The sequence below is a fragment of the Pongo pygmaeus genome, chromosome 8 (genome assembly GCF_028885625.2).
Source record: "Pongo pygmaeus isolate AG05252 chromosome 8, NHGRI_mPonPyg2-v2.0_pri, whole genome shotgun sequence".
NCBI classification, from domain to species: domain Eukaryota; kingdom Metazoa; phylum Chordata; class Mammalia; order Primates; family Hominidae; genus Pongo; species Pongo pygmaeus.
The window spans coordinates 125,802,693-126,091,050 of NC_072381.2; the positions used below are offsets into that span (position 1 = coordinate 125,802,693).

The window sequence follows — 288,358 nt, forward strand, 5'->3', positions numbered from 1 at the left end:
TTCTCAGCAGATGTAATTTAACCTGTTCAAAGAGCCATCATTCCAAGACACCCTCAGGCCCTGAAGTAGCTGGGGACTGACAGGGGTCTCCAATGAAACCTGATATCTTTCTAGAACTTCCAACGGAGGGGGAGTGTTTTAGAAATTGGGGGGTCATTTTCAGAGTTTCAGCATTGGCAGCTTCAGCTGACTTTGCCAGTCTTCTGACAAGCCTGCTCTGGGGAAAGGAAGAGCAGATTTGGTGATAGAATCCTTTTGTGGTTTCTGATTCTCCCAAAATGGACGGATAGACTACAGAACATTAATTTAAATCAGACCTATGATTTCAATAGAGTGTCTTTATTTTGCTAAGTGACCTCTGACTTCATGTATTTTTAGCATCTCTGTAAAGAGAGAAGAGTAATTGTTGCAATCAGCACCTGCCAGAAATGCAAAGAAACCAGACTTGGGTTAAAAAAACTAGGCAGGGAGTTCTCCACCAGCCTGGGTCTCAATTCTCTAATCCTTTTCTCTTAGGTGTTGCCACTTGGGGGTGAGAGTGATACTGGCTATGACAGAAGAGGGGCACGTTATATAGGGGAAGGGGAGTCAAATAAGGCAGGAGCTCCCAAGCCAGAGTCTTGAGTCCAAACAGCTGGAAAGGCACTTATTAATGACGAACTGTAGGCACGTACTAACCTCCCCAGGCCTCAGTTTGCCCATCTGTAAAATGGGATGATAATACTGTACACCACAGGGCTGTGAGGATTATCCAGATTTCTGGGTCACACAGTTGACATTCAGATGTGAGCTCAGTCCCCCAGTTTTGCTGTAGCAGAACTGACTGGGGCAGAGGGTGGGGAAGTGGAAGCAACAGGGAGGTGATTTACCTGGTATATAATCCACAATGACTGACTCTGCTGGAGTCACACATACCGAGGTCTGGAGCTCTGGGCTACACAATTTCCTGCTGTGGACTTTGGCTGATACGCTGAACCTCTCTGAGCCACTCATTCCTCAGTCAAAGGGACTCACATCTGGAGAGTGTTTGAGAGAATTAAACAAGAGCATACCTAGAGGGTGTCCTGTGCTGTGCCTGGCGTGCAGAGAGAGCTCAATAAAGAGCACCCAGCATGCTCAGCATCGTTCTCACCATTATTGCTGCTACACCTCTTCATTTTATATCTATCTGAATTGTTTGATCGGGCTTTAGTTGAAAGGCTGCCTGCCCATTTGGCATAGCAAATGAAGGATAAACGGGGTTCGTTTCTATTTTGTTGACATCGTTTCTCTACCTTCAAACAGGTGCCTAGAGAGGCAGCCAAATCTGTTGGGTAATTTTCTCAGAAGAAGCACTACTTGTGTTGCAATGGAAATCATTATTCCTGGCAAACATCCTCTAATGTTCCAATGGATAAATCAGCATAAATAACCTCCCTGAACAGTTTTATATAAGGTACTTGGGGAACATTTTCAACTAGTGCCAACCATGGGGAGGCCCACACTGTTTGCTCACTCACTGTCCTGGTAGCTGCAGCAGTTGCCTTACTGAGATTATTTTATGACAAGCTGGGTGATCAGTGGCACTTCCTTTACACGTGTCCAAAAAACAAATCATCTCTCCCACCCTGCTGTGTAGTGCAAGATACCGGAATTTCAATCAAGTGGGCACACAGGCAACTACAAAGGCATGCACATGTTCATTCATTCATCATTCATCACGTATCCATTCAACGAGTGTTTACTGTGCACCTAGTACATGCCAGGTACTGATTAGGTCAGGAGAATGTGATGATGAGGAGAAAACACAGTGCCTTCCCTATGGGGCCTACAGCATAGTAAGGGAGAAATATGCATCAAATAATTGTACAGTGAACACTAAAGTGGAAAAAAGAAGAGGCATACAGTATCAGAGAGTGTGCAGTGGGAGATCAGATTTAAGCAGAAGGGATAAGGAAGGCTTTCCAGGGAAGTGGTGCTTGAAGGGAATCTGAAGGCTGACGTTGGATTACTTGGTTCAAGATGAGAGAAGAACATTCCAGAAAGATGGATCAGCAAGTTCAAAGGCCCTGAGGTGAGAAGGGGCACCCATGTACCAGGAAATGAGCAAAGGCCAGTGTGGCAGTGAGTGAGGGGTGAACAAGTCAAGGTGGGTCTGAGAGGGCAGGGAGTATTGTACAGGCTATGCAGGGTCTGGTAGGCATTGCCAGGAATTCCTGTTACACTTATTCCCATACCAAGTGGAAACTCTTACAGGGTTTCAAGAGTGAGTCCTTTAAGAACGAATGTTTGTGAATCTGTGTTTTAAATGCAATTGATTTCCATTTTGCAAGGATCTCTCTGGCTATGGTGTAGATGGGGCAGGAATGGAAATGGGAGAGCAGCAGGGAACCCGGGAGAGATGGGGGAAATGGGATGGAGATGGTAGTGGGAATAATTGGATCTTTGGAAGCAATTCAAAAGATGACATTGACAAGATGTAGTTTTAGATTTAGAAAGGTAGTGGAGAGGTTCAGGGTAGAGGATGACACTTAAGCTCCTAACTTGATGCCAGGATGGACAGTGGGGTCATTTGCTGAGATAAGAAACACTGCGAAAGAGCTGGTGGGCAGGGGAGATGGGTTGGAGGTAGGGCATGGAGAACCCTGAATCCTTCTTCACAGCACTCTCTGGGCCTTGTCTGTATGTGTCCTGTGGCCACTCCACACAAAGGAAGAACCTGCTTCTGAACTTTGTGCCACCAGCACCTCTGGGAACAAGCTTTCAGGTTTCTCCTCAATACCACTAAATTGTTGCATTTTTGGTACTTGTCAGGAAACTCAATTCAACCTCTAAAAGAAATGCAGTTTCATCGAGACCAAATCTAAGAGTCAAGTTCACTCTCCTTTCAGTAATAAATGACAATACCAACAGCCCCTACTGTTGGAGGGCCACTGTGCTAGGTGTTTAAAATTGGCAACTCTACCTAAGCTTGGTTCCAATTCTGACTACCAGCAAGCACTGTGCCTAGTTCTGGTTCAGTGGTCAAGGAATTAATTTATCAAACTCACCAGAGACCTATTGACCTATTGTGCTGTGCTAGGCCCTTGAAGTATAAAGACAAATAGGACATGGCCCTGTCCTCAGAGTGGGGAGAATGACTCAGTGCTGTGTTGTTATTACGCCAAGAGTAGGTATCAGGGGCTTTGTTTCCTCACTAGAGAAGGGAGAAGGGAGTTGGCTTGAAGTGGTCCCTATTCATTTTCATGAGCACCTGACATGAGGAGTGCTGACTCTACTCTGCTGCAACCAGTTAGAAGCTCACACCACTGTCCTTAAATCATCCATGTCTCTCTTCCAGAAACTTCAATAGCACCTACCATGTGCTGGCATTCACTTATACAGGCCACAGTTCCTAGCTTGAAGAGATGCCCTGGCAGGGAAGATGGGCACACCAAGGCCTAGCTATAGGGAGAAGGAAGTAATACAAGGAGTGGGGTCTGGATTATAGAGGAAGATGAATTAACCTTCCCACCCCAAAGCAGGATTGGGGCAGGCTTTTTGGAAGAGGTGGCATTTGCTTTGGGGATGGCTTGAGGGATGAATAAAGAGTTCAGGAGGTAGAGTGCATGAGGGAATAACATTCCAGGTTTAGAAATAAAAGTCAAAAAGCAGGGTATGTTGGGGGAAGGGTAAATAGCCAGGCGGTGCTGGAATGCAAGGCATATGTTGGGGAAGTAGTGAAGAAGAGGCAGAAATGAGAAAGGGATGGGTACTGGAGGGCCTCCATGCTAAGGAGTTTGGATTTGATTCTGCAAATGCCAGAGCTGTGACATATATCCTAGGAAGGGTGTGGCAGGACGGTTCCCATAATTTAGAAAAATGACTCAGGTCACTTGGTGTTAAGGTGAAGAATGGGTTGGGAAGGTGAGAGTTTAGAGGCAAGTTTCCAGATTTAGGCGGCTGTTATGGGTTGAATTGTGTCTCTCTGAAAATATATGGTGAAGTCCTAACCCCCGGTACCTGTGAATGTGACCTTATTTGGAAATAAATTCTTTGAAGATGTATTCAAGCTAAAATGAAGTCTTCGGGGTGGGCTCTAATCCAGTATGACCGGTGTCTTTAGAAAAAGAGAGAAATGTGGACACAGGTGCACACAGGGATAATGCAATGTGATGATAATGGAGGCAGAGATGGGAGCTATGCAGCTGCAAGCCAAGGAATGCCCAGGCTTGCCTTGACACCAGAAGCCAGGGGAGAGGTTAGGAACAGATTCTCCCCTGAAGCCTTCCAGAGAATATAGCTCTGCTGACACCTTGTTTTCAGGCTTCTGGCCTCCAGAACTATGAGATAATTCATTTTGGTTTTTGAGGCCACCTAGTTTTTGGTAATTTGTTATAGCAGCCATAGGAAGCAAGCACAGCAGCTTTCAATATTTCTTGGAAATCAGCTAGCATGGGACTCACATTTAGAGTTTTTGCAGAGATGGTACTCTCCAACCATAGGGAGAATTCAACACTCAAACTTTCTTGGTCAAAGGAAGCCGTGAGGACGTTTGTCAGTCCAGGCAAGTCCTGATAAGCCATGCTGCTGCTGCTGGTGAAGCCGTGATCTCCTGTTGCCTCAACAGACAAAACGGAGTTGCTTTTAGGAGAATGATTGGGCAGGAAGGAGCAGCCAGTCATGAGACAGCTGTACTGCCCACCGAGGCCCACTTCACAGCTGGGATGCCACCAATAATTGTAATGGAAAAGGCAATGTTATGATATACTCCAGATGCTTTTGAGAACTTTAGAGCCTGACAAACAAATTTGAGTTGGATTTACCATTTGTCTTGCATGGAGAGGATGTTGATGTGGTGAGAAGGAAGCTTCTTCTCCTATCTTTGGGTTAAGTGGCTGCCTCCTCTTGTCACTGACTGCAGTGACAGGTTAAAAATGAAAGTAAGAAACTCACTCCATAATTAAAAAATGCAAATCAGAGCAACAAAGTAATGCCATTGTTCACCCATCAAGTTGGAAACAATTAAATTAACTGTTGTTGGGACAGGGTAGGGAGGTGGTATTTGGCAGTCAACCTCCTAATGTCAGTGGGAGTAGAAATGTTTGTAACCACGTAGGAGGGTAATTTGGTCATGTCTGTCAAAATGTTTAATGCATAGACATGTAGGCAAAGGAGTTACCCTGCTAGGAATTTACCCTATGTTTATATTTGCAAAACTTTGCTAATTTATATGTGTAAGGATACTCATTGCAGCACTGTTTATAATAGCAAAAATATAAAAATTTAAAAACTGCAAACAAGCTAAACATTTTTAGTAGGAGAATAGAGAGTTTAATTATGCACATCTATACAATGGATTACTAAAATTAATTGGGATATTTATTCTAAGATAATTATATTACTGGCTGGAGTACAAATCAGTACAACCACTTTGGAAAAAAAAATGCATAGCATATAACCCAGCAGATCCACTGCTATGTGTAAACACCACAGATATGCATATATCTAATCACCAAAAGACATCATAAAAATGTTCCTAACTGCTGTAGAGTATTTATATTAGCCCAAACTGGAAACAATCCAAATATCCAAACATCATAGATTGGATCAATAAACTGCAGAATAAACATGCTATTGGAATATCATACCCCAATTAAAATGAGTAAACTAACAACATAGATGAATTTCACAAACACAATGTTGAGTAAAAGAAGTTGGACATAAAAAATATAATATAATACAGTTTGAGTATTCCAAATCTGAAAATTTGGAATGTGAAATGCTCCAAATCCAAAACTTGAGGACCAACATGGTACTCAAAGGAAATGCTTATTGAAGCATTTTGGATTTTGGATTTTTGGATTTGGGATGCTCAACCAGTAAGTATACTGCAAATGTTCCAAAATCTGAAAAAAAATTATAACATTTCTAGTTCCAAGTATTTTGGATAAAATATACTCAACCTGTAGGACTTATTATATCTTATGATTCCAGGTGTCTAAATCTCAAAAGCAGGAGAAACTAAATGATAGTGATAGAAGCTAGATAGAAGCTGGAGTGAGGGGGAACTTTGTTGAGGGTAACTAATGACTAGGATGGGGCATGAGGGAGCCATCTGGGGTGCTGAGTAATATTTTATCTCTTGAAAAAGATGGTGATTATTTGAATGTATTCACTTTGAAAATTCATGAAGTTCTATACTGATGATTTTGGCACTTTATATATGTAGTGCTTCAATTTAAAAAGTTTATTTAAAAAATAAATAGATAAAACTAAAAAACAAAGAGAACAATCTAATTCAAAAATGGGCAAAGAACTTGAGATATTTCTCCAAAGAAGATAAACAAATGGCGAATAAGCACATGAAAAGATGTTTAACACCATTAGTCATTAGAGAAATACATATCAAAACCACAGTGAGATGAAACTTCATACCCACTAGGATGACTAATTATTTCAAAAAGAAAATAATGAGCACTGGGGACAATATGGAGAAATTAGAACCCTTGTGCATTGCTGGTGGGAATGTAAAATGGTGCAGTGGCTGTGGAAAATGATTTGGCAGTTAAAAAGTTAAACATAGAACTCCCATATGATCTAGCAATTCCGCTCCTAGCTTTACATCTAATATAATAAAATGCAGGGACTCAACAGATACTTGTACGGTAATAGCATTATTCACAGTCACCAAAAGTTGGTGTTCATCAACAGATAAATGCATGAAAAAAATGTGCCATATCCATACAATGAAATATAATTCAGCCTTAAAAAAGAATGGAATTCTGAGCATGCTGTGACATGGATGAACCTTGAAAACATTATGCTAAGTGAGATAAGCCAGGCACCAAAGGACACATATTTGATTCTGCTTATATGAAGTACCTGAAATAGGCAAATCTGTAGAGACAGAAAGTAGAAAGAAGTTCCCAGGGACTAGTGGGAGGGGAAAATGGGGGGTTATTGCCCATTTATGCCTAGTGTTCCATTATTGGAATGCTAAGCCTGTAGGAGTTATTTATATCCTACTGCTCAAGGTCATTGCAGTAGGATTTTTCACACATGTCTGTAATTCAAAAAATTGCAACCTCCAGCATAAATGGATTAATGGGTACAGAGTTTCTGTTTGGTATGATGAGACAGTTCTGGAAATAGATAGTGGTGATGACTATATAACATTGTGAAAGTACCTAATGCCACCTAATTATACACTTAAAAAGAATTAAAATGTTTTATATATATTTTACCACAATAAAAAGTAAAATGAAATATAAATTTAAAAAGAGATGTATGTGATGTGAAATGATTTTCAACACGTTAAAAGAAAAATCAAGAATAGTATACGCATATATAAAACATAACCCTAACTGAATATGTTAAAAGCATATGCAAATGTATGCAGTTACACACATTAATATTTTACTGAAAAGGTGTGCAAGAAATATTGATAATGGTTATCTTTGCAAAGGACTCAGAGTGGAAGGGGAGAGAGAATGGTCCTTTTTCACTTTAACCCTTTCTCTGTACAGTTTGTGATTTTCTTTTTTCCTCCCTGTGCTTGCATTGCTTTTATTAAAATAATGATAATGTGGGAGGAGGGCCATAATGGAAGTTCCCTTGAACACATTTTCTTGCATTTGCAGGCAAGTCTTTGCAGAGTGGTCCTGAGCCCAGGGTGGGAAAGAAGCCCAGCAGGAGGGGGACATGATAAATAAGGCAGGACAAGGCAGGTTAAATAATGAAGTTACATTTTGGAATGAGAAGAGCATTCCAGAATGCTGGGAACCAGGCTCCCGTTCATGGACGACCCAGTCCATTTCATTTTTATAGGCCAAATTACTGAATTATTCTCCTTCATTTTATATAGTCATTTTAATAATAGATAAAATGGCACCATACATTTACTGAGTTACTTGCCAGAGAGAGAGAGAGAGAGAAAGAGAGAGGGAGAGAGAGAGGGAGAGGGAGAGGGAAAGAGAATAGTTCTGTCTTTGAATAATTGTCTGCTGTATATTTTATGCCTGCATATCACAGATGCCAGCAAAGTGGCTTCCTGGAGGAACGATTCCATGCTCCTAGATGTGTTTTGAACTTTGAAGAGACTCAGTGGAGCTGTTTGCATTAGAGTCATTGTGAGATACAGTCATCATTTTATCTAACCTGTGACAATGGAGCTGGGTCCTAAAGTCCCCTAACTGTTCTCTTGGTGAAAAACAAGAAATTCCTCAGCACAAGCTGTTTGATTTATGGAGCTGTTTAAATACATCAAAATGCAATAGGAATACCTCCTACCTCATTTTGCTGGAAATTCCAGGAACATGGTTGTTATTTGTGTAGAAAAACGGTAGAACAGCTGTCCCCAGGAGCTGTCTGAGCATTTTGCACTGTCAGGTGTCCCCCAGACAGGTTAGACAGACACTACTTTAAATCACAGGATAGGGCATTGTTTAAATACCTGATTACTAAGAAGTTTCTAATTGATTCAAAAGTGTAACTTCCCTTTGGAGGAGCACTGACAATTTTAAAAATTAAAGTGTTATTAGGTGGGGATAAAAATCAAGTTTTTCAACTGTAGACTTCAAAGCTGGGTTTGATAAGGGAGGCAAAAACATTTTATTACTTATTGCTCTGGGCTGAATGTTTGTACCAGTTTCCAAATTCATATGTTGAAGCCCTAATCCTCAATGTGACAGTATTTGGAGGCGGGGCCTTTGGGAAGTAATTAGGTCTATAGATGAAATTATGAGGGTGAAGCTACCATCATAGGATAGTGCCCTTATAAGAGAGGAAAAGAGACAAGAGTGTGCTCTTGCTCTTATGCTCTCTCTCTCTCTCTTTCTCTCTGTGCCATGTGAGAACATAGCAAGAAGGTGGCCATCTGCAAACCAGAAAGAGAGCCCACACCACATAGTAATCTGTTGGTACCTTGACCTTGAACTATCCAGCCTCCAGAACTGTGGGAAACAAATGTTTGTGGTTTAAGCCACACGGTCTGTGGAGTTTTGTCATAGCAGCCCAAACTGACTAAGACATACAGAAACCTTCGTTATACTCATTCAATAAGTATTTCAAAGCATAATTTTGGCTGTGTTTTATAACACAGTAAATCTGTGGGATATGATGCTGTAGCTTCCCCGAACAATCTCACCATAAAGTTAGTTCTAGCAAGGTTCTGCTGTAGTCTCCAGCCTTTGTTCTGTAAGATGCTTCCTTTAGAAATGGAACTGGCATCCACTGAAACTCCAGGGAGTGGCTAATGCTTAGATGGGCGGGGGGCTTTTTCTTAGGAAGGATGTGCTCATTTGTTTTGTTTGAGGAATCATAAACTCAAGTAATGACCACTTCTCCAATTCTACCTGACAAGGAGGGCATCTAATCATCATTAATTCTGTTGGTGTATGCACTGTGGCACCAGCCCTGACATAAGCATGTTTGGAATCAATCTAAATATAACGTGGCATCCTTTCTGTATCACTGGTTAATTTCCGCTCTCAAAACTAGAAGCCCCAGAGTGCACTTTCTATGCAAATGGGTAACACGAAGGGATGAGACTTGGCATCTGCATTTGAGTAGGGGCTGGAAGATGCCACAAACCAAATTTCTATGATGCTCTGCAACTCAGAGGAAGCCTCATGTGCATCCTCCCATCCTTATGAATGAAGGATGAGATGAGAAGAAGGCACTTAGTACCTGGGGTTGATGAGAAGGCAGACAGGCCTTGCCTAGCTTTTTTTTGACAGAACTGTGCTATCCAGAGTTGATCTCATGGGTGATGAGAATGACACAATGGGCCTATTAGCAAGTATAAATTAAACTAATGTGTTAATAACTGTCTGCCAGTCCTTTTAGTAAATTACACCAAGGCAAACATAGTGTATGCTTTTTGTAGAACAACCTGGAAACAAATCATGCTTCATTTTCATGTACAATTTCAACAACTGTGAGGCTTTTTTCCCCACCTATGCATCTGATAAGCTGTATTTGCATTATTTCCTTGGTTTTCTTAGCCTTGTTTTATTTTAAACTGAGCAATTTTGTTTGCTCTGACTCAACATTTTCCCAATGAAGAAAGATGGAAGGGCTGACACTTTCAGGGATAGGCTCTCAGGCAAAAGAGGGGAACAAGTCCCTTAGTCCCCATCAGGCAGTTTTCTGGGATCAGCCTTCTTGATCTTACCCCAGTGCCTTTGCACATGCTGATCTCCTAAAAACCCCTGTCCTCACTCTGTATACTGAGGAATCCTGCTCTTCTTTAGATGTTTTCCCTATGAAGACTTCCCTGTCCTCTCCAGACATCTATTTATTCAGAAAACATTTGAAATTACACATAGGCAGTAACTGGGGCACTGGGGATACCATGGATAACATAGCAGATGTAATGCCTGCCCTCCTGAGGGTGTAAAGGAATAAGTAAATATATAAATACAAATGATTTAAAACAGTAATAGGTAACATAAGGCTAATCAGATGCTAAGCTGGAGAATGATGGAGGAATTCTAGATCAAAGGGGACCTCTTGGAGGAGGAGACTTGTAATCTGATCCTTGGAAGATGAATAGGAGGCATTCATCCCTAGGGCAAGGGGAAGAGCATTTCAGACCCTGGGAAAGCAGAAGGAAAAAGCTCAAGAAGTTTAAGGAACTGAAGGAAGCCAATGGTATGAAAAAGAGCATGGATTAATAGTTCTTGATTGTGCCCTCAAAACATTTGGGCATACTTCTAATACAGGGTGAGTCATAGTTCTCTAAGTTGGGTGTTTGGCTGTCTCCTGTCTCTGTTTTCTATTCACCTTGCATCTCCAGCACTTGGTTGCTTCCAGGGCATGTAGTAGGTACACAGCACATAAGTGTTGAATGGAGGAATCAGAAAGTCAATCATCTTTGTGCTGGATCCTCCTTATGTGCCTCCTTGTAAGTTATTACTTGTAAAGAACGCGGTGGGAAGCTGGGCACAATGGCTCATGCCTGTAATCTCAGCACTTTGGGAGGTCAAAGCAGGCTTATCACTTGAGGTCAGGAGTTCGAGACCAGCCTGGCCAACATGGTAAAACCACATCTCTACTAAAAATATAAAAATTAGCCTGGTGTGGTGGTGGGTGTCTGTAATCCCAACTACTAGGGAGGCAGAGGCAGGAGAATTGCTTGAACCAAGGAGGTGGAGGTTGCAGTGAGCCGAAATCATGCCACTGTACTCCAGCCTGGGCAACAGAGCGAGATTCTGTAAAAAAAAAAAAAAAAAAAAAAATGCTGTGTGGTTTGCAGGTCCTCCAGGGGATGGCATCAAGGTGCTTCTGTGCCACAGTTTCTGATTGCTGGGATCTTCTCTGGCATTCTCATCAGGCACAGAATTGCCTGGACTGTGTTTCATTGTTGATGTGTTGATATTTCCACCTATGATCCTTGCTCTGGGTAATTCTGATTGCTTGGGTAACTTTGTGGCAACTTTGGCTTAACACCACAGATGGATTCCAGAGATAGCAATATGGTAATGTAGCTATTTCAGGCTTTGGGGCTGACAGATATAAGAGATCATGTAGTCCAGCCTTCTCATTTTACAAGGGCCACAGGGGTAAAGTAACTTACCCAAGGTCACAAATTAGGCAGCAGCAGGACTGAGACTAGCATGTGGGGCCTTTGGCTCTTAGGCCTTGCTATTTCTACTTTACACCCTATTATGATGCCTCAACTCTCAGCGTTTCCCCTCCATACAAAGGGGGAGGGTCAGGGGGAGAGCCTGGGCTCAAGTCAGCCTGCCTCGCTGTAATCCCAGCTTTACCGCCTATGCTTGGCTGCAAGATGGAGCAATGCCTTAATTTCCCTATCTACAAAGTGGGGTAATAGCTAAATTTATCTTTTAATGCAGTGATAATTAAATAAGATAATTCATACACAGAACTCAGCACTCGGTAAGACTTCCATAAATGTCAGCTATTGTTACTATCCTTCCTCAAAACACTATTCTGGAGACAGCACAAGAAGGCTTAGCGCATATTTTCCATAATCCTTTCTTCTGCTTATACATTTATTTATTTATTTATTTTTTCTGTTAGCTACTGAACTGGATTTTATTTATCCATGTCTCTCTGGGCAAATGTCTCTACTGTTAGTAAAATTATAAACCCTAAGCTATTGTTTCCTTATTATGTTTAAGGAAACAACACCACAATTCTTATGATGTGTTCTTTCCTAACACTGACAGTGTTGGAAGGAGGCTTCTTGTGATTAAAGAAGTTAATTAGCCATGCACAAGTAATGCAAATAGCGTGGAGGAGAAGGGGCCTCTATGGAGAGAAAAATGGCTTGAATTGCAGCAGCCTTGAAGATAAAATTATAAATAAGACAAGGGGTTTACATGCATAAAATCCATCATTTTAAAGAGAAATTGAGATATATGATTGGAAATGAAAAGGTCATCTAAATGAAACACTGAATTTCACGTCTTATACTTATGAAGTGCTTAATAGGGACTCAAAGGAATGGATATATGAGTGGGTAGCAAGTGGATGAGTGGACTGACAGGTGGAAAGGTGGAAGGGTGGACAGTTGGAGGCACAGGTGGGTGGATGAGTTTGTGGGTGAGTAGAAAAATAGGTAGAGAGATGACTGAGGGAGGGATAAATGCAGGGGTATGTTGGTGAGTAAGTAGACTAAAACAAAAGAATCACCTGATTTTCAAATATTAACTCACCTGGAGCGCCACTCTCTGTCTGTCACTGCCTGTGATGGTTAATTTTATGTGTCAACTTGACTGGGCTAAGAGATGCCCACATAGCTGGTAAAACATTACTTCTGGTAGTGAGTGTTTGTGTGGGTGTTTCTGGAAGAGATTAGCATTTGACTCAGTAGACTGAGTAAAGATGATCTGCCCTCACTAATGTGGGTGGGCATCATCTAATATCCACTGAGAACCAGAATAGAACAAACAGATAGAGGAAGAGCAGATTCTCTCTCTCTCTCTTCTTGAGCTGGGACACCCATTTTCTCCTGCCCTCGGTTCTGTTTTCCTGGTTTTCAGGCTTTCAGATGTGGACTGAATTACACCACTGGCTTTCCTTGTTCTCCAGCTTGCAGAAGGCAGAATGAAGGACTTCTGAGCCTCCATAATCACATGAGCCAGCCTCCATAATAGATCTCATATACTCATATATACTCTATTGATTCTGTTTCTCTGAAGACCCCTAACACACTGCCTGACATACCACTGTAAACACCCATGTAAAATGAGGAGGAGGCTGTGAGTATGATGAGTGCTGACGTTCCCCTGGGGGACATCAGGCCTTTTGCATCCTGTCATGGATTCCAAGCCTGAATGCCTTGGGCACCTCCAGAAGTGCTGGCCTCCAGGTAAACCATTGCCACCCTGACTCTTATGCTGGTCTGGCTGTAGTTTGACCCAGTTCCCCACCTGCCCTGCTTTCTGGCTTTTCCACCTGACCATTTGGGATACAGGGGCCACCATCATCAAAACGCGATGCAGCACAATCTCTTCTCTGAAGGCTTTTCTCACATTCTTACATCTGCAGATATGAAGCTGCACCCTGAGTATTCAGCTTCCCTACAGACTTCCTAAGAGTGGGTTGTTTTTCATATTTTTCATACTATGTTTTGCGGAGCCTCAAATGAGTTTGGTGTCTTCCTCTCTTCCATTGCCTGTGCCCTGTAAATATCCCAGCTTCTTGCAAGCCCCACCATCAAGCTATGCCATCTGCTGCCCCTTATTGCGACAATAATCCTCTTGCTCTGATTCTCTCTCCCTTTTATTCTCCTTCATTCATTTCTAGTTTTAACATATAATCACCTTAGCTAACACTTGAATAGTGTTTCCTACCTGCCAGGCACTTTTCTAAGTGCTTTCTGTATATTAACTTATCTTCACAGCAACCTTCTAAGGTAAGTACTGTTATTACCCCACATTCCAGAGGCAAGGAAAATGAGACAAAGACAGGCTAAGCAATATGTCTAAGGTGATACTTTGTTAGCCATTGGTGGAGCCAGGATTTGAATTCAGTTAACCTGGCTTATTGTCTTCTTATACCTAAACACTTTGGTCATAATTCTTAGATAATTCCAATATCTTCTAGAGCAGCACTTTCCAACTGAATGTTCTGCAACGATGGAAATATTCTCTATCTGTTCTGTCCAATGCAGCAGCCACCAGCCACATTTAATTGTAGCCATTTTAAATTTGAGTACAGTAGCCACATATGGCTCATTGCTGGTATACTGGACAATGCCTCTCTAGAATCCATTCAGTGCCTCTTAAGTTCCCTGGCCTGCTTGTGTCCAGTGATCACCACTTCCAGGCTGTTTAAGGCCCATGACTCCCATGGTCACACTCTTGTTCTTGTTTCTGTTGAACCTTTACTGAATCCAAAGTCTCAAATCCAAGCTTCTCAGCCTGTGGCCCACAACATCTGTATTCCCAGGACATTAACTCCATTTCCACCCACTTCAACTCTTTTCACCATGAGCCACACATTCCATTCATTTACTTTGCTCTATTTTTACTGCCCATATTAATAGGGGCTTTCCAGAGAAACAGAACAAATAGGATATATGTGTGTGTGTGTGTGTGTGTGTATATATATGAGGAGATTTATTTATTATGGGGATTGGCTGTCATGATTATGGAGGCCCCAGAGTCCCTCAATATGTCATCTGCAAGCTGGAGAACCAGGAAACCTGGGAGTATAATTCAGTCTGAGTCCAAAGTCCTGAGAGCCAGGGGTGGACACTGCTGGCATGAGTTCTGGAATCCAAAGGGAACTCCTCAACCAGGAGCTCCAATGTCTGAGGTCAGGAGAAGATGGATGTCCCAGCTCAAGAAGAAAAAAATTGCTCTTCCTTCATTTTTTTTTGTTCAGTTTGGGACCTCAACAGATTAGATGATGCCCACCCATGTTGGTGAACATGATCTTCTTTACTCAGTCTACCAATTTAAATGCTAATCTCTTCCAGAAACGTTCTCCCAGACATGTCCGGAAATAATGTTTTACCAGCTCTCTAGGCATCCTTTTAGCCTAGTCAAGCTGATACTTAAGACACAGTATCACACTGCCTAATACCCCTTATGTGCATAGTTCTTGACTAGCTTGGAGATGATTGACCCACCACTACGATTATGCCTTACAGAGAAGTTTGAGTGTGTAGCTAATGGTATTTAGGCTTTGAGGTCTCCACATGCAGGGGCCACTTCCAAGGACCTAAGAGAGGCTCTAACAATGTGTTCACAGGTCTCATGCTAATTGTAAAATTTGCAATTGTGAGATATTAAACCACAGGGAGTTACAATCACTTGTCTCTTCCTCCTCAAATTTCCCCTCTGTTGCACATCCCTTTTGGTGGGTGGGACTGGTGGGCAGGGCTGGTGTAGCCACAGGCAGTTTTGGGATATGGCTAAGGGGAAGTTGAGTGGGGCATGCATCTAGTTTGGGTTTACAGGGATAACATCTAGGTATGGATACACTATTGCTAGCTGTCTTCATGTAGAAATGGCTTCCAGGAATATGCGTCCTGACTATTGTGCTGATTTACCCATCATTATGACATGAGAGGCCAGGGCCAGAGGTTATATCGTGATCTGATCATGTCCTACAGTGCTCAGCACAGGAAGTATATGAGTAGTGGGGGAGAATTGAGCTTGAACTCTATAGATCCAGAACTGAGTCTGGAAATTTCTCATAGATGCCTTGCCAGAAAGAATATCTTCAATGATGCAACATTTACAATCACAAACACAATATGTATTTTTATGGGCATCATGTGCAGTAGAATTTATCAAAATGTCTGTATTTGTAGCATAAAACCTGTAGGAGTATTACAAACAATAAGAGTATCTGTGTGAAGTCACATGCTTTATTCGCCCCAACCATCAGTAAGAACAAACAAATATCAATCAATCTTGTTAAAAGAAAGCCTGAGTTATCTTTCTGTTCTCTGTATAGAAAATATCACAAAATTGTTGGCACATAAATAGGTGAAAAAGAAAGGAAATTAATATAACAAAAAGTTGTGTTCTTTAGTAAAAGTTATTTTCATGGATTAAGTGATGTTTCTGGGATGTGTTGGGTTTCAAAATTTGTGATTTGTTATGATCCATTTTATCTTTCTAAACAAATATTTGCTTTTGTTTTTAATTTTATATTTGTGATTTTGTAAACTTTTTCTTAAAGACGGCACCCAAAAGTGTTTAAGTTTCAGGCCCCACAAAACCTGGATTCCCCTGGATGCTGAAGCATGAACCTCAACTCTCTGGTGCTCCTCCCCACTTCTTCACACACACCTGTCAATGTCCCAGGTCATCTGTGGACTGACACCCACACACCTGAAAGTGTCTGGACAAAGATCCACAACTGGGATGGCTGTTTCTGACCTCAAAATGAGCACTTGGCCCTCCTCCCACCTATGCTGTGTTTTCTTGGTAAATTCACTTTCCATGCTTCTTGATGACATCTCACACCTTCACTTTCAACAAATCTCCAGCAATTTCACCTGCTCACCTTCTTTAACAGATGACCCCCCATTTCTTATTTCACTGATAAAATAGACGGAATGGCTCCATCTTCCTGAATCTACCAATAGGATTCCTCTGTGCCCTTCTGTCAGCCTCCCGTTGGTCACGATGGAACTGTGACTGTTACTCTCTAAGCCAGCCACTCCCCCTGGGCACCAGCCCCAGCCTTTCCAGAAGACATGAGAATCTGAGAGTAAAAGGTGCTGTGGGAGGTCCCTCGGCCCACCCTGGAGGCCACCAGGAACAGTTCTCTTACATGCCAACAGCTTCCTGGTTCTCTGTCCAAGGGTGTTCTCTGGCTGGGGATTGAAGTTGATCTGGAATGGCCCAGAAATTATAACTGGGAACAACCTTCAGTCAACAAGGGATGAGAGTTAGTGGACAGACATATCAGTGTCCTTGCCCTCTCTGGGGCAAGTGCTGATTTACCCGTCATCAGAGCAGTGCTGATTCTGAGAGTTCCCAGGTATCTGGAGGCCCAGTTGTCCAGAGGTTAATATATCTTCTATTGACTTTCTTCCCTTCCTTGCTTTACTTTCTCATGCCCACACCAATTTCTTGGGACTATATCACCCAAATCTTTGCTCAGGGTCTTCCCAGTCTTCAAACTGCACTCCAAACTCATCTTGTTCTTGACACCTTCACCAGCACCCACTCCAAGCTACCTTCACTTCCCACCTGCAATATTGTGATAGCCTCTCACTTTCTTTCCGTCTGCTTCCACTTTCACCCCAAGGTAGTCTAATTATACAGAACAACCAGAGTAAGCTTGATATTTGAAATGCAGAAATCAAATCATGTGATTCCTCTGCTTAAAATCTTTGGATAATTTCCTACCAAATGTGGAATAAAATCCAAGCAACTCACCGCCGCCCCTTCCCCCTTTCTGGGTACGTTTCATACCCTCTCCTTCTCACCCAACCTCCATTCACATGAGTCTTTCCTCTTGAAAATGCCAAGCAGGACTGAGCTATTTGTTTACTTGTTTTTTACCTGTGACCCCCATTAGGGCATTAGCTCCCTGAGGGCAGGGACTCTGTGTTGGTCACTACTGTACTCCCAGCTGGACCTGAGGCTGTGGCTTTGCACAGTCCGTGTGCTCATATGTCTGGCCCTGGCTATCATGTGCCAGGCACATTGCTGCTCACATAGTTAAGCGTGTGATGAAGACTGTTCTCCAACATGACCATAGATATATTCTTTCATTTGTCTACACACTGCGGTCCTTCCCTCAGCTGTGCCTGCATTTGACTTGTTTTTCTCTCTAGCATTGGTATGTTTGCATTGAGCCAGACATGCCTGCCTCCTGGTCCCCTTATAGGACCAGTGGCACTGCCTTGAGACTGTTGCTTGCCAGGATCCATTTAGATTACCCCAACAGTGAGATGTAAGTATACTCCCCAAATTAGGAAGACAGAGATCAGGGGTAGAGCTGGGCCTCATAAGAGAACTGGGAGGACATTTGGGTTCCGCCACCATTCTGGAGGCCACATGATTGCATCTCCCAGTTGCAGTGGCCATTCATTGCTCCCTGTCCTGGAGTTCAGCTGTCATGGAAGCAATACGTTCTGCCTATTTTAGCCACTGCTGTGAACTTCTACTTCCCCATAGCTTCTGCACATGTGGAATTGCTACTAGTGTGTGGTTTCCATCACTTTATGATTATTACCACTCCGCCTTCCAAAAAAGAGCAAACGCTTCATTTATATACATGGAGCTGGTTCCTTGTTGTTGCCAATAGTGAAGGAAATGCAGGTTTTGTAGGTTTGCAGTGTAAACTACTCTTGATCAAATTAATGCCCAAATTAGTGAGGCTGTGAACAGAACACCCAGCAGTTTACATGGGGAGTCAGATTAACTAAGTCGTTTCCTCATTAAAGGAGAAATCACCTTGAACAGCCACCAAAGGCTTGGTGAAATTAGCATTTTAAAACAATCGAATGCATCCTTTCATCTTTTATGCTGCTATAGACTTAAAAGCTAGTAAAATATGAAAGGGAGAAATTAGGTTGATGGTAATCCTTTAGTAGAATTAAACACAAAGCCCTCAAAGGTATTATGGAGCTGCTTTACAGAAAATAGCTAAATAATTAATTCATTTTGTGTATCCTCATGTGGCACCAAATGCCAAATCTCTTAAAAATGTTGTAACATTTGTTTCTGAGTTTCTCAGGAAAGTTACACAAGGAAGCGCTTTAGGTGATGTTCAGGTTCTCTAAAACATTTTACCCCGGCCATCCCAATGAGGTGAATGTTGTCTTGGGGGATTGTATGGACAAACCCTGGGCCCTGGGGCTGGGCTATATCAAGAAGGAGGGAGAAGATTGCCCTCTTCCCCTTTTCTTGGGAGAAATATCTCCTGGCTTACAGACTGGTGAAAAAGCTTTGAGTCTGTGAAACTGCAGGCTTAGTCTTGGAAGTCTGGGTCTTTAGTCCATGGGGAACTGGAAGAGTTATCCAGAGAAACACTGGGGAGTGGATATGGTGCCTGTCCTGACCCTAATCATTTATTTAGGGCAAGGCAGTCATTCATAAACAAATGTTTCTGAGCCCCTACTGTGTATGGATGCTGTGCTGGGTGCTGGGATGATCTGGTGGTCAGCATATCAGACCTGGTCCTTGCCTTTTGAGGCCTGCATTCTAATGAGACAATAGCTGAGCACAAGCACACGCCTTCAGAAGTGCCTATGAAATAACCTGTGCTGTGAGGGAGATTAGTAGACGAGAACTTCTTATTGCATTTAAGCTGAAACGTGGAGATGAGATGGGAAGTTGTGGGGGAGCATTTCTAGGGGAGGCAAGGGCTTGTGGAAGAGCTGAGAAGAGGTCAGTGCATTTCAAGAATTGAGGAAGGCAGGTGTGGCTGGGTTGCTGGGGGAAGGAGGAAAGAGTGTCAAGGGGTGGGCTGGGCGCGATGGCTCACACATGTAATCCCAGCACTTTGGGAGGCCAAGGTGGGTGGACCACCTGAGGTCAGGAGTTTGAGACTGGCCTGGCTAACCTGGTGAAATCCTATCTCTACTAAAAATACAAACATTAGCTGGGTGTGGTGGTGCACGCCTGTAATCCCAGCTACTCGGGAGGCTGAGGCAGGAGAATCACTTGAACCCGGGAGGTGGAGGTTGCAGAGAGCCAAGATCGCCCCATTGCACTCCAGCCTGGGCGACAAGAGTAAAACTCTGTCTCAAAACAAACAAACAAACAAAAAGAAAATGACTGTCGAAGAGGAAAAACTTTTTCTCTATTGTCTTAAGTTCGGTGGCCAGGGCTTGCAAATTTAATGGGAAAAAGACAGATTAACAGGAGAAAAGTAATATAAATTTTATTAATATTTTATTTGGATAGGAGTTTACAGAAAGGAAGTGAAACTCAAAGAAGCAATTCAACTCAGCAGCATATATATTATACCATTTTAGCAAAGTAAGGTGGGGTTGGGTTTCAAGGCACAGTAAGTTGTGGAAAAGTGACTAGAAAATATATGGGAGAAAGTAATGGAAGAGAAGGGCTATTTTAGTAAGGTTTGTTCATGGCAACTTTTCTTGGTGCCGACTCTATCTCTGGTGATAAAGATTATTCTCCTGTTCCTGGTAGGGTGAAGGGGACACCCTCACAAAGGGAAATTTGTATCCTGCTTTTGGGCAGCAAATAGGAGGCAAGAGAATTCTTGCCTCTGTTGATTCTTGGATGCCTTCAGCTCATAATGAGCCTCATACCAAAGTGACGTATTTGGAGGGTGGCATATCCTGATCCCCATCAAGAGGCACAGTTGATGGGGGAAGAGAGAAGAGGCTCTACCATGGAGGGCTGTGGGCCACGGTGAGGTCTTAGGATTTTATTGAAAATGCAATGAGAGAGGCTGTTGAAGGGTTTTAGGCAAGAAAATGACATGAACTGATTTATATTTTAAGCAATTTGCTCTGGCATCTTTGTGAATAATCATGTCTCTCCTCTCTGCTTGGGAAGTAAGCTGAGAATTTGAGTGTCTCTCATCCCACAAGCGAAAGCTTGTGTGAGGTCAGGCAGTCAGCAGAGAACAGTGGGGGTTATTTGGAGAGACCTCTGCCATTAGTTCCTAGAGGCAGAAACTGAGAGGGGCTGACTGCCACAGTGGCCACTGCTAAAACCAAGCCCAGCTGACACTCAGAAGGAGGGATGAAGAAACCAGGTGTCCACACAGGGCAGACGCTGCCTTAGCCAACTGCTATTATGCTTCAGGTTACTCTCCTGGACAGGGAGCGTGGGTAAGGTGACCGCAGGAGCCAGAGCACCAGGAGCTCCAGAAAGATGAAGGAAGAACAACTTCCCTCAGTTCTCAATGTGGGAGCCCAGAAGAGAAATCCTCAGGGCCAAAATGGCAGAGACCTTCAGGGAGAGGAAAGATGGAGTCCCTCTTGCCCAGTGGACTAATGCCATGGCCAACCTCAACATTTGTGTCTAATTCCCACCCCCCACCCAGCCCCAGTCCTAAGATTGAAGTGGAAATGGGTCCTGGGACAAGGCAGGAGTAATGTGGAAAGCGGACACTGGGGTTGGTTGTCTCCATTGGAAGCCAAGGGCTCCATTCTGAATTAGAAAATGTACCCTGAAGGCAGATGGCCCTCCCCATGGCATGCAGTAGCTACCACTTTAGAAGCAGGAGCCTGGCTGAGCACGGTGGCCCACACTTGTAATTCCAGCACTTTGGGAGGCCGAGGCGGGCGGATCATGAGGTCAGGAGATCAAGACCATCCTGGCCAACATGGTGAAACTCGTCTCTACTAAAAATAAAAAAAATTAGCTGGGTGTGGTGGCACGTGCCTGTAATCCCAGCTACTCAAAAGGCTGAGTCAGGAGAATTGCTTGAACCAGGGAGTCGGAGGTTGCAGAGAGCCAAGATTGTGCCACAGCATTCCAGCCTGATGACAGAGCAAGACTCTGTCTAAAAAAAAAAAAAAAAAAAAAAAAGAAGAAGAAGCAGGAGCCCAAGAGCAGTGCTTTTAATGAAAGTACAAAGGAAGAGAAGCTCTAAGAGGAAAATAAGCAAATTTCAAGAAAGATGAGAAAAAAAATTTGTGGATGATTCACTTGCATTGTATTGAAATGGAAGATCTTAATCATAGTGAGTACCATGAAACTGTGTAAAAACATTAGAGAAGAGATCATGAAGGGAAGGACATCACAGGCAAAGAAGTCAGAGAAATGGGTGAAAGGTAATTCCAACAAGTGCTTTGCTGTATGGAAGAACTTAAATTCAATAAAGCAAGAGCTTAAAGAAGAGATTAAAATATTAATAGATATCAGGTCTTAGATAAGAAAGAAACAGAACTTTAAAAAAATTAATGAAGTTGTAAGAAAGAGAATAGACTTGGCTAAAAACAAGTTAAGAGAGCTGGAATAGAAGGCTGAGGTAATCATGATGAACACAGCACACCGAACCTACCATGGTACATGTATACCTATGTAACAAACCTGCACATTCTGCACATGTATCACAAAACTTCAAGTAAAATTTTAAAAAAGAAAATCTACTCTTAAGTAAACCTAAGAAGTTTTCTGGCTGGCCTAATATTAAATTATCTTCATTTGCTTAATAAAAAAAAAAAAGAAAAAAATGCCTGTTTGAATAGAGTACCATGCTGAATCATTTGGTTCTCAAATGCTATAGGCACTTGGAGTTACTACAATAAATTAGGAGGTCATCTATCATTTCCGTCTCCATCGGAGCACTGTGATGCCAATACCCAGGCTGTACTGCAAAATCCCAATATCATGGAACATCTGGCTGTTCTCTAATTTGAGGAGAGAAGCCGATCACCTCTGCACAAACACATTCCATTTCAATAGACAATTCAGCAGCATAGTTGGAAACTCTTCAGGGCACATCCCAGGACTTGCACCATCAGCCAAGCTCTGCATTCACCTCCCTGAAAAGCAATCATCCTGGTGTTCATTATCTAGAACTTTCTAAAAATGGACCATTTTATTTTAGAAAAGAATGGCAACGAGAGTTAAGATCAAGTTTTAACCAGTATTTAACATACCTTTCCCTCAACCTATTTAATACACCATGGGCTCACTACAGGAGTGTTGAAATTTCTGTATAAGAGTCACTGCTTTGAAGAGTCAACACTGAAATGCCAGTTTTGGCATGTTCTGATGCAGTGGAAATTGTCTAAGTTGGTGTTTGAGGACCCCCATTGCCTGGGCCCTATCTGCCTCTCCTGTGTCATCTCCTCCCAGTGCCCACATCAATCATCCTTCATGCTTGAGCAATGCCAATCTGCTTGTCTCGAATCTTCATGCACTCACTCATGCCTTTATCATTTCTTGGAATGCCTTTCTCATCTTTCTTTGCTGAAATACTCCTACTTGTCATCCAACTGTCTCTCCAGAAATCCTTCCTAGACTCTTCTGGCTAAGCAAAAGACCCCTAATTTTTGAACTCATAAGTCTCTGTTTATGGCACAATTTTTTTTTTTTTTTGAGATGGAGTCTCACTCTGTTGCCCAGGCTGGAGTGTGGTGGCACGTTCTCTGCTTACTGCAGCCTCCGTCTCCCAGGTTCAAGTGATTCTCCTGCCTCAGCCTCCTGAGTACATGGGATTATAGGCGTGTGCCACCATGCCTGGCTCATTTTTGTATTTTTAGTAGAGATGGCGTTTTACCAAGCTGGCCAGGCTGGTCTCAAACTTCTGACCTCGTGATGCACCTGCCTCGGCCTCCCAAAGAGCTGGGATTACAGGTGTGAGCCACCGCGCCTGGCCTATGGCACTATTTTTATCAGTCACCAGATGAGACTGACATTATGTGTGCATGTGGCAGTCTCTTAAACTGGATGAGAAGCTCCAAGAAGACCTTGTGGTCTATCTCTTATTGGCCTTCATCATCCAGGCCTTCATACAGGGGATAACTCTTCTTAGCGGCTCAAAATGCTTACTGAATTGAAATGGGAAATGCTTCCCTTCTCAAGCCCACATTCTGTGCTCTCTTCCTCTCTCCTGCAGTCAGTGTGTGCTGGGCACACGGTGCCTGGACAGGTCACAGTTGTTGATGAGACTGGCAAGGAGGACAAGAATGAGATAGAGGCCAGGCCACCCAGGAAAATGTGAATCTGTTGAGAACCCAGTCACAGCTGAAGTGCCCAAGCACTTCAGTTAATCAAGACATTATTGTATTGATGTGACTAAAATTCAACCAATCAAAAACGATTTAGTCTTCCCCTATGTTGAGCTAATCTATTTCAGAATCTTGGAAAGAAAACCAAAAACCACATGGGTGATTCATTATCCACAGCAGAGAAGAAAAAATTCAAATGGAGCTTACTCTTCCCCTTATCACCGGGTAATGCTATGAATTTCCCCTTATTTATAGAAATGCCGAGTTTCTTTTCTCGTGAGCTCTGAGACTAAGGATTGAGCAACACATTTTCTTTTACTTCCTGGGGAGGGTAAGGAATAGTCGACAAGGAAAGGAAAAGACATGCATTGACCCAAAGCAGGCTCAAAGCCAAATAGTGGAGGGCACACATAACAGACGTCCTAAACCTTGGATGGTGCTTACGTGCTCAGCCACGAATAAGTCAGGAGTCAGAATCCACAAACAACTGGCCTGGCCGGGTGAATGAGGATGCAATCAGGGCAAGCTAGAAATGCTAAGATGGCCTGGATCAAGCCATGTGCCCAGCAGGGTTTTTAGCTGAGAGGGGCCTCCTGTGAAACCTTATGGGATAGCTCCCAGGGGAACCTCTTTCTTTTATTTACTTTTACCTTTAATTGAGAAATAATAATGGTATATACGTATAGGATATAATATGATGTTTTGACATGTATATTTATGTTGTGGAATGGTTAAAGCAAGCTAATTAGCAAATTCATTAACTCACCTACTTACCTTTTTTGTGGTAAAACATTTAAAATCTACTCTTTCAGTAATTTTGAAATTTACCTTGCATTATTTATTATATAGTCACCATTCTGTCCAACAGATCGCTAAAGTTTATTGCACCTGTCTAACTGAAAGACCTTGAAAAGCCAAAGCAATCTGGACCAAAAAGAACGAAACTGGTGGCTACCTGATTTCAAAATCTACAACAATTTTATAGTAATCTAAACAGCATGGTACCAGCATAAAAACAGACACATTGACCAATGCAACAGGATAGAGATTCTAGAAATAAACCTATGCATTTAAAGTCAATTGATTTTTGACAAAGGCGCCAAGAACATACATTGAAGAAAGGACAGTGTCTTCAATAAATGATGCTAGAATGACCGAATAGCCACAAGCAGATGAATGAAATTGGACCCCTATCTCACATCATACACAAAAATTAACTCAAAATAGATCAAAGACTTTAATGTAACTTGAAACTGTAAATATACTAGAAGAAAACATAGGGAGAAAGTTCCACAACATTGGTTCAGCAAAGGTTTCTTGGACATGAATCCAAAAGCACAGGCAACAAAAGCAGCAATAAATAAATAGGATTGCACCAAACTAAAAAGCTTTGCACAGCAGGAGAAACAATACATAGAGTGAAGAGACAACCCACAGATTGGGAGAAAATATTTGTAAATCATATATCTGATAAGGGGTTAAAATCCAAAATATATAAAGAATTCAAACAATGCAATAGCAAGAAAATAACCCAACCAGGGGGACCTCCATGTGAAGTAATATTGCAGTGCTCTTTTACCTTTTTCTTTCGATATGAGATTTTTGATGTTTTTTAAAAATCACAGCAATATGTGACTACAGTTTCATTGTAAAAATTAAAACATTTCAGAATTATTTTAAAAGTCAGTCAGTTTTCTCCTTCTTTTCTTCCTGGGAAATCACAGATAAGAATTTGCTAAATGTTCTTACAAAACATCCCAAATATTTCAGAACATGCATTTACATCTGTGTGTGTGTGTGTGTGTGTGTTGTGTGCACACACTTACAGGTCTAGTTTCTTTTCCTTTAAAAGTATAGATACGACATAATTCATTCCATACTAAAATGCTATCTGACTTTTTCTACTTAGCGCTATGTCTTGTAGATCTTAACATGTCATTGTATAATGTCTGGATCAAAATTTTTTAAATTGTTGCAGAACAGTTTACACAATATGGTGGTACCAAAATGCATAATTAATTTCCAAATTAATTAATTCCTAATTAATGCCCAAATCAATTTCCTTATTAATATTTGTTTTTCATTCAATTTTGGGCTATTTCAATAGTTAACTTTTTAATGCAGATATTTACTTACAGAAGTGCAAGTATATTGATGGGATAGACAGTTAAAAGTGAAATTGCTGGGTTAGAAAGTGGATTTATTTTATTTTATTTTATTTATTTTTATTTTTTGAGATGGAGTCTGGCTCTGTCGCCCAGGCTGGAGTGCAACAGCATGATCTTGCCTCACTGCAACTTCTGCCTCCCAGGTTCAAGTGATTCTCCTGCCTCAGCCTCCAGAGTAGCTGGGATTACAGGTGCCCACCGCCACACCTGGCTAATTTTTACATTTTTAGTAGAGATGGGGTTTTACCATGTTGATCAGGCTGGTCTTGAACTCCTGACGTCAAGGATCCAGCCGCCTTGGCCTCCCAAAGTGCTGGGATTACAGGCATTAGCCACCGCACCCGGTCCTGAAAGTGAATATCTTTTAGATTTTTCAAGGTGCTTATAGAAAGCATGGATTCTCCATGTATTTCTGCCTGTTTCTCCACATCATCACCGGGAGATATTCTTTTCAATGTGAGGTCTGATTCTGGTGTTCAATCTGTCTTCCATGCTTTGAATGTCACCAATAAACCATGTGATGAATGACCCTCTTCTCCCACTAAGTGTCACGCACCCTCTACATTGTCACTTAAATAGATTGTCACTTTCTGGGCAGGTCTTTTCTGATCCCTTGAACTAGGTTTCATCTCTGTAGGCTGCAGTGCAGCCTACATTTATTTGTAGTTATGTAGGGATTGAATAATTATTTAACATTTCTCTTCTACCCTAGACTTTTAGTTTCACTCATTCATTCATTCTTATATTTGTTTTTTCATTCATTCCTTCAAAACATTGACTGACAAATTGAGTGCTGGTGTAATGTAGAGGTTGGGAGGTGGGACACTAAAAGAAACTTCCTTGGTTCAAAATCTAGCTTCACCCCTTATTAACTGCAAGTTATATTGCTTCTCTCTGTCTCTGTTAGTACTTTCCTTATAGGCTTATGGTGATTATTAAATTGGAGCACGCACAAAAATCACTCAAAAGAGCAACTGACATACAGTAAGTGCTAAAAAAATTCTATGATGCCTTATTGTGTGCCAGGTGCAGAGGATCTGGAGGAATAATATAAACCAAGAACTTCAAAAAAAAATTATACCAGCTGTAAGAAAAATAAATGCGGCTGAGTGGGTGGCTCACACCTGTAATCCCAGCACTTTGGGAGGCCGAGGCGGGCCAATCACCTGAGGTCAGGAGTTTGAGACCAGCCTGACCAACACGAAGAAACCCCATCTCTACTAAAAATACAAAATTAGCTGGGCGTGGTGGTGCATGCCTGTAATCCCAGTTACTCGGGAGGCTGAGGCAGGAGAATCGCTTAAACCCAGGAGGCGGAGGTTGTGGTGAGCTGAGATCGTGCAATTGCACTCTAGCCTGGGCAACAAGAGTGAAACTCTGTCTCAAAAAAAATGAAAAAAAAAAAAAAAGAGAAAAGAAAAAAAAAAAGAAAAAGAAATGCAGAGTATGGAGACTCCTTTATAGTGTAGCCAGGGAAGACTTCTCTGTAAAGGTGACCTGTGAGCTGATGCCAGAAGGATAGGGGAGGTGTGAGCTTGCTGAAGAGTTGTGAGAAGAACATTTTAGCCAAGGAAACAGCAAGTGCAATTGTCCTGGGGTAAGAGCAAAGCCCGTGTGAAGGGAGAATGGGGAGAAAGGGGAGAGATCAGGTCTGGGTCCTCTTCACCATGGTCCCTCGGTGCTTAGTACAGGGCATAGCACTGTGTAGGTGCTCAGCAAGTTCTTAGAATAAATGATTGAGAAGTAGATAAAAGAATGAGCGGGGAAAGGAAGGGATGATCTGAATGGTTAAAGGCTTTCTTCTGCTCTCAGGTAGCATCTATTTTCATTCACTCTAGTCTTCTGGAGTATAAGCTGGTAGGCATAGAGATGAGTGGACATTTTGGTCCAGTGGTATTGAAGACTCCTCAAATCACATGTGGCACCTAAGGTAAGGCTAATTTTTATATTTTTAGTAGAGATGGGGTTTTATCATGTTGGCCAGGCTGGTCTTGAACTCCTGACCTCAAGTGATCTGCCCGTCTCGGCCTCCCAAAGTGCTGGGATTACAGGGGTGAGCAACTGCGCCTGTCCTAGTTATGCATTTTAAATAATAAAGTGTAGCTTTGTGAAGAACCACAGGTATTGCTGTGTACTAGATTTCATAAAAATGTGTTTTCTTTTTCTTCTCAAATTATGTTGGGGTTTATATATTAAGTCTCAACAAAAGCAAAACAGGATCCTCATGTAGCCCAAGAGCTGAAGCCTACAACACACATGCTGGAGGCTGCCTTGGTCGTGCTTATGGAATGGGGTGGGACAGCGGTGGGCAGGGCAGGGCAGGTCAGGGCTGTCATCCAATAAAAGAAGGGATCCTTATGGACCATGTGCCCAGAAAAGGTGACAATGGACATTCCAACCACCAAATTTAGTAGTGAAGTCATTTGCCCTGAACCAAGCTTAGAACAGTCAGAGTCCAATCACCAGGCTTTTGCTTGTCACGTCAGGATGGCCGGAGGTTTCCACTCAATGTTGTGTGTCCACCCATGCACAAAGATAAGTGGCCACATGCCCATAAACACACTCACTTCACAACGTCCTCACAGCCTGACCTCAGGTTCCATGTGATGGCCAAAGACAACAGAATAGGAATATTGAATACCCACAGAAAAAAGGAAGTAAGGTCCAAGTGAGCAGAAACAAGGCCCCAAGGCTGGTGAGATGAGATTAAACAAACATTATTAATATTGGATTAGCGTTTTAGCTTTTCCAAACTGTTTTCAATCATGTACTGTCTTATTTATTATCATGACCAGCCTCAAATGAGACAAATAGCTTACTAGTAGCATAAGATCCTAGGTCAACATCCCTGGTTTTTCCTACTAGTCAATGTTGATGTTCTAATCACAAATTACAGTGCGTTGGAACAACCAATCTTCAGAGCCACTTTAGTTTTCTAGGTAGTTTTATGGAACAAGTATATAATATATAGAGATTTCTATGTTTCAATTTATAAGAAAATCCTATCTTATAAAAATATATTCCTTTCTTTATTACTATACTCAAAAAATAGTTTTTGAAACAATTGCATGCCAGGGCAAAGATTAAAAAACAACCTGTTTTTGATATTTGCAAAGCCTGAGTTAGTGGGCTGAAAATTCAAGAGGCTTTCATTGCTTTCCTGTTCATACTTATCAGCCTTTACAGTCTTTCTACCCTGTGGCTGGCTTTATAGAGAAGTCCTCAAAAGAAAACCCATCCCCTGGGGCTGGATCTGTCTGTGTTTCTCATGAAATCTCTAACACTAGGGTTGTCTTGTTCATGAGACTTTCCAAATTTGATGGTAAGGTTGCCATGGCAACTAGTGTACATGGACAACTCTCGTGTCGTGAGCAGCTGCCTGGAACACGTTTCTCACTTGGGACTGCCTCTGCCTCCCTGCAGCCATTGCCTTAGTAGGGCTTTGCAAGAACTTGGATCTATACTCTAACCCCAATACAGGTCATATCTGAAGTCCCTGACATATTGCAAATCTCAGGACACAGTCCACATGTGGCTGGTGTCTTCCAGCATCTTTACAACAGCTATTTATCAGCATCATCACAGGATGTGTCAATGGAATGGGAGGCATGTATGATGGTAGAATTATCATCTTCGTGAAGGGGCTAAACAAAAAAGTTTTCTAGACTCATAGGACCATGAGGAAGCAGAGACGAATATCAGTGAGGCTCATGTTTTCTTAGGCATTACCTTTTATAAGATGGACTGCTCTAATAACACTATAGACAACTGTTCTTCCTTAAAGGTGGCAGGGAGTGGAGGAAGGGGCATAGACAATCATTCACTTAACAATTATTTATTGGTACCTGTGATGGGCCACAGTTCTAGATGTTGGAATTAAAGGAGCTGGAGTCAGATGGTCTCCAGTTAGTATCTTGCTAACTGTGTGTGAACAAGAGTGTTTTTTATAACTTGCTTAGTGCATTTCTGATGGAGAGAGAGAAAGGGTGTCCTGGAGTCTGTCTTGCATGGTGTCTTATACACAGGAGGTGCTCAACAAACATTACCAATGCCAAGGATGACAGTAGGGAACAGCAGGTGGAGGTACAAAAAGCAATGGGTTTTAAACCAGGAGGCTTCAGGACCCCAGGCAAGTTGCTTTTGCCTCTCCAAACTTGCTTCATTTTATAAAATGTGAATGGTAATGTCTCCCTTGCATGGTTATTCTGAGAATTCAGTAAGATGATGTCCATGAAAGGGGTTAGTGTGGAATGGGGTGTAGGAGGGGAGGGTGGAGGAGCAGCAGGGGCCGGATCATGCAGGCCGTGTTGGGCATGCTTGCTATTTTGGACTTTCTCCTAAAAGCACTAGGGAGCTTGTAGGAGCTCCTAGAGGGTTCCAAGTGACAGAGGGAAGGGAGCTTTGTCTTTCTGGAAGTACCCTCTGGCTATAGCCTGGAACTGGGGAGGACAGCTGGCAGGCTTTTGCTGTAATGCAAATGAGTCATGATCATGACCTCTGTAAAGAAAGTGTGGCTGGGAATGGAAAGCGGTGGGCACAGTCAAGCGACTGGAATGTAGGATTTGCAGAAGGTGGTGTCTGCTAGTTGTGGATGGGACATGCGGGGCCAGCTCTTCAAATGCAGAGGAGTCAAGAGACACTCTGATTTCTGGCTTATGTGACTAGGTAGGAAATGGTGCCTCCAAACTGAGATGATGAATGACAGGAGGAGGAATGTGTCTGTGGGACAAGACAGCTCAAGAGTTGAGCTTTGGACACAGAGTGTGAGGGGCCTGTGGTCAACCCAAGCAGGAAGTCTAGGCACTCACACCCAGCTAAGCCCTGAGCACCTTGGTCGGGGCACACGGGTGAGTGAGACAGATCTGGACCCACCAGAGTTTCTGTTCTAGTGTGGGAGACGTGTAGCTAACATGTGGTCAGCAAGCGAATAGGAGAAAGAGGTTCCAGTGCTTGACAGGACCTAGTGTGGTTGGGTGGGTGGGTGGGTGCTGGCATAACTTTATACAGGATGGTCAGGGAAGGCCTCTTTTGGGAGGCAGCATTTAAAATCAGATTGAAGGACGAAAGACCTTGGGCAAGCCACATCATCTTCTGGAGCCTCAGTTTCAACATCTTTAGATGGGGACAACAGTGCTTTTCTTACAGATCAAAGGCTACTACTGTACATCAAAGCAACTTGAAGCTATATAAATGGGAGGAGTTGTTCTTGGATAACACCTCCTTGGAGGCTTGGAAAGATTTGGGCTCTGTCCTGGCATCTCTGTTGGCATCCAGAAGGAGAGGGTGTGCTTACTGCCCAGAAGTTTTCTTAGAATCAGGGGTCCTGTCCTCATGCTTAGATTCTTGGCCCCCTAAACTCCTCCAGGACTCAAGGGTAGAGGGAGGGCCTAGACTGCACTGTGCTTTGTGGCCACAAGAGGGCTCACAGCTCATAGACTTTGCATCCAATAAATCTTACAGGTTGACTCTTGACAGTTTCATTGAATGGGGCCCCATCCTGCAAAGTTCAAGATTGCTATTTAATTATGCACGATCATTGGACAATTATGAGCACTTCTATAATAGCTAAACATTAATTTTAGCATCTTAATTTTATAAATGTTTAAATGTGTTGCTCATGCAGAGCTATTCAAATGCAGATGATTAAATCAAATTATTGAGTTTATAATTTTCTAGAGGTTTTTCCTTGGAAATTAAATTTCCTCATTAAAAGTTTCCCTTTGTTGTCGCCCTCAGTCAGCCGCTTGGTTCTTAGTCACAGTGCTAATTGTGCTCTCTCCGTAATATGCACATTCTGCCTTGGTTTCAGCTGCCAGATTCTTTAATCACTCAGTAAGTTCATAGCATCCTGCTTAGTGACTAATTGTCTGACCTTCCAGTGACAAATTGGAAATAAGCAAAAAGATGAACCTGCAACATAGGACAGCTTTGGGAGCTTGGCAAAGTGGATCACTGCTATAGTGTTTACACCGTGATCTTCAGGTCATCACAAGTGTAGACAACGAAATTTGGATGCAGGTCCAACCCTCGCTCAGATGAAAAAGAAAATCCCACAGTCTCGGTGACTCCTTCTGTGGATATGAGATCAGCAGACAGGCATGAATCTCCCCCACTCTCCAGAACCTTCCCCTATTACAGTTCCTCTGCGTATCAGTCACTCAAAGAGCAATGTGCTCACAGGGGTCATGAGGCAGAGGTGTTTCCAGCCTGCTGACTCCAGGAGCATTTGGTCATCCTCATCGACCACTGCTCATCCATCACTTATAATAAGAACCTTGTCATCTGGATGACATTGGACCTCAAGGTTTTGGAGTCCTTCTGAGTGAAGGAGAATTTGTCACAAGGCTGATGACGACTCCCAAGGAAAAAGTCTTTAAAACTAAAATATCTAATGAGATGGAAGGCATGTTGGTTCCCTTCTCTCTTGGGCACCTTTCCAGCTGTTTGTGTACTATGGCATGCAGGCTAGCTGGTCATCAGGATCTCAGCTAAACTGGCACAGGAGCATCTTTGTTCAAGCTGCCATGGATGCTCTGGGTTCTGGAGGAGAAGGGATAGGATAATTAATCTTGTGTTGTGTGACTCTTGATGGCAGAAAGATTCTGCCAGAGATTCTAGAAGCTCAATGGCACCTGGACCCTGGCTCAATCTGATGCCCCACCTGGGGGTGTGGCATACCAATGAGGGTATACTGAGCAGTCACTCACAGCCATGGTAGCAGAATCAGGGACAGGTCACAGTTAAGTGCGCAGGGATAGTGTCCTAACTGAACCGTTTTTTGGGTGTGACCATGGTGCAATTTCTGCTGCTTGGATCTCACTTGTTTTTGCCTGCTTTTGCTTTTTAAGTCTGGTTCTTTGTCTTTTCTGTCAATGTTATGAAATCCATCCAAAGAACTGCTTGTCTACTTAAGGTAGTTAGATCTGGCTTCTCTTCCTTACAACCAAGACTCCTGATGTAGCTCTTGCTATAGCAGCTCATCTTCTTCAGGTCTCAATTCTTTTTTTTCCTCCATTGTAATTGAGTTTTCTTTTTCTGCACCTGCCTCAAGCCTCAGGGCAGCTCCATCCTCTCTTTATCTCATGCAAATAATCTCCTGAACCTGAAACCATAACATTTTCTCAACATTTGAGGAACTTTCCTGACTACTTCCTGACTCTTTCTGGATATCTGTTCATCCTCAGGCCTCTGTACCTTTGTAGTATTGTTGGTCTTTCTTCCTACAAGGACATTGCTTAAAAGGGTGGATTTTCAAGTCAGAGTGCCTGGGTTCAACTCCAGGCTCTGCTATTTACTTCTGTATGACTTAGGACCTGATTCTTAATTTCTTCATGCCTCAAATTCCTCATCTGAAAAAGGGGCATCATAATAATATGTAGTTCATGAAGTCGTGGTAAGGGTTAAATTCATGAAGCCACGTGAAGTGCTGAGGACAATGCTTGGCACATAGTGAGTACTCAATAACAATAGCTATTTTTATTAATGCCTTGTTGACTTGTTATGTGGATTAATTAAGATTCCTGGCACATATTAGGTACTCAGTTGTTGTTCATTTTTGTCTCATCTTCTATCAGATGGACTCTTTCTCATCTTTCACTTCTTCTCAAGTCACCTCTGTGCCAGGTGTCCTGATCTTACCTGCCTTGGGTTTACTTAGCCCAAAAGAGCAAGTAGAAGTAAGATTAAAGAGATGTGATCTGGGGGTAGAATTTCAGGTGAGAGAGAGAAAAAAATCTGCCTATCAACTTGGGCTCCCCTGGGATGATGGCATTTCTATTTGGACAGCCCTCTGATTCCATTTTAATGGAGAAAATCAATTAGCAGGTCCTTGTTGTGCTACTATTGTAGGATCAAACCCCAGTCCTCAGAGTGCACCACTTGTTTTCTGGATTTTGTTTGTTTCTTTTATTTCTTCAGGCTTCTTTTTCTTTTTTCTTTTTCCTCTCCTTTGATTTTAGTAAAGCTTGGATTACAAAATTCCAGCCTGCATGGGGGAACATTAAGGAAATGAGAGTTACACATTTTAAAGGCAGGGCATGGGGGGCTGCAAGAGGTGAGGGGCCTTGGAGAGGGGGTGGGGTGGAAGAAGAGCTGAGATCTGCCTAGGAGTGGTCCACCCTTCTTACTCTTCCCTGCCCCTATCCTGCCTGTTCTCCTTGCCACCCCATTTCCCTCCCCAACTCTTTCTCTTCCAATCTTTCCTTAGTTGAGAAGAATCTGGCTGGAAATACCTAGTGAAAGGATAGTTTCTGCATTCTAGGGATCTTCAGAGAGAGGAATGTAGATGTTTCTAGTTAGTAGTAGGCTAGTGGGAGGAAGAGTTTGAGTAGGCAGTCACATATTTTGAACAAGATGGATTCAGTCTACAATCCTTTCCTGGTTACCCTCTGAGCTGCTGAGCTGGAATACCTCTCCTGTCTTAGAATTCTCATCTGTGACTCACTGACAATCTTTTTCCTTTTTTATTTTTATTTTTTTGAGACAGAGTCTTGCTCTGTCACCCAGGCTGGAGAGCAGTGGTGTGACCTCGGCTCACTGCAACCTCCACCTCCTGAGTTCAAGTGATTCTCCTGCCTCAGCCTCCCAAGTAGCTGGGATTACCAGTGTGACTCACCAGGCCCAGCTAATTTTTGTATTTTTTTTTTTAGTAGAGATGGAGTTTCACCATGTTGGCCAGGCTGGTCTTGAACTCCTGACCTCCAGTGATCCACCTGCCTTGGCCTTCCAAAGTGCTGTGATTACAGGCATGAGCCACCATGCTTGGCTTCCTTTTCCTTTTAAAATACTTTTCGTCAAGTGCTATTGCACCAATAACAATGGTAACAGTAATGATACCAGTGAGCGTTTGTCATATTCTATGCACTGTTCAGCTTTTGCATGCATTATTAATTTACTGGGTAACACCCTATATATCAGGTCTTATCATTCCTATTTTGTAGAAAAGGAAACTGAGATTTACAGCGGTTAAATGACTTGCCGAAGGTCACATAAGCAGTAAATTGTAGAGTCAGGATTTGATTCCATATAACCTCTTAAAAATCTAATTCATGACAAGAAATTTACATGAAATTTTTACTATGGTTGTGTACTAGGTTTGTCTATTTTTTAAATACCAGATTTTTTGAACTTGAAGGTCTTTATTCAAACACAGATTGCTGGGCCCTATTTCACAGTTTCTAATTTAGTAGGCCTAGGGTGGCTCAGAGAATATGGATTTCCAAAGAGTTCTTGGGTGATGCCCATCCTACTGGTCCAGAGACGTCAAGTTAAGAACCACCATCCTAGACCCCTATTAACTGCTGATTGTGTGTTGATTGGAAATATTCAACCGTAAAGGCTTGGTTAATTTGGACCCAACTTATAGGGATTTTCTAATCATGTGACTAGGGCTAAGACAGTTTGTGCAAAAAAGATAAGATCTTTCCAACAAAGCATCAGCACACACGGTTATCAAGAAGAGGTTGAAACTATGAGAAAACAAACTGCCCTCTGACACTTATGGCACAAAAGCGATAATTTATCAGCACATTGTCTCCCTAACAGGTACCATAAATTGTGCTCTGTTGTGGTGTTAAATAACATTGACCCACAAAATAAGAAAGTTACTCACTTTGCAGTTCTCTTTCAGTTCCAATTATGTCAATGAGAAGGCATCAGTTTTGTGCTATTTCCTTTAATGCCTCTAAAAACACTCTTTAATCTCCCCTTCAACAAACAGAAAGTAAGCCTCAGGATAGGCAACAGTAACCAGAATTTAATACATTGTTTGTTTTTATCAATGTGCTTTATTTTGCCATTAACTTATATATACCCCATATAAACAGCTTGACACAAATTAGGAAGACAGACTGCCTTGGGTCTGCCATTTACTAGCTGTGCAACTGTGGGCAAAGTTCTCAACCTCTCTGTGTTTCAGGTGCCTCGCTTAAAAAATGAAGATAAAAACAACCTCTGCTTCAATATTGTTATAAAGATTAAAAGAGTTAATATTTATAATACCCTTAGAAGATTGTCTGGAATATAGAAAGTGCTATGTAAGTACTTGTAAATAAATACAAGTACATGTATTTTTATACAAATAAATAATTCACTGAAGTTTGAAAAATACTGTCTTAAAAGCAATGAAAGAGCAGAGATGGTGTTCTGGCAACCTGAGGGTGTCCTTGCCACACCCCAGCCCATTCAGACATTGCAAATCCATGAAGGCAAGTTTCTCACTCAGCTGTCAGAAGTCACTGGCCACAGCCCTCCAGGCAGCCACAAGCAATGGTTAAAAGTTACTTAAGACCAAGATCTGCTAACAGACACTAGTTTGGCTACCCAGGGCATCTGGGGCAGGGGCTCTGGTTGAGTGAGGGATGGACCTTGATGGCTTCAGGCAGGGCAACCCCCACAGTGGTGAGACCCATCAGAGAGTACCACTGAGGTTCCAGCACCAGATTGGCCATCATCCAATGGCCAGTTGTCTTCATGACCATGACCAGATTGTCTTCATCCACTCAGAGTCCTTAGGGGAACAGTGATCCGCTCTCCCCTTCAAAGCCAACCAATGCTGAGTCTAAGGATACAGGAAGGATATTGGAAATGAGGATATTGGGGTCATGAGGAAGAAGGGATGCAGCATCCATGGTGGGGACGGGGGGCTATGGAGTCAGACAGGCACTGAGCCCCATGTCTCTGCTCCTCACTAGCCAGCCTTTGATTCAAGACTCAAAAATGAACTTAGTTTTCTCCATGAGCTTGCCTCAGTCAGGCCTTCCCGTAGTTACTGGGGACCTTATTTAATAAAAAGCAGATCCAGGCCCGCATTCCCAGAGATTCTGATTCAGCAGGACATCTGCATTTTTAATAAGCACATTAGTGATTCTGATGCTGATAGTTCACGGGATACACTTTCGGGAATCCTGCTTCCGTTTCTTTTTAAAGGAGAATATTCCTTTGTTTTTACTGCTTTAGGATCATCTGTGTAACTCTTTGCTGCAGCAACAGTCTGTTTTGACAGGAAGAAAGTGAAAAATGCTGCCAGATCGAGATGAGTGATGGTGTTGCAAAGAAGGATGAATGTATAATGTACAGAGAGCTTCAAAGACATTAAGTCACTTTCCCTGTTTGACCTTTTTCATTCTTTGCACATTATGAAAAATTATATAAACTGTTCTTAGGTTATGAGCATAGTATTATATGTGCCTAAAATCTTTGGCTAAAATGAATCAGAGCTTTTAGTTTTCTATATTAAAAAAAGAACTCAATATGAGTTTCTTTGCCAGACTTTTTGAAATAGGAAGCCTAGAGTATTATGCTATTATAAACTGGTCTTTTAAAAAAATTTTGTTCTCCCAACTTCTTACATCCAGTGGAATGTCTGCTCCATGAGGCTTCTGACACAGAATAGTCAGCTGCCAAGAAATAACGCTTCATCAGCCAGAGAAAACAAGGAGGTGAAAAATGCAAGCGGGAAAGCAGGGTATGATTACAATAGTCAACAATGTGAGCTGTGAGGGTTGCTGTGGATCATTGCTGTGCTTAGGCCCTTGGTCGTTGTAAAGACATCAAGATGGGAAATCCCTCCAGTAGGGATTTTTTTGTATTGTGGTGATATATATAAAATAACATTTATCATTTTAACAATTTCTAAATGTACAGTTTTATGGGAGTAATCACATCCATAGTGTGTAACTTTCCACCATCCATCTCCCAATCTGAAACTCCAGACCCATTAAACACTAACTCCTCATTCTCCCATCTCCTGTCCCCTGATAGCCATCATTCTACTCTCTGTGTCTGTGAATTTGACTAGTCTAGGTACCTCATATATATGGAATCATGCAATACTTATCCTTTTGTGATTTGGCTTCTTTCACTTACCATAATGTCTTCAAAGTTCGCCCACGTTGCTGCATATGTCAGGATTTCCTTCCTTTTTAAGGTTGATTGATATTTCATTGTATGTGTGTATGTATATATATATAAATCTTCTTTCTCACCTCCCCCTTCCCAGTCTGTTCTGATATTCTAGAGCTGGCAAGTGGCTGTTGGGTTGCTTGAGTGACACTCAGCAGGAGACGGGCTGAGCGAATGGTTAAACTCCCAGAATCTTTGGCTAAGCTCTTAATGTTTCTGGAATTTTCTCATGTAGTTCATCGATTTAGAAGTCCTTACTTAGAAGTCCTTACATGGACTCCCACAAGTAGAAGTTTAACGCATCCTGTAAGGTGATTTTTTTTTTTCAAATTTCAGTTGGTTGAGACCTAAAAATTCCATTAGATGACTTGAAACTGCAGAAGAGGATGATTCTGTTGATGTTGATGGGATTGGAGAGGGGAATATTATTGTCAGCTTCAGGCTTTTGCATTAAATGTTTCTCCCTGTGTGTTGCAATTGCTTTGTTTCCAGTGAGTAATCTCAGGGTTGGCTAAACAAAGGTGGAGTGGAAGAGACCTCCTGGTGAATCCTGTTTGATGTTCAAGTAAGAGGCATAGGGTGCAGGCTGATCATTTGACAGATTTATAATGCCATGGATATGAGAGTCACTAGGTAGTGATGACCTGCACCATAGAGGCAGGGCTTGTTATTGAGCAATTCATAGAAATTCCACCCCCGCCCCATGCCACTTAATCTGTAGGAACAAGAAGTCAGATGAGAACGGTAGTATTGTATACATTCCATTTTCAAGGCTGTGTCTAAAAGGAAACATTGTTGATCTGCTCCCTTTGAAGGGTGGGCTTGCAAAGTTGTAGAACTCTCTGAAAGAGTGGCGGGTAGTCAGAGCAGAGCATCTGCTTCAGAGGAGACATTTTTTCCCTCTGGTTCTGACCCCTGCAGGTGTCTGAACCTCACTCCTCTCTTTAAAACTGGCCTGCAGAAGCCCTCCAATGGAGTGCCTCCCAGGAGGCTAGGCTGTTTCTGAATTCAATTTTTGAAAAGGGCTTTGAAGATAAAAGGAGATGTGTTCTGTTCATGCTACTTCCCCCCTTAATTTAATCTGGTCTTGCAGCCTCTCCCTAAAACCAGCCTTCCCTCCCCCCACAGCAATTCTAGGAACTGTGGGGCTGCAGACACCTGCAGCACGGGCCTCAGCCCTCCTCCTGGAGTGGGACTTTGCCAATGCACCACAAGGATCCCCTCTGCAGGCCCTTCAGCCACGTCTGCTCTCTAGTTCTGAAACCAATCTAGCTGGCTTAGAGCTTCTGTAATGAGGAAGGTAACACTTCATTTGCCCAGCGCTGCCAAGAAATGGATAACCCAGATCATTGAAATAGACTCTTCAGAAGCGCAAACCTGGACATCTCTTATGATTCTTGTGGGAACTCTTTCAGAAACCACATCATATCCTTCTGTTCCTTTTAAAAGAGGAGGTGTTGAACACTACTTAACCTTTGCATGATCACTTGCATTGCCTACTCATCATTAGGCCGTGCAGCATTGCAGTGAGATTGCCCCTGTCGTCCCTGCATGCTGAGACACAGCTGCCGCATGTCTGTCTGGCATTTTTTGTTTCAATCTGCCATGGGAGAGAAAGATGGAATAACCAATTAGTTAGCATTATACATGAGAACAAATAAAACTGAAGGTAGAGTGATAAAACAGCAAGGATTCTGAGGTCAGATGGCTTCAGGTTTGATGCTGAAGCTATAGTTTATAAGATGGCATCAGGGGCTAGTTATTTAACCTCTCCAAGCCTCAGTTTCCTCATCTGCAAAATGGGAATAGAAATAGCACCTTTTTCACGGATTGGTGCGAGGATCATGTGAGGTAACATAGATAAGGCGCCTGGCACACAGAACTGCTAGCTGTCACTAAAAGTGGAGGAGACGGGAGAGAGGGGAGTGACAGATAATATTCATGCCTTGCCCATACCATCCTGCTCTACCCCTACCCCTCAGTATTCACCACCTCTTCTATGCCAGTCTCAGCTGCCAGCTGCAAGCACCTGTAACTTTTTGTTAAGGGCTTTCTCTGGCTGTTGTCCTCTGCTTGGCTGGAGTTCAGGGAAGGCTATATGTGCCAGGAGCTATCTTCTTGGCTCCCCAGAAGTGGCTCTCTACAAACCGACAGAAGTTGGTGAATGAAAACCTTGGCTCCAGGTGGGGCTGGGGCTGGGGGATGATTCTGAGACACTGCTGTGTTTCCCCAGCAGGACTAAGTCTTATCTGCCCACAGGGATCACCTGCTTGCGATGCACCTTGTATTGCCTTTTCTCCCTTCCGTGTGTCATTTCCTCACTCGCCCTCTGGGCTCCCTGGATCACTGCCCAAATAAGCTCCAAGCACTTGTGCCCTTGCTAAGTAATGGCATCTAGAGGAACCCAAGCTAAGACATTATTATGCCTGCTACATGCTACCTTATTTTCCTCTCACTCTTCCTTCCCATTCCCTTCTGTATGTGATTTGGATTGTATGGAAGAGAAAAAAATTCCATTTTCACACAGATAGTTACAGATACTAACAATACATATTTGAGATCTTGCTCTGCAATCACAGTATATATTCTTCAGTAAAAATGTTCTAGAAGCGTGAGAGATGGGTAGTCATTGTTTTCAGAATTGGACCATTAACAGAATCTAATAACAGTTTCCACTCTTCAACTCTTAAGCAAGAAGTGGTAGAACCTTTGGAGAGAAGCACAACCTGCCTCCAGCATCCAATGTTAACCTAGTGGGACAGCTACACAGTTTGCATGGCATGAATGTCTGTACATTCACCTGTCACTGTACAACTGACTGTTTCACGGTAACAAGGGCAAACACTGGGAAGTGAATGCTGCGCTCACTTGTGCATTTGATGCAAGGAGATGTGCAGAGGCCAGAAATTTTAAAATCACCAGTGCGGCGTGCAGCACTCCCACTTACCAGTACCTTTATATGAAGGTCAGACTTACATAGAGATGGAAGGCGGGGTTTTTTCCCCCCAAAGTTTGCACAAAAATGAGTCTATGTGGCTGCACCAGTTCATGCACTGGCAAGCTCTAAATCTGTTAAGATTTAGTATGCCGCCCAAGGAAGCATATGTTCTTTTTTATTACAGTTTTTGAAGTGGTTAAAATATATTTCACAACACCACCTGCTTGACTAGAGGCCCTTGAACCAGGTTTAAAACCCTCTCATTCTAGCATGCAGCCTGCAGAAATGACAGGCCCTTCCTTCCTCCTTCAGTCGAACAGCTCCAGAGGAGACAGATGGACACAGAGGCAAAGCCAAACTGCAGAAGATACTGGCTGAGAAGCACCAAGGTGGCTTAGTGGAATGAACCTTTCTGCCTATCCACTCTGCTCCTGGCAATAAAATCATCCCCAAAATAATACCTGCTGCTCTGTTTCCTGAGCACAGGCCACGTGCCACGCCCTGTGCTCAGTGCTTACACACTTCATCTTGCATTGCATGCCCCAAAACTCTGCGAGGCAGGTGTAATTTTTATCACCATTTTATAGAAACTGGAATATGGAGAGATTAGGTCACTTGCCTGAGGTCACCCAGTGATGGAGTGGCAGAGCTGGGCTTCGAACCAGGTCTGTCAGACTCCAAAGGCTACATCAAGACCTCATTTCTGATGGGTCTAATTGCAAAATGTGCACGCTTCCTGCTCCACTACACAAATTTATTAACTGTTGTTAATGGCACACATGAGGAAACACTGAAAATGAGAAACTTTCCCCTCTGGGAACAGGGTGTCTTTTTGTCTACATGATGCTCATAGGATTCAATAAAGAAAGGATGAATTGTGTACAATCATGTTCCCTATGTTTAAAACAAGTCATTCAATGAGCAGAATATGCAGTATCTATTTCCGACAGAAGTTCAACGTCCCCAAATTGTTCTCTTTACCAGTAATTTTTTTGGAATTGTGTTTACAGTAAAGACCACAAAAGGCTGGGTGCAGTGGCTCATGCCTGTAATCCCAGCACTTTGGGAGGCCAAGGCGGGTGGATCACCTGAGGTCAGGAGTTCGAGACCAGCCTGTCAATATGGTGAAACCCCATCTCTGCTAAAAATACAAAAATTAGCTGGGCATGGTGGTGTGCACCTGTAATCCCAACTACTTGGGAGGCTGAGGCAGGAGAATCTCTTGAACCCCGGAGGTGGAGGTTGCAGTGAGCCGAGATGGTGCCACTGCACTCCAGCCTGGGCGACAGAGCAAGACTCTGAAAGGAAGGAAGGAAGGAAGGAATGAAGGAAGGAAGGAAGGAAGGAAGGAAGGAAAGAAAGAAAGGAAAAGAAAGAAAGAAAAGAAAGAAAGAAAGAAAGAAAGAAAGAAAGAAAGAAAGAAAGAAAGAAAGAAAGAAAGAAAGAAAGAAAGAAAGAAAGAAGCCAGTACAAAAATAACCTGATGGGCAGGAACTGACTTTTATGGACAGATATGCAACTAGTTGGGTTTTTTTTTTTTTTTTAATTTACTTGCTTTAGAGTCAAATAGGGAACAGCTGGATTTCTCTCTGATGTTTCCAGTGGATTCCCTGGAACAAAGGAGACTCCTCAGGGTCTGGATTTGAAACTAAGACCAAAAGTACAGTACTAGCTAAGAGATGCTAAGTAGAGAAACTGAGGCTCAGAGAGATTGAGTCATGTGTCCAAGGTCCTGTGGTGGCAGAGTGGGGTTGGAACCCAGATTAGGCAGACTCCTGGCTGCAAGACCTCTGGGTGTTGTATGTGGCTGTCATGGAGATGGGGGACAACTGGGGGTGGGTGGGAAGCTGTTGGACCAGCCTGGCATTATGAGCACCTGATATGATGCAACATAAGGTGCTCAGATGTCCCATGAAGTTTTATTGCCTAGGATGCTTAACCTGAATCCAACCAAGTCTGTGGACTAAACTCCCAGCTCAATGGGATTGCCCAGGGGTGGAGGTAAAGGAACAAGCTAAATGCCACCAGGAGGAAACAATCAGATAAATCCAGAACGTGGTTCTGACAATCTTGGCATTCCCCAAGACAAGTGGCCTGAGTTCTTCAAGATTTCAACATCATGAAATAAAATGGGAGGTGGAATTAAGAGGCCAAAGAGACATAGTAACTAAATGACATAGGCTGAGTCAAATTTTTTATTAATAATAAAATGTATTTTGGAGACTTTTAAATATAGACTGGATATTGGATAATGTTATGGGATTATTGTTGATTTTTCTTAGGTTTAATAGTGGTATTGTTATGTAGGAAAAAGTCCTTAGGAGATTCATGCTGAAGTTTTGGGGGTTAAAATGTCATAATGTTGTCGATATATTTTCAAATGATTCAGGAAAGAAATATATATGGACCTAGATACACACACATACACACACAGGTGTATGTGATTTTAATCACACAGGTGATTAAAGACATTGTTGGTCTTTAATCTACACAAGGAAAAACATAACATTAGACCAAAGCATAACATTAGACGTAATGATGTTATGAAATTTGAAAGGGGGAGGACTGTTACCTTACGACTTTGACAAAGGTTGGGAGGAGAAGAGCTATGGCACCTGTTCTCATTAGCACCCTTTGCATGGAAAAGGGGAAAACGTCTTGTGAATATCACTTATTACTCAAGTGTCAGAACATCTTGCATCCTGGAAAGTTCTGAAACAGACCTGTGAATTGAATAAGGAGATGAACTTCAGGTAAGATGGGAAGGGGTCAGCTTTGTCCTGACATCCCTCTTTCCTTCTTTTCTCTGCTGGCAATACCTCATCATGCACATGGATCACTAGAGGGCAAAGGAGAGAGTGAGTCACTCCAGAATGGAATTTTATTCTTCAGCCGACGAAGAACATCTCCAAAGCCGCCACTCTCTCCTTCCTCTTGCCAGTATCTGTGCCCTTTAAGGTGGCACTTAGTCATGAGCTTCTTGCTTTGTGGATACTGATCTTGCTTTCCTAACTAAGCCCTTGTAGCCTCTATACCTCCCGTGTCCCCCACATATCCCTCAATGGTGCTTGCCGCATGGTAGATATTTGGCAAGTACTCTGTGGTTGATACAATACATTTTAATGATTCATTCAGGTCTCAATGACAGAAAAAAAAAACACACCCAGATCAACCCGTCTTACACAAAATCAGGAATGCAGTGGCTCATATAACTGTAAGTCCAAGTATTAGTGGCTTTACGCACAGCTTGCCTCGGGGCCCCATATGGTGTCAATAGAGCCTAATCTCTCCAAGTCTTACGTCTGCTCTCCTCCATATTAACTTAATTCTCAGGATCTACGTGGTGACAAGATTCCTGCTGTGGTCCCACATCCTCTAGGGTCTAAGTCCAAAGGAGAAGAAAGAGGGCCTTTCTTAGCAGTAGGAGGAATTGTCTTGCATCTCATTGGCTCTAAGTGGGTCATGTGTCCATGCCTGAACCAATCACTGTGGCTGGTTGAATGTCCACTTTAATTGGCTAGGCCCAAGGCAGATACACATCCCTGAAGCCAGAAATGAGGTCAGCTTCACCGGAAGCATCGGATCTGATAGTCATGGAGGGTAGCTGTCTTAGTCACCTCCTATTCACCTCATTGGCAAGGGAGGGCTGTCTGTCCCAAGGTTATGGAATGGCTGGCACATGAGTCCTGATACCGGACACGTGAAATGAACACCAGTTTATTGCCTGGGGGAGGAAGACGCTGCGTGCTATGCAGGGTGACACGGAGGCTACACTTGAGAACAGTGAACAATTAGGGTCTGTGAGAGGCAGGCTTTGTAGTATCAAGGGCGTGGGTTTCTTGGGGGAGGACGTGATTGGCCTTTTGAGTAACTCTCAGGCTGGTCAGCAACGGAAACCTGACACTTGGGATAAGTAGAAACTGCTTCTTGTCCCATTTGTAAGGAGGGCCATTTGGCTAGGGGACCTTATCCATGAAAGCAGAGTTGAGAGGGAAACTTGTAGTTACGCCATTCAAGCCCCTCCCAGTTTCACCAGATGTCAAGGCAAAACAACACCGGACCTTAATTTTAGGTCTTACACTGCAGTGGTCCCCAGAAGAAAATTGGAAACTATTAGCATAAGAAGGGCAAATGGATGCTAAGCTCACTGGAGGAGTAATACGTGTCCACTATCCTTGAATCAAGAAACCTCAAGAAAGGGGTCACTGGCAGCTGGTCATCAAATGCCATCTGTTTGTCTGGACTGGTCATTCTTATGCTCACCCAGTCTTCGGAATCTCGCATAAATGTCCCTAGGGTCCTAATAGAGGAGATGAGGCAAGTAAATGCGGATGCCACAAGAAAAGCCTTGAGGATATTTATCCTGGGGAGATGAGTCATTTTTTTTTTTTTTGCAAAGACAGCCTTCATTACAGACAGTATTTTGAAATGCCAGACTTCAGGGGCACCCTGGATGGGCCCGCTGCCCTGCTCCAGGCCACGTCCTTCCTCTTTCATCATGTTCCAAGGCCCTTGCTAGGTCAAATATTTTCATAGACAGGGTCAGATACCTGGCTGGACCTGATTCCAAGTCTGATCATGGTAGGAAATCTCTGTTATTCAATTGGAACTGTTTTAAAAAGTGCCATCTAATGCAGCTGGGGCAGTCCTGGAATTGCTGCTGATCAAATTTTAAGGGGGTCATAGGTAATATGATGTGATAATTATAAAAGCAGAGATTCTTGACTTTTTTTTCCCTATGAAGCTTTCTGAGAATAACATGAAAAACTATGGACTTATGAGAAATATAAACAAATACCCCAAACTTTATAAGCAATTTCTTGGGGCTTCATGTAGCCCCTAAAATCCCAGCATTATACATACATCATGATTCATGAACCCCATAGCTTTGAGAGTCATATTTGGGGAAATTGATTAGTATCAAGTCAGCTAAGGCAAGCTTTATTCCCAGGAGGGAGGCAGCTTTATGTTCTAGGTCTGCAAAGACTCTACATCCACAGGGCAAAACCTTTGGAAATCCAGGTGGCCTGTGCTATTGGTCATTGGCAGTGCTGTCTGGGATCAGTGCGTCAACGTATATGTATATCCATCCGTCACTGCTTTAAGCATGTTGCTCCCCAGCAGCAGACTTTTAGTATCTTTGAAGGGGAATAAAGAGTAAAAATGACTTTTTTTAGAAGTTGGGCTCTAAGATGCAGTCTTCATATATATATTAACTTGTGAAATTCATCAATGTTACCTGCACCATGATGGAAAATAATATGGACTGTCTGCTTTAAGTTCAACTGGCAAACAGACTTTCAGACAGGTGAGTTTAACATGACATGACCTAGGATAGCCGCTGGAGGTACTGGGGACCCAACTCTTCCTTGTGTGGACAAGGGAAGAGAGGAGCAAAACAAAATTACATAATGCCCTATTTAGCAGCTTCTCTCAGTGCTTGCAGCTCATTCATTTATTTGTTCATACAACAAATATTAATATTTACTGAATTCTTACTCTGTGCCGGGTATTTTTCTAGGGGACATAGCAGTGAACATGACAAAGGTCCTATTGTAATGGTGATTATCTTCTAGGGAGAGTCATGTGGTGGGTAGCTGAAACTTGTCTTCCAAACATCCCTTTACCCTTCTGGTAACAGCACATGACGTTAAAGATCTACCCCTTCTTCACTCTTAATTCTCTTGGTTTGAGGGATGCATCTCTGACTCAGAGTTAATCCAATCAGCATAATTGCACTGCAAACTCCAGCTGCGATAGCCCCAGGACCCAAGCTGGTCTAATTAGGAAAAATCTAGGGATTTTTTTGAAGAAGTTATTGGAAAAAAATGTGTGTGTGTGTATGAATATATGTATATATACATTCTTATTTCTTTTTATTTTTTTTCTCTGAGAGGCTTTAAGTTGGAGCTACTTGCTGCAAAAGGAGACAAAATCTTGAGTATGGAGACAACAGAGGAGTATTGAGTGACATTGGCAAAAGCACCGAGGCTTTGTAACATTGTTTGGGCCCCTCTGGACATTGCTGTCCAGGGCAATTTGAGTTGGGTTTTTATCAGTTGGTACTAGAGGAATCAATTGATTCACCTGCCAGCCTGGAAGACTTGGTGAAGTAGTTGTGGCTACAATCACATTCTGTACATCTAGTGTATGCAAGTTTATCAGAGGACAGATATGCTTGGCAAAACTTGTGCAAGTGAAGGTGGGACTGGTCCTCCCTTCCCTCCTGTCATGAGCCCCTTCTCCTTACCCCTAACACAAAAGCCAATGCACTCTTCTTGCCTTTCCCAGGCGCTGGTCCTGCATTCTATTTCTGCTGTCACAGCAAGCAATCTCCACTTGAATAGTGAGGGCCAGGTGCCTTAGCATATGGGAAGAGCACACAACCTGCTATGGGAAGACTTGTCCTTTAGTTCCTGCTCTGAAACTGCCCATCTTGGTGGTCTGAGTGAGCCATGTAACTGCTTGAGATTTATCTCCCAAAAAGATAGGTGGAAGTAGCAGTAGTAATAATAATAATAATAACAACAATAATACTTTCTCTTCTGTATGAGCTCCCGGTTGAGGGTCAAATGAGGCAACACATGGAAGTGTGTTATGAACAGCAAATTAACATGAAAAATAAGATGTTGTTAAAAAACAGATGAATATATGATTTTACTTGGGAAATTCCACACATTAAAAGGGGTCTTTGAAGAGGGAAGCCCCTTGATTCCTTATACGAATGAAGCTATCATGGTGAAAGAAAAGCCTTAGTAAAGGTTGATATTTTGAGGTTAAAAGGTCCTTTTTCACTGCCCAGTTATTCCTTGGCTTTGCAGCTGACTTCATTCCAAGGATAGTAGTTAAGACCTGGAGGTTCCTGTTTCATAAATGAGGATATTTTTCTTTTCATTGGTGGATATTTCTGCAGCACTCATAGGCAAGAAGTGGTGTTGAAAAAGGATGGATCAGATGAACAGCCTGGCCCCCCTTGACTCTAAGAAGAGTGCAGGTAGAGAGCTGTGTGGAGCTGTCCTTTCCTTCTTCTGAAGGTAAGAAAGTGACTGACAGGTGAAAGATACTAGGAAGAAAATTGCTAGTTAATGATGGCTAAGAACTTGAAAGCAAATGAAGAGTCATTCCAGAAGAATGGGCTGGGAAGTATTGAGCTCACCAGTGGGATCAGGTCAGTGGCCAGATTCCTGTTCAGTGGGAATGCTGGAGAAGGGACTCTGGTTTGAAGGGATGTTGGGTGGATGGTATACTGGTTCTCTCCAACTCAAAGATGCGAAGCTCCTGCATACCTTCAGCATTTAGCATGCATGCAGTGGGAAAGACAACATAGATTGTCTTATGTTTCTTGATCCCTCTAACCAGTTGCAGCAAGAAACATAATGCTATATTTTGACTCACCCTTTTGAGGGTAAGCCTTTCTTTCAGAGTGTGTATGTTTCTGGGGAAATAATTTACACTATTACCTGAGTGTCTCCTTGCAAGGAGCATTTGAGTAGCTTCCAAATATTTCCTGGAAGCAATCTTTTAGTTGGGGTCTCTGTGAGACAAACATAGCATTATTTGTGGAGAAATCTGATCTCATGGCAAATAGAATGCTTGGACAAATTGAGAAGCTGGCGTGGTTTTCTTGAGGGATTCCACTGAGAATTTACCTCTATATCCTGTGACTTACTTTGTTTTCCCTTTGTTCTTCCTCTTTTTAAAAAAATGAGGTAAAATTTACACACAATAAAATCACAAATTTTAAGTATAGAGTTAGATGGATGTTGACAAATATATGCATCTATGTCACCTACATCTTCAGTAGGTACAGAATATTTCTAACAGCTCCAAAGTTCCCCATGCCCCTTTCTTGTCTCCATCCAGAGGTAACTGCCATCTTGCTTTCTCTCACCATAGCTCAGTTTTGCCTGTTCTAGGACCTCATATAAATGAAACTATAGGGTAGAACTTCTTTTATGTGTGGTTTTTTGCTTAAAACAATGCTTTTGAGATTTATTCATGTTTTTTGCATATATCAGTAACTCTTTATACTATTGAGTAGTATTTCATTGTATGAATATGCCACTATTTTTCATTCTCATGTTAATGAGTATTTGAGTTGTTTCCAATACTTGATTATTATTAATAAAGTGCTATAAATATTTTGTGCAAGTCCCTTGGTGTTGGCTATCACAGATCAGGACCCAACAGAGATGAGTGGAAAAAATAAAAAGAATTGAGTGGACCCGCACAAATGATCAGTTTTTGCCAATGTGTCAAGGCAATTCAATATGAAAAGACAATCTTTTCAACTAACAATACTGCAAAACCTGAATATCCTTATGAAAAAAATAATCTCATCTCTATTGCATGCCACATGCAAAATTAATTTGAGATATAACACAGACTTAAATGTGAAAGCTAATATCGTAAAGCTTTTAGAAGAAAACATAGGAGAAAATCTACAAATGTGGAGTAGGGAAAGATTTCTTAGGACACAAAAGGTACAAACATAAAAGAGGAAATTGATGAATTGGGCCTCATCAAAATTAAAAACATGTTCTTGTTGAAAGGTACTGGGGAGGGAGGAGCCAAGATGGCCGAATAGGAACAGCTCCGGTCTACAGCTCCCACCGCGAGCGACGCAGAAGACGGGTGATTTCTGCATTTCCATCCGAGGTACCGTGTTCATCTCACTAGGGAGTGCCAGACAGTGGGCGCAGGTCAGTGGGTGAGCGCACCGTGCGCCAGCCGAAGCAGGGGCGAGGCATTGCCTCACTCGGGAAGCGCAAGGGGTCAGGGAGTTCCCTTTCCAGGGGTGACAAACGGCACCTGGAAAATCGGGCCACTCCCACCCGAATACTGTGCTTTTCCGACGGGCTTAAGAAACGGTGCCCCAGGAGAGTATAGCCCGCACCTGGCTCAGAGGGTCCTACGCCTACGGAGTCTCGCTGATTGCTAGCACAGCAGTCAGAGACCAAACAGCAAGTCGGCAGCGAGGCTGGGGGAGGGGCGCCCGCCATTGCCCAGGCTCGCTTAGGTAAACAAAGCAGCCTGGAAGCTTGAACTGGGTGGAGCCCACCACAGCTCAAGGAGGCCTGCCTGCCTCTGTAGGCTCCACCTCTGGGGGCAGGGCACAGACAAACAAAAAGACAGCAGTAACCTCTGCAGACTTAAATGTCCCTGTCTGACAGCTTTGAGGAGAGCAGTGGTTCTCCCAGCACGCAGCTGGAGATCTGAGAACGGGCTGACTGCCTCCTCAAGTGGGTCCCTGACCCCTGACCCCCGAGCAGCCTAACTGGGAGGCACCCCCCAGCAGGGGCAGACTGACACCTCACACGGCCGGCCAGGTACTCCAACAGACCTGCAGCTGAGGGTCCTGTCTGTTAGAAGGAAAACTAGCAGAAAGGACATCCACACCAAAAACCCATCTGTACATCACCATCATCAAAGACCAAAAGTAGATAAAACCACAAAGATGGGGAAAAAACAGAGCAGAAAAACTGGAAACTCTAAAATGCAGAGCACCTCTCCTCCTCCAAAGGAACGCAGTTCCTCACCAGCAACGGAACAAAGCTGGACGGAGAATGACTTTGACGAGCTGAGAGAAGAAGGCTTCAGACGATCAAATTACTCCGAGCTACGGGAGGATATTCAAACCAAAGGCAAAGAAGTTGAAAACTTTGAAAAAAATTTAGAAGAATGTATAACTAGAATAACCAATACAGAGAAGTGCTTAAAGGAGCTGATGGAGCTGAAAACCAAGGCTCGAGAACTACGTGAAGAATGCAGAAGCCTCAGGAGCCGATGCGATCAAATGGAAGAAAGGGTATCAGCCCTGGAAGATGAAATGAATGAAATGAAGCGAGAAGGGAAGTTTAAAGAAAAAAGAATAAAAAGAAATGAGCAAAGCCTCCAAGAAATGTGGGACTATGTGAAAAGACCAAATCTACGTCTGATTGGTGTACCTGAAAGTGACGGGGAGAATGGAAACAAGTTGGAAAACATTCTGCAGGATATTATCCAGGAGAACTTCCCCAATCTAGCAAGGCAGGCCAACATTCAGATTCAGGAAATACAGAGAACGCCACAGAGATACTCCTCGAGAAGAGCAACTCCAAGACACATAATTGTCAGATTCACCAAAGTTGAAATGAAGGAAAAAATGTTAAGGGCAGCCAGAGAGAAAGGTCGGGTTACCATCAAAGGGAAGCCCATCAGACTAACAGCGGATCTCTCGGCAGAAACCCTACAAGCCAGAAGAGAGTGGGGGCCAATATTCAACATTCTTAAAGAAAAGAATTTTCAACCCAGAATTTCATATCCTGCCAAACTAAGCTTCATAAGTGAAGGAGAAATAAAATACTTTACAGACAAGCAAATGCTAAGAGATTTTGTCACCACCAGGCCTGCCCTAAAAGAGCTCCTGAAGGAAGCGCTAAACATGGAAAGGCACAACCGGTACCAGCCACTGCAAAATCATACCGAATTGTAAAGACCATCGAGACTAGGAAGGGACTGCATCAACTAACGAGCAAAATAACCAGCTAACGTCATAATGACAGGATCAGATTCACACATAACAATATTAACTTTAAATGTAAATGGACTAAATGCTCCAATTAAAAGACACAGACTGGCAAATTGGATAAAGACTCAAGACCCATCAGTGTGCTGTATTCAGGAAACCCATCTCACGTGCAGAGACACACATAGGCTCAAAATAAAAGGATGGAGGAAGATCTACCAAGCAAATGGAAAACAAAAAAAGGCAGGGGTGGCAATCCTAGTCTCTGATAAAACAGACTTTAAACCAACAAAGATCAAAAGAGACAAAGAAGGCCATTACATAATGGTAAAGGGATTAATTCAACAAGAAGAGCTAACTATCCTAAATATATATGCACCCAATACAGGAGCACCCAGATTCATAAAGCAAGTCCTGAGTGACCTACAAAGAGACTTAGACTCCCAAACATTAATAATGGGAGACTTTAACACCCCACTGTCAACATTAGACAGATCAACGAGACAGAAAATTAACAAGGATACCCAGGAATTGAACTCAGCTCTGCACCAAGCAGACCTAATAGACATCTACAGAACTCTCCACCCCAAATCAACAGAATATACATTTTTTTCAGCACCACACCACACCTATTCCAAAATTGACCATATACTTGGAAGTAAAGCTCTCCTCAATAAATGTAAAAGAACAGAAATTATAACAAACTATCTCTCAGATCACAGTGCAATCAAGCTAGAACTCAGGATTAAGAATCTCACTCAAAACCGCTCAACTACATGGAAACTGAACAACCTGCTCCTGAATGACTACTGGGTACATAACGAAATGAAGGCAGAAATAAAGATGTTCTTTGAAACCAACGAGAACCAAGACACAACATACCAGAATCTCTGGGATGCATTCAAAGCAGTGTGTAGAGGGAAATTTATAGCACTAAATGCCCACAAGAGAAAGCAGGAAAGATCCAAAATTGACACCCTAACATCACAATTAAAAGAACTAGAAAAGCAAGAGCAAACACATTCAAAAGCTAGCAGAAGGCAAAAAATAACTAAAATCAGAGCAGAACTGAAGGAAATAGAGACACAAAAAACCCTTCAAAAAATAAATGAATCCAGGAGCTGGTTTTTTGAGAGGATCAACAAAATTGATAGACCACTAGCAAGATTAATAAAGAAAAAAAGAGAGAAGAATCAAATAGATGCAATAAAAAATGATAAAGGGGATATCACCACTGATCCCACAGAAATACAAACTACCATCAGAGAATATTACAAACACCTCTACGCAAATAAACTAGAAAATCTAGAAGAAATGGATAAATTCCTCAACACATACACCCTCCCAAGACTAAACCAGGAAGAAGTTGAATCTCTGAATAGACCAATAACAGGATCTGAAATTGTGGCAATAATCAATAGCTTACCAACCAAAAAAAGTCCAGGACCAGATGGGTTCACAGCCGAATTCTACCAGAGGTACAAGGAGGAGCTGGTACCATTCCTTCTGAAACTATTCCAATCAATAGAGAAAGAGGGAATCCTCCCTAACTCATTTTATGAGGCCAGCATCATCCTGATACCAAAGCCTGGCAGAGACACAACAAAAAAAGAGAATTTTAGACCAATATCCTTGATGAACATTGATGCAAAAATCCTCAATAAAATACTGGCAAACAGAATCCAGCAGCACATCAAAAAGCTTATCCACCATGATCAAGTGGGCTTCATCCCTGGGATGCAAGGCTGGTTCAATATACGCAAATCAATAAATGTAATCCAGCATATAAACAGAACCAAAGTCAAAAACCACATGATTATCTCAATAGATGCAGAAAAGGCCTTTGACAAAATTCAACAACCCTTCATGCTAAAAACTCTCAATAAATTAGGTATTGATGGGACGTATCTCAAAATAATAAGAGCTATTTATGACAAACCCACAGCCAATATCATACTGAATGGGCAAAAACTGGAAGCATTCCCTTTGAAAAGTGGCACAAGACAGGGATGCCCTCTCTCACCACTTCTATTCAACATAGTGTTGGAAGTTCTGGCCAGGGCAATTAGGCAAGAGAAGGAAATCAAGGGTATTCAATTAGCAAAAGAGGAAGTCAAATTGTCCCTGTTTGCAGATGACATGATAGTATATCTAGAAAACCCCATTGTCTCAGCCCAAAATCTCCTTAAGCTGATAAGCAACTTCAGCAAAGTCTCAGGATACAAAATCAATGTACAAAAATCACAAGCATTCTTATACATCAATAACAGACAAACAGAGAGCCAAATCATGAGTGAACTCCCATTCACAATTGCTTCAAAGAGAATAAAATACCTAGGAATCCAACTTACAAGGGATGTGAAGGACCTCTTCAAGGAGAACTACAAACCACTGCTCAAGGAAATAAAAGAGGATACAAACAAATGGAAGAACATTCCATGCTCATGGGTAGGAAGAATCAGTATCATGAAAATGGCCATCCTTCCCAAGGTAATTTACAGATTCAATGCCATCCCCATCAAGTTACCAATGACTTTCTTCACAGAATTGGAAAAAACTACTTTAAAGTTCATATGGAACCAAAAAAGAGCCCGCATCGCCAAGTCAATCCTAAGCCAAAAGAACAAAGCTGGAGGCATCACGCTACCTGACTTCAAACTATACTACAAGGCTACAGTAACCAAAACAGCATGGTACTGGTACCAAAACAGAGATATAGATCAATGGAACAGAACAGAGCCCTCAGAAATAACGCCACATATCTACAACTATCTGATCTTTGACAAACCTGAGAAAAACAAGCAATGGGGAAAGGATTCCCTATTTAATAAATGGTGCTGGGAAAACTGGCTAGCCATATGTAGAAAGCTGAAACTGGATCCCTTCCTTACACCTTATACAAAAATTAATTCAAGATGGATTAAAGACTTAAATGTTAGACCTAAAACCATAAAAACCCTAGAAGAAAACCTAGGCAATACCATTCAGGACATAGGCATGGGCAAGGACTTCATGTCTAAAACTCCAAAAGCAATGGCAACAAAAGCCAAAATTGACAAATGGGATCTAATTAAACTAAAGAGCTTCTGCACAGCAAAGGAAACTACCATCAGAGTGAACAGGCAACCTACAAAATGGGAGAAAATTTTCGCAACCTACTCATCTGACAAAGGGCTAGTATCCAGAATCTACAATGAACTCCAACAAATTTACAAGAAAAAAACAAACAACCCCATCAAAAAGTGGGCAAAGGACAAGAACAGACACTTCTCAAAAGAAGACATTTATGCAGCCAAAAAACACATGAAAAAATGCTCACCATCACTGGCCATCAGAGAAATGCAAATCAAAACCACAATGAGATACCATCTCACACCAGTTAGAATGGCAATCATTAAAAAGTCAGGAAACAACAGGTGCTGGAGAGGATGTGGAGAAATAGGAACACTTTTACACTGTTGGTGGGACTGTAAACTAGTTCAACCCTTGTGGAAGTCAGTGTGGCGATTCCTCAGGGATCTAGAACTAGAAATACCATTTGACCCAGCCATCCCATTACTGGGTATATACCCAAAGGACTATAAATCATGCTGCTATAAAGACACATGCACACGTATGTTTATTGCCGCATTATTCACAATAGCAAAGACTTGGAAGCAACCCAAATGTCCAACAATGATAGACTGGATTAAGAAAATGTGGCACATATACACCATGGAATACTATGCAGCCATAAAAAATGATGAGTTCACGTCCTTTGTAGGGACATGGATGAAATTGGAAATCATCATTCTCAGTAAACTATCGCAAGAACAAAAAACCAAACACCGCATATTCTCACTCATAGGTGGGAATTGAACAATGAGAACACATGGACACAGGAAGGGGAACATCACACTTCGGGGAATGTTGTGGGGTGGGGGGAGGGGGGAGGGATAGCATTGGGAGATATACCTAATGCTAGATGACGAGTTGGTGGGTGCAGCGCACCAGCATGGCACATGTATACATATGTAACTTACCTGCACGTTGTGCACATGTACCATAGAGCCTAAAGTATAATAATAATAATAATAATAATAAAAAAAATAATAATAAAATAAAATGGTTAACAAGAAAAAAAAAAAAAAAATAAATGAACCAACAAAAAAAAAAAAAAAAAAAGAAAGGTACTGGTAGGAAAAGGAAAAGTTAAGCCACAGATGATGAGAAGAAATTCATAATATGTGTAACTAACAAAGGACTACTGTTCAGAATATATTGTACATTCTTTAAAATCAATAATAAAAAGCAACAATCCAATTTTTAAAATAGGCCAAATATATGCATAGGTACTTTATGAAAATGAGAATGGCTAAAACACACATGAAAAGATGCTCAACAGGGCACATGGACACAGGGAGGGGAACCACACATGCGGGTCTGTGGGGGTTGGGGAGCAAGGGGAGGGAGAGCATCAGGACAAATAGCTAATGCATGTGGGGCTTAAAACCTAGGTGATAGGTTGATAAGTGCAGCAAACCACCATGACACATGTATACCTATGTAACAAACCTGCATGTTCTGCACATGTATCCCGGAACTTAAAGTAAAATAAAAATAAAAAAAAAAAAGAAAACATGCTCAACCTCATCATCCATCAAGGAAATGTAAATCAAAACCACAATGTCAAAAATCAAAACCAGATGTCACCCAAGATGCAGCTGGTGCCATAAAAGAGCACAGGAGTGCAAGAGAGGGAATCTGGGTTCCGGTTCTGCCCCAGATCCTGTCCCTCCCTCCATGGGGCATCTTGGCAAGGCTCTGGACTTCCAACAAATGAAGGAACAGAACTAGCTGTACATGAAGTACAAAGATGTCTTTACTTTTTATGTTGTTCGTGCCCTAATATTCCTAGATTCTAGTTACTGCCACAGCATCTATGGGAGGGGTCCTCAACCCCCAGGCCACAACCCCCTAGGAACTGGGCTGTACAGCAGGAGGTGAGTGATGAGTGGTGTGTGGGGAGTGAGCCAGCAAGTGAAGCTTTATCTGTATTTACAGCCACTCCCTATCACTGGCATTACTGCCTGAGCTCCACCTCCTATCAGATCAGTGGTGGCATTAGATTCTCACAGGAGCACAAACTCCATTGTGAACTGCACATGTGAGGAATCTAGGTTGCATGCTCCTTATGAGAATCTACTGCCTGGTGATCTGTCACTGTCTCCCATCACCCCCAGATGAGACTGTCTAGTTGCTGGAAAACAGGCTCAGGGATCCCACTGATTCTACATTATGGTGAGTTGTATAATTATGTCATTATATATTGCAATATAATAATAATAGAAACAAAGTGGACAATAAATGTAATACACCTGAATCACCCTGAAACCATCCCCACCACTCCAGTCCATGGAAAAATTGTCTTCTACGAAACCAGTCCCTGGTGCCAAAAAGGTTAGGGACTGCTGATCTATGGCAATGAGAATCCTATTGGAGGCTCCCACATGATTCTTTCTGGATGAAGTTAGGGAAATGATACTCTGACTTTTCACATGATGAATTTGAAAATAATACACATAGTTCCTCACTTAAACTTTTCTAAGAAATGAAGTACCAGCCAGGAGCGGTGGCTCATGCCTGTAATCCCAGCACTTTGGGAGGCCAAGGCAGGCGGATCATGAGATTAGGAGATTGAGACCATCCTGGCTAACACGGTGAAACCCCATCTCTACTAAAAATACAAAAAATTAGCTGGCGTGGTGGCAGGTGCCTGTAGTTCCAGCTACTCGGGAAGCTGAGGCAGGAGAAAGGCGTGAACCTGGGAGGCGGACCTTGCAGTGAGCCGAGATCGTGCCACTGCACTCTAGCCTGGGTGACAGCGAGACCCCGTCTCAAAAAGAAAAGAAAAAAGAAATGAAGTACCATGTTTTTCCTGAAGATGTTATTAATTCATACATGTTCTCCTTTGATAGAATGACACCTACTCTAAAGAAATGAAATGGGGGCGGTTCCAAGATGGCCGAATAGGAACAGCTCCATTCTACAGCTCCCAGCATAAGCGACGCAGAAGACGGGTGATTTCTGCATTTCCAACTGAGGTACCAGGTTCATCTCACTGGGGCTTGTTGGACAGTGGGTGCAGGACAGTGGGTGCAGCGCACTGAGCGTGAGCCACGGCAAGGCAAGGCATTGCCTCACCCGGGAAGCACAAGGGGTCAGGGAATTCCCTTTCATAGCCAAGCAAAGTTGTGACAGACGGCACCTGGAAAATCGGGTCACTCCCACCCTAATACTGAGCTTTTCCAATGGTCTTAGCAAACAGCACACCAGGAGATTATATCCTGCACCTGGCTTGGAGGGTCCCACGCACACGGAGCCTCGCTCATTACTAGCACAGCAGTCTGAGATCGAACTGCAAGGCAGCAGCGAGGCTGGGGGAGGGGCACCCACCATTGCTGAGGCTTTAGTAAGTAAACAAAGCAGCAGGGAAGCTCGAACTGGGTGGAGCCCACAGCAGCTCAAGGAGGCCTGCTTGCCTTTGCAGACTCCACCTCTGCAGGCAGGGCATAGCTGAACAAAAGGCAGCAGAAACCTCTGCAGACTTAAATGTCCCTGTCTGACAGCTTTGAAGAGAGTAGTGGTTCTCCCAGCACGGAGTTTGAGATCTAGAATGGACAGACTGCCTCCTCAAGTGGGTTCCTGACCCCTGAGTAGCCTATCTGGGAGACACCCCCCAGTAGGGGCAGACTGATACCTCACACGGCCAGGTACCCCTCTGAGATGAAACCTCTAGAGGAAAGATCAGACAGCAACATTTGCTGTTCACCAATATTCGCTGTTCTGCAGCCTCTACTGCTGATACCCAGGCAAACAGGATCTGGAGTGGACTTCCAGCAAACTCCAACAGACCTGCAGCTGAGGGTCCTGACTGTTAGAAGGAAAACTAACAAACAGAAAGGACATCCACACCAAAACCCCATCTGTACATCACCATCATCAAAGACTAAAGGTAGCTAAAACCACAAAGATGGGGAAAAGACAGAACAGAAAAACTGAAAATTCTAAAAATCCGAGTGCCTCTCCTCCTCCAAACGAATGCAGCTCCTCACCAGCAACAGAACAAAGCTGGATGGAGAATGACTTTGACGAGTTGAGAGAAGAAGGCTTCAGATGACCAAACTTCTCTGAGCTAAAGGAGGAAGTTCGAACCCATCACAAATAAGTTAAAAACCTTGAAAAAAGATTAGACGAATGGCTAACTAGAATAACCAATGCAGAGAAGTCCTTAAAGGACCTGATGGAGCTGAAAACCATGGCACGAGAACTACGTGACGAATGCACAAGGTTCAGTAGCCAATTTGATCAACTGGAAGAAAGGGTATCAGTGATTGAAGATCAAATGAATGAAATGAAGCAAGAAGAGAAGTTTAGAGAAAAAAGAATAAAAAGAAATGAACAACTCCTCCAAGAAATATGGGACTATGTGAAAAGACCAAATCTACATCTGATTGGTGTACCTGAAAGTGGTGGGGAGAATGGAACCAAGTTGGAAAACACTCTGCAGGATATTATCCAGGAGAACTTCCCCAATCTAGCAAGGCAGGCCAACATTCAAATTCAGGAAATACAGAGAATGCCACAAAGATACTCCTCGAGAAGAGCAACTCCAAGACACATAGTTGTCAGATTCACCAAAGTTGAAATGAAGGAAAAAATGTTAAGGGCAGCCAGAGAGAAAGGTCGGGTTACCCACAAAGGGAAGCCCATCAGACTAATAGCTGATCTCTCAGCAGAAACTCTACAAGCCAGAAGAGAGTGGGGGCCAATATTCAACATTCTTAAAGAAAAGAATTTTCAACCCATAATTTCATATCCAGCCAAACTAAGTTTCATAAGTGAAGGAGAAATAAAATACTTTACAGACAAGCAAATGCTGAGAGATTTTGTCACCACCAGGCCTGCCCTACAAGAGCTCCTGAAGGAAGCACTAAACATGGAAAGGAACAACCGGTGCCAGCCACTGCAAAAACATGCCAAATTGTAAAGACCATAAATGCTAGGAAGAAACTGCATCAACTAATGAGCAAAATAACCAGCTAACATCATAATGACAGGATCAAATTCACACATAACAATATTACCTTAAATGTAAATGGGCTAAATGCTCCAATTAAAGGACACAGACTGGCAAATTGGATAAAGAGTCAAGACCCATCAGTGTGCTGTATTCAGGAAACCCAACTCATGTGCAGAGACACACATAGGCTCAAAATAAAGGGGTGGAGGAAGATCTACCAAGCAAATGGAAAACAAAAAAAGGCAGGAGTTGCAATCCTAGTCTCTGATAAAACAGACTTTAAACCAACAAAGATCAAAAGAGACAAAGAAGGCCATTACGTAATGGTAAAGGGATCAATTCAACAAGAAGAGCTAACTATCCTAAATATATATGCACCCAATACAGGAGCACCCAGATTCATAAAGCAAGTCCTTAGAGACCTACAAAGAGACTTAGACTCTCACACAATAATAATGGGAGACTTTAACACCCCACTGTCAACATTAGACAGATCAACGAGACAGAAAGTTAACAAGGATATCCAGGAATTGAATTCAGCTCTGCACCAAGCGGACCTAACAGACATCTACAGAACTCTCCACCCCAAATCAACAGAATATACATTGTTCTCAGCACCACACCGCACCTATTCCAAAACTGACCACATAGTTGGAAGTAAAGCACTTCTCAACAAATGTAAAAGAATAGAAATTATAACAAACTGTCTCTTAGACCACAGTGCAATCAAACTAGAACTCAGGATTAAGAAACACACTCAAAACCGTTCAACTACATGGAAACTGAACAACCTGCTCCTGAATGACTACTGGGTACATAACGAAATGAAGGCAGAAATAAAGATGTCCTTTGAAACCAATGAGAACAAAGACACAACATACCAGAATCTCTGGGACACATTTAAAGCAGTGTGTAGAGGGAAATTTATAGCACTAAATGCCCACAAGAGAAAGCAGGAAAGATCTAAAATTGACACCCTAACATCACAATTAAAAGAGCTAGAGAAGCAAGAGTGAACACATTCAAAAGCTAGCAGAAGGCAAGAAATAACTAAGATCAAATCAGAACTGAAGGAGATAGAGACACAAAAAACCCTTCAAAAAAATCAATGAATCCAGGAGCTGGTTTTTTGAAAAGATCAACAAATTGATAGACCACTAGCAAGACTAATAAAGAAGAAAAGAGAAAAGAATCAAATAGACGCAATAAAAGTGATAAAAGGGATATCACCACTGATCCCACAGAAATACAAACTGCCATCAGAGTATACTATAAACACCTCTATGCAAATAAACTAGAAAATCTAGAAGAAATGAATAAATTCCTCGACACATACACCCTCCCAAGACTAAACCAGGAAGAAGTTGAATCTCTGAATAGACCAATAACACGCTCTGAAATTGAGACAATAATTAATAGCTTACCAACCAAAAAAAAGTCCAGGACCAGACGGATTCACAGCCGAATTCTACCAGAGGTAGAAGCAGGAGCTGGTACCATTCCTTCTGAAACTATTCCAATCAATAGAAAAAGAGGGAATCTTCCCTAACTCATTTTATGAGGCCAGCATCATCCTGATACCAAAGTCTGGCAGAGACACAACAAAAAAAGAGAATTTTAGGCCAATATCCCTGATGAACATCGATGCAAAAATCCTCAATAAAATACTGGCAAACTGAATCCAGCAGCACATCAAAAAGCTTATCCACCATGATCAAGTGGGCTTCATCCCTGGGATGCAAGGGTGGTTCAACATATGCAAATCAATAAATGTAATCCAGCATATAAACAGAACCAAAGACAAAAACCACATGATTATCTCAATAGATGCAGAAAAGGCCTTTGACAAAATTCAACAACCCTTCATGCTAAAAACTCTCAATAAATTAGGTATTGAGGGGACATATCTCAAAATAATAAGAGCTGTTTATGACAAACCCACAGCCAATATCATACTGAATGGGCAAAAACTGGAAGCATTCCCTTTGAAAACTGGAACAAGACAGGGATGCCCTCTGTCACCACTCCTATTCAACATAGTAATGGAAGTTCTGGCCAGGGCAATCAGGCAGGAAAAAGAAATAAAGGGTATTCAATTAGGAAAAGAGGAAGTCAAATTATCCCTGTTTGCAGATGACATGATTGTATATCTAGAAAACCCCATCGTCTCAGCCCTAAATCTCCTTAAGCTGATAAGCAACTTCAGCAAAGTCTCAGGATACAAAATCAATGTGCAAAAATCACAAGCATTCTTATACACCAATAACAGACAAACAGCCAAATCATGAGTGATTGCCTCAAAGGGAATAAAATACCTAGGAATCCAACTTACAAGGGATGTGAAGGACCTCTTCAAGGAGAACTACAAACCACTGCTCAACGAAATAAAAGAGGATGCAAACAAATGGAAGAACATTTCATGCTCATGGATAGGAAGAATCAATATCATGAAAATGGCCATACTGCCCAAGGTAATTTACAGATTCAATGCCATCCCCATCAAGCTACCAATGACTTTCTTCACAGGATTGGATAAAACTACTTTAAAGTTCATATGGAACCGAAAAAGAGCCCACGTTGCCAAGTCAATCCTAAGCCAAAAGAACAAAGCTGGAGGCATCACGCTACCTGACTTCAAACTGTACTACAAGGCTACAGTAACCAAAACAGCATGGTACTGGTACCAAAACAGAGATATAGACCAATGGAATAGAACAGAGCCCTCAGAAATAATACCACACATCTACAACTATCTGACCTTTGATAAACCTGACAAAAACAAGAAATGGGGAAAGGATTCCCTATTTAACAAATGGTGCTGGGAAACCTGGCTAGCCATATACAGAAAGCTGAAACTGGATCCCTTCCTTACACCTTATAAAAAAATTCCTTCAAGATGGATTAAAGACTTAAAAGTTAGACCTAAAACGGTAAAAACCCTAGAAGAAAACCTAGGCAATACCATTCAGGACAAAGGCATGGGCAAGGACTTCATGTCTAAAACACCAAAAGCAATAGAAACAAAAGCCAAAATTGATCAATGGGATCTAATGAAACTAAAGAGCTTCTGCACAGCAAAAGAAACTACCACCAGAGTGAACAGGCAACCTACAGAATGGGAGAAAATTTTTGCAATCTACTCATCTGATGAAGGTCTAATATCCAGAATCTACAAAAAACCCAAACAAATTTACAAGAAAAAAACAACCCCATCAAAAAGTGGGTGAAGGATATGAACAGACACTTCTCAAAAGAGGACATTTATGCAGCCAACAGTCAGATGAAAAAATGCTCATCATCACTGTCCATCAGAGAAATGCAAATCAAAACTACAATGAGATATCATCTCACACCAGTTAGAATGGTGATCATTAAAAAGTCAGGAAACAACAGGTGTTGGAGAGGATGTGGAGAAATAGGAACAATTTTACACTGTTGATGGGACTGCAAACTAGTTCAACCCTTGTGGAAGACAGTGTGGCTATTCCTCAGGGATCTAGAACTAGAAATACCATTTGACCCAGCCATCCTATTACTGGGTATATACCCAAAAGAATATAAATCATGCTGCAATAAAGACACATGCACATGTGTGTTTATTGTGGCACTACTCACAATAGCAAAGACTTGGAACCAACCCAAATGTCCATCAATGATAGACTGGATTAAGAAAATGTGGCACATATACACCATGGAATACTAGGCAGCCATAAAAAATGATGAGTTCATGTCCTTTGTAGGGACATGGATGAAGCTGGAAACCATCATTCTCAGCAAACTATCGCAAGGACAAAAAACCAAACACCGCATGTTCTCACTCATAGGTGGGAATTGAACAATGAGAACACTTGAACACAGTGAGGGGAACATCACACACTGGGGCCTGTTGTGGGGTGGGGGGAGGGGGAGGGATAGCATTAGGAGATATACCTAATGTAAATGACCAGTTAATGGGTGCAGCACACCAACATGGCACGTGTATACATATGTAACAAACATGCACGTTGTGCACATGTACCTTAGAACTTAAAGTATCATAAAAAAGTAAAAAAAGAAAATGACTATGTTAAAGGCATTATTAGCAACAAAAAAAGTAAGTGCAAATGTTTACCTTTGCTGTCAAATATCTAAATTTGAATGGACAGCCAATAATTCCTATAACCAACTTTAAAGATAGTAATTCTGGAATTTGGAGACTTAATATTTTATGCTTTAATATACATTTAAACTATTACAAAACAAAAGACATGAAATGGTTAATTTACTTTTACTGTGCTTTACTTCTTCCCTGGAAGTAGGAAAATTACCTTTTATTTTATTATTATTATTAGTTTTTGAGACACAGTTTTACTCTCTCATCCAGGCTGGAGTGCAGTGGCGCGAATCTCAGCTCACTGCAACCTTCTCCTCTGGTTCAAGCAATTCTCTTGCCTCAGCCTCCCGAGTAGCTGGGACTACAGGCACCCACCACCACATCTGGCTAATTTTTGAGTTATTAGTAGAGACAGGGTTTCACCACGTTGACCAGGCTGGTCTCGAACTCCTGACCTCCAGTGATCTGCCTGCTTCAGCCTCCCAAAGTGCTGGGATTAAAGGCATGAGCCACCATGCCTGGCCAGAAAATTACTTTTTATTATGTGGAATTTGGCCTAATGGAGTTCCGCATCAGGTCTAGTGCTCTATTCTCAGAGGTCTTATAAATATTGCTGCTTGAAAGAAGGTGAAATGAAGGAATATTTAGATTGGTAAAGAGAAGACTCTGTCTTCCTCCCTCTCGCTCTACATATCTATCCCTATCTTCTTTTGTAGTTGTAGGATAATTAAAGGGCTATATTGTAGAAGAATAGACATTACATTTATTCTGTGTAGCCCCCAAAGAACAATTTAGGCCCATCGATGTAGGCTAGAGGCAAACCTGTTTCTACTCAAACATCTGTTTCTACTCAAAAATCTGTTTCTACTCTCCCTGGAAATGGAATGAGTGATGAGTGATTTCTACATCCCTGGAGGTGTCAAGCAGATATTTATTGAGACCATTATGGAAGATATTCATGGACCAGGTTGAAGTTGGTAACCTTCTGAAATCCCTCTTGGATCGCAGCTACATCATCAAGTTCATGCCAGGCAGCTACAGAGGAAACTTTGGAAATGTACATCTCTGTGGATAAGGGTTGCTGTGCTGGCTGCCTGTTACCAGGACAGCTCTTAGAGCAACTGGGTAGGTAGCACTCAGATACAGAGTATAATTTCTGAAAATGAGATGATAAGAAATTGCTACAAGTTTGTGTTCTCTCTGAGGTGGCTGGGTTTTGGAAACGGTCAAAAGTCTGGTCAATCTGGGGTCAGCATGCTGGACAATACTGTTTGGGGGCTTAAAAAAAACTCTAATAACACAAGCATAACTACAGAGGGATGGAATTTATTTTCTTGGCATGCCCATAAGCTCAATATGAAATACTAGGGAATATGAAATATGAAGCTCAATATGAAATATGGGGAAATGGGAGATTTCCCCAAAGTGGCACTTTGAAAATGTGTGCAGCCACAAAAGCATTGGAGAAAGCTACACTCAATAAGTGTCAAGATACTGAAGTGATTTTTCAAAGATCAGTCTCGCACTTTACTGCTATGGTGTTCATCATGTCTTGGTAGAGGGGTTGACATGTTTATTCTCTTTCTTATGACAAAGCATTTCTGAGGCTGCTGAAGCTCTGACCCATGGTTCCATCACCAGAGGACTCATCACATTCCATGGGGATCTTAAAAAGATCCAGCAGGGGCTGCCAAGCCTGGCACCTGGGTGCTCTGGCTGGATCACGTTATCTAACCTGGCTCTGCTTCTTGACTCCCTGTACGCTCATTTGTCTGTTGGTGCAGCAACATGACACTTCAGGAGGGCTCTACCTGCTTGGCATATGCTCATAGCTGAACAGCTGCTAGAGCCAGCTACCTCCAAACACATGGAAGGAATGTGGCGGGTGGCGGGTGGTGGGGTGGGGTGGCGGGTGGTGGGGGGTAAGGGATTGGGTGTTGCTTCCTGCTTTTTGTGATTTCGGGCACTGAAGATGCCATCTGCAGTACTTTTCAGAGGTATCAGAGCCTATCTGTCCTTCAAGAAGGATCTGGATTAAATTATAGATCCTTCTGTGTGAGAGAGCCCCCAGAGACATCCTGATCCAGGTTTATATAATGAATAAGGCTAGAGCTTTCCCTTGACAACAGGCTTTGGTAAATGGAAAAAGGGATCATTAGAGGAGATGACAGGGTTGCCAAAGGGACTGGAGGAAGAAGAGACTGGGCAGCTGAAGACAAGCATCCAGGATGACATCATAGTTTTGTTTAAAGCCACCTTCAGAGAACACAAACTTACAACAAATTGCAAGTCTGTATTGACAGTTGTAGAAATTGGGCAGCCTTATCATGGAGCACCCAGAATAACTCCCTTTTACTGGTTAATGATTGTGGGGTTGGACAAGAATGTAGGGCGGCACACTGGTTGTCTTTAATCTGCATGGTTGGGGATGACCCCACCATGCAGCATGGAACAGGATGGCCCCTGGTTGTTTACCTTCCCATCAAACATTCTCCCTGCTCCAAAGCATCAGCCCTGTATATGTAGGGTTGCCTCTCCCCAGACTCGGAAGCTTTGGGTAGGGATGAAGCATGTGACCAGGCTTGAGACAATCAATCCATCATGGTTCCCTGACTGCAGTGATTGGTTCAGGTTGGCATGCATAGAATGCATGACATTCTATGACACTTTTGCTGGGAGTTCTGGGAACTAGGCAGAGGTCTTTCTAGTCAGACTTGAACTTGAGAGGGTGTAAAGCTGGAATGCTTGCAGCCATCTTGAAACTACCAGGAGCCTGAGACTGAAGTCAATGCAGTGCTGACAGAGCAGAGAGTTGGAAAGAACCAGGTACTGATGACATTGCTTGCACTCAGAATTCAGTCATGTGTGAAGGCTGATCTTCCATTGGACTTTTCAATTGTCTTTTCTTAAATAAGTTTAGGTTGAGCCATCTGTTGTCTGCCACCATAGAAGCATTGACTGTGATAATTCTGAGTAGCTGGTGGGACAGGACTAATGCAATGATGTAAGTTGCAAGGTGGTGTGTAGCAATTCCCTGTAAGGAAATGCTTTTGAAAGAGCCATCTGAAGAGGGTACATGCTCCCTCAAGGGTGAATGCCTTTTCAGTGGCAGGATTTGCACCCTGCACTGGATGACCACTTGGAAGAGATAATGAAGAATAAATTCCAGCAAAATGGGGGGTTTGATTGGGTAGTTCTTTAGATCTATGTGTTTCAGAGTCTCTTAATGACCACGAAGTGAAGTTACATGCCCCTTTTGACTCCCTCTCCGGGTATCTCTATACAAATACGAAGTGATAAACTTAAGATTCTCTCTGTGACCCTAGTAACAGAACCTGGTGGGCAGGATTGTCACGACTAGGTCTCCTCCACCAACCTAACCTTGGGTGGTGTCTCTGCTCTGTCAGACAGGTCAACTCATTATGCCCTCCCAAACCACTTCCAACTTCTGCTCCCTTGCACCTACTTTCTTGCCCCTACCAAGAATTTCTCCCCCTTATTTTCTTTTCTTTGCCTTACAAAAGCCAGCTCCTTTTTTTTTCTTTTCTTTTCTTTTTTCTTTTTCTTTTTTTTTTTTTTCAGATGGAGTCTCGCTTTGTCGCCCAGGCTGCAGTGCAGTGGCACGATCTCGGCTCACTACAAGCTCAGCCTCCCGGGTTCATGCCATTTTCCTGCCTCATTCTCCTGAGTAGCCAGGACTACAGGCATGTGCCACTGTGCCCAGCTAATTTTTGTATTCTGAGTAGAGATGGGATTTCACGCTGTTGGCCAGGATGGTCTCGATCTCTTGACCTTCATGATCCTCCTGCCTCGGCCTCCCAAAGTGCTGGGATTACAGGCATAAGCCATCGCGTCTGGTCCAAAAGCCAGCTCCTTTCCATGAGGCTGTGTCCTCAGGCTATCTCAGACTGATGATGTGGTTCCAACTTCTGACCTCTGAGCGATCCAGATTTCTGAAGCATGTGTTTGTGACTTATTAATAGTGCTTTGCATACTTCCCTGATGTCTCCTTGTGGTCTATCAGCTCCCCATCTTCTTGAAGGCAGAGATAGATTATGAATCGTCTCACCCAGCACACAACTTTGCATAGGCTGTGCTCAAACTCAGCAGATGCTTATAGGTAAGTGGTGCCCCAATGTCAGGGGCTATTGTCAGTATACCCTGCTGGAATATGGCCACCTGACAATCTCAGACCCAGATCATCAGCGTTCACTGGGCTGCCTATGGGCTCTCCTACACCACTTTGCCAACCCATGGGAGTTGTTATGTCCAAGGTAGTTGCTGGGCCCAAGACACAGAGGAGACAGAAGCATACCTCCATGACCTTTCTACCCTACCTGCACCTGACACCCCATGTCCCTGATGATATATATGTGTATATATATCATATATATAGCCATATAGAATATATATGAATGAATATATCTCATATATAGCCATATATATATATATGTATGAATAAATATTTATTCATTTACTAAGTACCAACCAGGTATCCACAGTGTGCCAGGCACTGGGCATAGAGTGATGAGGAAAGCAGATACAGCTCCTGCCTGTGGTGCCTCAGGGCTGGAGTCCCTCCCACACAGAGCCTGGGTTGTTCCTACTCCCTCTGCCTCTCTCTCCCTAGACCCTGAGATGTCTGGGTTCAGGTATCTCTGATCTGCACTTGTTTCCTTTGGAGGTAGGGTATGTTTGCCCTTTGCTGATGCCAAGGGCCTTCTTCTAAGTTCTTTCCACCTGCTCCCCCTTTTATCCAGGACTGAGCCGTAGCTCCTCAGTCCCAGGAACCACCTTCTAATCCGTGTCCTCTGCCCACACAGAGGGGTCTCTCCTAAAATCCAAGAGAGGCCTGGGCTCCCCAGGAACAACCTAATGGTTATAATCACTGTGTGTTTTGCATTTTAAATGTCTGCTTGGTTTAAATTAGTGAAGCCAAGAAGTCAAAATTCTAAGAAAACTAGATAAAATCCTGACAGGTTTGGGGAAAGCAAATCCAAGCTCCTGCTGGGCTCCAGCTGGAGGTCGTGACCCCTAGGCTGCCAGGGTTGGGCTTTTGGCTCTGAACCTGAGGATGAGGCTCCGGGTTCTACCTGCTGCCTGGCTGACGGCTGATTGAATGCTGTGTCAGCGACGAGCGACCCTGACCTCCCACACGCCGGCCAGGGACAGTGGCAAAAGCTTTTTCATATTCCACAGCTCAGCAGCCCCAAGCTGCTGGGGGCGGAGGACAGGTGGTGGGGGAGAGAGGATTCGGTCCCCAGGGGCCACCTGGCGCTGGTGGCATGGCGGGGAGCCAGGCTTGCCTTTGCCCTCTCTCTGTGCCGGAGCCCGGGACCCTGGCTGGCATCTCCTGAGAGCAAAGCGAAGCCCGCGAGTGATCTCTGGGGAACTTCCTAGAAAAAAGAAAGAATTTCAGGTTCGAACCGTGTAGGGAGGGCCGAACACGGGAGGAAGGGAGCGCTCCTCGGCAGGGACCGAGGCTGGCCAGGGCTGCCCTGAGCCCTGGAGAATCCCCAGAGCGATCGTCCACTACATGCCCACGTGCGTGCGTGTGCCAGGGAGCGAGAGCCCGGACAGCGGGAGTCGGAGGCAGGACCAGGAGCTGCAGAGGGGCCGCGGGCAGAGCCCCAGCGAGCGCGCTGCCCGGGCGCGGAGCCCAGGGGCCGCCCACTGGCGGGGGAGGCGGGGAGCGCGCAGGGAGGCGGTGGCGGCGGTGGGGCTTCCCCGGGCTTCCCCTCCCTGGGCCGCGGGTGCCCGGCGCGGGCCCAGGACGCGGAGGCGGCTCCTGGGGAGAGGGAGCCGGGAGTCGCTGAGGCGGCCCCGGCTCAGCACTAGGACGCGGGATCCGCAGCATCGCGAGCGGCCGGCGCGGCTTCCCGGAGCCCCGGAGCCCGAGGAGCGAGGTTTAGGCTGAGCCCTCCCCGGCGCCTGCCCCCGCCCGGCGCCCGCTTCCGCCCCCGCCCGCGGCCTGGAGCGCGCCTCCCTCGCCTCCCAGGGTCTGGCGAGCCGGCGCCGGCCGAGCTGCGGTAGCCGCGGAGAGCACCAGCTGTCGCCGCGGGAGCTGCTCCGGCCGCACCATGAGGGAGCTGGCCATTGAGATCGGGGTGCGAGCCCTGCTCTTCGGAGTCTTCGTGTAAGTAGTGGCGCACCGCGGGCAGGGCGCACTGACGCGGGGGACCCACCGACCAAGCCTCTTTGTGCCCTAACTTAGTTTGCGCCGCCGCTTCCCACTGGGGCCTGGGTTCGAGGCCCCTTCCCCGCCAAGTGCCCGCAACGTGTCCTACGGGATCGAGAGAAACCCTTCCTCTCTCCTTCCTGGGACCCTAGGCGCAGAGCGACCCCCGCGCGCCGGGGCTGAGACCTGCTCCCGGGTCTCACCGGGCCCGCGCCTGTCGCCAGCCCCGCAACACCTGCCCGGGGGACCCAGGGCTGCACCTCTAAACAGGGACGCGCACCCTGGCCCGTGCCCTCGGGAAGTTTCTCCTTCTGTGTGATCTTTGAGGCCCACGTTGGAAGTCTTTGCCCCTGGCCCCGTCTCCGATTCCTCCCCGCTGTGCCCAGGGCCAAACTACTTCCGTGTCCCCGGCTTTAGCGCCCGCGGTCCTGCGGAGCGTTTTCCCAGCGGGCGTTTGCGGCGCTTCTCCTACTGAGAAACTGTTGCTGCGAAGGCTTGAGAAATCAAGGGGCTGCAGCCCGGGGTGGGATACACACACCCTGGAGCTCTGTGCCCAGTCCATGTCCGCTTTGGGGGCGGAGGCCCTCCAGGAGTAGCCGTGAAATGTCCAGAGTGGCTTTGGGCGGCTGGCACTGGGAACAGCGATCCCGAAAAGAGGAAGGGATGGTGGCGCAGGTTCTTTCAGAGATGTCTGAGCCTCCTCCGTGCGCCCAGGGACCCACCGCTCATTGACCTCTAGGGCCCAAGCTGCAGGGAGCTGTCGCATCTCTCTTTCAGATCTGAGCCCAGAACACCAGCTCAGAGCCACCCCACAGCCTCCCGTGAGCTGCTGTTACCTAGGCACCCACACCTGCACTGGTCCCTCCATCAGTGAGCCAAATTCTCTCCCCCTCTCTGCCCGTGGATGTTTTCTGCCACATTCTAAGTATTAAAGTTACGTGAATTTTTGGATTTGCCATGCGTTTATTTATTTGTTTGTTTTTGTTTTTGTTTCTGGAAAAGCCCTTCCGAGCCAAACAGGAGGCCCTCTTTGAATTTCTGCCTCAATCTGGAGTCATCCATGGCAGGTGTGCTGTGTCAAAGATGACTTCTGTTCTGGGCAGCCCAGGGTATACACATGGAAAGAAATGCCCTTTCTTGCATGTTTTTCTCTACCAGGGATTAAATTCATCCAGGGTATTTATTCACACCATCAGAAAAGGCCATGAGCTCCCCCAGATGCAAGCAAGCCCCCCTCTCCCGCCTTCTGCCCGAACACTGGTGTTATTCACTGGGAAGAAGGAACGAGAACTTCAGTTGGATTTTGATGCATTTGGAAAAACAAAACACTTTTCCCTTCTCTTACTCTATTTTCTACCTTTGGAATGTACATTAAAACTAGTGATTGCTGTGTGATCAGATGGGGACAGTTTCTAATTGGCAGATAGGCTAAAACCTCATTAAATTATTATGTGATAGAAATGATAAACTAGTTTTCGGTGCACAGTAGAATTTAACATTTGTTGGGTGAATGTAGGAAGAATGCTGAGATAAAGTGAGATAGGCTCTTACACTATCTCACTATCTGGTTTGACTGCTGCTGGGGGTGCTCAGATAAAAAAGGGTCCAACAATATGTAAAAATATTTATAGTTTTCAGGTGTGCCTTCCAATATCCCCCCAAATATTTATGAGGTGTTTACAAATATACAATGGTCTATGCAGTAAATTTGAAAACTTGGTAATTATTGCTTATGCGCGTCTTGCTTTTTCTAAGGGTGTTATGTAAAAGCTGGACAGGCAGTTTATGTTCTGTTCTCTGAAGTTCCCTTTTGTGTTACTTAATAGGGGATCTGTTGTCACACATGGACATTCATAGCATTTTTGGATGACTCCCAGGTTTCTTATCAAATTGTTAACAGTGTGTCCAACTTGTGGCTCTTTCACCTGCAAAAACCAGCTTTGGTATTGATGCGAGCCTCCCTAGGGGGCAGATCTTGGATGTTCAGATGCTGTTAATATCAGGCATGTACCGACTTCTGGGAAGATGGCTGGGAGCATGCAGAAACAGATGACCCTTTGTTTTCTCAGATAAGCGTCTGGCATCTTGACAGAGGCTGACTTCTGGGGGAAGTTTAATTATTCTTTTTGCCAGTACTGGAAATGATGGCAATATTGGGTTGTACCTACCTCTGCTCACGAAGATGGTGGTCTTAGCAGCACAGGGGTTTAGAAAGTGCCCCGGGCAGGCTGAATCCGATTTCCCTGCTGCAGCCAGTGTCCAATTCAGCTAGTGTAACTCATCAGCTAGTTTTGCTTGGTATTTCTACGCTATTGCTCAGGATGAAAGAATTATCTGGGGGGAGAGGGGGTATCTTGCTTCTTTGCAAACTTATGCCCCTGGAGAAACATCACCTGTAGATGTGCCTGTTCTCTGACTACATTTGCTCTGCATGAGAGCAGGGATGCTGCTGCCCGTAGCCCATATGCTCCTCAAAGATTCCAAGTTAGAGCTAAGAAAATGCATTTTGGGCCCACGGGTAGTAGGGATGCAAGCTTTTCCTTACTGTCTCTTAAAGATCCCTTTTTCTGTTTCTAAACTAGGCACAGTGCTGAGGTTTTGTGCATTCAGAATTCTGAGAGGATGCTCTCCAGGCACCCCCGCCCCCGCAACCAACCCATAGATGCTCAGTCCTGCCTAAGGACTTCAAATTGCTGGGAAGGAAATTAGTAGAGTAATGCAAATCAAGACTGGCATATAAAGTTTAACATAACAGAAGATAAATTGGTTACAGGAACCCAGTGTTTAGGAAAAATAAAAGTAACATGTGAAGCTTTGAGGCTGCATTCAGTACCATGAAGTGTGTGGGCCTTGAGGTCCTGTTGCTCTTACTCATGGATTGTGGGCAGAGCAAGAAGGAGAAGCACTTTTGGGCTTCTTCTGTCCTGCTGCTACCCAAGACTCCAGAAGAGATTCTTTTGAGTATATCTGCAAATGCCAAGGCTAGCAACAGACCTTACTTAGCAAGCACATAGTGCAGAAGTGAGATGGCTGGTTAACACCCAGCAGACCAATGGTGCACTACTAGAAGCATGCTACTCACTTTGACCACTATCACCAGTACAATAGCAATCATTTACTGAGATCTTACTGTGTGTCAGGCACCAATGAAGACTATCCCATATGCCATTTAGCCTGATGAAGGGGGTATATTGATATTTCTTTGTCATAGATGAAGAAACTGAAGCACAGTAAAATTAAGGAACTTCCCAAGTAACAGGGCTAACAAGGACAGCTCTGAGACCTAAATCTAGATGCTCCATCTGCAAGGTCTGGACTCTCAATCACTTTGCTTCATAAAAAATAGCAGCCAGTTTTGGTCAGTCCAGGGCTTACTGCATGCAAAAGGTATTCCATGTGATTTCTCTTTTAAGCCTCATCTCACTGGATTCTGTTCACTATTCCCACTTTACAAACAAAGAAACCAAGGTTTAGAAAGGTTGAGTAAGTTGCCTGAAGTCACTCAGCTAGCAGGAGGTATAACCCTGATTCAAACAGGCAGTTGACCCCATGTCCCTGAGTGGTCAGCCTCTGAGACAGAAGATATCCAGCCCCATGCTTCCAGACTGGTGCTAAACTGACCACAGCCTGTGAGCAATTCCTTCCATGACTCCTTATCTCCAGAAGAGCAAGTGCACGTTGCCTGGAGTGATGTGTGGGAAGCTGTCACTCTAGCTCTACAATCACATGCTAGGATGACATCTCAAAGGTAGAGAGATGGCATTGGTGGTTCACACTTCCTAAAAGATAGGATTTAATCATAGCATAGATTTTAAGAGTACGATGTGGTGAGTAAATTGCTGGTGAGAACATCAATTGTAGTAGTAAGAAACTAGGAATACACTGCTTTCTTCCACCGTTTTTGGCTGTCATCTCCCAGGACATTTGTTAGTTCAAGCACTCTGTATTTACAACACTGCAGAAAGGACCCTAGAAAGATGATGACGATCTCATGTGCTGGACTTGGGGAAAGATGGTCTGTCTGTTTCACTTATAGCCTTGAGTTCCTTGGGGTCTTATCTTCCTCTTTCCTTCCTTCCATCTGCCCTTCTCCCCATCCCTCCCTATCATTTCTGGTGGCTCTCTGTCTGCAGGGTCCCCCTAGGAGCTGCTTAGGATGCCAGGGTGCACAGGTAATGGTGTTTACCTGCCCTTAGATGATCCAGCATCCTTCTTTGAGCTCTTAGGATGCAAGAGGCCTTTGCCAGGCATGGAGGATGAGAGGAGAGAAGGCCAGGTGGCCCCCAGTAGCTCACAGTCCAGTAGGGAAAGCACATAGTGGGCCACCATTTCTTATTGTCTCCAATGCAATTACTGGTTTTGAAAGTTTTGCCTCCAAACATTTCTCTTTCATTGTTCATCCACTTGATGGATATTTGGCACCTGCTAGGTGCAAGCATTTGTGATAGTCATTTCTTTTCCCTTCATTGGTACGCTTTGATTGGTGTAATTCCAGCAAGACATAGGGAAACTTGGTGCTTTACCTGGTCCAGGTAACTTGCTTGAGGGCAGTGGATGTCAGGTAGATTTTTGAAATATTGACAAAAACAGATTCATCTTTATTACCTCTAAGAGCCCAGTGTAAGACTCCATGCTGGGGACAGTTGGAGCAAGGTGCTAGGTTTTACTGAGAAGGAGGATGCATGTGCCAGGGAAGGCTGCCCAGGGCTGAGCACCGAATGCCAGGTGTACAGGTCCTAGGCCCAAGGACATTCCTGCAGGGCAAAGGCCTGGAGGTGTGGAGGCGTATTTTGGGTGGGGATGAGGTCACCAAGTGTGACCTCAGTGTGGGTTTTGGGGTGGGTGGGTGTGGGAGTGGCAGGAAGGGAGCCTGGAAGGAGAATGCAAGTGGCCTCAGGGCCCTGCAGGGCAGGGGTCATTCCCACAGAGGCAAAACTGGGGGGGCCTGGAGGTTTGAAACAAAACCGTACCATGCTCAGATGTTTGCCCAGGGGTGGAAAGGAACCATTTGGCTGGACACACAGGCCCTGCAGACTGTGATGTGTGACTGCACACTGCTTCGTGGCCACAGCCCTACTTCACAGCTCCCCAGGACAAGTACTGTCTGCACTGTGTTGTGGTCAGCCATCTGCATCTTTAACTTCTTTGCTTTCCCCTGCTCCCAGCCTAGCCTTGGCACAAGCATGGTCGGTGCCTCCTGACTCAATTTCCCAGGATCATTTTTACAGACCTGAGCATTCTGCATCAGTCCAAAGCAAAGCTACTTAAGGGGCGGACAGTCTGCTGAGCACCTGCGTCAGGATTACGCGGGGCCCAGGTCAGGCTAACTGAATTAAAATAGAGATCGAGGCCCTCAGAATCTGCATTTTGAACAGGGGTTCCTTCCATCCACTGCCTTTGGGAAATACTTATGTGCAGTCTAGTGAATGGATGGCAGCACCTCAGGGTGGAGGCAGCAGGCGGTGGCCCTGGAGAATCCTGTCACTAGAGTGGCCTTTGTGAGAGGGAGGGAGACTTTTTGTGTTAATGGAAGTTTTGGGGTTGATTGGCTACTGTACAATCAGTCCTTTCTATCTAATGAATACATTCAGAATCATTCTGCTTGCTCTCTAGAAACGAGTTTCTTGTTTTTTTTTTTTTTTTTGAGACGGAGTCTCGCTCTGTCACCCAGGCTGGAGTGCAATGGTGCGATCTTGGCTCACTGCAAGCTCCGCCTCCCAGGTTCGTGCCATTCTCCTGCCTCAGCCTCCCAGTAGCTGGGACTACAGGTGCCCGCCACCACGCCTGGCTAATTTTTTGTATTTTTAGTAGAGATGTGGTTTCACAGTGTTAGCCAGGATGGTCTCAATCTCCTGACCTCGTGATCCGCCCACCTTGGCCTCCCAAAGTGCTGGGATTACAGGCGTGAGCCACCGCGCCCAGCCTAGAAACAAGTTTCAAATGAGTTGTTTGAAGCAAAGAGCTATAACAAAAGACCTTGGGCTTTGGAGCCAGGCAGGTCTGTGTTTGGGTTTTAGCTCTGCCACTAACTAACAAGTTGCTTTCAATCTCTGAACCTCAGTTTCTTCATGAAGGAAATGGAGGTAATACTTACTTCATTGGATTTTATTAGATAAGGTACTTTAAGTGCCTGTGGTACATATAACAAAAATTAGTAACTTCTCGCCACCCTTGTTAATCCCTATTACATACATGTAGTGTCTAAGAATGGCAGCACAGTACAGTGGTTACGACAGTGGCCTTTGGCGTCAGGTTACCAGGGCTTAAATCCTATTTTGTTTTGTTTTATTTTGAAGACAGAGTCTCTCTCTGTTGCCCAGGCTGGAGTGCAGTGGCGCAACCATAGCTATTCCCCTCAGCTCCAGCCATCTCCTTGGGCCCTGCTCTTACAGGCCCCAGAGGATTCTTTTTTTTGTATATATAGATAGAGTCTTGCTCTGCTGCCCAGGCTGGAGTGCAGTGGCATGATCACCACTTACTGCAGCCTCAACCTCCCAGGCTCAAGCAATCCTCCCACCTCAGCCTCTCGAGTAGCTGGGACTACAGGTGTGCCATCGCAGCCAGCTATTTTATTTTTTGAAGAGATGGCGTCTGTGTTGCCTATGCTGGTCTTGAACTCCTGGGCTCACGAGATCCTCCCGCTTCAGCCTCCCAGAGTGCTGGGATTATAGGTGTGAACCATTGTGCCTAACCAAATCCTGGTTTGCAACTTACCTGCTGTGTGAGCTTTGGGAGAAAATATTTATCCATCTTCAGTCATTGTTCCTCCTTCTGTTCAATGGGAATGTCTATCATATTCATGAATGTAAGAATATGTTAAAAACATATTTTATTGAAGTATAAGTTTGAACCATATTAAGCATATTTTATTGAAGTATTGTGAGTATTAAATGGGACAGTATCCAGCTCATTGTAGGTGCTCAGCAAATGGTGATGTTATTATTATTATCCTTTTGTTGAAATGAATCCATAATATACACTAAAGAGAAACACCATAGGTGTCTAATGATGTTCTTACTACAAATGATTTACCACAGGATTTCTAGACAAGAATAAACTCCTGGAAGTGTATTTCTAATGATTCCTTTTAGGCCTCAAAAGTGAGGGATGTACCTTGCCATGAGTTTGTCCAATGAGTCGGAACCCCAGAGCTTGCTGTCTGATGGGGTGGGCTGGTCTTAGCCTTGCAGTTTCTCAGCAGTGGCTTAAATTGCTGGCCCTTTACAACAGTGGTTCCAGGACATCGAATTAAAGCGCTATCAGCATAGCTGCATTAGATAACATACTGGAAAATGCTATATTGTGTTCTTAGATAACATAACATAAAGAAAATGCTATGTCCCCATTGTTAACTTTGCACACAGGGCTCAGTTAGAAGCCACGTCCAGGGAGTGCTTTTCGTCAGGCACCCTCTCAGCCCATCTGTGCATGCTGTGCAAAGGTGCCCAAGTGTTTCTTCTCCCCTCCCTGGGAAGCCATCTGCCTTGTTGTCTGATAAATGGGGAATCCTTCTGTTTGAAATATTACTTGCCACTGTAAAATGAGTTGGCTGTACCCAGAATTCTGAGAATGGATGATGTTTTCCCACAGGGAGATAAATGCTCCCGGCACTGCAAAAGAAGCATATGGTTGCATAACTTGTGGATAAAGGTATCTCAATTAGTTGTAAAGATTATGCCTTTTGTGACACACGCAAGGCCCATAAAAGCTCACTACCTCTATTTTTCAATGATAGCATTTGTAAATAGAAACATTATCTTGGTAATAGTGCTTCTTTAAAAAATATTATCTTGCTGTTCTATGTGGATGAATTAGAAACACTGTTTTTACAGCGAGGAAGCTTCTTCAGACAAGACTGCTGCCTGCCAGTGGGCCCTTGTCATTCCACCAGAAGCTGCGCAGATGTTAAGAGCAAGGTTTGGGATGCCTGGGACGAGTGAGAGGAGGCTGAGAGGAACTGGGGCTGCAGAACCCAGGGGCAGCTTCATCACAGTCTTTCAATATGTGAACGTGAAACATTATCCCACAGAAAGTAGGAACTAGTTGTTATTCTGTCTCCACTAAAGACAAAGTGGCAGAAAAACAGGGCTAGAGGAGGCAGGAGCATTTAGGTTGGTTTCTAGAAAGGTAGCGGTCTGCCAATCAATGCTAGATATTTCTTTCTTCTTTACCAGAGGGTTTTTAAAAACATATTGAAGTATTAGTTTGAACCATATGAAATTGCTGATATTTGAGTGTTTTGACCTATAAAACCAGGAATTTCATTCAGTTCAACCTAAAATAACATACACAAAGAAATATGCACTATTCATAATTGTACAGCTGTCCAGAAAACTACCCGATCTACCAAGTCCCCTTCCACCACCCTGACTTCTAACATCATTTGAACTCTATAGAAATGGAACCATAAAATGTGTGTTCTTTTGTGTGACTTTTTAGTTGAACGTGTTTTTGAGATTTATCTCTTTTGTTGTGGGTAGCAGCAGTTTGTTCATTCTTATGTGCTCCAATTTATTTATTCATTTTACCCACGGATATATGGGATATTTATCATTTTTGGCTATTAAGTGCAATGCTGCTATTGGTTTTTGGTGAACATTTTATAATTTCTTGTAGGTATATACATACGGGTGGAACTGCTGGGTTCTTCATCAGAAGTTCTTAAGGAAGGATTTGGCCTCTCTGTCCAGCTATACCTCTAAAAGCAATATTTAGCCTGTATGATGCTGTAATCGCCATCTGCTGAGCAGCTACCTTGTAGAAAGCATGCAATGGGCCTGGCAAGTGACAGGGCCTGGCAAATGGGTCCCATTCTACAGGGAGATGGGCAGCATGGCCCACTTCTGATGAAAAACCCAGCAGTTCCACCCCTACGTATATATGTACAAGAAATTACAAATAGGTTCACCAAAAACCAATAGCAGCATTGCACTTAATAGCCAAAAATGATAAATATCCCATATATCCATGGGTAAAATGAATAAATAAATTGGAGTACAAGAGAATGAACAAACTGCTGCTACCCACAACAGCAGAGATAAATCTCAAAAACATATTCAACGAAAAAAGTCACATGAAAGAGCACACGCTTTATGGCTCCATTTCTATAGAGTTCAAGTAATGTTAGAAGTCAGGGTGGTGGAAGAGGGCTTGGCAGACTGGGGAGTTTTCTGGGCAGCTGTATAATTATGAATAGTGCACATTTCTTTGTGTATGTTATTTTTAGGTTGAACTGAATGAAATTCCTGGTTTTATAGGTCAAAACACTCAAATCATGGTGAAGAAGTGACACCCTGACTCTGCTGATTATAGAGATGTGCCTGAGCCTCCTCATCTGTTAAATGGGTACACTATCTCACCTCCTAGGGAGGTTGTAAAGATGAGGTGACATAAGATGTGCCAGGTACTTTGCACAAAGATGGCATGTGTTAGGTGCTAAAGCCAGTCTCTTTTCCTTCCTCCACCTCCCTCCTTCCTGGAACTGAGGTGGAGATACAGGTCAATTAAAAGATGCCTGACATCACAGTGTAATAAAAATGACAATAAAATAGTGTAGCTCTCAAAAATGCAGGAGAGAGCTGAGCCTTCAACTAGGATTTAGAAATTTCCTAGGAGACATCTGAATCATAATCCAAGAAAAACAAATTGCCAGTATGTAAATATGTGTAGTTTTTTTTGTTTGTTTGGTTTTTTTTGTTTTGTTTTTTTTTTTTTTTGAGATGGAGTCTTGCTCTGTCGCCCAGGCTGGAGTGCAGTGGCACGATCTCGGCTCGCCGCAAGCTCTGCTTCCCGGGTTCACGCCATTCTCCTGCCTCAGCCGCCCGAGTAGCTGGGACTACAGGCACCTGCCACCATGCCCTGCTAATTTTTTTGTAAATTTTTTTTTTTTTTAAGTAGAGATGGGGTTTCACCATGTTAGCCAGGATGATCTCAATCCTCTGACCTCGTGATCTGCCCATCTCGGCCTCCCAAAGTGCTGGGATTACAGGTGTGAGCCACAGCGCCCGGCCTGTGTAGGTATATTTTAATTGACATCTATCACCACCTTGGTTATAGGAAGGCAGGGAGGTGGAGAAGGAGACACCTACTAGCTACTAAGAAAGAACACTTTAATGCCTACTATGTGCCACCTTTGTACTAGGCACTTGTCACAATTGTAGGCTTTAATTATGACACCTCTCAGGAGGTAGCACTGTCCTCATTTACAGAGTTGAGGGTTAATGCCCCCTCATTCAGAGAGCTCTTCTTACCAATTAAAAAGAAAAGAGAAGAGCTCATCAACAGAAAAATAGGCAACAGATATGAGCAGAAAACTAAAAAGTTCAAAAACTGACACACTTTAAATCTGTGATTTTTTTATGTTAACTTTTATTTTAAGTTCAGGGGTACATATGCAGGTTTGTTACAGAGGTAAACTCATAGTATGGGGGTTTGTTGTACAGATTATTTTGTCACTCAGGTATCAAGACTAGTACCTGTTAGTTACTTTTCCTGATCCTTTTCCTCCTCCCACCCATCCACCACCCTCCAGTAGGCCTCAGTGTCTGTTGTTCCCCTCTATGTGTTCATGTGTTCTTATCTTTCCACTTACAAGTGAGAACATGTGGTACTTGATTTTCTGTTCCTGCATTAGCTTGCTAAGGATAATGACCTCCAGCCCCACCCATGTTCCTGCAAAGGACATGATCTCATTCTTTTTTGTGGCTGCATAGTAGTTCATGGTGTGTATGTACCACATTTTCTTTATCCGGTCTACCATTGGTGGGCATTTAGGTCGATTCCATGTCTTTGCTATTGTGAATAGTGCTGCAATGAACATAGTGTGTACGTGTCTTTATTATAGAATGTAAATCTGTGATTTCTATAGCAATGCAAGATATGCATCTGAAAACAACAAAATAACAGTGAATATACATTAGTAGAAGCTTTTTATGTGCTACAATGAAAGAATGTGCAGTGCGGCTATTAAAATTAGTTATATAGTAGGTAGTTATTTGTTAACTTGAGAAGACATCTATAACAATTGTTAAGTGATAAAAGCGGCTTAGAAAAGTGTGCATGATGCTGTTTTAATGTGGTAATGTAATAAAATCAATTGTGCCTATATCTCTATAAAGATACATAATACAGTTTTAACGGTGGTTATTTTGTGCTGATGGGATTATGTAATATTTGCTTTTTAAATGTTTATGTCTAAATTATTTTATAGTAAGCATTTATTATTTTCATACACAATCAAAAAAATCAATATAGATGTTTTCTGTTACAGAACAAAGGAGAGGCCAATGAAGTATTCCAGGATAGGGCACTGAATGATTTTTTTGTGATTGCTTTAGAAATATTTAAAGTGACAATGTGTCAAAATATCAACCTTTCTACATTTTATATCAACTTAAATATTTAAGAAAAATCAGAGAGTAAAGATTACTATCCAGAATGTATAAGTTTGTGTTTTCAAATGTGATCAGATGCTCAGGTGGAATAGTAAATAGGTACAACTGTTTTGAAGAGCAATATTGCGGTGCATAAACAGCCATAAAATTATTCCTGCCCTTTGAGTTAGAATTCTTGGTAAAAAATACATGGAGGCACTAATGGAAGAGATACCAAAATCCTCACATATAAAGATTTTTTTGCTGTGTTCCATACAAAACAAAGTAAATATATTTGTCAAATAAAAATTATTAAAACTCAAATGGTCAACATTTGAAGATGATTTGGTAGATTGTGAACACAGAATATTATCTAGTTATTGAAAGAATCATTTTGAAAATCATGAAGAAACGTGGTGAAATTTTGTGATGTAGTAGTTAAGGAAAAGCACTATACAAAAATATACCTCAGAACTGCAACTTTTTTTTTTTTTTTTTGAGACAGAGTTTCGCTCTGTCACCCAGGCTGGAGTGCAGTGGCACCATCTCAGCTCACTGCAAGCTCCACCTCCCAGGTTCACGCCATTCTCCTGCCTCAGCCTCCCAAGTAGCTGGGACTACAGACACCCGCCACCACACCCGGCTAATTTTTTTGTATTTTTAGTAGAGATGGGGTTTCACCGTGTTAGCCAGGATGGTCTGGATCTCCTGACCTCGTGATCCGCCCACCTCGGCCTCCCAAAGTGCTGGGATTACAGGCGTGAGCCACCGCGCCCGGCCGCAACTATTTGAAGTATGTCTGATTTGGGCAAATACTAGGAAGAATTGCACCAAAATGAATGTAATGGAAATGAATATATTTCTCCTCACTTAAATTTCTTTCAGGATTATAAAATACTTGTGAAAATTAAAGCAATACAAAAAGTATAAGGCTCCTGGAACCACTTCAACTTTCTCTGCCTATTCCATTCTCTTCACTTTTTATACACATTTGTATATAATTAACAAAACTACTGGAAACACATTTTATTTATAGCTTAATTTTTAAACTCATTATCTCTTTAAGATATTATATATATAAACACATGCTTCATTGTTTTTTACTGGCTGTGTGGTGTTCCATTTTATTAACCTATTCACGGAATCTTAGGGTGTTTTCATTTTTTGCTATGAGAAACAATATTGCAATTGTTGTGTACATTGTAGTGCACCTATTCAAGTATTGCTGCATGATAAACTCTTACAAATGAATTTTCTGGGTCAAGACCACGTACATTTTAAATTCAGATGAATACTGCCAAATTGTCCACCCAAAGAGCTACACATATTTACATTTCACCACAGTTGTGTGAAGGTGTCCATCATTATGCATCCTTGCCAATGTTGGATGTTTTGTATTTCTGCCATTGCCTGGAATGTAACATTTGCTTCACTTTGCATTTCTCTATGTTTAGTGTTGAGCATCTTTTCACAAGCGTATTGGCAATTTGTATTTCTCCAGTGAAATATCTGTCTTTATGTTTCTGTTGGGTCTCTGAATTATTCTTACTGATGTATAGGTGTGCTTTATGCCTTATAAATACTAATCTTCTCTTTCATATATTGCAAATATTTTTCCATGTCTATGGTTGATTTTTAAGTTTCTTTATAATTTCTATTATTGTATATAAGTTTTAATTTTATGTAGTTAAATCTATGAGTCTTTCCTTGTGGTTTCAGTTTCAGTCCTATTTAGAAAGTCCTTTCCCATCTAAAACATAAATATTCTTCTGTATTATCTAGTATTTTACACTTTTGTTCTTTAATTTTAATTTGCTAATGTTTTGGTTCTTTATCTGTTACTTGTCCCACTCAAATGGTTTGTCGGTTATGGAATGGTCCATTATTTTCTTGCATCTTATGGAATTGCAACTGAATTCTATTCTGAATATCTATTTGCCTGGTATTGTCTCAATTAACATTTTAATTATTGTAATTTTATAGTATTTTTAGATATCTGTAGGAAAAATTTGCCCCCCCACACTCACCCCACTCCACCCACTGGGAAGGAGTAGAGTACAGTGGTTAAGGCTTCAGGCTCTAGTGCCAGGATACCTAAACACAAATCTGCTACTTACTGGCTATAATTTGGGTAGGTTGCTTCATGTCTCTGTGCTTTAGTTTCCTAGCATTTAAGACAGATAATGGTAGTGCTAAAATAGTTTTATTGTATTGAGACCAGAGGCTGTGGCTTGTATGATTTCTATGTTTTGTAACTGGTTATGATTTTCTGTGTGGCCAGATACATAGTCATTTTTTTGGCTGTAAATTTACATAGCTTGAACATAATGAATAGTTTCTGTTTGGTGAGTGTAAAGTTCTAAATATATTAAAAGAAGTTAGCCACGCTATTAAAATTTTCTATATTCTTATTCTTTTAATTTGGTCTTTTTAATTTGAAGGTATGCTATCTCTGTCAAATAAGAATAATTAAACCCTTCACATTGTTTTTTGGAAATAACTAATATTTTGTGTTATTAAAACCAACTTATTATGTGTTTTCTTTTTATGGTGCTTTATTTTTATGTTTTATCCATTTTGTTCCTTTCTTTAGCTGACTGGCTCAAGTGTTCTTTGCTACCCTCCTTTTTTACTTTAGTAATTGGATGTCATAATTTCTATGTCTATATTTCTAGTTAGTATTCTTAAATTTTATCTCCTTATGATGCTTGAGCTTTTATTATTATAAAATTTCTATTTGTCTTTGTATTAATATTATTATCTTACGGTCTACTTTAACATAAATATATTACCACATTATATTTATTGAGATTAAAGTCTGCACAGGTTATCTTTTTCCATCCTTTTACTTTCAACTTATCTGTATCTTTACTTTTAACATATGGCTCTCATAAATAGCATTTAGTTTTATCTTTTAACTTTATGTGTCTGGCCAATCTCTGCCATTTAATTGGAGTGGTTAAGCCATTTACAGTTAATACAATTATTAATATGGTTGAATTTAAATCTACCACCTTTTACTATTTGTTGCATGTGTTCTTTGTCTCTCTTTTTCTGTCTTCTTTTAGATTAGCTAGATACTTGTTTGTATTCCATTTTACCTCCTATATTGAATTGTTAGCTATATCTCTTTAAAAAATTTAGTAGTTTATTTCACAATTATAATATGCACTTTTTACTTATTACCATCATCTTCCCTATGTCATTTATTATACCATTTCATGTACAATGTAAAAATCGTATGACAGCATACTTTAATTTCTCCTCTCATGTCTTTGGTATATTGTTATAGATTTTACTTCTATATATAAATCTCATAAAACATTTACATTATTTTTAATTTAAGCAATCAATATACTTTCACAGAAATTAAGATTTTAAAAAATTTACCAACATATTTATCATTCTCAGTGTTCTTTATCAGTTCTGTTAGATTTGGTTTTTCCCTTTGGGATTATATCCCTTTAGCCTGAATAACTTCCTTTAGCATTACTTATAATGCAGATTGCTGGAAATAAATTCTCCTGGCTTTTGTTTTCTTGAAATTATTAATATCTTTATTTTGCCTTTATTTTTGAAAGTTTTTTTGGTTGGATGTAGAATTTTTGGTTGACAGTCGTCATTCAACACTTTAAATATGTCTTTGCATTATCTTGTGGATTCCATTGTTTCTGATGATAAGTCAGCTTCTACTGTTATTGTTGCTTTTATGAATGTAATGCGTTTTTGCTCTTGATTGTTTTTAAAACTTTCTGTTTATGTTTTACTTTCAGCAATTTGATTGTGATGTGTCTAGGTTGCTCTCATTTGTATTTTTCGCATTTCTTTTCATTGAGATTATTGGAGATATGGTTTGATGTCTTTCATCAATTAAATAGTCCTAAGGCTTTATTTTATCCAATATTTCTTCTACCCAATTCTGTTGCTCCTGTACTTTTGGTTCTTCAGGTACATATACATATATATTAGACAGTTTGATAATGTTCTACAGATCTTGGATGCTCTATTCTATTTTTAAAGTATTTTCCCTCTCTGTGGCTCAGTTTAAGATAATTTCTATTGACATGTCTTCAAATTCACTAATTCTTTATTCTACTGATTCTACTGTGTCTATTCTGCTGGTTTGTTCATGCAGTAAATGTTTTATTTCAGATATTCATGAGATCAGATCTAGAATTTTCATTTGGTTGTTTTTTAGAGATTTAGTTTCTCTGTTGAAGTTTTCTGTCTGTTATCCATTGTGTTCATCTTTCCCTATCATCTTTTAACATATTTATAATGGAAAATCCCTTTCCACCAATTCCCACATCAAGATCGATCTATACCTTTGACTTTCTCTGTTGATTGTGGGTCACATTATCTCTCTTCCTTTGCATGTCTAGTAACTATTATATATTGGACATTGTGAAACATACATCGTAGAGATTCTGGATTGTTATTTTTCCCTAAGAGTATTGAATTTTCTTTTGGCATGCAGTTAATTTACTTTTGGGTCATTTTGGTCTTCAGAACTTTAATTCTAGGCTATTGTTGGGCAAATCTGTCTTGTTTTTTTTCCCTAGATTGTATCCCTTAATCTGGGACACGGTTTTTACTCCTATGGTTTTACCCTTCTGAGGTTTCAGTAGAAAGCCTAACTTGGATAAATTTCAACCCCAGACTGTATCTCCTAGCACTGGCTAGGTGCTGAAATCTCTGCTTGGCTTTTTAGACTGTGACTGTTACTTTCCACTGGGGTTCTTGGAGTCTTTTTCTGCACGTTGCAATCTCTGAGTTAGCCAAGTAATTTGAAGGAAATTTATACACAGAACTTGGGTTCCCCTTCTGAGGCTGATATGGTTTGGCTCTGCATCCCCACCCAAATCTCATGTTGAATTGTAATCCCCACATATTGAAGGAGGGGCATGGTTGGAGGTAACTGAATCATGGGGTGAGACTTCCCCCTCGTTATTCTTGTGATACAGTTCTCATGAGATCTGGTTGTTTGAAAGTGAGTGGCACTTCCCCCCTTCACTCTCTCTCTCCCCTGCTGCCAGGTGAAGATGTGCTCGCTTCCCCTTTGCCCTTCTGCCATGATTGTAAGTTTCCAGGGGCCTCCCCAGCCATGCTCCCTGTACAGTGGAACCATGAGGTAGTTAAACCTCTTTTCTTTATAAATTACCCAGTCTTATATAGTTTTTTATAGCAATGTGAGAACAAACTAATATAGAGGCTAACCTCCTTTACATGGAGGTTTCTTCTGTGTTGTATTATGTATTATTTTATTTCTATCTGGTTTATCTTTTTCATAATTATTTTTTTCTCTTCTGCTTTGCTGATTGGTACCCTTTGAAGCTCTTCAACCTGTATATGGATTTATGTTTATGTTTTTATTCTTTTCAGTAGTGTTTCAAGAGGGTAGAGAGACAAAAGATGTGAGTTCAATCAGCCATCTTGACCTAGATGTTTCTTTAAAGAGATCTAAAAGTTTTTCTTTGACACAGGTTTACATTTTTTAGATACAAATTTATATTTAAAAAAAATTTATCATTTATCCATTTTTACTTTTACCATGACTATTTTTATGGTTCTCTGAGTTATCCTTCAAATGGCCTCACTTTGTCTATCTAAAATCTACCTGTTTTACAAAATTCAGCTCAGAATTTACTTTTCTGTGATGTGTTGTTTGAAATATCAGCCCTGAATTAATGTACATAATACCGATGACAGTTATATAGAAGTCCCACATTTATTTTTATTTATTTTTTGATTATAGAAATACTTGGTTCCTGGATATATTATGTTTTCATTCATTCTTGTGGACCAATAAAAAATCTTCAGTCATATAATGAGAACATATTAAATTAGACTTTTAAATATTAATGCTTTACTTATAAAAACCCATGTGAAACATTGATGCTTTGCTTTTATTTCTCCTGACACAAAAAAATCTTATTGTTCATTAAAAGCAAACTGGGGTTGTTTGGCTTTAGAGATGATGATATGATAATGATGAGAACAATGATAGTAATAACTAATATTTATTGAGCATTTTCTATATGCCAGGCAGTGGCATAGTTAAGGCAGTTTACTCCTTGACTATTCAAACAACTCTATAAGGTAGGAATTTTATAACCCTTTCATTTTTTTGGATGAGAAATTCAAAGCTTAGAGAGGTTAAAGAGTTCACCCAGTGTCACATTGTTAATAAATAAGATGACAGTGTTTTGAGCGAAAATTTTAAGTTGAGTATTTTATGTGTTGAAACAATTTACACCAGATTTGGTTGGGGAGGGGGAAGAAAGAGGCTGGTAGTGAGGCTTTCTTATAATTAAGTGACCCTAATGACCTCAGGGAAATCGTGGATACAAAGGGGATTGACAATTCCCGAGCAAGTGGGGCTTTGACATTCACCAGGTGGCCCCCAGCATGAATGATGTTATACCCAGCAGCTCCCTGGGAGAATCCTTAGGGATTATTAAATCCATTCCCTTCTTTTTTTTTTTTTTTTTTTAAGAAGATTTTTCTTTTTTCCCTCTCAACCAAGGGCCTTACTCAGAGCCTCCTTGTTGCTCAGTGGCAGAGCTGGGCCCAGCACCTCAGTGTCTTGGCTTTTGGCCCCACAGGCTTGTGTTAGCATGGGGCTTCCTCCCTTCCTAATAATGAGTGGGTTCTGCACATTTGGCCTTGTCCTTTTCCCATTCATTGGGGGTTATATGAACGCAGCTATGTTTCTAGGTAGGCTTTGTGGGGCAGCTACTTGGGAGAGCTGCTCTTTATTACAACAAACTCGTGCTCTAAAAGAAGTCCTGGCAGTTCCCTTCTGTGTATTTATTATACTTCTGTGGGATGCATGAGACAGACATGTTCACATGTCCACAGAACAACACGAGATGATGAGCAAGCCCGGCCTTTGGGCGGTGTATTCTCCCCACAATGGTCTCCCTGGCCTGAGGTTTCCTGTGGATTTTGTTCTAAGTATCAGGAAAAGGGATGGAACCTGAAGCTCAGGGGTGGGTGTTCCTGGAGGTGTTTTTTCTGTGAAGACCAGCTTGAAAACCCAGAGGGCACCACATGTCACACTGGGAATAGCTGCGCTTTGGGAAAAATATCTGCAGATGGTAACACTCACCTTCTTTGTTCCAGGTTCTTGTCCTGGCATGACATGGGTGGGGGGCACAGTGTCCACTACTCTCACTTAAGATAATGTCTGAAATCACTTCCATTCCTCCACTCCTGCAGCCTTGGACATGCATTGATTGGGTCATACTGTGCCAGGCACTGTGCCAGGCCCAGGGAACATGGAGACGAATAATGGCATGTGCCTGTATCACCACTGTCCACATGGACAGCAGGGCCCTTGGAGATCTGGGCTGCAGTGGAGCTGAGACTTGGGTGGGGAGAATGGTGGCTCTCAGAGCTAAGAGCAAAAAGGGAGTGGAGGACATCAGGGACACGTTTTGCCTGGGGCCAGCTGTGCCCCCCTGTGCAGGCCTTGCCTCCAGCTCTCCAGCCCCAGGGCCAACTCTTTGGACTCTTTTCCATAAGTTATAACTGCTGCTTCTTCTCTTTTTTTGTTGTTGTTGTTGTCGAGTGCTTACTCTGTGCCAGGTAACGTTTTTATGCTTTATGTGCAATTTTCTCATCTAAACCTTACAACACCACCATGATATAGATGCTGTCATTTTTCTCACTTTATAAATAGGGAAACTGATGCTCGGGGAAGGAAGTCATTTGCCCCTCATTTGCCAACAGGTGGCACAGATGGAATTAGAGTCTAGGCTGACTTTTAACTTCCTTGTTCCCATTGCTCTGTTGCTGCAGTTGGGTGGGGTGATACTTTGTCCCCAGCTTCCCACATACTGGCCCGCCCACTGTGGGTCATAACAAACCCACACTCAGATGCAATCCAGTCTAGTGGTGATGATCCCAGGATCAGGAGCCAGAACGTGTGGGACTAAATGCTGCCTCTACCTCTCCTTGGGTTACTCTAACCTCTCCTCCCTCAGTTTACTAATCTAAAGAGGATGGGTAGAAATAGTGCCTACTGGATGGGGTTCAGAGGGCACAAATGCTAGCAGAGTAGTACCTGGCACGCAGGGAGAACACCACAAATGTAAGCCCTTACATTGCCTTCATAGGTGCTTGGCTAAAGCTTTCCTTACCCTTCTTCTTGTCCCTGTCTTTAGAGCACTGTGTTTTTCTGTGCCCTCTCCCAATGGTCTTCTTGTCGCCCTGACCTTGTCTTCCCTGTGAGAGCCACTTGTTTATAAGAATTATCTTAGTTCACCATAGTCTTGGCTTCTTTCTTAAATCCAACCTCTCTCTGGATGTCAGCAGACTTGTTGGAAAACAGTGTCTGCCTTAGAATAACCAATGTAAAAAACATCAAGAGGCTCGGACGAAGCTTGATTAATTATCTGTGTACTTTATTCCGAAAGAGTGAATCATGGTCTTTATTTTCCTCTCAAGAATGTGAGCTGCCTGCTTTGAATTAATCCAGAACAGTTAGAAAAAAAAAAAAAAAACTTCTCTACTGCTATGTCAGCATTTGGAATTACTGCCTGAGGCTTTTCTTTTTCCTTCTCAGAGAATCTAAAGGTATGTCGAATAATTTTTGGATTAAATGTGATTATTTCAAGTTAAAAAAAAAAGCATAAGAAAAGAACTTTGTGAAGGTTGTGCTCCAGAAAGAAGTGTTCCCATCGTCAGTTTTTTTTTGTTTGTTTCTGAGCAAGATGCTTTGAAAATCACCCCCCCGCCCTCCGACCATTTTTCTGCTCGCTGAGCTGGAAATCACAAACTCTTGCCTCTGATGGGAAATCAGAAAGCAGCTCTTGGTCTGGACTGAGCTGGGTCTGATGCCACATTGAACAGAGTCAGGTTCTATATAGGAATCAGTGTCAGAGAGAAAGAAGTCTGGATGTCATTTCCTGGCGTGGCCTTGAGCTAGGAAAGCATTTGCCCCTCTCTACAGTGAGCCCCTTGGAAGGAGGGGCCTTGGCTATTGTGTTCACCTTCTCTCTGTCACCCCTGATATATGCCTGGCACATAGTAGATGCTCAGGAAATACCAAGTGCAGGAATTGACTGCAGTGAGGGGATTTCAGATCACACTTCTGCCTACTGGAGGAACGGGCTTTCCCCATGGTAATCTCCTGGGCCTGAGTATAGCAGACAGGGGCCATGGCTTGTCCTGCTGACATGCAGAGAATCTCAGAGGACAAGTTGAGGAGGGCATGAGTCACTCAAGAAGGACAAATTTCTTCTCCAGGAAGACACACAACAAGGAAGGGGTCAGGAGTTTCGTAGAGATGTCCTTTGGGTCTGCCACTCCACCACATCCCTGGAATGGGTGACCCCTGGCCCTCCCGCATTGCACTTTGCCACTTAGAGGCTGTGCAGGGTCGGACCAAGGAGGGAGACAGCAAAGGTGACAGTGGGCTTGTGTGGATTTGTGCTCATTTGGTTAAATGTCAGGACACATACCAAGGTTTTCCACATTTTCATTTCTCATCATGACCCGTGCCTAGAGCTGACTGTCCCACCTTCTCGTGAGGGGTCCTTGGTGGAGTCTGGCCCGTTTCCCCAGGTGCAGCTTCCAGGCCCAGATACTTGGCACATCTTCCAGGAAGGGAGGTGTTCAGGGTGCCTGCTTTACCCTCATAGCTGAAGCTCACCTCTTCCAAAACCACAGCTTTTAAACAACTTATCTTTGCTGGAATTCTTTCTTTTTATTTTAAGTCAACTATTTGGTAAAATTATGAAACAAACATAGGCTTGATGTAGGAAATTTATATGATACACGGAGAAAATGGATAGAAAATAAGATTATTTATGATCCTACTACCCAGAGAAAACCACAGTTAACATTCTTGTGTGTGGTCTTTTAGTCTTACGCCTGCTCCCATGATAATACATAATACTTTCTTTACACAAGAGGTATGTCTCATCTGGAATAACATTTTGTAGCCTGCCTTTTTCCCTTGGTTTTATGCCTTCAGCATTTTCCTATGCCAAATATTCTTTCTTGACTTGTTTTTTAAAAAGCTGCAACACAGTCCATTAAATGAAAACAAATAATTTAATACAGTCAGCCTGCTGGTGTTGGACACCCAGTTTTTAGTTGATGTAGTTAACACCATGATGAACAACCTGGAACATTCATTGCTGTGCACACCTCTGTATGTTCTTAGGCTTAATTCCTGGATAAGGAAATCCTGAGTCAAAAAACTGGCTGGGCGCAGTGGCTCACGCCTGTAATCCCAGCACTTTGGGAGGCCAAGGTGGGCAGATCATGAGGTCAGGAGATCGAGACCATCCTGGCTAACATGGTGAAACACCATCTCTACTAAAACTACAAAAAATTAGCCGGGCATGGCGGTGGGCGCCTGTAGTCCCAGCTACTTGGGAGGCTGAGGCAGGAGAATGGTGTGAACCTGGGAGGTAGAGCTTGCAGTGAGCCGAGACTGTGCCACTGCCCTCCAGCCTGGGTGACAGAGCGAGACTCCGTCTCAAAACAAAACAAAACAAAACAAAAAAACCTTCCCATCCCCCCTACTGCCACCAGTTTTGCCAAATCGTCCTCCAGAAATAATTTTCCGATTTACATTCCTCCCAGTAGTGCCTGATCTGGCTGGTATCCTCATGGGACCTGCTCAAATGTTCCTTGCTAGAAAAACTATCACTGAGCATCTGTCCCATGTTCCACACCCTTCTCTGTCACATTATCACATTCCTCTGTTTTTGTTTTTCTTATGGCATTTACTGCAATCTGAAATGATGCTGTCCATTATTTATTGGTGTCCCTGTTTATCATCTGCCTCTGCTCAGCAGGCTGTATGTTCTGTGGATGCAGGGACCTTGCCTGTTGGGGTCATTGCTGTCCTGCACTGCATTCCCACCATTCCCCAGGATCCGGCTCACCATGGTGTGCAGGAGGTGTTTGCTGAATGAATTAATGTTTACCCACACCATTAATGACACTCATATTATCATGCATTTTTTAATAAAAATTGTTGCCTTCATTCTAAAACAAATGCTGCCAAATGTAATTTAACCGATGGCTGGAGATGAAATGGTGACAGAAGGCCCTCAGGTAGTCATGTAATTCCTTCTTGTTCTGATGAGGTATGAGGTCCTTTTCCATGAAATAACTGGAGGTTGTAATTATTTTGGTTTGTCTCTTATAGTTTAAAATGTTTTCTCTATTACTGAAAGGCTATGGATGGTATGCTGTCTAAAGCAAGTTAGTTTCTGTTTCTGATTTGCAGCTGATAATCTGATAAGGCCTTGAAAGGAGATAGTCACCTTGTTAAAATTGTATATAAAATAAGATCACTCTTATTTAATATTTAGTTTTAGCCTGAGTGTCTGGACAGCTGCAGGGTTTAGGTGCTGGAGGATTCTGCATGCCTAGACCTTTTTGATTACTGGCTGGTTCTTAGAGAGGGACAGTTTTAATAGTTGAGTACCTGGTGCATGTGGTTTTACCATTCTTGTTACTGAGTGTGTTGCCCCCTTGAGTACAATAGCAGAACATCTTCTGACTAATCCCATAGTTAGAGGTTGAACAAGGAGTGTATCCAAGGATTATTGGCTGTGGATGTGCATCTGGTGCAGGCTGGGGAGGCTGTCCACGGCCATGCCTCAGGACCCTGAATCTGACCTCCTCTGTCCAAGGTTTTGATCAGCAACTTGGATAAAGACATAGAAGCCAGCCTTATCAAATTTGCGAATGACAGAAGACTGAGATGGAAAGCTAATATATCGAATAATAGAATCAGGATTCATAAAAATCTCGACAGAGAGGATGCATCTGAAACTAACAAGGTAAATCCTAACAGGATTACACATGCAGTCGGCAGCTCACTTCAGCAGAGCTGGCAGCAGCCACCAATGACGGGAGAGGACTGGCTTGAAGGCAGTTTGTGGAATTAGTAAGGTCCTGGGTTTCCTAAATGTTGATTTTTAAAAGTAATTGTTCCTTCTATACTATTAATGGCAGTAGGGCATCCAGACCTAAAGGGTACTAATCTGCCCCCAACACTGCTCCTGCCCACTTGTCTTTCCTTTCTTGCTACAACACTTTCCCCACTGTCCTCTGCTCCCTCACCCAACCCATTTGATTTTCAGGCCTAAGTTGGGCTCTACTTTATCTGAGGAGCTTTCCCTAAGTCTCAAGGCAGAGTAAGTTATGCTCTTCTTCCAAGCATTCTAACAGTACCCCTTCTTCCCCATTAGGGTGCTCACCAAACCATGTGGCCAGTGTCTGTCTGATTGTACATCTTCCCTTTGGATTAAGGACTCCTGGTGGGCAGGGCCTGTGTCTGCCTGTGAGATGCTCCACCCTGAGCTGTGATACAGTGACTGGCACAGACAGATCCCAGTGGACACTTTGGTTGGTGGCATACATTCCTGGAGCGTGGGGTGGAGTCTAGGCCCCACACTGTTGGATCTTGTGCCCCTGTAGGCCATCCAGGAGTGGCAGCTTTCTAGCCCTTGGGCTATGGAAAGCACATGGTGGAACTGCAGATGCCTAACCAGAATACACAAGGATGTGGTGAGGACTGTACCATGTGCAGGTTGTCAAGGATGGAGGGTGTGGACTATTTTGAGGGGCTTCAGGGTAGCCCAGGGGACATCAGGGAGAAGGGATAACTCAATTCCTAGAATGGAAAGGGTTTAAAACCATTGTAGCTCCAGCCATCTATGTATTGCTTGCTTAGTAGGAGTCGTCCATTCACTGCAAATGTTGAATTGTGGAGAGGATTTTTAAATTGGAAGTGGAAGAGTTGAAAGATAATGATAATGGCAACCACAATATCAACAGCTAACTCTTCCTGGAAGTTCCCTGGGCATCAGGTGCTTTATACAACTGGGTCCTTACAGCCTCCCTGAAAGGTGTCTGGTGCTCTGTGACCTCAGTGGAACAGACAAGGAAACAAAGACCATGATCAAAGTTTCATGGCCAGTAAGGAGCTGATAACTGAAGCTTGATCCCACTCTGAGGGCATCTGATGCTGAGATTCTACTGTGCTGCCATTTAGCAACTGATACGGTTTGGCTGTGTCCCCACCCATATCTCATCTTGAATTCCCATGTATTGTGGGAGAGACCCAGTGGGAGGTAATTGAATCATGGGGGCAGGTCTTTCTTCTGCTCTTCTCATGATAGTGAATAAGTCTCACAAGATCTGATGGTTCTATAAGGGGGAGTTTCCCACACAAGCTCTCTCTTTGCCTGCTACCATCCATGTAAGACATGACTTGCTTCTCCTTGCCTTCCACCATGATTGTGAGGCCTTCCCAGCCACGTGAAACTGTAAGCCCATAAAACTTCTTTCTTTTGTAAATTTTTCTTGGGTATGTCTTTGTCAGCAGTGTGAAAATGGACTAATACAGTAAATTGGTCCCAGCAGAGTGGGGTGCTGCTGAAATGACACCCAAAAATGTGGAAGCGACTTTGGAACTGGGTAACAGGCAGAGGTTGGAACAGTTTGGAGGGCTCAGAAGAAGACAGGAAAATGTGGGAAAGTTTGGAACTCCCTAGAGGCTTGTTGTATGGTTTTGACCAAACTGCTGATAATGATATTGACAATAAAATTCAGGCTGAGGTGGTCTCAGATGGAGATGAGAAACTTGTTGGGAACTGGAGCAAAGATGACTCTTGTTATGTTTTAGCAAAGAGACTGGAGGCATTTTGCCCCTGCCCTAGAGATTTGTGGAACTTAGAACTTGAAGGAGATGATTTAGAGTACATGGTGGAAGAAATTCCTAAGCAGCAAAACATTCAAGAGGTGACTTGGGTGCTGTTAAAGGCATTCAGTTTTATAAGGGAAGCAGAGCATGAAAGTTTGGAAAATTTGCAGCCTGAAAATGCAATTGAAAAGAAAAATCCTGTTGCCAGGCGCAGTGGCTCACACCTGTAATCCCAGCACTTTGGGAGGCCAAGGCAGGTGGATCACGAGGTCAGGAGATTGAGACCATCCTGGCAAACAGGGTGAAATCCTGTCTCTACTAAAAATACAAAAAAAAAAAAAATTAGCCAGGCGTGGTGGCGGGTGCCTGTAGTCCCAGCTACTTGGGAGGCTGAGGCAGGAGAGTGGTGTGAACCCGGGAGGCGGAGCTTGCCATGAGCCGAGATTGCACCACTGCACTCCAGCCTGGGCAACAGAGCAAGACTCCATCTCAAAAAAAAAAAAAAAAAAAAAAGAAAGAAAGAAAAGAAAAAAACCATTTTCTGAGGAGAAATTCAAGCTGGCTGCAGAAATTTGCATAAGTAATGAGAAGCCAAATGTTAATCCCCAAGACAATAGGGAAAATGTCCCCAGGGCATGTTAGAGGTCTTCATGGTAGGCCCTCCCATCAGAGGCCCAGAAGCCTAGGAGGAAAAAGTCGTTTCGTGGGCCAGGCCCAGGGTCCCTGTGCTGTATGCAGCCTAGGGACTTGGTGCCCTGTATTCCAGCTGCTCTAGCCATGGCTGAGAGGGGCCAACATAGAGCTTGGACCATGACTTCAGAGGGCGCAATCCCCAAGGCTTGGCAGCTTTCACGTGATGTTGAGCCTGCCAGTGCACAGAAGTTAAGAATTGGGGTTTGGGAAGCTCTGCCTAAATTTCAGAGGTTGTATGGAAACACCTGGATGTCCAGGCAGAAGTTTGCTGCTGGGGTGGGGCCCTCATGGAGAACCTCTGCTTGGGCAGTATGGAAGGGAAATGTGGGGTCAGAGCCCCCACACAGAGTCCCTACTGGGGCACCACCTAGTGGAGCTGTGAGAAGAGAGCCACATTCCTCCAGACCCCAGAATGGTAGATCCACTGACAGCTTGCACCATGCACCTGGAAAAGCCACAGATACTCAATCCCAGCCCATGCAAGCAGCCCAGAGGGAGGCTGTACCCTGCAAAGCCACAGGGGTGGAGCTGCCCAAGACCATGAGAATCCACCTCTCGCATCAGCGTTACCTGGATGTGAGACATGGAGTCAAAGGAGATCATTTTGGAGCTTCAAGAGTTGACTGCCCTGCTGGATTTCAGACTTGTCTGGGGCCTTAGCCCCTTTGTTTTGGCCAATTCCTCCCATTTGGAATGGCTGTATTTACCCAACACCTATACCCCCATTGTATCCAGGAAGTAACTAACTTACTTTTGATTTTACAGGCTCATAGGTGGAAGGGACTTGCCTTGTCTCATATGAGACGCTGGACTGTGGACTTTTGAGTTAATGCTGAAATGAGTCAAGACTTTCAGGGACTGTTGGGAAGGCATGATTGGTTGTGAAATGTGAGGACATGAGATTTGGGAGGGGACAGGGGCTGAATGATATGGTTTGGGCTGAATGATATGGTTTGGCTGTGTCGCCACCCAAATCTTACCTTGAATTCCCATGTGTTGTGGGAGGGACCTGGTGGGAGGTAATTAAATCATGGGAGTGGTCTTTCTCATGCTCTTCTCATGATAGTGAATAAGTCTCATGAGATCTGATCATCCTATAAGGGAGAGTTTCCCTGCACAAGCCCTCTCTTTGCCTGCTGCCATCCATGTAAGACACGACCTGCTCTTCCTTGCCTCCTGCCATGATTGTGAGGTCTCCCCAGCCACATGGAACTGTAGGCCCATTAAACCTCTTTCCTTTGTAAATTGCCCAGCCTTGGGTATGTCTTTATCAGCAGCATGAAAACAGATTAATACAGTAACACTTCAGTGTCTGATGCATGTAGACTTTTTTTTTTTTTGTTAGTAGCTGCAGACTTGATGTCTGTCTCATGGAGTCCTCTCCTGGCTCCTCTGTTGATGTTTGTGGGTCAGCAGCTGACCCTTGACTGCCTCAGTGTATGTCCCACTCTGAAAAGCTCCTGCCACCCCAGAGACAGCAAACAGCCAACCTTGTCTGCATGGTTAACACACAGACATTGGTCTCTGGTGGAACCTGAGGCAGTGTGGAGTGACTGGAGAACCTCACAGATTGAAAGACAGCCATGGACTTGGGTTCCTGTTGCCACTTACTGGCTGTGTGACTACAGTTCAACCACTTAACCTCTCTGAACCTCAGCTGTAAAATGTAGAATTAGTCTCCAGTTCTGTAAAGCACTTGACACAGGAGCCCAACTGAAAAAAGATGGTCGTAATTCCCATCTGCTTTGAGGTTCTCAGCTGTGCAGCTTGTGGTCAAGGTGGTTAGAAATCTGTTGTCCAGATAAGCTGAACATTTCCACAAAAAACAGTTGACTTACAGTTTCCACACAGTGTAGATAACTGACAAAGCTTTCCCTGCCTAGTAGTGAGATATCAGAGCAGAGGAAAAAGAATCAAATTGTCAAACTTTCCTGGCCTCAGGCTGCCCTGCCAGTATGCTGGCTTCCCTACCCTTGGTCATCCTGCCTATGCTTGGCTTTCCAATAAGAGTATGTGAGTTTTCTTCTCTTTAAAATTATAGAGAGGGATCATTGATTCACTCAAAAAATTTCTTTGAACACCTGTTAGACACCAGGCAGAATTCTAGACTCTAGTTATAGAGCAGTGAACAAAACAGATAAAGTTCTTGCTCTCTTGGAGCTTACATTTCTAATCTGGTGAGGAAGACTATAAATAAGTATGCAAAGGGAAATATTGTGTGTTGGATGGTGATGAACGACAAAAAAATTAAGGGTGTGAAGGACAGGAATGGCAAGTTTGGGTAGGTGTTGCTATGTTGTATAGAAATGTCATAGTAAATCTGGCTGATAAGATGCTATTTAATCAGAGACCTGAAGGAAATGAGCAAGCCATGCAAGTGTCTGGGGAAGAGCATTCCAGGTAGAGGGAACAGCAAATCAAAATTCCTGACATTGAAGCATGCTTGGCAAGTTCAAGGAGGCCAGTGTGGCTGGCATAGAGTGAGAGTAATGAGGACAATAGCAACATTGATTGATTGGAAAGTAGATTCCACGGCTTGTGTCCAGCTGGCTTGTGCATGTCCTGAAGTCCTCACTGTTCAACCCTTGAAGGCAGAGACCATGGTCCCAACTAAGACTCAGGGTGGGCAAGTGATATGCCCAGGATTCCACCTCCAAGTGGCAGTGCCATGATTCTAACCCTGATTCACGTGGCTCCAGAGTCCTTGCATCTTCCTTTGTGCTGGGCTGGTGTAGACCCCCACTCCTTCTCTTCTCACCCAAATCACTCTCTCACCCAAATCACTCTCTTGTCTTCCATGCTCCATCCAGCCTGAGGGACTTAGCCCTGCTCCCTCGCCCCACTCTGTGTAGTATCCCTGCCAAGTGATATGGCGTGGGTTTCTGCAGATTTCATTCTCATCTGTAAGGTCTCTGAGAAGAGTCTTTATGTAGGTCAGAATTAGAATACATTGGGAATTATTATTTGGAAACAGGGCATGGGTTTGGTACTGGCTTCTATTAGGAGAGGCAGGTGAGAGGGCCAAATTACTGTTTTGAGGGCTCTGAGGGTGCCTTTGAGACAGATGGGCTGGAGTTGTTTGCTAAACGGCAAATTGTGGAACGTGGTAACATTGCCCCCTGTGATGGTTAATACTGAGTGTCAACTTGATTGGATTGAAGGATGCAAAGTATTGTTCCTGGGTGTGTCTGTGAGGGTGTTGCCAAAGAAGATTAGCATTTGAGTCAGTGGACTGGGAGGGAGGGGCAGACCCACCCTCAATCTGGGTGGGCATCATCTGATCAGCTGCTAGTGTGGCTAGAATAAAGCAGACAGAAGAAAGTGGAAGGACTTGACTTGATGAGTCTTTCAGCCTTCATCTTTCTCCCATGCTGAATGCTGCCTGCCCTCGAACATCAGACTGCAAGTTCTTCAGATTTTGGCCTCTGGGACTTACACCAGTGGTTTGCCAGGGGCTCTCAGACATTTGGCCACAGACTGAAGGCTGCCTCTCGGCTTCCCTACTTTTGAGGTTTTGAGACTCTGGCTGATCCACCACTGGCTTCCTTGCTCCTCAACTTGCAGATGGCCTATCATGGGACTTTACCTTGTGATGGTGTGAGTCAATTCTTCTGAATAAACTCCCCATTCATATATACGTCTATCCTATTAGTTCTGTCCCTCTAGAGAACCCTGATTAATACATTCTCTTAGGGCTCTTGTGAGGACTGAGTGAATTAATGAAGTTAATGAGTGTAAAGCACTTAGAATGTCCCAGGCATACACTGAGTCTTTGGGCATTCCACTGTGGTCACCACCATGGGCCTTGAATCCCTGCAGTGATGGGGCCCTGGAATAGAAGATTCTATGATTTGAATATTTGACTCCTCCAAACTTCATGTTGAAATTTGATCACCGATGTTGGAGGTGGAGCCTAATGGAAGGTGTTTGGATCAAGGGATTGGATCCCTTAAGAGTAGATCAGTGCCGTCCTTGGGGATGGGGTGAGTTCTCACTCTATTAATTCCCATGACAGCTAGTTGTTAAAAAGAGCCTGTCTCTTACTTTTTTTCTGGCCTTGTGATCTCTGCACGTGGAGCTCCCCTGGGCCTTCTGCCATGAGTTAAGCAGCCTGAGGCCCTCAGCAGATGCAGATGCCCAATCTTAAACTTTCCAGCCATTAGAATTCTGAGCAAAATAAACCTTTTATCTTTATAAATTACCCAGTCTCAGGTATTTCTCTATAGCAACACAAAATGGACTAAGACAGAGGGAGAGGGAGACAAATGAGGGCTCTGCAGTCATGGAGCTTCCAGGATGGCAGAGATGACCAGCAATGAGCAAGTATCTGTATAAATGCTACAGGAAATTTCAAATGTGATGTGCTAGTAAGTGAGCAGATGTTACCACTGTTAACATTTTGGGGATTTTCTTTTTGTCTCTTTTTTTCTATGCGTATGTGCATGTTATATAAACAATAACAACATTAACAAAAGGGAGAGCACAGGATCTGCTATATTCTTCCCTTTTACCTAACAGTATATCATTGCAAATAGTCAATCACCATAAATGGTCAGTGTATGGCTGTCTTAGTCTGTTTTACGCTGCTATAACAGAATACCTGAAATTGGATAATTCATAATAAACAGAAATTTATTGGTGCATGTTTCTGGAGATTAGGAAGTCCAAGATCGAGGTGCCAGCATCTGGTGAGGGCCTTCCTGCTGCATCATCCTATGGCAGAAGGTGAGAGGGCAAGAGAAGGTGAGAGAGGGCAAAAGGGGGGTGAATTTTTGCTTTTATAAGGAACCCATTCCTGCAATAATGGCATTAATTCATCCAAGGGGGCAAAGCTCTCATGGCCTAATTACCTCTTAAAGTTCCCATGTCTTAATATGTTGCATTAGGGATCAAGTTTGTTGCATTGGGGATCACCTCTTAATACTGTTGCATTGGGGACCAACACGTGAACGTTGGGGGACACATTCAAACCATAAAAATGGAAGAATAATGTTCCCCCAGGGATGTCCACATCCTCATTCCTGGAGCCTGTGAACATATAACCTTACACAGCCAAGGGAATTAAGGTTACAGATGTAATTAAGGTTCTATTCAGATGACCTTGAGATGGAGAGATTATTCTAGATTAGCTGGTGGGCCCAGTGTAATCACATGAGTCCTTAAAAGTAGAAAAGAAGAGGCAGAAGAGGGGTCAGAGAGATGCAATGTGTACAGGACTCAACCTGCCATTGCTAGCTTTGAAGATGAAGGGACCACAAAGCAAGGAATGAGGGCAGCCTCTAGATACTGGAAAAGGCAAGGAAGTAGATTCTATTCTAGAGCTTCCAGAAAGGAATGCAGCCTTGCTAGCACTTTGCCTTTAGCCCAGGGAGATCTGCATCAGACTTTTGACTTCCAGAACTTGTGTTATTTAAAGCCACTATGTTTGTAGTCATTTGTTACAGCTGCAATAAGAAACTTATACCATCTGTTTCTAAACCTGTGCCTTCCCCCTAGAGCTCCCTGAAGGCAGGGACTGTGCCTTATTCACTCTGGGTCCAAGTGCCTGGCACAGGCTTTAAGCTCAACAAACATTTGCTAAACTCTTTTCACCTGCTCAGGAGCTGAGCCTCTGCATTAGGACTGGAGGGGACCCCTTTGTCTCTCTTTTCCATACCCAAACCCTAGTCTTGATGTGGCCCACTAGGAGTGGCCTCCAAGGCCTACAGACCTACTTCCAGCCCAGGCCAGCCTAAAGTGAGGGCAAGTGGTACAGGGAGAACACTGCCTGCTGGCTTAGCTCACACCAAATAGCACCTCCTTCAGAAGGGGAATTCCTGTTAAGTAGAAGGGTTCATAAGTGGAACTCAAAACATGCACATGGTTTTTGATGCTGGATACTGTGAATTTCCTGCCATATTTTTACAAAAGTACCATTATTGATTCATTCAGCAGGGAAATAAATGAGGTAAAGACAAAAATCAAAAAGAAAATTGAAATAAAAGAAAAGAACAAGAAAAGCAAAAAGAATACAGCGATGTGAGCCGTTCACCTCCTGAGTTGCTGCTTGCCCATCTCTCCTTGTAAGGTGACTGCACAGTAGGCCTGCCCCACCCTGGCTGCCCCGAGATTTGTATTAGTTGGCCTAGGGTGAGGCAGGGACAGTGACATTTTTAAAAGCTCAATGATGGAGCCTAGTAAGCAGCTGGAGGTGGGCAGGGGTGGGGGGACACCAACTGCTGCACGATATTCTTGCTCTGCTCTGGTCTCAAATTAGAAGCTCCCAAACCCTAAAACTCTGTAAAGGATGCTGCTTGAAAACCAGCCAAGCAGCCCTCTCATCTTATAGATGGAGAAACCGTGGTTTAGAAACACAGATGCCAACCTCACAGTCATGCAATGTGACACTTGGTGTCCGGGTTGAGGCCACGGCCTGCTTCTGTGTATTTGTCATGCCCACCATCGATCTTACGAGTGTTGCCAACAGTCTTAAATTGGGGCAGCCCATAAACCTCCATCTGTGAGAGGCTTTCCTCCCATTTCATTTAAATTTTTTTTTTTTTCCTCCTCAAATGCTCCTTTGAAAGATCTGCTTTTGATGGGAGACATGGACTCACCCTGCCTCCGCCTCCATGTCCACCATCCCCTAGATGAGGCAATACCAATTAGCTAGTATGAACATGGGCTCTGGAGTCACTCAGGTGTGGCTCTGAAATTTGGCTGCACTAATACTGTGTGGTCCCTGAAAGCCTCAGTTTGACCGGCTGTGAAATGGGCTTAATACTAGTACATCATTCATAGTGGTTGTGAGGTTGAAAAGACATGGAATACATTTAAAGTGCTCAGAACTGCGTGTGACACATAAATGCCAGCTGTTATACATTATATTATTGTTATAAATTACTACTGATATAGGGAGGAGAGTGTGGTTTCAGGTGTCAGAGCCAGTGAGGAATATCAACAGACATTTTTGCTGTTGCTTACTGGCTTCCTCTGGAATGTATGTGACATTGGTCAGTGGTGTCCACTCCTTGACCAGACAGGCACAAGTCCTCTCTTGGGGACTGGTAACAGTGAGCTTCCAAGTGATGCATGGTGTGATGAGCTTGTTAGCCTTGGAGCAGAGGCTCCCTGGGCTTTTACCTCTTACCTATCTTGCCCGCCTTAAGGTCAGCCCACCCGGGCTGCCTCCTGCAGGGATCCCAGATGTATGGACAGATATGAGCCCTTGCTTATTATGGGATTCAGAAAGGGTCTGCTGCCTTCTCCTTCACTGTCTCCATTACAGAAACATTTTCCATGCAAGTAATTGCAGAATGAGATAACAAGGAGGAAGATGGGGCAGATGATAGTGGATAAACTAAACTAACTTGATTACAGTCTTTCCCAAACTTGTTATCCACACTTGCTGTGCTGTGCAAAATCTCAAAAGCCAATTAAGACCTTACCATCACAACTGCAGGTTCCAGAGAAGTCTCCCTTATAAGTCTAGCAGATCTGCCAACAGATTGAGAATGGTGAGAGTAACTCTTCTGCTTTGGATTTTTGAATTTTGGTGAGAACAGGGAGTTTTATTGTTACGCTTTTAAACAAAGCTATTACACATCCAGGTGGGAAGGCAACTCTTCTGCTGATGTGGTGTGTAGTGATTTAGGTGAACCTTTGGTATTTTAAAGTGGGATCATTCTGATTGGTAACATTGTCAATTGCACAGAGAACTGATTCATTTTAAGACATGTTTATGCCACTTACAAAATTACAAGTTAAAGGACTTTGGGAAATCATTTAAGTCAGAGAAGCAACATTTGATTTATTTCTCAGCTTACTATTAGCTTCCTTTTATCAATATTACTTGACCTTTAAATCAGTTTTTTAATAGACAAGATAACCTTATAGGGTCATGGTAAGTGTGAATGAAATAATGTATGTTAAGTGTATAATTCAGCACCTGGAATATAGAAGGAGTGCTGAAACTTTTGGTTTCTCCATTGTTTGGGAGGGGAGATTCATAGCATTTGGACAGAAAAAAACTCTAAAGTCATCCAGTCCAGTTCCTTAATGAGAAAAATGAGGAACAGATAGAGAAAGAACTGTAAATGATTTACTCCGATTGCTTTAGCAGCTAAGCCAAGAATAGAATGTGAATGTCCTGGCTTCCAGAGTTGGTGGCTGCTTCTTACCTGGTCCTTGACTGTTTCCCATGCCAGCAGGAAACCCAAAGCTCTCAATCCAGAGGCACCTGGAAATCCAAGACAGGAGAGGGCAGGGGAACTAAGGGATGGAGACTGTGATAAGAAAAGGCTCCAGAAGTCAGGGGCTCCCTGGGAGCAGATGTGGTCCCCACTGGAGAAGGACCATGTCCCAAGATGGCCTTTTGGGGTGACATTATTCAGGAAGTGCCTGGATGGAGGGAAGAAGAGCTTGGGGAAAAGAATGAGCAGGGAGAGTGATCACAGAACAGAAGGGCAGTGCCAGGAGCCCAGAGTCAATGCCAGCCCCCCTTGAGTGCTTTATAAAGCATTTTCACATTTATTATCTTATTTGAAGCCTTAAAACAGTTCTACCATGTGGGTGGAATGTCAATACGTGCTGAATGAATGACTGAGTGAATGAATGAATGATGACTGAAAGCTAACATTTATTAAACCTGCTTACTATGTGCCAGTCATTGCATTTATAATAAGCCTTTTACAGATGAGGGAACTGAGGCACACAGAAGTAAAGTGATTGGCCAAGGTCAAACCCTAGGAAGCATATTTCAGAATTCATGCTTTTCATTTAACTATCTTGCCATACTGCAAATTTATGAAAGAAGAGTAGGTGGATGAATTTCCATTTTACTAACAAAGAAGTAGCAACATTGAAGGGCAAGAGGCTCCTACAGTTGTAAAGTAATCAGTGGTCGAGTCACTGCTAGTTAGCTCTTTTGATCTCTAGTCCAACATGCTGCTAACTGGCTCTAGCTTGTATCCCACACTACTTGGGCAGGCTCTGGGTCCTCCCACCACATACCGAGTCAAGCGGTTGTCTTCAGCCCACCCGTTGTCCCACCCCCACCTCAGTGTGCTCTTGCCCCACGTTTTCAAAAACAGTCATAATGGAAATAGCCCAGGATTATGGTTAGAAGTTTAAGTTCCAGTTTTGATGCTTGTTAGCTGAATGACTTTGGGCAGGGCAAGAAACCTCTTTAAGACTCAGCTTCCTTCTCTGGAAAATGGAGATAACAATGCCTACTTTTCACTTGTAAGGTTTGAGATAAGAAGTGTCTAGCAGCTTCTTGGCAGGTAAAAAGCACTCAGTAAATTGATCAGCTGATCCTTCCCTCCCTCCCTACTTCCTTTTGTCCCTCCAGGTGCCTCTGAAGATGACGTCTCATTTACTGCATGAATAAGGAGCAGTTCAGGCAGCTGTGATGTATCAAATCCAATTTTCAGTGAGCGCAGCAGGGCTGATATAGCTCCATCAGTTGGAATAGATGATGAAGAACGCAAGGTCTGCAAGTTGATCTTTCATTGGAGAATTGGTGGTGATAGTGGTGGTGCACAGGTACACATTGACCACACAAATGCTGTGGACCAGTTCGTCTTAATGAACCACTTGGCGAATGAGTACCCAGCAAAGGCCAGGCTCCCTGAGAATAGACATGCATTTGTTCACAGGGGAGCACGCTTCAGAGAGTGGGACCGAGGGGCCCTGGTGACTGTTAAATAGCCACCACTCCCCAGACCAGCTAGCAGCCAGTTTGAGCAGCCATGAGAGGTGGTGTGAGCACAGTGTCACACTGCGCAATGGGGGTAGGAGTGGGCCACAAACACATGGGTGTGGCAGTCTGGATGGGGAAGACCTTGGGGTGGGCATTTGCCTTGTCCAAAGTGGGTAGCTGCTTCTTAGATTTTTGGACTGAGTGCTGCCATGGGGAGATGCAGACTCAAGGTTGCCAGATCAAATGCTTTATCAGAAGCCAGAAATTCAGATGTTAGTGTAAGAGCTCCTGTTTTTAAAATATTGGCCATGAGTTACATTTAAAACATTTTTTTTTAACATGGAGCAGCTCAAACCAAATATGCAGCAGGCTGCAATTAGTTCAGGTTGCCAGCTGCCAGCTTCCAATTAAAGATTCCATGTGGCAGAGGCTTGGGTCTTTATTGGAACAGCTGACATGGATTTGTTTGTTCATTCATTGATTCAACAAATATTTATTGAGCACCTACTGCATGCCAGGCACTATTCTAAGTACTGGGGATACAGCTCAGATCACAAGCAGACAAGAATGCCTGCTACCCTTGTGGAGCTGGTGTTCTGCTGTGACCCCTCCATTCTGCCTGAGGCCACTGAATCTTTGCAGTAGTAATGATGATGATGACCTGGTTATTCCCTCTCCTCTTCTTAGGGAGACTTAAAGTGAGCGGCTCAACCTCAATCATAAAGTCCAGTTGTATCAAACAGGCAGCCATTCCTGGTCCTTGACTCAGGTGATGGCTGCTGGTGGGGACAGAGACACCACCTTGGGGATGTCTCCAGCTGTCCAAAGTCTACACCAGTTCTGTAGGCCACGTGGGTGAGATGCCTCCCTTTGTGTTTGAATTGAGAAGTTCAGAGTTTCCAGTACAGGTGGCCATGAAAACACCTATTGATATCCTCCATGAGCAAAAACTTTCGGCGCAAAAATGAGGGCTCCTTATCTGCTTGAAAAACACGGCCCCTGCCATTCCTGAGGGTGGAAGGAAGCTCCTGAGTTCTCCAGAGCTCAGCCACCGAGCAGGTGGACATACTGTGGGAAGCTGCATTCCAGAGCCTCATTGAATGCTCACATGTTTGCAGCCCTGTCCTGGATGCCTGCCCTCAGCCTCTCCTCTAATCATGGGCTGTATTTGTGGCTGTTTCATCTTACACATCTGATTCCTCTCACCTGCCAGACCATTATAGAACACAGCCTTGTTCCTCCATGGGGGAACAGTAGGTCAGAGAAATGGTCAGGGGTGTCAGGTCAGGATTGTGCTGATTTCTGCCAAGGACTCGGGTGAGATCTCGAGGGAGCAGCAGAAAGGCCTGATGCCACCTGTGCTGCTGCTCACTGGAGCCAGGGGAATTCAGACCACATTGCCAGGATGGAAAATCTCAAAGACACCTCACAGGCCCCTATTTAGGAAAATGTGCTCTCTGTATATTGTGTTTTAATGAAAATGGCAGCTCAAAACCACCTTCAAACTAAGTTCTGTTTTTCTCTGTGTTTTCCCCTGAGTGATGAGTAGCATTCTTTCCTGTCCTCGAGCCCCTATCTCTGCTCAGGGTTATGTCCTAGAGTCTTGCTGTGTCCTGGTGCAGGGCATACATAGCTTTAGGCTCTGGCTAAATTCCTAAACACTCCTATTTAATCTTGGAAAGAACACTTTACTAGATATTTTAGAGTTAAAGATTAGTTGGAGACTGAGATCTCATAGCAAGGAAATATACACTTTCCCCTTGTCCCTTCTTTGCTAGGTATGTCTATGTCTTTCAGTGTGTCTTCATTTGCCTGCGGCTCAGGTACAGCCAAGTGGTCCATGCATCAAACATCACTTCCCATTGCGAAATTTATTTGGCCAAGAGAGGAGCTGAGTTCTGGAGGTCTCTGGGCTGCTGGCCCTGCTGGGTGAGGGGACCTGGCTTGTGCTAAGGTGGATCTGGGCTGTGGGTTGCCCAGGAAACCAGTAGGAGGTGAATTCTGCAGGTTTCCCTGGGTCACAAGCTTACTGGCCTGGTTCTGCCCCAAGTCACCTGCCACTGTGATGTTCACTTTCACCAGTACCTCATCACTCAAAGTTATTAAGCAGCTGCTTTTGGAGGCATTCGGGGCCACATCCGAGCCAGGGAGAGGGCTCCTCAGTGCCCCAGGCTCCAGGGCACCAGCACCTTTAACCTGAGCGTTTTGAAGGTGACTCATTTTGTGATTGACTCAACCTCTTTCCAGTTTCTCTTTCCTTCTGTTTCTGCTATTTCTTATCCTGCCCTTCCTTTTCCTTTCTAATTTTTCTCATTACTCTTCTCATTGTCTTCACTGAAATCTAGACGAAGCTAAATATTTCCCAATAATAAGCTGTTGCTTTAGTTGATAAAACACCTGATTTTGTGGCATCTCAAAGGCAAAGTTGTTTTATAGAACTTTTTGATGTGAAAATTTTTAAATACCCTCCACCAATTATCAGCACTTTTATTTCATCTGCTTCCCTCTCTCCCCTTTTTGGTGAAGTCTTTTAAAGCAGATCCTAGATATGGCATCATGTCTGTAAATACTTTGATATGGAATTTTAATCTATAAGAACAACAACAACAAAACCCAACAACAAACATACAAGCAAACAAAAAAACCCAAGTGATCTCCCATTACTGTTGTAATACCTGATGAAATTAATAATAATTTCTTTGAATCAGGATCCAAATAAGGTCCACACATATTTGGTATACATGTTTTTGGAAATAATTTGTTTTTCATTTAGAATTCTTTGGTAATTAGTACTACTATTAATGCCAGTTGTTGAGTGCCTCTTGTGAGATCTTGACAATTATCTCAAATCTTCTAGCAGAGTGCTCTGCCCATTTTATAGATGAGCCGGGCAACTTAACTGCTTGACCCAGGTTATGAGGCCTCGACTGGATCCTGCTCTGTCAGCTGCTGCACCCAGGTTTACGTAGACCAGGATTTTCTGTTTGTGTTCAGACAATGAAAACATTTTCAGTCTTCTGTTGTTTACTCCCAAAGGAAAGGCACCCTCTGTAGAAATGTTTGAAAATAGTTGCACTAAACATTTGGATTTCTGGGGTGATGCATGTTGTTTCTGCACATTGTGTTGCTGCCAAATATGCTTACGTTTACACCATGCCCCATAGCAGGCATGTTTGAATGTGTTTTGCTATTTTTATTATGAAGCAGAAGTGGTTTTGAATATCCTGTTGCTGCTGAAGACAACTCCTGCAGGAAGGGAAGCATAGAACAGCCTGGCTCTTTACGTCTATTCTGCATTACCTCACTGTTTATTCCTCCCCACAGCTGCTGAGATAGTGGCCGTTATCTCCATTTACAGAAGAGGGCTCAGAGAGGACATATGCCTTGCCCAAATCACACTATGAGTAAGAGGCAAGGGCAGGATGCTCGGTTTTCAACTCCACAGCTCTGGCTGCCAGCCGTTGTACTTTCAGAGCAACACTATCTTCCTTGCTATTTCTCCACTTTTGAGGTCCTGCTTCTGGACTTTTCTGTGCCAACATTTTATCCTGGAAAAATTCCAAATATTTCGAAAGGTTGAAAGAGTAGAATGATCCCCTATATACTCTGCCTAGATATAGCAATTGTTAACATGTAATCATATTGGTTGGATATCTCTATTTATTGTTTATATGTGCATTTTTCTGAACTACCTGAACGTAACTTACTGATACCTGAGGCTCCTAAACCCCCCTAAATGTTTCAGCTGCTTCTCCTACAAAGAAGGTATTCTTCTACATATCCATGTCATTACTGCACTGAAGAAAATTAGTATACTTCCTTACTATCACCTAAAATCTAACTCATTCTCTAATCCCACAGTTTCCCCAACCATCCCCAGTATTTCTTTTTAATAGCTTTTGGTTTGTTTTGACCCAAGATCTAGTCAGAGCACATATGTTTCATTTTTGATTGTTTTGTCTCTTCAGGCTCTTGTAATCTGGAACATTTAGCTTTATTCTAACTTTATTCATGGGTTCACCTAATTGTTCATTGAGGGTGTTTGACTTGTTCCTCTTCCCCTGTTGGGTCTAAGGGTTTGATGAGATCCAGAGCATGCATGTTTGGGAAGAATGCTCAGTGGGATGCCATGGCCGTCCTGTCTCCTTGTGTTGAGGGCACAGGAGAAAGGGTCTGTGGCTCCAGTGTCAGGGGCCACAGGTAAAGAATGCAAGTTAGGGTCATTTTTCTAAAAGCTGAAGAAGAGTCGGCATGAGCAGGCAGAGGCTTTGCATTGGGAGCTTTGCTTCACCCGCACGGCCTGTTCTGGCCCTCTCTCTGCCAGTCCCGCTGCTTTCCATGCCGTGGGAGGTGGATAGATGGATGACATCTCCAGGCTTGGGCCACACATTTCCACACTGTCCACTCACCAATCCCCACCCATCCCGCCCCAGTGTGTTTAGGAGGGTACAGCAGTAGAGTACATGTTTTCATTGTCTCTTATACACCTTTTTGTCGAGGGAGGGATTCCTGCCCTAGGGTTAGGAGGACGGTCATACATGACACTCAACACGGCAGATGAGATCAACGGCAGCTTATTCCTCACATATACTCACAGCCCAGGGGAGGAGAACACTGCATGCCATGCAGGGACACAAGGAACAGAGTGAACATCCAGGGACTATGGGAGGCAGGCTTTGTAGTGTATCAGGAGGGTGGGGTGGTCCCTGGTAGTGGCAGGAGGATGTAATTGACTTATTGAATAATTCCACGAGCTAGCAGGAAGCTGAGACTCACTATTCAGAGATAAGCAGAAACTGTGCCTGGTCACATCAATAAGAAATGTTTGGCTACAGGACCTTATTTGTGAAAGCAGAGTAGGGAGGGGAACTTGTGGTTAGGACATTTGAATCCATTTTGGTTTCAGATGTCAAAACAAGACATAACATTGGGCCTCAATTTTAGACTTTACACTGCTCAAATTTAACACCCTTATTATTCATTCACTATGTGTACTCATCCTCATAAGCACTTCATATGAATTAATTCATTTAATCCTTACAACAACCCTCTGAGGTAGGCACTATTATCAGCGTCACTTCAGAGATGAGGCAACTGAGGCCTGAGAGGTCAAGCACCTTGCCTAAGGTCATGTGGCTAGTAAGGAAAGAATCAGAATCCAACCCAGGAGAGCTGCCCGCAGAATCTGTGCCCCCACAGTTGAAAAGGGCATGAGATTTAGAGTGAGGGCATGAGGACATGAATCCTGGCTCTGCCTTGGGTGGGCATTTATGCTTGCTAAGCCTCAGTCTTTGCATCTGTTCGGAGGCTTATCACAGAGCAAGAAGAACCATCCCCAAGGGGGGTGGTAATTCTGGGAGCTGTTCCTGGTCCGGTCCTGGGCTGATGTCTGCATGCCATTCTTCCTTATCCAGGCGAGGGTTGGATTATTTGATTAAATCAGCTGCTGCAAAGGAAACCCCTCTTTGGATGATAGGTACAAGACAGTTGGTGGGAGCAACTTCTTGGGGTCTTCATTTCTTTTTCCACCTCCTTCCCTGTGCATTCTTTCCCCTCTTTCCAACAAACATCAAACTTTGCTCTGCAAAAATCTGATCTCAATCGTCCACACTGAGTGAGACTGGAGATCTACATGTTGCATTTCCTGAGTAAGGTCATATCTCTATATCTCTAATTGGGGAAAACTCTGTGTCTTATTAAAATAATTGCAGATGCCACTGAGCTGGTGGGGAAAGCATGTATGTGTGTGTTGTATGTGTGTATTGCGCATGGCTGTGTTGCTTGACTTCCTTAAAAGTCCAGTGCATGTACGGAGGAATAGTGCACCCTGTGCTGTATAGACTTAGGCAAGACATCTGACATCTTGTAGCTTCAGTGCACTCGTTTCTAAAATAGGAATAATGGTAATTCCTGCCTCATAGGGTTCTTATGAGGATGAAGTCCTGTTGGAAAGCAGCAAGTGAAGGGCTTGGCATAAGATGTCTGCAATATCATAACTAATTATGATTATTATTCTAATTGTTGACTGTTTTGGGAGATAGCCAACTACTCCAATTCAGAGTAAAGACCTGTCTGAGGGCAGTTTGCTGGCCCACAGGCTTACAGAGATAATCCATCAACATGTTCTCCCTATAACCACACCCACCCCTTGTTCCCAGGACTAATGAGTAATCTGATAGGCCTTCCTGCCTAGAGTGGAGTGGCCTGCATTTTCTGCTGACCACATCGGATGCCTGTTTATAAGGGCTTTTCCCCGTTGCCCGAAAGAGGCTGACTAGGGAGGAAAACTCAATAGTGCAATGAGGAAACATGCTTTCCTTTTGGCTCTCACCTGGAAAACGTTTTTTGTTTATCATGTGTCTTCAAGTGTAATTATTTTTTTCTTCAGATCTCAAGGGTTGAAAGTGACTTTCTGGGCCATTGTTTGCTCATAGAATGACCAAATGATGCAGAGTTTTGTTGCCATTCTTCTATCTGCTCCCTTTTCCCAACACACAACCTCACTACCCTCAGGTGGGGCTTGAAGAAGGTGGGGCAGCCTTCTCAGACCCAGCATATTCATATTTGTAAGATAAACAGCCACCATTTATGGAGGCCTTCCGTGCCCCAGGTGCTATGCTGGACCCTAACTTATTACTGAACAGAATATTCGCAATGGCCTTGGAAGGTATGGCAGCATCCTGGGGGACAGGAGGAAGACATGTAGCCTCAGAGAGGTCAAGTGACTTTTTTCAAGCCACCCTGCCAGCAAACACCAATGCAGGGATTTGGACTAAGTCTAATTATCTGATTGGGTTTATATTTCAGTATAATCCTGTGTTATTTATAGTTGGGAAAAAGGATGGTGAAGTCTGTCATCCTAGTACTTGACTTTAAAGCCCCCTGGAGTCTTAACCTATCTTGAAAAAGGCCTGTCATCCAGGCACATGGCCTAAGGGCGTTGGCAAATCCAAGAAATCTTTTAGAAGCTTATAGGGATCCTCTGGGGCTTTGGGCACTTGACTTTGAATTAGAAGAGGCCCAGGGGGACGGTGGCATCACTGTCCCTTGTTGTGGACTTGCTGTTTCTGCTGGTGTGATGTCAATATCAGCCATTCCTTTGGATTCCCAACTTTGGGCTGCACCTGTTGCCACATTTGGCATGTGGACTGTGATAGATACATACCTTGGAACATCCCTAGAGGACCAGGGTCCTGACAGGTGGCTCTGGGTGGGAGGCTATTTCATGAGACCAACTACTGGGGCACTCCAATCTAGACATCTTCTTAAAGCAGAGTGCAGTGGCAAGCTCATGTGTTCTGATGCATACAAGCAAAAACCTCAACACCCAATTCCACAATCTGTTGTGACCCAGATTATACAATCTGTAATCTCCATAAGAGTTGGGACCATATTTGTATTCACCAGTGTTATAGGACAGTACCTGGCACATCATGGGCACTCTAAATATTTGTTGAATGAAGAAAAATTTGGCAAAGATGATAGTCCACTCTCTGTCCCCTCCTGTGTCCTTTCTATATAACAAGACACATATCCTGAGATCTTTAAGTCATGTTGAGCTATGGAAACAGAATTAACCAACAAGAGCATGGGAGTGAGAGAGAGAGAGAGAGAGAGAAAGGAAGAGGGAGGGAGAGAGAGAGAAAGGAAGAGGGAGGGAGAGAGAGAGAAAGAGAGAATATGTGAGTGTGCGTGTGTGTGTGCAGGTGAGCATATGTGAGTGTAGTTTTTATCTGTCATGAGTCTAGATGCTGCCCCACCTAGCCCTAGTCTGGGGATCCTCCTAGGGGTAGGACCATATTCTAATTTGATGCCAAGCCGGTTAAAGGCCTGGAGAGCCCCCTGTGATGCCACATGTGCCTCTGGAATTGCATCTGCTGCTTGTAGGTGAAGATTCAGGTGACCAAAAAAGGTAGTCGGTGGTGCTTTTGTGATTTAGCAATGAAAGTGCCACTGGCAGCCACGGTTTGCCTAAAGGGGAAGGGTGTGTGGTTTTCTGTTACATTTTGCTTTCAGATCACTCTGACTTTAGTTTTCCTGCTTTTCATTCTTAGTCAGTATCAGATCCTCCTTTACCTCTTTTCCATTTTGGTTAATTTCAGTGGATTATCCCTGCATCTTAAATAATTGCATCCTTTTGCTTCCCTTCCACTCACTTAATTTCATAGTGTGTATGTGTGTGCGCACACAAGTGTGTGTTTATGTGTGTTGGTGTGTGTGTGCATTTTGTGTGTGTATATGTAATTATAAGCTTTATCTAAGGAAGATTTAAACATGTGAACCACACATGAACAAACTGAAGAGAAAATTGCTTGTCATAAAGTTACAATTACATCTTTGAATTTTCTTCGTGAATTTTTTTTCTTGCCCTGTCTTATGGTGCTGAGTGAATGTGTTTTAAGGTCTTCAAACTATATCAGGAGAAAATTAAGGAGAAAATATATAAAACTGCCCCCACTTTGCCCAGGAGAAATTAAGATACAAATAGATTAAGATAACTATGCGGCCGGGCGCGGTGGCTCACGCCTGTAATCCCAGCACTTTGGGAGGCCGAGGCGGGTGGATCACGAGGTCAGGAGATCGAGACCATCCTGGCTAACACGGTGAAACCCCGTCTCTATTAAAAATACAAAATATTAGCCGGGCATGGTGGCGGGCACCTGTGGTCTCAGCTACTCGGGAGGCTGAGGCAGGAGAATGGCGTGAACCTGGGAGGCGGAGCTTGCAGTGAGCAGAGATCACACCACTGCACGCCAGCCTCGGCGACAGAGCAAGGCTCTCTCTCAAAAAAGAAAAAAAAAAAGATCACTGTCTAATTTAAACAGCAAAGAAATAGAAGTATGTCTTGGATTAAAATCCAACAACAATTTATCTGACTTTGGGCAGTTAAAATTATCATTAAAGAAAATAATATGTTTACTTTAGTAGTAACTTTGCTTTTCAATGTAGTAACATTTGACCTACACAGTCCAGACATTTTATTTTTAGTTTGAATCCCTATTAAGTGAAATGATGTTGACAGTAGTTAACAATTCATGAATGCTTGTAATGGGGGAAGTCCATGATTTTGAGGTGAGACTGGCACTGCTGCTGAATTAGAGTTTATTGATAACAATGAAGAAAATATTGCATTCACACCTATGCAGTCTCATTAAATAGCATTTTTCCTTTGAAATGATTCATAAATGATACCTTGTAATCTGTTAGAGTTCCGTGCCTCCTACTCATGTAGGGCTGTTTATTTTTGGTCATCAAATCTGATGAAGTTTTAGGAGTCTTACTCTACTCTTAAACAAATTATGAGATGCAATGGATAACTAGTGTGATTATCCACATGATTTGAGTACAGAGGGCCCTGAGTTATGTACATAGACACACCAGCTTTTCTATTCTTTTTGTTTGTTTGTTTTTGAGATGGAGTCTCACTCTGTCACCCAGGCTGGAGTGCAGTGGCATGATCTCAGCTCACTGCAACCTCCACCTCCTGGGTTCAAGCAATTCTCATGCCTCAGTCTTCCAAGTAGCTGGGATTGCAGGCACGCACCACTACACCCAGGTAATTTTTTGTTTTTAGTACAGAAGAGGTTTCGCCATGTTGGCCAGGCTGGTCTCAAACTCCTTGCCTCGTGTGATCCACCCGCCTTGGCCTCCCAGAAGCTCTTCTATTCTTAACGAAGGCTTTGCAGTGATGGCGAAAGGCCTTCACAGTGAGAACAACAGGCCTGACCCTCATCCCCAAAGGCATTCTGCATCCTTGGATCTGTCTGAGCCTTCTGGACATTAAGATGTTTTTAGCTGTTCTGTTTTTACTGGAAATAAAAGTAAACCAAATGGTTTTACCCACCTTCTAGTGGTAAAAGAGTTGCTGCAATTTCTTTAGCCTTTTCTTGAAAAACTCAAGGACGTCCATCATTATGCTGGCCAGGAATATACTGACACTTGCGAGCTACTAAGGCTGGCCGGGCTATAGTCCTCTACGCTGAATGGCTTCAGGTTGCTGTGCCTTTTCACTTTGTTTTCTATATTTTTTTCTCCCCCCATGACACAAGTGGTGCTTGAGATGACTTTAATGGCTTTGTGAGGTGAGTTTAGATTCAGATTGTATTGGGTTGGTGCAAAGGTAATTGGGGTTTTTGCTATGCTTTTTTTTTTTTTTTTTAAATGGCAACGACCGCAATTACTTTTGCACCAATGTAATACATGGATGTGACCCACCTTCTACCACAGTCATGGAGAAGATCCCCTGGGGATCATGTTAAATGCAGACTCTGATCCACTAGGTCTGGGGTGGGGCTGGAGATTCTGCATTTTTAACAAGATCCCACATGATGCTGCTGCCCTGGCCCCTTGTGACTCAAGGTTTGATCTAGAGATCGGCAGCATGGCCCCCCTGGGAATCTTGCTGGAAATGCTAGCTCTAAGGTCTTTTCTGAACCTGCTGTCTCTGTGTCTGCAGTCACAAGACTCCCAAGTGATCCTTGGACACATTAAAGTTTGGGAACTGCCGACCTAACACACTGCTGGAGACCACACCTTCACACCTTCCCTAGAAGCAGGGTTCCCATTTCTTGGATTCCAAAGCACTTCCAAAGAGCTTGTGGAAGGATGTTTCCAGGCCTGGGCATGTCCTCTCTTGGGAACACCTTTAACGTCTCCAGGACTTTCCATTCCACTATGTGCCCACCTCTGTCCCTGTTAAGATCCTTAAGCTTTATTAAGACCTTGGTCTTCTGCATATTAGCTCCACTGTCTGCGTTCTTTGAGACAGACGCCAGTGGCTGGAGCATGGCTGGAGAAGGGACATCGATCTTTCTTAGTACTGCTGCTCCCAGAGGATATAATTTGCTTGATAGATGTGTTCTGGCTGCAGCTACTCAGGGTAGAGTGAGGGATTGTGCAAAAGCCTGGGTGTACCAGGCTTTAGAAAAATTGCCATGAGGATAATAAAACCTGAAAGACAAACAAGACGAGGAAGGAAGGTGCTCTGTGGTGTACCTGGTCCCATTGCCCTGTGGCCGGTTGTGTGAGAAGAAATAGGAGTCAAGGTTCTGGGGTCTCACAGAGTGGGGGGTGTGGCCGTCACAGTGTCAATCGCACCCTGTGGGTGGCAGAATATATTTCACAGTTGGCTGCAGCCATATCCCTCATCCACCTGCTTTTCTATAGTAAGAACTTGCCACACCCCAGTCAATGGGTGGAGTCATTTCCCCTCCCTGGAATCCAGACTGACCTTAGGACTCACTTCTAACTGGAGATGACACTACACAACTTCTGAGACTAGGTTGGAAAAAGCCACTGAGCTTCTGCCTTGTTCTGGGATACCTGCTGTGGGGGAAGCCAGTAGTTATGAATAATTCTGATCACCCTGAGCCCACAGTGCTGGAGAGGAAGGGTTTTTCTGTGGGTGGGGGGGGGGGGGCGGGTAGGAGTGGGTTCCAGATCCTTTATTTTCAGAGCTTGCAACAGTTGGTTAGCAATGCTATCTAAGCTGGTATAATCCGAAGGCCATCCACCTTTTTCTTTAGGCACTCAACCAACAGAATCTCTTTCTTACAAACAAGATCATTGACCAGTTGGGATCTGTCTCAATGTGTGTGTGGGAAGAGGTTCTCTCCCCCACACTTTTCACAACAAGATTGTTTTATAGCCAAATGCAACTCAAATCCATAACACAGCAACTAGTCATCTCCAGTATCACTGATTCCCCCCACCCCCAGAATAGGAAGTTGAGGTAAGAGGGGAGAGACTGTGTCCTGTTATAAGAAAAACAACAGCAGGGGTTCCAGCTCCTACCAGGGTTCCAGCCAACAGCCTGGTCAGTGGACAGCCATTGACTGTGCCCACATGAGAGATTCTAAGTGGGAACTACCTGGGCGATGAGCCTCTCTCAATTTCCTGATCCACAAATTCATGAGCAAAATAAAATGTTTTGAAGTAATTTGTTATGTAGCTACAGAAACTGGAGTATGCTGAAGCTTTAGTTATCAGAGATACACTACATATTCTTAAAAACACCCTTCAAGCAAAATTTATTTCATTTCATTTCATTTCATTTCATGTCTTAAAAACACTTGGGAGCAGGGAGTAGGTTGTCACAAAATCAAACAAAGCCCAAAAACTGTCTAGTAAAAATATGCAGCTTTAGGCTAGATTAAAATGATAATAGTAATACAATTCTAGTTTTTGTTTCTCTTCTGTCAGGCCCTACATATGTATTTCATTGTTTAACTTTCATTCCAACTCTGTAAGGTGTGTCTATTTTAGAGGTGAAGAAACTGAGGCTCAGAAAATGTTAAATGACTCATCATGTGCCACATAGCCAGAGCTGGGATTTGAACGCTGCTGGCTATGACTCTAGAGCCTGTCCTGCAGTGGGTGGAAAAGTTGTTAATGAGAAGAGTTAAATTACAGGATGTCCTGTCCTTGGATCCAAGGGTTTGGGACCCTTAGGTATCATTTAGTTCAATGCTGGGGACTCCTGGCCCATCAGGGCCACCTAGGGGACTGTTTTAAAATTCACATTACCAGACTCTGTTCACTTGGAGTCTTAGGTCTGTGGTAGGGTGTTTTCTAGAAGGTTCTGACCCTTCTCAAATTGAAGTCTCTGATTTAGTTCCCCCATTGCAGAGGCCCTGGGAGGGGAAGCAGCTTGCTCCACAGCATGGAGCAGCTCAGTTGGCAAGCTGGGGCAGAGAGCAGAGGGGCAGAGAGCTGGGGCAGAGAGCAGCTGGGGCAGAGAGCAGGGCAGAGAGCTAATGCCCAGAGAGGGTGCTCCTCCATGCTGCTTTAGAGGAATTTTGGAGGGCTGATAGCAGACGTGACTTGCACCCCAGTGAGGGGATGCAATAGGGATTCTGCAATAGAAGTGCTCCAGATTTAGGGTTGGTGAAGGGCTGACTGGGTTCTGTGACGATGGCATTGCAGGAGTCCGTTCAGTCATCTGGCAAATAGCTACAAGCAATGCCTGTGTGCCAGGCAGAGGCGCTGGGGGCCCAGTGCTGAGCAGAACAGTCATGGGTACCACTGCTTTTTGAAATTACATAAATACACAGACTTTCAGGACTTAAAACCTCGCAGTTAGAGGAGGCAGGGAGAGAAGGGGGAAGGGAAGGAGGGAGGGAGAGACAGGGAGAGAGACACCGCAGATGGATGGATTTTAGGTCTCTTAGATATGCAATAGAATTGAGAGTCAGGCTGATCAAAGTGAGAATAGTTTCAGTGTCACCTGTTCAAAGTCCCAAATAGGTGTTAACTTCTGTGGTCTCTGAGTGCCTACAGTGGCCCAGCAGTCCTACTGGGCTCTGGAGTGGCTCCTGCCCTCCAGAGTGACACTCTAGAGTGACAGCCCTGGAGTGGCTCCTGCCCTCACACCCTCACAGGGGAGCTAAAGCGGCAAACAGAACATGCTCATATAACGTCCCGAATCTGGTATAGAAACCAGGGCTGTGGGACTCCTGATTCTGTCTGGAGACTGGGACGGCTTTAGGGTGACCAACAGTCCTGGTTTGCTCAAGATTGAGGGGTTTCCTGGGGTATAGGACTTTCGGTGCTAAAACTGGAAAAGTTATGGACAAACCAAGACTGCTGGCCACCTTAGAGGGTTTCCTAGGAGAAGCTCAGCTTCCTCCTCCTCTCCCACTCCTCTGCGCTCCTCATCTTGGATCACGGAACTCCTTTTCCCAGAAGCCCAAACCAGAAGCCTAGGAATCAGCTTCAGCCACTCCTGCCCACAGGTTCTCCATGCCATCCATTTCCTCTCCAATCTGCTAGTCTCTCTTGCAGGGACAGCTGCTGCAACCCCAGCACCTCCCACCTTGCCTTCTCTTCTCTCCTCTGAGTCCCATCCTCACCATGGCCAGGGCTGCCATTTTGAATTGGAATTCCCATTCCATGCTCCTCTGCCAAACCTCTCCTTGGCTCAAAATCAAAGTCCTCTAGCCTGGCGCTCACAGCCCCAAATGACTTGGCTTCTTTTGCCCTCTCCAACTGCATCTGAAGTGGTGATGAACTTAGTTCCTCAGGTAAAGATTGGCTGGAGAGCTGGGAGGTGGCCCGATGGCTGAGATCTGAAAAAGCAGACCCCTGCATCTCTGCCCCTTTCTTCCCCCCGGTTTTTCTCTTGGCAGTGACTGCTTTTCATTGCTCAACCAATGAAGACAGCACACGGGCAGCTGTGCCAGTTACTCCCTCCCTTATGTTCCACCTCAAACCTATTTTGTTTTCAAGAGACCATGCTGCTGCCCTGGCCTTGCCCTATTCTGACTTCAGTTTCCAGTTTACTTTGGAACCCCAAGTCCTTGGAGTCTTTGTACACACAAAGCTACTCCCTTATGCATGGAATTGGTCCTTGCTGGCAGGTGGTGATGGAAGAGTCTGCAAAGTCTCAGTGATTCTTTCAGTCCTTCCCAAGCCTTTGAACCAGCTGAGAACTGACAGCAGGGCCTGTCTCTTTCCCCTTCCCCAGCAGGCTGGATTCCCACCCTGAGGTTGCATAGAAGGGGGGCCTCCTTGGGAACTTCCCGCAACAACAGAATGCTCAACCTTCATGTACTTTTCTTTTTATGTTTCAGTTTTACAGAGTTTTTGGATCCATTCCAGAGAGTCATCCAGCCAGAAGAGATCTGGCTGTATAAAAATCCTTTGGTGCAATCAGATAACATACCTACCCGCCTCATGTTTGTAAGTACCATGATTTCATTCCTTATTTGACTGCTCTCTCAAAGATGAACCAAATGGGTTTTCATCTTTGTTTTTCTAACCCTGAAGACAGTGGGTGGCCTGAGAGAAAGAGAAGGTGAGCAGCCCATCAAATTAAAATCCAGTTCCATGTCATGATAAGAGCTGCTTGGTCATGTGAGAAGTAGTCTGTTAGAAATGCTCATTCCCTGGTATCACAAAGAAATAGCACCCAAACATAAATTTAATTCTCTCAGCAAGGCAATTTTTACTTTCTGCAGAAAGGGTGCTCGTCGCAGATGGAACAATGGCGAGAACATGCTTGAACAAAGGAGGGAGGCAATTTTTATCCCTTATGCAGCTTGTCCCTGCTACTGTGTCCCGTCTCCATTGACTGGAGCCGGACCTCACAGTCTAAACTAATACCCGATTGGCTAACAGCTGAAAACTTTCTTAAATAGGTAAAGGGAGAACAAAGGAAAAGAGGAAGTTGCTTATGAAAGATTTAAAGAAGCAATAACATTTCCAAATAAGGAAGGGGCATAAGCTATAAGCTAAGATTTGCCTCGGCCTGTCTAGACATGCCTGAGTAAGCCAAAGCAACTAACTGGGCTAAAGTGTAAGAACTAACTGTTGATAGGAGGCTTTAGAGTAAGAAGCTATTATTCCTAGTGCCTATCTTATTTTTAAACTAAGACGAGCTTTGAAGAGGAACTTTTCTACTTTCTACAAGTCATTGCCCAATATTGTGGAATGAGAAAGGACTTGCTTGTCTGGGCTATGCTGAGTTACAGTAAAGGTAGACTAGAAGCCAGTGATGAGAATTTTCTCTCCCCTCTCTTTTTAGGATAAGCCTTGATTCTGCCAAATGAAGGTACCCAGATAGCTCTGTTTAAGCCTCTTTTCTGGTTTTAGCTGGTCAGTTGTTGGCCACTAATAAGACTACCCTGTGCTTCAACCTCTTGAGAGTGTCTTGTGTCTCTCTTCTTCTAGAATAAATGGGCAAGCACCCATAGAGCTGGTGAATATATTGAGATAAATTTTACCTCTCCTACCCCAAATGCCACATGGCAATTGCCACGTGGCAGTTGTAACCTTTTACATTTCACTGCCTATATGCCAGGCTTTTTGCAGAGAGCTTAAGAAATGGTGGTCTAATTTAATTCCACCCAGCATCCCAGTGAGGAAGATGTCATTATTGTCCACATTTCACAGATGCAAAACTGCATTCCAAGAGAGATGGGGGAACTTGCCCAATGTCACACAGCTAGTGAGCACAGCACCAGGTTCTAGCAGCCAGCTCTTGGAGCTCAGCTCTCAGCCAAGAGGCTGCCCTGAGGGTTGGGGGCAGAGTGTCTGGAACTCCTTGCTGATGCTAATGAAGCCCTGGAGAATTGGAGGATTACCATCAAACCTTTCTAGAACAGAGGAAATATTTAAGCTCCTCTTTGTTATGGAACGATAATGTCACTTTTGGATGGGCAGCCTCCCAGCAGTTTGAAGGTTATTCCTGTTGACCTGCCAGGGTGTCTCGTGCCTCTCTGGGAACTGCTCCAGAAACTTCATAGACACACAGGGAACATTTTTGTATTTTGAAAGAAATCCCTCTGATTTTACAAAGGAAATTTTGTTAATTAGTGATGATTGGAAAGATCTGTGTTTTTGCAAACTCTTGGAAATGCCCATAATGCCAGTGAGCATTAAAGTATTATTTTAATTGCTTCTTAATGATTACTTTTCTACTGGAAAGTAAACTGGATTTTTATAAATCTTAGGGAAATTGACAAATTAGGGTAGTTGTGAGTAGGGAATTACTAACACATGACTATTAAAATCAGGCTTTTTTCATTTCTGCTGTAATTCAAATATTCTATAAATCCTAGAAATAAAGGAAGTAGTGTGTGTGTAATGAGTTTACTCAATGGCTTTAATAGGGAGAGCCTTCTATTTATCAGTTACTCCTATTTTTCATAACATTTTACATTTCATGTGTTGTAAAAACACAATTTGGAGATGAATGTTCATATGGGATGTTGTGAGAAATCTGTGGCTGTGTCCTAGATTTATGAACAATGGATTGTTTTGAAGTCTAGATACAAATGCCACAAATATTCTGGCTACAGACGTAAATACGATGGAGCAATTTGCATGCTGGCGGTGGTAGAAATTAGTCAGTAGAGGGCTTATTCAGTGCTGGGATTCTCAGAGAACAGAAGGATATTCAGCTACACATACTGATTCATACCCTCTATTCTCCTAATGAAATAAGTTCAACCTTTTATTTCATTAATAGCAGTTGATGAATTTCATTCATTTGGTCACACGATTTAGTACAATTCCATAATAACACAAGGAAAGCAGTAGATACATTTATAATACCTGTAACACAAAGATGAAAAATATTTTGTCACCCCATAAAAAAGATTTGTTCTCCTGGGTTTTAAGAATTTAATATAAGGCATTATATTATTTTGGTCTTTTAAAACCTTCAGATGTTAGTAGAAGAATTGGTAATAGAACATCCATTTTCACTGATGTATAAAATGGCTTGATTTTCTTTGAAAGCTCACATTTTTTTATTTACTACATAAAAAAAAAATCCTGGGGTCTCCTTTAATTTTGGTTGGAATGTTTTAACCTAAAGATGAACTTTCTAATTTTCTTACCAAGGTGTTTTTTGAAGGCAACTGGCATTGACTTGGATTTTTTTTTATTGGATAATTAATGCTTCTAGAGTCGCAAGTTAGAGGAGCCAATTGGGCAAATGTAACAAGAAAATTAACAGAATAGTGGCTAGGGGATTAAGTGCAGAGTAAATGGTAATAATGTCACTGGAAGCCTCCTAACTTGCACTTTCGCTGTCTGTGGCACCATTAGCTCAGGTGATGTCTGTCACCCTGAAAGTTGGGTGTAGTTGGAACTGTTTGATTCCAAGAGCTTGTTTCCCTTGACAACCTAGTGTTCCTGTTGACCAGAGAGACTGGCTGAGAATTCTTTCCAGATGCACTCAAAAGTCTTGCTTAACATTTCTGGGATATGCCCAAAGCCTTTATGGAAGGCTACTTCCTCATTCAAAAGAGGTACCGGTTTCTGGCTGAGTGTGAGGGGTTTATCAGAATATTTTTTAAAACCGACTTTTTGTGTAGGACAACTTAATCGGTATTAGTTGTTGCTTTTTGGTACACTTTTTGTTGTCTATAGTAGTTGTGTCTTTGTACATTCAGGGGACATTTTCAGGGAGCCTGCTGTGGGTGAAGAAAACCACAGGGGCTATAGGGGATGAGAAGTCCAATGAGACTTGGGATGTACCCTCAGGGACCTTCCAGGATCCCTGGTACATTAAGATGGTACTCTAATACAAAATGGAATCTGAAGAGGGCCAGAGAAGAGGCTCAGGTAAACTTCTAGGGAAGTTCTTCATCATCATCATCATCATCATCTACAACAGTAAACATTTCTTGAATTCAGGGGCTGTGCTTATCGCTTTGTAAAGAATATCTCAGTTAATCTTCAGAATCCTTTGAGGTCAGCACTTTTGTTAATCTCATGTCAGTGGAGAAAACAAAACTGAGGAAATTATACAACTTGTCTGAGATTATACAACCGTCAGTGGCTGAACCAGGATCTGAGCACTGGCTGTGAGTGCAAACTCTCACTTGGAGGCACTCTGCTGTGATGCTTCCTTGGTGATTGGTTAGGTGGAGAGGTATGTAAAGGCAGAGAAACAGAGATTGAGCCTGTGTGGGTCCTGTCAACAGGAGTTTGTTTGGAGTATCTATGCGTAAGGGCTAAGAAGGGGGCAGAGATAGAGCTAGACTGGGGGTAGCTTTGGATTGGTTAATTACAAGCTAATTCAGTGGATGGTTATGAAACACTTGCCATGAGGAAAGATGAATAAGATATGGTTTCTAGTCTAGGGAGGGGCACAGACATGAACACAAGGTGAACAGTTCAGCATCACTAAAAAGCCTTGAGGAATAGGTAAGACTCAGTAAGAAGTTTCAGGAATGACAGGTTTTGCAAATTTTTTCCTTGGCTTTCAAAAGAAATCCACCCAAGGCCTATTCTTTGCCCTTTTCTCTTTTTGCTTCGACCGTGATATGTCCAGAAGATTTATTCTCATAGACTATTACTGATAGATACTGTGTTGATTTGATACCAGGGTTTTCTATTCTGGGATCAGATGCTTCTAAGGAAGGCAGAAATAAAGTCATTTTGGGGAGGAAGAAGGAAGAAAAAGAGACAAGGCTGGATCATGATAGACAGTTTAATTTTTAGGCTGTTTTTAAGAGTCTTAGACAGCTCTTTTATCTGTGATGGGATGTGATTGTTTACCCAGAGCAGGGCCTTTTCCAAGTGTCTCAGTGTCTTAAAGTTGTCTTTATAATCACCCTGCAGCACACCTTTCTGTCAAAAGCCAGAAATGAAGGCACTTTGGGCCCATTGTTTTGTTTTGTCTGATGTGAATGAACCCCAGTGACAAGCTCCTCTCTGGATAACACCCTCGCATCGAGGCTGCTCTGGCTTCGATCCCTTCTGGTTGTTAGAAGTCCTTGGCATCCTCATGCCCTCCCCCATGAAACACACTGCTTCACATTTGGTGGTTTCCCAGAAGCGCCCTGGCAGTGTGGTGCATGGTGCCTTACATCAGCAGGTGGGGATGACTCACTTTCTGGGTGCAGCACTGGCCAGAGATTGGCGCCCCTTCCTGTGTTGATTCATGGATGGATGCTCCATAACTTAGTTTGTAATGTAGGGTATGGTCAGGGTGCCTGGGAGAATTAGGCTCCCTCTTCTCTCCCCAACCTCCTCCTGCTGCTCAAAGGTGCACACTACTTAGATCTAAGGGTGCAGGTGGGCTTGAACTGAAAATGCGTCAATCCTATGTGTCTGGTGACAAGATCCTGATACCCTTTTAACAATCTTTTCCAGAAAATAATGAAATACTAGTCAACAACCAGCATTTGCCGGATGCTAGCTCTCTGTTGGATCCTGTTGGTGGGCAGTTGGTGTGGGCTCCACAGTGGCCTACCAGGGGTCAACTCCCGGCTTTGCCACTCACTAGCTATGCAAATTTGGAAGATCACCTCCCCTCTTAGCACCTTACTTTCTTTATCTGTGAAAGGTGTCTTTAAGAACATGTCCCATCAACCTCTAGAGAGCATCAAATGGGGGTGACAGACCTTTGGCACTTCACTTAGTGTGTGGCACCTAATCAGCATTCCATAACTATTAGTAAATTGAAATCCTGCCGATAATATTTGCCATGGATATTGTTACCATCATACCCATTTATAGATAAGGAAACTGAGAATCAAAGACTTGCTCAAGGACAAAGAATGGATAAGTGTCAGGAGCTAGAGCTGAACTCACCTCTCCTCAATCTGAGTCCATTCCGCACATTTTTTTTTTGTACAGAGCTCTGGCTTCCCAGCCTGTGGAATCCATACAAAACTAGCCACATTCCAGATCCTGCTTAATGATACATACGCTATCTCTTTATGTGGGCACTGTGCAGTACAATTAGTAACTTTAAAGATGGTGTTCAATATGTAATTTCTGCCAGCCTCAGTTTCCCAATCTGTAAACTAAAGCTTTTGGGCTAAGGGAATCACCGAGATTCAGGACTCCAACCTAGGAGCATGGCAACCCAGTCTGGGAGTCCTGGTCCCACTAGCTGTGTACATTTGTGTGTTCACTCATCTCTCTGAGTTTTAGTTTCGTTATTTGTACAATGGGAATAATATTTTCCATAACAGAGTAGTTAGAAGATTGGAAAGTGTGAGGAAAGTCCTTAACACATAGTAGGTGCTTAAGATATGACAGCTGTCATTGAAATTTCTATGACTTATCTCTGACCTGGAAACAAGCCTCCTTGCCTTTCTTTTTTAACTTGGAAAAAAAGCATGCACTATGTTTTATTTAATGTTTACTTTCTAGGGTAGGAACTGCTCTAACATTGTGGTCAAAAGTGCAGAGCCTAATTTAGATGGTCTGGGTGCAAATCCTCATTTTACCACTTGATTAGTTGTGTGACTTCCGGCAGGTTGCTGAACCTCTCTGTGCTTTATTTTCCTATGCATTAAGTAAGAAGCCTTTTCCACGTAGAATTGCTGTGAGAAGTGAATGAGTTAATTTCCATGGGGTGCCTAGAATAGACCATAGTCCTTAGTAAGTTCTCAGTACATGTTAGCTTTTGTTATTCTAACCTAAGTATGTACATTCAGCAGCCCCATACTCATAACAAGTGAGCAGAACTCAAGTCCAAGAAGGGTTCAATATGTTCTCTGAATCCTGCAGCAGTGTTTGGCTGGAATTCTTTGTTTTCTGTCAGGTCTCATTTAATAAGCTCTGACCACTCCCCATCTTCCTACCCTGGGCTCATCCTAGGATTTCCTGGGATTTGATTCTTTTAAAATTAGCCATGGAAACATTAACAGAAGAGAAAACAATACCAAGGGAGATTTTGCTTGCTCATGTTTTTCCTCCACCTCTGCCCATGTGTGGAGGTACAAGGGAGCATCCCCACTTTACGTCCCTCTGTCCATCTTCATCTGCTCCCCTGGCCTGGGCAGCAGAACCGCAGCTACCAATGGCCTTTGTCCGAAGAGTGGAATGCTTATGCACTGGTTTCGATTCAATCTGCTTTGCTGAGTGAAAGTGTGGTGGTGGGGTGCTTACTCTCTTCATTCCTCCTTTACCCAGTTCAAGATGTTTTGCCCCAGGAGGAAGTTGTTTTCCTAATGTGTTGGCTTCTGAAGTTCCTCTTAATTCCAACTTTCATTACAAAATGTTTGTGTATAAGGGGGTGAATGATACATGTAACTATGTCTCTATCCATTGTGATTCATGGACTGTGCTGCCCAAGGATATGGCAGATACATTTCCAGGAGAAGAATGAGACACCAGGGCCCATTGCTTTTAGGATGAGAGGAGGAAACAAGCCACATCTTGCAATCACACAGACACCTCTGCTGCAGCAACTCTGGAGTGGGAACCATGGCACTTTGAAGGCTGCATTCCCTTGCCTGGGAAGCCCTTGATGTGGGGAGCCTTGGGCCCTCCTAGGTGCTTAGCATTGGCTCAAGAGCAGTTGATAGTGGTCCTAGAAAAGATACCAATATGCATCTACCTAGGAAATTTGCAGCATAAGTTAAATTAAGTCCAGCCTTGTTGGGGAAGTGGGGGTGAGGGTCCAATTAGGAAGAGGCAAGTTGAGGCAGGGAGCAGTTCTAAAGGAGACCGCTGGGCCATCAGGCCACGAGCTTGGAGTCATTGGGCAGCTCTAATGAATTCTTCAACCTGCACACCTGGCCTTGATCCTGAGCGCCTCCCACCTGGCACCCACATCTCCTATGTAGGCCGTGATTTTCTGCTCTGGAATTTCCTTTGGAAGCCTCATTGGGAAAGTCATCCCAACTCATATTTTTTTCTGGGGTTTCATTGTTGCCTAACCTTAGATTATACCAGCTGGGATTGTCTTGAAATGTTTCCTTCAAATCCATGTTGTTCTCCTATATAAACGCTGACTTGGTGGAGTCATTACTGGGTCATCCACTATTTAGTGAGTTGCTTTCTCCTATTTGGGAGCACATTGCCTGGTCTGTATGCAGTGCTTAAAGGGACAGAAAACAGAACAGTAAGCTGGTAGTCTTCATGTTTGGATTTGGAGAAACAAGGACTTCTTTGGCCTTGACCATAACATTGGACTTTAGTAAGTGGTGCTTCAATTCTTGTTCTTTAAGCACTAAATGCATGAGTCAAAAGTCTAAGGCATAATTCTCAATCATCAGCATCAGTACCATTTGAGATACTGTTAAAAATGTACATTTCCAGGCCGGGTGTGGTGACTCATGCCTGTAATCCCAGCACTTTGGGAGGCCGAGGTGGCAGATCAAGAGGTCAGGAGATAGAGACCATCCTGGCTAACACGGTGAAACCCCGTCTCTACTAAAAAAGTACAAAAAATTAGCCGGGCATGGTGGCGGGCGCCTGTAGTACCAGCTATTTGGGAGGCTGAGGCAGGAGAATGGCGTGAACCCAGGAGGCGGAGCTTGCAGTGAGCCGAGATCGCACCACTGCACTCCAATCTGGGTGACAGAGTGATACTCCGTCTCAAAAAAAAAAAAAAAAAAAAAAAAAAGTACATTTCCAGACCAGCTGTATAAGCATGTTTGAGGAAATCAGTACTTTAACAAGCCGTGTAGTTATTTAGGTGTGAGAGCTGCCCAATAACTTATGGCACAGACTTACTGGACCTCTTAACTCAGGAGTGTTGCCCTTCTGAATAGTCCGCAGGGGAATCCTCTGCTTTCTCTGTAGCAGTTCTGAATCTCCTGTAGTGCATCTGCCCTTTAGCACCTGAATACCCTCCATGGTGGCAAGACTTGCTTATTTGACTTTTAAACAGTCCAAATCATTCAGGGCCACAGCTGAATCATCAAACTGGTTACTACCACTTCTGGTCAGAAAGAAATGGTGGCAGGTAAGGAGAGGGCTTTTTTCATGTCTCATACAAATGGCCTCTGAAGACAGTTCCCAAAGAGGAGTCCTTGAGATAATTTGCACTCTAGCAGTCTGGTTGTAGTAAGGGTGTGGAGCATCTAAGCCTGCATTCATTTGGTTGAATTCTGTTTTTATAAAAGAAGAGTTCTTGGCCAACATGGTGAGACCCCCATCTCTGCTAAAAATAGAAAAATTAGCTGGGCGTGGTGGTGTGCACCTGTAGTCCCAGCTACTCAGGAGGCTGAGGCAGGAGAATTGCTTGAACCCGAGAGGTGGAGGTTGCAGTGAGCGGAGATCACGCCACTGCGCTCCAGCCTGGTGACAGAGTGAGACTCCATCTAAAAAAATAAAAAATACATTTAAAAAAGAAGAGCATCTTCCATCCATGCCTTAGTCCCATCAGGAAGCCCATCTCCAAAAAGTGATGTCTTACTAGAGCAGAGAGAGAGATTTCCAGAATTATGAACACTATTGGTCAACAGTTACACCCCAGCCCTCCCACCACTGACTGCTAGGCCAATTCTGGATTTGTGAGATGTTCAGTCTCTTCTGATATTGTTATCCTGAGATGTTATAGTCATGAGGAAGTAACATAAATGCCTTTTATATGGTTGGTGGAAGGTTTAAAAACAATTTACTAATTATGGAAAGCTGGAATAAAGACTCAATATGGGAATGGAAACCTTGTCCCCAAATCCTGGCCTCACCCCTGTCCAGTTGTATGTTCCCAGGCACATCACCTAGTCCTCAAGCCTGGAGGAGGCAGTCACAGAGTTATCATGAGGATGTAAGAGGCTCCTGGACTTGACGGTTCCTAGCATGGTTTCTACCTCACAGGAGGTTTTGTAATGAGTGTTGGTTGCATCTGAATCCCACCAGTTTAACTCATTAAGTCTGAGTTGAGCATCTATGTGGAGGAAAGGGGGTAGAGGAAGGGAAGAGGAGAGTCTTTATACAAACGGACTAAACTCTGCTTTGCAGAAGAGATAAATATTCAACAAAAGAACACCAAAAGGGAATGAATTGATTGACTCTAAGTGAGTCTCAAATGCACTCATGTTTCCAGAGAGATAGGAGTGGGAGGCCAAGGGTTCCTCACCCTTCCACAGAGGAGAGCATGAGGGGAATTACTGGCAGACATGATTCATCGTAATTATAGACTATTCTTTTCCATTTAAAAAGTCACTGCTTTAAACATGGCTCTCAGCAATTACAAATCAATTATAACCTACAATCAGATCTTCCATTTTTAAAGTCTGTGTAGTCTCTAAACACAGACATACATCATCCTTTTTTTTTGTTTGAGGGCAGGAGTTCAGTAAGATTATTCAACCAGGGAGTCTAAATGAAGCTAACGGGAACTAATTATCAGTCAGCCCTTCTGATAGCAAACTGATGTCCTCATAAGGGATTGTTTGTTATTTCTTCCAGGCAATTTCTTTCCTCACACCCCTGGCTGTTATTTGTGTGGTGAAAATTATCCGGCGAACAGACAAGACTGAAATTAAGGAAGCCTTCTTAGGTAGAGTATTCACAGTTCCTGCTTTAGGGAATGGGGCTGACCTTAATTAGATGATCACATTTAAGAAATCTCAGTTACACCCAACTGATTTTTTCTTTTGGTCAAATTAAGCTGGGGAGGAACAAGATAAGATAAAGATAAACTTTAAGCCCAAAGAAGAGCCAATGTGCGGTCCTAAATGAAGGATATTCAGAGACCGCCCACTGTGGCTGTCCGTTGTGCTGAATGCTCGTAACACCCCATACACACCAGAGAGCTGTGCTGCTCAGGCGCAGACTCCGGGTAGCTCTTGGCAGTAAGGCAAAGTAAATCTAAAACTTTGTTGCCTCCGACTGTCCACTCTCACATTTTTGGCTAATAGACCCACATTATGGGCAATTCAGAAATCAACCACAGACTCCTCGACCAAATGCTGTTGGCTAGAGGCAATAATAGGCAAATGTGGGTGTAAAATAAAATAGATATTACAAACAAGCTCTATAACTCATCTTAGATTTGAAGACATTTTGGTAGTTAAGTGTTCATTATTACATGAAGAGTGCTATGATCTTTGTCATTGATTATAACATCATTGTTATAAATTCTTCCCAAGCCGAGCCATGTCTGCATGGGACAAGGGTTTGACATTTCAAGATTAAATATGTTTTTCTGGTCTTCATGTTAATCAAATCCTGAGTAAATGACAGCAATAAGAGATAGCCAAAATGACTTGGCTGGTTTAGCAAACAAAATAAACTAAGCTGTAGCCAGGTTTTCAGCTTTTTGACCATGAGAAAAACCAAATCAGGTTGATTTTTTTCTTTTTTTGACACGTCACCTAAAAGTTACCCAAATCCTCAGCCCAAATTTTGTTTTTGGTGTGTTATATGGACTTACCATTCAATGGGATAGTAAGTCTGGAAAATGAGAGCCTTCACTTAAGGGTATGTTTGTTTGTTAATTATTGGGCTTTGGGGAAATGAAAATGTAGCAAAATATGGTCCTCCCTTTTCCATGGTAAGGGAGTGAGTGTGAGAGCTGCATCTAGGGAGTGTGGGACAAGCAGCAGCTCCTGCCCTAAAGCAGCACAGAGAACGCTTCCTATATAGCCAGGCTCCTGTTAGGCCTTATCTACTTGAAAGGAACAGAATCCCTCTCAAATTAGCTCAAATAAATTAGGGGTTTAATTACAGGGCTCTGATAAGCAATCTCACAGACATCCAATAAAAAGGGGGGAAAGTTCAGAGGCACCTCACAGGGACTGGAATGGGGAGCTGGGCCATCAGGAGGGGAGACCTCCCTCTTGGCTCATGACCACTGCAATGTGCCTTGCCTCTTCTCCTCACACTCCCAGCCTAATTCCTCTGCCTCAACTTTGTTTCTGCTGCCCCATGTCTGGTTTATGTGAGGCTTGGTGGTGGTGATTTCTGCCACAAATCTGTCTGCCTGTTCAACTTCGATGCCTACCCACCAAGCTTCACTGTGTTTCTTGGTCCAGACTTCCTAGACAGAGTCTCTGGCTCAGCTCATTTCTCCAGCCTGGACACAAAAGCCATGAGTCCCTGGCCAGCCTGTGGATGCCCTCCCTCAGGTCAGGTGTGTACCACAGGCTGCCCTTGTGTGGCTTGGACTTTTGGTGACCGGTTTCAGTCTCCTCAGCTGAGGCGGAAAAAGGTCACACTCTCCAAGGATGCAGGTAGGTGTCCCTCCACACATGGCTTGAGTGGCCAGGCAGTGTTTGGATGGATATCACCATAGTCTCCAAAAAGTGCTGTTGGGAGCCCCCTCAGTTCATTTGGAAATCCCTTTAGTTCATTCTTTATTCTAGTGGCTCCCCTGGCATGGAGTCTCAAGATAAGTGACTGTGGGTGAGAACTGTCTTTCATGGTTATGATTCTCACTGACGGCTGGCTTTTGGAGTGGGGCTGCCATCACAGCAGTAAGTAGCTCACAGTTGCCTTCTCCAGACTTTTCATTCTCAGCTAAATCTCCCTTAGGATGACATTTCAAAATTGAACGTCATACTCTGTCTCCTATATGTTAACAGAGAAGGTGGAATTATTGGATGTTCTGTTTGCCTAAATAAATGAGAGCCTGCCCTATAAAAATGATGAACAGCCTCCCATTGTGTGTAGAGGTTTTTTTTTCAATCACTACTTTTAGGAAGTCTTGGAAGTAGGGGGTGGGAGTGGGTGATCTTTAAAAGCCAAAGACAGAAAACTGGCTGTAGATTTTCCAGTGTTGTCTGGAATTCAGGACTCTATCGACCAGGAGGTTTAGTTCTCAGCATGCTTCTTTACTCAGATGTCTTCAGCAGACTTTAACCCAGGCTTCCAAACCTGGATCCCAAGTGCTGCCCTCATCTCCAGGTAAACAGTGGCCATGTTTGTGCATCTGGCATTGGATGAGAGGAGTGAGGTTTGCCCCATGCAGCACTGGGCTTTTAGGAATTCAGGCTGCAGAACAGTCAGGTCTGTATAATAGAGAACCCTGTTATAAAAGCACGATAGTGCTGAATTTCCTACAACAACAAAAGTAACAACAAAAGCCCTCTAATCCCCTGGAATGCTTATAACCAGTAGCGTCCTGAGTACAGGCTGCTTACAAGCCGACTCATGGGACATGTTGCTTTGAAATTTTTTATCAGACACAGTATGGTTTGTCTTTTTGACTCTTCTCTCAAACCCACACTGCTGTGGGATGCTGTAAAAAGAGAACAGCCCTTATGAATCACACCCACTGGGTTATTGTTAATGAACAAGTATTCCTGATGGGGGCCATTTATTTTCCTGTTTGTCCAGCCTTTCATGGGTCTGATCCCAGCACAGCCTTCTCTCTGGTATCAATGAGGGGCTCCTGCATTGATCCCCGGAGGGTTGTGCTATTCCAATAAAAATATTAAGCAGTTTGGGTTCCTTCTAGAATGCTGAAATGACCTCCATGTTAAATATCATCACCAGCTTCCTACCTTTCTGTTTCCTTCATGTGTTTGGATTAGACAGGAAAGTTGCCAACTGTAGATGGTTATATCATATCCATACATTTTCCAGCTCAGCTATTTCAGACTTTTTAAAGAACTGCTCTGTGCTGCGATAAGCCCACCAGGCTCAGAGGCTGGGGAAGTGATCCCCGTGGCTGTGTATGAAGTTCACCAAGATTTACGTGGGGCGATAGGGAATTGGCTAGGGATGCTTGTTCCCAGAGACGCCATGCTAGGACCAGGATGAGAATGAGTCCAGCCCCACTGGGAAAACACAGCAGTGAGCGTGGCAGGCCAGCCCTAACAGAGAAAAGACCACAATAATTTTGCGGCAATCTCACAACCTGTTAATTATCAGGGTTTGTGGAGAGAATATGGCAAAGATATCCCAGAGAATTTGCTCTCCCCTCTTGGAGACAGGCCTCTCCACAGTGCTCTGAGCTTGCCAGAGAGAAGGGAAGCTGGCATTTAAGGAAGGAAGGATCTATGTGTTCAGAATGCAATCAGTGGATCTTTCCAAGTTCCCTCATATTCAGTTCCAATTTCTGCACCCCCATTGCATGCTCAGTGTTTTAATGGCAGTGCTGTGCGGCTGATTCACGCTCTGCCCTCCAAGTCTGTGGCCTGTCCCTCCTTTCTGCTATGCTCAGATATGGCCAGTTGCCCCCATCTCACACTTAGGTGATTTGTTTCCCCTTGACAAAGATGTTCATTTGAATGTGTCCCTCCCATTCTCTCTGCTTCAGATAACTTGTTAAAAGCAGGTTGGGTTGTGTTCCCATCTCTGTGGCTCGTACTCTTAGTGACCATGTTGGCCGTTCCGGAGTACTTTCTGCTCATAGAACAACACATTTGTCTCTCTCAATGGGCCGTGAGTTGCCCTAGGCAGCTTCTTCCCAAAAATGCCCCCATTCACTGCTATATTCTTATATAGATCTCAGCTAGTATTGAACAGTTAATATTTGCCAAAGGGAAATGGTAGCTCACATGCTTTATTATTCAACAAAGCAGTGGAATGGGGCATCAATAGGTTTGTATTTCTTCGGTGAGGCATTTGACCTTCTATCACATTGATGGTGATGACTTTGCCTTTTACGCACTCTCGATAAACCACAGGAGAGAAGTGCAACATTTTTGCAGTGAAAGCTCTGTGACTCATGTTACCTGCCGCCTTCGGGACAATCTGTGCTGCATCTGGCAAAGTCTTCCCAAACTGTTTGGAGAAAGTTCCTGTGCTCTGTATAGTCAAATAATGTATCCCAGAAGTTCTTGCTGTTTTAGATGGCAAAAAGCACCGCCTGGGCAGACCTCCAAACCCAGTGAGGCTTTTGGACTCTGCACCTTCACAGAAACAGTGATTTGTTTGATAACAAATGGACAGCTGTCGGCCGGTGATGGGTCAATAATGAGATAATTGCCGAGTGGGAATGTCCTTTTCTGCAGTAGGATTCCAGCAGCTGCTCCGATTAGAATTATGTCTGAGAAGGTTGCCAGGAGGAAATAAAAAAAGTTATGTTTCTTGCTACCAGTAAAAGAAATTCTACATGCTGTGGTATTAAATCTGTTCATATCAGGCGAGAAAATGATAGATGAGCTCCTCTGTGATTGTGAAAATTTCAGTCAAGGAGGAGAGATAAATTTCATGTCACAGGGGCCTAGAATTTTATGAGTCATTCTCCAAAGTCCTGGCTTAATTATATTTTGCTGTAGCAACCCAAACGTATCTCTGTTTTCAAAGTATTCGTTCATATTTCTCTTGTCATTAAATAGTATTATAATGTAACAGTGATGATGATGATAATGATGATGATGATTTTGATTTGAGAGCCAGCTTGCTATTTTTCTGTCTGTTGGTTTTGTTTTGTAGCGGTGTCCTTGGCTCTTGCTTTGAATGGAGTCTGCACAAACACTATTAAATTAATAGTGGGAAGGTAAGTTCCAAGAAGAATGAAATGGTGACTTAGACTGTCAGGGTCATCTATATAGGAAGCTGGGCCAGAGGACACTGGATGGGACAGATTTGAGCTCATCTGGTCTCCCTTAAATCGTTGTCCTTCTGAGCTTTCCATCCTTAGCACAGATCTTTCCTTTGAATTATGAACTCACTATTTTAGAAAGCAGATCACTAGCAAGGAAGTGACCACTGACCATACTTTCTTGTGAGACAAGCAGATCACTAGCAAGGTAGGGCCACTGACCATACTTTCTTGTGGGACAAGCAGATCACTAGCAAGGAAGGGCCACTGACCATACTTTCTTGTGGGACAAGCAGATCACTAGCAAGGAAGGGCCACTGACCATACTTTCTTTTGGGACAAACCTCACTGCTGGTGTTTTCAGATCCTTCCCCTGCCAGCCCAGGGCCTTCCAGGACACCCACTCACTTGTCAGTTTTGGCCTCTAATAAATAAGTAGGATTACTTACCTATCATTCTCTTCAGGATGAGACATATGGGTTGGCATTTGAGCCTTGGCTTATGGCACATTTCTCTTACTGCCCCTGAGAAATGATTTCTGTTTTCCATTTATCTTTCCTTCTCTTCTGACTGCTCTGGTGAAGAGCTGGTCTCTACAGACATGAGCAGTCAAAACATCTGAATTCAAGACCTAACTAACTCTAGCTGGCTGTTGGCCTGGGACACACTAGATCCCCTCTCAGAACGTTAGTATTTATTTTATCTACTGGATGCAGGCCAGGGACTGAGGGGGCAGGAGATAGATAAAAATCAGGCAGTACAGGGCCTGTTGCTGCTGTGTTCCCTTAACTTTGTGTGCCCTGACCAGTGCTCACTCTCAGGCCTCGCCCCTCTGAGGTTCTGGTGCATTAGGTGGACATCCATACTTGGAGAAACACTGGCTGAGTACTGGAGAGACAGTACCCCAGCTGTTCTGGTAGACTGCTTAGGCCCTACCTGAGTTGCAGAGCTGAAGGACCAGTGATCAGGACTGTGACCTGGAGTGCTCAGAAAGCAGGCACTGTGTTTCCAACATTAGCTAAGCTTCACCCGTGGTAGGTGCTCAGCGAAGATTAGTTGAGTATGAATGTGAGGTGATAGGCCATCACCCACCTGTGTGAGGACCCTCATTCGAGTGAGGCAGTAAAGCGTGGGGTGAAGTGTGTCAGCATGAAGATCCAGGCGCTGGTGTTCAGAGCTTTTCCTTGCCACTTACCGGATGTGTGTGACCTTGAGCAATGAAGAGCCTTCATTTTTGTACCTGTAAAATACAGACAGCTCCAGGCTCTGCCTCAGGGTTCTCCTAAGGATTATATGACACAGTGGGTGTGTGGAGCTTAGCACTGTGTCTGAAGCCTAGTAAGCACTCAGGACTTCCTACAGCTGTGATTGCTGCAAGAGGCTCGACTTCAGGCCCAAGGCCACCCCTATGTCCCTTTAGAGGTCTCTTTCCCATGTCCTAGACCAGAGAGGCCAACCTGGGGCACTGTCTTTTGCATCATGGAGCTGAGTATTCAAGGTCTCTCAGTGAGGCCAGGTGAGGCCTGCCATTTCAGGAAGGGCAAGCGGCTGCCCAAATTCAGGATGTATGGACACGAGGAGCCTGGAGTCTTGGATCTCAGAGGCAACCTCTGAAATAGATCAAGCAGTAGAGCAGTAGATAAATAGGATTACTTATTTATCGTTCTCTTCAGGATGAGACCTATGGATTGGCATTTGAGCAATCCATACCAATATCCAACAATAGAGTGGTAGATCAAGACAGGAAGTAACTTTTAGTCCACAGGTGGCATGAAGCCTTCCTTTTCACACCTGTCAAACAAGGAACTTGGGCCAGAGGACACTGCTTAGGTGCCTCCTGTAAGTCATATCACTTTATCCTCAGGACCTCAGCTTTGGGTCAGTATTGATTTCCCCCTTCTACAGATGTGGAAACTGAAGCTGGGGGAGACCAAGTGACCTTCCCAAGGTCATAAAGTGAGTAAGTGGTACGTGGGAGTGCCAACTCAGATTTTTCTGACACTAAAGCCTGAGCTTTTCCCCAAATGGCTGTGTCTAGAGTATTCTGTGGGGAGCTCCAGTGTTGACGGCCAAGGGGGCTGAGGAAGGAGCTGGGGGCAGTGGGGAGTTGGGGGGGTCAGCTTGGGGTCATTTGTGATGGCAGCATTTTATATTGAAAATGTCCATGGTGTCTTTTGTAGACCTCGCCCCGATTTCTTTTACCGCTGCTTTCCAGATGGAGTGATGAACTCGGAAATGCATTGCACAGGTGACCCCGATCTGGTGTCCGAGGGCCGCAAAAGCTTCCCCAGCATCCATTCCTCCTGTAAGTTCATGGCTGGGATTCTCTTAATGCCCCCAGTCATGTTTCCTGCTCACTGTCTTTGGGAATTTAGGTGCAGAGAAAAGCACTGGTACAGGAATGTTAAGCGCAGTCCATTTTTCTTCACTTTACGGCGTTTGGCTTAGAAACAAGATTATTCAACAGGAAGTAATAAGCCCTGGATGAGGCTCTGGAGCTTATAGAACATTGCATGTGTTGCTTTCATGAGCTTGGCAGAGCGTAACATGTGATACTTTACCCCTGCACGGTACGATTCAGGACAAAGGAATGCTCCATGCTCCCTGGGACCCTCCATTGTTTAGGTCATTGTTCTCTCTAGTTTATTTCTTCAATTCAGGTGTTGCGTGTGTGTGTACACATATAGTACATATGTATACATATATACATATACATACATATATACATGCATATACATATACGTCCCCCCATGCCTCCAGTTTATAGTCTGACTATAGATGTGTGAACACCTTAAAACAAAGACTTAATACTGTGAATCAGAAGCTGTGCAATGTAGCTGAAAAGGAGACAGGTCTTTGAAGTCTAACAAACCCTGGCTCTGCCAGGTATTAGCTCTGTGACTTCACCTCCCTGTGCCTCAGTTCCTGCTGTGTAACATGGGAAGAAGAATGCCTCCATTATTGGTTGGAATGAAGATTAAAATAAGTGGTGATGATCAGTCACATTTCTGGAGCAGCAGCTATGCCAAAATGATAACATAAATTATCTTATGTAATTCATGCAGTATATGTAAAGCACTTAGTATTGTGACTTTCAATAAACAGTAGTTGTCCATGTGATTATTGATTATCAGAGCTGAAGTTCCCTGAGCATTCTGGCTTGTGCCATCATCCATCCGTCAGTTCATATTGCATGACTCAGGTGCCAGACACTGTGCCAGGCATGGGGGATGCAAAGATAAATAAGATGCAGCTTGTGTCCTGGGGAGTGCCCAGGTAGTGACAGATGGTGTATTTAAGTTGATGATTCCTGGGATAACTGGAGAACTATGGTCACAGGTGACCATCTTGAATACGACAGGCTCTTCTCATGATGCCAAGTCCTGAATTCTCCCACGAGTCTGATTATTATTTACCTTTAGCAAGCCTGCTATTTTAGTTTCTTTTTTCTCTAAATACCCGAGACACATCCTACTAATGGCTGAATCAGGAAATAACTGAACGCTGTTTCCTGGGGAGTGGCTGTTGAACATGTTGCTCAGAGCCGTTGAAGACTAGGGCCTGTCAACGAGACATTAGCTGGGGGCAGACACTCTAAATGAATCACTGTCAACTTGCACAACAACCTACCAGGTGGGGGATTGTCCCAGTCTTACACATAAGGGCACTGAGGATCAGGCAGGCTTGGTAACTTGTCTAAGGACACCAGCTCTGACAGGAATAGCTGTAGGTACCAGCTGGAGGAATTCCTGCTGTCTTGGGACTTTCAATAATCAAATACAACAAAACATTTACAGTCCATGTTTATTTAAGTAAATAATGAATTTTCTTCTCTAGTTTGTTGGAAACTGTGGTGAGTTGAGTAGTTGCCTCCAAACAGATACGTTTAAGTCCCAGCCCCTGGAACGTGTGAGTGTGACCTTATTTGGAAAAAGGGTCTTGGTTGATAATAATATGACATTGTAGACTAGAAATTTGCTAAGAGAGTAGATTTCACGTGCTGTCATCACAAAAAAATAAAGTAACAATGTGATGAGATGGATATGGTAACTTGTTTGACTGTCATAATCCTTTTGCTGTGTATATTTTTATTTGAAAGAATGAACACTGTTTTACATGCCAAAAAAGAAAAAGGAAAAGTAAAAGGATCTTGGCAGATGCAATTAAGTTCAGATCTCGAGATGAGATCATTCTGGATTTAGGGTGAGCCCTAAGCCCAGTGGTAGGTGTCCTTATAAAAGAAAGGATCAGCCAGGTGCAGTGGCTCACGCCTGTAATCCCAGCACTTTGGGAGCCCAAGGCAGGCGGATCACGAGGTCAGGAGATGAAGACCATCCTGGCCAACATGGTGAAACCCCATCTCTACTAAAAACACACACAAAAAAATTAGCTGGGCTTGGTGGTGCATGCCTGTAATCCCAGCTACTCAGGAGGCTGAGGCAGGAAAACAGCTTGAACCAGGGGGTCAGAGGTTACAGTGACCTAAGATTGTGCCAGTGCACTCCAGCCTGGCAACAGAGTGAGACTCCATCTCAAGAAAAAAAAAAAAAGCTCAAGGTTCTTGTAGGCTCTAGCCATACCTGTGACTTAATGCAGAATACCCATTTGGAGTTGCTTCCTCCCTAAATATGTTTTTTTCCTCTATGCAGTCCCATTTTAAGTGAGCTCCTGTTTTGGAGGCCTTGTAGTTACCAGCTGGAGGAATTCCTGCTGTATTGAGTTATTGTCTCCTTGTTTCTAGGGAGTCCCATGCTGGCATTGTTTAGAGGTACCTGGAATAGTATTCACATGGGATCAGCTCCCATCTGCTCTCCATCTGTCTCTTGGTAGCATCACTCAAGTTCTCTTAGATTTTTTCTCCCTTTGTTCTCTTCTCCTTTCCTTCTCTTCCTTCTTTCATTCCTCCCTTCTCCCTCCTGTCACTTTCTGTCCTCCCAAAGACTTGGTGCTGAATCTTAAGGGGCTTCAGAAATTAAAAGCACCTAAGAAGTGAAACTCTAAGGAAAACCTTAATACTGGCTTCTAGAATGGTTGGTAGGGGACTGTAGCACAATTTACTGTCTACTGTTGCATTTGAACTTGGGAACAAAATAGCTGTCATGTGAATATCTCAAGCTGTCAGCCTACTGGACCTCAAAGATTAGAAGCTGGACCCCACAAAAATGTTGATTTTAGATGCACACCCTCCCCTCCAACCACCAGGAAGCATTTTCTGACATGGCTGGCTTTTGGCTGCCTTGTCAAATGGGTGGCTGACATCTGATCTGTGCTAGACAAGCTTTTTGGCAGAGGCAATTATATCCTTTGCTTATGATGCTACTTAAAATGTTACACATTTTTACTACCTGGCAGACATGGAATTCTACCCAGTCTGTAGGCTTTGATGATGGTATTTTCATTTATTTTCTCCTTTTTTTAAATGACAGGGTAGTGATTGGCTTGAAGGGAGTGCCATATCCACTTAGAAAAACCACCGGTGCTGTTTTCTGGATTTCTTAGTAGCTAATAAGAAGCCTAGTAGTTGATGTGACTGCTCCTCAGAGGGGTGACCTAAGTGGACTCCCATTTTGATATAAACACTCTTTTTTTTCCTTAAAAAGTCAATTTCATAGGCTGGACTTGAGTGACTGGGCAAGGGAGTTCTGGACTGAGGGATCTCCTAAGACTAATTCTCCATGCTAGGTAGACATGGATTTTGCTTCTGCTGTGTTTGCAGATAATTGGCAGCTGGAATGGAGTCCATGTCCTCATATCGTCCTTAGAACAGTTGGTTTTCTTTGAACTTAAGAACAAACATTGATTTCTTTTGGAAACAAAGGATCTTGTTCTTAATCTACCATAAGCAGCCAAACAACGCTTGTCTGAAGGGCTTTTGTGTCAGACTCTCAGCAAACAGCAGTTCCCCATGGCAGCATTTTTATGGGGCTTGCTCTGTAAGGCAGCCTAAGCCACCCTTGATTGGAAAAGCGGAGACCACAATTTCAAGGAGCAAGTGATTTTCATCCAACCTAAAAGAAGCTTAGGCTTTAAAGTGGAGAAAGGCAGTGTACCTTCCCATAGTGCTTAAAGCAGGGATATTCTGAAAAGAGAATTTGTCTCTCAGAGCATAATCCCGATTTTTTATTGAGTACTGATTCAACTTCCAGAGAAAGGATAGATATAAGAGAGAAAAATAGAAAAAACAAATTATTAATGCTAAGTCGAGGTATTAAGAAACTTCTTTCCTGTGAAAATGGTGGGAATAAATAAAGCAGTACTCTCGTCCAGGTGTCAGCGAATGACAGCATGCGGACCAAGTCCAGTGGCTGCTAGCTTTTGTAGGTAGAGTCTTACGGGAACACAGAGATGCCTGTTCATTTCCATGTTGTCTATGGCCTCTTTCACTTTACAATGGCCATGTTGAGGAGTTGCAGAAGAGAAACATGGCCCACAAAACTGAAAATATTTATTATCTGGCCCTTTACAGAGAAAATTTACTAACCTTGCAGTCGCCCATGCTCCAAACAGATAGTATTAAGAAGCTTTACTAAAGGAAGACCAGTGCACTCAAATTTTGCACATGAATGTTTCAATTTTAAACATTTTAAAACTCTATTACAGTATAAAAAGGGGCAGTTGTCGCTTGTGGAATACATTTTTTAAATGACAGAGAAAGCCTAAAAGGTATGCCTGGCTGATGAAGATTCAACAGATGCTTCTTGAGTTCTTTCCGTTAGGTATGTACCAGGATGAGCCCTTGGGGAGAGTAGAAGGGTGATCAGACATGGCCCACGTTTTCCTCCAGGATAAAGGCAAACACTAAGTGGTTGAACACCACACTCTGGGAGTGGGGAGCTGAGAATTCCAATCAGGGGACAGGGAAAGCCACCAGGGAGGAAAAGCCCTTTATCTTGTAGTTTCCCATAAATGAGTACATACAAGTTACATGTTTTGAGATGTTTACTATTCTTTAGCTGCATGTAGAATTCTAGGAGGAAAATCATTTCCATGCAGGATTCCAGTTCACACTGTGCTTGAGAAGTCTGACCGCATTCCTTTGCTATGTTTTTCTTTCTTTCTTTGGAAACTTTTATGGTCCTTTCTCTGTGTCTCACCATCTAAAGTCCACAATGATGTACCTTACTGGGATTTGTTTTTGGTATTTATCGTTCTGCTAACTCTGTAGGTCTTTTTAATCTGGAACTTCATGTGCCTCACCTTTGTATTCCCCGTTTCTTCTTCCTGGAACTGTATTAGGCAGATGTTGAGTCTCCTGGACTGATCTTATCTTTATATTATCTCTTCTTTCCTACTGTCTATCTCTCTTTTTTTTGTTGTTAATCTGTCAGGGAGACTTTAAAATTTGTATCTACTAAAGCTTCTGTAGAATTTTTATTATGATTTTTCTATTTTTAATTTCCAAGAGCTCTTTCTTGAACTCTGATTAGAAAAATCATCAACATCCTTTTTTTGTCTTTTCATGGGTACATCATCTCTTACCCCGCTTTGTTTGCAGGTTTCATCTGTACCCTACCTTCCCTTTATTTGTGTGTTTTTGAATCAGCTTTCCTTAAATATCTGGTACCTTTGCTGTATGTTGTTATTTAAGGTTGAATCATAAAGCTAATTGGGCAGGGCTTGTTAATTGGGCTTCACTGAGGGTGGCTGGAGTGAGCTGGGTTTTCATTGGTTGACCTCCAGTGTTAGCGTCTGGCATTTACTTTGAGGCTGTTTGATTCCCTAGAGGAGGCTCTTCTTACTCCTGCCTGGTGTATGTGAACCTGGCATTCTGGAAGCTGTGCAGAAGGGCATAGGCACTCACAGGTCAGTTCTTAGTCTTTCACATCATCTCCCTATTTTCCATCTGTTTGTTCAGCCATGCCCTCTACTCATCTGTTTTTCCAAAACCAGAGCCTCAGATAGTTAAAACTTCTGTCTTCCTCAAAAGTTGGAAAGGGGATGGTTTCCTGGCTTTGAAGGAGGGGTGGAAACCTGGAGAGTTTAGCTTCTCTTTATCGGCACTTTCCACCTATTTGCCTGTTTCCAGCCCCATAGTTCACCCCCTGCCTTCTGCAGTACCTGGTGCCTCTAGTTTCAAAGCTTTTCAGGGCCCTGCCTGGTGAATGGGCTGCCTCTCATCAGCACCACCCTCTGCAGGTGTGTAGATTGAGCTGTCTTCAGCTCTGCAAGTCGGTATCTACTTTGCCACCTGCTTCCCATCTTCATAGAGTGGTGTGGTGTTCAGGTGCTCCTAGATGGAGTGTGTGTTCTTGTTTGTATTAGTGAGGGCTCTCTGGAGAAACAAAACCAGTAGGATGTCTGTCTGTCTGTCTACCTATCTGTCTATTTGTCTGTCTACCTATCTGTCAATCAATCATCAGTCATCTATGTTAGCAATCTATCAATCAATTGATTGATTGATTTTAGGGAATTGGTTCATGAAATTGTGGTGGCTGGCAAGTCTGAAATCTATAGGGCAGGGTGGCAGGCTGGAAATTCAGGTAAGAACTGATGTTACATTGTTGACCCCCCAGATACGCAGACCAGCAGGTGGGAACTCAGATAGGATTTCTACACTGCAGTCTTGAGGTAAAATTCCTTCTTATCTGGGAAACCTCAATCTTTACTCTTAAGGCCTTGAACTGATTGGATGAGGCCCCTCACCTTATATAAAGGGTAATAAATAATACCCTCCATAATTTCTTACTTAAAGTCAATTGATTGCAAACGTTCCTCACTGCTAAAAATACCTTTACAGTAACATCTAGGCTGGTGTGTGTTTGACTAAACAACTGGCAACCATAGTCTAGCCAAGTTGACACATAAGGTTACCGATCACACTGTTCTTCCTTTCTTCCTGCATCATTTTAAAGTCACAAATACCGTCATGATGGTCTAATGCATTCGTTGTAGAGGAATCATTTTTTAGAGAGCTCTTGCTTTGCCTCAGTGTTATTACTGTTGATAGCAGAGTCCTTGAAGGTGGAGCATACAGACTATAGGGTCTTTTACTGGCTGCGTGTCTGGGAGTTTGCTTTTGCTGAAGGAATCTAAGTAGGTTTTAACTATGAATTGAGAAATTATCACATGATAGCATGCATCTATGCCAGGTTTAATGCCATCGAGCATGAATATTCAATATTATAAACCAGCTGGTTCTTAGAGTGGTTGGGCAGGCCTTTGCATAAAGAAAGAGGAAACAGGAAAGTAGAGGAAATTGCAAGATTTGTTTGTTTTGCATCATTTAATGGAGTGAAATTGCTGTCAAGGGGTTTTGCTGCTACATGGGAAATTTGAAAAAATGCCACTCTCTTTCCTTTTTTTTTTTTTTTTTTTTTGAGACGGAGTCTCGCTCTGTTGCCCAGCCTGGAGTGCAGCGGCGCAATCTCGGCTCACTGCAACCTCTGCCTCCCGGGTTCACACCATTCTCCTGCCTCAGCCTCCCGAGTAGCTGGGACTACAGGCGCCCGCCACCACGCCCAGCTAATTTTTTGTATTTTTAGTAGAGATGGGGTTTCACTGTGTTAGCCAGGATGGTCTCCATCTGCTGACCTCGTGGTCCGCCCTCCTTGGCCTCCTAAAGTGCTGGGATTACAGGCGTGAGCCACTGCACCCAGCCGCCACTCTCCTTTCTTTTAAGAATTGTATAAAATGGCATGGGCTGCTTAGGTCATTTGTTCCAACAGGACACATTGGTGGCCATGTGTCTGAGGTCACCTCAACTTGTGTGGTTTCTCTTATAACTTAAAAATGAAAGCTCCCATGTTCACTGATATGTCAAGGGATATCAGCAAACTTGACAAGATCCCCTCATGGTTTTTTCCCTGAATTTTTATAACCCTACATCTCAAGCTTCCAAGACAATTGTGGAGGTTCTGGGAATAAAGGAAGACTCCCCCTAGATCCTGGGAGGCTTGCTTTGGGCATGCCAAACCCCTGGAGGGAATGGTTGTTTAAAGCTGAATCAGACCTCTTTGGAGGGCAATGTTTCTCAACTTGTTTTTTTGTTTTGTTTTGTTTTGCTTTGTTTTTTATCACTCCCTCCTCCCCATGGAGCCTTTTTAGATTTTTTTAAAAATAATTCCCCACCATAAAATATTAATGCCACAGATATATTGTATATCTGTTTATGTCTTAAAAATACAAGCATCTAGGTTCACAGTCATATTAAGGGACATCAGCATATTAGGCAAGAGCCCCTCATGTTTTTTTGTTTTTTTGGTTTTTTTTGTTTCCTAATGACTTTTTTCCCTAAATAATTGTAATATCTAAGATTTTAAGATCTCCCCAGGAATCAATTTTCATCTCCTCAGGGGGCATATGAGAATGCATGTTCTAGGGCAGTGGTTCTCCACTGGGCAGTTTTGCACCCCCCAGGGGACATTTAGCAATGTCTGGAGACATTTTTGGTTGTCACAAGTGTGCGTGTGTGTGTGTGTGCATGCATGTGTAACAGGGGGTGCTATTGGCATCTCGAGCACAGAGGTCAAGGATGCTGCTGAATATCCTGCAGGGCACAGGATAGCCCCGTGACAAATAATTATCTGGCCTCAAATGTGAATAGTGTCCAGGCTGAGGAAGCCCATTCTAGGGTAATTAGGCAAATATATGGAAGAAATTGATCACTGTGTTAAATTCGTCCACTCTCCAGGTTCCTGGTCTGAATAAGTAGAATATTTTTAGCAATGGGTACTGTTTAATTAATTCAAAATACTCTTTCTCAAAGAAATAGCTCACTATTTGATTTCTGTGAAAAAAAAGATCAGAGTCAGATTAAAGGTTATAATTAAAACTCAGTGCAAAGCCAGAAATAGTGGCTCATGTCTGTAATCTCAGTGTTATGGGAGGCTGAGGTAGGAGGACCACTTTAGGCCAGGAGTTCGAGACCAGCCTAGGCAACATAGTAAGACCATGTCTCTAGAAAATACTTTTTTGGTATGCAGCAGAGCAGCTCCTTCGCTGAGATCTATTGAAAGCCGTCAACACAAGGGTTTGTAAAAAAGAAAAAAACAAAAAATAATAAAAGAAACAAAAAAATGTTTTAAAAAGAAGCCAGGGATTGTGGCACACTCCTGTAATCCTAGCTATTAGGAGGTGGGAAGATCACATGAACCTGTGAGTTTGAGGCTCAAGTGAGCTATGATTGCACCTCTGCACTCCAGCCTGGGCAACAGAGCAAGACCTGTCTCAAACAAACAAACAAACAAACAAACAAAAATCCAATGCCTCTTTCTTTCAACTTTTTATTATACAACATTTCAGGCATATGAAAGACAGCAATGTCTAGTGAATCCTCATCCCCCCCCATACAGCATTCTGCCCTTCTTGTATCCTGTCCTTCTCTACCCATTTCTCACCACATTCAATGATGATGATTCTTAAAAGTTATTTTAGCATTTTAAGGTGAAATTAGCATCAAAATGCATAAATCATAACCATTGAGTTTTTACAAACGGACACACTGTATAACCCATATTCCTATCACAATACAGAATATTTCCATAACACTGAAATCTCTCTTATGTCCATTTCCAGTCAATCTTCATCCCCATGAGGCAGCCACTGTTCAGGGTTTTTATTTATTTTTTGTCTTTTTTAAACTTTAGATTAGTTTTGCCTATTTTAGAACTTCATAGAAATGGAATCATATAGTATATGCTCTTTTATGTCTGACAGCTTTGGCTCAATATGTCTTGAAATCCATATATGTTGAGTATCAGTAACGTATTCTTTTTTATTTTTGAAAAGTATTTCACTATAATGAGTATCACACACGTTCTTTATCCGTCTTATCTTCGCTAAACATTTCGGTTGTTCTAGTTTGTTTAGTTGTGAATAAAGCTGCCCTGAACATTTGTGTGCAATTATTTAGTGGACATATGTTGTCACTTATCTTGGCTAAGTATCTATGAGTGGCATTGCTTGGTTAAAAGTGAGGTCTGTGCTTAACATTGGAAGAAACCATCCAGCCTTTTTACTAAATGCTTGTGTCAGTTGGCATTCCCATGGGCAATCTATGAAAATTCCAGTAGTCCATATCTTCACCGACATTTGGTGTCATCACTCTTTTCAATTTTAGTCATTTTGGTGGGTGCATAGTGGTATCTCTGTAGTTGTAATTTGCATTTCCCTGATGACTAATGATGCTGTGCACCTTGTCATCTGTATACAGGCTGTTCACTTATCTTACTATATTAATTGGTGGAGTTTCTCCATATTCTGTTTGCAAGCCTTCTGTCAGATAAATTTTCATGCCTATTTTCTTCTATCAATAGAAGAAAGAATAGAAGAAAGAAAGAAGAAGAAATGTATGCCTGTCATTTTCTTTTTTTCTTTTTTTTTTTTTTTTTTTTTTGAGACGGAGTCTTGCTCTGTCACCAGGCTGAAGTGCAGTGGCACCATCTCGGCTCACTGCAACCTCCGGCTCACTGCAACCTCCACCTCCTGAGTTCAAGTGATTCTTCTGCCTCAGCCTCCCAAGTAGCTGGGACTACAGGCACGTGCCACCACGCCCAGCTAATTTTTGTATTTTTAGTAGAGACAGGGATTCACCATGTTGGCCAGGATAGTCTCGATTTCTTGACCTCGTGATCCGACAGCCTCAGCCTCCCAAAGTGCTGGGATTACAGGCATGAGCCACCATGCCTGGCAGCCTGTTATTTTCTTAATGATGTCTTTTGATGAGCAGCGTTTTTAAATTTTGATTAAATCTAATTTACTACTTTCTTCTTTTATGGCTATTGCACTCTGTGTCCTAAGAAACCTTTTCCTGCCCTCAAGTTACAAATCTGTCTTCATATGTTTTCTTTAAAACATTATGGCTTTTATATTTAGGCTTTTCTCTAATTTTTGTTTATAGTATGAGGTAAGAGTTTGAAGTTCATATTTTTTCATATCAGTATTCATGTATTCAGCACCATTTGTTGAGATGACTTTCCTTTCACTATCAAATTACTTTGGTGCCTTTGCAAAAATTAGTAGACTGTATAAGTTTGGATCTACTTCTGTACTCTGCATACTATTCATTAATCTGTGTTTCTATCCTTATTCAAGAACCACACTACATATATATATATGTACACACACTACATATATATGTGTACACACACTATATATGTATATATATATATTATACTTTTAAGTTCTGGGATACACGTGCAGAGCATGCAGGTTTGTTACATAGTTATACACGTGCCATGGTGGTTTGCTGCACCCATCAACCCATCGTCTACATTAGGTATTTCTCCTAATGCTATCCCTCCCCTAACCCCTACACCCCCAACAGGCCCTGGTGTGTGATGTTCCCCTCCCTGTGTCCATGTGTTCTCATTATTCAACTCCCACTTATGAGTGAGAACATGCGGTGTTTGGTTTTCTGTTCCTGTGTTAGTTTACTAAGAATGATGGTTTCCAGCTTCATCCATGTCCCTGCAAAGGACATGAACTCATCCTTTTTTTATGGCTGCATAGCATTCCATGTTGTATATGTACCACATTTTGTTTATCCATTCTATCATTGATGGGCATTTGGGTTGGTTCCAAGTCTTTGCTATTGTGAATAGTGCTGCAATAAACATATGGAACCACACTATATTGATAAGTATAGCATTATATTAGATCTTGACATCAGACAAGATCTTTATTTAAATAAATTCATTTGAAATAAATTTCACATATGATTCAATTCACCCATTTAAAATGGTTTATGGTGTATGTTTTTAGTATATTATCTATTGTATATTCACAGCACTTGCGCAATCACCACAATCTAATTTCACAACATTTTTGTCTCTCATAAAATAAAACCTGAATCCATTAGCTCTCTCCCTCCACCTCTCCCCACCCTTCTCTATCCCCAGACCTAAACAAACATTGATTTACTTACTGTCTCTATAATTTGCCTATTCTGGACATCTCATATAAATGAAATAATACAATATATAGTCATTTGTGACTGATTTCTTTCACTTGGCATAATGTTGTCAAGATTTATGATGTACCATGTATTAGTACTTTATTTTTTATTGCTCAGTAATCTTTTATTATGTGGATATAGATCACATTTTATTTATCCATGAATCTAAGTCATTTGATGGACATTTGGGTTGTTTCCAGCTTTTGGATATTATGAATAGTGCTGCTATAAAAATTGTATACAAGTTTTTGTGTGGATATATGTTTTATTTTGGATACATATTAGGTAGGTGCAAAAGTAATTGCGGTTTTTGCCACTGAAGGTAATAACTAAGAATGGAATTGATGGGCATATGGTAACTCTGGGTATAAATTTGAGGAACTGCCAACCTGCTCTGTTACAACTGCCCATTTTATATTCTGACCAAAAGACCGACATCTAATATTTCCACATCCTTGCCATCATTTGTTATATTCCATCTTTTTTATTATAGCCATGCTAATTGGTGTGAAATGGCATCTGATTATGATTTTGATTTATGTTTCCCTGATGACTAATGAGGTTGAATACCTTTTCATGTGCTGATTGGCCATTTGTATATCTTATCTGCAAAATTTTCTATGCAAATCCTTTGCCCATTTTTAAATCTGGTTATGTGTCTTTTTATCATTGAAGTTTAAGTGCGGTTTTACATATTGTAGATACAAGACCATTCTCAAATATATGATTTGCAAATATCTTCCATTCTGTGGGTTGTATTTTTACTCTCATGATAGTATTGTTTACAGCAAAAAGCTTTAAATTTTGATGTAGTCAAATTTATCTATTTTTCCCCTTTGTTATCTGTGCTTTTGTCGTAATATCTAAGAAACAATTCCTAATCCAAGATCACATTTTTCCTATATAGCTCTCTTGCCTCCTCCCTATTTTCATGCTGTTATTACTGTACATATTGTATCTTTGTATATTACAAACCCAATAATATGTTGTTACAATTATTATTTATATAACTTTATGTCTTTTAAAGAAGCTGAGGGAAAAAAGGAGAGCAAATATGTATTCCTAGAATTTGTTATATTTACCTTCTTACCATATTTGGTTCTTTTCATTTGTTCCTGTGGATTCAAGTTACCATCTGGTTTCATTTCCTTAGTCCAGTCCGGCTTTGCTCCCACCCACTTCTTTTGTGCTGCTATTAGCAAATATATTATCTTTCCATATGTTGTAGGAACAACAATGCAATTACATATGTATCGTTCTTTATTACTGCCTTTTAAATCAGTTAAGAAAGGAGAAGAAAGATGCATTTATACTGTCTTTTATAATTACATAATTAACTTTATTGGTGTTCTTTGTTTTTTGTGTATGATTTCAGATTACTATCTGGGATCACTTGTTTGTGGTCTAAAGACTTTAGTATTTTTTGTGAGGTGGGTCTGCTAGCGATGAATTCTCTCACTTTTAGTTTTTGTTTCTCTGGGAACATCTTTATTTTGCCTACATATTTGAACAATGATTTTGTCTTGATTGACTTTTTTTTTCCTTGAGTATATTGTTCTGTTTTCTTCTGGAGTTGTTTCTGTTGGGAAGTGAGCTGTTCATCTTATTAGGGTTCCCTTGTACGTGACAAATCATTTTTCCTCTTGTTGCTTTAAATATATTTTCCTTCTTTGGCATTCCTCATTTTTATTATGACTTATCTGTATGTGGATCTTTTTGTGTTTATCTACTTGGAGTTCATTGAGCTCCTTGGAGGTATACATTAATGTTTATCATCAAATTTAGGATATTTTCTGCCATTATTTCTTTGCATATCTTTTTTTCTGCTCCCCCTCCTCTCTTATTACTTCTTCAGGTACTTCGATTACATCTACATTGGTATGCTTAAATGTATCCTATATTTCTGTAAGACTTTTTATTTCTCTTCATTTTTCCTTCTGTTTATTGGATTGGAAAATCGCTATCGAACTATCTTAAATTTGCTGATTCTTAATTCTTTGTTTCCAATCTACTGCTAAGGCCCTCTAGTAAATTTTTCCCTTCAGTTATTGTACTTTTCAATTCCAGAATTTGGTTCTCTTTTATAATTTGTGTCTTTATTGGTATTCTTAATTTGATGAGACATTGTCATCATCCCTTCCATCCCTTCCTGAGGCAAGCTTTCCTTTAGTTCTCTGAATAGAATTATAATGGCTACTTTGAAGTCTTTGTTAAATCTGGCATCTGGTGGCCCTCACAGGCAGTTTCCGTTGCCTCCTTTTTCTCCCGGTGTATGATCGGACTTTCCTATTTTGGACTTTCCTATTTCTTTGCATGTCTCATTTTTTTGTTGTTGTTGGAGACCAATTAATTTAGGTAATAGAGCAATTCTCAGTACTATTCACCTTGCATTCTAAAGCTTATTATTGTCATTTGCAATGAGTGGCTGGATTATTTTAGTGAAGTCTATTTTCCCCACAATATGAGGCCTTTGGTGGTGGTATTATTATTATGTTCAAGTATTTTCTACATTCCCTTGTGATTTCCTTTATCTGTGGGCTATTGGGGAGTTGATTGTTTACCTTCCAAATATTTAAGGCTTCCCTACTTATCTTAATGTTATAAATTTTTAATTTAGTTTTATTGTGAATAGAAAACATATGAAATTTTACTCTCTTGACATTTATTGAGATTTGTTTTATTGCTCAATGTATAGTTTATCTTGGTGGATGTTCTATGCACACCTGAAAATTTATTCTGCATCTGTTGGGTGTTGCATTCCATGTGTCAATTACTTAAGATGATGTTGTTCAGAGATTTTTGGTCCTTGCTTTTTGTGTATGTGTCTTATTCTATCGGTTACTGAGAGTAGAGTTTGATAGTCTTCAACTGTGATTGTGGATTTTTCTGTTTCTCCTTTTAGTTCTGTGAAGTTTTGCTTCACATATTTTGGAACTCTGTTTATAGGCACATTCATATTTATGATTATCATGTCTTCTTGATATTTTGAGCCTTTTTTCCAATATTAAATGTCCTCGTTTTTTATTTTGTCTCTTCCTGTTTCCTGATGTGACTTCATGTGGATGCAAAGCCCCTGGGATCATCAATTGTGAAACCTTTTAATAACAGAGTTCTTGTTCTTAACACTTGGTGATAGAGTGGACTAAAATTATAAAGGGATTGGATAGCAGCTATTTTGTGTGGTTTTCTTTTATTACTGTTTCAAATTATTGACTTATAACAGTCTTCCAAATTTGAGTTTAGAGATCATTCAAGACATTTCAGAAATAGAAATTCAAAATTACCATGTGTCCTTTGTAATGGACATCTTTTGGGAAATGGACATCTATAAAATACTGATGAAAGAAATTAAAGACACAAATAAATGGAAAGATAGTTCATGCTTGTGAAGAATCAATATTGTCAAAATGTTTATATTATCCAAAGCAATCTTGAGGTTCAATGCAATCTCTATCAAAATTCCAGTGGCATTTTTCACAGAAATAGAAAAAAAATCCTAAGTTTTGCATGAAAAGGCAGAAGACCCTAGATAGGTAAATCAATCTTGAGCAAGAAGAAGAAAGCTAGAGGCATAACACTTCCTGATTTCAAATTATATTATAAAACTGTAATAATAAAAACAGTATAATACTGGCATAAAAACAGACCAATGGAATAGAATAGAAAGCCCAGAAGTAAACTGATGCATATAGGGTCAACTAATTTTTGACAAAGACTCCAACAACACACCAGAGGGAAAAGGTACTCTGTTCAATAAATGGTATTGGGAAAATTGGATATCCACATGCAAAAACAAATGAAATTGCATCCTTATCTTATATCATACACAAAAATCAATTCAAAATGAATTAAGGATTTAAACATAAAACCTGAAACCATTGAACACCTAGAAGAAAACATAGGGAAATAAGATCCTCAACTTTGGTCTTCTTGGCAATGGTTTTTTAGCATATGATGCCTACAGCACAGGCAAAAAAAAAAAAAAAAAAAAGCAAAAATAAACAAGTAGGATTACAAAAAAGCTAATGTTTTTGCACAGTGAAGGAAACAATAAACAAAATGAAAAGACAACCTTGAAATGGGAGACAATACTTGCAAACCATATATCAAATAAGAGGTTAACCTCAAAAACATATGAAGAACTCATACAACTAAATAGCAAACAGACAAATAACCCAATTAAAAAGCGAGCAAAAGACCTGAATAGACATTGTCCTAAAGAAAGCTACAAATCATCCAACAGATATATTAACAGCACTAATTACGAGGGAAATGCCATTCAGAACTATAATGAGGTGTCATCACACATCTGTTAGGATGGCTATTATCAAATAGACGAGACAATAAATGCTGACAAAATTGTGGAGAAAAGAGAACCCTTGTACACTGTTGGTGGGAATGTAAATTGGTATGGCCCTTATGAAAAAGAGCATAGAGCTTCCTAAAGAATTAAAAATGTAACTACCATATGATCTAGAAATCTCACTTCTGAGTCCATATCCAAAGGAAATGAAATCTATATGTCAAAGAGTTATCTGTACCACCAAATTCATTGCAGCATTATTCACAATAGCCAAGATATGGAAACACCCTGTCAATGGATGAATGAATAAGGAAAATGTGATAGATATAGATATACAATTAAATATTATTCAGCTTCAAAAAAAGAAAAGGAAATTCTACTATTTGTAACAACGTGGATGAACCTAGAGGACATTATGCTAAGCAAAATAAGCCAGACATAGAAAGACAACTACTGCATGATCTTACATACATAGATGTGAAATCTAAAAAAGTTGAACTCATCAAAGCAGAGATTAGAAAGTTGATTACCAGGAGCTGTGGGGTTGGGGAAAATGGGGAGATGTTGGTCAAAGTGTACAAACTTATAAGATGAATAAATTCTGAAAACCTAATGTACAGGAAGCGAGTATAATTAGTAATGTATTGTATACTTGAAATTTGCAAAGCGCATAGATCTTAAGCATTCTCACCCCTCCCCCAAAGGTAACTATGTGAGGTGATGGATATGTACATCAGCTTGCTCGTGGCAATCTTTTCACAATAAATACGTATATCAAAATATCACATCGTATGCTTTGAATATATACAATTATTATTTGTCAATTATAGCTCAATAAAGCTGAAAACAATTAAAGATCTAAATACCATGAGTGAGCACTGTTCCACATCCCATTTTTCTGGAAATTGTCCCAATCCTGAGCTGGGTGTCCATCCTCAGCCAGGGCCCTGCCACAGAAACCTTCTGTTTTGGGTTCAGTACCACCAGGCCCTTTCTTTGTGTGTGTGTGTGTGTATGTGTGTGTGTGTGTTCAGATTCATATCTAGTATGCATTTCCTTAGAACCAGAATATTTTCTTTTCCCTTTTGGATAGAACTCATAAGTCTGGATAAGTCATTCCCATGGGGGCCTCCACAGCAAACATTTCCTTCCAGTCTTGCTTCCTTATGCCTCCCGGTGAGGCTGGGGCTGCCTCTCTTGACATCTCCTTGGAAAATGCAAACTCATTTGAATGTTAGCCAGAACCATCATAATTAGGGAGTTAAGTCTGCCAAAGGAAAATGAAACAGATCATTCTATAGCCAAGTCTGTGCCATCTTTGGATGATTCAGACCAACGCTTATTTCCTTTCATCAGCCTTCGGAGTCTGCTAATTAGTGCTAAATAGCACCTTCCCTCTATGCCAGCAGCAGATTTAGTGCTGGAGACATAGACGTAGAAAAGGCGTTTCACGTTTTTGGAGAATGACATTCTAGAATGATCATGTCAGGTCTCTCCTCAGCTTGAGCTCTGCAGTGTCTTCCAGTGCACCTGAGAGAAAACCCAGGCCCTTTCACATGGTTTTCAGGCCCTTCCAGGATCTGGCTCCTGCTGTCTCTTCAACCTCATGTCCTTCTCCCCTCCTCCTTATACATTACATTCTAGCCACCCTGTCCTTTTCATGATAATGCAAATGGTTATCATTTATTAAGTATGTGAAATGTGTCAGGTTTTGTGTTAAGGGCCTTAAAGGCTTTATTTTATTTAATCCTCAAAATCTCTGAGGTCTTTACTATTACTAGCCCTATTGTCCAGTTGAGGAAACTGAGAGAAGGCAATAATTTGTCTCAATGTCAACAGCCAGCATGTCACGGAGCTGGCATTTATACCCAGATCATCTGACATCAGAACCCAAACCCTTGATTTCAGAGCTCAGCTCTTGCCAGCAGACTCCACAGGAGATGTTACTTCTCTTTCCTTCCTTGGCCTTGGCACTTGCCCTTCTCCCGTATTTCCCACGTGCTGTCAGAAGCCCATACATACTAATTCCTTCAGCCCTTACTCTGTCCCTGCACACCTGTCTGATTTCCAACTAGTGGCAGCTGGACCTTTCTCTCTGAGGGCTTCTGCTGGCTGCCAGAACCCACGCTGCCTGTGCTTGTGGGGAACTGGATGTGCAGGGAACAGATGCTCAACCCGTCCCCTAGAGCCACTGCTGTTAGAGGCAGAAGGGGTCAGGATATGGTCACAGGTCAGGTCACTTGGAGTTAGGAAACTCTGTGATCTCTTTCAACCTCGGTCTAGTCAGCTTTATAAGAGGGCTTGAAAATGCCTGTCAAAGAAGGCCTGGTGATAATTGGAAGGGATAAGAGGTGTGAATTCATTGCACTGTGCCCGGCTCACAGTGGGCCCCTTGTAACTGCTGGATTCCCTCTCTGCCTTCCCAGCAGAGCTAAGGATTTGAAAGACTAACATGAACACCTGTGAGTTAGGGCCCTTTCTACCTGGAAGCTTGAGGTGGACCTGGAGAACTGGGGACTTGGGGCGGGGCAGAGATAAATGATCACTTTTACTCCAGAGCCGGGACATACCTCAAGTCTTTTATTTATTTATTTATTTTAATAAGCAGACATTTTCAGAAGGTAAAAGTTATTTGAGAGCCTCTTTCTGCTTATTTCTACCAATGAATGGATTCCATTTCAGGCCACAAGTTGTTCTCTTTCATGGGCTCTCCCTCAGTTTTCTAGGTCATGAGGAACTCTGTATAGTTTTGGGAGGAGTGAGGGAGGAAGGACCTTTCCTTTCCTTATATACATTTATTTACTATTAGGTGGTGCAAAAGTAATTGCAAAAACCATAATTACTTTTGCGCCTACCTAATAACAGATGCTAGGGCAAAACACTTGGTATTTTTGAGTGCCACCAGCTGAGCCTCCCTCCACAGATCTCAAGGTGATTAGTAAGCTTGTAAAAAAAAAAAAAGGCTCAATTTTTACCCTTTACTAATATGGTCTTTTGGTCAAATCTTCAAATATTGTGTCCTGGGGATTATTTCCCATACTTTATAAATAAGATTCTAATTATTTTCTATCAAAACTATTTTCTTCCAAAAAAGAAGAAAAATGACTACATTTGCTGACTCTGGAGAGAGCAAGGGAGCCAAATGCACAGCTGCCCAGCTCTCCCCAGGGCCTGTCCTGTGAACCTGGGGCTTGTGTCCTCCTGTGGCTAAGGTTTTAACTGCTAGAACAAGTGACATGATGTTGCCATGCTTCACAATTTGGCCTTTGTCACGATATCTTTGGTAAAACTCTCAATACTCTGTAAACTCTTTGAAAAGTATTCATTCTCATTTATTTAGTCACTTAATAATTTGTTCCACACATATTTACTGGATACCTACTAGGTTAATGTTTGGTGCAGGAGGAAATAGACACAATCCCCACCCTAGCAGAGCTTACAAGGCAGGACCGCTGTGAGCCCATACGATGCCTTATGCCAATTAGGAAAAGGCATTGCATCCTCCTGGCAGGTGCAACCCAAGGTACAGGGCAAAGTGAGAAGAGAAGAGGCCTCGCTCTTCTGCTGGGCACCCTTGGGCAGTGCACACCCTGAACAACTATTCTTGGCAGCCCTGATGGACAGCAATGGACATTAAACAAATAATTACAGAAATGGCCATTTAATTACAATCCTTTTCTGCACTAGTATGAAAACTATATAATGCATAATAATGGTGTCTCTAGCATAGAGAAATCTGGGACAATTACTTCTGAAGGAAGAATGAGGTGAGAACAGGCCACGAGAATTGAGAGCGTTTCTGAGCGGAACACCCTCCAGTGCACTTGCCTGTCATCATGGCACATGTGCAGGAGAGGGAGGTGAGTTAACCTGTGGTGGAGAAGGACCAGACAATGTAGAGCATTTTAACTTTAGAGTTTCTGGTCTAAATACCATGACTATTCATTTTTAAATTCTTTTTCTGTATATTCATAACCAGATATTGTTGCGTGTCAAAAGAATGACTTTTTAGGACCTCACCTGGGGCCAAAAATGATATATTTGCTTTTATAATCATTATTCTACATAAATAAATTGCATTACTTCGTATTTAAGTATGTTTCCATATTGATGAGAGGAGAATTATTTTCAGACTCAGACAGACCTGAGTTTGACCTGGCTCCATGACTTAGTAATGATGCAATATTGGGCAAATTGCTTCACTTTTTGCCTCAGTTTATTGATTTGTAGAATGGGAGTTTCAGTCCTTACCTTTCAGGGTGTGAGGGAAAATTAAATGGGATAATGTAGTGCCATTCCCTATTGAACTGTGATTCTGGAAAAGTCAGAAACTGGTCTCTGTCCCCAGATGATGGGAGAGCCAGAGACTGTCCTGACAGGTACCTACTGGAATGCACTTTTGTCTAATGCAATACTAGAGGAAGCTACAAATCCTTCAGTCCAGTTTCTTTCCCTACTGAAAGGTACTTGTTCGATTGTTGCATTCTTAATGATGTCCTCCATGGCATGTGTTTTGCTGTTAGGGGGGACATATATTTAGTCAACACGTTCCTTTTGGAGTGGTTCTCATGTCTCGACTTATGGTATTAATTTGTTTCTGAGTACAGATCCACATGCTTCGGAAACTCCGTGTCTTGCAGTTGTTCAAAGCAAAAATAAAAAATTGACTGTTTCTCTGGTTATGGCCTGCTGTGCATTTAAGAAGCATGAAGTGCCATTTAAGCCATTCTTTTTCTTTTTTTTTTTTTTTTTTTTTTGAGATGGAGTCTCGCACTGTCGCCCAGGGTTGGAATGCAGTGGCACTGTCTCAGCTCACTGCAATCTCTGTCTCCCAGATTCAAGCGATTCTCCTGCCTCAGCCTCCCGAGTAGCTGAGAGATTACAGGCGACCGCCACCATGCCCAGCTAATTTTTTGTGTTTTTAGTAGAGATGGGATTTCACCATGTTGGCCAGGCTGGTCTCAAACTCCTGACCTCATGATTCATTAAGTCATTCTTGAACATCAGTGTGTACTTCAAAGAGCCCTCCCTTGAGTTAGGCCTCTGGAGGTGGCCACATGTAATGAGCACAGCAAGGCGCTCTTGCCTGCCAGCCTCCAGCTTGGAGGTGAGGAAGCCTGCTGGAGGTTCATTTCCAGAACATTGGTTAGTGGTTGCACCCATACCGACAGAGGTCATCGAGGCAGGAACACCCAGGGTGAGGTCAGCCAGCATGGGCTCAGATGCAAATGACCAGAGTCATAGCCTGACTTTAAACAGTGGGGACAGGTCGTTACCTGCTGTTTTCTTCATTGTATTGTTTATTGGATGGTGGCTAAAGTGGAAGAACAGAATTAATAGTGAATCATATAATTTATGGAAGCAATTGTTAGAGACAAAAAGGAAGCCTCTAGGTACAACTAGGATAGTTGTCCTAAAAAGTTAGAGGCAACCTGGGGACCACTGTTTCCTGGGTCTCCTCCAAAATGTTTATGAGAGATGGGATTTGGAATTGCACAGGCTTGACCATGCATGCTCATTGCAGAGGAGCTGACTGCCTCCCCCAGAAAAGGTGCTGTTAGAAGACTTTGCCCCACATGTGTAAACCTCAGCAAAAAAGTGACTTTGTAAAAGTATGTTCAGTTCTTTTCTTGCACTCAGCCTACATTCTCAATTCCGCAAGCGCTGCTGAGTAATTAAGTGGTAAAAGCTTTTTTCATGCAGTAACAATCTCTAAACCCACTGCAGAGTGACTGTCGATGATGCTTCATTGTGGGCATCTGGATCAGTTAGACCCCTGATTGTGGGCAAAAGATGGCTTCATCTTCCAAAATTATTCTGTGCATTTGCAACATGTAGTGGGATGAGGTTTGCTTCTCCCAGAGGCAGTTCGTGTCCTTTATTCTTGAGAGACGCTGCTCCAAGAAATGTGTCATAGGGACCATGTACATGTAGAAGGAGATTATGAAGAACATGGTAATGTGTGTAGCCTGACACCCATCCCCAGGACGGTGGTTACTCACTTAGCTGTGGCAGGACTGGGCCACCTTGGTAGAGATGAGCAGTAGGGAAGGGTCACCAGGCTCTGCCAGCACTTGAGACCTGCCTGCCACAGCTAAGTGAGTAACATCACAGGGGATAGAACTGGGGGTCCCAGGGGCACCCAGGGGACTAGAGTCAGTGTCTTTAGCACAGGTACCTTTTCAGTCCTTCCTTCTCCAGCTGGCATTGTCTAGCGGGGGATGTTGCCTGTGGATGGTAGAGGCAGAGGAAGGGCAGAGCCCAGGCACCTTGCAGCTGCTTGTCTCAGGGTTCCCTGCTGTTATGGTTGGCCTGTTGCCCGCGATAGCTCCTATGGTGGGAAGAGCTGGAGCTTGTGAAGCCCTTGGTGCTCAGGTGAGGGTGTAAGCATTACTAGCCTCTGGCATCAAGTCGAGATGGGCAGATGCTCAATGCAATAAGAAAACCACACTCAGCTTGTCATTTGGCCCTGACTAATCTCTGCAGCCTTGTCCATGAGGGACAGATGAGAGAACATTTCTGAAGGTGTGGATTTTTTGGGTGTTGTGAAATATACATAACATAAAATTTACCATCTTAGCCATTTTTAAGTGTGTAGTGACGTTAAGTACATTCACAGTGCTGTGCAGCCATCAACACCATCTATCCACAGAACTCCTTTCATCTTGCAAAACTAAAACTCTGTACCTGTTAAACACTGACTCCCCCTTCCCCTTTGCCAAGCCCCTGGCAACCACCACTCTGTTTTCCGCCTGTGATTTCAGTTACTCTAGGTCCCTCATATAAATGGAATCATACCGTATTCGTCTTGTTGTGACTGTTCTCTTTCACTTAGCATATGCATCCTCAAGGTTCATCCATGTTGTAGCATATCTCAGAATTTCCTCCCTTTTTAAGACTGAATATTATTCCATTTTATGTGTACATGACATTTTGTTTGTCTATTAATCCAGCAGTGTACACTTGGGTTGCTCTCACGTTTTAGCTATTGCGAATAATGCTGCTACAGACATGGGGGTACTGATATCTCTTTGAGCCTCTGATTTCCATTCTTTCTGGGTATAAACCCAGAGGTGGAATTGCTGGATCATATGGTAATTCTGTTTTTAATGTTTTGTGGAACCACTGTACTGCTTTCCACAGCAGCTGCATCATTTTACATTTCCACGAACAGTACATATCCAATGTCCTTGCCAATACTTGTTATTTTCTGCTTTAATTTTTTTTGTAGTGGACTCCCTGAGATTTTGACAGAGCCCCTGGGGGGGTGTGTGTCATCTTCTCTGCCTGGGAGACTAGAGTCAAAGTAAAATGAAGATGTAGTAACCGAGTTTCCACATTCTCTCGATCCTCCCAAAAGCAAGTCGCCCATTCCTGCTGCTAAGCCCCTCACTACCCTTCCTGCCCCGCAGCAGAGCCCTGGTCAAGGCTCTCATTCAAGGCCCAGCTCACATCCCCGCCTTCTAGGAAACTTCCCCTCCCATACACGGACTCTCCTGCTCCCCGGGCCTCACTCTTCCCTCTTCCACCTCCAGCCAGTGGAGGTTGGAGTGTGAGCCTGTCCTCCCTTCTAGACTACAAGCCCCCGGAAGGCAGGCCTGCCTGCTCATCTCCCCATCTCTTTTGGCCCAGCTGAGCACTTTGGACGTGTTACAGGTTTGGTGAACAGCACAGGCTGAATGGTTGAACTTCCACATAGACAGAAACCAGAAAACCTAGGGAGACTTTTGAATCAGACTGGCAGGAGGGCCCGTTGGTTTGAGGCTTTGTGTAGCCCATCTGAGCAGAGCCAGGGGACCAGAGTGTCAACCAGGCAATAGGATGATGCCCAGGCCGTCTGAACTCAGACATTTGCTAGGGAAGTCTATGCCAGAAGAAGAGAAGGGTCATTGTCAGGGCCAGGGATTCTCCCTGAGTGTTTGCTTTTGGCTGAGGAGTGACATGTGCTTGGTTGATGGCGTCACTTCTGCTTTGAGAAGGCATTGCTGATCAGAGTTCTGGGACCATCTGTAGGTCTCGAAGGTGAGGATCTTTTTAGGGCTGCCAGCTTGCCTGCATGATACTGTGGCAGACACAAGGAGGCAAACTGGAGAGCCAGCCACTTAGCCAGCACCTGCAATTGCCCAATTCCAATCCATTTGTTCTTACCCTTTCCTGGTCCTTCAGGAAACTAAGTCCTGGGTGGAGGCCCAAGGCTTCCTCTTTATTTATGAAAGCAATTTAATAGGATAAGAATGATTTTTGTTTATTACCAATCTTTGTCTTTCTACTACATCATTGTGCTTTTCAGGGCCAGAGATTTGGCCACACAAAGCCAAGGGACGAGTATGATATTCTGCCTTAACTCATAGACATTCTTTCCTTTCATTGCCCTGGTAGTTCTTCTGGCCTCTGCTCGCTTTTACCTTCTCATAGCAGGCCCAGAAAAGGGCTTTGGCTCTTTCTCCTCTTTGTGTCCCTCCAGCATTTGGGAAGCTAGGGTGATGCTTCTGCCCTGGAAGGGAGGTTCAGAGACCTCACTTATCCTCTTCTGCTGGTAACCCATGCTCAGCAGAAGTGGGGTCCTGAATGTTGTCTCGTCTCACTCTGCAATGCAGAAGTGGCAATGCAGCTTAAAGGAAGGTTGGATAGGGGTTTGGCTGCCTTCCAGTTTTTTATTTAAATCTGTAATGGTTAATATTGAGTGTCAACTTGATTGGGTTGAAGGATGCAAAGTATTGTTCCTGGGTTTGTCTGTGAGGGTGTTGCCCAAGGAGATTCACATTTGAGTCAGTGGACTGGGAGAGGCAGACCCACCCTCAATCTGGGTAGGCACCATCTAATCAGCTGCCAGTGCGGCTAGAATAAAGCAGGCAGATGAACGTGGAAGGATTTGACTTGTTGAGTCTTCCAGCCTTTATCTTTCTCCGGTGCTGGATGCTTCCTGCCCTTGAACATTGGACTCCAAATTCTTCAGCTTTTGGAATCTTGGACTTAACCAATGGTTTGCCAGGGGCTCTCGGGCCTACAGCCACAGACTGAAGGCTGCACTGTCAGCTTCCCTATTTTTGAGGTTTTGGGACTTGGACTGGCTTTCTTGCTCCTCAGCTTGCAGATGGCCTATTGTGGGACATCACCTTGGGTTCATGTGAGTCAGTACTCCTTAGTAAAATCCCTTTCATATATACATCTATCCTATTAGTCCTGTCCCTCTAGAGAACCGTAACTCACACAAACTCCTTCCTGAGAATGGAAAATGGACCTGCATTCTACACCTCTCCTGTCCCCCAACCTGCTATACAGCCTTCCTGTTCAGTTCTCTCACACAGTAGCACCAGAAGTCCTCATCTCTTCTCTGTGGCACCAGCCTTGAAAACCTAGGGATCTGCATCACTCAGGATCACTCATCAATTCCTTTAATAACTCGCTGGGGAATTCTAACCTGGAGATTTTCCCAAAGAATGCTTGAACCAGTTTGCATTTTCTCTCCTACCCATTTGAGAAGAGCACATTCTCTCTCCTCCAGCATGTACTCTTCAAACCAGTCAGTCCCAAGTCCTCACAGTCCCTGCCCTGGTCTGTGGCTCCTGCTCCTTCCCCCAACACAGTGCCCTCCTGGCTCTTCCCTATAGCCTACCCTGCCTGGCACAGTAGATGTTGAGAAAATACATCCACATCCTGCCTACCCATCTGTCAGGTCTGGATTCATGTTTCCAAACTTCCTAGAAACCTTTGATTATCAAGATCCACATTTGCTTCTCCATATTGTCTATCTTGTCTCCCTTGCAAAGTGGTTGTTAGGATAATGCTAGAGAATACATGAGAGAGTGTTTCCCACTGTAAACCTGAATGTAAAGAAGAATTAAAAGCACAGTTCTATGATTGTTTTTAGCACTGGATAATTTGTTATGTTTATTGATTCACAGGTGAAATGAATAATAGATGTTCACAAGGTGTAGGTCTAACATGTATGTTCAATGTTTTACTAGAGTTCAGGGACTCTAGGTAGCACGTTCTTTTTTAAAAAATAGATGTTCCCGAAATAGTTGTCTTTTTTTTTTAATCTTTAAGAATGATGAACATAGATAATGGAAATGAAAGTTATTTTTCTTCATTTTCTAAAATAAGGCATTCAATAAGAACAAGTCCTGAAATAAATGGTTAGTTAAACCCTAATATTTCTTGATTAAGAAGAAATCTCTAGAAATTAGAGGGCAAATCATACCCCTATGAGAACTTGTTATTTAATTTTAAAAAAATGGCATGATTTGATCAACACAGCGTATTATAAGCTTGCAAGCGATACTTCCCATCCTCATTATTCACATTTTTGAAGTGGATGTTGAAAATTGTGTATGTGTTTAAAAAATTGATATTTTGGAGGAGAAACCCAGTAGGAGAATGATTGATTATTAATAAGTCAAGAAAGAGCTACATTCCTCTAGAGCTGCATTCATCAAAGTGTTGCTTTCCGTTGTTTCCATCAACAATAGTATTTTATTCAGTACAATGTGAAACTTCTTGACCCATGTGAAAAACTGAGAGACATCCTTTCTTATCATAGATTCTCTTTTTCCATCTGTGTTTATCGCAGTTTCATGAGGCACCATACCTTTCCAAAGGTTGACTGCTCCAGTGTTGGTGATAGGACCTTCAATTGTTTGTTCATGAAAACATCATGGTTTAGTTCATAGGCATTGGAACAGTGGGAAGTTCCTGGGCACTGGAACAGAGAGACATGAGTTGAATCCAAAATAGCTTTTGTGACTTTGATAATTGCTTAATTTCTCTAAGCTTTGATTTTCTATTTTTGAAGTGGATATAATAATAGTTCATAATATTATTATGAGGGTTATATCATGAAACTTTCCAAATATGCTGACTTGTTTTAGTCACATGCTATTGAATTTCTTAAGAATAATGAATACATGTGGACCATGATGATTGGTGTTAGATTTGGGGAATTAATGTAGATGGCAATTGTTTAAAATTGCCAAACTTTTTTTTAACTTTTAGATTTAGGGGTATATGTGTAGGTTTGCTATATAGGCAAATTGTGTGTTGTGGAGTTTTGGTGTACAAATTATTTGGTCACCCAGGTAATGAGCATAGTACTCAACAGGTGGTTTTTTGATCCTCACCCTCCTTCCACCCTTCGCCCTCAAGTAGGCCTCAGTTTTTGTCATTCCTGTCTTCGTGTTCATGTGTACTCAGTGTTTGGCTCTCACTTATAAGTGAGAACATGTGGTATGTGGTTTTCTGTTTCTGCATTAGTTTGCTTAGGATAAAGGTCTCCAGCTCCATCAATGTTGCTGCAAAGGACGTGGTCTCATTCTTTTCCATGGCTGCGTAGTATTCCATACTGTGTATATATCACATTTTCTTTATCCGGTCTACCACGGATGAACATTTAGGTTAATTTAATGACTTTGCTGTTGTGAATAGTGCTGCTATGAACATACACATGCATATATCTTTATGGTAGAATAATTTATATTCCTGTGGGTATATATCCAATAATGGGATTGCTGGGTCAAATAGTAATTCTGTTTTAAGTTCTTTGAGAAATTGCCAAACTGCTTTCCACAGTGGCTGAACTAATTTATATTCCCACTAGCAGTGTATAAGCATTCCATTTCCACAACCTCACCAACGTCCGTTATTTTTTTACTTTTTAATAGTAGCCATTCTGACTGTTATGAAATGGTATCTCTTGGTGGCTTTGATTTGTATTTCTCTAATCATTAGTGATGCTGAGCATTTTTTCATATGCTTTTTGGCAACATGAATGTCTTCTTTTGAAAAGTGTCTGTTCATGTCCTTTGCTCAATTTTTGATAGGGTTGTTTGGTTTTTGCTTGTAAATTCATTTAAGTTCCTTATGGATTATAGATATTAGACCTTTGTCAGATGCATAGTTTGTAAATATTTTCTCAAAATTCCAAAATTTTTAGATAAAGTACTTCTGATTCTACACATGAGGGAGAAACTGGTACTGAACTTGCTCTTATTATTATTATTTAATATTAATGAAATCAATAAACTCCTAACAAGACTGATCCAGGGAAAATAGAGAACCCACACAAATTAGCAATATCAGGAAAGAAAGAAAAGCTATTAAATATTTCTAAAAATCCTAAATACTTTTAAAACAATAATTTTGTGAGCAGTTTCATGCCAACAAATTTAAAAACTAAGTAAAATGATTAATTTCCTTGTAAACCACTACTAACCAAAATGGATACTAGATGAAGGAGAAATCTTATTTTTAATTTAAAACCTTTTCAGAAAGAAAGTTCCAGGCCCAGATGGTTTCACTGGTGTCTTTAATCATACATTTAAGGAAGAACAAATGTTAACCTTACCTAAAACTTTCAAAAAAGCCAGAAGAACAGGGAACATTTCGCAACTGCGTCTGTAAGGCTATGCAGATAAGGTAATAGGATAATCCTGATAACAAAATCTGATAAAGATATTGCAGAGCAGAAAATTATAGGCCAATATTCCTCATAAATGTAGATACAGAATTCTCAATTACCAAGATAAGTCCAACAATACATAAAAAAAATTAGAACTTATTCCAAAAATGCAGTTGATTTAAAAGTTGAAAATCAGCCATTGCAAGTAAGCACATTAACAAAATAAAGAAGAAAAATCATATAATCATCTCAATAGATATAGAAAAAGCAACACTTATTCATGACAAAAAATCTGTCATTAAACTAGGAATAGAAAGAAACTTCCCAGTCTGGTGTTTGTGAGCCTGATTGCTATCATGAAGTAAAAATGTATTACTCTAGGTATTCACTAGCTAAATAAACATAGTTCTTGTTTAACAAGCATATATTGTTCCTCAGCTCTTTTCTTCAGCTTTTGCAGTGTCCTGGCATCTTAAAATGCTTTGAAAATATGGCCTTGATCCATGGATTAAATCAGTATCTAAGTGAATGTGTTGATGTTTTATTGATCAGATCTATATAAGTGGGAATACAGCATATATCTGGATATCCTTATAGTTACCTTTTTAACATCTTATTTTTTCATTAATTACATATCAACATTAATTTTGTATCTTGAAGCGAATTGATTTTGTATAATTAAATGTGTCAAGCATCTGTATTAATTGATTTGATGGCATAAGGTTATGAAAATAATGTACTGCCCCATGTATTACCGTTCCAAAAGGAGAAAGCTATGTAGAAAGATACATTAAGGGTGAAAATAGCAATACAGTAGATTTGAATACCTTGATGTTTTGCGTTACTTCATTTATGTTTACATCATGTTTAGAAATGTTTTCATTTACTATGGTCTTTGGTCACTTCAGCTCAAAAACCTGGTGATGGATATTTCTTTGAGGCTTTCATTTATATAATTTTGTTTTGTACAATTTTTTAAATGTGCAAATACTGTATTCAAGTGAAAAAATAAAGTATTTGTAGATAACCATAGCTACTACACAGTTCTTTGGTAGTCCCAGTGTAGTTATATCAGTGTTTACTGAAGGGAACATCAAAATATTAATGGTATATTATAAAATAAAGACTTTCTTAAAGGAAAATTGCACCTATTTTACCTTTTTAAGAGTAAGCCATGAAATCTTGTAACATGTATCTTAACTATTTATAATGAAAAGTGGCATTTGGGTATAGTCACCAAAGCAATGTTCTACATCCCTAAGATTATGTAGGTAGGACATGTCAAAGATGACTGTTGTCATTCTGGGGGGTCCTATTAGAGAATATTATAAAAGGGTGACCTTGTAGGAAGGATCTGAGTCCTCCCCCTGAGGTTCTCTTTTTCTTGGTGCTTTATTAGCAACTCTGGATATTTTTATAAAACTAGTTACATTATAAACGGTTTCAAACATGTTTAATTTACGTTAGGTTTTTATGTAAGAGTGTCATGGAAGCACTCAGCAAGCAGGCTGATTGCAAAAGACTCAGACATGTGAATAAATGTAATTGAGAGTCTATTCATGGTGAGGAGTACATCCCAGTGCCTTTAACCTGGATTTCTAATCTTAAGTGAAATGGGTGCTGCATTCCTTTGGAAAAAAAAAATCTTTTTATTTTCAAGTGATAATTTTGTGTTTTTCTCATAAAAGTTTTCTCCGGAGTACCCACCTTCTCTTCCTTCTTGGTCTATCATTATATTGCAAAATATTTTTCCTCTAAATGAAATTATTACAGGTTATCTCAAGCACAACCAACTGAATGTCTCTTAACTGTGGGGACCAAAAGGGAGAGAGCCTTGGGTCTACAAGAGGAGACACATCATCAAATGTGCGAATGATCACAAATTAAGACATTATCAGCTCAGTAAATTTCTTGCTTAATGTTTTTCCAAGTTCTGGCTTGAATATTTCTTATTAAAGCCATCTTATGTGGGTATTTTATTTTGAAAGGTATTATAGTTTGTATATTTAACAGTAAGGAGGAAACTGTAACTAAAACTAGTATTTCTGTATACATATTGGTACTTGAAGATTCCTTTCAAAAGAAATCCAGCCTTTTCCTAATTTTAGTACTTAATTTCTCTTTTTAATTTCAGTGATCTTTCTAATTCAAAAGCTGTGTTCTTTTTGAATACCGTGCATGGGGGTTAAGCTGATGTTAAAACAGTTTGCAATTAAAAAAAAAAAGAATCAGCTTAAGTCATTTAATCATTTCAAGTGCATTCTGCATCCTTTACCCTAGAACTTAAAGTATAATAATAAATACATATATATAAGTTTAAGAAATTTAAGAGAATTGTGTTTTCATTAAGTTTTGCATATCTTTTGTTATGCCACATAAATTCTCTTTTTCATATGATTAAAGGAAGATTATGATAAAATGATTAGTTCATTTATGTTCACTTGTAGCAATTACATGAGAATTTGAATTTTGTCATGTTTGGGTTTGTTCATTCCTTTGAATGACAGTACAGTTAGGTGAGATTTTCTGTTATGGTACCCAAACTCACCATTTTGTCCTCTTTAATCTTTGAGGGTTTCAATAAAAATTGTTCACTAAAAAAAAAAAAAAAAAAAAAGAAAGAAACTTCCCAGTCTGATAAAGGGCATCTATGAAAAGCTTACTGCTAACTTCATACTTAGTGGTGAAAGATTGGTTGCTTTTCCTGTTTGATTGCAGACATCATAAAGAGATGTCTATTTCTACTGTTTCTATTCAAAATTTTAGTGGTGGTCCTAGTGAGTACAATTAGACAATAAAATAAAATAAAAGGCAAGGAAGAAGTAAAATTAGTTTTATTTGCAGATAGCATGATTATTTATTTATAAAGTCCTAAGATCTACAAAATATATTAGAATAAGTGAATTTTGCAAGATCATAGGATACAAGGTCAATATAGAAAATCAATTGAATATTTATACAATGTCAAGATGCAATTAGAAAATAGAGACTTTTAAAGTACCATTTATAGGTACTTAGGAATTAATAAACAAAAACCGTGAAACCTATATTTTTCAAACTACAAAACATTGCTAAAAAGCTAAATAAGACTTAAATTAGTGTAGAAGTATACCATATTCATGAGTTGAGTGATCTAATATTGTTAAGATATTGATTATCCCTAAATTTAAGTATAGATTCAACATAATCCTATTTAGATTTTTTTATGTAGAACTTGGAAAGCTGATTATAAAATTTATAGGAAAATCCAAAGGACCTAGGATAGCCAAACAATTTTCAGAAAGGGGGATACATTTGAAGTACTGACAGTACCCAATTTCAAGAGTTCTTATAAAGCTATAGTGATCAAGCCAATGTGGTTAAGGACAGATAAATAGATCAATAAAACAGAATAGAGTCAAGAAATTGACCCACACATATAGCCAGTTTATTTTTGAAAAAGGTGTCAAGGTAATCTAGTGGCAAATGGAAAGATTAAAATCAATGATATTAGAAATTCTGAATAAAAGTATGGGAAAAAAGTAAGCTTGACCCTTACCTCATACTATATATAAAACTTAATTCAAAATAAATCATATACTAAAAAGTTTGTCTATAAATCATATAGAAGATAATATAGAAGAATATCTTTGGTACTTTGGGATAGACAAAGATTTCTTTAGGAGAAACACAACAGCACCAACAATAGAAAATAAAAGATAAATTGAACTTAAGCAAAATTAAAAATGTCTGCTTTTCAAAAGACATTGTAGAAATAAAATGGCAAGTCACAGACTGAAAGAAAATATTTACAATTCATATGTCTCAAAAGGACTTATACATTCATATCCACAATATATAAAGAGTATGTACAGATCAGCAATAAAAAAAGCCCAATACAAATGTAGGCAAAAGACTTGAACAGAGACTGCATAAAGGGAACTGTATGTATGATCAGTAAGCACGTGAAAAGGTGCTCCATTATTCCTCATTAGGGAAATACAAACTAAAATCACTTCACAACAATTAGAATAGCTAAATTCAAAAAGATCAGCAATGCCAAAATGTTGATGGGTATGGATTTAAGTTTAATTCTCAAATATTGCTGGTGATGTATAAATTGTTACAGCCACTTTGTGAATTGGTTGTCAGTTTCTTATAAAGTAATCATATACTTATCCTACTACCTAGCAGGTTCATTTCTAGGTATTTGCCCAAGAGAAATAAAAACATACATTCATAAAAGGACTTGTACAAAATATTAATAGCAGTTTTATTCCTAATGATCCCAAACTAGAAACAATCCAAAGTTAATCAGTAGGAGAATGGATAGCAATTAAAAGGAACAGACTACTAACAAATACTGAAACATGGATGAATCTCAAAAACATTATGTTGAGAAAAGGAAGTCAGACAGAAAAAAGTATAAATGATAATATTCTGTGTGTATGCAGTCCAAGAACAATCAAAAGGTATAGAAATTAGAGTAGTTGTCCTGAGTGGGGAGGTCATTGGCAAGGGAGAGAACTGGCTGGCAAGAGCTGTAACAGATTATTCTGAGGTGATGGAAATATTCTCTATGTTTATTGAGGTCTTGCTTACATGAGTGTCTATGGTTTGGGGGACTTAAGACGTATGCACCTTGGACAGTCCTTCTAATGCTCTTTGCATAAGTTGCTCCTTCTCATCTTTCAGGTTTAGACAAAATGGAGTCTCCCCTGCTCTCATCAACCATTCTGTTTTTCATAAGCCTATTTGTTGCTTTCTCAACTTTTTTTTACAATTTGTAATTATTTCTCTCTAAATTCCGTAAGGCCAAAACCCAAGTGTGTCTTATTTGCCCGCTAGAACTGAGAATAATACCTGGCCAGGCTTGTAGCAGGAACTGAGTAAATATTTGTTGAATTAGTAGCTTCATTATAAAATGCTCAATTCTGTTGCCCCAGGTGGTGATAATGATGGTGATTGCGTTGGTGGTGGTGGTGGGGCGTGTGTGCGTGTGTGTGTGGTGTGTGTGTGTGTGTTATGTTATGTTTTGTGAAGTCCACACATTTCTCTAAATCCTGGCAGGCCAGATTCTTATTCATTGAAAAAAACTTGTATTACCAGAGAGAATAAGGCATCTTTCTCTAAACTCAGGTATTTGGCTGCCTATAGTTAGATGACCTTTCACTGAATCACAACTTCTTTATCTAGCAGATGAAACATTGAAGCCAAAATCAGGGTGGTATATCATCATCCCTCCAATGGGAAAAGTTGGAATCTGATTTGATTCTAATTCTTTTTGACATTATCCATTCTCATTCTATTACCATTGGCCATCAAAAAATAATGTCTTGGGAAGTCTCCAGAACTTTATTTGAATTCGATGTGCATATTTCCTGTGTTTCACATGCACATACTTTTGTGCTCATTCCCAGGAAAGCAATCTGGCTGGTGGGTGAGAAGGACCATTTTGACTGTCTTGACAAGCGGCTTGGCTGCTGCTTTTTTTGTTTTTTGTTTTAACTGAACTTTACTGAATCTATGACCTACTTTGGCCCTACAGAACACAAACTAACTTTCACCACTGAGCCTCATTTCTTGCAAGCTATAGACTTGTATCAGTGATGAGAGACAGGCATATGGACTATGCTGATTTACACAACTCTTCAAAGAACTGAGTGACAAGACTGGAGTTGATGGAATTGATGCAGAAAAAGGCCTTTGGAGGATCCAAGAAAGCTGAGACTCTGCTGCTGACTGACACACCATAGGTAGCACTTCTGCTGTGCTTGAGAGGGGCATGGACATTAGAGTTCTCAACATTCGAGTTACTATTATCTGATTCTTCTGATTTTTTGTAGTTATGAGATTGCATGGGGAAGCCAAAATCAGCATGATATGAAAGAAAATATGTAGTAATGAATTGACCACTTCTAAGAAATGCTTTCAAACACCTATTCCTGCCAAATCCTGGTGGGAGCCTCTTATTCTTTCTCAGTTACCACTGGTTATTGGTCATTGTAGTATGACAGTTGTCATGATCTGAATGTGTTCCCCAAAATTCATATGTTGAAAAGTAATCACCAATGTCATGGTTTTAGGGGCTGGGGCATTTGAAACGTGATTAGGTCATAGGGCCTAATGATAGGTCATAAGGTCATAGGGTCCTTATGAATGGGATTAGTGCCCTCCTAAAAGAAGCTCCAGAAAGCTCTCTTGCCCCTTCCACCATGTGATGACACTGCAAGAATGTACCACCTTTGAACCAGGAAACAGGCTTCACTAGACATCAAATCTGCCTTAATCATGGACTTCCAAGCCTCCAGAACTGGGAGAAATAAATTTTTGTTGTTTATAAAGTACCCAGTGTATGGTATTTGTTATAGCAGTCCCAATGGATTAAAACAACAAATAGCACAATGCAAATCACACCAATTTGATGACAAAGTACATATCTTGAGAAAGAGGCAGGAGGCTTCCAAGCCTCAACTCTTGGCCTCTGCATACCCACAGACTTAACACCACGTGGAAGCTGCCAAGGCCTATAGCTTGCACCCTGTCAAGGAACAGCCTGAGCTATACCTTGGCCACTTTAAGCCATGGCTGGAGCTGGAGTGGCCATGAGGCTGAGTGCCATGTCCCCAGGTTACTCAGGGCAGTGGGGCCCTGGGCCTGGCCCACGAGAAACTATTCTTCTCTCCAAGGGATCTAGACCTTGATGGTAGGAGCTGCCATGAAGGTCTCTAAAATGCCTTTGAGGCATTTTCCCCATTGTCTTGGCTATTAACATTCAGCTCCCAGTATGCAAATTCTGTGGCTGGTTTGAATTCCTCTGCAGAAAAGTTTTTGTTTTTTGTTTCCTACCACATAGTCAGGCTGCCAACTTTCTAAATTTTTATGTTCTGCTTTCCTTTTAAATATAAGTTTCGGTTTCAGATTATCTCTTTGCTCTTGCATATGACCATATGCTATTAGCAGCAGCCAGGTTACCCCTCGAATGTTTTGCTGCTTAGAAATTTCTTCTGCCAGATACTGTAAATGATCACTCTCAAGTTCAAAGTTCCACAGATCCCTAGAGCAGGGGCACAAGTCTGCCAGTCTCTTTGCTAAAGCATAGCAAGAGTGACCTTTATTCTAATTTTCAAAAAGTTCCTCATGTCCATCTGAGACCACCTCAGCCTGGACTTTATTATCCATATAACTATCAGCATTTTGGTCACAACAATTTAAGAAGTCTCTAGGAAGTTCCAAACTTTCCGTCATCTTCCTGTCTTTGGCTGAGCCCTCCAAACTGTTCCAACCTCTGCCTGTTACCCAGTTCCAAAGACACTTCCACATTTTCAGGTATCTTTATAGCGATGCCCCACTTATCTGGTACCAATTTTCTGTCTTAGTTCATTCTCAAACTGCAGTAAAGAACTACCTGAGACTGGGTACTTTATAAAGAAAAGAGATCTAATTAGCTCACAGTTCTGCAGGCTATACAGGGAGCATGACTGGGGAGGTCTGAGGAAACTTACAATCATGGCAGAAGGTGAAGGGGAAGCAGGCATGTCTTACGTGGCTGGAGTAGGAGGAAGAGAGTGAAGGTGGAGGTGCTACCCACTTTTAAACAACCAGACCTCATGGGAACTCACTATCATGAGAACGGCAAGGGGGAAATCTGCCCCCGTGACCAAATCACCTCCCACCAGGCCCCTCCTCCAACATTGGGGATTACAGTTTGACATGAGATTTGGGTGGGAACACAAATCCAAACCCTATCACCCTGCATACGTCCAGCACCTTCCCACCTGTACACCCAAGGCAGCTGGCTCTGTCTGCCACTTTGGACAGGTAGCATATGTCTGCCTTGCCTGCCCCAAACCCACCTTTGAGAAATTTTGGGAATGCTGATAATCTCCCAGTGGCTGTCAGATTAAAGCAAGTGGCAAATGTCGGCAGTGGGGTTGGAAGAGAGTGGGGAAAATACAGGTAAAGGAGAATAAACTAAAAATACTAAAACCAAGCAGAACCTACATGCCAAAATACTTATTTTTACCTCTAGAAAAGAAAATGAAAAATCTGGCTCCATGGTAGAACTTTTACTCCCAAAACTAGACTGAAAAAAAATCGTGTTCTATGGTTGGTCTGAATAATGTACAAGCTTACAAATGGTAGGCTGTCCCCAACTGGCTTTTTTCTGGTGTTTAAATCACAGTTTGTATTTTCCTTGCATTGTGCCTGGGCCATGTCAGACTGTTCAGATAAAAAGGACTTTCTTTGGTACCACAGTTTTCAATCTTTCACCCAACTCATCTGGAAAAACTGAACAGAAATGAGACCGGGGTCTCTGAACAGGTCAGCATCCATACTTTTTAGTTTAGTTGTTTGGTCAGCTACTGAAACTCCAAAATAGCTCTCTGCTGCTCAGCCTGTTATGCTTCTAAACTGTGGCCTTGGCAAACACCTTACTGTATCAACACACACTGGGTGCAGAGACAGAAAGAGCATGGGTCTGCCTGGCGTAGTGCCTGCCTATTTGAATGAACAAATGCATGAATGAATGTAATTTCAAGTCTTGTATCTATCACTTGTCAGCCATGACCTTCAGCAGGTTTCTTTGCATCTCATTCATTCACCCAATAGATATTTATTGATTGCCTCCTGGGTGCCAGGCACAAAATTAAGTTATGAGGATCACAAGGTGAAAAAGACAGCATCTGTTCTTAAGAAATTCCAGTCTGGTAAGGAGGGATCCTTCCAAGACAGTAACTGGCTCTGTATACTGAGGACCAAATTGTAGGTGTGCTCACTCCCTTTATCTCTTGTTTTCTCAGACTGGTGGCTTGTGACTTGCAGGATTGCCCCCCTCTGCTTTCTGTCTTAGCTAAAGTGGTAAGGCCTGTTAGATCACACACTCCATTCTGTGACTATTGCCAGAGACCTGTATCAAAAGCTTTGGTCTTTACCTTCTGGAATTCCAAGTTTTCCTTTAAATGTATATGTATGTGTATTTTAACAAATCAGGATATTTTCCTGTTGTCAGGCTTCTGGTAGCTTTCCTGTTGTTCACGTGTTGCAAAGACTCCTGGAAGTAACTTTTGATCACACTGGGGAGAGTCTCTTAGTGCCCTGGGGGGTAATTCTTCTAGTCCTATATTTTTTGTCTCTTTTAAAGCTGACAGGTGGCTGACATTGTTCTTGAGTTTTCTGATGTTTGTTCTCCTTTGTCATGTTAGAAATCACAGCGGGAGTGGAAGAGTTATGTTTAACTTAAACTATTTCTGGCCCACATGTCTGTTTGTGAATGCAGGGAGTGTTCAGATTTCTTGGGCAGTAGGCCAAATGGTGTGGACAAGAGTATAAAATTTAAGTTTGCCATTCATGATAGAAGAAATGCAGAAAAAAAGTCCAGTCTCCTGTTGAGTGTAGTAAACTAAGCATAGAGGCTTTCTGCTAACTATAGTTCCAAAATACAGCTAGCATTTATTGAGCACTTACTGGGTGCTAGGCATGCACCAAATGTTCTACAAGGGCTGTTTTACTTAATCCTTAGGAAAACCCTATGAGATGGTTATTCGTATTGATCCCATTTGCAGGTGAGAAGCAGAGTTAAGTATCTTGCTTGAGGTCACACAGCAAGTAGTGAAGCTAAGATTCAAACCTCGGCACTAGATGTTACTTTGCATCCACACCTACCTATCTTATATTTAGGTTGGTGCAAAAGTTATTGCAGATTTTGCAATTTTAATGCAAAAACCACAATTACTTTTACACCAACCTAATACTTAGGTTAAGATGTTGTAGTCAGTGAAGAGATCTCCAACTGATGATTCATGTGGCTGTTTTCCTCCTCAAAAACTTTGCAACAAAAGTATTTTATTTCATTTTAATGTTTGTGGGGCATGTTTCATTGCTAATAATTCTCAAGGAAAATAAATAATCCAAGTCCTGGCTTAGCATTTTTCTGAGCCTGTGGGAATCATGCTGACCATCGTGACAAATGGCCAGTCTCAGGTGTGTGTTGTAATGAACAGGAAAGAAAGGAATGAAATCTGTCTTTTCACCCTTAAGAAATAGCTGCATTAGAAAAATAAAATAACAATGAAGCTTGAAATATGTTCTGGTGTAAGATCTGTAACAGGTAACCCGGCCAGTTTCATTTATTCTGAATTTATTCCCATTACAAGCCTTGAATGCTCCCTGGGCCCTCTCTTGCTAAATCGATGTTTTCAGAATTCTCAGTGGCTTGAATTTTGTAATCTGAGAAATCAATCAAGTGCCTCCGGAGAATGCCATGTCTTATTCTACTCTGAGCCTCCAAATGCCTCTTGTAATTAAGTATTAGTTGGAGTTCATTGCACTTGAATAATGAGGTGATGTTTGGGTAGGTTTCCTTTGTTGTTTTTTTCTTGAGGAGCACGGCTTCTGTTTTTCTGGTTAGCTGAATCACAGTTGTTACAAAGAATGCTATGTAAAGCCTCCCTAATTATAATAGTTAGCATCTCCAAAAACCAAATCCAATACTTTATGGTCATTAGTGTGTTGCTGCAGTCGACATGCATAGCCCTGGCATGCGTAACGTATGCCCTGTGATTATGGAATTTTACAATTAAGCTTTGACAATGAAAAAAGGGCTGAAGGAGTTGAATTTGTTCCTTTTTAAAATGGTCTGACTTGCCTGATGACCAAATGAATGGCTGCGTAACTCCTGTTATAGAGCAAACAGTGTGGTCACTAGCTCTTTCTGCATTTGCTCTGCACTATATAATTTTCTTGTCATACCACAGTTGTTTAACAGGGATAATTGGTTAACAGTGAAATGTATGTACAAAATCATATAGAAAAATAATCATTGGCTTAAATATTATATTTACTATTAAATAATAATATTAATAAATATTAAGTAATAATAAAAAAACAGACCTTCATGTACCCAGCACTTGGTTTAAGAGGTTGAATTTAACTATACCCTTAGAAATCGTACATTACCCTCCTGGTGGCTGATCCTTCTCTCTCTTACTGTGGCCGTTATCTTGAGATTTTCAGAATTATTTCTTTGCTTTTCTACATAGTTTTATGTGCACACACATACACATGTATACATTCCTAAGCAAATTATTTCTTAGTTTTTCCTGTTTTTGAACTTTACATAAAGGGAGTCACACAGCATATGTTTTGTGATTTGCTACTTTTGCTCATTATTGTTTTTTGAGATTCTTCTATTTATTGATGTATGTAGCAGGAATTTATTCATTTTCTTTTCTTTCTTTCTTTTTTTTTTTTTGAAACGGAATTTTGCTCTGTCACTCAGACTGGAGTGCAGTGGTACAATCTCAGGTCACTGTGACCTGCAACCTCCACCTCCCGGGTTCAAGCTATTCTCCTGCCTGAGCCTCCTGAGTAGCTGGGATTACAGGTGCCCACCACCATGCCTGGCTAATGTTTGTATTTTTAGTAAAGACGAGGTTGCACCATGTTGGCCAGGCTGGTCTCTAACTCCTCACCTTAAAGTGATCCGCCCACCTTGGCCTCCCAAAGTGCTGGGATTATAGGTGTGAGCCACCACGCCCAGGCTGAGTTTATTCACTTCCATTTTTATGTGCCATTCTAAGCCATGACTATACCTCAATTTTAAAAAAATCATTCTAATACTCATGGACATTTGAGTCATCTCTAGTATGGACCTATTATAAAGTGTCAGCATGAATTCTTTTTGTACTTCTTCCAAATATAACTCTCGGATAAATTCCTTGCAGTAAAATTTTTGGGTCATTTGCTTATCTTCAGCTTTAATAACTAATGACAAACTGTTTTTACACTCTCACCAGCAAGTTATGAAAATTCCCATTGCCCCACAGTCTTGTCGGCACTTAACATGGTCAGAATTTAGTTTTTGCTTGTCTGAAAGATGTATTGGTAGTTCCTGGTAGTTGTGATATGTATTTTCCTGATGACTACTGAGCTAGATCATTCATTAGTTTAATGGATCTTAGCTATTCTCTTATATAACATACCTGTTCATGCCTTTTGCCCATTTTTTTCAATTAGGTTGTCACTTTTTTCTCATTAATTATTAGGGCTTTAAAAATATTATGGATATTAGTTCTTTGTTGGTCATACTTGTGGCAAATATCTCCCTTTCCTTGCTTGTCTTTTCATTTTCATTTTTTTTGCCTTCCACAAAAAAGGGAGATGTTTGTGTATTTATTATTTATTTTTCTTTTGTGGATTTATTAATTCATTTATTTTATAATCCTTATTAAAGAAAGAGTACATACACATTGTAGAAAGTTAAAATATACAGAGAAGCAAACTTTTTTAAAAAGAACTTTACATTCCTACTGCCCTGAAGTCACCAGAATTAGCATCTTATGCAGGATTTCATATTCTGAATTTCATACATGTATGTGTATATATGCACAGTTGACCCTTGAACAACACAGGTTTGAACTGTGAGGGTGCACTTATATGTGGATTTTTTTTTCAATGAATATATTGAAAATTTTGGGGGATTTGTGAAAATTTGAAAAAACTCATAGAGGAATCACAAAGCCTAGAAATCTAAAAAAGAAAAATTTAAAAAGCTATGTCATGAATGCATAAAATATATGTAGATACTACATCTACATATATCATTTACTATCATAAAATATAAACAAATCTATTATGAAAAGTTAAAATTTATCAGACCTTACACATACAAACATAGGTGGTACGTGGCATCATTCGCAGTCAATAAACTCGAAGCTGCAGTATTAAATCACAACTGCATAAGATTAACTGTAGAACGCGCTGCACTTCTGTGGTAATTTTATAGCCACCTCCCATTGCTATTGTGGTGAGCTCAAGTGTTTTGAATATCTACCTAAAACACCGCGTGGTGCTGATCACCTTCACTTGGGCAGTTCATGTCTCCACGAAATTGGCGACGGGCCACAGTGAAAATGATTTCTCACAGTTCTCGCATATTTCCCATTGTGTTTGGTGCAATGTTGTAAACCTTAATAACACCATGGGACTTATGAAGTGTCACTAGTGATGCTGGAAGTGCTCCCAAGAAGTGGAGAAAAGTCATGACATTACAAGGAAAAGTTGAATTGTACTGAGTATGTACTATAGATTGAGGTCTGTAACTGTGGTTGCCCACCATTTCAAGATGAATGAATCGAGCCTAAGGACCATTGTAAAAAAAAAAAAAAAAAAAAAAGAAATGAAAGAAAGAAAAAAATCATTTGTGAAGCTGTCACTGCAGCTACACCAGCAGATGTGAAAACCTTATACATTTTCTGAAATATTAGGTTAGTGCAAAATAAGTTGTGGTTTTTGACATTAAAAGTAACGGCAGACTGTGCACAGTGGCTCACGCCTGTAATCCCAGCACTTTGGGAGGCCGAGGCAGGCACATCACCTGAAGTCAGGAGTTTGAAACCAGCCTGGCCAACGTAGTGAAACCCCATCTCTACTAAAAATACAAAAATTAGCTGGGTGCCGTGGTGTGCACCTGTAATCCCAGCTACTCAGGAGGCTGAGGCAGGAGAATCGTTTGAACCCATGAGGCAGAGGTTGCAGTGAGCCGAGATCGCACCACTGCACTCCAACCTGGGTGGCAGAGTGAGACTCTGTCTCAAAAAAACAAAAACAAACAAACAAAATAGTGGTATTACTTTTGCAGCAACCTGTACAAAACATGGGTTAATTGACCATTTATGTTATCAGCAAGCCTTCTGGTCAACAGTAGGCTAGTAGTAAAATTTTGGGGGGAGTCGAAAGTTATACTCAGATTTTCAACTGCATGGGGTGTTGGTGCCCCTATCCCCCACATTATTCAAGGGTCAACTGTATATGTAATCAAAACAAATTTTCAGTCACCAACCTCCAGGTTTTCATTTGAGTAGATTTCCTCTCACCAAATAGGTAAACCATCTTCAAATTTTCCCAGTTGACCAGCAGTCCTTTAGCGCTTTGGTCAAACAAGTATCCAATCTAGGACTTGTTATGTATTTGGGTGAACCAAGTTCTCAACATTAAAGTCAGTTTTATCAGTCCTTTGCTTTGTGATTAGTATTTTTTATATCTTTTAAAACACATGTCTTTCAATCCCAAGACTGTATTATCTTCTAACAGTCCTATAGTTTTGCTTTCTCCTTTAATTTTATAATCCAGAATTGATTTCTGGGTATAGTAGCAGTCCAATTTTTTTTCCATGTGGATACCAGCACCGTTTATTGATATTCACTGACCTACAACATATCATGACCCCTGCCATATTTCATGTTCATGTAAGCATGGGTCTTTTTCTTGGCTTTTAAAATTCTGATTCATGGGTCTGTTTGCTTATTCCTATACCAATGCTGCAGTGTCCTAATCATTATACCTTTATAATATGTCTTGACATAGTAAATTTTATAATAAGGTTTAAATAAGACAAATCTCCATGGATAGGTTAGGATAGGTTGGGCTGTCCTTGGGTACAAATCTCAGTGGCTTAAAACTCAAAGGGCTTGTTTCTTGCTCATGCTACGCATACAGTTGTGGTCACTCAGGGTCCCAGGCAAACAGAGGCTGTGTTACTATCTCAATATGTTCTTCCACACGAGAGAAGAGAGCACAGAGAATCAGTTATCAACTTGTAATGCTTTCTCCCAGAAGTGACACATGTCAGTTATATTTACATTTCATTGGCAGAGCTACTCCCATGAACACACCTGATTTCAAGGGTGCAAGGGAGTGTAATCCTTGCATAACCAGAAGCAGAGGATTGTCTACTACATCTCTCCCATTGCTTTTCTTCAGAAGTGTCTTAGCTATTCTCAGCCTTGAGACCCAGCTTGTCAAGTTCCATGAAAACCCTTACTGAGATTCTGATTGGGATTTTAGTAAATCTAGGGTTCAATTTGGGGAGAAATGATATCTTCCTTTCTAAGAATATGGTATATTTGTCTGTTTATTTAGGTCTTAATGTCTTTTAGTGGTTTTATCCTTCTCCCTTTAAAGGATTTGCACATCATTTATTAGACTAATTCTTAGGTGTTTTATATTCTTATTGCTATTATAAATTTTATTTTTTAAATTACATTTCCTAGCTAATTATTTTCTGGTGTCCAGAAATGCTGGTGACTTTGGTATATTAATTTTATCAATGCAGAAATTTTGAAAAACTCTCCTAGTAATTCTAATTACTTTTCCATAAATTATTTTGAGTTTTCTACATAGAAAATCATACCACCTGCAAATAAGTACAGTTTCATTTTTTTCGTTTCTAATCCCTAACCCTTTTATTGAGTACTCTTGTCTTCTCTAGCTAGGACTTCTTGTGCAATGTTCTAGAAGTGGGGATAGAAAACATTTGTGTCTTGTTACTGATCTTAAGGGAATGCTTTAAACGTCTGACCAATAAGTAGGAGTTTTTTGCTAGATATTCTTTATCAGGTTCCTTCCATTTCTAGTTTGCTAAGAACGAACTTTGAATTTTGTACATCAAAAAAAGTGATACTTTCCCTTTGATGTGTTAATGTGGTCATTTATAGTAATCAATTTAAAAATTTTTAAACCTGCTTTAATTCCTGGAATTAACCTACCTTGGCTAAGATGTATTCCCCTTTTACTCAATGCTAGATTTGGTTGATAATATTCTGTTTAAGACTTTTGTAAATATGTTTTGAGTAATATTGGTTGGTAATTCTCATTTCTTGTACCATACTTGTATGGTTTTGGAATCACTGTTACCAAAATAAGACAGATGTACAAAATAGAAATATGAGACCTACAAAATCCATGAAAATTGTTTAAGATATAAATATACATTTCAGGCTAGGCATGGTGACTCAGGCCTGTAATCCTAACACTTTGGGAAGCCAAGGTGGGTGGATCACCTGAGGTCAGGAGTTTTAGACCAGCCTGGCCAACTGGAGAAACCACACTTCTACTAAAAATACAAAAATTAGCCAGGCATGTTGGCAGGTGCCTATAATCCCAGCTACTTGAGAGGCTGAGTCAGGAGAATCGCTTGAAGCCAGGAGGCGGAGGTCACGGTGTGCTGAGATTGCGCCACTGCACTCCAGCCTGGGCAACAAGAGCGAAACCCCATCTCAGAAACAAAACCAAACAAACAAACAAACAAAAAAGATGTAAAGATACATTTCAGTGAATGATAGATCAAACATAAATTGGAAAATATATAGGACTTGAATATCATAGTTAACAAGCTTCATAAAATAAATATCCCCTCATTTTAAATTCTTTGTAAAGAGTCTATGTGAGTTGATTTATTTTTTGGAGGGATGTCTGGAAAATATGCCCATGAAAATGTGGTCCTAGATTTCAAAATATAGAATCAGTTTACCTAGAGTTATGAAACTCTTGAATTTTAAAACATTTTTGTCTTGAGATATTTTAGTAATTTTTATTTGTTTTTAGAATTTAGTCATTTCAATTTATTTCATTGGTCTTTTCAAAGAACTGATTTTTTGCTTTGAGCCTCTTTACTGTATGTTTATTTTGCTTTTCATTATTTTCTTTTTTGTTTTTCTCTTTCAATTTTGAATGTATTCTGCTGTTCTTTTTAAACTTATTGTTAATTTAAATGCAGCTCAATAATGCTAATCTTGTTTTTCTAACAAAAACAATTTAGCTATAAATTTTCCTTTAAATGTTGCATTAGTTATATTCTATAAGTTTTAATACATATTATTTTCATTAATTTTAATTCTGGATATTTCTAATTTTCATTGTTTTCTTCTGTGACCCATAGTTGTTTAGTAGAGCTTTAAAAACAAATCCCAAACGTAAGATATTTTTCTTGTTATAGCTTCAAAATAGTTTATAATTCAATTGCATTATGGTCAGATAGAGATCTATACAGATAACCAGTCCTTAGATCTTTGATTAGCTTTGAGAATTAGCATAAGGTCAATTTTTATAAATATTCTATATGACCTTAAAAGAACGTGAATTTTAAAATTGTTGGACACAAAGTTGTTATATGTCTGTTATGTCCTATCTAATATTTCTGTTTTCTGTTTATTCTTAATTTGTCAATAGCAAAGATGTGAATTAAAATTTTCCACTATTATGGCAAATGTTGTAGTTCTAGGGTATTTGTAATTTCATCAATTTTTGATTCATATATTTGGAGTGATGTGTAAACAGTTTAGAATTGTAATACTTCCTATTATACCTTCTACTACCTGTGTAAGTCGTGATCATCTTTATCTCTAATATTGCTTCTTACCATAAAGACCATCAAACATTAATATTGATACAGAATTGTATTCATTAATATTTGTCTCATTTTTCATTCTTTTTTGTGTGTGCCCTATATTTTATGTATGTATTTAAAAAATTTTTAAATGAGCAAATTTCGATTCTATTTCTTGTAATTACTCACATATTTAAAGCCTTATTCGTATATTCTTTATATACTTCTTTGTCCTTTCTTATACTGTTTTTATGTCTGAATTCATTATTTTCCTCTTTTAGTTTGAAAGTTCTATCAAACCTCTAGTTTAACACACATAGTTAATGAAGTCTCAAGTTAATACCTTTTCTTCCTTCTGAGCAATGTAAGAACATTAAATGCTTTAACTCTGATCGATAATATGTTCTAACCTATTTGATAGTGTTATCTGGTATTTTAATTCTAGCTTGATTCTTTCTCCTTCCTCCCAACAAACCACCAACCTCTGCATACTTTAACCCACAGATATGCCAGTATCTTTGCTTAGCATTCCCTCATGTACAGCCTTAACCACTTTCTGCCTAAAACATATCCCTTACATTTCCTTTGATTTATTTGTGTGGTGTGTGTGTGTGTGTGTGTGTGTGTGTGTGTGTGTGTGTGTGTGTGTGTGTGTGCGCGCGCGCGCACGCGCTATATGCTCTGTGTTTTTGAATTTCCTAAATTGTCTTTGACTTCATTCTTGGAAGATGGTCTTATTCAATATGGAATTCTAGTTTGACAGTTACTCTTTCTTTCTGAACTTTGATGATATTATTTCACTGGTTTCTAGCTTTGATTTTTTGGATCTTTTGAAGTCATCTGTGAGTCTTAAACTGCTGCTCCTTTGTAGGTATTCTTTTCTTCCTTTCTGCACGTCTTTAACAACTTGCTTCTTTTTTGTGTTGTAAAGTTTTATTAATACTGTGTCTGGGTGTGGAGTTCCTTTTATGTATCTTGTTTGGGATTCACTGGGCTTTATAAATCTCAAGTTTGTGTCTTTCAATATCCTGAGATATCCTCTGCCATTATCTATTTGAATATTTCTTCATCTCCATTTTCTCTATTACTTCCTCCTCTAATTTAGAATTTCACTTAGATATTTGTTAAGACCTTCTCACCATATCATCCATGTCACTTAATCTTTCCTTCATTATTTTTCATATGTCTTTTTAAATTTTTAACTAAATTCTGGATAAAATTTGAATCTATCTTTCAATTTGCTAATTCTCTACTTAGGTTTGTTTTACATGCTATTTAATCCATCTATTGAGTTTTAAAGTTTAATTACTATATTTTTCATTTATAGAAATTCTATTTGGTCTTTTTAAAAATCTATTTTATTATTCTTTTATAATGCTTGTTCTCTGTCCTTAGTTTTAAGCTTCTCTCAAATTTCTTCGAGCATATTGCAAATAGTTATTTTATATTCATGCCTTGTAACTATACTATCTAAACTTGTTATTAGCCAGTTTTTCTTATAGGTTCTCATTTATGATGTCCTAAATCTTTGTGTTTCAGTTTTCTTACTCTGGGCTTTTAATTTTTCCTAGAAGTTTATTTTGGGGAAATACTTTGATGTCCGGGTTGAAGTTGAATTCCTCTAGAGAGATATTTTGCCAATTGCCTGACAGCACTAACTACCCCAGGACCACTCAAAATTAAATCCCCACTTAAGGTTTTTTGGAGACCATATGAGAAGCATGAATTGGATAGCAGAAACCTATGAGAGTTGGCTTGTAGTTCTAAAATCTCTCCACATAGCACAAAGATGGAGACAGGCAGGTGTCCTTGCTGTTTCCTTCTGAAGGGCAGACTTCTTTTCCTACTTATTCTTTTTTATTTTTTTTTCAGATGGAGTCTCACCCTGTCACCCAGGCTGGAGCGCAATGGCGCAGTCTCAGCCCACTGTAACCTCCACCTCCACCTCCCGGGTTCAAGCAACTATCCCACCTCAGCCTCCTGAGTAGCCAGGATTACAGGTGCTTGCCACCACGCCCGGCTAATTTTTGTATTTTTGGTAGAGATGGGGTTTCACCATGTTGGCCAGGCTGGTCTCGAACTCCTGACCTCAGGTGATCCACCTGCCCCAGCCTCCCAAAGTGCTGAGATTACAGGCATGAGCCACGGCACCTGGCCTTTTCCTACTTAAGCAGATTGTTTAGTCTTTGGGGTGCAAAATTTACTCAGGGATCTTCTGTGATGTTTTTCACCACAGGCAGTCCTGAGATTGTGTTTCTTCATCTTTATGCCCCAGGGAGACATCAAAGTGGAAGCTCAAGGTCTGCAGTTCCCCACAGACACACTCGGGGCCGAGTGTGGATCTCTGGTTTTCCTGTGTCCTTGCACCCTAGGTTTTTTCTCTCCGTTCATTTTTGGGAACCTTGTTTTTATTAATTTTTCTCTGTGTCAACATAGCGGCATGTTTAAAAGATTGTTTTAATATTTCGTCTAACATTTAATTATTTCAAACAAAATATATAGTCTGCTACACTGCTAGAAATAGAAGTCCTAGGTTTGGGAATTATTAGGTATTCTTGTATTTGAAAAGGGGAACTAAACTTTGGCTAAGAAGTAGATATGTCTGGGTGTGAGACCAGATTCTGTATTCAATATTTCCAGATATTTGTTTCCTCAGCTTTACTAGTAATAACACCTTTTATTTGTATGTTGAATTTCTGTTTACAAAGTCCTTTCACACATATCAAGTCTTTGGAGAGTTGGCTGAAGCAGATGTTGTTATGCCTGTTGAGTGAATAGATGAGATTGTTGAGGGGGACACCACACTGATTTGGAACCCAAGTCTTAATACCTAGAAGAGTTCTATTTTTGTTTCAATGCCATCTTGGATTAAATTATTTCAAAGAAGTCAGCAAGTGGATCTCAATTTGTTGTCTGGGGCAAGTCACTGCTTGGACACTATCTTGAGGGAGATCTGGAGCCCAAAGCTGGGTTTTCTTGTTGTTGTTGCTGTTTGTTTGTTTTTTTGTTAAAGAGTTCATTGATCCAGTTAGCAGTGTCTGCAAAAGTTACAAGAGATGAAAAATGCAACTTATTTGCTTTCCCAGATTTAAAATGGCCTTCCTGACTTTAAAAAATTCACAGTTCTCATATAAACATAAAATATATCTTTCTAAATTCAGATGGCATAAGTAATGGAAAGATAGACTTTGCTTATTTCAAATAATGAGGCTACTAGTTCTATTTATGGTCAGCTTCCTTTGTGGTGTGTGAGATGAGCATAGAATGGTCTTTCATGATAGGGAATTTATTGCAAGAAAAACTAGGACATGAGGAAATCTTGGAAAGCCACCTCATCATTGATACAATCACTTGGGACTTCTCATACGGTTGTGCTACAATCTTCTTGAGTTACAAAAATAAGGACCTGGCTTAGCTCGGGACAGTAGCTTGAAGTCAATCTGCTTCCCTTTTTCCACTCATACAATATTTAATATCTGATTGGGCCATGTGGCCAGCACCCATCACAGACTGTCCCTATTGGTCAGCATTTGAGCCAAACATTTCAGAGGTGGCAGATCTTCTTAATGCAAAGGCCATTTATATTCCCTTCCTGTGCTGGCTGAGACCCTCATGCAAGGCTGCCAGCAGCAGGTTAGAAGGGTTCTTTTTCTCTAGCAAACCCTGAGACAGGTTGTATAACATCTCGTAAAAGGCAGGAGGAGTTGAGGCTACTCTTTTAGAGGAGAGCAAGGCAGTAACAATCATTACAACCTAAGGGCTTCTCCTAAAGTCCATGCACCCCAATTAGAGGATGATCAGATGAGCACACTGGCAAATCAATGACTACTCCTTGTTGGTGGTTTCTTAAATGTGCATTACTATTCAAACATCATCATCAAATTTATGCTCTGTTAAGTCCTTTGAAGGTAAACTAAAAATCATTTTTCATTAAAATATCATCTTTATTTCAATCCTGCTCATGCTCTTATCAGCTCCTCTAATGTCATTATGGAAAAAGGCAATTTCTTTCTTTTGGAGGCTTATTTTTATATTTATGTTTCAGATCATTGTGGCATATAATCAAAGGAAAAGTTATCCTGGGGATTTAGACCTTCTGTAGATTAGGATGCTCAGATATGCAAACCCACTTCCCATCCTTGTGACTGTCAGTAGTTTTCTCCAGTGCAAGGAGTAACATTTATGATTTTTCATCAAGGAGTGTGGGGTGGACAGTGGAGCCAAAGCAGCTTCTGTCATTCAAAAATCCTTAATCCCCAACCAGGTGCGGTGGCTCACGACTGTAATCCTAGCACTTTGGGAGGCCAAGGTGGGCGGATCACTTGAGGTCAGGAGTTCAAGACCAGCCTAGCCAACATGGTGAAACCCCAACTCTACCAAAACTACAAAAACTAGCTGGGCATGGTGATGGGCACCTGCAATCCCAGCTACTCGGGAGGCTGAGGCAGGAGAATCGCTTGAATCCAGGAGGCAGAGGTTGTAGTGAACTGAGATCACACCACTGCATTGCAGCCTGGGGTAAAGAGTGAGACTCCATCTCAAAAAAAAAAAAAAAAAAATCTTAATCCTCCTCTGCTGCTACTTTCCCTCCTTGTAACTGCCCATTCCCAGGATCAGTGCCTCCAGCCAGTTGACAAAAGGACGGCCACCTTCCTCCCGCTATCGTTTTTCTTCCCACCACTGTTCTTCCTCTGCACTTCTTGTGCATTGAGCCTGAGTTGATTCTTTTTCTCAGAACAAAATCCTCTTTGAAAATGCAACATGAGGTAAGAAAAGGAGTTTATAGTCTGCTTTTTCTGTTTGCATTTCCTGCCTCTGACATTTGCTTTCAGACTAATTAGGAGTTTTGGAGTTCCTTTTCCTTTTCCCCATTGCTCATTTTCAAATAAGACTCTATAACCCTTTCCATCATGAGATGAAAATCTCACATGGCTCGAGTAGCTCAGGTATCACCCTGCCTAGAAACAGGGGATAAAGGACATGACCTTTCATGTCTTTCTGTCCCCAAGGACCTTGGCCTCTTGCCAGAATACTTAATAGGGTCCAGGTATATTTGTAAAATGAATACATGGTCTCTACCATTTATATATTCATTTGGGCATTACATATTGGGTGCCTCCTATTGTCAGGCAGTGTGTTTGGTCCTAGAGCCTCAACAGTGACCCTGATGGGCATGTCCCTAATTGGGGTTACGAAAACAAATAGGTAGTTAGCATTGTTGTAACTGCAATAACCCTAAGAACATCTGTGGTTTTGCTCTATTTAAAGAGAACTCATAGTTTCTAAAGAGCTGCACCGCACCTATGTAAATGATTTGTACTTTCTGAGCCTCCATTTCTCATTCGTAGAATGGCCTAATGACTACATCATTGTGTTGTTCTGGGGATGAAATGAGGCAACGTAATGAAAAGCTTCCAGCACAGTGCCTGGCCCATGGGAGGTACTCAACCTCTGATCACCTGGCTGTTCTTCTGATGGAACGCTCCTCTGCCTGCTCTGCTTGGCATACTTTCCTCTTGCTGATGAGGGTGGGCAGGCACTGACCAGGCAGGCTTGTTTCCCACATCCTTTGTTTCAAATGGTCTTGTGGAGATGCACTTACATCCTCTGCAAAACACCCTTCCACACTAAGGTTTCTTAAACTACCCAACATTGCCTTTCTCCCTCAGAGAAGATGATACCAACTCTCTGAACATCCCAAAATGGAAAGTTTGTGTAGATTGACTCATCAGAGCACAATTGTGTCCTCAGTGCCAGAAATTATCAGCTTATGTGGAGAAATGTATTATAATTAGCAAAAGTAAAAAAAAAAACATAAAAAGCAGGATCTGTCTTCCTGATTCTTATCTCATTTGTTTTTTAAAGATTTTTCTTTTTTGGTGCCAGTTTTGTGTTTCTTGCAATCAGTAGGGTCCAAAGATTTTCCCCTTGGTTTAAGAGTCAACTGGGGATGAAGGGAAAACTACAACATTGCACCTAAGCTAGCGCAATGACTAGACCTTTCTTTGCAAAGGGAGAGTTTTGAACTCATCTGGGTTGCTGGAGAGAAGAATCAGTGTTTCCTTTTCAGTGTCACCAGGCAGGCAGTTAGCCCTGTTCATGGGATGGACCTGGTGTTACTGCCTATGTCTGCTCCTTTTATTGTAATGCTTTGCCTATCTACCCTCATTCATAACAGCCAGTGAGCATCACAAGTGTTAGAAACAGGATGAAAAGCCATTATCTTTCATCTTCTTCCTAGTTTAGACCGTCTTTCCTATTCACAGACAGATCAACACATAAATATTAACAATCAGCTGCTACAAATAAAGAAAACCTACTACAAGGCTTTGAAAGCAAGGGGCATATGCTCTTCCCACAGGTCACTATGCCTACTTCGTTCCCATCAGTAGTAAAGGTGTGTGTGTGTGGTCTGTGTGTCTCCAACTCTGGAGAGCAAATGAACAAGTTTGTCCAGGACAAGTAGACTCTAAATATCCTCTCATCCCACTGGCTCGGGAGTTTACTACTCATATTTCTGTTGTTGGTAATGTTAGCAGCATATGAGTACATTTGTCCTGTCTTATAATCCCCATGTTTAAAAATGTTTAATGCCCTAAGTCTTTGAATGCTGTTGTCTCAGTTTTAGTTCTTAATCAAGCAGAAAGCTAGGATTATGCTTAAAGGGAGGATGGGGGTAGGGTGGGGGACAGACACTCCCTTGGAATGCAGGTCATTTAACTTGTTCCATGCTAGAAAAAAATGTTATATAGCACCCTCCCCCTGCTAGAAAAAAATGTTATATAGCACCCTCCCCCTCCTCACAGTGTGTAAAATGCTTGTTTTCTTTGAGAAGAGAGTAGGATGTCCTATGACTAGAATCAGAAAACATGTCTTGGACAGCCTTCCTGGTTTTTTGTTGTTGTTTTTTCTCCTCCCAGTTGAACTTGAACCTGAGCCTTGATGATTTAGAGTCCTAGGATTTCAGAGTTAGGTGGGAGATGGCTCATGGGAGAGATTGCATCTTGATCCCCAACCCCTTAGCTGCCAGGAAGAGGTGGCAGAAAAATATGAAATCATACTAATTCAGTATGGGTTGGTAGAGTCTCATTCTTCCTCAAGTAGTTACTGGAAAAACAAGAGTGCAGAGAACCAAGGCTTCCCATAGCTCAGACATGCCCTTGGGCCAGAGGGAATGCCTCAAAAGTCCTTTGTCAAAGGATATCATGTTAGTTCAATAACAGTATAAATATCAGTAAGAAAGTGACAAGCATAAAGTTTAGCATGAAATTGGAGCCTCATAGTGTAACTTAGGAAAGTAAGGGCACACAGTGAAGTTTAAAAAAAATATTCAAAGACCCAGTAGCATGTGTCCAGGAAGACTGGCTGCTGCTGCGTGCCCATAGGATCTAGGTTCTTGCACATAGCCTATAAAGATGGCTTGGAATTCCTCCTCTTCTTCAAAGAGGCAGAGGCTTCAACATTTTGGAGGTGTCACAGTGGTGGTCCTGGCTCCCACCGTGTGGGAGAGAATACATTTTACCTACCCTCCAAAGAATGAGTTAGAGCCTGGGGTGCCAATGCTGGCCAAATTCCAGTTCCTGAGACAGAGAAATCAGGCGGAGGCTGAGGATCTCACCTCAAACCATTTGCCCGACAGTGGAGGGTTTCCACGGCCCATTCCCTTCTCCATGCCCTGGATGTGCCCAGAGGTGCTGTAGGCAGTATTGGTTGCTTGAGCTGATGACTCATATGTCTTAAAGTCTCCAAGTCATTTTTTATGGGGACACATAAAAATTCCTGCTCAACAGCTTCCCTATGTTCATTGATTTGTTTGTTTGTTTCCCTAAGAGATGCCAGTCTGGCAACACCCAAGGCTGCCTCTCCTCTGATTCAGATCTTGGAGACTTTCATCCAAAACCATACAAAGCCCCAGGGCAGTTGTTTTTTTGTGTTTTCCCGCATTTAGTGTAATTAGGTGGATAAACTTGCTAAGCCACCTGATTTGAATAAAGTTCATTACTCCTCCTGAAAGAGCTCAGATGGGGTCAATACCAATGGGAGCCAACTCTCCAGCCTCCTCTCCCACTGGAATACCTCAAGGAAGAATGTAAATGAATAGAAGGAACAGAGCAAAGTGGATGAGGATAGAATTTAAGAAGTTGTTGTGCTTGGCTAGGATGGTGGCCAAATAGGGCCACTTTGGAACATCATATAAACCACTTAATAACCTCCCACCACAGTATCTAGAGCAGGGCTGGGCCATGCAGTTTCTTCTCACATATTTTTACTTTAAGCAGAATACTTAATATATATTGGCACGGCTCTGATGTTAATCATCAGACCTAACTCTGAAATCCTAGGACTCTAAATCATCAAGGCTCAGGTTCAAGTTCCACTGGGAGGAGAAAAAACAACAACAAAAAACCAGGAAGGCTGTCCAAGACATGTTTTCTGACTCTAGCCATAGGACTTGCTACTCTCTTCTCAAAGAAAACAAACATTTTACACACTGTGAGGAGGGGGAGGATGCTAATCATTATGCAGAAGTGTTTCAATGCACACACCACTCACATTTAGATTTACTTTCTTTTGCGGCATCTTTATACCTAGGATAAACCTGATTTAATATTCCATTAAAATTTTTTTTAAACCACTGTAACTTTGTTTAATTTGGTTGCTGAAAAAAGTTCTACTTTGGTATAATCTTGTGTTTGTAACCGAGATTGCTTTTAAGAAGTCACATTCTTATCAGAGATAATTTGGAAAAGCTGCAGGTTGTTCGCTGTTTGGTACTACAGTAATGATTATCTTGAACTTAGAATTTAGGGTCCTACTTGTTTCACTTAGCATGCATCCTAAATATTGTCTATATTGTTACATAATCATGTGGTTTTCATGGTTGCATCATAGTCCATTACATGGAAATGTCACAGCTTGCTTATCTATTCTTCTGTACTGATCATTTTCAGTTTTTCAATATTTATCAATAACTTTGAGCAGAAAATCTTCTAGATTTCCCTTATATTTTATATTATTTTCTTGAGATGGATTTTCCAAGGTCTCTTATAAAGACAATGAATGTATTTTAGGCCAAGGCTTCTCTAAGTGCAGTGTGTGCACAGATCGCTGGTGGATGTTGTGAAATGCAGATTCTAACTCAGTAAGTATGGGTTGGACCTGAGGATCTGCATTTGTCACAAATGCCTGCATGATGCCCAGACTGTGGCTCAGGGCTTTGGGCAGTCTCTTAAAGTTGCTGGTGTATTGGCATTGAGAGTATTTATAATACTCATTTTGCCAAGTCACTGTGTAGGCTGGTTACCTAGAAGCTCTGCCCCCTCAGAAGTACTTTCTAATCAAGAAGAAAGTTTGGATTAGACTGATGTCCAGAGGGCTGGGGAGCTGTAACACCTGCCTTCAGTAAAAGCCTCTAAGCTTAGTTGTGGCAACCATTAGAATCATCTGGGGAGTACACACACACACACACACACACACACACACACACACACACACTCTCTCACACACACTCTCTCTCTCTCTCTTTCTCTCAGCTCCCTCCAGATCACTACAAACAGAATGGCTGGCAATGGAACCCGGCTATCGGTATTTTTTAAAGCTTCCCAGGTATTAGAGGTGACTCTGTATAGCCAGGGTTGAGGACTATTGTTCTAAGCCCTTCCCACCTTAAATCTCACTGAGCTCCCAACTATGTTTTATACCTGCTTGGATGTAAAGCTTAGGGCTTATATATGCTACACTCAGACCTCCACACTTTCGACAATGGATTTAGCACAGCCATGAGTTGTCTTTGCAATTCAGAAAAAACAATAACCCTTATTTCGGACAGAAAATAAGGTATTTGTCATCACTGACTTCTCCATCAAATTCACTCTTCTGTAGCATTTGCTGGTCCCATCTTACTGAATACCACCATTGTACACTCAGTCTCCCAAGCCAAAAACCTGGGGCTGATCCTAGCCCCTTTACTTTCCCATACCCTTCAGATCTAAGCAGTTCTCACAGTCCTTTGCTCTGTATGTACTTGTTTCTTATAGAATGTATCACATTATATTAAAATTATCTCTTAGCATGGTATGTCCTTCAACTAGACCATGAGCTGACTCCAGAGATAGTATCTGATGCATCTTTTTATTCCCCACATCTAGTGCAGTGCCTGTCTAGCACAGAGTAGAGACTCCTGAAATAACTGTTGAATGAATGAATGAAATAAATTAGGTTTTGATCACATGTAACCGTGGAAGATTATTCTTATGGTTGAAAGTTTCATAGCAGTGTGGTTCTAGCAGGAGCACAGATTGCCTAGATAGTGCCTGGTGCCAACATGGCCTTGGCCTTGGGGGTGTGCAAGACGGCAGACGGAATGCCCAGCACGCCCTAAGTCCCTGCCACTCACCACCTGCTAGAGTAACACCTGCTGTTTCTGTTTGGCAGTTGCCTTTTCGGGCCTTGGCTTCACGACGTTCTACTTGGCGGGCAAGCTGCACTGCTTCACCGAGAGTGGGCGGGGAAAGAGCTGGCGGCTCTGTGCTGCCATCCTGCCCTTGTACTGCGCCATGATGATTGCCCTGTCCCGCATGTGCGACTACAAGCATCACTGGCAAGGTGAGTCCCTGCCCAGGGCCTGACTAGTCCTCATTGTGGTTGCCCCTCTCCTCCAGGGATGGGTGTAGAAATGCACCAATTGTGGGGAGCTAAGTGCCCATTGTCCAAAACCAGAGGAGGCTGAAATGACAGAGTGGATACAATTTTGAAGCAAATATGCTGGTTCAAGTGAGGTCTGGCCTTCCTGTGGACAGAATTGGAGCTCTTCTTCCTCCTTCATGCTCCAGGAGACTGCTTGAGTCCTGCCAGAATATCAGGCCCTTTGGTTTAGAGTCACCCTTGGCCTGAGACCTAAATGTGATTTTCCTGCTGGATCATTTGCCTCAGTCCTCAGAGTTGGTGCCAAGTGGTTTTTGGCTTCCTTTGCTTATCAAATCCAGCCTACAAGGACGTATTTGTCACCATGGATGCTCTTCCGAAAGGTAAATCCAGCCAGGGATTCATTCCAGTAATGCTCCAAGCAGCAGCTGCAAGCCTGGGGTGAGGTTTGCCTATATATATACATATATCAGTCCTGGGATATTTGTTGAAAACCAAAATAACACAAAACAAGGGAGGGTCTTGTTCCTGAAATATAACTAAACCATGCCATGTCCTTCTGCAGACAAACTGCAGCTCACAGTCTGTCTGAAAGACAACCACCACCTGCCAGAGCACACAGAGAGCTGAGACGGAGGTGATGTCCACAGGAGACGTGGCCTCTGGGAAGCGTGGGGTCTAGGGCAGGGTTTCCCAAGGGCAATCCTTGGATCACCTTGATCAGGCTGCCCTAAGCTAGAAATTGGACTCTCTAGGGGTGCATCTGGAGCAGTGGCCTAGAATCTTCCTGGATCATAAGCAAGCGTGTCATTGCTGATGAAGTCTAAGAAACACTGGTAAAGAGCTCCACCATATGTGTCCATTTTAACCAAACAAAGCAAAGAAAGTGTGCCTGAATCCAGCTTCTTTGGGTGAATGGGCTTCCATGATAGGTCTGTGACCCAAACCTCCTCTCCCTTTCTTGTTTTCCCACTGTTGCTGCGCATTGTTCACCTCCTTCCTCTCTCTGTCTTTGCAGCCAGCTGCCTTGCAGGACTGCCCTCTTCCTACCTTTTCTGGGGGTTTGTTGCAGTGGTAATGAGGCAATGGATGGGGACAGGGTTGAGGGGAACTCCTAGCTGAGAGCCCCTCCTTCCTTATCTTCTCTGGAGACCTTGTGCTCCTTCCAGCACTACACAGCTTCTCCTGTTCCTTCCTGGTCTCATCGCTACCCTGTATCCTCCTGGAGCTCATGCTCCGGGTGTCCTGTGACCCCAGCAGGAGCTTTGGGCTGGAGGATGAAGGGTATAGGGACAGAGATGCTGACATGGTTTGGACAGGCGGATGCAGCAAGCATCAAGTCTGAGGCCCTCCTGATGGGGGAGGTCAGAAGAGGGTCACAGGTCTGAACCGGCCCTTGTTCTGTTTTTATCAACGACTTGGATGAAATTCTGGATGAGAAGAAGCCACATCATGAGACGGAAGGATGGACAGAGTCACTGGGCCAACAGAAACAAAGGCACAGCCCCCCATTAGAACTGGGAATATGTTCCCACAGAATTGTTTCCCACCTATGTGGGTTGGGGCATTTCCCCATGAAGAATATTACGGGCCAAATGGCCTTTTATGGACTGCTTCTCATTCATCCCTTGTGAGCCAGTTTCTTCTTTGAGCACGGGAACAATCCCTAATATTTCACAGAGTTTTTCATAGATTGAATGAAATAATGGGACCAAATGTTCTTTGTAAATGGAAATTTACTACACACATGCAAAGTGGTATCATTGTTGCTTAGTACATTTTTTCTAAGGAAGGATGCGTTTTGTTTCCCAAACAACTGACTTGGAGGCAGACTTTTTTTTGGAACATGATTTATTTGTAAGCTATGAATGCCAGGTTTTCACTTTTATTCAACCACTTTGGATTTGGGAAATGATTGGGGGTTTCAGAATTGATCAATTTTTCCTTTATCTTGGAGTCAGTAAGAGCCTTTGCATAGTACTGACAACCTAGGATGTGAGGCTGGCCTGTCTTCAGCACTCTCTGGCCCTACCGTGTTTTGTTCCTCATTTCCTAGCTGTGGTAGTGTAACATGGCCAGAGTAAAGGAATGTGGAATCACAGCTCTTGTCTTTAGGGAATGGTGAATTTATGCTGCAGCTGGTGTACCCAAGGCCTGTTGGCAACTGGGACTTTGAAACCATACTATCCAACAGGCACAGAAAGGAACTATGAGCGGTCAAGGGAGAATATTCATCCTGTGTGGGCTGTTGGGAAAGCAAAGCAAGAGAATTTATGTTCAGTGATGGTTAGAACCATATTTGGGAATCAATCAAAAACTGCGTCATGGTAGACTTCTGCAGCCCAAACTGAATGTGCATCTCTTGGTAAGGGTTATAGATATAGCCCAAGGACCAGTTCAGCTCTGCCATTATCTGTTCAACTTATACCCTTGGAGTCAGCCAGGAGAGGGACACAACTCCCCTTGGATGCTCTAAAAGGCTCTGAGTCAGGCTCATTTTACCTGAGTTCCCCTTCATGAGGCTATCTGCCACTGTCCACACCAGTTGTTTTCAGTCTCTCAGGGGACATTTAGCAATGTCGGTAGACATCTTCTTGGTTGTCACAACTTTGAGGGGTAGGTGCTACTGCCATCCAATGGGTGGAGGGTTAGAGACTAGGGATGCTGCTAAATGTCCTACAATCACAAGACCCCTCGCCCACTAACAAGGAGTTATCCAGCCCCAAATGTCAATACTGCCCAGGTTGAGAGCCCCTGTTCTACATCATACCCAGCTCCATATTTCTTTTCCCTGTTACATGTTAAGAAGCAGCAATGTTCTGGGAGTGGGAAGTTTTGTTCATTCAACACTCAATTATTAAGGGAGAAATCAAGGAGACCTCAAAGGTTTCCCGCTGGGAGGAGAGATGCAGAGTGAGGTCTTCAACTGCAGTGTAGGTGGATGTTTGAGGCAGGATGCCTAATTAAGATAAATAACTTGTTTTCCTTTGGTGAACTGAGCTGCCCAGTGACTGTGGGCGGGGGCCATCCATCATGGTGAGAATTCACATGGATCCCCATTAGCATCAGCAAAACTCAAGTCCCCCTCATTATAGACTTTAGTTAACAGTATTCATGTTGTGAGATTTTATGACTCCATTTCAATTTTGATTTAAGCAACTGTGCCTAATGTGGAAATACATCCAATTACTCGATTACACATTCATATCCAATAAATAGTCTATAATCTCCAATGACTCTCTCTCTCTCCATTATCATGGTTATTTTCTGCTATTGACACTCCCTGGTCTTTTCTGCCTCCCCAGCCCACTCCAAATATACAAATCTATTGTTTTATTAAGTGAGGAAAATACAGAGGCACAGGCCATGGCATAGGGAAGGAGACACGAGACATTTAGCAGAACTTCCCCAGACACAAAACCAGCTGGATCAATACTAAATCTCTGTGTGGCTGATGTGCCCTGTGTCCTTGTGACATTCTGGCTTGCAGGTCAACTGGAAGCTGGAGAGTTTCACAGATGATGCTAACTACAAAGCCCAGTGCCCTCTCAAACAGGCTCGTCATTGTGATTAACAATGTGTTTAACAGCGTTCAAACTTGTGGAATCCCCATACTAGAGAAAATAAATGCAGACAAAGAGCAGAGCGTGTCATTAAACCGGCTCCTGCCTCTATTCACACTCTTATGTGATTACGATTTCTTGTCAATGGAGGGTTACAACTACTAGTGGCAGGAATGTGGTGTTTGCTGCATCACTGGGCTTAATAATGAGCTCCCCTGTCCCCTCAAGTCCCTGTACCTGAAACCAGGCTCTCCCCATGTGACTTTAGATTTGGAGGTAACATTTTAAACACTTGTTTCTCCAATCATAGGTCATTTTAAGCAGCCCTGGATGCCTGTGTGGTGTTTCATTATAAGAAAGAACATCCCCCTCTGGATGTAATCTAGGGAAATAGGTCTCAAAGAATGAAACAGTCATTTGTTCCCACCCAGACTAAGGTTGGAAAGCATCTCGGTCAGTCACAGACGCAGTTGTCTAACTGGGCTGAAGTTTTCAAGATGGCCATTATTGCCTTCGCCTGCTTTCCCAGACTGGGCTGTGAAGGGTCTGTGATTTGAAATGAACTAAATGTAGTTACCAAGCTTCAGGAGATTACTGACCCTGCAAATGTAGGTGTTTTGGTGGTTGGATATTGTGCTGGACTATTTCATGTGCCACAAAATACTTCTGGCCTCAAGAAGCCCAGGCAGAAGCTATCCCTTTGGAGAAACCCTTGCTTCAAAGCCTGATGGCATTCTACAACTCACAGGACTCTCTTGAGTTCTCCTTCCTTTTGTTACTGATAAACCCAGTAGCCCCAAAGGATGAGATCCTTCCCTGTTCAGTGTGACAGAGCCATTACATGAAATCAAAAGTGAGCATCAGGCAGAGTAAGCTTTATTCCATGGCCAAAGAATGGAGAAGTGAGGGCCGGGTGCGGTGGCTCACGCCTGTAATCCCAGCACTTTGGGAGGCTGAGGCGGGCAGATAACGAGGTCAGGAGATCGAGACCATCCTGGCTAACATGGTGAAACCCCGTCTCTACTAAAAAAAAAAAAAATACAAAAAAATTAGCCAGACTTGGTAATGGGCACCTGTAGTCCCAGCTACTCGGGAGGCTGAGGCAGGAGAATGGCGTGAACCTGGGAGGCAGAGCTTGCAGCGAGCCGAGATCATGCCACTGCACTCCAGCCTGGGTGACAGAGTGAGACTCTCTCTCAAAAAAAAAAAAGAAAGAAAGAATGGAGAAGTGGGAACACAGCTCTCAGATGAACTTCTCAGCTAGTGAGTGGTGAAGGGATTAAAATATAGGGTTTCTCTAATGAAGAGGTCAGGTAGTAAAATCTAGGGGAGGAATAATCGGCTCTTTTTCTGGAAATGGATGGTGAACTCCTGGGAACCAGAGTGCTGCCTTCCTTTTAGGCTTCTTCCAATTATTGTCATGGCAATTGTCAACTGTCATGGTGCTAGTGAGAGTGTCATTTAGCATGGAAATTAGATTATAATGAAGCCTGAGGTCTTCTTGAAGTTGTTCTGTCAGCTATCTTGGTTTTAACCAGTTTCAAGTAGTCCAGTTACAAAGGGAACTTTTTACCACAGAGGTCTCATTTCTTAAAGATAAACAGAGTTAGGGAGGGGTGGAAATCCAGCTATGTCACGCAAGCCTTACGCTGAGTAACACCTTCCCCTTCCCTCCCCTCTGTCTCTGTCTCCATCTCTCTGTCTGCCTCTGTCTCTTATACACACACACACACACACACACACAAACGGCTGAGGGACACACACTGTTAACCAGGCCTCCCTTGTGCTGTCAGAAGCAATCTGTAGATTTTTCTAAATGAAGTGACTTGAAAAGGATCCCTTGGAACAATATGATTGTTCCTGCCAAAAACCTGCCAGCCCTGGGTAGAACAAAAACACTGAGATTCTCCCTCTAATATCCTCAGCCCAAGTGAATTGATCTCACCTCATTTTCCCTCCACAGTCGGCTGCTCTATGTGGCAGGGCCCACAGTCACATTTACCATCGGCTGCCAACCCCCGCCTCTGTCTGGGAACCTCTGAGCCTTGACTGCCCTTCTAAGTCCACCCGCCTCTGTGTCGGTGCCTAGGAGAGCGTAAGAAGCCTCAGCCCCTGGCTCACTCCTCCCTCCGGTCAAAGTCCACTGCATAGCCTGCTTGCTATGCCTCAAGAGAGGCATTCTCAGTCAGGACTTCTGCCCTCTTCCTGCCTCCAGGATAGCCCTGGTGTTTCCCCATGACGTAATTCCCAGGGAAGATGGACGATGATTGCTCCCAAGTCTCACTGGCATCCTTCCTTTGTTTTACTCAAGGGAACCTGTCTCTTCTCAGCTTTCTTTGGTGTTCTGTGGTTCCTCCTGCTCAGCATATTTATAGACTCCAACTTTTCCTTCCCACTCTGGTCTAGTGATCATCACTTGTTGCCTGAATCGTTGCAGAAGCCTCTCAGCCTGGCTCCCTCCTTCCTTCTTTGGCCCTTAACTGCATTTGGAATGTGCCTTTAGAGCCTGCGTTAGCACATGTCACTCTTGCAAAAATCCTCCAGTGATTCTCATTTCACTCAGCATCACAGCCTGTGTCCTGCCATGGTCCATAAGATCTGCTCCCTCCGTACCTCTTTGATGCTATGTTCAAGCTACTTGTCCTCCTCGTTCACATGATTGCATCGCTTGAGCTTCTTGCTGCTCCTTGAACAGGCCCATCCCATCCCACCTCAGAGCCTTTCCACAGGCTCCCCCTTGTGCCTGGAATGCTCTTCTTCAGATGTGGACATGGCTTGTTCTCCTCTCCCTCCTAAACTGGGCTCAAGTGTCACCTTCTCAGTCTTGTGATGCCCACTCCACTTGAATTGCAGCCCATTCCCCATGTGCCGTGTCCCTCTCCCCTTGCGCATTTACCACCTTCTGACAAATGAAGTCATTTATTATGTATTGATTATTATCTGTCTCTAACCACTAGAAGAGGGGTTGGCAAACTTTGTAAAGGGTCAGATATCAATATCTTAGGCTGTATGTGGCCATGAGATCTTTGTTGCAACTATTCAGTTTGGCTGTAGTGCACAGAAGTGGCTATAGACAATATGTAAAGGAACGTGTTCACTTAGTTTGCTGGCCTCTGCACTAGAATATAATATCCATGTGAGCAGGGATTTAGGTCTCTGTTGTTGGCATGGCACATAGTAGGTACTTGTATCAGGGTCCTAAGGCTGCCATAGCAAAGTACCAAAAACTGGGTGGCTTAGAACAACAGAAAGATATTGTCTCACCGTTCTGGAGGCTGGAAGTCTGAAATCAAAGTGTTGGCAAAGCCACCCTCTCTCTGAAATCAGTAAGGGGAGGATCCTTCTCTGCCTCTTCCAGCTTCTAGTAGCCCCAGATGTGCCTTTGCTGATGGCAGTATAATTCCAATCTCTGCCTCTCTCTTCTCATGGTGTTTTCTCTGTGTGTCCTCACATCAGCTTCCCTCTTCGGGTGTCTGTCTCTGTGTCCAAATTTCCCCTCTTTATAAGGACACCAGTCATATTGCATTAGGGCCCATGCTGATTATCTTATATTTTAACTTGATTACTCCTGTAAAACCCTATTTCCAAATAAGGTCACATTCTGAGGTCCTAGGGACTAGGACTTCAGCATATCTTTCAAAAGGACACAATTAAATTTATAACAGTCTTCAATACATATGTGCTGAATAAATAAATGATTTTGCCTAAATCATGTTCCTTTCTTACTAGTATCATTTTTTCTTTGGGCTGGTTTTACTATTAACTTATTCTCTACAAGTTCTTTCCTTTTAAAAATAAACAAAAGGTTACACTGTAAATATTCCCTCCCTTCCTCCCTTCCTCCCTTCCTTCCTTCCTTCTCTCCTTTCTTCTTATCATTGTGTCTGTGTACCAGGCGTGTTCTCCACTGGGCTCAGAACTGAGTAAGATGGACACAGCTGCTGTCCTCTCAGCTTATACTGTACCAGGTCTATTGTGCATCCTTCCTGCTAGATAAGCTCTTTTATAGAAACTCAAAGTCACAGAAACATGAAGCTTCATGAGTAGTAGAATCACTGGAAAGAATAAAAAGAACAACAACAAAAAAATCACATGTAGCTGTTGAGTTTGCCAGAGTTGACTTTTGCCCTAGTACCTTGGGTCATGGAGCCCAAGGCATACAAGGTCCCAAGTCAAGCCAGCTTAGTGATATTGGAGGCTGCCATGGTGACAGAAGAGATGATCTTCTGGAGGACCTGACAGCACATCTTCAGAAGCCTTTCTGCTTGTTTGTGCCACAACAGATGAGGGCAGCCTGGCACCTCAGTATGGCAGAACTCATAAGGTCCTTCCTGTCCTTTGACCTCGTGACAAGGGGGCAGGGTTTTGCCAATGTTATAGGTAAAGATTCAAATCCAGGCTGCCTGATTGAAAGTCACTCTTTCCACTACGATTGGAGCTTATCTGGCTCATCTGGTGTCAATTCTCTCCTCTCTTTTTAAAGAACAGCTTTCTTTATAATTCTCAACTATAAAATTCTCCCTTTTAAAGTATAGAAACATTTTTATATATCCAGAGTTGTGCAACCATTACCACTATCTAATTCTAGAACATTTTTATCACCCCAAAGAAACCCTTATCGCTCAGCAATCACTTCTCAGTCCTCTGTGCCTCAGGCCCTGGCAACCACTGATCTACTTTTTATCTCTATGGGTTTGCCTATTCTGCACATTGCATATAAATAGAACCATAAAATGTGTGGCCCTTTGTGGCTGGTGATGTTGATTTTTTTTTTTCTTTCCAACTTTTTTTTTTAATTATTATTATTATACTTTAAGTTTTAGGGTACATGTGCACAATGTGCAGGTTAGTTACATATGTATACATGTGCCATGCTGGTGTGCTGCACCCATTAACTCGTCATTTAGCATTAGGTATATCTCCTAATGCTATCCCTCCCCCCTCCCCCCACCCTACAACAGTCCCCAGAGTGTGATTTTCCCATTCCTATGTCCATGTGTTCTCATTGTTCAATTCCCATCTGTGAGTGAGAACATGCGGTGTTTGGTTTTTTGTCCTTGCGATAGTTTACTGAGAATGATGATTTCCAATTTCATCCATGTCCCTACAAAGGACATGAACTCATCATTTTTTATGGCTGCATAGTATTCCATGGTGTATATATGCCACATTTTCTGATTCTTTAGTGCCTCTTGTAGATGTTGTTCAGCTCATGTCAGTTCCCCATTTACTGAATAAAAGTCAGCTGAGCTTTGGGAAATAAATAGGAATGAAACATCCCAGAGTCCTAGGTAATGACATGTAGTCGGGGAGATAGATTCAGAAACAGGAAATCCCACTGGTGGTAGGTGTGAGGCCACAGAGTGCATAGATGGCAGGCCAGAGAGAGAGCAGGGCCCCTAGTCCATGTTGAGGGCTCCACAGAGCCACAAAGGGACATGGAAAACATTCTGCTCCAGCCTACACCAGATGACTGGTCAACTCGTGTCCTGTAGTCTTACAAAGACACTACCCCTCTCTTAAAAGATGGGTCTATCTTCAGTTTCTCAGATTTACCAAGCCTCCTTTGTCATCAGCACCTTCACACATACTCTTCTCTCTGCCTGGAAAACCACCAGCGCCCTCCTTTCCTCTACTCCTCAACTTCTCCCGGTTAACTCTTGCTTATCCTTCAGGTCTTAGCCTGAGGGTCATGTCCACAGCAAAACCTCTGCTCCAGAATAGCCCAGGTCTCTGTGCTGGGCGAGCTCACAGACCCTCACACATTTCCTTCATGGTGCTTATCATAGCTGCAAATTGCTGATACGGCTGTCATTGTTTAGTGTCTGTCTTGCACCTTTGCTGGAAACTCTGGGACAGCAGAGACTTGTCCCATTCATTCAGCCTGTGTCCTAGGCTTGGCCATCATGCCTGACCCCTGATACAAATGCAGTGCATGTGTATGAATGAATGGCATCAGTGCTACATAAGGAGACAGAAGTATTTTGTATTCCAAAGACACTGAGATCCATTTATTTCCCTTTTGAGACTTCTAGTTGATTTGGGGCGAAGTTAATCCCAAGTGTTTTTCCCCCAATAAGGGCTTTCTTGTCCCCTGCTTGCCTGTCTATCAAGAGGATACGAATGCGATTTTATCAAAATAGCAATAGCCCACTTGAGGCAATTGATGACAAGCTCCTTCATAAAGTAAGTTATTGTTTGGATCTTGTTCGCCACCTTTGTAATAAACACAGCCCCAAAATGACTTTGCTGAGAAGCAGCTTGGATAGACCTTTCATTGCCCTTGTTACTTCTCATAACTCCCATAGCACCTGTGATATAACTTTTCACTCATTCCATTAAATGGGAAACAGAATTGGCAGGAATTGTCATTTCCATGCATGCTGCTATGTCAGTAAATCTGGGAAACATTCTTGGAATGGTTTGATGTCTTTTGGTCAATGATCCACCTAATGAAATGCTGCTTCAGAAAATAGAATGTTGAATGGTGTTATTTGTAGGTTTTGCTCTTTGGTCTGTTTAGTCAATGGCTCAACTGCAGATGTTGTGGATCGTTTTAGATGCTAATAGAAATACCTCCTGGGACTGTTTCCTGGGGTTAGAGGAAAAACAAAACAATTGTGCAACTCTAAGACCTTGAACTAGAAAAAGGCCTGACACATTTTATAGGCTGGTGGCCATAAGCTAGTGAAGAGATTCTTCATTTAAGCAACTTCATTTAATCATGTTAATACACCCTTTGGCCCTGCTCCAGAATTCATGGTACATATTGCTTTACAATTTCTTGGGTGACAAATGTGTTTTTAAGTTCCTTAGAAGTTTATTTACAATGCTATGAACATGTAGCCATGCCAGAGAGGTGAGATCTGTAAGCCGCTGAGTTGCTGTGTGAGGAGAAGGATGGGGCAGAATGAGAAAGCCTCCGGCAGCTCTGGAGTGGAATGTGAGAGGAATGGCAAAAGGATAACAAAGATGGATACTATTTTTATGTCCTATTTTGGCATGCTCCATGAAATAATCATTAGAAGTAATATATTATTAAATTATCATCACAACTTAATGAAGTGAATACTGAGATCCACATTTGAGAGATAAGGAAACTCAGAGAGGCAAAGCAACTCACCCTGGTAGGGGCTGCAATGTCTTAGCCTTAGGATTTCTCATCGTGGAAGATTCTTGGATTGGGGGTGAGGATAAGTGGTGGTTACCTTACCGCAGCCCCAGGAGCCTCCAAATGGCCAACAGTTCTTCTCTTGGGAATGGATCTGCTGCCTCATTTTCCTCTTCATTCTTGGGAATACCTCTTGCTTTCCGTGCTGTCCTCCAATCCGCCCCCTACCCTAATGGCTGCTCACCAAGTCTGAGCAGACATGAGTATGTATTCCTTGCCTTTCTCCCAGACAGCTACTGCCCAGTCACACTGTGTTCATCAGTTGTTGAAGTTTGAACTCATATGGGGAGAAAGCAGTGACAATTATTTGGTCTCTCCCTTTGACTAGTTAGAATGACTTTTGTTTCTAACTGATATTTTATCTGAACCAAAGAGAGGATATGACCTACTTTTTTCTCTTTTCTTTTCTTTTCTTTTTTTTTTTTTAAAGAGATGGAGACTGGCTCTGTTGCCTGGGCTGGAGCGCAGTGGTACGATCTTGGCTCACTGCAACCTCCACCTCCCGGGTTCAAGCAATTCTCCTGCTTCAGACTCCAGAGTAGCTGAGATTAAGGCACATGCCAACACGCCTGGCTATTTTTTTTTTTTTTTTTTTTGTGGTTTTAGTAGAGACAGGGTTTCACCGTGTTGTCCAGGCTGGTCTCAAACTCCTGAGCTCAGGCAATTCGCCCTCCTTGGTCTCACAAAGTGCTAGGGGATATGACCTATTTTCTAAATGCACCTTGGTAGAGTCTCCAAATAATCTCAATGTGTGGCCTCAGTAGGCTGACTCAGGATCAAATTCCCGGAACACTTATATAACAAGGCCTCTTAGCCACCTTGTATTTGTGGTTCCATGCTAATATGTTACTGATGAGGTCATCAGGAGGACCAGAATGGGAAAGGGGCATACCCAAAAACACACAGGACGGCAACCCAATCTAACCCTGAGTTACTATGTATCCATTTCCCTCAACAAACATAATTATGCTATGAGCGAGGTATCGGCCAAGGTGTTGAAGGAATCAACAGCCAACCCTAATAGAGTTTTGAGTCCAGCATTAAACATTAAACAATCGCACAATTTGTCATTGTTCGCCACTCTAATTGCACAGGGAGTGGGGAGGGGCTATTACCATGTGTAACTGGGAGACTTGGTCTAGTCTGGAGGTCAGATGAAGCTATGTCGCACAGTGATATTGAGCTCTGAAATATGAATAGAAATGATATTGAGCTCTGAAATATGAATAGAAATGACATTGAGCCCTGAAATATGAATAGAAATTGATTAGGGGAAAGCATGAGGAGAAGGGATTCCTGGGAATCCAGGATCGGAACAGCACATGTGGAGCCCCAAGAGGAGAAGCAGCACATGTATTTGAGGAACTAAAGGGAAGACCATGGCTTCGGTAGGATGAGTGAAGGGGAAATGGCTGGGATGGTTGGCAGGGCCAGGGATGCAGCCTTGAATGACACAGGGGCTTGGCTGTTCTATTACAGCAGTGGGAAGGAGTCAGCCAAGCAGGAGAATGGCTGCGCCTATTTGCTCTTGAGAGAACATCACCAGCTGCTGTGTCCCAAGTCCAGTTCCAGAGCAGCGTACTGGGCCCCTGGTCTACATGCACTGAAAGCTTATGCTGCCATCACAGACATGTCTAAAATAAAAGAGCTTTTCTTTTATTTATACTTCTTTTCCTGCTTTGCTATTGTGGATTAATAAAATTACATGCATGAAATTACTAAATTTGTTTTAAAGAAGATAAAGCTATTCATTATAGAACTTTTCATGTTTTACTATTAGCTTCATAGAAACTGAAAGTAGAAGCAATTCTATGAAAGATACTGAAATATGAAAATATTGTCCCTGTCCTCAGAAATTATCCCATTAGATCTAGATAGAACCAGGATACCTATAACAGGATCACAAAAAGACTGATAGATGCAATGCATGTTTCTAAGCACTGAGCAGCTTGTTTTCTTGAAAGATACATTTCTTTGACAACCACTCAAAATGTCACCTACAGGAGATGCAGGGACATTAGTTTGTGACTTAAACCGAAGTCTTTATATAGTGTGTTGCTTACTGGGAAGCGCTGGGAAACTTGCCACCCTGAGCACTGATCCTTCAGGAAAACCATTGCCCCCTACCTGAATGCAGATGGACACACCCTTCCGCCCGTGGGCCTGCTGCATCCTGAAGGCTGGGACCTCAGACAGTCATGTGGTTATCAAGCCTGGAATGAACCCGCCAGGGTGTGGACACAGCACCACGGACCAGTGCGACTGCAGGATCAGGACTCCAGGGTTCAAGCCCAATTCTTTTGGGGAAAATGGGGCTGATCCTGCCGGCCTATGGGAAGTCTGTACGGTTCAACAAGAGTTCCAAATTTTTTTGTTAGGGGAGATTTTCCACTGGACTAGAATCTTTTCAGCAAAAATAACCCATAGACAGTTAAAGTGAACACACACACAGATACTAAGCGAGAGTTGTTTATGCGAGCTGCTTTTATGAGGTCTCTATTGAGAACTACCTGAATGTTCTCTTTGGCAAGGGGCTGCCCTGGGGCGGAGGGCTGGTATTCCCTGCAGATGCACCCCCCTGCCTGACCTGCTCCCCTCTTGCCTCCCAGATGGTAAGATCTGTAGCTGTTAGAGAATTGAGTCCTTCCCGCCAGAGGTCTGCTGAGTTTGCCAACACAGGCATATCTTAAAATGTTTTATTCAATTTGTCTGTGACTCAGAAGGTTCATTTCATCCCTGGGAAACCACTTACCATGAGGCAGAGACCCTGGCACCTGCTGCTTTTCTGCAGCACACCAGCAATACTGCAGGACTCTGGTGGGAACTTACTAAAGAAAAAAAAAATTACAGCTCCCAAGATATTTAGATCCTACAGAGATGACTTGAATTCTTCTTCCAGAATTTAGAATTGATTTCAAAAATCAGAAATACAAATCTGAGTTTATGCAATGCTCAGGTGTGAGTTAAAGAAATACAGGGAAGGGCTGGGTGTGAAGGCTCACGCCTGTAATCCCAACACTTTGGGAGGCCAAGGTGTGCAGATCACTTGAGGTCAGGAATTCGAGACCAGCCTGGCCAACATGGTGAAACCCTGCCTCTACTAAAAATACAAAAATTAGCTGAGAGTGGTGGCGTGTGCCTGTAATCCTAGCTACTTGGGAGGCTGAGGCAGGAGAATCACTTGAACCAGGGAGGCGGAGGCTGCAGTGAGGCGAGATTGCGCCACTGCACTCCAGCCTGGGCAACAGAGCAAGATTCCGTCAAAAACAACAACAACAACACAAAACAAAACAAAAAACAGGGAAGAAAGAATCAAGTACTAATTTTTTAATATTTCAGTACCAGAAATGCTGGCAGTTTGCAGAGGCCACCACTGTGGTTTCTTTCCTTTAGTCTTTCAGGGGGTCCTGTAAGCAAACCAGGTCCTAGAACAGGAAGGAAAAGTGCTTTCTGGAAAATATAACTGGCCACATTTGAACAAATGGTAACCCATTTTTCCTGCTCTACTGTTTCCTGCCTAGATTCCTTTGTGGGTGGAGTCATCGGCCTCATTTTTGCATACATTTGCTACAGACAGCACTATCCTCCTCTGGCCAACACAGCTTGCCATAAACCCTACGTTAGTCTGCGAGTCCCAGCCTCACTGAAGAAAGAGGAGAGGCCCACAGCCGACAGCGCACCCAGCTTGCCTCTGGAGGGGATCACCGAAGGCCCCGTATGACCAGTGTCCAGGGAGGATGGACACTAAGCCCTGGGCACATCTGCCACCCTGACATCATAACACAATAGAAATGGTTTTCTGTAGTGTATTTTTCATCAGTTGTTTCTCAAAGTCATCATACTTCTGCTTCTGTTTCACTGATGGTGTTCCTGCTACTTTAAATGTCTACTTCCAACATCCTTGAATTTGCAAGCAAAGGACACCAGGAACAATCTCTGAGAGACGTGTGGAAGAGGCGTGAAGGTGGGGTTTGGGGAGCTTGGCCGATTCGTCTATCCGAAATGTTTGCTGTAACAGCCACCTTCCTGTTTTCATGGTTGTAAAACATAATAAAACCTCCCACGGGGAAGACTTGGTGTTGGCCGCCCAGTGCAAAAAGTCATTTGCAGATGCCGCAGGTTTCTCAGAGACCCAAAGCCATCTCTGTCTGTAGGTCATTCCAAGTGCTGAGCTTGGAAGCAAAGGCTCAGAACCTTTCTGAGCCATCAGCTTCTCATAGCCCACGTCTCTAAAATAGATTTGAAATTTGGAGTGACAGCTTGAGCATTTCCAGGGCTTTTGAATCATTGAATCTGGAAGCAAATAAAATTAATAACTTCATGCACAGACTTCCACCAAACACGATGAGCATGAAGATGCATGAGTGCATGTGTGGGGGATGAGGTCACTGCAGTTGCCTGAGGGTTCATGGGCACAATATCCTTCCCATCTTCCAGTCTAAGTTTATGGAGCCACTTCTCTAGCTCTGCCTCATACAGTGAATTTTGGGGGCACGGGGGCTTTACTTGGCTCTTCTGCAAGAAGTGGTGTGACTGATCTCACAGATCAGAAACCGCATGCCTGGGGCTCATCTCAAGGGAGTGGCTGAGTGGCCATTGGAGATAAGAAGCAATTCAGGCTGAGAGTTTTTCCCCTTTAGAATCTGAGTTTTGCAGAGCTCTGCTCTAAGGATTCTCCAAGTGGTGGTGTGTTCCTGTTCCTATCTAGCAGGCAATATTTCAGCATGATAGGACTCTGGTAGAAGGTACAAGAACAGAATCAGGAATGTGCTGTGTTTCTCGCTCAGCTCTTTGCATTGTTGAATACAGCCAGTCAATATGAACCTCTTTCAGTCTGAGTATAGAGCACACTGCTCCTTGGCCAGCCTGTTTTTTCAAGGCAAGGAGCATCCGCTTCATCCAGTTCCGACTGGATGTACCATGTGGTTCTTCAGATTCCTGGGCCTGGGTGCTACGAGGTGATGCATCTTTGCTATCCAGAGTGTCACTTGTTTTTTTTTTTTTTGAGATGGAGTCTCGCTGTGTCGCCCAGACTGGGGTGCAGTGGCGTGATCTTGGCTCACTGCAACCTCTGCCTCTGGGTTCAAGCTATTCTCGTGCCTCAGCCTCCCAAGTAGCTAGGACTACAGGTGCCCACCACCACGCCTGGCTGATTTTTGTATTTTTAGTAGACACGGGGTTTCACCACATTGGCCAGGCTGGTCTCGGACTCCTAGCCTCAAGTGATCTGCCCGCCTCGGCCTCCTAAAGTGCTGGGATTATAAGCGTGAGCCACTGCACCTGGCCAAGAGTGTTGCTTTGGGGCAGTTAGCATAACAGACTGCATTTTGAGAGACTCGGGTGGCTGCCTAAATGGTCAGCTTATCAGCCCGGAGCTGCGTGTGCAAGTTAGAAGCATCAGAATATCTTTGATCAGCCATTTCTGTTAAGCTCCATGGGCTTAAGCTTGGAGTGCATGTACCACTGACTATGCTCTACGAGCCCCAGTGCAGCCCTCTCCAGCCCTGGTCCTTCCAAACTGGCTTTGGTACAGTCATGTGATTGTCCCATGGATGGAGTGGGAGAGGGGGAGGCTTGAATTGACTTTCATCCAAAGTCAAGCCATTGATTTTTTTAAAATTATAGCAGTTACATTGGCAAGCAACTTTGAAGATGAATGTGAGATATTTTAAGAGATAAATCATAGCAGTTGAAAAGACATAATTTTAAATTCTGAGCTAAAATTCATTTAAAATTAGAAAATTAAACAATACTCTAATTTAACTAAAAACTCTATAATTTTCAAAAATAAAGCCCAAAATAGAAATGTAGGAAAAAAATCCTTTGCTACTGTTAAAAAAAAAACCCATCCTGATGTGGCCAACATTCTTATTTGATTCTAGTTTATCTCAGCAAGAGGAAAGGAAAAGGGTTGTACTTCAGTTAATAAAGACTTAAAATTCTGGACCATCAAGTGTAAATTTAAATAATTTTATTTAAAGATAAATGGCCAGGAAGTACTCTGCAAAGTAATAACAGGGTATTATTAATGCTGATAATTACACGGAAAATCCTAAGACTGGCCATGTAAAAGCTTTGATTAAAATATAATGAAAATTACAAATGATGTAATAACATGAAGCTGATGGTAGCATCGTCAGGAGCCATAATGAACAGTGTAAGCCAGTTCACAAAAGGCAGGCATTTTTACAGATCCTTATGTTTTAATTCCATGCTCTATTCATGTGAAGTAAATATAACATCACAGTTTACCAATTAAATGGCCATAATGAGAACATTTATTCCTCAACCCTTGATTTTTTTTTGGATGTGGGGTTCCTAATTCAGTCTCTTTGGCAAAGCAGGTTACACACAGTGTGAAGAGTCCGAGCCCACCCTGGGAGCTGTGGGCTGCCGGAATTTCTTCCTTCATTGAGTAAACTTACTCAGAGTCCATGTTAGAGATCGGCAGCCACAAGCTCAGATACCTTGAGGTACTGGGAAGAGAATACAGTGAATGAGGCAAGTGGGGTCATTAAGGAATAGTGGAGACTGTGGACTAAAAGCACACACCCCAGGGAAGTGGTGCTGACCCTCTTTAGCTCCAGGTTGTTATTTGCTGGATAGAAAGGCAGGCCCAGTGTTGTCAGATCTTTTGAATTTTTTTTTTTTTTTTTAGATGGAGTCTTGCTCTGTCGCCCAGGCTGGAGTGCAGTGGCACGATCCCGGCTCACTGTAAGCTCTGCCTCCCAGGTTCACGCCATTCTCCTGCCTCAGCCTCCTGAGTAGCTGGGACTACAGGCACCTGCCGCCATGCTCGGCTAATTTTTTTGTATTTTTTAGTAGAGATGGGGTTTCACTGTGTTAGCCAGGATGGTCTCGATCTCCTGACCTCCTGATCTGCCTGCCTCGGCCTCCCAAAGTGCCAGGATTACAGGTGTGAGCCACCGCGCCCGGCCAAAACACATATTCCCTCAAGAGAAGTCAAGAATCTTCATTTTATATGAGATTGTTTGATTTTACCTTGGGCAACTGTTTCCATTGAGATACATTAGAATGCAACCAACAATACACCCCAGTGAAAGAAGCTTAATCAGTAGGGGTTTGTTAAGATTAAAAATAATAAGAAATTGAGAGGTTGGTGGTCTCAAAGCCCCCAGGCTTTCCCATCCTCTTGCTTCACCATCTTCAGTATGCCAGTGGTTCTCTCTCATGATCACAAGGTGGCTGCAGCATCCCCAAGAATCACATCCTCATTCCATCATGCTCTAACGCAGAAAGAAAGGAGCCCAGTCATGTGACAAGATAACTCTACTTGTGGGTCTGTTTATCAGGGAAGAAAATGTTTCCCAGCACCCCTGAGAAATATTTCCTTTACTTGCATTGGCTAGAATGATGTAAGATGGCCACCCCCAGAAGTCATGGGCGCTTGGAAGAGTGAATATCCAGCATTTTCAGTCTCTTTGCAGGAGAAAGATTCTACCTGCTTGGGAAAAGGGTTAAAGAATGGCTGTTGGGTTAACAGCATCTGTGACAGCACCAAACTTGTTTAATTAAAACACAAAAATGGCACATCAGTCACATAAAAATGTAGAGCAGGCTGTTTGCAGTCTCCTTTAGGGCTCACATGTCTTCTTAGTGGGTTAGAATTTGAGCAGAAGAGCCGGCTCTTTTGTCAATCTATTTAGCCCTATTGAATTGCCCTTCTCCTAAAGAGCTTTTCTAGCTAAAGCCGTGGTCCTTGTTGTCTGGGCATACTCCATCTCCCTGAAGGTTCTGGCACATTCCCCTCAGCTTTACCATTTTGAAGATACTGTTCTTTTCCTTAAACTCACTGTTTTCTCACCTTCCATTACTTATCACTGAAGATATGTCCCATTCTTTCTGGTTCAGAACAAATGGGTCACATCCATAGTTATCTGCTTCCTTTTCACATCTGGAGTTGACCCCACTTGGGAAGGCTCTTCCTTCCTTAGAAAAAATCCTCACACACCGGCCTAGGGTTCCAGAAATGATGACTGGCAAACTTCCCTTCTCCCTCCCCGCTCAAACCTACTGGTCAAAAGGGAGACCCTCAGCCTAGGTGAGCCAATCTCAGTCTCACTCCTAGGAACTGGAACAGAGCTGAGCCACCTTAATGGCAGCCTCTTAGAAAAGAAAAACATAAGCCCCTACTTCCAGATACCCCAGGGTGCCCCATTTCCTGCCTGCCTGAAATGGTTGCTCAGCTCTTCTTTCAGTACTGTGAGCCACCCAATGCATGCATTTTTTCCCCCAACTAAAGCTGCTTTCTGTTTCTTACAACTGAAACATCTTCTAAAGAAGAACTTTAATTTCAACTGTCCCAGCTCTCCAGATGTGGAAGAGTTATTTCCAGGAGGTGTACAGAGCACTGCACTGATGACACCGGGCTTCAAAATTCCACTCCCACCTGTCAAAACCGAGCTTTCCAAAGGTTGGTTCATCCATCATGCAAACCCCAGGTGGAAATTTCAGAGAATGCCTGGCAGATAGTTAATCTAAACTGGCATGTTCCCCAAGCCTTTAGCATTTAGTGATTCCAAACTCTGGCACACACACACGAAACATCTAGCTACAGTAGCATTTCCAGGGAAGCCTGACACAGTGCTTGGATCTTGCTCTCTGTCCCCAGTTCAAAACAAATAAAAGCAAAACAACAACAATAACAACAACAACAAAGCAAAACCATTTTCCTAAGTTTTAAAAAGTAAAATGCCAATTTCAGCGTAAAATTTACCATGAATTTTAAAGATGTGTGCTTCTTCGGGGAGTATTTTTTCCCTTGCACGTGTGTTTGTGTTTATGCCTTTAGAACTTTGATGGGCATGTCCTATCTCTTCTCAGCACACCATGTGCTTGGGGACATGTGTACCTGCTTTGGTCAAGAAGAACTGTTAATATATTAGAAAATGGCTTTGATAGCCCCTGGCTGTAACCATCCTAGGCCAAAGGAGTTCAGTCTCAATTAGGATAAATACTTTAATGTAATTTGCACCATTGCTGCTGTCTGGGAGTAGAGGAAATGAAGAACTAGAAATCTAGAAAGCAGTTTTTGTTTGTGTGAAGGCAGAGGAAAAGAAGAGATGGCCTCACACCAGTGTTTCTCAAAGGGAATTTCACAGAACTGGTCCAGCTTTGTGAAAATACAATACAATACAGATGTGATTAATAGATTCTAAATTCTCCTCTTACAGATCCAAATGTAAAATAGCATATTAAAGGCTCTGAAAAGTACTGCCGTGAAGAAACTGTTTGACTGTGAAACATGACCCTTTTTATTCTTTTTTTTTTTGAGACAGAGTCTCACTCTGTCGCCCAGGCTGGAGTGCAGTGGTGCGATCTCGGCTCACTGCAAGCTCCACCTCCCGGGTTCACCCCATTCTCCTGCCTCAACCTACCGAGTAGCTGGGACTACAGGTGCCCACCCCCATACCCGACTAATTTTTTTGTATTTTTTGTAGAGACGGGCTTTCACCGTGTTAGCCAGGATGATCTCAATCTCCTGACCTTGTGATCCGCCCGCCTCGGCCTCCCAAAGTGCTGGGATTACAAGCATGAGCCACTGCACCCAGCGCCCCTTTTTACTCTTTGATGACATCTTTTCATCCCAGTGCTTGCAGTGGTGCTGCCATGACTACTTGCCAGTGGATTCTGTAAATGGTCAGGAATAATAATGCTCTCAGTGACAGATAATGAGAGTAATATCTTAACACAAAATATGCTGTGTGATGGGTGGCGTCTCTTCTTGCTGTGTGGTGTCTCTTCTTTTTTTGCCCTGGAAAGATCCCCAGACTGACATAGAACACAGTCACAAATGCCCTGGGGACATCATACACTGTGATGCTAAACACCTGCTTTCATCCACATACAGGGTGCTCTTCAAGGATAGCACGGAGGAAAGAACCACTTAGAATGGGGCCAGGCAGCCTTGCCAACATCTCTGCCACTTAACCTTGAGCAAACTGCTTCACACCCATGAGCCTCAGTGTCTGCATCTGCAAAACAGGAATAACACCAACCTTATAGGAACTTTCACAATGGTTTAGTGATTTAGAATGTATTAGGTTGGTGCAAAAGTAATTGTGGTTTTGCCATTAAAAGTAATGATCAAAACAGCAGTTACCTTTGCGACAACATAAGATATCAGACCATGATAGTTGTGATTATTGCAGAGCTCCTGGGGTATCTGAGACACGAATAAAGTAAGCACCTGGCACTAAAACTCTCTTCTCTTAGTCTGTTCAGGCTACTACAACAGAATATCATAGACTGGTGGCTTATAAACAACAAAAACTTATTTCTTACAGTTCTGGAGGCTGGGAAGTCCAAAATCAAAGCACTTTAGTGTCTGCTGAGGGTGTGCTTCAGGGTTCATAGACCCCTGCCTTTTTACTATGTCCTCACTTGGTGGCAGGGGCAAGGGAACTCTTTGGGGTCCCTCGTATAAGAATACTAATCCCATTAATTAGAGTCCTACCCTTATGACCTAATTCCCTCCCAAAGGCCCCCACCTCTTAATACCATAACATTGGAAGTTAGGATTTTGACATATGAATTTGGGAGGAGACATAAACACTCTGTCTATAGCATCTCTGAAGAGTAAACAGCAATTCTGATATAAGCAGGAGAATTTCACTGGCAACACTGTTATGGTAATCAGGTATTAAAACCCTAATTGAATTATAATCCCTCTAATTGCTGCTGCCACCAGTAGGTAATGATACAATTTATCCTCTTAGGGAGCCAGATTCCCCCTATAAGAAGGTTGAATTAATAATACAGCAAAATTCACTATGTTGATTTTTAGAAAAATTAATATGTCTGAGGGGTATTCAACCTAAGTCAGATGTTGCTCCAGGCACCAGCTATTTGGGAGAAAAAGGCCCATCTGAGCCCAAGCCAGGGCAGGACAAGCAGCTTTAGGGGTGCTAAGGAGTGAGAAGCCCCCATACACCAGGGCTCACTCCTTAGGAGGCCTCCTGAAAGAAGGGGAGCAGGAGAGAGGCAGGGAGAACCTGCAGCTATCCAAGGAAGGGGGTGAGCTAAGCTGATGGATACTTTATTGGAGAAAAGTGTGAAATTAGAAAAACCCATGAAAAGACCCAAAGGCTTGTGAGCCTCTTAGGGATTGCAGAATGTTTTCATTCACATGGAAACCAACTGCACAAAAAGTGCTCATACCTGTATTCCAGGAGCCAGCAAGGATAGTGTGTATGCAAAGAGAGCTTCAGTGAAAGGGGAGTTTTAGGAAATGATGGACCCAGCCTTCCTTAAAAAGAGGAGTCAGATACCTCCTTGCACGCATGTGCACACGTGTGTACACACATACAGACACACACATACTAGAGATTGTCTAAAGGTGGGTAGTTTATATAGCTCTCCCTGGGTCATATAAACTGTGTTTCACTTGGACTTGCCATTGACTGAAGCAGACTTTGTAGAACATTCTAATCTTCAGCTGGTTATCCTGGACTCCCAGTCAGTCCCATATCTACACCCTGGAGCTCTAGAAAGATCCCTTCCTGGCACAGTGGCTCACACTTGTAATCCTGGCACTTTAGGAGGTGGAAGCACGAGGATCACTTGAGGCCAGGAGTTCAAGACCAGCCTGGACAACACAGTGAGACCCCATCTCTACAAAAAAATTTAAAAAAATAGCTGAGCATGGTGGTGCACACCTGTAATCCCAGCTACCTGTGAGGATCACTTGAGATCAGAAGCTTGAGGCTGCAGTGAGCTATGATCGTGTCTCACCACGCTTGAGCCCTAGGTGACAGAGAGGGACCCTGTCTCTAAAAACAAACAGAAAAGAATGATCTTTGAAGCCACACTCACTGCTGATAACTTGAGGGTGAACCCCCAAGGCAAAGCAGGGGCTGCCTTTTGGGGTTGATCTGATGAATATCATCAAAATAGAGTGACTTTCCACCCTCATAATGGACAAGAGCAAACTCAGCCATGCTTGGGATCAAATCCAGCTCAGATACTTTCTTGAGCAAATTACAAACCTTTCAAAGATTCAGTGTCCTCATGTGTAAGATGGGTTTCTTTGTGAGGATTAAATGAAGAAAGCATGTATAAAAAGTGCTTAGTACAGGGCTTGGTACACAGTAAGTGCTCAATAAATGTTAGCTCTTGTGATTAGTCAGTGTGATCTGTCACTGTGTTGTGAGGCATGGGCTGTTCTACATGAATGCATTTCCCAGAAGAGTCGTGTCTTGAGCCTCTCTCACATGCTGACCATTTTGTTTAAAATCTTTGATAGATGAATTCTACACTCCCTGGCCTTCCTTGTCCAGAGGCTTCTTCCTAAGAACTCAGTGCCAGGATTTTGAGTAGCACTGGATATTCTGTGCAATGGGGTCATTCATCCAATTTCCACCACTTTACAGATGAACTGGGGATCAGAGAAGGCAAGCCACCTCCCCAAGGTCACACAGCTTGTGAGAGCAAGACAACAGCATCGAGGCCTATGTAATAGCAGAGCCATTGCTTCTTTGGCTCTGCGGAAGCTCGTATTGTGGTATATCTGTGTTGTAGCTTTGCTGTCTCCTGTGTCAATGTCAGGAGGACAGGCTGAGCTCCTGGGACTCTCAGAACCCCTCAGGTTCCAGGAGGAGCAGAGAAAGCACAGATGGCCTGGAGAGTCCCAAGGGTGAGGCCAGCAAGAACTTTCTTCCCCCAGGTGCTCAGAGCATCCTCTGAGTTGCCAAACAGACTCCCAGAGAGGTCAACTGTGGGCCCTAAACCAGAGAGCGGCTGGGAAGCAGGCTCTCAGGGGAACTGGGGTCTCACCAGCTCAAGAGCAGGCCAGGACTCCTCAGCATAGAAGCTGGGGATCTTGAGTGTCCAGATCAGCCTGAAAATCTGGACTTGGGAAAAGCCATCTGGCTGGGGCCACCTGCATGCCGCTGTGACCGGGGCATCTTGCTGCTCTCCTCTCTCACAAGGTGGTGCCATCTGCCTTGTCACTGCTCCTCAGGACAAGCCTGACTGGTGTCCCTGCACCTCTGGCCATTGAGAATCCGGCTGCCCCATCGTGGTGGAAAATCTTCGATGCTCAGAGGGACACCTTCTGACACTGGGGTTCTGGAGAGCCTGGTGCCACATGACAAGGAGCCATGTGACAACAGGGGGAGGGGGAGGAGTGGGAGACACAAGTGTGGTTTGGGACAAAATAGGGCCTGAGGCTCACGTATTATAAAACCCCCTTTGCTCTGCCTGTCTCCTTGAATTGTGGCCAGTTTCACATAGGAAGCAACGTCGAGGGATAGAGAGACAGCAGGTGAGGCCTCAGGGCTCTGCATTCCCATCCCCAAAAGTCACCAGCGTGTGGCCTTGTGGGTGTCACTCCCCTCTGTGGAGTCAACTTTGTGCAGTGACATGTAGAGGCTGGACTGGTGCCACCTCATGCCCCTCCTGGCACGATGGTCACATGAGGCTGAGTGATTTGCGGGTCTATGGGGAAGTGTCCCGCCTCAGAGATGTGGAGGAGAAGCCAGGCAGTGCGCTGTTCATTCCATTTCTTTCTTTTTTTAATCTAAAGGAGGGAAGGGGCTTTATTAACTCAAACAAAGGGATGTCATACAACTTCCCAACGATACTGTGCGGTGATGGCATTAGGTTCTACCTGTTCTTCCATTCTGGGGACACGATGTGAGGACTGGCTGCTCTGGGAGACCCTCTGAGCTAAGAGAGAAGAAATAGCAATGCTAATAGCTGCCCCTTACTGAGTGCTCACTCTGTGTCCGGGGCTGCACTGAGTGCTTGTGGCGGGTTCTCAGGCGCACTTAGAACAGCACTGTGAGAAAGGCACTTTTGCTGCCCCTTGTGTACAGATGAGGACAAAGAGGCACAGAGAGGTTTAGAACCTTGACCTATATCACACAGCCAGTGAGCAGACGACCGGGATTTGAATCCTGCAATCTCTCTGCAGAGCCTGCACATTTAATACCACACACAGTTCTGGCCTGCAGTGAATTTGGTTGTTCTTCCTGCCTGGGGTGGTCAGTTTCCAAGCCTTTCCAGATGGAATTCTGCAGCCCAAACCTGCGTGTTCCCCATGCAGGCCCTTGTCAGAGCAGAGAAAGGTGGTTGAAGTTGTTGTCCATCTACATTTTTATCTTCAAAACATTGCTGAAATCAATCTCTCCTCTACCGTCTTCAATTTCCTTTGTCCTTATGGGTGGTCTACGACTTTACTATCATTTTAGTGGATGCAAGAGGAGTGGAGATAAACACGTGTTCAGCCTGCCGTGAATCTCTGCAGTGGCTATGTTGTTTCTTAAACAGATGTAATGAGGCATCTATTCCCTGTATGCCATGTGCCCCTTGAGTGGGGGACATCTGTTTTGAGTTGTCTGTGTCTCCAGCATTAGAATGGAACCTGGCACACAATAGAGGCTCAATTAGTATTTGTTGAATAAATGAACATTAAGAAACAGAAAAGAGCCTTGTTCCTTCCTTGTGTCTCCTTCACGTTTTGTAGTCTGTTGGAATCTCATTACTAGATTATTGTTCCAGAAACATGTTCTAAGGACAGGCATGTGCTGGCAGAATGGAACTGGGAACGTAAATGGGAAGCTTGAACCTGGAAAGTCACAAGGGGGATGGAGATTTGGGGAGAAGTGGGAGCTGGGAGAGCAGCAGCCCAAGCTGAAGATCTAAGCTGGGGGTCAGGAGAGCCAGCTGAGAGCTTTCTAGGCTGCAGCTGAGCGCCCTGTCGGTGGGTCTCCCAGCCTCCAGGTCACCACCCTGTGAGGAGGTGGGAACATAGGTGCTGGGCCCTAGTGGACATCGAGGTGCACAGGTGGCCAGTGAATGTGGGATCCATGGGGGCAGAGGGAAGCCCTAGGATGCTGCAGAAGCCTGAGGCCAGCCCAAGGCGAGGCTGGCTCTGGGAAAAGGGGGAGGCAGCTGCCATAGGTGAAGGCTCAGGAGGGCACTCAGAGATGGTGACTGAAGCCCTGCTTGCTTCTGCTTCCTCTGCCCAGAGCCCCTGAATTTCAGGAAACAGAGAGGATGGAAGGACTTAGGGACTCTGAATGATGAGAGTTTCTGCAGTTCGGGACTTGCCGCATGTGTTTCCTCTGTGCGCCTGCTGTGCAGCCAGCTCCCTCCTCTCCCTGCTCTGTGCTGGTGCTCACAGAGGTGGCACTCCCTCCCAACCCCAGCACAATTGCCATCTCAGCAGTCCCCCAAGGAAGAGGCTGAGATCCTGCCTCGGGGCACCCTGAGGGGTCCACTTCACTCTCCTGACCACCCTGCCAGCCTGGACTCCCCAACCCCATTTCCAACTTCCGCACACTCCCAGCCTAGAGTGGGATTTTCTGGGAGCCTGATGTATAGGATGGACTGGGAGGGCTTGGCTGCAGCCTCAGCTCAGGACCACCCCCTGGTGGCCCCCTTGGGTGGGAGCCCATCTCTTGATGGATAGGTGAGCCTGTGTCCTCAGCAGTGACCTGAGCTGCTAGTTGGGGGAAGTGACTCAACAAACTAGGCCGCTGCCAAGTGGCATCAGGATCCAAAACATCCCCACCCAGTGGCTTCAGGTTGTTAAATTACATTTAGCCTAAAGCTGCCTCCGTACATATTTTAAGTTCAGCCTAAAGGTTTCTCCATGCATAGTGAACTGTAACCTAACTGAATGCGTGAGCAGACTATCACCCGCTCTTTTGCCAATCACAGAGTTCAGCCAATCACAGGCAGCCAACTGTTCAAACCACGTTCAAATAAGGCAAACACCGAGAGCTGTAACTAATCGGCTGTTTCTGTACCCCACTTCCCTTTTCTGGACGTCATTTTCGTATTTTTGTCCGTAAGTCTTCTGCCACCACGTGGCTGCGTTGGAGCGTCTGTGCATCTGCTGTGATTCTTGGGGCTGCCCGATTCGCAAATCATTCTTTGCTCAGTTAAACTCTGTTAAATTGAATTTGTCTAAGGTTTTTTCTCTATACAAGGTTAAGACATAACCTGTGTCTGACCCAGGGCCAACTGTGGGCTGTGTGTGGTGGGCGGCAGAGGCGTGTTATTCCCCTTCTCCCAGAGGCTGTGTTCTCAAAGTTGAGTTCTCAGGTTGCTTGCGCACAGGTGCCGTGGTGTCCTCATTCATGGGATTATCGAGTCCCAGATACCACCCCAGAGCTACTGAATTAGACTCTGGGGATCAGAACTGGGACTCTGTAATGAGCACTCACCCACGTGGATCTCAGGCTCACCTGGTGTGGGAGCTTCTGCCCTCTGTTCTGCCTGCTGGACACAATGCAGAAGAGACAGTTTTACCAGGCTGTTCTTGGGGTATGCTCTATCCTGGAAAGAGGGATCTCGGGAAATGATGACATTTCTTTATGTTTGGTTGGTATTTCACAGTGTGTTGTGCATTCTGGGACCACTATCAACTCACCTGCTTAAACCTCAACCCTAGGGACCTGCCTTGATTGGTCCTTTTCTTGATTCTGTTTTTCTAATCCATCAGCAACCCCTCTGGCTCCTACCTTCAAAGTGGACTCCACACCTAACCACCCCTCCCAGCTCACTGTGGCCACCGTAGTCCACCCCTGTTGTCACCCCTGCTCACCTGAGCTACTGGGATGCCTCCCACCCATCAGTGCCACATTCACTTCCCCCAATCCACTTTCCACTGCAGCCCAAGTGTGTATGTGTGTGTTCCTTTTTTATTAAGGCACTGTTTTCACAGAACAATTTTCACTTATTTTAAGTGTACGGTGTTTGAATTGTGATTCTTGTACATAACTATGTAACCACCAAGACAGAAGGCAGTCCCCTCATCCTCAAGTCTGCCTTTTTTCCCTTTGCTGTCCATCCCTGGACCCAGGCAGCCACAGATCTGTTTTCTGCTGTCTGATTTTTGCCTTTTCTAGGATGATGTATGTGATGGTTAATACTGAGTGTCCAACTTGATTGGATTGAAGGATGCAAAGTATTGATCCTGGGTGTGTCTGTGAGGGTGTTGCCAAAGGAGATTAACATTTGAGTCAGTGGGCTGGGAAAGGCAGACCCACCCTTAATCTGGGTGGGCAGCATAGCTGCCAGCAAATATAAAGCAGGCAGAAAAACATGAAAAGGTGAGACTGGCCTAGGCTCCCAGCCTGCATCTTTCTCCTGTGCTGGGTGCCTCCTGCCCTCGAACATCAGATTCCAAGTTCTTCAGTTTTGGGACTTGGATTGGTTTTCCTTGCCCCTCAGTTTCTGTCCCTCTAAAGAATGCTGACTAATATGTAACTGTGTAACCACCAAGATAGAAGGCACTTCCCTCATCCTCAAAGCTGCTTTTGCTCCTTTGCTCTTCATCCCTGGCCCCAGGCAGCCCTAGGTCTGCTTTCTGCTGTCTGATTTTTGCCTTTTCTAGGATGTCATATAAATACAATCATACAAGATGTTGTCGTTGGGTTTGGATTTTTTTCTCATTTAAGATTCATCCACCCACATCACTGTATATTTTCATCTGGGCTCTCTCTCTTTTGCACATCAAACTGTTGCAAAACTGCCAGGTTCACCAGCCCACTGTGCAGCAACAGGCCAATACTCAGACAGCAGGGTTTGCAGCAGAGAAAGAGTTCAATAATTGCAAGGCCGCTGGACAAGAAAACGGGAAGAATTCCCAGCTTCAAATCTGTTTGCTGAGGAGTTCTGGGCAAGAGTTTTTAAGGGGATTGTGGAGGATGAGGGGCTGGAAAACATGGGGTCATCGACTGGTCCGGTAAAGGAGTGAAATTATCAGGATGTGGAAGCTGTGTCTTCCAGGAGTCAGCTGCTTAGTGGGCCCTTCAGAGGAGGGGGTTGGATAGTTTGTTAGTTTGCAGAATCTAAAGGAGAAACGCTTAGATTTTATCCATAGAACAAAGAGCCTTGTGAGGAGGGCTACCTTATCCTGGGGTTGTGAGCAGCGACCTGCTACAAGGAAGTGGGCCAAAGGGCAAGCTGGCTTAGTGATTTCTGCTGATTGTGTTGCTAGCCTAAGTTGAAATTTACTTTTTCCCTTTAATCCATTTTATAAAGTTTTTTGGGGGATGGTTTCAAAACCAGCCAAGCAGTTTCCGACCATGCTCCTGTGCCTCTGCCTGGATAGCTCTCCCTCGCCTCGTTCTTTCTCCTCCTTCAGGCCTCAGCCTCAATGCCACCTCCTGAGCCCTACCGTCACTGTGCTGGCTCCCCCCTCCCCCAACACACACAATTAGTTTTTATCGTATTTTCCTAAGTTCCTTCATGTCACAGTTATATTATTCATATATTCTTATGGGTCGAATTGTCCCTGTCCCCAAAATTTGTATGTTGAAGTCCTAACCTTCAGTACCTCAGAGTGTGACCTTATTTGGAGACAAGGCCTTTACAGAGGTAATCAAGTGAACATGAGGTCATTAGGGCAGGCCCTCACCCAACATGACTAGCGTCATTATTCAGAAGAGGAGGTTTAGACACAGATCTGCACAGAAGGATGGCGATGTGAAGACAGCTGTCTACAAGCCAAGGAGTGAGGCCTGGGACAGATTCATTCTCCTCATAGCCCTCAGAAGGAACCAACCCTGCTGACACCTTGATCTTGAACTTCCAGCTCCAGAATGGCGAGACAGTACTTTTCTGTTGTTTAAGCCACCTAGTTTTTGGCACTTGGTTACGGCAGCCCTACTGTACTAATACATATATATTTTTTTCCTTTCTGCCCTCTCTAGAGTGCAGGCTTCATGGGAGCAGGGATCCCCTCTGCCCTGTCCCCAGAGGGGGCCCTCAATATATTAATATTCCCACATTAATGAATGGGTACATCATGTTATTTTGTTGTTGCCATTATCCCTATAAGGTTGGCTCTCCAAGTTTAGGTTCCTTACACAAGTTGACGGCTAAAAGAGAGAACTCTTGATACCTGGGGCCACATCATTCTAATTATGCCACAGTTCCCTGAGGGCCTTCTTATATTAGATAAAATCTGGAAACAAATTCTACTGTCTTTTCCTTCTTATAGGATACAGAAATCTTGTTCTTCTAAAAGTGTTTCAGGAAGTTCAAAGCTATCTCATTTGGGCTGTGGGGAGAGAAGCAAAAACAACAACAAATCAACCAAACCCAGATACCTTGAATGACATTATTTCCAGTAAACAAAGCAAACCAACAAACTAAACAAAAACCTTCTTTATTTTTTTTAACCTAAGCATTGGCTATCATACTCATTTATAATGCAGACACCCCAATCTATTCTCATATGATATTATTTATTCCAATGTGATTTACAAAGATCTTTCAAGAAGCTGTCAGTTGCACACTTGGAGCTGTAGGCCCATTGATTAAAACACACTTGCAAACTAAGAGACATTTGCCAGAATGGCCAGAAAAAAAGAGGCCATGGCTGCTTTTAAACCAACACCAGACAGGTTCTGAGAGACCAAATGCATGCAGAGGAGTGTTTGGGGATGGAAGGTGAGCAACAGATAGTAAATATATTACTTTTTTGAGTGGCCAGATACCTGGAAGCAGGTTTGCAATATGATAGCCCACTCAATTAATTTTTTTTTCCCAAGGGGCCTAAGTAGTATAGCTATTACTTTAATTTGAAATGAGTTAAGTTTGGGGAATGATAGCATATTTAATGTACAGCTGGGCACTGGTGCGTTCTAACTCTGGCTGTGTTCTCTTTTGCGGTTTCGCCTTGGTCTCTATGTCCTTGGAGTGTCTTTTCTCTGTCTCCATACATCACAGTGTGTTTCTGACTTCTCTGCTCATTCTTCTACCAGCACCTCTCTGCCCCTCTGTGTGTCTGTCGCTCTGTTGTCTCTCTCTGTCGTCCTGTCATATTTATCAGGCTGCCTGTTTGGCTACAATAAAACTTCATCAGCCTCCCCTACACTGAGAGCAAAGCTTTTTTGTGGAACAAAATAGCATTCAGAAGAGAGAAAAATCTCTTTAAGTGTGCAAATGCTGTCTCATTATCCTGAGACTGGAGGGAGGAACCTCTCAAGCTTTGTCATTTCAGTAAGAAACAAAGACCTTTGAAATTTTTACAATTATCTTCACACTCATATCTCCTTGTTCCCTACACCAGCTAAAAGATGGGTGAATAGTGCTGAATGCTCATTGGCTGGTCCATGGAGGGAAGGATCATTTATTGAGATATTAATTCAGGTTCTATCTTTGCTGCAGAAAGAGAATCAAAAAGAATGAGAAGCTTTGCTGTCCTGTGCTCTGGGTCTCTCCCTCCCCCAGGCCCTCAGCTGGGCAAGGAGGCAGGGAGGGCCTATTATACATGCTTTTACACACACACACACACACACACACACACACACACACATACATAAGCTTAATCTCTTCTTTTGGTTGAAAAAGTATAGCTGAGTGGGTGAGAGTAATAGCTCCAGAATTATTCAAATCATAGCTCAAACACAGGTTCATACCCACAGATTTACATCCCAGCTGTACTATGTGGCCTTGGGTGAGTTACCTAGATTCTCTTACCTTCAGTTTGTTCATCTGTAACATGGTGATAATGAGGAAGTTACTATGAAAATGAAATGAATCAATTCATTTAAAATATCTAGAAAAAGTGCTTGGCCCCTGACAAGTACCTGAGAAACTGGCTCTTATTTTCACTATTACTTACTGACTAATCTTGGAGAAGGAAATTGTTAGTGATTACCCACCATAAAGCTTTGAACTGGATGACTTCTGGAGTTCTATACTTCTCTAAACACCATGGACACGGGTTTCTCATAAGGCCTCATACTCTTCTCTACTTTTGACTAACAATGGGTAAAAGCCATGATTAGAAATTGGACTGATAATACAGTGGCTTAACACTTTAAAAAGAAAGATCTAGGGCTCACAGAAGACCAACCAATGATCTGAGTCATATGGCAAAGAGCACATAGGGCAGGGTTTGGGTTAGGTATACTGTAGCATTATTAGCACAGTTCACAAACTCTTCTTCCTTTGGGACACTGGTGGCCCCAGTAGGGAATGCAATTGACCTCCGAGAGAGTGACTAACTGGACAAATAAACAAGAGAAGAAAAAAGTGAAGACATTGAAACAAAAAAGTTGGCTTATCTGACTTATAAAATAATCTGCTAGAGGGTGGGTGATGTCTTCACAAAGCCTTTCACTTGCATGAACTCCAGGCTGCTGTTGGAGGAGCATGTTCAATGGCTCTCTGGCTACTATATCTTTTGACTCTTTGGGAGAGAGAAGAGGCTAGGGCTTCAAATCAGCCTAGAGTTTGAGACTGAGCTATTTGAAATAGTGAGAGGAAAGAACAGTAGCTGTCCTGAACATGCAGAAAGTCTTGACTGATCAGTATCTGCAGGGCAGATTTTCAATCCTTTTAATCCCTTTGAGATGGATTCCACAAGCTCTACTGGGTAGTGGATCCAAGATGGCTGTGTGATCCTGGACAAGCCTCGTCTGTAAAATGGCATCAATACCTGCCCTACCTAACTCACAGAGTGGCTGTCAGACTCATAGAAGACAGCAAGTGAATGCTTGGGGACCTGACCAGTTGTAATGGCACAAGTGGGAAAATGCTTCCCATTCTCTTTCTCTCTCTCATTCACTTATGCCCCCATATCTGTAGTCAAGCATTTGTGGTATAAATAGCTTGGTTAGGAGTAGAGTGGGTAGTCATGAGCAGGGTGTGGAAGTTAAAATGGCACCTTTGCCAATTCCAGCCAAGCCTAGGGCCAACAGCCAGGCCTGGCCTCTTCCACTTGACACTGGCCTGCTGGTGAGAGTCAGAAGACCTCCTTGCTTTGTAAACATCATCCAAAATTCTTCCATCAGTTGACGTCACCATCTAGTGGGGTCTTCTCTCATGGGAACTTCTGCTCAGAGAGGGAATTGCTGTGAGTCAGTAGGAATGACTAACAGAGATTCCAGAGAGAAGACACTGCCAGTTCATGGCCTCTTAAAGAAATGAATACATCAGTTAAAAGGCTCTTGTCTGCTCTCTATAACTTTCAGAACAACTTCTCCCAGTTGTCTGACATTTAGAGTAATGGAACACTTGGGAGAAGTATCAACATAATTAACAAACTTAGACATAATGATCCCTGATACTTTTAACAAAACATAAAATAACCAAGAAATGTCTACCACTTTGTAAGTTCACATTGGAAGCACACCTGATATAAATAATGAGTCAGAACAGTGGTTTCACTACTAAAAGTCAGCAGGTTTCATTATTAAAAGTCAGCAAGAAAACATGAAAACTTACAGGCTGAAAGAATAATTAAAGGCGATCACTGGGAGGAGGAGCCAAGATGGCCGAATAGGAACAGCTCCGGTCTACAGCTCCCAGCGTGAGCGACGCAGAAGACGGGTGATTTCTGCATTTCCATCTGAGGTACCGTGTTTGTCTCACTAGGGAGTGCCAGACAGTGGGCGCAGGTCAGTGGGTGAGTGCACCGTGCGCCAGCCAAAGCAGGGGTGAGGCATTGCCTCACTCGGGAAGCGCAAGGGGTCAGGGAGTTCCCTTTCCAGGGGTGACAGACGGCACCTGGAGAATCGGGCCACTCCCACCGGAATACTGTGCTTTTCCGATGGGCTTAGGAAACGGTGCCCCAGGAGATTATAGCCCGCACCTGGCTCAGAGGGTCCTACGCCCACGGAGTCTCGCTGATTGCTAGCACAGCAGTCTGAGATCAAACAGCAAGTCGGCAGCGAGGCTAGGGGAGGGGCGCCCACCATTGCCCAGGCTAGCTTAAGTAAACAAAGCAGCCGGGAAGCTTGAACTGGGTGGAGCCCACCACAGCTCAAGGAGGCCTGCCTGCCTCTGTAGGCTCCACCTCTGGGGGCAGGGCACAGACAAACAAAAAGACAGCAGTAACCTCTGCAGACTTAAATGTCCCTGTCTGACAGCTTTGAGGAGAGCAGTGGTTCTCCCAGCACAGAGCTGGAGATCTGAGAACGGGCAGACTGCCTCCTCAAGTGGGTCCCTGACCTCTGACCCCCGAGCAGCCTAACTGGGAGGCACCCCCCAGCAGGGGCAGACTGACACCTCACACGGCCGGCCAGGTACTCCAACAGACCTGCAGCTGAGGGTCCTGTCTGTTAGAAGGAAAACTAACAGAAAGGACATCCACACCAAAAACCCATCTGTACATCACCATCATCAAAGACCAAAAGTAGATAAAACCACAAAGATGGGGAAAAAACAGAGCAGAAAAACTGGAAACTCTAAAAAGCAGAGTACCTCTCCTCCTCCAAAGGAAAGCAGTTCCTCACCAGCAACGGAACAAAGCTGGACGGAGAATGACTTTGACGAGCTGAGAGAAGAAGGCTTCAGACGATCAAATTACTCCGAGCTACGGGAGGATATTCAAACCAAAGGCAAAGAGGTTGAAAACTTTGAAAAAAATTTAGAAGAATGTATAACTAGAATAACCAATACAGAGAATTGCTTAAAGGAGCTGATGGAGCTGAAAACCAAGGCTCGAGAACTACGGGAAGAATGCAGAAGCCTCAGGAGCCGATGCGATCAAATGGAAGAAAGGGTATCAGCCCTGGAAGATGAAATGAATGAAATGAAGCGAGAAGGGAAGTTTAGAGAAAAAAGAATAAAAAGAAACGAGCAAAGCCTCCAAGAAATGTGGGACTATGTGAAAAGACCAAATCTACGTCTGATTGGTGTACCTGAAAGTGACGGGGAGAATGGAAACAAGTTGGAAAACACTCTGCAGGATATTATCTAGGAGAACTTCCCCAATCTAGCAAGGCAGGCCAACATTCAGATTCAGGAAATACAGAGAACGCCACAAAGATACTCCTCGAGAAGAGCAACTCCAAGACACATAATTGTCAGATTCACCAAAGTTGAAATGAAGGAAAAAATGTTAAGGGCAGCCAGAGAGAAAGGTCGGGTTACCATGAAAGGGAAGCCCATCAGACTAACAGCGGATCTCTCGGCAGAAACCCTACAAGCCAGAAGAGAGTGGGGGCCAATATTCAACATTCTTAAAGAAAAGAATTTTCAACCCAGAATTTCATATCCTGCCAAACTAAGCTTCATAAGCAAAGGAGAAATAAAATACTTTACAGCAAGCAAATGCTGAGAGATTTTGTCACCACCAGGCCTGCCCTAAAAGAGCTCCTGAAGGAAGCGCTAAACATGGAAAGGCACAACCGGTACCAGCCACTGCAAAATCATGCCAAAATGTAAAGACCATCGAGACTAGGAAGACACTGCATCAACTAACGAGCAAAATAACCAGCTAACATCATAATGACAGGATCAGATTCACACATAACAATATTAACTTTAAATGTAAATGGACTAAATGCTCCAGTTAAAAGACACAGACTGGCAAATTGGATAAAGACTCAAGACCCATCAGTGTGCTGTATTCAGGAAACCCATCTCACGTGCAGAGACACACATAGGCTCAAAATAAAAGGATGGAGGAAGATCTACCAAGCAAATGGAAAACAAAAAAAGGCAAGGATTGCAATCCTAGTCTCTGATAAAACAGACTTTAAACCAACAAAGATCAAAAGAGACAAAGAAGGCCATTACATAATGGTAAAGGGATTAATTCAACAAGAAGAGCTAACTATCCTAAATATATATGCACCCAATACAGGAGCACCCAGATTCATAAAGCAAGTCCTGAGTGACCTACAAAGAGACTTAGACTCCCACACATTAATAATGGGAGATTTTAACACCCCACTGTCAACATTAGACAGATCAACGAGACAGAAAGTCAACAAGGATACCCAGGAATTGAACTCAGCTCTGCACCAAGCGGACCTAATAGACATCTACAGAACTCTCCACCCCAAATCAACAGACTATACATTTTTTTCAGCACCACACCACACCTATTCCAAAATTGACCACATACTTGGAAGTAAAGCTCTCCTCAATAAATGTAAAAGAACAGAAATTATAACAAACTATCTCTCAGATCACAGTGCAATCAAGCTAGAACTCAGGATTAAGAATCTCACTCAAAACCGCTCAACTACATGGAAACTGAACAACCTGCTCCTGAATGACTACTGGGTACATAACGAAATGAAGGCAGAAATAAAGATGTTCTTTGAAACCAACGAGAACCAAGACACAACATACCAGAATCTCTGGGATGCATTCAAAGCAGTGTGTAGAGGGAAATTTATAGCACTAAATGCCCGCAAGAGAAAACAGGAAAGATCCAAAATTGACACCCTAACATCACAATTAAAAGAACTAGAAAAGCAAGAGCAAACACATTCAAAAGCTAGCAGAAGGCAAGAAATAACTAAAATCAGAGCAGAACTGAAGGAAATAGAGACACAAAAAACCCTTCAAAAAATTAATGAATCCAGGAGCTGGTATTTTGAAAGGATCAACAAAATTGATAGACCGCTAGCAAGATTAATAAAGAAAAAAAGAGAGAAGAATCAAATAGATGCAATAAAAAATGATAAAGGGGATATCACCACCAATCCCACAGAAATACAAACTACCATCAGAGAATACTACAAACACCTCCACGCAAATAAACTAGAAAATCTAGAAGAAATGGATAAATTCCTCAACACATACACCCTCCCAAGACTAAACCAGGAAGAAGTTGAATCTCTGAATAGACCAATAACAGGAGCTGAAATTGTGGCAATAATCAATAGCTTACCAACCAAAAAAAGTCCAGGACCAGATGGGTTCACAGCCGAATTCCACCAGAGGTACAAGGAGGAGCTGGTACCATTCCTTCTGAAACTATTCCAATCAATAGAAAAAGAGGGAATCCTCCCTAACTCATTTTATGAGGCCAGCATCATCCTAATACCAAAGCCTGGCAGAGACACAACAAAAAAAGAGAATTTTAGACCAATATCCTTGATGAACATTGATGCAAATATCCTCAATAAAATACTGGCAAACAGAATCCAGCAGCACATCAAAAAGCTTATCCACCATGATCAAGTGGGCTTCATCCCTGGGATGCAAGGCTGGTTCAACATACGCAAATCAATAAATGTAATCCAGCATATAAACAGAACCAAAGACAAAAACCACATGATTATCTCAATAGATGCAGAAAAGGCCTTTGACAAAATTCAACAACCCTTCATGCTAAAAACTCTCAATAAATTAGGTATTGATGGGACGTATCTCAAAATAATAAGAGCTATCTATGACAAACCCACAGCCAATATCATACTGAATGGGCAAAAACTGGAAGCATTCCCTTTGAAAACTGGCACAAGACAGGGATGCCCTCTCTCACCACTTCTATTCAACATAGTGTTGGAAGTTCTGGCCAGGGCAATTAGGCAGGAGAAGGAAATAAAGGGTATTCAATTAGGAAAAGAGGAAGTCAAATTGTCCCTGTTTGCAGATGACATGACTGTATATCTAGAATACCCCATCGTCTCAGCCCAAAATCTCCTTAAGCTGATAAGCAACTTCAGCAAAGTCTCAGGATACAAAATCAATGTACAAAAATCACAAGCATTCTTATACATCAATAACAGACAAACAGAGAGCCAAATCATGAGTGAACTCCCATTCACAATTGCTTCAAAGAGAATAAAATACCTAGGAATCCAACTTAGAAGGGATGTGAAGGATTAGAAGGGATGTGAAGGACCTCTTCAAGGAGAACTACAAACCACTGCTCAAGGAAATAAAAGAGGATACAAACAAATGGAAGAACATTCCATGCTCATGGGTAGGAAGAATCAATATCGTGAAAATGGCCATCCTTCCCAAGGTAATTTACAGATTTAATGCCATCCCCATCAAGCTACCAATGACTTTCTTCACAGAATTGGAAAAAACTACTTTAAAGTTCATATGGAACCAAAAAAGAGCCCGCATCACCAAGTCAATCCTAAGCCAAAAGAACACAGCTGGAGGCATCACACTACCTGACTTCAAACTATACTACAAGGCTACAGTAACCCAAACAGCATGGTACTGGTACCAAAACAGAGATATAGATCAATGGAACAGAACAGAGCTGTCAGAAATAATGCCACATATCTACAACTATCTGATCTTTGACAAACCTGAGAAAAACAAGAAATGGGGAAAGGATTCCCTATTTAATAAATGGTGCTGGGAAAACTGGCTAGCCATATGTAGAAAGCTGAAACTGGATCCCTTCCTTACACCTTACACAAAAATCAATTCAAGATGGATTAAAGACTTAAATGTTAGACCTAAAACCATAAAAACCCTAGAAGAAAACCTAGGCATTACCATTCAGGACATAGGCATGGGCAAGGACTTCATGTCTAAAACACCAAAAGCAATGGCAACAAAAGCCAAAATTGACAAATGGGATCTCATTAAACTCAAGAGCTTCTGCACAGCAAAAGAAACTACCATCAGAGTGAACAGGCAACCTACAAAATGGGAGAAAATTTTCGCAACCTACTCATCTGACAAAGGGCTAATATCCAGAATCTACAATGAACTCCAACAAATGTACAAGAAAAAAACAACAACCCCATCAAAAAGTGGGCAAAGGACATGAACAGACACTTCTCAAAAGAAGACATTTATGCAGCCAAAAAACACATGAAAAAATGCTCACCATCACTGGCCATCAGAGAAATGCAAATCAAAACCACAATGAGATACCATCTCACACCAGTTAGAATGGCAATCATTAAAAAGTCAGGAAACAACAGGTGCTGGAGAGGATGTGGAGAAATAGGAACACTTTTACACTGTTGGTGGGACTGTAAACTAGTTCAACCCTTGTGGAAGTCAGTGTGGCGATTCCTCAGGGATCTAGAACTAGAAATTCCATTCGACCCAGCCATCCCATTACTGGGTATATACCCAAAGGACTATAAATCATGCTGCTATAAAGACACATGCACACATATGTTTATTGCAGCATTATTCACAATAGCAAAGACTTGGAACCAACCCAGATGTCCAACAATGATAGACTGGATTAAGAAAATGTGGCACATATACACCATGGAATACTATGCAGCCATAAAAAATGATGAGTTCATGTCCTTTGTAGGGACATGGATGAAATTGGAAATCATCATTCTCAGTAAACTATCACAAGAACAAAAAACCAAACACCGCATATTCTCACTCATAGGTGGGAATTGAACAATGAGAACACATGGACACAGGAAGGGGATCATCACACTTCGGGGACTGTTGTGGGGTGGGGGGAGGGGGGAGGGATAGCACTGGGAGATATACCTAATGCTAGATGACCAGTTAGTGGGTGCAGCGCACCAGCATGGCACATGTATACATATGTAACTTACCTGCACATTGCACACATGTACCATAAAACCTAAAGTATAATAATAATAATAAAAATAAATAAATAAATAAATAAATAAATAATAATTAAAGGCGATCACTATAGATTTTAAGCATTATTAGTTCTCAAAACATCTGACTGGCTGATGATGAAGACAAATTCATTCTGATTGTCCTCAATAATTTCATGGTTTTAAAATCTCATGGCAAGACCAACTTGGGAGCCATAGTCCTCAACAATGAGCATGGTCAGAATGATGGCTGGTAAGAGCAGAGCCCTAATCCATTACAGAATCTGTTAGGCTGCATAGATACATGTGGGATGATGACTACTGAAGCCACTATTTAGCATTGTATCTAGGAGTTCCTTGCCATCTGTAAACCGTGACCCCTCCCTTCAGGCAGTTTTTTAACCTGAGATGGTTACCTGTTTTTGTTTGCTGTCCTACACTCCTGGCCCCTTGATAGAATTCAACTGTTCTTTGAGAAAGATTCAGTCTTCCCCTGTTCAAGTGATCAACGTAGGGCTGACCCCACCTCAGCTTCAGAGATGAGCATGTGACCCTGCCTGGCCAATGAGAATATCACATCTCTCTGACCATAGTGATTGGTTAAGGGATGAACATGTGGCCCACAGCTGACCAATCAGAGCTACTGAGACTCAGTTCTATGGTTTCAATGGAAACCATTGAAAAAGAGAAACTCTCTTTTGGCTAGAGTTGCTGTGAGGGTGGAATGGGGAACCTGGACAGCTGCAGCAATCTTACTGCAGAAGGTGCTTCTGGGTGGATCCCAGGCAGAGGAATCAAAGGCAAAACATGGAGGGAGTGAACTCCTGAAATCACTTGGGTTCTGAACCCAGCCAAGCCTGAAACCAGCCCTGCCCTGGGCTTTTCAGGTACTCGAGCCAATGTATTATCTTTTCCTCTTCATCAAGGTTTGGTTAGAGTTTGCATCCCACGCGCCTGAACAGAATGGACATTGCTCTTAGCAAGGGACAGTAACCATGAGTCCAAGTCCTGAAACAGAGGTGGGGCCCACTTCCTCCCTCCTCACTGGTTTCCTTCCTCCTGAGTGGGGTCTATCTGAGCCTGGCATTTCCTTCATGACAGTTTCATTTGCTCCTGGACGGTTCCCTTGCTCACCATCAGCCCTCGGGCCAGCTCTAACACTCAGTTTGTCCAGATAATGTTAGGAATCTGTAAAGAGGAACTCTATGTTATTCAACTTTTTCTCTCATTAGCACACTGTTTTTCTGTCCCGGGTGATGCAGGCTGAATGCAAAGCAGCAAGATGTGCTGGTTTGAATTCCGTGGCCTTCCTTCATCAGCCTGAGTGTTTGTGTACACACAGCTGGGCTGCAACGTCAGTTTCTGTCTGATGGCTCAGAGCCACAATTTTACCCTGTTATTGATGCCCATTATGTCATTTTAGAAAATGTAGGGATGTGGCTGTCCAACTTATCTGAATATCTGTATATAAATAAATAAATGTACATTTAAATCCATCCTAACTTTGATGTGATCTGAGGGAAAAATGAGGTCTTTGTGTTTTCCCCTAGAAATAAGAAGAAAGTAGGTTAATAAACCATCAGTATCACAAAATGAAACACATGAAATACCATTTGCAAATTATTTTTGCAATTACAATGTCGGTTTTCCATGAAGAGTTGTAGCAACTGCCTCCTCTCTCAAATAACATATTCTCCTGTGGGCAGATGGGGAATTTCTAAGATCCCAGCTTATGTTTATGAAAAAAGAAGCACCACACTTTAGTGAGCAAGGAGGTTACTAAGCTTGGTGTGCACTCAAAGGCCATGTCTGCGCTGTGTGTGATGATGTGGAGGCTTTGGATACCCGTCAGCAAGTTTTATGTTAATAAAATATTTTTTCTTCTATCAGCTGCTAAGACCAAAAAGTTTGTCATCTGAATGTAACCAAGTAATTGTCTTGACTCTCAGCTCCATTTTGTGCTCAGAAGAAAGCAGTTGTGTCATGAACTGGAAAGATGAGGTCTAGCTTCAGTAGACCAGTATTGGCATTCTGGAAAAAATAAGACCCCAAAGATAACTTTTTACCATGATTTCACAGACAAATAGGACCTGAGATTTTCTTTTTATGGAGCAAGAAAGCAATGCTTATGAGGAGCAGATATGGGTCTAGTACTACCAAAGAGACTGCAGAGACTTGTGGAGGCGTGTGATGGTGTTTCTGAACAATGTTTTTAAATTGTATATGTTTTGTAACAGGAAGAGAGAGATAGGGAAAGGGAGGGGGGAGGAAGGAAAGAAGAAAATGAGAGGAAGGAAGAATGAAGGAAAATTTCTCTTAATCAGAGAAATAATGAGAGCAAAAGAGAAAAAGAAACCCAGAGAGTCAGAATTCTCTTGCAACATCATTGGCTAGAGAAAAGGACACTTGGTGTTTGACAGGTCATTGGGAGTGGCTGCTGGGTTTGAGCAGAGTATAATACATCAAGAGCTATCATATGCAAAACTGAGTAGGCTTATTTCTTGCATGGCAGAGGAAGGATTAGAACTAATGAGTAAGAAAGAGACTTTGGTTCAGTTTTAAGAACTTTCTTAATAGAGAAATGGGCTTGCCAGTGAGTAGTGAGTTGCTTGTCTGGAGACTTCCCAGCAGAGACCAAACACATATAGGGTATGTTGACAAGGGAATTTAAACATTGAGGAAAATGTTAGACTAACTACTGAGATTCTATATTTCACATTCGACTCTTGGAAATTAAGCAGTTATCTTAATAGAATACCTGGAAGAATCTCAAGCCATTGGGAAGAAATAACCCTTAGACTCATGCAGAGTTCAGAGGAGGAAAAATCTATGGCAGCAACAAGAAAGCACAAACCAAGTTAACACTTTGCAGCAATGAGGCAATTACTTCCCTCCAAAAACTCCACAGGGAACAATAGCAGGTAGAAGTTAAATCACAAACACTTCCCCTCATTATCTAGGAAATAACTTGAGCTGCCCTTCTAATTAGCATCTGTAAGCAGCCCTGTGCTGTCAGTTCTGGATAACTCTCAGAACCTAGTAAGATGATTATACAAGATGTTCAATCCCATGGTCATTGTTGGCCAGAACACTGCCACCCACACAATGACATCAGTAAGAGGCACTGCAGAAGCCAGTTAAACTCCAGGACATACAGCATAATAACATTTGGAGCTATTGTATAGTTCTGCAATTCAATGAGCTTCAGCATATTCTGAGAATGAGCAAGCGTCCTTCTTATGGTTAGAATTGCTTTGGCACCTAACTCTCCATGTAAAGAGCCTTGTGTGCGGGGGCAGAGATGATTACATTTAAAATAAAAGCTTACATTTGCATTGATCACATTTATTATGAAGCTAAGCAAAGTCTAAGCTACTGTTTAAAAGTTCTGATGGAGGCCAGGCACGGTGGCTCATGCCTGTAATCCCAGCACTTTGGGAGGCCAAGGCGGGCGGATCACGAGGTCAGGAGATCTAGACCATCCTGGTTAACAAGGTGAAACCCTGTCTCTACTAAAAATACAAAAAATTAGCCAGACGCGGTGGCGGGCACCTGTAGTCCCAGCCACTCGGGAGGCTGAGACAGGAGAATGGCATGAACCCGGGAGGCGGAGCTTGCAGTGAGCTGAGATCGCGCCACTGCACTCCAGCCTGGGTGACAGAGTGAGACTCTGTCTCAAAAAAAAAAAAAAAGTTCTGATGGAAAACATTTTCTTCTTCCACCTGTTCTTGGGGCAATATATTCTATAACATGGTGACTGCCACTTTCTTCAGGTTGTGCTAGGTAGCTATTTATAAAATCATAGTTATAGAATGTTGGGTCACTTTTTAATGTGCTTATTAAAGCCAAGGAAATAATTTGGCATAACTCCCCAAGCATACCAGAGAAAACCAAGGAATGTCCAAGTAAGAGTCTCAATTTTGCATTTCTTTACTTTCTTCTGGGAGCTTGTCAATATTTGCTATTTGGTTTTCTCACTCTTTTACTTTGAAATCACTATAGGTATGGGTTGGGGAAGTGAGGATGGGAGACACTTTCAAAAAATTCATACAGGCTGGACAGGAGATGGGCACATCAAGTCCCTGGGAGGAATTCATCAAGTATTAGTTATTTTCATGTGTCATGGGTGAGAAGCTTTTCTCCTCTCATCCAAGCAAGCCCAGCCTTTGGCTTTTCCAAGGCAGAGATTGTCTACTGGTCTCTAAGGACTTTCTGTAAACATCTTGTTAATTAGCTGTTAAGCACATTAAGTGAGAAATAAACATGAGTGACTCCATATTCAGAGAGTTTGACAGGGATAAAATCAATTGCTAATTGAGAAGAGGAATTTGAAAAAGAGACAAAAATACACCTAAGGATTTTGGTTTTGAGTTTCTGTTTCTATAGCCTAATTTTTCTCCCGGTTGTATAGACTATCATTTCTTGTTTCTTGACCTGTACAGTAATTTTTAACTGGGTGCTGAACACTGTAAATTTTACTTTGTTGAGTATTTGGATTGTGTTGTCATCCTTTAAAGAGAGTTAACTTTGCTCTGGCAGAAAGTTGTTATTTGAGCATCAAATTGTTTTTGTTTTGTTTTGTTTTTGAGGTTTGTTTTTAAGCTTTATTAGAGTGGTCCTAAAGTAGTCTGTAGGGCTAATACAATGGCATGGCCCTCATGAAGTCTCTACTAAATGCTATGGGATTTTAACCGGGTCTCTCTACTCTGGCTGGTTGGAACTAAACTATCTTGCAACCCTGCGTGAGCTCTGGGAATTGTTCAGCTCACAGCTTACAGGTAGCAGTTCTTTGACCAATTCTATGGAGTTTTACTCTGAAAATACACAGCTCAGTTTTCAGCCAGAGACCCATAGAGACACCCATGCAGATTTTGGGAGCTTTTTCTTTGTATAGTTTTTTCGTCTCCAGTATTCTACCTTGCAAAGCTGCCTCAGTCTCTCTAAACTATGATCTCTGTCTTGTCCATTCACAAAGACTGCTGTGTTCTCCTTGGCATCGCTCTGGGCACTGAGGTCTGGAAGGTGCCTCCAGGCAGAAATCTGGGGTGGTTGTGGGGCTCACTTTGTTATTTATCTTCTCTCAGGGACTATGTTCTTATGCTACCTGTTGTCCAATGCCTGAAAGCAGTTTTATATATTCTATTTAGTTTTCTAGTAATTTATGATGGGAAAATATATCAGCTTCCAGCTACTCTGTCATGGCCAGAAATGGAAGTTCTTTGTTTCCTAGTCTTTGCATACACGTGTTGCACTGTTTCTGCTGCCAACAATTCATCAAACATTACATAGTTGAATAGAAACAGGACCTGGAGGTTGGGGTTGTAGAGGAGATTATAACTCAGTGGCAAGATATTCATATAAATAAGTTCACCATGGGGAAGAATAATAGAGACGTGTAGTCTGGGCATGGCCTGGCTTTCCCTGTCTAGGACTCTCACACTGATAATCCTCTAAGCCGGGCTTAAACACTTCTTCCCTTTCCCATTATCAATAATGACTCACCCTTGACCGAGACTTACTTTTGTTTATTTGTTGTTTTGAAGCAGTCTTTTGTTCTTTTTTATTTTAAACTTTTATTAAGTTCAGGCTACACGTGTAGGTTTGTTATATAGGTAAACTTGTGTCGTGGAGGTTTGTTGTACAGGTTGTTTCATCCCCCAGGTATTAAGCCTAGTACCCATTAGTTATTTTCCCTGACCCTCTCCCTCCTCTTTTTTTTGAGGGATGACAACAGTTGCTAATCTTGATCTAGTAAATGAATATGGACTGTGTATTTTCCTCCCAAGATTCTGGATCCTTAGCCTAGACATGATGCACATGAATAATGATATCTTTGTGCAGCAGGGAAGGACAATGGGAGTGACTGGTGTTAGATGAGACTTGTCAAATTATGCCAAGCAATCAATTGTCTATGGCTAGAGAACACCCTCATCCCTAGCTCCATTGCTTTTCTTAGCTAACTCCTTCCCCAGTCCCCCAATCAGGAAGATCCTACTTGACTTCTCCATCTGCTTTTTTAGCCTTCAAGCTCAGCTCCAGCCTATCTCCCCTATAGGCTTGTTGTATCATGTGTGCCAGGATGCTTACTTGGATGTATGGTTTCTTGCCAGCATGTATTTTGTTCTTGAAGCTTATTCTTAAGTGGGTGGGCCACTGAAGTGGCATTCTCTCTTATGTAAGCTGGGGCAGGAACTTGAAAATTGTTTGATGGAGGAGAATAAAGGGAAGTTTGCTGAAAGGATTAAAACAAGCCTGAGGAAAAGTCACAAAGCAGTAAAAGTAATAAATATTAATTACAGTCAAATGGAATTGTATGATGACTATTAGTTGTTTGCAGTTGCAGCTGCAAATACTGGATTCCTTTGATCTTTCTGAAGAAGGTAAATCCTGGTTCCATCTCTAGGTTGTATTTGCAATTCTCAAGGCTGATTGAAGAACGTTATAGCATCTTCACATTAAGAAAGCTTGCCAAAGCTTTTCCCTGTTTGTGGGGATAATGCCTGTATTTTCACAAGGTCTGGTACTCAGCTAATGTGGTTCATAAATATAACTGTCCTGAGTTTGAAACCACAGAAGAAACAGAAAAGATCCCAGAATTTTGCTTAATATTTTGTATTCCACCCAGAAAGAAACCTTACGAAGATAACATTTGTAGCAGTTAATTTGATTTTAGCAATTCTGACTTTCAGAATTTTGATTTAATAAGCCTCATAGGGTCCACCCAAATGCTGTATCTACATGTTTGCTCTTGACTGAAGACATCATAGAGATAACAGGATAAGGTCTGAACCTGAACTCTTGAAGGAAGACTAGACGCAGGTTAACTGGCTATGAAGGCTCTGTGTGATTCTAATTTCTGACTCCAGATTTTCCATCCTAAGAAGTTGGTTAAAATGCGCATGCACACATTCACACACATGTCACACACCACCACCACCGCTAACAACAACAACAACAAAATTCTCAACTTTTGTTAGCTAAAGGAATAGTTTGGTCTTGCTGGACTCTTCTTTTTCCCCAGAACAATGGAGACACCTGTATGCCCCTAATCCATCATCAGCCATCCACACTGCCTCTGTGAAATATCCACTTTGTTTCTCAGGGCCCTTGTGACTGAGGGTTGGGATGTTGCCTTTGCACTTACTCTATTGCTCAAAGTATATTCTCTAACACCATGAGTTTTCAGTCACTTTATTTCTTTGAAAGATGTTGCCCTGTTCTAATATGCCCTGCAGGATGCTAGCTGCTTGCTGGAAGCGGCTGGCTGAGGCTGCTGGGGCTGTCTGCTTTTTCAGCATGACTCATTTGCATCTGTCTTTTCTTTGGCAGTTATATTCTTGCTCTAGGCTGTCCTAATGGGAGGAGAATTTGTTAAATCAACTTTATTGAAGTATAATTTATACCAATGAAATGCACAGATTTTAAGTGTACAATTTGATGAGTCTTGACAAATATATACAGCTGTCTAACTGCTACTCCAACATAGAACATTTTTATCTCTTCAGAAAGTCGCATGCACTCCTTCAGAGTTAATTTGTATCCCACAGCCAACCAATGATCCAATTTCTATCACCATCAGAAGTTTTGCTGGTTCTAGAATTTCATATAAATGCAATTAATGGCATACATTCTTTTATGTGTGACTTCTTTTGCTCAACATGTCTACTAGGATGATCTTGGTTGTTGTGTATATTATCAGTTATGTTATTGCTGTTACTTTTTATGGTTGAGTGTATTCCATTGTATGAACAAACAGTTCTCCTTCGCCTGTTTGTGGACATTGAGAAGTTTCTAGGTTTTGGCTACTATAAATGAAGCTACTATGAATGTTTGTTTTTAAGATTTTTGTTGAAGTATGTTTTTATTTCTCTTTGGAAAATAGAGTAGAATTGTTGGTCATAGCATAAGTATAGGGTTGGCATTATAAAAAGGAAAAAACTTCCAAACAGTTTGCAAACTGTACCATTTCACATTCCTACTAGCAATGTATGAGAATTCAAGTTGCTGCACATCCTCAGTAACACTTTATCTTGACAGTCTTTTTAAATTTTAGTTCTCCTAGTGGGTAGGTATTGGTATATCATTGTGTTGTTAATTTGTACTTCCCCGATGACTGTATTCTCATGTGTCTACTGGCCATTCTTCTGTGTGTAGGTGTTTTCAATATTTTACCAATTTTTAGTTGTGTTGTTTCTTTTCTTATTATTGAGTTGTAGGAGTTCTCTATATATTTTGGTTACATGTCCTATTTCATAAATAGGTATTGCAAATACTCTATCCCAGTCTGTCATTTAACTTTCATTTTCTTAACAGTTTCCTTTAAAAAACAGAAGTTTTTGATTTTGATAAAGTGCAGCTTTTCATTTTTTTGTCTTTTATGGTTAGTGTTTTTTGTGTTTTGTCAAAAAAATTGTCTTTTCTAACATACTCTTTATTATAACTTGTTTTTCCTTAGAAGTTTTGGTTTTTGCTTTTGCATTTAAATATATGGCCCATTTTAAGTTGCTTTGTGTATAGATATATATTATATATTGTGTATAAACATATATTATGTATTGTGGCTTTATGACATAGGAGAAATGATAAAACAACAATAATGGAATTGGGGTGTAAGAATGCACAGTTCTTAGGTTATACTTGAAGTAATGTAATGTTGGGTATCCTGTGATGAGTTAAAGACATATATTATACATCTTAGAGCAATCACCTTAGAAAAGGGATAAAGATAATAAACTAATAGAGGAGGCAAAATGAAATGCTAAAAATACTCAATCCAAAAGTGGGTAGAAAAAAGGACAAAAAAGAAAAACAAGATGGTATATTTAAACCCAATCATGTCAATAATTACATTAAATGTAAATGGCCTAAATATTCCAACTAAAAGGCAGAGATTGTCAGAGTGGATAAAAATATAAAACTCGACTATATGCTGTCTTTAAGAAATTCACCCTAAATATAAAGGCAGATAGGTTAATAATAAGGTCTGTAAAATATATATGTAAATATTAATCATGAGAAAACCGAAGTGGTCATGTTAAATAGACCAATGATGAATGAGTTAATTCACTAGAAAGACATGCCAATCTTAAATATGTATGCACCTAACAACAAGTTTAAAACACATTAAGCAAAGGTGATAGAACTGAATGGAGAAACAGAGCCACAACTATAACTGGAGATTTTAACACTCCTCTTTAAATAATTTATAGAACAAATTGATCAAAAACAAAATTAGGTATGAATATTGGATAAAGGAGATTGGAATAACACTGTCAATCAACTGACTCAATTGACATTTATAAAATACTCAACCCAACAATAGCATAATACACATCCTTTTCAAGTGCACATGGGACATTTGCCAAGACAGACTATATGCTGGGCCATAAAAGAAGTCTTAATAAGTCTGAAAGAATCAAAATCATAGAGTATGTTCTCTGACCAAAATATAATTAACTTAGAAATTACTAACAAAACATATCTAAACATTTTTCAAATATTTGCAAATTTAGAAACACACCTCTACATAACCCATAAGTCACAGAAGAAATCATAAGAAAAATAGAAACACTTTAAAATGAATGAAAATAAAAACACATCATATCAAAATTTTTAGTAGAAAGCTAAAGCAATATTTAGAGAGAAATTTATAGTTTTAAATATTTGTATTTGAAAAGAAGAAAGATATAAAATCAATTATTTGTTTTCAACTTAAGATAGAGAACAAAGAGGCAAAAATAAGTAGAAGAAATGTAATAATAAGGATAAGATACTAACTTATTAGTAAGAATTTAAATAATTTTTAAAGGTTCATCTGTGTCTATAAGGCCTTGCACATACTAGGTGCCTTGTAAGTATTTTTTTCCTGTTGGAGTAATGCCTTCTACTTTCTAATATAGGGTTAAAAACAGTGTGGCTTAGTAGAAAGAACATAAGTTAAAGAGTATGGGCAGTCTAGAGTTTAAATATCAGCTCCCTCATTTAATAATTGCATGACCTTGGACAAGCCATTTAATTTCTCTGAGCTATAACAATAGCTACATTTATTGAGTACTTATTGATGGTATGCACCTTATATGTATTAACTCATTTAATTCTTATGACAACTCCATGAGGTAGGTACATTTAACATCCTCCTTTTAAAGGAAATAGTATCTCATATGGTTTAGAAGCCCGTCTGAGATCACAGAGCTAGGAGATGGTAGCATTGAGATTCAAAGACAGGCTCATCTGACAGTAGTCTTATGTACTATTCCTGAATATCCAGAAAACTTCAGTTTCTTCATTTGTAAAAATAAGGTTATTGATACAAGATTGACTGAAGGGGAACAACAGGAATGGAGAACATACAATACACAGGGTCTGGCTGTGTACAGGGAGAGAGGGAGTGGAATGTCCCCCAAGTGCTATTCAAGAGAGCAGTTCCAAGATGCATTTCAGCACTAGGGCCTGCAGGGAGAGAGGTCAGGAACATATTGTATTGCCCATTGGTGCTATCTACTTTGCTGTGTCTGGCTTACAAGGCCCAAGCAGGTCATGTAAATGAGTACAGTGGTAGGTAAGGTGGGCCGTGACAATGAGTGATGAATATTCTAAAGCATCAGCAGCCCCTTGCCTCAAACTCCCTGAGGCCACACTGAAATGTGCACCCAGCATCACCAGAGCTTCTGAGTTTTCAAGAGATGCCAGTAATCTGGCTTTTAAGTACTCTCAATTCTTAGGTATTGACTCTTAAACTTTTTAAGGAAACACTGTAGGGGCTAAATAAAACACATCTGATGGCTGGCTTTAGCTCATGATGGGCAGTCCATAGTCTTGGGTTTACACTTAGTGTGTTTTAAAGGATATTCCAATAACCAGAACAAAAGTGTTTTTCTTATCTTCCAAGTTCTTTTGAGTCATAATTCCAAAGTACTATATGGACATCAATAGGTTGGGATTAATATTTATGTTGGAATGAAAAAAGAAAACTGTGTGTGTGTGTATGTGTGTGTGTGTGTGTGTGTGTGAGAGAGACAGAGAGAGAGAGAATTTCTTAAAAGACTCCAAAGCAACAAACAATGTGGTTAATCTTATTAGTGGAAAAAAAAAAGACTTAGCATCTCTGGGAGATACTCCTTTACTCCTTTGGATGGAGTCACCCTTGTCAGGTGAGAAAGGAAAGGTGATAGCACAGTTTTCCTCTTACCTACAAGGGGGGAATAGAGAACTTAGCAGATGAATGCTGACCAATTGAAGAAGGCTCAGGGTAACATCACAAATCCACAATGCATAATGTTGCTGTGAAGTATATGTGACTAATTGCCACCTGTACTTAAAGCAGCGGGGAAAGAGGTGTTTTCCCTTTCTTTGAAAAAAAACACCAAAGAAGGAAGGAAAGAAAGAACAGATTACATCTGTGCTTCTCTAAATTTCATGTGCACACAGATACCCCGGGGAATCTCATTAAAATGCAGATTCTGAATCAGTAGCTGGAGGGTAGGGGAGGGCCTGGGAATCTGTATTTCTTACAAGCTCCCAGGTGATGCTGATGCTGCTGGGTCCAGGGCCACATTCTAAATGACAAGAAACTAGCTGATGTATTAAAGTGAGTGCAAAAGTAATTGTGATTTTCCCATTTTTGGAATTTGCTGTTTGATATTGGAATACATTCTTAAATCAATATGGTTAAGTTATACATCATTTTAATGGGCATTTCTCTATTTTTTTTTTTTTTTTTGCTAATGACTTATTACTTGCTGTTTGTTTTAAACTATGGAAATGATGTTAGACAAAAAGCAAATTCAAGCAATTTTCTTATTTGAGTTCAAAATGGGTTGTAAAGCAGCGGAGACAACTCGGAACAACAGCAATGCATTTGGCTCAGAAACTGCTAATGAACGCACAGTGTAGTGGTTGTTCAAGTTTTGCCAAGGAGACAAGAGCCTTGAAGATGAGGCGCACAGTAGCTTGCCATCGGAAGTTGACAATGACCAATTGAGAGCAATCATCGAAGCTGATCCTCCTTACAACTACATAAGAAGTTGCCGAAGAAGTCAACGTTGACCCTTCTATGGTCATTTGGCATTTGAAACAAATTGCAAAGGTGAAAAAGTTCCATAAGTGAGTGCCTCATGAGCTGAGCAAAAATTTAAAAAAAAAATCATTGTTTTGAAGCGTCGTCTTCTCTTATTCTACACAATAACAAACTGTTTCTCAATTGAATTGTTACGTGTGACAAAAAGTGGATTTTAAATGACAACTGGCAATGACCAGCTCAACGGCTGGACTGAGAAAAAGCTCCAAAGCACTTCCCACAGCCAAACTTGCACCCAAAAAAAGGTCACAGTCACTATTTGGTGGTCTGTTGCTGGTCTGATCCACTACTGCTTTCTGGATCCCAGCAGAACCATTACATCTGAGAAGTATGTTCAGCAAATCCATGAGATACACTGAAAACTGCAATGTCTGCATCCAGCATTGGTCAACAGAAAGGGCCCAATTCTCCATGGCAATGCCCAAGCACACATAGCACAACCAACACTTCAAAAGTTGAACGAATTGGGCTATAAAGTTTCTCCTCGTCTGCCATATTCACCTGACCTCTCGCCAACCAAATATCACTTCTTCAAGCATCTCTACAACTTTTTTCCAGGGAAAATGCTTCACGATCAGCAGGATGCAGAAAATGCTTTCCAAGAGTCTGTCAAATCCCAAAGCAAGATTTTTTACACTACAGGAATAAACAAGCTTATTTCTCATTGGCAAAAATGTGTTGATTGTAATGGTTTCTATTTTGATTAATAAAAATGTGTTTGAGCCTAGTTACAATGGTTTAAAATTCATGGTCTGAAACAGCAATTACTTTTCTATCAACCTAATAAATTCTGAATTCTAGTGATAGAAGGACATTTAGAGATCATCAAGGATGTCCAAACTGAACTAAAGAGCTCCTTCCATTCTCTGCTCCCCTTCCTCCCAGGAGCTCCTTGTTTCTGTGACGGCGCAAACCCCAGGCCTCTCTGGTTGAAACCTGGGACCTGTTTAGACTCTTGCTTGTCTCTCACTCCCAGCCCTAGCCCCTTCACATGGCAGCCCAAGTTTAACCCCTCACTTCATTTGTCAGTTCTACTTCCATAGGGTCACTGTATCCATCCTTATCCTCTCCTGCCTTCCCTTGAACCCTGCCTCTAATCTGGGTTTTGTGCTTCCTAAATGGCCTCTTTGCTGCCTGTATCCTCCCTATACTGTTCATTCTATGCAGAGCTTCCCACATGCCCTTCCTGAGTGCTGCTCACTGCACTCTCTTGCTCAGGAGTAATCAATGCCCAGCTTCTCCCCTGTGTCTTCTACCTCTGCCTTGCACAAACCTGCACCCATCCCCTCCTCCTAAACCCCCTTGATGAACCGACTATCTTTGCCCAAGCTGTCTTTTTTTCCTCTAGAGCACACTCTACCCTCTCAACTGTCAAAATCACACCTCAAGGACTAGCTCAGTATTGATGAGAACTGAGAAATACATTTCGTACCCTTTTTTCATAGTTTTAAGTTTCTGCTGAATGTGCCTTAAGGCTGTGCTGTTTTCTTCATGCTGAACTATTACCTGGAAATTTCTCTGTGACCTGTTGTTATTGCCAGCCCCAGGAGATGGGCAGGTACCCATTTTGATAGCTAGAGGCATCCTGCCTAGAAAATTCATCCTTCCCTGGGCCTCTCCTTTCCACTTCCTCCCCAGAGCCTGTTCGTTTGATCACCCAGCAGGAAGTGATATGTACACCCCCTTTATAATTATAGCCTTTCTCCTTCTATCCCCTAAAATAAAAGTTTCCTCATTTTCATCCTTCTCTGAAACACAGAGCAACAGCCCTCCATTCATCTTCCAAAATAGCAATACTTGTTTTGTTTTTTTAAAACTTGTCCTCCCCTATGATGTCTTCCTCAGCCTACTCTTTCTCTCTCTTCTCCTCCCATCTCCTCTTCTAAATACAGCCAATAGACTCCAGTTTTTCTTCCAAATGTCTTCGGTCCCTATTTCTCAGAAGAGGAGCCACTGTGTCCCTCTGGAATGCCTCCTTCTAAAGGAGCTTGTGTCACTTCTTATCCCCCTGTAACTAGTCATTAACCTCAGTGTTCAACCAACTTCTGATAGCAGCTCCTGCTAATAACCTGAACTTCATTAATACCCACTATGTGCCACATGCTCTGCAAGCATCTCTCATTTTGTTTTCATAACCTCACAAAATAGATATTATTACTATCCCCATTGTACAGAACAGAACATTGAAAACTCACCTGTCTAGGGTGTACAAATAGAAGATGGCAGAGGTACAATTCAAATCCAAATCCAGGTTACTCTGATGTCAAAGCCAGCATTCAATGCCACTCCCCAAACCACGTCACGAGTTAGCCTGTGTATTCATTTTCTTTGGCTGCCATAACAAATTTCCACAAACTGGGCAACTTAAAATAATAGGAACTTATTGTCTCAAAGTCTTGGAGGCCAGAAGTCCAAAGTCAAGGTGTCAGTAGGACTGGTTCTAAAGGAAAATCTGTTCCATGACCCCCTCCTAGCTTCTGGTGGCTGCTGGCAATCGTTGGTATTCCTTGCCTTGTCCACTCATCACACAAACTTCTAGCTCTGTCTTCACATCATCCTCTCCTCTGTTTTTTTTTTTTTTCTCCAATTCTCTTCTGTATTGAGTATGGTTTCCCCATACTGTTCTCGTGGTGGTGAATAAGTCTCTGATCTGATGGTTTCATAAGGGATTTCCCCTTTCACTTGGCTTTCTCTCCTGCCTGCCACCATGTAAGATGTACCTTTCAGCTTCTGCCATGATTCTGAGGCCTCCCCAGTCACATGGAACTGTGAGTCCATTAAACCTCTTTTTCTTTATAAATTACCCAGTCTCAGGTATGTGTTTATCAGCAGCATGAAACTGGACTAGTATACTTGTCATTGGATTTAGGACTCATCCTAATCTGAGATAATCTTAACTCCAAATCCTTAACTTAATCACTCTTGAAAGACCCTTCCCCCAAATAAGGCCATTCATTGGATCCAGATAGACATGTCCCTTGAAGAAAGGAGCGTTTATCTCACTACACCATGTAAAGAAAAATCAGCATGAGAAATCAACTCTGATGGAGATGTACAAGGAGATTAATGTTTTCATGCCTGTTAACACAGCATCCATTCTATAGCCTGTGGATCAAAGAGTTATTTTTATTTTCAAGTCCTATTATTTAAGAAAAACATTTTGTAAGGCTGTAGCTTTCAGTGGATAGTGATTATTCTGTTAGATCTGGGCAAAGTAAATTGAAAGCCTCTGGAAATGATTCACCATTGTAGGTGCCATTAAGAAGATTCATGATTCATGCAAGGAGGTAAAAATATCAACATGAACAGGAGTTTGGGAAAAGTTGTTTCCAACACTCATGGATGACTTTGAGGGGCCCAAGGCTTCAGTGGAGGAAGTCACTGCAGATATGGTAGAAATAGCAAGAGAACCAGAATTAGAAGTGGGGCCTGAAGATGTGACTGAATTGTTGCAATCTCATGAGAAAACTTTAATGGGGTACGGAGTTGCTTCTTATGGAGGAGCAAAGAACATGGTTTCTTGAAATGCCATCTACTCCTAGTGAAGAGGCTATGGACTGTTGAAATAACAACAAAGGATTTAGAGTAATACATCTACTTAGTTAATAAAGCAGTGTCACGGTTTGAGAGGACTGACTCCAATTTCTAATAGAATTTCTAATACTATAGGTAAAATGCTATCAAACAGCATTGCATCTACAGAGAAATCTTTCATGAAAAGAGGAATCAATTGATATAGCAAACTTCACTGTTGTATTATTTTAAGAAATTGACAGGGCCACCCAAACTTTCAGCAACCAGAACCCTCATCAGTCAGCAGCCATCAACATTAAGGCAAGATCATCCACCTGCAAAAAGATTATGACTCACTGAAGGCTCAGATGATTGTTAGCATCTTTTAACAATAAAATATTTTTAAATTAAGGTATGCAGATTGTTTTCTTCAGATACAATACTATTGCACACTTAATAGACTATAGTGTAAACATAATTTTAATATGCACTAGGAAACCAAAAAAAAAATGTGTGACTTGCTTTATTGCAATATTTGCTTTATTGCAGCTGTCTGGAACTGGATCTGCAGTCATTCCAAGGTGTATCTGTATTTTTCCATGCCACTGTTACTGCAGCTCCAATGACTAATTTCCAAATCCCTGCATGGAAGTCACAGCCAGAGTATACCCTGGCTGTCTGTGCTGCTGACAGAATGCTCTCTGCCACATGCCATGGCAGCCAGAGGAGGGTTGTGGCCCACTGGGGATGTTGTAGGAAATATATCCCTCCCCAGCTGCGTGCTGCTGCTGGATTGATTCTTCCAGTTTAACTATAGCTGGAGTCAGTGCCTTATAGATTGCTATGAAGTCAGGCCCTACAGAAACGTCTAAGTTTGGTGGCAGAACAGAGAGGGACTCAGCAGCCTGGGCTGCATAGTGAAGCTGTTCCCTTAAAGGTGTCATGGCTATGTTCTGTGGGAAGGAAAATTGCAAGGGGATATTGTTATAGGGTTATCTCTAGACCCTTCATCATCTCCTGAGGAGGGCAGCTCTACTCCTGAAGGCTACAGGAGTCTGAGTTTGCAGGAGCCAAACTGTACTCCCAAGAATGAGAGAAAGATTTGGGACTGATATCCATTGGTAAGACCCTACCAGGGTTAGAACACTGAATACTCCTGTACTGGTGGGATGCCAGTAAACAGTCCCCAGAACTCACTGCCTGCATATCATTCAGCCACTAGTTGCTGGACCTCTGACCCAGTAGCGGTCCTTAGTGACCCTGATCATATGTTCTGGAGGGCACCTGTTAGACTAGTTGGTGCTCTGTAGTTGCTTCCTAAATATTTTAATATCACCCTCAAGGAACAAGAGAAACAGGAACCAATGAAACTTGAGGTTCCCTGGGCAGGAGGCAAGAAGGAGAATTACCACAGGGTTCCAGCCTAGATCTGTGGGGAGGAACAACATGTTGATGGCGGTTTCTGAGCTTGTGTGCCATTTGATACAGCTTCTGTTAAACCCATCCTGCTTGATCAGGATTCTTGCAGGGGGCTGTGAGAGGGCTGAGCCCTTGGCCAAGGCAAAGTCAACCTGTAGGAGCAAGGAGAACAGCGTGCATTTGGGATAGATGTCTGTGTGCTGAGGTGCCAGGATGTCAGTGGGCTCAGAGCCCCACAGCCCTGCTTGTCCTGGGAAGGGATGTGTTCCTGCTGGTGAGTCCAGGGGTCAGTGGGTACAGCCAGACACAGCAGCGCAGACAATGGCAAAACACAACTTGCACTTATCTCCTTTACTGTGTGGCTCATTGGGAAGAGGGCAGGTGTCGTATTAGCCATGCTTTCTTATAAAGAGGCAAATTCTCTGACGGTCACAGGGACTGAAGCAGTAGCTTCTTGCAATGCTCTCTCCACTGAACAGCGTACCCTTTCCATAAGGAGGACTGCCTGTTTCTGCCTGTCTCTGCTTTCCACAGTCAACAATGTTTTGCCCAGGATTGGATTTTTCTTTGCTTCTGCTTTGAGCACAAGCTCAGAGACTATAAAGGTGAATTAGACACTGCCTGTGGCTATCCCAGCCTAGTTGTGGGCATCAGCACGTTCTTCAGGGACAACCGCTATGTGGCCAAGGGCATTCTGTTCCTCATGCTCAGTTTCTCTTCCATACGAGGGGTTTATCTCATCTTTGTTTTGTACCTGCCTATACACTGGGCTGAACTTCCTTCCCCGACTCACAGAAGAGCCCCTCTCCCAAACGTGACTTAGAATGTGTTCCCTGTTTAGTGGTCAAGCTCTCCTTGAAGTGTACTAAATTCTCCCTTTCCATCCCAAGTTTTCTGTCTAAATTAGATGTTGAACCCCTCAGAGTTACCTTTCCAGAGTTCCTTGGACTTCCATTTTCCAATCTGTAAAACAGAAGGAATCAGGCTAGATGAATTTCAGATATTCTAGACATTTTATCACATTTTACACTTTGCTAATAGGTGCTAGTCCACAAAGCACATTTACGCAAGTTTTAATTTGAAGCCTCTTCCTCCAAGACAGAGTCTATTCCAGGGCCATGGCTTGGTGAGCAGAGCAATGGCTAGATTCAGCCTCTCCTTACACTTTTGGCCAGGTACCCTTGTGTAGTGAATAATCTGAACAACCATACTGTATGAATCTGTTCTCAAGCTGCTAATAAAGACATACCCGAGACTGGATAACTTATAAAGGAAAGAGGTTTAATTTACTCACAGTTCAGCATGCTGGGGAGGCCTCAGGAAACTTACAATCATGGCAGAAGGGGAAGCAAACATGTCCTTCTTCGCATGGTGGCAGCAAGGATAAGTGCAGAGCAAAGGGGAAAATGCCCCTTATAAAACCATCAGATCTCATGAGAACTCACTCACTATCATGAAAGCAGCATGAAAGTAACCACCCCCATGATTAAATTACCTCCCACCAGGTCCCTTCCATGACACGTGGGGATTATAGGAACTACAATTCAAGATGGGCTTTGAATGGGGACACAGCCAAACCATGTCACATATACATCAGCCTTGTTTTCCAAGTATCGGGAGGATATACAATTGCAAAAAACAAGTAGACAATAGTCATAGTCTATATTCAGAACAGTGGTTCTCAAGCAGGGGTGATTTTATCCCCTTTCTCCTGGGGACATTTGGCAAACTCTGAAGACATTTTTGGTTGTCAAAATGAAGGAATGGGGTGGCAGGGGTGCTAATGGCACCTAGTGGTTAGATGCTGCTGCTAAACATTCTATAATGCACAGCGCAGCCCCACCTAAAAATAAATAATTTTCCAACCCTAAATATCAACAGTGCCGAGGTTTAAAAACCCTGGATGAAAATACTAGCCATGATAATAATTAGACATTGCACAAACAAAAATAAAAACTTAAGTGGGAAGAAGTAGGAGGAAAAGTTTAAATTGGGAGCAACTTTAACAGATATTTCTGAATAATGGTTTTGAATCTGTCTCTTTTTATGCCTGTTTGAACTACATGTCTACTTACTGCAGTAGCTCCACCTTTGGCAAGGACACTGAATTCTCATTTGAGAAATAAAGAAAAAGCCTGAAGCTTATAGCCCCTAAGGGTGGTTCCTTCAGTTCTTTGTTGTACCTTTCCAAGCTTATAGAAACCCCTTGCTAAATTGCAGGTTCAAATTACAAAGAAAAATTTAAGCAGTGAACTCAACTATAAATTAATCTACAACTGAATCTACAATTTGAATGTTTATTCTACACAAAAGTACTAGATAAAATGTTATTTAAAATCTTTATTATGTCTTTAGCTTTAAACAATGATGAAAAAGTTATTGACCTTCAGAAGATACTAAAGAATGGCAGTATTTGGTGTTTTATTATTGAAATTACATATTTACATAAACAGAAATATATATTAAATAGAAATTCCAATTGTAAAATGGAAAGCAGGTTAACTGCACACTAGTTTTGTCCCTGTTGGTCTTAACTTGAAAGAAAATTAAGAATCAGTTTTCGTTTAGGATGTGGAAACCTACACATAACAATGAGAAAAAGGCAGAAAAATCTACAGCAATTGTAAGTTTTCTTGAGCCCATCAGAGGGCTGAAATCCAGGCAATCAAACAAACCAAATTCCAAAGAGGGACAGGCTCTGTTAAGGGGTGACGAGACATGAAAACATTCACCTTACACAGAACATGGGAGACAGAGGTGGCCGCCATACAGATGTGTAAAAAGAAATCAGCTAAAAGATGTTAAAACTATTAAAGGCTATAAAAGAAAATACAATTTGAGGACTCTCTAAATTTATTATGCCAAGGGGGAAGTTAAGCTCTGGAGACTGAGTCACATAGCATGTTTGCTATTCTGCTTCTTAGATTATGGACTATCTCTCTTCCTCATTGTTCTTGTTCTGTAAATGACTAGAAGAAACCAGAGAACAGACCCCTCACCTCCTAATCATCTATCTTTGTTAAAGATTCACTGCCTGCTTTTTTTGTCCTTACCCAACTCAGATCAGATGGGGCAAAAGACCCCAGGACTGTTAGATCTTTGGTGTGGAATGTCAAATATACCTTTTCTTAAAGAAAAAAATCACCTTGACTGATTAGATCATAACTATGCATTAAGCCTTACATAGAAAGATGTTGAAATTCTGTTAAGCTTTCCTAAACTTTGTCTATATAAATGATCCCAAACTTCTACATTTTGGAACACTGACTTCCATTCTTTGGAATCTCTGCTTTGTAGCTGGCTGTCCTTAAACTTTGTGCTTGTGTAAACTCTCTTTGAACTAGATTATGACCCTTTTGATTATTTTAGGTTGACAAAGCCACGTGTGGGCTAGAATGTCAGTTTGGAATAACTGGGGGCCCAGACACAAAGGAAGCTCAGAGACACATGCTCTTCTCCACATGGCTCCACCAGTTACTGAGAGAAAGATGTAGGGCAGGAGCCTGGAGCCAGCTCCCCTTGGGGTAGGTTTTGGGGAGCTCTCTGTAGCTGTAGGAAGAATAAACACAATCCTCTCCCCAACCCTTCCCTCCTAGGAGAGAAGTCTTGAACTGTCGGGGGAGAGGCAGCAGACTCTCTTTCCCCAAAGGCACAGGCAAAAGACTGGTGTGCTAGGGAGGGTCAAAGCAAAATCTCCAACCCCCAGTGAAAGGGCAGGAAGCTGTGCTGGGCCCAGGATATCTTACTGCCAGGGAGGGGCAGGAAACTCTGGCTCAAGTCCAAGCTCAGATCCAAAGCAGTGTTTGGCTGCCATGGGGAGGAGGGATGAGAATGCTGAGAAAGCCTCACCCCCAGGCCCAGGCACATGGTGCCTGCCTAAGACTAAGGCTAAACCGAAAGAACTGAGAACCACCTCTCTTCCCTTGCCCCCGTACCCCAAAATAGGCCCAGCACTGAATAATAGGCCAGAGTCATCTGCCACTGGGATAGGGGAGCTAAGAGCATGGACAGAGGACCCTCTGTGGCCTGGGTATGCCAGGCTGGCTGTGTTGGGGCTCAGAGAATGATACCCTAAAGTATGGTTCTTTGGCATGCTGAGTACTTTTTAATTAAAGGGAATTGGAAGGTCTAAGAAGCTGCCTCAGAACCAAAGACCTTCTAACCTTCTCCTGTTTCTTCCCTCCACCCCGAAACCCCAAGCACAGTAAGGGGCATTCTCTAGAAGTTTCCTCATCTGAATGACAAAAATTCTTCCAAAAGAAATGCAATTGTCTTAAAACTCCCCCCCCTAGAAATCTCATCAAATCACCAGGAAAGATGAGCTACTAGAGAAGAGAAAAGACTAAAAGTCATCACCACATCCAGGCAGACTTTTCAGCTATTCTTCTGAGGGCAGCTCTGAGACATTACCTGGAAGATGTTATCTGCATAATAAGACAACCTTTGTTCACAGGGAAGTTCCACTCCTCAATTTCCCAATACGTGTTGCCACCTTCCCCAGAGCTCAGAGGAACTTTGTCCCAGGCCATTGTCTATTCTTTGGGCTCGTTGGTTTTCCCTAAAAATAATTCACTACCCCTCAAAATTGCCTACATTCCCCCATCTTCCTCCCCCTATGAAGATTACAGTATTTAAGCTTCAGCCATCTGGCCTGTCCTTGAATCTCATATTTTGTATGGCTCCCATGCATACGTGCATATTAATGAATTTGTATGCCTTGTCTCCTGTTAATCTGTCTATTGATAGTTCATTTCAACAGACTTGACCCTTCAGAGAGGGAGGAAAAATTCTCTTCCCCTCTACAACAGAAAGCTGAGGGGCAAGCAGGAAACCTGGGAAAGATTCTAGCACCTTGGCCCTCACACTAAGTACAAGATAACACGATTCCCACCTCTAGAGGAATTTGAAACCTGTAGTCTATTGAAGGTAACAGTGGCAACAATAAAACCCCTACCCACCTCAACTACTGACTAGATAACCTCAAACTCTGACACTAATGCTCTCACAGAAGAAGATATTGGGATCATTTATACAATAAATACTATTTACCTTCATCTCTGCTGTCCTATAGTCACAAATTATGAGATATACAAAAAAGCAAGGGAAAAAATTGTTAAGAGACAAAGGCGATCAACAGAAACAGACTCAGGGATGATTCAGATGTTGAGACTTTGAGATAGAGACCATAAGAATTACGATTAATAAGTTAAAAGAGTAATAGAAAAGGTAGATATCATGCATGAACAGATGGAGAATTTCAGCAGTGAGATGAAAAAAGATAGAGTTAAATGGAAGTGCTAGAAAAAAACACATGATATCAAAAATGAAGGGAGTCAATAGGTTTTTTTATCCATGGGGACATCTGCATATAGATTCTTTAAGGGAATTGGAGCTTCATTGAAATATTCTTATGACATAAGGATAATTATATATATATTAGAGTCTTAGAGTTCAGCTGACAACAAATAATTTTGTATCTCCAAAGGATTTGAGATATTAAAAGTAATTATAGTTCTAAATAAGCCTTGTAATTAGAACTAAGATTCTATTGTAGCAATGGGAGGGAACTTTCCTAACCTGAATGGACACTAATGAGAGTGGAGATCTCTGAGGCATAACACTCAGGACAGTCAGAATCCGATAGAATCACAAATGGAATTGAGTTGGCTCCATAATTTTATAGAAAGAAAGAACCAAATTTTAATATATGTATAAACCAAAAGTAAAATTCTAAGCCCTTCAACCAACTGATGGACCTTCTCCTTGGCCCAGGGCATTCTAAAGTTAACCTGAAAAGCTAGTTCAGGCCATGATGAGAAGTGGAGGTTGAACATTCTTCATTATACCTTCCTCCCTTTGGAATTCAGGCACAGTTGACCAGTATTAACAGTAAAACAGAGATCTTAAGACTAACAAAACAGCCTTTTTTTTAGCAATAAGATACCAAATTCCAGCCTGACTCTAGTATAGCATTACATCACAGATAGCAGGCCCTGAAAATAAATCAAACTATTTTACCCCAAATTATATTCTTTGACATATTTTGAAATGGCCCTGCAAAGATGACTCTTGTGGGGGAAAATCTACATTCTGTAGAGAATCCCCATTTCTTTCCAGGTCATTTCCCTGATGCAAGAGGGAATTAACTAAGACTCTGGCCCCTTTTTAGGTCTGAAAAGAGCTCTGAAGCCTGCTACTTGAAGGCTCCATCTATATGATAAAACCTTAGTCTCTGAAACCCCTAATTTTTTTTTTTTTTTTTGACAAACTCTGGTTCTACTGTCCAGGATGGAATGCAGTGGCACAATCTCTGCTCACTGCAACCTCCATCTCCTGGGCTCAAGCCATCCTGCCTACTTACCCTCCTAAGTAGCTGGAACTACAGGTGCACACCACCATGCCCAGCTAATTTTTGTATTTTTTGTAAAGGTGGGTTTTGCTATGTTGTCTAGGCTGGTCTTGAACTACTGAGCTTGAGTGATCCACCTGCTTCAGCCATCCAACGTGCTGGGATTACAGGCATGAGCCACCATACCTGGCCCAAAACCCCTTATCTTAACCCAGACACTCCTTTATATTGATTATAGGTCTTTATATAATAATTCTTTCAAACAACTACCAATCAGAAAATCTTTGAATCCACCTATGACCCGGAAGCCCCCACTTCCAGTTGTTCTGCCTTTCTGGAACAAAGCAATGTACATCTTCTGGGTATTGATTTGTGTCTTATGTCTCCCTAAAATATATAAAACTGAGCTGTAGCTTAATCATCTTGGGCACATGTTTTCAGGATCTCCTGGGACTGTGTCACAGGCCATTGGTCACTCATATTTGGCTTAGAATAAATATCTTAAAATATTTTACAGGCTTTGACTATTTTTGTCAACATACGCACACCCAACTTAAAAATAAGCAATTATTTCTACAAAATTGTAGAAATAATTCATTCATTCATTTTTGTGAAAAACAAATGATTTCAAATATAGAAAGAGTTGATCATTGATAGGTTTGGGACACCTCCAACTTATACATTCAAAAAAGAAAAAGAGGGATAGAAAGGTATAACCTATGGTCTCAGTCATTAAGCCAGTTGTTTTCCAGAAAAGGATATAAAATTTCCTTTGATTTTGCTTTAACTTTTTATTAACCTATAATTTACATACATACACATAGGATATGTATCTGTAACCTATACTTTACATACACATATCCTAAGTGTGCAGCTTATATAACTTTCAAACTGAAAACACTCTTGCAACAAGTTCCAAAATCAAGGAACATAACACCAGCTTCTTTGAATTCTCCCTCATATTCCCTTGAAGTCTCTACCTTCTTCCAAAGCTAGCCATTATCCCTATATTAATTAGCATAGATTACTTTTGGCGTTTTGCTCATATGAAAATAGAATTATACATTGGTACTATTTTCTGTCTGGCTTTTTTTCCTCAGCATGTTTGTGGGGTTCACTCATATTGCTGTATGTGGTTGTAGTTTATTTGTGCTCATTATTGGTATAGTACTGTATTTGCTTGTTGACAGGCATTTGGGTTGTTTCCAGCTTAGGGTTATCATGAATAAACTATGAATAGCCTTTTACCAGGCATTGTGTAGGCAAACGTTTTTTTTTTCCCCCCTTAGATTAATACCTATGGGTTGAATTGCTGAGTCATAAGGTATATGGATGCTGCCAAAGTGTTTATAGAAGTGGTCATAACAATTTATATCCCACTAGCAGTGTGCGAGAGTTTGCTGCTCCACTAGGGATATGAAATTTTAAGCAGCAGCAAAAACCACAAGCAAATGTAAAATTCGTATTGTTGCACACAGACTGTGAGAACCATAATTGTTCAGACAGAATAAGAATTCGTGAGAGCAGGAGTGTGGGAGAAGTTCTTCCTGGACAGAGGATGGGATGGATGGGCTGAGGGGCACCTGTGAGACAGCCTTTGGTTCAAGGCCAGGTTCCATAACTGACCAGCTGCATGACCTTGGGAAAGTTACTGAATCAATCCGAGCCTCCGTTTTATCATCCGCAAAAGGGGGAAAATAACGATCCTGCTATTAGGCTGAAATGAGATTGTGCATGGAGGACACTGAGTATAGTGGCTAACACATAGAAACTTACTATTTTATTACTGTTATAAATAACAAAGTGGACAAGAATTGGGTTTTGCAGGATGGTTGGGACTGGCTCAGTGGATGGGTGGAAGGGCCCTTTGGAAAAGGGAGAACAGGAAAGAACGAAGCAGGGGGTGAGCTTGGTATCTTCACAAGCTTAACAGAGGCAGGCCAAACACACAGGGACAATCCCTTCTCCTGCCTGTTTGTGTTTAGCACAGGGTAGCTTACTCTTGAAAGCCTCTGTGAAGTCTCCCACCTCCCAGCATCCATTCACAGGGGACACATTTGAGTTAGCACCCAGAGGATACTTCTCTGGTTGCACTTAATTATCTTAACTGAAACTGCTGGGTTATTGGCCTCTCTGTCCAGGAAAGGGTTGACCTCCATGAGGACAAGGCTTGGTGACTCACTGAAAACCATGGGCCTCCGTCCCTGGAAGAGGAATATTGTTTCAGTCCAACAAAGGATTATTAAAACACTTACCATATGCTAGTCATTATGCTAAGTAACCTACAGTGTCGATGAGGAGACCTGTTGCAGTGTTTAGAGGTCAGCAAGAAGAAATTCAGTGTGTGTATCCAATAACTGACTGAGCACAGGAACTTGTTTCTCCCATGAAGTCATGAAAACTTGCATTAAAAGAACATAAAGAACTGAACCAAATCAAGAAGAAAAGTTGTAATGACATGAGTGATGAATGATAACAAAGCACAATTTATACCGTTTTGCAGCCATGATCCAGGTTAAAGTCCACCCAAAATAATAATTTCTAAGTAAAAATTAAGGTAATAAGCACGGGTCAGATTAGATACTCTGGCTTTGTAGTACAATTTATACTTCTGTTGTATGTTCTTTAGCCACCTTAGGGTAGAACAAATGGAATCATCTCCCCACCCACAGTATTCATTTGACTCCACTTCTCATTCCTGGACTGTACTTCGGAACAGTTGCACTGCCTGAGGGTGAGGAGGAAGTTGTGATTTGAAGGGAAGGAATGGATTTAGAAATGATGCACTCCCACACATCTGAAAATAAAATATTCAGTAACATCACAAAACACCTGATATTTAACTTTCCCAGGGAACCCCCTCAAGGAATCCAGAAAACTCCTGTAGATCTTTAGGTCACCTTGGGAATCAGGACATTTTTCTTAGAAGCTTAAAACAACCTTGGAATAGTCAGAAAGCACCAAAGAATTTCAAAGAAGGAGGAGAACAGGGGTTACTGAAGTCAGAGAAGGAGGCGAGACTAGTACAGGCAGAAATGAGCAACCGCAGGACCGGGCCGGAGGCCAGCCAGATTCCAGCAACTCAGAGGCACCTGCCTTGGCCTGCATTTCTTAGGAGGCCAACCTGGAGGAAGAGGTCTTTGTTGTGTAAAAAGTAGTCTTTTCTCTGCCAGGCACGGTGGCTCAGGCCCGTAATCCCAGCACTCTGGGAGGCCGAGGCGGGCGGATCATCTGAGGTCAGGAGTTCAAGACCAGCCTGATCAACATAGTGAAACCCTGTCTCTACTAAAAATACAAAAAATTAGCCAGACGTGGTGGCATGCGCCTGTAATCCCAGCTACTCTGGAGCCTGAGGCAGGAGAATCGCTTGAACCCAGGAGGCGGAGGTTGCAGTGAGCCAAGATCACGCCATTGCACTCCAGCCTGGGAGACAGAGGAGTTTTTTTGAAACTCTGTCACACACACGTACACACAAAAATAAAAATAAAAATAAAAAGTAGCCTTTTCTTTTACTAAAGAACTAACCTCTTGATTTATAAAACATGACACCAAAATATTCCTTAGAGTTGAATGTCTTCCCACAGAATATTTTGCCAGGTATTCCAGTTGGTAATTATGACGGCCTTGACAGTGCTCCTCTCAGATCCCCAGCTTCTAGAAGCATAGCTGGTGCCGGTCTCAGCTGAGGCCCATCCCTCCATTAGCATCACGCTCCACACGCTGCTCACGGCCAATGACTGGGCTTGGTAGGAATTCTAAGGAAAGTTCATTCGGGAGAAACAAGAATCCTCCGAAAACAGACTTGGGCTCGAGGGCACCCCCTGAGCTTTGCCAATGTCTTAGAAGGACTCTGCCCTCTAAGACTCTCCCCAGCCTGCCTCGGTCCTTCCCTGCATCCTCCACTCAAACCAGACCTGCATCTGATCCCTCAGCTCTGCTAGGCTCCTCCAGCTTCCCGCCGCCGCCTCCCATTTCCCCCGCAATAAATCTCTTCCACATCCATCCTGTGTTGATACCCGCTCCTCGGAGGACCTAAACTAACACAATAATGAACTTTCTGAAAGTATCTTTGTTTGCATTTGATTGTGCATAAGGTTCTTTATGAGGGAGGTTGGTGATGTGAGATGGAAAAAGCTTCATTAGGAGCTGGGGCTTGGCTCTCGCTCCTCCCAGCTACGTGGTCTTGACATTTAGCCTTGCTCCCTAGTTAGACCTCAGCTTCCTTATCAGAAAAATGGGGATAATAAATTACCTGCATCATAAAGTTATTGTGGAGATTAAGAAGATAGTGAATTCAAGATCTCACTGCACATAACAATAGCTGCTATTTACTGAGTACTTTCTATGTGCTTTTGATATAACTCACTTAATCCTAGCAATTTCCATATGAGATATGTACTTCACTCACAAGAAAACCAAGGCATAGAGTGGCTAAGAGACCTAGAATTTGAACCCTTCAGAGCTCAGGCTCTTTAACCACCACCCTATGATTTTCCCCAGATAGCACATGCTCGGGAAATGACTGTTGTGATTCCATCATTAAATCCAATCTATTTTTTTCCACTTTCTACACCTGTGACCTTGGCAAGGGTCTTCAACTGAAGACAATCTTGTCATTTTGTGAAGGTGAAGTGAGGAAAGGGATGTAAAACACCTGTGGTTGGTGCTTAGTAGCTGTTCACCTGAATTTCAGCTAGGATTATAATTATCATTATTAGCTTTGAAATACTGATTCCTGTTTCTTTGTATACTTAATGGGTACAGTAAAGGACCAATGGGTTGTTTGTTCCCAGCTTTCAGATGTGATGTCCAAATGAGAATTGAAATAAACCATGAAGGAACTGAGTTGCAAACACTTCTCTGATGACTACAGCAGGTGAATAATCAGCTCTGATATTTGATCATACTCTTTACAAGCCTGAACCCCTTTGTAGGTCCTTTGCCATATCCTCTACTTGTTTCTCTGTAGCTCAACCTGCTGCCTGCCCAGGGCCATCGATAATAAATGTCCACAGACAGCTGAAGGACATTAAAGACAGATGGTGATGGATCAGAGCACTCATCAGCCACTGGATGTAGACTGTATAAAAAGCTGGGTCCAGAGGCCACCATGATCAACCTGCAACCTGGCAAGAAATGGGGTCAACTCCACAGACAGCAGTTGTCAGGGAGCCCAGGTGAGTGCACGGCTGCTTTATCTTTATGTACTTGTTATAGCACAAATGAGTCTATTTCCTTTCTTCCTAAAATAGAAAGGAGAAAATAGGAAATGCGTGGTGCATAGTTTTGTTTTTTTTTTCTCTTCTCTCCATCTGTGTCATACTTTATTAACAAGGTCAAACCAAAATCTTACAGATGTTCTGGGACATCTCAGGTGAAACTGTTAACAGGCTAACTTTGTTCTTGCCATTGCCATCCTCCACTCCCCTTGTCATTTCCTGCCCCCCAATCCATACCTCTCAATACCCTCTTTCTGAAGAATGTGCCTCAATTCTTACTTCCCTGCTTTGCTTACATCAATAGTCACCTGGGTTTTATGACTCACCCTTTCAGGGTTCCATTTGGTTAATACTTAATATGTTAATCTTACTCATACAATTTAATTGTGCAAACATATGAACACCTGTAGTGCTAGACCTATTGAAGGACACAAAGAAATAAAATGTGGTCCTTGCCTTGCAGAGACTAATGCTGCAGACCAGTGATTCTCACTAAGTGTACATCTGAATTACCTGGAGGATTTGTTCAAACACAAACTCTTGGACTCCAGAGTTTTTGATTCAATTGACAGGGAGTCAGGTCTGATCATTTGCATTTCTAACAACTCCCTAGGTGATACTGATGCTGCTGATCTAGGAACCAGATTTTTGAGAACACTGAGCTAGCCTGAGACACACGTGTCCATAGGTATTGAGATAATTGGTACAATAGTGGTTGTGTTGCTCTGTTGGTGGAGGCCAGTTTCTTAATGGGTCATCCCAGAAGAGATGGAATCTTTGATTGCTCACAGGTACCTTCTAGGCATGCAACAATGGAGAAGTGGTTTTCATGAGGCACATCGAGGCACTGTGGCAAATCAAGGAAGAGGGGTCTGGGGATGGGTAGCAACTTTGGTATCCCTGAGAACCACTTGTTGACTGACCCCATGACCTTAGCTGGTACTTGCCCTGACTCAGGGCAAGAGAGGGATGTTTACACCAGAAAATGCTTGGTCTCCTCATGTTAGGGAATAATTCATTTTTTTTTCTTTTTTAAGTGAATATTTCAAAGACATTTATGCCATTTAACAGATCTTTCAATAAATAATGACAACACCAAGGTGAAGACACTCACGTTCACACAACCAACACATAACAAGTCATTGTCCAGAGGAGGTGTGAAGAACAAGGGGAAGAGATGGTCCCTGCTCTCTGGAGCTCTCATCAGCCTCATTGAAGGGCCTCTAAGGAGCCCTAGGATCCATGACACAAGGAAGCAGCTGAGCCATGCCTCATTTATTCATTTGTTTCTTCATTTCCTCTATAAACAAGCATTGTATTATTATTTTAGGAACATTATTGAGCCCCTGACAGAGGAATTTGGAATAAAAATGAGACTCATTCCTCTTATACTGTAATTCAGATTAAGCTTCTGGGTAAATATAGTGAGTTTTTGACATGCATCTATGACTATTCCCTCTTGAAACAACACTAAAATGACAGAAAAGGGATATTTTGAAAATATAAACCCTCAAGGACAGGGAGGATGAGAGAGATGAAAATAGCAATAAAAATTTGGAAGCTGGGAAGCAGATAGACAAGGGTAAAAACACTAATTTGGATCCCAAACCTGCAATGGAAAGACTGAAGCCAACTTGCTTTCCAGAATACCCTAAAGGACCTGGAATTACTGCAATGGTATATCTGTAAGTGGACGTTAAGGGAAGGAACTAAAATAAGAACGAGGAAAAAGTGGCATCAGAAGTGATTGGTTCCCAGGTTTCTCCTCTCCCTTCTGGAAGACTAGTTTTCCCTCCCTCTGGAGAGGATAAAACAGGATTTCACGAATGGTTGGGCACAGGAGTGCCATACCCAAAATACAAAAAATAAGCACTGAATGCTGAATGCCAAGCGTCCAGCCCTCTTCCCCAAGTTGACCCCATAATGCTGGTGATTAGGAACCTGCCTCCCCGCAATCCTCATAACAAAGCAGAAAATGAGGAGAGACCTAAATATCCGTTCATCAGAGATTCTACAAATAAAAGGTCCCACCAGTTCACAGCTTTGAAGTCTGCAATCAACCAGCTCCACACACATGCTCAGAGGCTCCAGTCCCCCACTTTTAAATATAAACAGACAACTAGGGATGGCCAGGCAGCTGAGGAAATCCTCTAACATGGAAGATGGAATTACAAACAAAACAAACTTTGAAGAAACAAGCTATGAAGGGAAAAGGAAATTTCAGAAAATCTGTACTAGGTATCCTCAGAGATACAAAAGAAGACATTGTAACAGTGAAATAAGAACAAGATGTCATTAGAAGGAATATTCTGTCAACAATAACAGTGCAACAACAAAACCATTAGATATTTAAAACATAAGAAAAATAAAATGTACTATAAACTTGGAAGATGAAGACCTCAGAAAGGAGAGTGTAAAAAGACAAACAAAAATAAGGAAGAAGGGATAAGACCCCAAGGACCAACCTAGAGGTGCAACATCTCAATAACAGGTCTAGGAAGGGAAAAGGAAGAAAACAGGAAGCAACCATCTTTTTATGAAATTATTCAAGAAAATGTAGCAGAACCTGAAGGGGCCCACTGAGTGCTCAGCACCATGGATGAAAATAGACACTCACTACTGTACATAATTGTAAACATTTCAGAAAAGTAGGAACAAAAAGATCTTACAACTTCCAGAGAGTAAAGCCTGTTCATATGTGAAGGGTCAGGAACCAGAAGGGCTCTAGCCTCTCTAAAGCATCACTTAAAGTTAGAAAGTAATGGAAGAACCTTTAAAAATCCCAGAGGGATGGCCAACATGGTGAAACCCCATCTCTACTAAAAATACAAAAAATTAGCCAGGCGTGGGGCACGCACCTGTAATCCCAGCTACTCCGGAGGCTGAGGCGGGAGAATCGCCGGAACTTGGGAGGCGGAGGTTGCAGTGAGCCGAGACTGCGCCACTGCACTCCAGCCTGGGTGACAGAATGAGACTCCGCCTCAAAAAAAAAAAAAAAATCCCAGAGGGAAATGGTCTCCATAACAGATGTTGTCAGTGTCCACCTGTATTCCCAGCACTCCCTGAATCTCTGCACGATGACTTGATGGCTTCCAGGACAAGCATCTGTAACTGGGCTGAGGACTTGCTTGGGACACTCTGAAGGAAAGTGAATGCCCCAGGAGCAGGAGTAGCCACAGTCTTCAACTGAGGATGGGCTCTCTTGCCCTTCAGGTGAGGCATCTCTGAGGTGTGCTCTATGCAGTCTCCCAGAGTTCCCCAGCAAGACTGAGGCCCAGTTGCTCACAATGGTAACCTGTTCCTTCCTGTCCCTGTCTCAATTCCTCATTCTCCTCTTGATGCTCCCAGGATCGCCTCCTAAATACAATAATTACCCTAACTTCCTTGTCTTGGGATCTGCTTTGGAGGAAACCCAAATTAAAACACCTGCTGAACTATCAAGTGTCAGGTTAAAACAAAGACATATCCAAACATGCAAAGTCTCAAAGTTTACATTCCAGACACCCTTTCTGGGAAAATATCAGAGAATGTGCTCTACCAAAATGGGGCCATAAATCATGGATATAAGAAGAAGTATCCACTGCAGGAGAGAGGTGAGGGGATTCATGATAATGATGGTAAAAGGAGATGCCAGGGCGACAGCTGGGTACTGGGTGCACAGGGCTGCTGGTCCAGCCTGGAGCACAGCTGAAGGATCTGGGAAAGAGCTTCCTTAGGAAGATGAACTTGAAAGAGTACCAAATGCATCTAAACTTTTCGTGAGGATATTCAGACAATTGTTTATGAGTTTGATCTTAGATTAGTAATAAGAACATAGTGCACTATGCAAATTTTTAAAAAGCAACTCCAGGGAATAAACAACTTAGTTATGTTATGATGTCATAATATTGTAAACCCTGAATATTGATCCAATTAAAATAACAATACGGCTCTACTGGGAGAATGGGAAATAGAAGGACGCACATGGGCAGGGACTAAAGTCCTGTCTTCCCTAGTGTAAAGTCAATTAAAAATGGTTTAAACTGGCTGGGCACGGTGGCTCACACCTGTAATCCCAGCACTTTGAGAGGCCGAAGTAGGGCAGATCACCTGAGGTCGGGAGTTTGAGACCAGCCTGACCAACATGGAGAAACCCCGTCTCTACAAAAAATACAAAATTAGCTGGGTGTGGTGGTGTATGCCTGTAATCCCAGCTACTCAGGAGGCTGAGGCAGGAGAATCGCTTGAACCCGGGAGGCGGAGGTTGTGGTAAGCCGAGATCGTGCCATTGCACTCCAGCCTGGGCAACAAGAGCAAAACTCCACCTCAGAAATTCCTTAAACTGAAAAAAAAAAAGAGGTTAATTCAAATCTGCTATATAAAGACATGAAGATGAAAATGAAAACACTCAGCAGAAGGGAGTCAACGTGGCTTGCCCAGATGAACAAGAAATGGTAGAAAAACAGAGATCACAGGCTTTCTACAACAAATCTTGAACAGTTTGGCTCTTTACACTGTGCGTTTGCCTCCATGCAAACAACCCAAACCTACAATACAATACAGAACAGAACCTCAGCTGAAGAGCCGGCTTTCAGGAAGCTCTGCTTCCAGAGTCTGACTTACATGCTATTTTCTTGTGCCTGCCCCATGTGAGGGACACTGAAAGTATAAAGCTCATCTTGGGTTTTCTGGTTGGTTTCTCCAGTTAGATTCTAAGCTCCTTGAACTCAGGGACTCAGGGACTTTGCCAGTGCAGCTCCATGTGCCGAGTGCCCACAGTCCCAGAGCCTGGCACACAAGGGGTGCTGCACTGATGTTCATTGAACGCAGTAAAGGAAAGAAGGGAAGATGTCCAACTAGAGAGCCACACAGGCAGTGGTGATGCAGGGAGCAAGGGCTCAGATCAACCTCAGGGCAGTCTGGAGGTTTTGTAGGAGGACTGGGTGAACTGGTAAGGTGGGGAGGGGCACACCCAGGCAGGTAGAGCAGCTGTGCAAGTGTGAAAAGGCACTATCTGCAAGCATGTGTATGTGTGTGTGTGTGAGCACGAGTGTATGCTTAGAGAGTCGAGTAGTCGAAAATGAGACTGTGCTTGTGAGCTGAGGTCAACAGAGACTCTTTGGCCACTCCGTGGGTCTTAGAGGCCACTTGGCCTCTTCACACCTAAAGGGGTTCCTTAAGCTGATTCCTCATCAGAATCACCAGGGGAGCCTTTTTAACATAGTCCCGGGCCTCAGTCTGAGAGATCATGAGCCATAGGTCTGTGACTAGATCCAGGAAACTGTATTTGTCAGAATATTCCCCAGACCTCAGCAGATGAGCCAGCCTTTGGGACAGGCTTGGAAAGAGGCGAAGGTGATGAGGGAGGGAGTGGGTAAGGGCCAAATCTGGGCTTTCAAGTCCGGAGTCACATTGGACTTTTCCTGAAATCCAAAGTGAATGCATTTTAGCCTGTTTGAATAAGAACAGAGTAAATAATGCCTTTGTGTTGATTTGAAAACAAATACTGCAAAAGAGTTACTCTGTGAGCCTTTTATTGCCAAATCCATGGAGTTATTGCTGAAATGAAGTGCATTAAATATGAAAAGTTAAGATTGATTTCCAGATGGCCAACTTTCATTACTAGAATTTAATAGGTTCTCTAATTTTCTTTCTTCTGTATGTTAGTAACAGTGAAGTAAGTCCTAAGGTGAGCTAATGTATTTCACACCTAATATGTGACATTGGTACCATTCAAAATATCCAATTTTATTGAGGGAGAATGCTTTAAAAATACCCCAAGGAAATACCATTCCCTAATATGCATAGTGTGATTCCTGTCATGATGTTCATTTATTTCCGTCTTATCTTACTTCAGAATCAACCGATATCCACTGAGTTCTTCCTCTCTGCAAGGCCTGGGTTGGGGAACAGGAAGCTGAACTGCTGTAGGGAATATAAGAAAACATGAGCCATGAGCCCTGTTCAAAAGAAATTTACCAGCTGGCTGAGGAGATAAGACTAAAACACATGAAAAAATTACTAAGGACTTCAGGCTATGATCAAGTGAGAGGTATAAGCAACACAAGCTATAGGAATTCAGATGGGGGGCAGGGAGAGCTATGGGCTCAACTGGTCAGGGAAGGCTTCATGGAGGAGGTGTGATCTGGGCTGGGCTTGAAGGCTGGGCGAGATTTTACTAGACAGAGTTGAGAAGAGAGACTCCTGGGGCAGGGGGTAGGAGAGAACCTAAGTCCTGATGGGGGAGGATGTAAGCCACATTCAAGAAGAAGGCTAGATAGAGGTAAAGTCCTTATCTTTGAATTATTCAAGGTGAAACTATATAAAATGATTAGGGGGTAAACCTGGGAGACCCTGGATGCCAAGATAAAGACCAGTAGGCAGTAGGGAGTGGTTGATGATTTTTGATTTGGTTAGAGAAGAGGCAGATGAACATAGAATTTTGGGAATGCCAATTTGGAGAAGTGTTCAATGAATTAGAAAAACAATGAGACCAGTTATGAGGCTGATGTAACAGGTAAGTCCAAGGGAATGAGACTCTGAATTAGACCATAGGATTGGCATTGGTTTTTTGTTTTTTTTCTAAAGGAAGGTGGCTGGAAACGTTGCAATGAGCAACTAAGCAGGCTCTATAGCAAGCTATGGTTGGCAGAAGGAAGAGGTTTTGCATGGGAGCCATTGGAGGAGTGATGGTGTTGCTGGTAAAGATAGGAAGGTCCGGTGGGGATGCTGGTTTAGAGAGAAAGAAGACTTCTGTTGCGAGCATTTTGTGTAAGCAGGCAGCAGAGGAAAATGAAAACAGGCAACTGGAGATGGGGGAATTTTATTTTGGAAAAGATTTGCAACTAGTTATCCCCATGGAGACAAGCTGAAGTTGAAGAGTGAAGAAGATTCATTCATTTATTCATTCACATGTTATTTAGCAAATATCTATTGTGTGCTAGCCACTTCCAAAGGTGCTGGGGATCCTGCAAAGCAGATGAATCTCTTGTGGAGCTTGTATTTTGCTGTGGGAAGCTGACCATAGACAGGCAATTTTACAGAGGTCTTGCTACGATTCAAGTATCTGTCCCCTCCAAAGCTCATGTGGATGTTTAATCCTCAATGTGACAGTATTGAGAGATGGGGCCTTTAAGAGGTGATTGGGTCATGAAGATTTTGCCCTCATGAATGGATTAGTCCATTTGTGGATTCATGGATCAATGGGTTAATGGATTAATGTGTGATTATGGAAAAGGGACTGTTGGTTTTATAAGAAAGGGAAGAGAGATCAGAGCTAGCAGGCTCAGCCCCTTCATTCTGTGATGGCCTGCACCAATTCAGGACTCTACAGGCAGACCCCACCAGCAAGAAGCTTCTTGCCTCGTGCAGCCCCTTGACCTTTGACTTCTCAGCCTCCATAACAGCATGAAATAAATTATTTTTCTTTATAAATTGCCCAGTTTGAGGCATTCTGTTTTTAAGCAGCGGAAAATGGACTAAGAGGACTGGAGGAAGAAAACTGCAAGAGTGAGAGAGCAAGCAAAGAATCTTCTTTCTTTAGGGTGTGGGAAAAGAAAGCAGAAGCATGATGCAAGCCAGAATGATTCTGAACTTTAAAACAGAGAAGAGGAATCAAGGGCAATCTAAACTGTTGCCTGCCCGGGACCTCTCTGGGGCCCTGACTGGTTGTCCAATGTACTTTTAGGCAGAGACCATGTAGTTTCAGAGGCAGCTGCCAGCCCACTTATTTTGAGGCAGTTCCAGCCTTAGATTGTGAATTAACCAAGGAATCTGCATGACTGATGTCTCCATGCACGCCTCCTCAAAGGGGCTGGAAAATAAAATCACTGAAGGGCAAGCAGTCGATGTTATCCTCGTGCATTTAAGGGAACCAGTTGGAAAAATAAATCAGTTAGTGGTGTTCTCACATTAATTCCCCATAGGGTCCAGTGATTTCTTTAGAATGCCTGTGGATGCTTCATGATGAAAGCCAAGCTCATGTTCCCATCAGCTAAATGAGGCCTCTCATTACATAGTTCCTGTTGGAGGGGGAATGAGTGATGTTGATGTGACTGATACATATGCATTGGCTGATCAACAATAATGGCAGTGAGCTGAGGTCCTTGTATGAATTTTGCATGAACTCATAACAATGTGAGGAATCAGTGATGGATTGCAACTCTCCCCTTAGTTGGCCAACCCTTACCAGGCTCATTGGGCACACTGTGTAGCAGAAGAGAAGGGATTCTTGGGCGCTTCCAGAGTTTCCCTCTCTGCAGTCTGTGTGTCAGTTCTTCCCCTCACATCTCTCATATGGTACGTGGCCCACAGTAATACAATGATTACTTTCCTGGCTTCCCTCCTGGTGTTGGAGTTCTTGAGGACAGAGACTGTTTTTATCAAACTCTATGTCCTCAGTACTCAGTACAGTACATAGCACAGAGCACAGGTGCTCACCAAATGTCTGTGGCATGTGGAGCTCATCTGGATGTCCCTCATGAAGGGGAGGGGTGTGGAGCAGCTATAGGTACTGTTAAGTGGTCAAACCCACCAAAGGAATCCTGTAGAATAAAGAACCCGTTCTTCTTTTTAAATTCAAGAATTACATTCCAGCCCACCTGGAGGAATATGTGAAAGAGAATGTGCACACATGTCTAGGAAAATCTCAAATGCTATGCAGACCTGAGATAACTCAGCCTGCAAAGTCCTGCCTGGAAAGGAGTAGAAAGACCAGTGAGTGAATAGGTTCAGCCATGCATGGAATAGGTTCAGCCTGCTGGGCATAGCAGGACCAAGCACCACATACAATCCAGTGACACCAGGGATGGTGCAGGAGACTGCAGGATCCTCTAACTGCCCTCTTGTTTGATACTGTAACTCCCTTCCCTAACACAAAAATAGCCTTGCATGAACTGTGTGCTTCCCCCACCCTCAACAGGTTCCTGAGTTGCAGATTAATGAGGATGGTGAGAAGTAAAAACAATGGAGACCTTGTGGATGGAAGGCAGCAGCTCATTCTTGGCACCAGCTAGAGAAAAGCAAGAGGACAGTAGGGGGAGCCCTGGGGACTGGGGGAAGGCCCGCCTAGGGAGTGATAGCAGGACTGCTTAGGTTACCAAGGAGATTTCACAGGCTGAGGTATAGAATCATGTTTTTTATTTTCTGTATTTTGTGTTGCTTTAACATCTTGGGGCCTTGCAGACCTGAGGAGGGACTGCCCCTCCCAGGGTTAGCTAATTCCTCGAGATAACAAATGACTTGCCTGTGAGCACATCTTTGATATGAAAATCAACCAATCTAGAGCTCAAACCCCCAACCAGCTCCTTTATCTAACTCACACACAAAGCTGATATTCCCACGGCCCTGAATCACCCAAGAGCCCGGTACTGGATAACTAGAGACCACCCCTATATCGCTGAGCCTGCCAACATTATTCAAATTAGACAAACCTGAGTTATTTACCCCACCTTGCTTTTCCACGGAAACCACAATAAAGGCCATGCTTATACCATTTTGTTCTTCTGCCTCCAGACCCACCCTGGTGCCTCCCTGGATGGTACGGGATGCCCCTGTTTCTAGGAATCCGTGAGAATAAAAACTTTTTTCACAATTGTCATTTCCATGTCTGCATATCTTACTATACCTGATTAAGGATTTGTACATTTTAAAGCATGTGGCAAAACACAAAGTTTCTTGTTAGGGATTTAGCAGAAAAGAAAAAGAATCACATGCTCTTTCCCCCAAAGTATCTTCCACTTTGTGTCTTGGGCTCAGTAAAGATGCAGGCCAATTTACTCTGCCTTCTGTATTCACTTTGAGGCACCCCAGATTTTCTCATTAAGTAATATATTGACATATTCAGAGTATTGTATGTAATGAAGCCGATATGTGGATGCTAAAGGTTTTAGAAATTATTTTTAATGGTTGATAGTTAAAAATGAAACAATGGATTCCTGTGTAACGATATGATGCATAATTTGGATTATTTGCTTCTAAGTTAAAAAAAATTAAATAACGCAAAAGAAGGAATGGGTTAGGAGCGTCTATACTTCTATACACTAGAAGGAGGGCATTGAAGGACAGTGGAACAAACAGCCTTCAGAGGGACAAAGGGCATAGCTCAAGGGTCTGGGAGTAGGAATCCAGGGGCGGTCTTTTGAGGGTCTGTTCATCAGAATGACTCAGCCCCACCTGCTGTCCTCCTTGTGGGGTTTTGCCCCAAAGTCAGGACAGAGCTGGTGGCTTGGCTTAGGTTGGATGTCCCTCTCTTTGCCCATGGAAGAGGCCATTGTGGTTGACAGTACCTTGGGCCCATGTCAGGAGGCCATCCTCCCAATGGAGAGCCCGGAGGAAGTGTGAGGGTGTGTGTTGCAAGGCGGGGGAGCTATGGTCCTATTGGCCAGGGTGCAAAGCCTAGATCTGCACTGGGTGGCTATGGGTATGTGGTTTTTGTCTTCCTGTGAGATGGAAATGCTAGCCATCCCACAGGGTAACAATAGGATATATAGTTTGTAATCTTTGCTTATATGTAAGAGAAACCAATTTAAATAAATTAACATGAAAGAAGAAATGGGCTAGGAGTTCCTAGCCCATGGCCACCCTGAAGGTTAGTGTGAAAATTACATGAAGACCATGCATATAAAATGCCTGCTCTAGTCCCTGGCATAAAACAGACACTCGAAAATGAAAGCTTTTAATCATAAGATAAAAATCATCCGTTGAGTTTGGCCTCAATTAGGCCAAACTCCTCATTCCATATGATTTCTGGCCAATCAAGGATTTTTACTTTTCTAGCTTGTTTTAATTTTTAGAGTTTAATTGTAGCTTCCAAGCACACTCAGGGCCACAAATAAAGCATTTTAAGATTCTTCTAAGTCAAAATGTTTAAGGTGATAAAAAGGCAAATTGTACTCTCCTAGTCAGAGCTTGGCCTGTTTTTCTGGCCACTCTCCTGAGCCCTAACCCCCAGGGTGGCTCTTGCCACTCTCCTGCTGGTGACTTCAGGCACATCACTCCCTTCCCTGGGTTTCAGTTTCTTTGTCTGTAAAGTGAGGGGTTTTAACTGTATAGCTCCAAATAATGACCACCATCTTTACGCCATTTTGAGATTGCAAAGTTCTTTGATATCTATTATGATATTTATTTGATTCTTCAAGTGTAATGTTCAGTCGCTGTGTAAACTTGATAGACATATTTGCAACCCACCATTGATCAGTGGAAACAGCTGGTGTCTTGCTGTTCTAATGGTCCATATGGATTAGTGCTGTTCTTCTCCATAGATCTGCAGATACAACAGCCTCATCTCAATCTCTTAGAAAAGTAGCTGAGGCAAAAAGAAGCCAAGCATGAAGTCCTAGAGAATAGATCTGAACTAATTAGCTTTCCATGCATGCCTTCATCAGGAAACAAGGCACAGTTGTAATATCTTAGGAGCAAGGCTCTTCCCTCTGCCCCCATAAAAAGTAATATTAATGGATTCATTCACAGCAGGATCTGGTTCATTCTCCGGGGTGGAGGGCATGTAACACCTCACTTCTTGTTCTCCACCAAATTTAGACTTACCTAGTAGCTTTGTATATTCCTAAATTGGTTTAATTGTACTGGTGGTGAGTGGTAGTGTGAACTTGCCCTTGGAGACCATCAATATCAGATTCGCACAGCTCATAGAATGCCATAGTGGACAAATATTTCCTCCTTTGTGATCCCTGGTGTCTGAATGCTTCATTCAGTTCTTCATATTATTTGATTTTGGTTTTACCTATCATTGTTTGAAGACATTTCTCATTCTCCTACTTAATTTGGTGTGTGTGGGGGGGGTGGGGGGGGTGGGGGCTGCAAGTGATTTTAGAGATAATCCACTGCTTTATTGACACAAGTTAGTTGAATCCCAGAGAGGTTAAATGAATTGCTCAAGGTTGCAGGGCTCTGAATTCAGATTTCTGACACTCATCCAGAGCCCTTTACACTTCACCAGTCTGCCCAGAAGAAAGACTGCAGGAACATTCTTTTATTACCTTAGGTGTCATTATTGTGAACAAATAGTGACAAAGAGCCAGAGATGCAAGAGTGGAACGGTGGTGGGAGGGAATGGGAAGGAGGGTAACATTACAAAACTAGATGCAGGTTATAAATGATAGTAGGGAAGTCGACAGTACTCTATATGAAGGCTTACTTTGTAAAACTGAGTTCCCTAAACAGCAGCACGAGATAAAAAGAACTTCAGCCTCAGATTTCTTAAATTTCATCAATGCCTTTTTATCTGCTTCTGGATCCCAACAAGACATTTTTAGGCACATGTGCTGTTTAAAACTGGCTAGCAAGACACTAGGCTGAGTTTGTGTAAGCTGCTTTCCTGACATCCTCATAGAGACGTATTTCTCTCCTAGGCTAGCATGTGGGTTTATCACACAGCATGCAGGAAAGCTCCAGCAGTCTCTGTGCTAGTCCTTCAAAAAAAAGAGACAGACAAAGAAGAGATGGGGCTGGAATGTCTTTCTCTACTCAGGCCTGTCTGAGTGCTCTAGCTCAGTGGGGACATGCTTTGGGGAGGAAGGCAAAGGAAGAAAACAAGAACAAGTCCTCAGCCGGGCATGGCAGCTCATGCCTGTAATCCCAGCACTTTGGGAGGCCGAGGCAGGAGCATGACTTGAGGTCAGCAATTCAAGACCAGCCTGACCAACATGGTGAAACCCCGTCTCTACTAAAAATGCAAAAATTAGCCAGGCGTGGTGGCAGGCACCTGTAATCCCAACTACTCAGGAGGCTGAGGCAGGAGAATGGCTTGAACCCAGGAGGCGGAGGTTGCAGTAAGCCAAGATTGCACCATTGCACTCCAGCCTGGGTGACAGAGTGAGACTCCATCTCAAAAAAAAAAAAAAAAAGAATAAGTCCTCCGTTTTGTGCCCAAGAATAGCAGGGTATTGAACATGGGAAAGGTCCTGAATGGGGCTCTGATACCTTCACTATGAGAGAAATCTCGCCACCCAGGCAAGGTCTCATTCCCATTCCTTCCTGTATCTGCTAAAGCCCCTGGGGAGTTTAGTGATCCTGGGCACCTGAAATCAATCTTGGCACCACTGTTTATGATGCATTGTTTTACAATGACTACCTGTATTTTACTCGACTTCTATTTTGTTATACAGCATAGAAAATTAACCTGATGTGAAACTTCAAAGATTTTGTGTCTCTGAAGAACATGCCACTGACAACCAGACCAGATGTGGTACAGATAGTGATACAGATAGTGCCCCAAACGTTGGTCCCAAACTCAAAACAAAAGAAACCTCCTTCACTTCCCCTATGCCCCAGAAAAAGCCCTTCTGGGCTGCTCTCCCTGAGCCCACCCAAGGCAGAGATATGGTTTAAGATGGGCTCCAGAGCAAGCTTTTGCAAGAGGATTTGGGCCTGTCCACCTGCCTGCAGCTAATGGTTTACTGTTCTTCTCAATGACTGCCCATAAAAACAGATGTGATTACGGTGAAGGAATGCCTGGTGATGAGGAGAGAAGCTGCACACCCTTCAGTTGACTGTGGTCCCTCAGATCTCTAAACTGGCCACAGAAGTTTGGAGGGAGGAAGAGGAAGGGAGGTGAGTCAGCCCCTTGGCAGGTGGGATTCCCTGGGCAGTAAAGGAGCTGGACATCTGAGGCACTCCCATTACCCCCTGCTGGCTTAGGGGCAGCATGACTTTCTCTCTGGGGCAGGTGCTGGAAGTCCTCCTTTAAGAGCTGTGGCGTGACCACATCTTGTCACCCCAGTGTGGCTTCTTTCTGTGGGGCTTTTTTTTCCTTTTAGGAAAGGCAGAGGTGCCTAGGCTTAAAAAAGAAATAAATTACTTTTACTTTTCACAAAGTATAACCTTCTACAACCAACACAAATGCTTAAAGACTGAAATCATCAAGAAGCGCTGAAAATCAAACTCTTTACACTTGAATACTAGATTCCTGCCTGGACACCGTTTGAAACCTCACTTTAAATAAAGCCATTTGTTCAGGGTGATCCAGCCTGCTGATAGGGAGGCAGGCAAGCTTTAGGAGAGGCCACTCCTACCCAGCAAGGCCCTTTCCAGTATTGGCTCTTTTTCATTATTATTATATTCCATTAATGGAAATAATATTCCATTATTTCCAATATTCCTTTCCAGCCACAGAGATCCTCTACCCAGAGGTGTCTACACAGGGGGCACCACTGACATCAGGATACCTTTTCTTCTTCCCACCCCTCTCAACTACAGCCAGTACAATGTGGTCCACTCCAGTGGCAGTGTGGCCTGCTAGAGGGATCATCAGATTTGGAGTTCCATATTCTCTACTCACTGCCTGTGGAACCTCGGGCGAGTCACCGGCTCTCCTTGAACCTCAGTTTCTTCCTCTACAAAGTAGGAGCAACATATGTACCTTGCAGTGTTGTGAAAATAAAATGAGATCATGGATATTAAGGCAGGCACAGAGTCCCTGCTCAATGATTGGTAATTCCAATTGTAATTGAAAGATCAGGGACTGGTAAGCTTTTTCTGTAAAGGGCCGGATAGTGAACGTTTTAGACTTTGCAGATTATACCACCTTTGTCATGACCACTCACCTCTCCCTTGTAGAGAAAGCAGCCACAGACAATATGCAAACAGGTGGGTGTGGCTGTGTTCCAGTTAAACATTATTCACAAAAACAGGCAGCCAGAGGATTTGGCTCCCATAGGCCACCCCTGATCTGGAAGACGAGAGTCTAGGAAGGGAGAAGACTAGGAAGGTAATGTCAGATTGTCAGTGGCATGTTCTTTAGAGACACAAAACCTTCGAAGTTTCACATCAGGTTAATTTTCTACGCTGTATAACAAAGTAGAAGTCAAGTAAAATAGAGTTAGTCATTGTAAAACAATGCATAGTAAATAGTGGTGCCAAGATTGATTTCTGGTGCCCAGCTAGTCCTCAGTCCCGTGCAGGAGGCCACCTCAGGTCATCCTCCAGGCAATACCACATGACACAGTTCAGCCCTATCACACTTGCTCAAGTTCCTCACCCACAGAATCATGAGTAATGGTATGAGTGTTTGGGGCATTACTTGTGTGTTTGTTTAACCATGCAATAGATAACTGACTCTATTTATTGATTGAAAAAATTTACCTAAAAATCCAAATTTCCAGCTTCTCTTGAAAATTCAGATGCTCTGGCCAAATGAACCACTATTTCCACAGGGCTACAATTTCCCAGACCGAAGTATCACTGGTCATCTGTAGATGAGGTCTACAGTCTCCAGGTGGCCTAGCCCCACCCTGTGGTCTCCTTGGTGTCACTTGCTGCCTGTCCTCACACTTACAGAGCTGTTCTCCTTTCTCTTGGCCTGCCTCATTCATTTATGCAAACTGATTGGTCCTTAAAGGCATTTGAGTGTGCTACCGCCAGCTTAGATGGATGGCTTTTTGGGGTCCATGGGTCCCCTTGATCTTTTTGATTGCCACCTGATCTGCTCCTGCCTGCCTGGCCTTGGGCTAAGCACTGTGGCAAAGACAACTAGCTGTCATCAAAAATGCACACTCTTCTCTCCATTCTGGGAGGCAGCTGACCTGGAATGCATTTCCCAACCTTTCTTACATGCAGGTGTGCTCATGAGCTCAGTCTCGTCAATACAATGAGCTGGGTCTTATGTGCCACTTCCAGGACTAGGGTTTTAAGTGAGTGTTCCTGGCCCACTGTTTCTTTCTCCTTACAAGGTTTAAGTACAGACTCCCTAGCTCCTAAGGAATGGCAGGATCATAGCTCAGAAAGAGACTGGGAACCTCATTGTCACCTGGAGCAATGCCACCTGCTGACCACACACTCCCACATCGGGATGATGTGTGAGCCGTAAACTTTCGCTCTTTGGACATTAAAATGTTGGAGTTTGTTTGTTACAGCACCTCATGTTAACCCTTCATGCGTGCTATCACACTTAGTCTTCACAATAAGCCTTTTTCTAGGAAGGTATTTCCTCCCCATTTTACAGATAAGATGACGAAGTGAGAAAGCAACTTGCCTGAGTCCCTAGTGAGAGGCAGAGAGGCAGAGGCAGGGTTTGAATGTAGGCGAAAGTGAATTCACCATGAAACTAGTGAAGCTTCAGCTTCAGGGTCCCTTGCTTATACTACTTCCAAAACTCTGAAACATGTTAATGTGGTCATACATTTTTGTAAAATTTGCACCAGTAAAGTATCTTGTCTGCAATCAGTTAAGATTACTGTCTCTTTCCACTCCAGCTTCCCCTCCATCTGCTTCACTCTTTCTTACTGGTTTGACTTTGCAGTGGCTGTTGGTATGTCTGGGGTCTAACTAAGGGGATGATGAATTGGGTAGCATTTGGTTTAGTTAGTGGAAGATTTGTTCATGATTTGCAACCACTTCTGTATCGGGTTATTGTTTGTTCTCCAGATGTGAGCATGACTTCCAGGAACATTCCTACCACTAGCTGTGCCGACTTACCTCAAATCAGGACAGGTTATGTCTGGTATTTTACACCAGGAATAAAGAAAAGAAGAAATGAAGCTTTACCTGTATGAAGCTATGAGGTCGATCTGTGGAGAATTCTTCCAAAAGTTACATCTCAAATACAAAAAGAATATGATGGAATTTTCCTAAATTTAACAACAATCTTAAAAATTGCATGGCATTACCAATGACAAGTTGTGAACATAAATGTTTCTAAATTATCAGCAAATATAAAACCAATGTTAGTCAATCATGTTAGAGCAAAGGCTCAATTAGCTTCCTATTTTACTTCATCCAAAAATGTTACAAAAGGAAATCAGAGAGTAAGTAGCCAAAAAATTATAGAAAAAATACAGAAACCAGCCAGTGATTAATAAAATTATCATACTATTTAATGGAGATCTTGACTGCAATATTTGTCAAATTTATAAAATTTGAAATTTACCGTAACTCCTTTTTTCATAAGCTTTATAATCACATTTTTTGTTCTTTTTTTTCTTGAAGGAATCTCAAAGATTATATGAGCTTTTGACCCCACGAAACTTGTACTGCTTGTAATCTAGGAAATCTGAATATAAAGTACATATTGTTGATAGCAGGGCTGTGCCACACCAGAGTTGATCACAGTTGTGGAGACTGCCCCTGGAAAAAACACACTTGCTAACACTCACCTGCAATTCTCCATTTGATTTCATATTTACAGACAAGCTTCTGTCTCTGAGGCTAATTCAAACACTTCTGGCTGAGTTGACTGCACACTCTGTTCCTACATTTCCAAATAGTACATTACAAGATTATTAATTTTTTAACACAACTTTGTTTACTATCTCCAGAATTTATGAGGTGCTTGCTAGAAGAAATTTTCTCTTCATGAAGGGGATTGCCTTGCACTGTCTGGAATTTGTGCAATCTCAGGGCTGTTCAGGCAGACTCACCAGCAGCAAGGAGGCCTCTGAGAACTTCCTACTTTCTGCATTTCCTATGCCTCGAGCCTACCTGGAACCCCCAGGTTCTGCTGTCACTGGTTATCTCAATTGCAAAGGAGGGTGCAGCAGAGGAGGTGTTAGGCATGTGGGCCCAAGCTAGCTTTCCCATCGTTTATATTTTTTCTTTTCAAATTTATGATTACTGAAGTATTTTTTGTGTGTTTGGTCATAATTTTGTCATCTTTTATTCTAGGTTTTGGGGTTATTTTTGGATGGGGAGAGATTCTGTTTGGTTTTACTTCCTTGCTACGACCTTGGTTTTCTCATTTCCAACATGAATATCATGGTGGTTTGTTTGCCTTCATTTTCTAGGGCAAATGAAAGTTATAAACCTGATTTTAGGTATTTTAAAGAATATTGAAACTACAATTTCTGTAATTATCAAAGTCAAGAGTGAAATCGTGCCTTCTGACTTAATCTAATATAAAAGAAAAATTAAAGATGCATTTTCTCACTCTATTTAGGTTTTGGGAATATAGCATAGAGATTAAAACTCCTGTTTTGAAGGATATTTGTATTCAAACTTCTCACATTCATTCTTTGAGAAAAGTTGTTTTCATAATTACTTGAGCCACTTGTCTGAGTTTTCCAGAGTTCATCATCTTTGCTTCTATCTAAGGGCCTGAGATAAAGCATTTTTAAAATCTAGGTTTCTAGAAATCTCTTTCTCAGCTCCAAGAACTCGGTGGTATCATAATCAGGATTGTCATTTTCTGTATTCATCCTGTAGCTGTATGTTCGTGGTCTCCCCCAGGGAAATGGGTATTGTCCTGCTTTTTAAAGGACTCTTTAAAAATTATAGTCACAATAAATGTGGCACTTAAAGTTTTGGGATCCAACTTACATGAGTATTTAGAGTAGTCAAATTCATAGGGACATAAAGTAGAATGGGAGTGCCGGGAGCTGGGGGGAGAAGAGAAGGAGAGTTGTTTAATGGGTGCAGTTTAGCAAGATGCAAAGAGTTATATGCGTAGATAGTGGTGATGATAGCACAATAATGTGAATATACTTAATACCACTGAACTGTATACTCAGAAATGGTTAAAATGGTACATTATATGTTATGTCTATTTTACTACAATTAAAATTATTTTAAAATCTTTATAGGGTCAAATATCTAGAGATATTGAATTTGTGTTAGATTTTTTTTTACCTCATTATTTTCCCCCACTGAGTCTATTGGTGACTTTTATCAGAATTGGATCCAGTAGGTCTAGAGTGGAGTCTGGGCATCTGTGGATTTTTAAAAGCAATTTGGGTAATTCTGACTCTCTTCATTGATATCTCTATTCTATTATCCGATTGCAAATGGTACCTTTCACTGACTTTGTCTCTTACTCAATGGTCAACTCTTTGAGAACAGAAAAATATTCTGCTCATAGATCCCTACAGCATCTAGCAAAGCTCTTGTAAACAGAAGGTGTTCAATAAATAGCTGTTTATTGAGATGAGAGGAAAACCTAAAGTATAAATATTCCATGCATGGTGGTGTTACCCGTTGACTTATCAAAGGCTACCATCCTCTCTAAGCTCTAGAAAGGGTTACCTGCTTCTGATTTCCTGTAAGACACTAGGGAGCTGTGCTTTGTGACCAGACTTCCTTGGATTCTCAGCATGAGTTCTAATTGACCCAATCACCAGATGCTCTTCTTAAGTGTGCAAACTCACATGAAAGAATAGTTTTTGTTCTATAAAAGTTTAGAAAAGGTAAAAGAAAACAAGAGTCTTCTCCTCTTATCAGGTTCTTCAGTACCTTGGTTCTCTCTAGTCTAAACAAGAAAGGTAAGTGCCATATGATGAGGGTGTCAGATAAGCACAACTCCTGCTGAGGTGTCCTATGCTGTGTGAGACAACCAAGGGCCCTGGATGCCTGGGGACAATGATGAAACCAGCAGCATAAAGTCAGATTTGTGGACAAGTAAATTGTTTATATCAGGATTTCCCCTGTTTGTTATAGAGAAGATATTTTCCAAAAATAAACAAGGACTTATCAGTTCAAAAAATGCTCCTTTATTAGTCTGTATTCTCAATTTTTCTGTGATAAACATGTTATACTTAGAAACAGAAATAATCATTATTTACAAATCAGGATCCCTGATTTCAAACCTGTAAGACATTCGTTATGAGTTGGAAGGTTGCCCATCTTTTAATGCCCAACTGAGAATAACCAACTGGATTCTTTAAAAATTATTAGGGCCATTAACTTTGATTTGACCATATAAGAAGTAATAAAGATCAAAACCTTACCTGACTAGGGACTAGTTCATCTATTAATTCATTCAGCTAATAATTATTGCATGCCTACTGTGTGCCAGGCACTAGATGAGATGCTGCACATCTTTCAGTGAACAAGATTACCCCAGTCTCTAAAGACCTTATATTTCTGAGAGAGAGAGAGAGACGCTAAATAATTTTTAATAAACAGCCTCATTGAGACATAACTGACATACAATAAATTGCACATATTTAAGGTGCTCATTGTGATGAAATTTGACAGGAAGATACACTTGTGACACCATCACCACAATTAAGATAGTGAACATATCCATCACCTCCAAAGGCTTCCTCTTGTCTCCACTTCCCCATTCTCAGGTGACCACTGATCCACTTTTGGTCACTATAGACTAGTTTGCATTTTTAAGGATTTTCTGTAAATAGAATCAGGGAATATGCCCTCTTGTTGTCTGGCTTCTTTCACTCATCATAGTTATTTTGAGCTTCACCAATGTTGTTGAATATATCAAAAATTCATTCCTTTTTATTGCTGAGTAGTATTTCATTGTATGGGTATACTACAGATTTTTGTTCCTTCACCTTGATGGACATGTAGGTTGTCTTTAGTTTTTGGCTATTTTAATTAAAGCTTCCATGAATATCCATGTGCAAATCTTTATATAAATATATTCTTCCATTTTTCTTGGGTAAATGCCTAGGAGTACAATGGCTGGATTACATTATATATGTATGTTTAACTTTTTAAGAAATTGTTTTTCAAGGTGCTTTTTACTGTTTTGCACCCCCACAGGCAGTGGATGAGTGTTCCAGTTTTTCTACATCCTTTTCACTAATTGGTATGGTCAGTCTATTTAATTTTAGCCATTCTAATAGCATGTCATGGTATTTCATTATGATTTAATTTGCATTCTAATAACTGACAAACATGACTAATATTTAATACTACAAGTATTATGAGTTTGTATAAGTGGGAAGCAAAATCTCAACTACATGAATGCCTTTTCTCTAGAATACTGATTATTATACAATTCCCAAAGCCCAATACATACCTTTCCAGTGGATCTAGTTTTTGTGTGAATCTGACAGTCACTTGAGTAATAATTTGACATTTGGCTACTCTCTGCCTCTTCTATAGGCTAATAATCTCTGTTTGGATATAGATATGCCTGAATATTTCTCTGAACTGGGCCATTTTCAGCTCAGTGAATTTATGGGTGTTTAATAAATGACTAATCTTTCCCAGCCCCAATCCTATCCGTCACATTCCACTTGTGCCAACCTTTCCCAAGGAATGAGTTCCTCTACAAGTGAAATGTTCAGAGCCTTTTTCTTTAGCTTGCACAAAGATCAAGGTGAAATCTTGCTTTTGTGTCATTTGTTGTGGTTACATAACAAGATCGCTGGCCCCAAGACAGTGCTGAAGGGAGTGAGGAATATAAAACTTGAGTCCTAACTCAGGGAAAGAGAAAAGGGATGCAGATACGGCTCATCCTGCCAGATGCCTCCAGGCCCACACTGCTGTCTTGCAAAGTGGCTCAGCATCTCCCTGGTGTAGGGCCTTGGCTACTTATGAGAGGGAGCAGGGTGGGATGGCTTTGCTTTTTGAGTCTGAGACGAGGAACCAGATTGCTTGGCACCCTGGGTCTTCCTTTGCTCCAATATGAGTTTTTACAACTAAGAAAGAGAAAAAACAAAAATAAAAACAAAATATAGCAGAAAGCATACTCTTTAGTTTACTGGTTTTATGTTTCTACTTAATCTTCATAGTTGGTTATTCCTTGGTCAAAATGAAAATTCCTTTTCTTATTTCCTCAAATATTTAAAATAATTCCTTAGTTGTGGCCAAACAGATTAAAAGAAAAAGAAAACATTAAGTGAATGTCCCTTGGTGATATTTGCAGGAAAAGTGAAGACATTGAATATTGCCAAGAGCCATTCCCAGATACCTCATGAAGATAAGCAAAGGTTCTCAGCAATCAGGGAAATTAAAACACTTCTCTGCAGAATTATCAGCCCTCACCTTTTCTTTGTAGCTGACAGTTTAGTCTTGACAATCCCTTGCGTTGTACTTTCTCTGCTCCCCCTAGCCCTATTGTCTTATCTTTTGTACCACCCGAATGTCGATGACAACACTGATTTTATTGGCTTTCTATATTTAGGACCCTTTATCACTGATTTAATGTTGCAATCTCTTTGTGATCCCTAAGAATATTCTACTGCAAGTATTTGTTGTTAAAGTTAGAAGTCTAACTTAATTTTATTTGGAACTTACTGATAAGTGTTGTGAGATGGCTTGAGACAATATAGCATCCAGTCATGAGACAAATTTTTCCTAAAAAGAGGATCAGGTTGGCCTAGTGTGAGCTTGGGGTCTCTCACTAGTCTCATGGAGTAGCCAGGAGGAGCAGGGAGATGTGGCACAAATATGACCACAGGGACCACCTTTTCATGTCCTCGAAGAAAGGGGAAGAGCACATAGTGGACACTCCAAACCTGTCTACTATGTGGAGAAAAAGAGCAATGGATCCTAGCTCCACTTTTCAAATAAGACTAGCTCACCTACTGACTTGCATTCAGCACTATTCTGTGACAGCAATGTGTACCACTGGCATCATCCTGGTTACCATAAATGTTTATTGAGTGACAGGCCTGGTGCTAAGTATCTATGAGCATTATTTTTTTCAATTCTCATGCAACCCTAAGAGACAGATGCTATCATTATCCAAATATCATGGATGAGGTTAAGTTACTTGCCCAAGATGATACAACTGGTTAGAGGCAGAACAATTCTATCCAAATCCATCTTGCTCCAAAGCACAGTCTTGAAGCATCATGCCAGGGTACCTCTCATAGTTTTCTGATGATTCCTTTATAGATCTGTTACATCCTAATAAGCCAAATGTCTCTCTTCATCTGGCTATGATAATCATTCACTGCAAATTTATTACATGTAGCTTCAACTGGCTTCTCTAGTTCTTGCTTCTCTGCCTTACGCGCTGATTTTCTAAGGACCATAATTCTCCTAGAAAGATTTTGCAAATCACATGATAGTCTTTTCCCAAGGTTCAAAGTAAACAAAAAGAAAAGAAATACCCAAAGCTGCTTTCTAAGACTCTGACATTAATCTGCAGGAGATGTAAATTCTAAGTGACTACCATCTTCAGCAATTCCTAGCACAGTCTCTGGGTGTTTAGCCAATTCAAAATATTAGATTATAGTGTCCTCACTATATTATAATTTTTTCAAAATAATATGAAATTCCAAAGCTTTCCTTTCCATCTTGATTTGTGTTGTAAATGGCTCTATTTAATTGTTTGCCATTATCTTTACTGATATCGCTTTTAAAATTTTAGCATCATTTTAGGGACACAGCTTGATATTGGCTATAACACAGTTTGTTCTCTCTCTGAAGAGAGACCACAATTATTTGAGATGTGTTCAGGCGTCTCCCCTCATTTTACATTATGAGGAATATTCATCAGTATGCTATCAATATTGAAACAGGACACATTAAATTTTGCTCCTGGGGAAAAGCTGTGTAAGGGTCAAACATAAAATTAAGATCTTGCCTGCTCTTTAGAAGAATGATGTTTATATCCCCCCTGCAAGAAAGACTCCAGATGGTAACCAAGATTTGCAAAAGATGAAACTGCTCCCCAATTCATTTCTTCCGGGCTGATGTTCAGCTCTCATTAAGTCCTAACATGTTAAAAAGATGCTTGTTCCGATTCCTTAAAGACTTATGATACTACTGGCTGATGTCCGCCTTCCCCTCCCCCAAATCTGAGAGGAGTAAGTGAATATTTTCTCTGCTGAAGCATTTAGAATGGGTAATTGCTTTCATGCCAGACATTTTTGTGAAATCAAATAGTAAACAGGGTTTTAAATTCTGTTTCCCTCAAGTTGCATGAGCTTAAAAAAATTTCTGTGGAGAATTTTATTTGTTGTGCTGCAACTTTAATAACTCCATTAAGGCTCTTGCTTTCTTTCTGATCCCCAGCTGTGTATATTTGGGTGTGGAAAGTAATTTTCTCTGGCTACAGCTAGAAGGAAGCTTCTTAAAATGTTCAATTTCTTCTAAAATGTGAAACACAATCAAGTTTCTCCTGGGAAAATAATGAGCATTTATTGACTAATTCGGGAGTCTGCAGACTTTTTCTGTAAAGGGCCAGATAGTAAATATTTTAGGTTTTACAAATTATATGGTCTCTGTTGTAAGTCTCTTCTCTACCTGTGTAGTGTGAAAGCAGATATATAATACTAAGTGAGGATGGCTGTGTTCCAAAAAAACTTTACTTATGGACATTGACATTTGAATTTCAAATAACTTGTACATGTCATTAGTATTATTTTGCTTTTTTAATCAACCATATAAAAATATAACAACTATGTTTTGCTCAGGAACCACACGAAAAACAGACAGCAAGTCAGATTTGGCCCATGGGTCAGTTTGCTGACTCGTGTGCTAATTCATTAGGTCAATTTTTTTTTGAATATCTACTATGTACAGTGAGCAAAACAGACATAATACTTGCCCTTACATTGCTTATGGAAGAGAAAACTATTTGGAAATATTGAAAACAAAGACATTTTCAAGTTTGGGAGAAAGGACAGCTTGCATTTATTTAATCATGTCCCAGGCAATGCCTCCAAAAATCTTGACCATAGGCAGTTCTGTACAGTTATGTCTGAGTATCGCTAAAAGCTGAGGAATATTTGACTCAAGTTGGCTTATAGCCCCATTGGGCTATAACAGGAACAGAAGCTATTTCTCAGTGGCAGGAACAGAAGCTATTTCTCAGTCTGTGAAATGAAGGGACTTAATTTCCCTCAATAAATTCACGCTAAAGATGGTAAGCTCCTTGAGAGTAGAACATTATTCTTGATCTGTATCTCTGCTGTGAGCACAGGTCAGCCCAGTGGAAAAAGGTTATGTGTAAAAGCACTCAGAGTTCCTTAGAACTGCACTGTCTAACATAGTAGCCACTTCTCATGGTGTCTATTTAAATTTAGATTTAAATTAAATGTAATTGCATTTAAAATTTATTTTCTTTTTGCATTAGCCACATTCAAGTACGCAATAACTGCATGCATTGGACAGTGCGGATGTACGTTTCCACTATCATAGATTGTTCCCTTGGGCAGAGGTGCTTTAGAACATAGGGATACTTTTCTTCCCTCTGCTGTTGCACCCAAGCAAATTCATCGTGAAACTATGAATTCTGTAATCTCATCCTCCCTTGGCAAATGGTGAAGAGGTATTTTGGAATACAAGAATGAAGGTGGTTGTACTATCGGATGGCAGCAGCATTGTGTGATAGTCATTGAATCTCCCTGAATTCCCACATAAAAATAGATAAAAGAAACTCAACAATAATTGAGAAACTCATAGTCAATATTTACAAAAACATTAAATGATTAGGTATCCCTCACAAAATCCAAGATACAAATAGGTGGGGACAAACCTCCAACAGCCGGGGAACCTCTATGTGGAAAGAAGTGGAGGGAAGTAATGGGGCATTAGAAGCCATGAATGAGGACCCCAAATACCCAGAAGATATTCACAGCAAAACAATCTTACTAATTTTTGAACAATAAATAAAACCAAGAGTAAGTGAGTGGAAGAATTCCTTACCCAGTTCTGAAAGGGGATGAGGCAGTCCACGTAAATTTGAATTTGAAACTGACTGGCCAGGGCTCCTTTCTGGGACAGAAATTCATACCAAGGACAAATATCTCAGAATGGAATCATTCCCAGCTAAAGTAAGGTAGGAAACAACACCGGGAAAAATTTAGAAAGTGAGCTATCATATTTTTGCACACTTGAAAACAACAAGAACAGCATCAACAAAAGCCCAGAAGAGGAAACTCTGAGGAGCTAGAAAAGTTATTCTGAACATTGCCTCCTTCAGGATAAAATAAACTCATGTAAAAATAAGCAGCAAATCTAATTTCAGGTCAGAGTTATAATAAGAAAAAAATGAGAATAAAGAGATGAATAATATCCATATGACAGTGAAAGCATGCTGAAAAACCAAGCCCAGAAAACTAACCTACTTTCAAAATGAACAAAAAGACATTTGAAAAATGATACCTAACATGAAGAAACAATATAAATTAAAATCACAAAAACTCAGAGTGGATACACCAAACTCCATAAAGAATTAGAAGTACAATTTTGAAATATACTTTAAAAATGAAGACTAAACGTTTTAACCCATTGATGGCTAGAGTTCTTATTGGAACACTGTTTGTAGTAGTTATTTATATCCTACTGCTCAAGTTCATCGCCAAGTTCTGATTTTTCACACAAAAAATTTGCAACCTCCAGCATAAATAGGTTAAGGAATACAAAACTGAGTGGTTTTTAAAACCAAAAAGAAACAAAGAAAGAAATCAAGAGAATTCAAGTGAAGGTTGCAGATATTGAAGATGGGCAAAGAATATCCAATATGCAGAGAACAGGCTTCTTAGAAAAGAAAAGAAAACAAGAGAGCAAAACAAATAGCAAAAAAAATTTGGAAAACATTTACTGAATTAAATATCTGAAGCTACATAGTTTTGTAAAACCCCACCTACGTGATAATATCAACACAGAATGATCAGTGTCAAAGTATATGATAATGAAATGACTAGACTTTTAAGAAAAAAATAAAACTTTGGGCATCTACACAAAATGAATAAGTGATTTAGAGAGAAAAATGAATAAGTAATTTAGAGAAAGAAAATGAAGTGATTATCATACTTTTGACAGCAATGCTTTATGTCAGAAGAAAATGGACAATATACTCAAAGAAAATGTGAGCCAGGTGTTATATCCAGCAAAATTGACTTCAAAGTATGAAAGGTGCAATGTATTATCAACAAGAAAGAATTCCGTTTATGTGATTCTTCCTGAAAAATATAAAGTAGAATGTGAACTTCAGACCAACATATTGGTATCTGCATATTGGATATTCTCTGCCCATCTTCAATATTTGTTACCTTCACTTGAATTCCCTTGATTTCTCTCCTTGTCTGTTTTTGGTTTTTAAAATCACTCAGTTTTGTATTTCTTAATAATTTTAGTCTTCATTTTAAAAATACATTTTTAAATTTTACTTCCAATCATTTACCTAAGACTGGTGGTGAGCAGTAAGTATATAGTAGTTTGTGGAACTATAAAACTACATAAAGTTAAAAAAAGAGAGAGTATAGTGTGTATAGCTATCTGTAACATCTGTACATATATAAAGTGTTTGTGTGTGTGTGTATATATATATATATATGCTATGGCAATGTATGTATGATACAACTATTTTTAAAGGGAGGGAATAAAGAGAGCATATGTAAGAAATTATTTAATAATTTTAATAAACATATTACAGTTGTAATATTTGTATTATCATTGTTATTCTGAAGCTATTAGGCATATATTGTAAAATGAAGCAAATAAGTCATCCCTTGGTTTTGAGAATTTCATCAGGATTCTCAGGGTGGAAAAGAAGAGATACAGATGTGATATACAAAAGGACCCTCTAGCCCTGCATTTTTAAATTAAAAATATCTTATTAACTCATGATATTTGTATTAATAAAACTCAAATACATACATATAAACAGGAACATAGAAATATGCACATACATATATCCCAGCTGTTTGCACTTAAAAGCCTAGAAACAATGTCCTACCTGCTGATAGTTTTAAAATACCATTTTCTATCAAAAGAAATCATGGCTGATCCCAGGTCTGGGGCAGAAAAAGGGCAATATCCTGGAACTTATTGACACAGCAGATGGCAAGAAAGTTATCGAAGACCACTAGTATCATATCAAAAGTCAACTTGAGTGGGTTCCCACTTGCCAGAGATAGTACAGTTATTACTCCAATGAGGATAATAATTGTAACAGATTAAAACTCATTAAATATTTAGAGTTCATAAATTTATAATAATAGTTAAAAAAACTAATTGGTTCACTTCACAGATTTTCATTATCTTGTAGATTGAAAAATAAAGGGAAAGAATGGTGCTTTTCTTTTCTGTAAGAACTATACTACTGGGTAACCAAATAGTAGGTGAGGGAAAGCAACTCTGTATAAAAACACTCCAATTAAAAGAAAAAAAAAGATGAAATTAGAAAAACACCATTTAAAAATCCCCCCTCAACCGATCTAGGCATTATGAATTAATAGCTACTAACATCACAAAAAGAGACAACTAGATATTGTTTGCCTCCCGATGACAGAACACAACATACCTTTAGTCTTATCAATGGGATCAAACTTGAGTCTGATCAAGCCTTTGGATCCCGCTGCGGTTTGAATGAAATATAT

The 288,358-nt window shown here is 42.2% G+C and overlaps 1 protein-coding gene across 6 annotated transcripts; it reads left to right on the top strand.

The window, feature by feature from the left end:
- Positions 1 to 68,907: 68,907 nt before the first annotated feature.
- On the top strand, positions 68,908 to 207,668 carry PLPP4 (phospholipid phosphatase 4). Of its 6 annotated transcripts, none has more exons than XM_054436341.2 (7): positions 68,917 to 69,368; positions 119,406 to 119,514; positions 129,448 to 129,538; positions 134,365 to 134,428; positions 136,654 to 136,778; positions 192,648 to 192,818; positions 207,113 to 207,668. In XM_054436341.2, exons 1-7 carry the CDS (start codon positions 69,313 to 69,315, stop codon positions 207,310 to 207,312), a joined length of 816 nt encoding a protein of 271 aa, XP_054292316.1. In that variant the 5' UTR covers positions 68,917 to 69,312; the 3' UTR covers positions 207,313 to 207,668. The 6 variants fall into 6 exon arrangements, with proteins under 6 accessions (XP_054292317.1, XP_054292319.1, XP_054292316.1 ...); XM_063670329.1 differs by lacking the exon at positions 68,917 to 69,368 and adding an exon at positions 92,443 to 92,592; XM_063670330.1 differs by lacking the exon at positions 68,917 to 69,368 and adding an exon at positions 104,485 to 104,624.
- The last annotated feature ends 80,690 nt before the right edge of the window (positions 207,669 to 288,358 follow it).

What these genes read in the sequence shown, in the direction of transcription:
- PLPP4 (XM_054436341.2), top strand. Translation starts at nt 69,313, where the DNA reads ATGAGGGAGCTGGCCATTGAGATCGGGGTGCGAGCCCTGCTCTTCGGA. An exon ending in CCCCAGCATCCATTCCTCCT is followed by an intron (nt 136,779 to 192,647) that starts GTAAGTTCATGG and finishes TCTGTTTGGCAG; the next exon opens with TTGCCTTTTCGGGCCTTGGC. An exon ending in CTACAAGCATCACTGGCAAG is followed by an intron (nt 192,819 to 207,112) that starts GTGAGTCCCTGC and finishes TTTCCTGCCTAG; the next exon opens with ATTCCTTTGTGGGTGGAGTC.